This window comes from Lepus europaeus, chromosome 12 (genome assembly GCF_033115175.1).
Source record: "Lepus europaeus isolate LE1 chromosome 12, mLepTim1.pri, whole genome shotgun sequence".
Classification (NCBI taxonomy): Eukaryota; Metazoa; Chordata; class Mammalia; order Lagomorpha; family Leporidae; genus Lepus; species Lepus europaeus.
In genome coordinates, this window is record NC_084838.1 from 86,736,410 (window position 1) to 87,024,767 (window position 288,358).

Here is a 288,358-nt window from a genome sequence, read left to right on the forward strand (position 1 = left end):
ACCCCTCAAGCTAAGAGGAATAGGCTTGGGTTTTTTTTCTTGTGATGTTTCCTCCTGCTACCTCAGGGCAGCAAGCTTCACTGCCTCACTTCTCTCCTGTGGAAGAAAAGCTTCTAATCAGCCATGCTTAGCTCTTTTCAAAAAAGAAGTTTATTTATTTTTACATATTTTAAAGGCAGAGTCACACACACACACACACACACACAGCACTTACACCTGTTGGTTCACGCCCCAAATGCCTGCTAAAGCCAAGTCTGGACCAAGGTGGAGCCGAGAGTTGAAACTCAACCTAGGTCTCCCACTTAAGTGGCAGGGACCCAAGTACTGAGCCATCATCCCCTGCTGGCTCCCAGAGTGTGCATTAGCAAGAAGCTGGATTGGAAGCAGAGGTGGGGTATCCTACGTGGCGACTTAACCTGCTGTGCCTTAATGCCTGCTCCCACACCTCATTCTCGACACAGTGATGATATGGTAGTGGAAAGTCTGTTCTGCTTTCACAAAACTTGGCCTTCAAGACTAGATTGCCTTCTAACAAAATCTCCTTTTGGATAAGAGAAACTGAATATTAAAATTAATATTAACATTCCATCTACCCTGTCTAAACCATTTCTGGAGCAATCCTAAGCTCTCTGAAGCATGCTTCTCGGATTCCTCTGGCAGAACGGGGAGTTCAGTTCAGGAATATACAGAACAAACAAACAAAAACACATTAAAATATTACAGAAACATTACACCCTGTTTTATTTCTGTCTTCCCATACGGCCTTGCATGGAAAAAATGGGCAAAAGTGTCGGACAGTAAATTCCAGCTGAAAACAAAGGGTGCGCATACTTCTACCATTTCCTTCAGTTCTTTTTGTGCTTAACTCTGAAGGCAGAATTTATGTCATTGACTTTCTCGGTAATTTCCCACAGAAAAAGCTACATCAGATCTTGTTTTCAAGGGACCTGCCAAGGGTGCTGAGTTGGTAGTTGACTTCTTTGTTCTTTCCAAACTGATAATTTCTCTCCCACCAAAAATAACCTCAAAGACCTGTACACTCATGTAATTCTCCATGTTGCTATCTCTGGATAAGGGGTGAACATTTGCTACTTTTTGCTCTTCTGGTATTAATATCTCATCAGAACAGTGGTTACACATGCAAATTGTTATTATTATCCTGCATGAATGTGACTTTTTCAGCATGGTTTTGGAGCAGGCCACAAAAGAAATTCCAGAGGCAGGACTACTGTAATATAGAAGTTTTGTGCCGCACTAAGACTGTTGCTTCCTCATATTCTTCATTTCCTTCTTTTTTAAGATTTATTTTATTTATTTTACAGGCAGAGTGACAGAGAGAGGGGGAGAGAAAGAATGAAATCTTCCATCCACTGGTTCATTCCCGGGGCTGGAGCTCCATCTAAGTTTCCCATGTGGTGTAAAGGGGCCCATGTACATTCCAGGCGCATTAGCAGAGAGCTGGATCAGAAGTGGAGCAGCAGGGACATGAACCTGCACTCTGATATGAATGCTAGAGTCACAAGTGGCAATTTAACTAGCTGCACCACAACACCTGCCCCATGATACTTTTTTTTTAGTTTGAGGCGGAGAGACAGAGGGGGTGTCTCTCTCTCCCTCTCTCCCTCTCTCTCTCTCTTTCTCTCTCTTACTCTCTTTCTCTCTCAGACCAGGTTTCCCATGTAGGTGGCAGGGACCACCCCCCCTGTTGCCTCCCAAAGTGCCTATGAGCAGGAAGCTGAAATTGGGAGGGGAACTAGAACTTGCACTCAGGCAGTCCAGTGTGAGATGGAGTCTTATCTGCTAGGCCAACCCCCTGACATTCTATGAGATGCATGGTAACAGGGGGTCTTTTTTGGCCTGGCCAGGGCTGCCTACAGGAGGAACTCGGACTTCACAAGAAATTGGCTCCTCGCTAGTATGTCCTGATATGCAGCCAGGCAGGGCGTCAGTCACAGTATAAAGGAGCCAGAAGATTTTCTGCAATTTCTGTCTTTAGCTCTGCACCCTAATTCTACCACTTTGTATGCCAAACCAGCACCCCCACTTCCCCATGATGCATCTGAGTTTTCTGCACCATGAAGAAGACGCCACAATGAACACCTGCATACAAACATGGACACCCTATGAAAACCTTCCCAGAGGACATCACTCACACACACACACACACGCACACACACAAAACCTTCCCAGAGGACATCACTCGCACACACACACACGCACACACACAAAACCTTCCCAGAGGACATCACTCACACACACACACACGCACACACACAAAACCTTCCCAGAGGACATCACTCACACACACACACACACACAAAAAACCTTCCCAGAGGACATCACTCACACACACACACACGCACACACACAAAACCTTCCCAGAGGACATCACTCACACACACACACACGCACACACACAAAACCTTCCCAGAGGACATCACTCACACACACACACACACGCACACACAAAAAACCTTCCCAGAGAACATCACTCACACACACACATACACACAATGAACCTTCCCAGAGGACATCACTCACACACACACACACGCACACACACAAAACCTTCCCAGAGGACATCACTCACACACACACACACATACACACAATGAACCTTCCCAGAGGACATCACTCACACACACACATACGCACACACACAAAACCTTCCCAGAGGACATCACTCACACACACACATACGCACACACACAAAAACATCCCAGAGGACATCACTCACACACACACACACATACACACAATGAACCTTCCCAGAGGACATCACTCACACACACACATGCACACACTGAACTTTCCCAGAGGACATTACACACACACACAGAAACTCACACACACACTGAACCTTCCCAGAGGACATCACTCACACACACACACACACACTGAACCTTCCCAGAGGACACCTCACACACACACACACACACTGAACCTTCCCAGAGGACATCACTCTCTCTCTCACACACACACACACACACAGACACTGAACCTCTACCATTTTGTACTTTCAACTAAGGGACCACCCTTACCCCATAAAGAGGTCCACCAAACCGAGGAGCTATCTGTCTCTTCCCGGATGCAGACCCCCCACTCTGCCTTCCCGTTGTGGGCAGCCGTTCTCTCTCACTGCCCTCTGATGTTGAGCATTCCTCCTCAGGGATGTGCCCACACTCACTCCTGAATGTGCACTCACTCTCTTCTGAGTGAACCCTGCTCCCATAATTACACCCTTCTTAGGTCCCTGCTTTGAATTCTTATCTCACGCAGGGGCAAGAGTCTGGAAAAAAAACAGCTGCAGGGGAAACAAATTCCCACAACATCAAGTCAGTGATGACAAAATCTGAATATAATTTTAAAGAACTAGCAGACCAATAGTTAATAGGACTAGAAGTATTCAAAAGCGATCACCATACAAGGGGGCTCCAGAAAGTTCATGGAAGAGTGAAAAGAAAATTTTATTTTAATGCAAAAAATGTTGAAATCCATAGATACAAAGGGTTTTCCAAAAGTTTATGGGAGGGCCCGACGCTGTGGCTCACTTGATTAATCCTCCACCTGCGGAACCGGCATCCCATATGGGCTCCTCTTCCAGTTCAGCTCTCTGCTGTAGCCCGGGAGGGCAGTGGAGGATGGCCCAAGTGCTTGGTCCCTGCACCAGCATGGGAGACCAGGAAGAAGCACCTGGCTCCTGGCTTCGAATCGGTGCAGCGCCAGCCATAGCGGCCATTTGAGGGGTGAACCAACGGGAAGGAAGATCTATCTCTTTGTCTTTCTCTGTCTTAACTCCACCTGTCAAATACATAAATAAATAAATATTAAAAAAAAAACACACACACACACAAGGCCGGCGCCGTGGCTCAACAGGCTAATCCTCCGCCTTGCGGCGCCAGCACACCGGGTTCTAGTCCCGGTCGGGGCACCAATCCTGTCCCGGTTGCCCCTCTTCCGGGCCAGCTCTCTGCTGTGGCCAGGGAGTACAGTGGAGGATGGCCCAAGTGTTTGGGCTCTGCACCCCATGGGAGACCAGGAGAAGCACCTGGCTCCTGCCATCGGAACAGCGCGGTGCGCCGGCCGCGGCGGCCATTGGAGGGTGAACCAACGGCAGAAGGAAGACCTTTCTCTCTGTCTCTCTCTCACTGTCCACTCTGCCTGTCAAAAAAAAAAAATTATTGGAAAATGCATATTATGCAAAAGCTGCACATGCATTTCAAAAATTTTTTGCACCAAAATAAACTTTTCTTTTAATTTCATTCTTCAATAAACTTTGTGAAGCTCCCTGGTATGGCTGCATTGCCCTGTAAAGAGGTAGCTGAAGAAAGTGCAAACAGAATTGTTCGGAATTGTTCCTTCATACTTTTTTTCATCAAACCCTCAATCTTTTTTATATTTTCAGTTACAATATTAAAATCATGGAATTGTCCATTGAAATATAATTTTGGGGGAACTCCCATATGTGTTTATGCATTTTGAAGTGTGATGTTAACCATACTGGATAAAGCTCTGTGTGTGTGAGGGGCACTAAATCTGGGTGAATGGACAAAAAGGGCAGTCATCAGGAATGGAAGGGAGGGTCTGGTGCCAAGGCATAGCCAGCAAAGCTGCCGCCTGTGGCTCCAGTGTCCCATTTGGTCGCCTATTTGAGTACCAGTGGCTCCGTTTCCAATCCAGTTCACTGCTAATGCTCCTGGGAAAGCAGTGGAAGGTGGCCCAAGTACTTGGACTCCTGCACCTATGTGGGAGACTGGAAAGAAGCTCCTGGCTCCTGGCTCCTGGCTCCTGGCTCCTTGCTTCAGATCAGCCCAGCTCTGGCCATTGCAGCTATTTTGGGAGTGAACTAGCGGATGGAAGATCTCTCTCTCTCTCTAACTCTACCTTTCAAATAAATCTTTTAAAAATAATTATAGTAAAAAAAAAAAAAAAAGGAATGGAAGTGAGTGGTTCTGAAATTCACTTTCCAGACATTATAGTGTTGGATACCAATAGTGAACTAATCTATTAGATCAGTTTTGTAGACCGATTGTTAGGATGATAAAAGAAATAAATAGTTCTAGTTAAAAGATTTTTTTTAATGTGCTGGAGGGACTCCTGGGAGGGAAACATTTCTCCTCACAGTAACTGCTAATGGCTTTCACTAGCTGCAGGGCTGATCCAACACTGTCCCCTCCATTTTCCCTTCCATTTGCAGTGCTTCCTGTGCCCTACCCTGGGCAGCATTCCCCACCAGCAGGTTAATAGGATGCAACACACAAAAGAGGCCAGTGAATCTGTTTGTTACAGTCTACTTTCTAAAGCTATGGCTACGATACTCCAGTGCTGAAGTCAGGGAAAAGGCATCATCCAAACACAATCCAAGGAAAATGCAAGCTGATACAGCACAAAGATGCTTTGTTTAAGAATGGCAGAAATTTCCAGCATCTATCTGGAAAAAAAAAAGTATGCAGGATGGGAGGGAATGTAATCAAATAACAAAACAAACCCAAACTAAAAGAGAATCTTTATAAACCAGCACAAGGACACTTTGTTTTTAAGTACACACAATGAATTTTAAAGATCTTTGTTCAGAAGGGAAATAAAGTATTATGAAGGACTGACACATTTGATGGATGGATGGTTTTTGAAAAACCACATTATCAATTACTTTTTCCTTGTTTGGCTCCAGTCCAGTAATTTTTATTTGAACAAGCCACATGCTAGCACGGTTTTGATGGCAGGAAGTAGCTGGTTGTTGTTGAAGGATACTGTTTCACTGATGGGCTTATCTATGCCTCCCTCCCCCGTCTTTCTGATGGGACTCTGATATGAAAGCACAGCTTCAGTTGTTATAAACAGAGTCAGGGATTGTTTGAGACCCACCCGTGTTTTCCTTTCAGCCTTCTATGTATGGTACAATCCAGACAATGTCTTCAGCAGCGCTTTAGAAAACAAACACTTGGAATTCGCTTATTTCTGTCCTCAACTTTGATATGAAAGCTTGATTTCTCTGATGTTTCTGTCTTTATAAATATAAGTCTGTTAGCAAAAAGTCAGTTATGAATATTACATTTGTAAAACATTAGACTACCATTTAAAGCGGAGCTTGCTGAGACAAGAGAATCTTATAGTCAACCTAAAATGTTTCGAGGATCTTCCTAAAGAATACTCTGCCTTGTTCTAGCTTTCTGCTTTTCATATTATCAAAACAAAGACATTAGAATGCTACTTATTAATGTAAATATAAGAAACACAGCCAATTAAGATATATTATTAAGTACTTTCAGTTTTCCTCCATAATTAAAGACAGATTTGGGGGTTATCATCAATGGGCAGGAAATTACCTATAAAAATCCACTGCTGACACTCATAAGGGGGTGTGTGTATATCCTATTCATAACTTCCTTTGTGTGCTCCTATGCCTGAAACATAAAATATTTCTAAATTTTCAGAGAATTATGGTATAGGCTTTGTGTAGTTATTTGAGTATGTTCCCTAGTTCTACATTATAAATACTAATTTTAGTGATTATTCCTCTGATGAGAATTAAAAAATAAAATGATAGGCTTAGAGAATGGGCCATTTGATTATTCATCAGAACATAGAAACAATTTGAATGAATTAGAATTTAATCTTGTTCAGTGGAGGAAATATAAATTTACCAACCATTTGTTGACTCACTGGTTCATATCAAAATTCTCATAGCATAGACAGATAAAATTTATTATGAACACAGTTTACTAACAGAAAACAAAAGATATTTAGTTTAAAAATCATGCACCTAAATTCTATTCCTTTTCCATTTGGAAAAGTGTGGTTTGGGAAACAGCAAAACAATCACTTTTAGAGAAACAATCTTGGATTTGAGTCCTGCCCTGCAATCTGTTGGCTGGGTGAAGTTGAGCAAAGCAGGGAACCTGTCCCAAGGCCACGGACTCACCTGCAAAACGAAGAAGAAATGGAGAGAAGGTCTTGAAATTCTGTCCTTCATATGAGGGTATCTGGCACAGTTAGCAAATGGTAGCTATGGATGGGTTTGATTATGTACCCTTGCTGGGGACTAAATACAGGTCCTTTCCAGAACATCACAGGAGCGCAGTGAATAAAGGAGGCATCGGAACCTCTCCAGCAATCTGTCCTTATTCTTAAAACGTCAGAAACAAAATTACGCACCTCTTTGTACCACTAAATTTCCAGTTCAATTGACTAGTTGGTACTTTATTTGGAAATTCCTCCCCAGGCCCTGGCTTTATATACACTTGATTTAAATAATTATTAGGGTTTCAATTGTTCATGCAGTAGCTTTACAGATAATAAAGTATTAATTAAAGCTATTTTGATGCAACTTTGATTATAAAATTTCCTAAGCATTGTGTAAGCAATTCAAGACTGTATGTGACTAATATATTTCATTCAACAAAAATCTAATATTCTCTTGAATTATCAAAAGCTAACTGGTCAGTGTGGTTGCTTATAGGTCAGGTTGTTTCAAAATTCTGCTCCAGAACTGATGGGAAATGTACAGTTAACATACCTTTTGCCAGTATGGTTGTTACCATACAGTGTTTTAGAGCTCAGAGCAGATCCCTGAATCTGACTAATCTTACCATGATTCACATATTTACTGTTTCCAAGCAAGTTGTTAGAGAAAAACGATAGCTGCATAACAATCTATTTGTTATAAAAATATTTCTAAATCCGATCTGCAGTAGATCTCTGACAATACTTTTACATTCTCAGTGTCTTTTTAAATATATTTATGTGACAATTGCCATCATAATAAATAATTTTCCAGATGATTAATTATATCTCAAAAATTTCAAAGAATGTAAGATCCTTAAGGGATTTAAAAATAAATTGTTTCAAGAAAGCATAATTATGAAATTTTTCAGGCTTATAAAGGAAAAACAGTTTATACTGCTCTTTAAGTCCTTGAATGTCATTCCTAGAGTTTATAAAACTATTTCAGCATAGGCTTCCTTAAAAAAAAAAAAAAGATTTATGGGCCGGTGCCGTGGCTCACTTGGTTGGTTCTCCGCCTGTGGTACTGGCATCCCATATGGATGTCCCGATTGCTCCTCTTCCAGTCCAGCTCTCTGCTGTGGCCCAGAAGGGCAGTGGAGGATGGCCCAGGTGATTGGGCCTCTGCACCCACATGGGAGACCAGGAAGAAGCACCTGGCTCCTGGCTTCAGATTGGCACAGCTCCGGCCATAGCGGCCATTTGGGGAGTGAACCAACAGAAGGAAGACCTTTCTCTCTGTCTCTCACTATCTATAACTCTATCTGTCAAAAAAAAAAAAAAAAAGATTTACCTGTTTTATTTGAAAGGCAGAGCAATGGGGGTGGGAAGGGAGGGAGGGAGGAAGAGAGATCTTCCATCTGCTGGTTCACTCCCCAAATGGCCACAACCACCAGGTCTGGGCCAGGCCCAAGCCAGAAGCCAGGCGCTCCATGTGGATCTCTCACATGGGTGGCAGGGTTCCCAGTTATCAGGCCATCTTCTGCCTCCTTCCTAGGACAGTAAGCATGGAGCTGGATGGGAAGCAGAGTAACCTGAACTCAGAGTGGCACTTAGGGGATGTTGGCCCCAGCATGGCAGTTTAACCTGCTGTGCCACAATATAGGTCCCTGGATTTCCTTTTAAAAGCCTTCCTTTCTCCTTCAGTTCTCACTGGGTAAATTATAAAAAGGTGCTTTGGTTTTGGCTTACAAATGGAGAATGAACATTGAGTTGTTGCAAAAATCAGCAGAAATTTGCTCTAAGCTATAAAACTGCCACATAGTAGCCACTGAAGTAGGAAATGTATGCTAACCATAGATTTCCTGTGAGATGAGGATGAAGAGGGAAGGAGATTTGCTGGGTGGATTCTGCCGCTGAGCAGTTCCAAGGGGTGGAGATAACAAGGGACAGTGAGAGTTAATACTCCACCTTTAGTGTTTGCTCTTCTGGCTTAGCTCCCTCCCTCCCTCCAACTGTCAGTTAAAGCAGAGCGTGTGTTGGGGTTACCTCAGAAGAGTAAAGATTGCCCATATGATAGCCTGGTGTGGAAAATGACAGATAAGCAGGAGCCATAGCAGGGATTTTTTTAAAAGATTTATATTATTTATTTGAAAGGCAGAGTTAAAGAGAGAGAGAGGAAGAGAGAGAAAGAGATCTTCTATCTAGGGTTTCACGTCCCCAAATGTCTGTAACAGCCAGGGCTAGGCTAGGCTGAAGCCAAGAAGCAAGAGCTTCATCTGGGCTTCGTGGGTGGGGGCCCAAACACTGGGCCATTTTGTGCTGCCTCTCAGGAGCATTAGCAGAGAGCTGGATTGGAAGAGGAGCAGCTGGGACTCAAACCAGCGCTCATATAGGATACAGGCATCGCAGGCAGTAGCTTAATCTGCTGCGCCACAGTGCCAGCCCCGTAAACTTCTGCTTTAATTCCATTTCCACACATTTTTGGAAGTCCCCTCAGATAAGGGAGATGAAGCTTTCACCAGAAAACAAGAAATCACAGCCAGTGATCATTCTGGTGGCTGCCCTCCTTGATCCCTGCCCCTGGAGCCCCTGGAGCCCCTGGAGCCCCTGGAGCCCCTGGAAGGACTTTGCTTTCTGATGGTTCATGGGCCGATGGTGAGTCATGCTTATTTAAAGCTATAAAAACAAAGAATCCAAGGGCTGCAAGATGAGGACAGGCATATGGGTTATGCCCACAGTAGCTTTCTCTATATTTTCTAATGCAAACATTTCAGTATATTAAATCAAGATTATTATATATGCTATCCATATCCATTTAGTTTGTGCAGTTGACGTGTACCTATCTTTATATGCACCCATGAGCCAGGCCAGTCACTTACTCTGAGTTATAGCTTTCACGTCTTTAAGATGGCCGTAACCATACGCACTCTCCCTTCCTAATAACATTTTGTAAGGAAGGGAGAGGCAGGTGGTAGCACTTTGTAAAGCACAAAGCACTGTCATTATTGTGAGGCACTGAAAGGTAGCTCTAGGGAATCTGAAAGCTCAAGTTCAATGACCAGCATGTTTGCTTATCTGCTTACTAGTTGTAGAATCTTCAAGAGGCCACTGGTTTCTCTGAATCTGTTTCCTGGTCTTTAAAATGAGGCTGATAACATTCCTCCTGCCTATACATATTACCAGGTGTAATAATAGGCCACAGAACTACAGTGAGCACTTGTGGCTCATACAGGTAATCAGAGGGTCCCCCTTGCTGACATGTTTAGGAAAAACCTTCAAAAACAAATTTTGTTTTGTATAAACAGGCAAGAGGGTGTCCCCATGAATGGGAGTTTCCCAGAATATCACAGTCTTTTCTAAAAGTAGTAGTGCATTGGACTAGACACTATGCCATGAATGAGCATGGCTCATTCACACTGTTTTACAAGCGTTGCTATTAAAGAAAGTCATGTGATTTACCAGAATTGTTCTAAGCTACGGAAGTTTTACAACAAGTCCTGAATTGGATTACAGCAGTTCGAGTCCACATACCAGTGTTAAGGCCAGAGACCCTTAACAATTTATATCACTATATAAGACAACTAATGAATTTTCAACAAAATGTGGCTGCAATTGCTTTCCCCCAAATAATCTTCATTCTAGCAGTTTGTTTCTTAGGAAGTACTAAAAAAAAAAAAAGTGTGTGTGGGGGGACTAATCAAACTTAGCAGTTATCCTGAATCAAGATCCATCCCAAATGATGGATTCAGCTCTGAGACGAGAAAATAAACATTTTCAGTGCTGTAAATTTCTCATTTCAAACTTATCTCCCTTATGAAGGGGACAGCACACAGATGAGATCAAAAACGCGAAAGGAACGAACCAAAGAGGAGATCATGGCAGATTGTGAAGGGGGCCCCACTTTCAGTGACAACACTACGAGGCTCTCACGAATTATCTTCTTACACAGAGCAGCGTGGCGTCTACTTCTCCCTGCCTACACCGACCCCATTCCCACACCACCCACCTCCGACTGTAAACACGCAGGTTTTCTGTGCTGTCTGCCCCACAGCCTGTTGTGAGAGTGAACAGATGTTAGCCTGTGCGAAGGCGCTGGGAGCTGCTGCATAGGTGTGAACCCCGCTGTTCGTTGAAAAGTAAAAGAACTAGAACTTGGGCACTGTTCCTCTCTGGAATGTAGGAGCCTGCAGGCTGGGCTTCCTCCGGGCGGCAGCAGTGGGAATCCTGTTTCAGCTTTCACCCAGAGGCAGCTGCCGCACATCATCCCCTGATTCACTCTCCACCCCCACCGCAGCAATAAAATACCTGCTTGAAGAGGTGCGAACTGGGCAGGTGAGTTGGGTAGTGCTTAAATTACACACTTTAATTGAATACTCACTTGTGGAATCTGGGTTTCTGTGAGGTGTGAAATAAGGAGGTAGGAGACGGGCATTTTGATCCCAGCTTCAGTATTTACAAGTGTACAACCTGGGGCAAGCAACTTCCTTGTGAGCGTCAGTTAATCTTGAAAGTGGGGGTAATGTATCTTGTTTCCTTAGTGCAAGGGAACCAAACAGGAACACCTGAAAGGTCCCTCCTGGATTCAAGGACAGCAAAGATAATGTGAGTTTTTCTCAAGGAAGTGGCTGTTTTTAATCGTATATTTCTCAGATGGATACGATTTATTCTACCAGAGTATAAGCGCAGCCCTTTCTAACTGTTGAAGACACTTGTCCAGATGAGCAAGAAGTCCAGGGTTCTCCCCAGAGCTACTGCTGACCTATGGTGTGGCTACTGAAGATGAGGGTCCTATCTAGACCTTCAGCATCCTCACACAGCCGGCCATGTATCCCAGAACTACCACGGTGACGAAGCCAAAGGCCGTTCCCAGCCTCACACCAGGAGTTATTTCAGAATGTGCAGCACCCTGACTTCCCGCCCCAGTGTTGCAGAATGAAGCTGAGTCACCGGTCCACTCTGCCACTGATGTCCAGGTTAGCTCTGTGCCCCGCCGTGCCTATTCGCCAACCCCTGAGAAGGAAAGTGACTTCTTGCCACTTGACCTAACTAGGGACAGTCTCAAAGGGTTCCAATCATGTAGCATTCCGATAAGGAGAGTTCTTTTCTCCCAGCAGCCTCCTTAGTACCAATAGCCATGTGTCCTTTCCCTACAAAATAAGGCAACAAGTGTCCACCTGGCTTTTATCTACCAGATAAAGGTACATCCCAACATGAAGATGGCTTGGCAGTCCCCACATTGAACACAGAGGTAGGTAGCTGGCCAAGTTCTGCCCAATCAGAGAAGTTAGAAATGTGGCATCGTTGTGATATGCGGGTACTGTCTCTTTAAATAAGGAGTCTCTTAGCCAGGGAGGATGGTGACAAGCCAGTTACCAGAGCAAGTCGATGGCTGATCTGTAAATGTGACGCATGTGACGCACCCTCGATTCGATACCATCACTGCTTTCTATTTGTACATTGAAAGCGGAGTTTGACATTTCTGAATTGCACCGGAAGCTCCTATCCATTTTAGAAATTTCCCATCACTCACTAGGAGAGATGAGGCACCAGCAGTGCCCAGGAGATCTGTGTGTGGGGAAGGGCAGGGTGTTTTTCCCTAATCATCATGAGCTGCCCCCAAGTTATAACAATAGATTATCCTTTAACATGGAAAAGGATGTGTTCTTCATCTTAGGCAGCTCAGAAGCACTTTGCTATTTGTAATGATCCCTGCTCACAATCCTTGCTCCCTCCACAAGGGCTTTCCCTCACACTCAGAAGAAAGAAGCAAGTCTCTACTAGGTGTGCGAAGTGAGCCCTGGATGTGGCCACAGCCTAATCTGACTTTCCTCTTCTCCTGGCACTCACCAGTCTTCAGCACATCTTCCCAGGGAGCAGGAGGAGGGATGGGGCTAGGGATTTTTGCCTTAGCAGTTAAGCCACAAAATAGGATACCTGTGTCCTGCTCTGGCTTCTGATTGTAACTGCCTGCTAATGCGGACTCTGGGAAGAAGCAGGTGATGGGTTCCTGCTACCCACAGGAGAGATCTAGGATGAGTTCCTGGCTCCTGTTTCTAGCTCCTTCACCCCACCTCAGCTTTGTGAGGGCTTCTGGGGAGTGAACCAGTGAGTGTGAGCACACATTCTCTCTCAGATAAATAAGTAGACAGTTATATCTACCAACAATCCTCACATTCACAAACACTTCCTCATATGGGGCCTCTGCATCCACTGAAATTTGCTTCTCTTTGATTTTTGCCATGGGGACTGTTGGCGTTTAGGCCTCTGCTTAAATGTCACCTCCTCCGAGAAGTCTTCTATGACCTCCCTTCTGAATTAGTTCTATTCTGGTTCTGCTTTTTTCCTCTTCCTAGCATTACCACCACCTTCATATTATGCTGCTATTTGTTTAACTGTGTGTGTCCCTCCGCCACCATGTGAGGCCCCAAGAAGGAAGACTTTGCTTATTTTCTTTGCTGAATTGGTCTGGGAGGAAAACATAAAGCAATTTGAACCAAAAAGATCAGTATAAAAATTACTACCTCTAACAGCGAATTGGAGCAAAAGGGGTTTGGTGAACTAAGAGGTGAACAGACCTCTAAAGAATACAGAAATGTAAGATGAGCAGGCAGTATGCCTAGGGCTAAGACACAACACCCAAAAAAAGAGCTCCCTCTGAGATGCAAACACACCCTAGGGCTCAGATCCAGATCATGCTGGAGAGACACAAGTGTTGTTCGAGGAACAGCAGGTGGACCCTGCAGGAATTGTGCCTTCTGGAATCTACCAGAAATCCACACTCCAGAACTTGGTGGCCCTCCATTCTCTGGAGTATCAGGGACAGCTCTTAGGGGTGAATCCCACCAGAGACGCTGACTCTAAAACCACCTAAGGGGGCTTCCCGAGGAAGCTGCTGGCTGCTGGGTGCTGCTGGGTGCCGCCTGGCCCTAGGAAGCTGCGGAGTAGGTACAGCAGAACCGGGAAGTGAAACTCTTTCCTGCTCTAGTGCCTTTTCAGTGCCCTCTATGAAAATACTTTTGTAGGAGCTGCAAAGTATTTCAAAGGCCCAGATGAATTTTTACTGAGCAGGCAAGGAGGGTAGAGCAGAGCAAACAATCAAGAATAGCCACACTTATTGCTAAATGCCCATATTTGGATACACAGTAGGAGCTCAGTAAGTAGTTGGTGAAGTAGTACAAGATTTAATTCTAACCCAAACGAAAATGGTGTTGGCTTGGCATACGCCACTTCAAGATTGGCCCTTCCAGGCCTGGCTTTCAACACGGATGCTCAGCAGTAGGAGAAGCCCAGAGGAGACCAAAGCAACCACAAGCCCTCTCATTTTCTGTGCTGGGGGCTGAGGAGGGGCCACTGGTTGCTCCACTTGGCGTCCTTCTGAGGCATGACTGTGAGTGATGCAGATCTGCAGCACAGCCTAAATGGGGAACATACTGGAGAACTGCATTTTAAAACCGTACTTAGTAAAACAATAAACATCCCGATTTCTCTGGCCACTTCTTTGTTGACACAAACTGTAGAGAGAGATTAGGAGAATGGTCCTTTTTACAAATGGTTTGATATTTCCTAACAGGGCGAAGTCTTCCCCTTGTCCACTGACCCTTTCAGGTTCTATTATCAGGAGTCTCCTTTCCCATCCTGGGAAATCACTGGGCAGAATTTCAATAAATATGGCCTAACTCATGCAGCACCTTTTTATACTGCCACAAAGTGGTATTTATGCATTAATGCGATCAGGAAATGTTTACTGAGCACCAACTATATGCCACACATCATTCTAGGCATTTGGAGTGCAACCTTGAATACAATGATGTCCCTGTTCTCTCGAAACTTGATAACATTTTAACTGTAATGGAGAACAGGGAACTCTGAGCCGAGGCACTGGGGTGATGTAACAAACTATTGAAACATTCCAATGGGAACAAAGAACCAGGCTTGGAATAAAACGTGATTGTTGCTGCTGTTTTTAGAAAATCCACTGTCCTAATGTAGAAACTGCATCACCCAAGTCTTCTAACTTTCTGCTTTTGGGGAATGTTTCTGAGCCACATGAAAGTAATTTTAACTTTTGTAGTTGCCAGGATAAAAAAGGGAAAAAGGCAAAATGAATTTCTGAAATATATTTTAACTGATTTATGCAAAATATTATAATTTCAGCACGCAATCATTTATAAATTATTGAGCTACTTCACGCCTTCCTCGCCCCTCCCCCCCATACCATTTACTCAAAATCCTGTGTGTGTTCACCTTATTTTGGACTGGTCATAGCTCCAGTGCTGAGCCAAACACGTGGCTGTGTACGAGGCAGTGGGAGGCTCAGAAAGAGAGGCCCCCATCCTCTTCCTTCCGGGAAGGTGGAGGCAGTATCTGAACTGAAAGGTTCTGTGAGCTTATGGGGTTTCCATGTGAAGACCACCATAGCCCTCCCGTGTAGGGGTTCCCCGCCGCGCAGGAGGTCCAGGGAATGTGCTAGGTTGGATATTGTCACTGAAAGGGATGTCATGTCAAACCAAAACCGGGGTTTCCACCTGCGCTCAATTAACAGCACCATCTCGGCTAACACGGGCAAAGGACGCTCAGAAATCAATGTCCGAAACCCAGTTACTTTAGCTAATCCCCCAACTCGACTCTCTGCAGAATTCTGCCGAGGGCGCCCGGGGTTCGACGTTCGCTGGGGAAGAACGCGAGCCGCAGCGGCCTACCATGAAGCTGGGGAGATCTCTATGAAGGTGCGGCGGCTGCACGGGCTCCGGGCCCCTTCCCGGCGATGCCGTCCTGGCGCCCCCAGCCCTCGCCCTGGCCTGGCCTGGCCTATGCACTCTCCCTCGAGGCTCGCTGGACCCCGGCCCCATTCAACCCCGGGCGGGAGAAAGATGGGCACAGACGCCTCCTGAACCCCGGGGGCGTGCCCCAGGCACACCGACCACCTGCCGGGTCGGGCCCCTTCCCGGGGACGCTGTCCTGGCGCCCCCAGCCCTCGCCCCGGCCTGGCCAGGCCTACGCGCTATCCCTCCAGGCTCGCCGGACCCTGGCCCCACTCAACCCCGGGCGGGAGAAAGATGGGGACGGGCGCCTCCCGAACCCCGGGGTCGTGCCCCAGGGCACACCGACCACCTGCCGGGTCGGGCCCCTGCCGGCAAAGTTTCTTGGGAAATCCGATGACCCCCCACCCAAGCCTGGGTCCTCTGCCCAAGCGGTTACGCCCGCGCGCCCCCAGGGCGGCGCTCACTCCGGGGTTAAATGGCAAAGGCAGTTCCCCCCCGCAGCCCCCGACCCCGGAGGCCGGCGTCCCGCGACTCCCGTCTGCGGCTGGAAGCAGGAACAGGGGCCCGAGTCCGCGTTCACACGGAAAATTATGCCGGCTCCAGCGGCGCGTAAAATTGATGTGAACCGAACGAAGTGGGATCAGCGCGAGCCTCCCTCTCCTGTCTCAACAGGGGTTTCGGCGCGTTGCACAAGGCCGAGCTTGTCTCTTTAAGAAGACATTGGACCCTAATTAGTCCGCATTCCTGGCGCGGCCGCGGCGATCTGGGCCTGAAGCGTGAGGGTGGCGAGGGGCCGCGTGGGAGGACGAGACTCGGAGGAAGAGCTCCTGACCAACCTGCAGTCTCGCCGTCCCTCCACCCTCTTTATTTTGCCACCAACACCTCCTTGTGAAGATGCGGCCAGGGCAGCAGCAGCCGCCGCCGCCGCCGCCGCCGCCGCTTCTCCCAGCCCCACGTTACTTTGATTGACAGCTGAACAAATGTTTCCCCGGTTCGAACGCTCGCGCTAAGGAACGTCAGCCAAGGCGAAGCTCCGCCTTGGGCGGGCCACCTCCGCCCCGCCTCCGCCAACCCCATCTCGTTCCATTCATTGGCGGGAGCCACGGGCGACGCCCGGCCCCCACGTGGGCTCCAGCGCCGTCGACTCCTCCTCCGCGCCTCACCATTTGTCAGCAGGGAAATGATGGGCAGTAACACAGAACGGCGATTAATGTTCAGCTACCTCTGATTGGTTGCTGGAGACGCCCACCGCGCCGGGGAGGGGCGGGGCGCTTGGAGAGCGCCCCAGAGCGGTCGCGTGGCCGGCCGGTGATTGTAGTCAATCTGGCCGTATCCTTAGCCGCGGTCGCCGGGGGGCGGACTACATCTCCCGGGATGCTCCGCGGCCCCCTCCTCGGACGGTTGTGAATATGTATCAGAATGTTAATGATTAGCTGCTGCTAAATTTGGTCAAAGAAGTCACCTACACAGAGCGTGTTGTTAGAGCTGTTCTGAGCGGGTGTTTGTGCTGTTGGCTGCTTTCTTCCCCCTCTCTCACACACTTGTATATTATTTTGAGGTGGTGTTCGCAGAGTTTGAAAGGAGAGAGAATTAAAAAAAAAAAAGCCGCAAGCGTTTCACTCTTTTATTTTTATAATCCCCTTCAATTTGGGGTTAAAAAAAAACAGGAAGGAAGAAAAATAAGGAAATGAGATGTGGTAAAAGAAGCTAAAAGGTGCCTTTTAAAAGATCGTTGCTGTGAAGTGAAAAAAAAAAAAATTCTCCAGAGAAACCAAAAAGCACCGCCGAGACCTCTTCCGAACCAAAGGAGTTTGTGTTTGCTCTTAGGGAAGAAGACAGATCATTCATTCGGAGGAATAACAGCCAATTAAAAGACAAATAAAAAAAAGTTTGGAGTGGGACGCGGAGCGAGCGAGCGAGCGAGCAGGCGAGCGGGCGGCGCTGCCGGCGGGCGGCGGGGCGCGGAGCGAGCTCGCACTTGGCCGGCCCGGGCAGCGGCGCGGCCCTGAGGAGCGGACGTCGGAGGAGCGCCGCGGGAGCCGCGCGCCGGACCATGCCCGCGGCGGGCCAGTGACGCCCGCGAGGAATGCGGAGCGCCCCGGCCGCCGGCACCCAGCCGCCGCCGCCGCCGCCGCCGCCGCGCGTTCCTGCCGCCCGCGTCACGCGAGAGCCGGCGGGGGCCGGGACCGCCCGAGCCGCCCCTCGGACCCGGCCGGCCGCCGCCGCCGCCGCCGCCGCCGCCTCCTCGGGGCCATTAAAGCCAATGAGCCGCGCGCCTCTGCCCAGCGCAGCCAACTAAATCGGCTTGGATGATTCGCGACCTGAGCAAGATGTACCCGCAGACCAGACACCCGGTGAGTGCGGGCGGCCGGGGCGCGGGGGGATTCCCCGCGTCGCCCCCCGCGCGCCGAGTTGTGTCTCCCGGCCCGAGGGGCGTGGAGCCCCCCGCCCCCGGCGCGCGGTGGCCCTGTCGGAGCGGGTGCCGAGCGGCAATTGAGTTGTAGCCATTTTCTTATTGTTGTCTTTGAAGCCCCTGGAAGCCGCGCCGAGCCGTGGCCGTCCCTGCGCCGCGACTCCTCGCGGGGGGTGGGGGGGTGGCGGCGAGCGATGAAGGAGGCGCGACTCCGCGCCGGGGCGGGGAGGGCGCCCTCGGCGGTGGCGGCGGCGGCGGCGGCTGCGGCGGCGGCGGCGCTGCTGGGCCAGCTCCGGCTCGCGAGTGCGGGGCACCGGCCCCTCTCGGGCCGCGGGCCCCCGGCGCCGGCGAGCGAGGCTGCGAGCGAGCGAGCGAACGGGCCAGCCGGAGGGTGGCGGCCGCGCCCCCCCCCCGCCCGGCCTGACCGCGGCCCGACGCCATGGCGCGGGTCCCCCCGACGGGCCAGTTTCGATTCCGGGTGGGAAGGGAGTGGGCGCGGCGCGGTTGGCCGGGGAGGGGAGCCGGGGCTCGAACCCGTAGGGTCCGGGGCGCGCGGGGCCCGGGGCAGCCCGCGAGGAGGGGCGGGAGGAGAGTTGTGGTCGCTCCCCGGCTGCCTGCCGGCGCGAGGTCCCCCACCCCCGCCGGCGCCGCGTGCGGTGTTTTCTCCATCTCCTGCTTCGCCTGTGATGTGGGCTAATTAAATATTTTATTGTTGTTCTTTAGGCACCGCATCAGCCTGCTCAACCCTTTAAATTTACAATTTCCGAATCCTGTGATCGGATTAAGGAAGAGTTTCAGTTTTTACAGGCTCAATACCACAGGTAACGATATTGACTTTAGCTGATCCCCTGTTTGCTTAGCTCTTGTTGGCTGCCCCCCACATACAAACACAAACACACCCCCCCCCCTTTCTTTTCTTCTTCTGCTTCTTTTTTTTTGGCCGCCACTAAGGTATTATTATCATTTTTCCTCTGGGCAGAAAGGGCAAGTCAAGGCCTTTTTTCCCTAAAGGCAGGTGTAAAGAAATCAAGCATTTCTTTCTTCTCCCGTAAATTAAAAAAAAAAAAAAAAAAAAAAAGGGAGTCAGAACAATCGAAACTGGGGAGACTTGGAAAATGCTGAGGCCAAACTTTCGGTATTGATTTATGGGGGCCAGCAGAGTGGGAGGTTGGGAAGATTCTGGGGCCTTTTGACTTGCGTGGTTCTTTATTACTCCGGGCTTGGTTCCTTCTCCCTCCTCTCTGCCTTCCTGCTGAAGAGTCGAGGGCCCTGGGAAGTCGTGAGTGGGCAATTTCATTACTTTTATGCCAGGGAAAAAAGAATGTTTTCGTCTTCTAGCCGATTATTACAGTGCCTCGAACATTTTTTTTCTCTGGCTGTCTTTTTAGTGGTGCATAATTCTTATTTCACAAATGCATGAACCCAGACAAGCCACTGAACCAGGTGGAAGGTTTCCCCCTGGCCGGCTGGTGGTGTTCAGCTTGTGTGTTTCCGAGGGGAAAAAAAAGACATCATTTATAAGACATGCTGGGTTCTTAATTTAAGGCATTTCTTCGTAAGACACTATAAGGAGAAAAAACTCCCTTGTGACATTTTGGGAGACTTCTGTGTGCTTGTATTTGTAGTCATTACGAGTGTTTATTTCCTTGTTTTTATTAATGTGAATTTAGTGAATATTCAGTTCTGGATAAGGCTGAAGAATTAAATTAACTAGGGGGTTTGTTTCCTTAAAACTTGAAAACAAAAAAGAAGACCTCACATTTGATCCTTGCTGAAGAGACAAGTTCAGGCTGGTTCCAGTCACCTCTTTCTCTCTCCCTTCTCTTTCAGTAATGAGGGTGGTATTTAAGACTGTTGATTTGGCATTTGTAGGTGATGATTTACAGGAGGGAATTTGTGTTTAGATTGGAAGGATGTAAGTTAAGTTCTGCACTGTATTTAGATTATTTTATGTCTTTGAACAGTTTGAAGCTGGAATGTGAGAAACTCGCCAGTGAGAAGACGGAAATGCAACGGCATTATGTCATGGTAAGAAAACTGTGTCACAGATTGAGAGTGCCTATTAGTTTGGGATACCAGAAGCAAGACTGTGTTCACATTGCTGGAGGCTGCAGGAGAGCTCACAGTGGCCCTGCCAGTATAGTTGAGGTTGTGGGAGTGTGTCCATTAGCAACCTGTAATTCTAGGATGTTACAACTTGCCTTTGACATCCAGCTTGGATTTGAATTCTCAAGAAGTTCAGCTGCATGGGGTATAATTTTCTGTGCTTTGTTTTTACAAATTGAAAAAAAATTTTAAAACAAAACCTCATTTATGTTTCGTTTAGTCGCAAGGAAAATGTTTTTGTTAGTGGTTTTCTTTGTTGTTTTATTGCTCTTGCTCCAAACAATTTTAACCAGACGGTTTTTCTGTACACTGTTTAAATTTTAATGTGTCTCATTTCTTTTAAAGAATGATGGATAAGAAAAGGCATCAGATCCCTTTTTAAGTTTTCCCATCGCTCTATATGGTACTATTATGTTTGTATTTGTGTGTTTTCAATTTATATAGCTTTGTATTGATTTGAGGAGTGTTTTGGTCTCCCGTATGACGGATTTATTCTGCCAGAATTTCTGTAATGCCAGTTACACTACAGCTTCAAAAAATCAGATGTGCTTTTACAGAAGTATTAGGAAGCATATTTTGATGATTGTTCAAAGGGCTCATTTTCCATTGAGCTCTTTGGCTTTGGCTATGTGAGGTGAACAGACCAGAAGCCCACCTCTGAAGTAGCCTCACCTTTTCGAACCGTTCTCTCCAAGCATCAGCATTTGTTAGAGACATGTTTGCACAGTGGCTAGGAATTAGAGTCCATATGGTATCGAATTTTCATCAGGCCTTTTTGATTCATCTGCTTGTAATGTCCAAAGATGACAGGAGATGTTAAGAATGCTGTGTTTGAACTTAATTTTTTCCTAGTTCTGTGAGTTATTCTCTTGGAGTCTGTGTCTTAAGTCTGTGTCGCTTCTAGGTTTTGAGGCCAAAGATAATGATTGGGTGTCCCCCTTGATTTATTGGCACAGGTATTATGGATATTTTTATTTAGGTGAGGTTTTTAATGTTTTAGATATACTTGGGGCGTTTTGAACGAACTAGGGAGATTGATGAAAGGCACAAATTTAATTGCTTTTCCTTCTTTGACAGTATTATGAAATGTCCTATGGGTTGAATATAGAAATGCACAAGCAGGTAAGTTATTATTTCTTCATAACCATTTTCAGTGACAGTAATTCGGGTGTACTTTGAAAAGAAAATGATATGTTTTGCAATATTATTCTACACCTTGTTGTGGCTACCTGTATTTTAAAAGACTGGAGAACATGCTGTTTTCTCACGTGTGGATATCCATCTTTCTTCTATATTACCCTAATGTTAATCTTTTAAAAATGTTATTCTAAAAAATCCTGAATTATATTAAACTTTGTACACTTTTCAGAAGCAGAGTGCTAAATTTTAAGATACATGTTGTTTTGAAAGAGTTGCTTTATGTATTTTGGGCATTGCGAACTTGTCTTACGAAAGAGCTTTTCTTGCAAAACATGAAAAATAAAACTATAAATTCTGTGGAGCCTTCCTTGGCTCAGTGTGAAAGAATGGGTAGAGGTTGAGCTGGGAGAATGAGAATGAAATCTGTGGAGCTACAAAAGAAATTGATGTAAAATCCTTGTACTGGTCCCCCGAGGCTACTTAGTTGGGTCTTACCAGGAACTATAACCCTTACTTCCAAAATTTGTGCAGAGTAAATGAGCCTGATAGGAAAATGTGATAAGGTTCAACACTGGGTCTTCAAATCTAGCAATTAATCCGGCATAAAAAGAAAAAAGATTAATGTTTAGTTGGAAAATGTTGAGAGGTCTGACTCAAAACGGTCCCCGCCATCACCTTTTTTTGTTTTGTTTTCGTTTTTCAAGAGACTGAATAAAATGGGTTGGCTTAAGTTTCCTAGAAGGAGAAATGGCTTCTATCTATCTCTGTTTCTAAAATATTGTTTGGCAATAATAATTCCTCTAGGAAGCATTGGTTTTTAGTGATCTCCTAGTGGAAATGCTTCAGGTCTCATCAGCCATTTCAGAATAGATGTGTATATGTGTTTGCCTGCTGGGAAAAAGACAAGGGAAAACTTAATGCTTTTCATCTCTTATTTATGTTCAAGGTAGAGGTCGTTACCTTCTAAGTTTAGAAAGTATGAAATGACCGCATATTATTAGGCTTTCACTATTAATGGATTCCTTTTCTGGGTGTAGTTATTCACCAGATACTCAACTCATACCCAGATAGTAGATCTTTGCAAGATGACTGTAGATAGTAATGGCAATCAAACGGATAATATTTGAAAACAAAACATTATGGGGGGGAATGGGACCTTACCTTGAGGACTTTTTATTTCAGATGCTGTTTTATTTCAAATACTAATTGGCTAAGGCAATGGCTAAGGCAATATAAGCATTATGGTGTAGTTTGACTGCCCCATGTTAAAATTGAATTCTTCCTTTGGCATCTTTGTCATTTCAGTTTCAATAAGTCATGTAAATATGGCCTGCAGAAACATTATCTACTCATGCTTATGGATGGACTCGCCTTAGTTCTACTGTAGAGTTAAATTACGTGAACGATGTTGTTGGGTAATTACCCTCTTACCTTTCATTTTAGGTCTGGGTCTTAATTTTTTTTTTTTTTTTTTTTGGATCCTCATCTCCTTTCCAAAGATTAGTGCCTTTTTGAAGATTGGACCAGAGGAGTAATGTCCCTTTATTTCTCATTTGTCTGTACCTGGTTTGCCTTAATCATTCAGACAGATCTTGTATCGTCTACATTTTTGGCTGCTTGCGTGTCTTTTTTTTTTTGGCGGGGGGGGTAGTGAGATTCCTTAAGTTTACACATTTTGTTCCTCTTTAATTCTGTCATCTTCTTGTCCAGCTGCTGGCCTCAAACGCCAACCATTTAAAATTGAGAAGAGTACATTTTCCCTTTTTTTTCCCCCTTGCTTTTAAATTCAATCATATCAGGAATCCTGAGGGCAGTTTATCACATTATGAAATACAGACAGCCCTGCAAACCACCTACTTATTATATTTTCTTTCTTTCTCCCCCTTAAGCACAGAGGCATATCTGTCTTTATTTGTTTTTCTAGGCAGGCAGCCTTAGTTCCTCATAGCCTCTCTTCCAGATGCACTCACTGTATACCCTTGTAATGGAAAGCAGCAATAATGCAGGGAAGTTGCCCCGCGGCATAATTGGGCCTACTTCTCAAGATCGGGTTAGGCTTATTCACTTATTATATTTGTGTCTCGAAGGGTTCAAGAGTAGGAGTCCCAGGAGTCCTTGGAAGTACCCTAGTAATTGGTGGCCCTGATATTTGAAACCTTTGTGTATCTTTTGGTTAACGCTCCTGTTCTTGGCTGTGGCCAGCCACAGAGTATTTATTTTTAGAGAAATTTTTCATTGGAACAGAAAATGATGGCTGTGATGGAGTCATGGCTCTGTGACTTAGCAAACTGATAAAAGATAAAAATATGAAGCAGTGATAAATGGGGTGGGGGTTTGATGTTGTTCCCCCTCCCCTTTTTGTATGATCTCGGCATCAGTCACCCTATGTTGATTCTGATAGAGAACCATAAAGTGAAACCTATGGGGAATTTGTCATTCTGAAATGAAAGCTAATGTAATTAGTACCAATTAAAGTACATTTAGTAAATTGGATTTAATCTTAATTAAGCCTGCATAATGTTGCCAATTTTTAACAATTATGTTTGAGAACATAATTAATTTAAATTTTGGTAACTGAGTAAATAGCATTACTCTGGTAGAATTAGTGGATTTTTTTTTTTAAAGGGAACTCAGTGACATGACATGGAATTGGGAGCATAAAATATGAATCTAATTTCTGGTAATCTTTAGTGGAATTGATAGAGCTGAGCAGATGAAGCTGTGAAAACAGCCCAAAAGAGTTAGGGTGGAGTGTTCTAGTCTAGTGGGAATTAATGCTTCACTGGGGTCTTCAGTTCTAGTGTGAATGCAAAGATGACAAATAGGACCTGGTTAGAAATAGCACATGTTTTAATCGTGTTTACTTCAGATTGCCATTTTTAAAAATGAAAGGACATTGCCCTTTCTAGCCCACGGATTTTCCTAAGTGTGGGAGGTTTTTATTTGGTTTTTGATGGGACAATCGGCGCAAGGTTTAGTTGTCACTTTTTTTGTTGTTGATTGTTCTGTAAAATTCAATGTGGCTTCTAAATGGGTCAGTGACTGGGGCAGAAGTGGTTGATGCGTGGGGTTGATACCATCACTAAAGACCACTTGTGCCCTTCCTTCACCTGTCAGGCTGTAATTAAAGAAATCCTATCTGATGGGATCTGAGGGCAGCAGTTTCTACTCTGAAAAGTGGGGATCGCATGTAGATGAGGATGATCCCTATGTGAATTCAGCCAGTAGAAGCTATGAATGGAAGGACATAGGACATTTTAAAGAGATGAGAACAAGAATGCCTCATGACTTCCTCATAGTTAGTATTCTGTAATCTGAAGGTCTTTTCTAAAAATTGTTGAATTAGTATTTGAATTTTTGAAATCATTATAAAATTTTAGAAATAACACTTAAGAATTTTAAAGTGAGTACTGCACATTTATATATAAATATGCATATATGTTGTATGTGCATGTTGTGTGTGAAGGGGGTATGTGTGAGTTTGTATTACTATTTTTTAATCAAAAAGGAAAATTCCAGTTTCACTCCATGCCATGTAAATTTTATTACAAGACTTGGGCCACAACCGTTTGAGTGCTGCTAAAATATTAATTGAATAGAAATGAAAGGGCCTTGCCAACTGATAGGATATCATAATCATAGGCTCTTTGGTCGATGGTAAATGATGATAAATGACATTAGGAACCTTTTAGCAAACTGTAATAACTACAAGGAGGGAAGCAGTATGGATTTGCATTATATCTGATACCCTCTAGTACCAAGTGGATTGCCAATACTGCTTGTTTAGCATTTTCTAAGGGCAATAGGATATTGATTTCTGACTTACAAGGAACAGCTCTATTTTCACCATTGAAAAGTATTGCAGGTTGTTAAGAAGAAATTGACTTGAAGAGGCCGACTGCTGCCCATCATGGAGCAAATAAAGCAAAACTGCCGAAGCATGGTGGAGCAGCGAGACGGGCCCTCAGCAATTTGTTGCTATTAATTTACCATGCTCGACAGCAAATCAATCGGCATCTACTTCATCTGCTGGAGAAAATGCTGTCCAGGGCAGATAAAAGGCTCGGCATGGTACAGAGAATAGACTGGATTGGCCAAAAGGAGGCTGCAGTTAATGTGTAAATAAGTGAAATCAAGGCCACTGTTGCAGAGGAAGCTGTTGTTAATTAGGTTGGTGCATTTTAGTGAACTGTTTTAGAAAGCAGCCTAGGATTTGGAGAGTAAGAAGAGATTTATTGAGGTTGAAGTAATATACGACTGACATGATGTTCCAGCCTTGAGTGTGCTTGATTCTAGGGTGCAGTAAATTTATTTGGGGGATGTTGCTTGCAGTGGAAGTCAATTTGTTTAAAGTTCTGTTGATACCAGATTTGTCTTCAGGTAACTTTTTTTTTTAAACATTACTAGTTTCTTCTACATATTCTTTCTCACGTCCATTTAGGTTTTGAAAAGTAGATGGGGAGGAGGTATTTGGAATGCTTAGGCAGTGGTGGGTCTATTGTAGTCATACATAGTGACTAAGGTGTTTTTTGGAAATGGGGTGATTGAATTCTTGTATAATATTGAAAGGGGATCATTCTCAAAGGTGGGGTGTGCTAACTGAAAGTACTTAATACACCAATAATAATTTGGCTGATAGACTTTGTTTTTCTTTATAAACAGTAGGACATAATCTAGAGGGACTGAACAATGGGTGGCATACTAGAAAATCTTTAAAAGAGATTTCAAATGAAATGTTGGTGACTGTACAATAAACTCCATATACACTGGGGAATGGTGTTGGGTATATGTGGATGGGTGAGTAGGAGAGATTTTGGGTTTTTGTTTCTCATTAAGGGTTAAACCTTTTTGAATGTATTACTTATTGTCCAATAATATCCCACAATTAATAGTAAACTGTTGGAGGTTATGGATGGGGATTTTTTTTCCCTTCTCTGATTTGGACACTTTAGGATGGGGGCCAACTTCACTTTTGTAGATACATGCAGGTTTATGTTGTGTTTTCCTTTTTTTTTTAAGATTTATTTATTTTATTTGAAAATCAGAGTTACAGAGAGAGAATGAGAGGCAGAGAGAGAGGACTTCCATCCTCTGGTTCACTCCCCAGTTGGCTGCAGCAGCCGGAGCTGAGCTGATCTGAAGCCAGGAGCCAAGAGTGTCTTCTGGGAATCCCATGCAGGTGCAGGGGCCCAAGGACTTGGGCCATCTTCTGCTGCTTTCCCAGGCTATAGCAGAGAGCTGGATCCAAAATGTGTTTTTCTAAAACTACCCTTGGGTCGAGCAGTTGATAGCAGTTGGCAGCACTTGGGTAAAACTCAGCTGTTTTTTTCACTTGTTACAGGACCTGCAAGAGAAACAGATCAAGAGGACACAGTTTAACCAATTGGGAGTGTGTGTGTGTGTGTGTTAGAATGGGTTCTTAATTTTGTCATGTTTGAGGTTCCATAGAAGAATATATGTAAATTTTTTTCATCCAAAGCAATGACTGTTGAAGGGCATTGGAATTTCCTTCTAATGGACGTGTATATTTGTTACCTTTTTGGCGTGTAGTCACCATTGATGGGGGCATACTGTCAGAGTTCTTACAGTGATCCTGAGAAAAGGGATTATGACCAATCAAAAGGTGATTAAACATGGTCAGGTCTGTAGGAAGTGATCCAGCTGCTCCAGATAATGGGAGTTTACCTGGGGGATGTCTTCTAGGAGATACAGGCCCCAGATCTTTCCTGGATTGGAGAGGCCCTGGGAAGCTGGGAAGTCTTTGAGTTTGTCCTTGAGTCCGTGAACTGTAGGCTCACATCCAGAACCCCTGAGTGTCCGGGGATTCTCTGCAACTGCCCGCAGGGCACGGCTGGCAGGCCCAGCTGGCCCCTCTCCAGACTGCTCTTCAGTGGGCCAGAGGGTGGGGGCTGCTTTCACTGGGAGTCTCCCCGTGTGGGCTAGGAGAGCTGCTGACTTATCAAGATGGAATTTGCTTCCTTCCTAGGCACCCTATTTCTCATTTGTTTACAAACTTGTTCCTCTATTTAACTTTTATCTTTTCCTTGTGGCTTCTAAGACTATGTCTGAAGACAAGGGGCTGTTTGTTAATCATCATCTTGTGGGTTTTTGAAGGGGGAAGCTGGGAGGGGGAAAATGTGATGTTTTGTGGCCTCTTTGTAGTTCAGAAAGAGGTTCTTAGATGCAGGAAATCACACACAACTCAAACTTTTAAATGAAGGCAGATGTTTTGCTTTTATTGTTAAGAGAATTTCTTTGCAGCGTTCAAACAAAGAGATATTTCGTTCTCACTGCCACTTACTCCCTGCTGCACAGCCCTTGTTTTTAATTATTATTTTGAGGGGCACAGTTCTTTGTATCTGTAGTACCATTGTGAACTGGGTGAGACTGATGGCTGGGAGTAAGAGAGATGCATATTTCAGTGCTTCTGCAGCCTTGGTGAAAGAGGTAGTATAGGCACCAGCCCATTGTTTTTCACATTCCCTAGAATTCTGTCTTCCCCCTACCCCTGTTTTTGCACTGTAAAATAGGTAGAGGAAGCCAGTTGGGAATTAAACATTAAAAGCGTGCATTTAGAGGTTACCTGTTTTTGTTTTTCATGAGAAAACTCCTATTGGCCTTTGTTGTGACTCAGTGGTCTGGTGTATCACTTTGGGGCAGCAATTCTGTAGTTGGTGAATAGAGAGACAGATGTGATCTCTTGAAGGTACTTTCCGTGATCCCTCCTGATATCTTTTTGTTGTTGTTGTTGTTGTTAAGATTTTATTTATTTTATTTGAGAGGTAGAGTTATAGACAGTGACAGGGAGAGACAGAGAGAAAGGTCTTCCTTCCGTTGGTTCACTCCCCAAGTGGCTATGCCAATCCGAAGGAAGGAGCCAGGTGCCTCTTCCTGGTCTCCCACATGGGTGCAGGGGCCCAAGGACTTGGGCCATCTTCTACTGCTTTCCCAGGCCATAGCAGAGAGCTGGATTGGAAAAGGAGCAGCCGGGACTAGAACCGGCGCCCATATGGGATGCCAGTGCCACAGGGGGAGGATTAACCTACTGTGCCACAGTACCAGCCCCCTGTTATCACCTTAAAACCCTGCAACAATGGTGGCAGAGCCACTGGTCTTGTGCAGGCCACATTTTCATCTTTTTTGCTAGCTGGGCTGTTGAGAGAAGCGGGCAGCAGCACATTTAGACATGGACAGCTGAATGTGCCACTGGTTATGATGGTTTGCAAGGGCTATGACATGTTTGTAGTAAGTACACTACCAACACAGTGTGTGAAGTTACTACTTTAAGAGGGAAGGGCCTTAGAAGTTTTAGTCAAAGTGAAAGTTAGAGCTGTTTTGACTTTGCCTTAGTAACAGCTGTCACTGGTAGTTGCTTTCTCTCTGTAAAGAAGGATTTAGCTGGCATTCGTCACCACCAATCTATGTACCCTCTCTGTTTTCATTGGAATTGACCCAGCATTTATGGCAAGCTAATGCTGTTTCTGTATCATCATGCCAAAACTTACCTCAGAGAGCTGCCCTGTGGAATCCAAGGGAGTGAATAGGCTAGGTGTGGATATTCTTAATTGACTTGTCAAACAGAGAGGAATACTCCAGGACACCCCTTAGGTATGTGCTCTGCCCTTTGGTGACTGAGTCACATTATCATCCTTTTTAAGGATTTTGCCCGTAAACAATGGTGTGCTCAGCCCTCTTGTAGGGCCATGCTGCTTTCAGCAACCTAGGCAAGGGAGAGACTAGGGGAAGGAGAAGAGATGTTGACTTCTGATTTCTTAGCAGGCTCATTTCCCTTATCATTGTAATTAGAATTCTGTTTGTTCTGATTTTCTAACTATGTATTTCATTTCTGGAGGCCTGTTGGTTATTTTGGTTATAGCATTTGGAAACGCAAGGCAATACAATTGGAAAGAATAGTCATGGTAAAAATGATAAGCAGTAGTACCGTGCAATACCCTTTCTTTGCAGAGAGCTTAAGGCATTTTATAGTTTGCCTTAATCTCCCTGATGTTCCTGTAAAGCAGGTAGCAAGCTTGGATCTATGTATTTAAATAGCTTCTGCTGGGGAGGACCAGACAGTTTGCCAAGCAGTGTCATTCCACTGGCCTCCTCTAACAGATGACACCGAGGCTTAAGGGCTTAAGAGACTAGCCCAGTGGCACAGTCGGGGAGGATCAGCACGCGGGTGGGGATACCAGAGGTCACCTGGGTCGGCGGGCACGCCTGAGGTGGCAGAGAGAGTCACTGGCAGAAGAGGAAATAGTAGGTTTCTTGACTTCCCTTGCAGAGTTCCCTGCCCTAGCCACAGTTTCCAAAGAGCAAATAATGTGCTTGTTTCTGTGATGCTCTTGGCTTTCTGCAACATGAGGAGCATGGTGATGCCACTGGCATTCCAAGAGTGTGACACTCTCACTTCTAGCCAGAGATCTGATCTGTGTTTGCGTCCACCCTCTCCTCCCCTCTGCTCTTCCACTGCCAGTGCCCAGCCCAAGGGGAGTCTAGGATCAGTAAATTGAAATAGAAAGCCAAGATCCGCTTTTAGCAAAGTGCTTAATAAAGCTGGCCGTTCCCTCATTCCTAAACTATACTACCACAGACACACTGTACTAGATACATACTTGTTTACTGTGTGTCTCTCTTATCCTGCTGGAATTAGAATGTAAGCTCCATGAGAACAAGGATATTTTGTTATTGGTTCCTGCTGTATACTGCTGGAGAGAACTGTGCTTGTCACATAGCTAGGTGCTGGTACTTATGAAGTATTTGATGAATGAAGAATAATACTTCGATTCAGGTAGAGCTAGACAGGAATCTGTGTGATCTAATGTTTTTTAAGGATATGTTTGTGTTGCAGGATAGATAACAAGTGCCAAACTTTCAAGCCTGCTTAGGCTAGTGTTGCCTGCTAGTTAACTTTGTGGGAAACTGACATGTGGAAAGAGGAAGTAAAAAGCAACTGAATTTGGTGTGCCTTTCAGCAAGGAGTTAGGAGAGTTAAAGTAGAATATATGTATTTTAGCATGTTGAGTCTGCCTTTTTAAAGATGAAAACATGAATCCTTCATAACTGAATTTAAAATTCAGTTTGATTATCGCTTTCTCTAGTCCGTGTGTATGGGAAGAACTCTTTTACTATTAATAGGTCTGTATACATGTGGTTTGAATGAGTGGGAGAGATACTGATCTCAACTGTACTTTGATGTCTTTGGCCACCTTCCCTCCAAATCAGTAAAAATGTAAGCTTCCAGTTCTTTTCATGGGACAAGAAAATTTACAGATGTCTTAGTTTCTAATTAGTGGAGATGAGATGGTATAGTGTTGCTGAAACAGTACTAAGTGTAACAGTAAGCAGTTTTAAGTTAACTTTAAAGTATCATGCAGATGATATTTCACTTATTCTCACAGTGACCATATGAGATTATAGTATTATTATCCTTTCCATTTTACATTTGAGGAGGCTGAGACATGGTATCAGCCAGCTAGTAAAGTAGATCCTGAGTTTGACTCAAGGTCAGAACACTGGGTGATAGCTTCTTCTGCCTCATTCCAAACAGTAATGTGTTTTAGCAGCACACACTACTACTGCCTCCCACAAAACATTGAGCAAGGAGCTTCAGCTTCCAGTTCTTTGCTGTGCGAGCTGGCTGTGTGCTGCTGCTGAGTACCTTAACTTCTCAGGGCCACGCTTTACTCAGCTTCCAGTTTGAGTGTAAGTAAATATCGAGATCTCATTGAACTTCTTCAGCCTAAAATGACTGTTTGGGGATTGGATTGTTGCTTCCTTGATGATGAAAAAATAGAGACTTAAGGTAATTTTTGTATAGTCTCTGAAAGTCCCTTTTAACATTTTTCAGAGGTTTTAAAATCTAGTACCTAATGAAGTTGGAAGTAGAAAGTGCATTTGTATGCAACTACTTCATATTTTACAAAGTACTGCCTCATCCGCTTTTAAAATTTAAGCCCCAACGATAGTTATGAAACATTCTTCCCATTCTGTGGATGAACCCGAAGACACAGCTGTTAAATGATGAGATCCACAGTTAATTAGTAGGTGGCTGAGAATTCTCTGATTAGCTTAAGGTTAGCATTTAGGGCTAATGTAATGTTGATGAAGAACTAGAACAGTTACTGTAAAGCATATAATATAAGAAATACAATGCAAAAGATAATACCAGTGGTTTTTAAAGTGATTAGCTTTTGCACTTTCCTTTGGCATACATATGACTTTGGAAATTATATGGATTATAGTGTGATTCGGTAATTTTCTTTGAAGATCTGTGAAGGTTCTGTGTAGTTGTTTATTACCTATTGTGGAATTAACTCCTGGGGTTGATCATACTTCCAGAATCTGATGGAGATGTCAGTTTCTCTGGCTGCTGTTTCTCTAGTATGTCTGAACTGTGGCTTACAATGAGCTTTACATCTCATTTTTGGGTCTTTTTTTTTTTTAAAGATTTAATTTTTTTTTTTTTTTTGAAAGAGTTACACAGAGAGAGAGAGAGGAGAGGAGAGGCAGAGAGAGAGAGAGAGGTCTTCCATCCGCTGGTTCACTCCCCAGTTGGCCGCAACGGCCGGAGCTGCGCCGATCCGTAGCCAGGAGCTATGAGCTTCTTCCAGTCTCCCACGTGGGTGCAGGAGCCCAAGGACTTGGGCTGTCTTCTACTGCTATCCCAGGCCACAACAGAGAGCTGGATCAGAAGTGAAGCAGCTGAGTCTCGAACTGGTGCCCATATGGAATGTTGGCGCTTCAGGCCAGTTAACTCACTGTGCCACAGTGCCGGCCCTCTGCCTTTTTCGTTGGGAGCATAATCCAAAGCTTTTCGTGATCCAACGAGGGAACCAGAAACTAAACAAAAGAGTTTAGGAGCCATTATGCTGGAGCTATGGTCTCAAACCTGGCACTGCTTTCGCCAGAGACACTTGGCAATACCCAGTGGTAACTGCAGTTGTCGGGGTGGGACTGGCATTGAGTGAGCGGAGGCCAGGCTGCTGCTGGATGTCCCACAGTTCACAAAGTCACCCCCACCCCGTCCCAGTAAAGAATTCTGTGGCCTAAAATTTAAAAACTGCTGAGGTTTGGAAGTGTTGTCCTCAAGAGAGAAAATACTGTTATTTTGGTTACCCTTTTATGTTCAGTGTTAGGTATTTGGAGGCATTGCTCAGATTTCCTCTTTCAGTAGGGATAGGCCAAAAGCACTCGGTCTCATTTGGCTTCTCTAGTTAAGTCAGTCTGAGAGAATCCTTCAAACCATACTTGGTTTTCAGGTTTTCTCCGTTTCCCATGATGATAAGCAGTGTGGGGTTTGGTAGTAGTTATCAGTTCTGAATGGGGATGTTACGTGGTCTTTTTGTAACCTTTTTTTCTCCTTAAAGAAGGGAACACTATAAGCTGTGTAATTGGGAGGGTTCTTTCACACTCAAGTCCCCTTCTCATTGGATACTTGATCTCCACTGAAAACTTTGGGATTATTGGGATGCTGCTACTGCAGAGGCAGAACACTTTTTTGCCAGAAGTATTTGACAGGGAGAAATTATTTTTGTGAATCCCGTTTGTCCTGTCTAGCCATTGAAAATACTAAAACTGGTCTTCTTCCTTTCTAGCAGCAGATTTTTAGAAGTGTTGCATCTCGTTACACCCTCATTTGTGTGTGCTGAGCCGCCTTAGTTGTTTCAGTCATTCCATTGGCATGCTACTAACTGCTCTGGTTAGCAGCAAGATACATACCATGGACTGGGCAGCCTGAGAATTCAGCATGATACATAGTTCTGATGCACTGTGTTTGAAGGATCAGGGCACATCATGCTGCTCGGTAGCCCTCTACTCTTTGCACTTAGCCTCTTGGTTAGGTACTTACCTTTATCAGATTCTGACCACATTATAATAGTAAATGAAACAGACCTGTAAGTTTTCTTTGTAGCTTGAGGCCAAAACATGGATATGTTTTTATTTTTCAGTGTACAGAAACTGATCATTGAACCCAAGATGTACTTTCCAAAAATTAAAAAAAAATTTTCTGGGGCAGGAGAGAACATGCAAATGCATACTCCCAGCTGCTGGTTCACCGCTCTCCCCCCATCCCGAGACACACACACAAATGTTCACAGGACTGGGCTTGATGAAACTGGGTGCTAATTGGCCAGGACTGGGTTGGGATGAAGCTGGAAACTCAATCCAGGTTTCTCATGTAGGTGGCAGGAACCTAAATACTTGATCCGACAGTACTGCTGCCAGGATCTGTGGCAAGAAACTGGAGTTAGGAGTAAGAGCTGGGTATTAAAGGAACCCAAGCTATCCAGTATGGGATTTGAGTGTCTTAACTGCCAGGCTAAGTGCTCGTCTCTGGTTTTGTTTATCCCCTGAAAATTCACCATGCTATGCTATGAATTCAGGGGCCTGCTTTACAAACTTTTGATTTTTTTGAAACAGAACTGTTTTGCAGTATGGCTGCCTTTTTACCTTTAAGTATGTCCACCTTTGGTTAACTTCAAAAAAAAAAATAAATAAATAAAAAGATTAAAGTTATCCTGGAGTGGCACTAAAAAACATGGTGGTAATTCCACAGTTACTTGTTTGCTTGAATATTTTTTTTGGGTAAGCTGGAAAGACAAAATGCTTCTTTGGGCTCCTTCATATAGAAATTGTGTCTTAAACATTTCAAAGCGCCCTTATGCTTTCACCTTTCTGTAGGTTCTGGGAATATGGAGCTATTCGACAGCTCTACTTCCTACTAAGCTTTTTCCTTACATTTAAGAGATGTCAGATTGAGGAGGGGTCAGGCTTGGTATATTTATTTTTAAAACCTTACTTTTGTAGTTTGGAAACTTCCTTCCAAATGCTTGACAGGGCTCTTTGTAAGGACCCACTTCAACCAGATGTAAGCAGAGCTGAATGAGGATTTTCTTGTAATCTAAGCAAGAATTCTTAACCTTACTTTGCATTAGTTTAAGATGCATATTTGTGAGATGGTGGTGTTCATGCCTACTTCCTAAATTCGGTTTGTAAATTTCATTGTTTTCCTGGATATTTGATTTTACATTTCAGTGTCATGCTTGTTTGTGGATTACCCCCAAAATTAAGAAAATATTTATTTATTTGGAAGGCAGATTGACAGAAACATAGATATCCTCCATGCACTGGTTTACACCTTGAATGACTGCAGCATCTAGGCTGGGACAGCCTGAAACCAGGAGTCAGGAACTTCATCCAGGCTTCCCCTGTGGAAAGCAGGAACTCAAGTACTCGACCATTATCTGCTGCCTCACAGGCTCAGAGTAGGGAGCTGGATCCAAGTGGAGTAGCAGGGACTGGACCTGGCACTCCAATATGGGATGTAGGCTTCCCAAGAGGAGAATTGACTCCCTGCATTATAACCCCAAACCCCATCAAAATTAACAAGTCAAAATATTTAGCTTCTCAAATCAAAATATATTTAGAACTAGATTTATAAAGGTTAAGAAGATTATAATCTAATTAATTAAGCATGAAAAATGGTTTAATCTTCATGAGATAGATTTATTCTGCACTTCCTTGTATAGAAGAGAGTAGTGCTGGACATCTAAGATGTAGGGCAGAGGCTGGTATCACCTCTTCTATTCTGCACATATCTGTTGATCTCATACTTGTCTTCATGGAGAATCTGATCTTTTTATGTCATTTGGGCCTATGTGAACAGGACAAGGCAGCATTTAGTGATCACAGTTGTGGCATAGGCAGAAGAGAAGAAAGAACTTTTTTTTTTCTAATCCTGGAGTGATTAAAGATACTGTTGTGAAGGAGGGAAAGGGCCTTTTAATGGGATATCAAAGGAGAGGGGCACTTGGGTAGGAAGAAAGGATGGGAATATTCAAAGTGGAAATCAGAGTCAGGCAGCACTGGGCATATCTTGAATGTGGTTAGCATTTCTAGCTGTGTTGAGTGGTACAGGAGAATTGTCGAGAAGATAGTGTGGGATGCATTATAAAAGGTGTTGAATGCTAGTTGTAGTGCATGGGGTATTGAGAAAAAGAAAGAGGAAGATTAATCAGATATGGATTGAGCATCCTTATTAGAAAATCTGGAATGCTTCAAAATATAAAACTTTTTGAGTGATGATGTGATACTACAAGTGGAAAATTCTGCACTTGACCTCAGGTAGGCAGGTCACACTGAAAAGACAGGTATATTAAAGTATTATAAACCTACCTTCAAGCTTTGTATATGGTATAACATAGTGAATCTTCTATTTTAGGCTTAGGTATTATCCCTGAGAGTATCTCATTATGCATAAGCAAAATATTCCAAATTCCCAAAAAAAATCTGAAATCTGAAACATTCCTGGTCCCAAGCATTTTATTTTATTTTTTATTTATTTTTTTGACAGGCAGAGTAGACAGTGAGAGAGAGAGACAGAGAGGTCTTCCTTTGCCATTGGTTCACCCTCCAGTGGCCGCTGCGACTGCTGCGCTGCGGCCAGCGCACCACGCTGATCTGAAGCCCGGAGCCAGGTGCTTCTCCTGGTCTCTCATGGGGTACAGGGCCCAAGCACTTGGGCCATCCTCCACTGCACTCCCAGGCCACAGCAGAGAGCTGGCCTGGAAGAGGGGCAACCGGGACAGAATCTGGTGCCCCGACCAGGACTAGAACCTGGTGTGCCGGCGCCGCAAGGTGGAGGATTAGCCTATTGAGCCGTGGCGCCGACCCAAGCATTTTAGAAAAGGGAAATTCAACTGGTAGTCAAGCTGGAGCCATGCATGTCTTGCTAACTTGGAAAGTTCTCAGCAGCTAGTGTAGATTTGAAGCAAATGTTCAGTGATTGTTGGTTGAAATTATTTCAGTGGAGAGGGACAGGGTTGAGGAGGTGAGATCTGAGATAGGCAAGCAACAGTGGGTCTAGGAGGAGGAACCCATGTGACTTATATAGTTCATTGGACAAGGGGTATGGAAATACACAGGAGAAAGGCCCTGAGACACTGATTTCTCCAAAGTGGCACAATCATGATGTCATTAATAGAAAAAGAGATAGATACAAGAGAATATGGTGTTGCATATGCTGCTGGGTGCAGTGCCTAAATAGAGGGAGTGAAAGTAAAAGGAGGGAATGAGTAAGTATGTTGCTTCTTTGCCTTCATATCATGAGTTTCTTTTCATCTCTTCTGCCAATTCTGTACTCCTGCCAAGAACCTCAAGGATTCTTTTCAACAAGGCCTCTATTTGTGCCTGTCTTCTATACACAGACCACAGTGGACTTTGCCAGACAACCCTTTGTGGGCATTGGTTTTAGGGACTTTCCATTTAAGGAAAGTGCTTGACCCTTGGGTGAATGAGAGTTTCTGTTGATCATTTTGTTTGATTACTGCCATCACCTTGATAGAGAGATAAAAGCTTATAAATGGTTTCATTTTTGACTTTTTCCTCTTTAAAGGATTTTTAACAATAAAAATAGATACAGATTCCTCTAAATTATTCATCAACCATTGAAACTCTTTGCTCCATTCTTTTCTTTCTTATGTTTCTTTTCTTTTCTTTTCTTTTTTTTTTTTTAAGATTTATTTATTTGAAAGTCAGAGTTACACAGCAAGAGGAGAGGCAGAGAGAGTGAGAAAGAGAGGTCCTCCATCCACTGGTTCACTCCCCAGCTGGCTGCAGTGACTGGAGCTGTGCTGATCTGAAGGCAGGAGCTTTTTCTCTGTCTCCACACAGGTGCAGTGTTCCAGGGACTTGGGCCATCTTCCACTGCTTTCCTAGGCTATAGCAGAGCGCTGGATAGGAAGTGGAACAGCTGAGTCTCGAACTGGCACCCATATGGGATGCTGGCACTTCAGGCCAGGGTGTTAACCTGCTGTGCCACAGCACCGGCCCCTCTTATGTTTCTTTTTCTTAGTTCTTTTATCATTTGACCAACAACTCTGGGTAGCTTAGTGATTCCTTATCCTTTTCATGTTGAGAAATTCTATGTAAACATGAGGCTGAGTCTATAATTGTCTTGAGAAACTACTGTTTCAAAAGAAATAATTATTCTCATTGTTCATTGTATCCCCAATGAGCTCAACACCAAATTACAATAGATGCTTTAATCACTGTGAATTATTTGTTTGTGGTTTTCCTTATTTTTCCTAATGTGAGGCATATTCTGTATTTTAAAACTTTACCTCTTTATATTCTTGTTTTAAGCTGCCATAGCTGAGTGAGAACAGCAGTGATAGTAAGGAAAGTTAAGTAAACATGAAATTAAAAAAGGCCAAAGAGTACATTTTGGTAAACCAAAATATTGCTTGGTGGCATAAAGCCACAGATCCATTCCAAAAAAAAAAAAAAAAAAAAAACATGCGGAAATGTGGTTTTGCTGTCTGTCATGCAGTCTGTTTCAACTGTCAGAAACATACGTTGCTTTATGGGGTTTTTTCAAGTTTGACCGCAGCTTTTAATTTCCTTCATTCCACCCACACCTCGCACCGCACCCCTACACATCTCGTGCTAATTTATGGGCGATTTTAATGTAATGATATAATTATTAGCCCACAAAAGGGTCAGTACTTACAGCAAAAGTTTCTTTCTTGGCTGTGCTAGAGATCAGTTCTGCACTTTTGGAGATTTAGAGCATAGTCATTGTCCGTCAGTTTTCAAAGTTGGAGTGAGGTCTCTAAAAAAGGTGGTTTTGAAGGGCTTTTATTTTTTTTTCCTTTTTTTGCTAAAAACAACAAAAAAGTGCTGTTAAGGAAAACAAAATTAAAGAAATCTTAGAAAACAAGAAAGAATCACCAGTAGTTCTCCACTGCCGTGACTGCTGACCAGGTGGGGCCAAAGGCAGAAGCATCACTTGGTATCCACAAGTGCTGTGGCTGATAGAAAGATCTTGGTCAGAGTTCAGAGAATAACATGAATAGTATGTTTTGTTACTTTTTTAGAAAAATATTTATTTATTTATTTGAAAGAGTTATATATAGAGAAAGAGGCAGAGAGAGAGAGAGAAATCTTCTATCCACTGGTTCACTCCCCAGGTGGCTGCAACAGCTGGAGGTGAACCAGGCGGAAGCCAGGAGCCAGGAGCTTCTTCCAGGTCTTCCACATGGGTAGCAGGGACTAAGCACCTTAGACATCTTCCACTGCTTTTCCAGGCCGTTAGCAGGGAGCTGGATAGGAAGTAGAGCAGCTGGGACCCCAATCAGTGCCTATATGGGATATTGGCATTGCAGGTGGTATCTTTATCTGCTACCCCACAAAGCCAGCCCCTTATTATTTTTTAAAATACCAAAAAAATGTGGCCAGCGCCGTGGCTTAACAGGCTAATCCTCCACCTTGCGGCGCCGGCGCACCGGGTTCTAGTCCCGGTTGGGGCGCCAGATTCTGTCCCAGTTGACCCTCTTCCAGGCCAGCTCTCTGCTATGGCCCGGGAAGGCAGTGGAGGATGGCCCAAGTCCTTGGGCCCTGCATCCGCATGGGAGACCAGGAGAAGCACCTGGCTCCTGGCTTTGGATCAGCACGATGCGCCGGCCGCAGCAGCCTTGGAGGGTGAACCAGCGGCAAAATGGAAGACCTTTCTCAAAAAAAGGTGATAAAGTGAACCGTGGATCTTTAAAATTAGTTTAGTTTTACTGATAGCTTTACAAATTTTTCAACTCTTATTTTTTTAAAGGTCAACTTGAGGAAAATTAACATCTTTGCATTATTGCATATTCTAATCTATAAATGTTACATACCCCTCTACATTTATTTATTAGTTTATTTACTCAATGTCATCTTTTTTTTTTTTTTAAATTTTGTTTAAGTTATACAAGTTTCATGTATTCCATACATACAGATTTAGGAACATAGTGACACTTTCCCCTCTACTCTCCCTCCTGCCCATGCTGCAACCCTTCTTTCTCCTTCCACTCCCATTCCCACTTTTAATTTTTACAAAGCTCTGTTTTCATTTTATTTAATGATCGTAAAATTAACCCTATGCTGGGCAACACAATCAAGTTTTTTGTAGGATATTGTTCTTATTCACCTGTAATTTCCAGTGATGTTGGTAAATCATTTAACTTTCTATCTCAGTTCCTCATTTGAAAAACAAGGAGATAGGACTGGAACAGCAGCTTTTATAAAATGCTGGTCCCTGGAACCTAATCAGTGCTGTTTTCGTTAAAGCTCCAGAGGTGATTCTGATGGCCAGTAGGGTTCAGAACAGACAACTAGAGCAGTGATTCTCACACTTCAGTGTACATGGGAATCACCTGGAATCCATTCCATTTCTGCTGTGTGAGTTGAGGCCTAATGTTCTCCATTTCTAACAAAAACTCAGGTGCTGCCGAGACTGTTGGTCCAGTGACTGCTTTTGAGCAGCAAAGAGCCAAAATCTCTCCACAGTTTCTCCCATTTCTGTATTAGTTCCTGTTTCCATTGTATATGTAGTTCATGGGAGCCCACTGCTGCTTGGATGAGACTTCAGATTTAGGATGTCAGGATTGATATCTGTATAACCTCTCTTTGCTGAATTTTCAGAGTTGTTCATCTTTGTAACAATTCTACACACTGCAGTCATTCTAATGGTACGGTTGGCCCTCTGTCTCTCAGAGTTCCACATCCGGGGATTCAACCAATCTCAGATAAAGTTATTAAAAAAAAAATCATATTGTATCTGTATTAAACTTGCAGACATTTTTCAGGTCATATTCCATAAACATTATAATATAGCAAACTATTTATGTAACATTTACATTGTTTTGAGGATTATTAATAATTTAGATGGTGATTTCACACGTAGGGAAGGATCCTTGGATGGGTGTAGGTTGTGTGCAGATTGTCACGTTTCGTGTAATGGACTTTGGTGTTGTGGATGGGGACATCCTGGGACTAATGCCCACTGGATATGGAGGGAGGCTGTGTACCTTGCTTTAGGTAGCTAGTGGGTTGTTATTACATTGCTCCAGAGGATTATGTCTCACTTCTGCCTTTGTTCTCTGAGACCTCCTCATTGGCAAATATTTATGCCTTCAAATTCTATTGCTTTCATTCTCCTCTCTCTTTCAACAGATCCCTCTATATGGACCTGTAATTTCTGAGCAGTATTTTGGGGGTAAATGGGCAAAAAGAATCATGAAATACATCTTTTTTTTTTTTGAAGATTTATTTATTTATTTGAAAGTCAGAGTTAGGGAAGGAGAGGCAGAGAGAGAGAGAGAGAGAATGAATTAGTTCTTCCATTTACTGGTTCACTCCCCAGTTGGCCACAATGGCTGAAGCTGCACCTATCCAAAGCCAGGAGCCAGGAGCTTCTTCCCAGTCTCCCATGTGGGTGCAGGGGTCCAAGGGCTTGGGCTTGGGTCATCCTTTACTGCTTTCCCAGGCCATAGCAGAGAGCTAGATCAGAAGTGGAGCAGTCCGGTCTTGAACTGCTGTCCATGTGGGATGCCGGCACTGCAGGTGGCAGCTTTACCCGCTAAGCCACAGTGCAGGCCCCACATCTTGTTTTAATTTAGTTTCTCATGTGCATTTGTTCGCAGCAGAATATTTATTAAATGTGAGTTAAAGCAAGCAAAAACTACAATTTTAGAAGTATATTTGGTTGTGGAAGAGGTTTAAACATACTTAAGCCTATAACAGTTTGGCAAGCTATGCTTTACCCCTGCCATTTGATAATTGTTTTTATAAATAAGAAGACGTAATTTATAATTTATTTTATTTATTTGAAAGGCAGAGTTACAGAGAGAAAAGGGGAGAGACAGAGGGAGAAAATTCTTGCACTTGCTGGTTCATTGGGCCAGACCAGAGCCAGGATCTAGGAGCTTTTTCTGGGTGCAGGGGCCCAGTCTCTTGGGCCATCCTTTGCTGCTTTCCAGGGCACATTAACAGGGAGCTGGACCCGAAGTGGAGTATCTGGGACACAAACCAGTACCCACATGATATGCCGCCGTTACAGGTGGTGATTTAACCAGCTGTGCCACCAGGTTGGCTGCAGTTTGGGATCTTTTATTTTTGCTTGCTGCAGCACAGCCCAGCCTCTGGCTCCTGCCCTGAATGGGGTGTCTAAAGAATTGTTTTTTGGCGGTTAGCTTTCCTTGTAAACCAGCGAGGAGATTAAGGAATGCTGCATTCTTAGGGCTGTTGAGGCAATTTTGTTGCCTTGAAGGGATATACCTATGGCCTCTTCTGAAGCTTAAGGCAGTGAGAGACATTTCCAGTAAGTGAATGAAGAGTGTTGCTGTGAAGCAGTGCCTCTTAGCTTAGCATGTGGTCCCAGGGTCTGTGAACTCTTTAACTATGGGCGATCAGATAAAGAGCTTGTACCAGAATATAAATCAGCATAAGACTACTTCTGTGGAGAATGGCTTTATGTTTAGAAAAGAAAACAAAAACCCACCCAGCTGAACTAAACAGTAGTTGATTTACATTCTTGCCTAGCCCATTATTTTCTCCCTTGGTTGGTAACAATCTAGGGACTGACTTTTTACTATAGCACTGCTTAAGGTTTACCAGGATAGGTTTCTAAGTTAGGAATAGACTGAGACTGATGTTCATAAAATAAAGTATTATTTTAAAAAAAAGTCAGGTTAAAGGTAAGATCACACTCAAGATGATATGGACATGTGCAGCATGTTAAGGTAAGTCAAGGCAGTTGGCCCAGATTCACAAATAGGAAGTTGTATGAAGCATTGTAGTTTGTGCGTTGATTAATGCACAATTCAGATTCTTCTGAGTAAGTTTAAATTCTTAGAGAATTCTTGTTTTTCATCTTTTACCATTTACCTAACAGAAAGCACATAATTCTCTTAAGTTTCCTATAATTTTTTTTTTTTTGGTCATCTTCAATTTCAGAACCGTATTTTATCAGAGAAGCTTTAAAGTAAGCCTGACCTCCCCCTCTCCTCCCCAGCCTGATACTCTTCACTCTTTACTACTATATATAAAATCGACTGCATCCAGGGCAAGTATCTGTTTACCAAGAAAAGAGGAACAGTGATCCTTTGCCAGAAGTGAAACATAAATACCAAGAATGTCTTTTCTGGGTCACAATGCAAGAAAGTGGAGGAACAGCAGATTTTCTGGGGCCCAGCTTATGACCTCACTCTTTCTGATCAATGAGGAGTTACTGTTCTCTGTTACTATTTCCAGTGAGTCTGGCATCCTAGTCCCCCTACATTTGTCCCCGGCCTCCTCACAGGCCCTGCAGCTCTTTTCCCATGTAGTATAAATTAGAGAGGGATGCTTTCTTAATTGAGAGTCAGAAAGAGCCCTAAGCTTGAATCAATACCTAACAATACAACAACTCAATTTGTAACACTATCTAATCTCACTTTTGTCTTAAAACAGAACTACTTACCTTAAGGGATCTTATTCATACATCTCCTCTCATAAATATTTCTGCCATACAGATCTGGGGCAGCTGTTCTTCCCATTTCCTGGTTGTAGATTGGAGTTCAGAATCACTTGGGGGTTTGCCTGAAGTCCTGGTTCAGCTACATTTGTTATTAATGTCATCCTGGGATCTGCCATTCCACGGTTGTGTTACTCACAGTATCTTGTGTGTTTTCCAGAAAGTTTTATTACTGAAGTCTGAATTTGTCCCACGTATCTCCTTACCTGTCCCTCAGAACACAACCTTAACTCGAGCCTGTGATTTGCCTATTGCAGTGAACTGTAGAGCACCATATCCAGGTGGATTCCCTACTCCTCTTGTTGTCCAAATCTGGTGAAGTCACTCGTGCTCCTGGCTCTCTCGTGTTCCTTGCCAGCGCATGGTCACCACCGCTGTCCCATCAGAGTCCAGCTATGCTGGCCTTTTGGCTGTTTTTTCATCCACAGCCTTTGCCTTCTCTGCTCCCTTATCTGGGATTATGCTTTGATAGGTCCTTGTTCAGTATCCCCAGGGGATCAGTTCCAGGATCCACAGTGAGTTCCAAAATCCTTAGGTGTTCAAGTTCCTTATATAAAATGACATAGTATTTATATATAACACAAGTCCTTTCCTGTACTCAAGTCATCTCTAGATTTTAGTCTGTAACACAGTGTAAATGCCCTGTAAATAGTTGTCATACTGTATGTTTAGGGAATGACAAGAAAAAAAAGTCTATGCTCAGAGTCGCACTTCTTTTTCTTTTGAGTATTTTTGATGCTTGGTTAGTTGAATCAGCAGATACAGTACTGATACTGTGTTGTTTTTTACATACCTTTCTCTGCTCCTGGAGATCCTGTTCGTATTCTCCATATGGCTTTATTCTCTTCTCCGCTAATTTTACCCTTCTATTTAGGTGATCTCATCCACTCTGTTGAGTAGATAAATTCCAATTTTTTTCCTACAACCCTGTCTCTCCTGAGACCATCACGTGTCTTCATTATTCTTGGATGTCTCCTACGTACGTAAGCTCAGCAGGTCTCCAGGTGACATCCTCACCCCCAGCCCTGCTCAGAGTCCACTGATCCTTATCCCCATGAGGGTTTCTCAAGCAACCCTGAGGAGGCAGGTGATTATTGCCCTTTCTTCTTCTCTAGCCACACCCGCCAATCATCAGGGATTCTGGAATCTACTCCCAGTTACTCTTGAATTTGTTTTCTTCTCTCCAACTGTCTGATCACAGTGAGTTCCTTAACCACTTAACTCTTCAGCCTTATCTGTAAAATGCTGGCAAAAGTTATCTTCTTAAAATTGTTCTGATCATTAAGTGAAATATCTGGCCCAGAGCAAGCTTTCCATGAATGTTTGCATGGTGATCATGATCATGGTCCAAGACTTTTTGCCTCCATAGTGAAAGGACTTTTTTATTACCACGAGTGATGTAGTAATCTTATAACTGGTTTAACCGGAGTGGAGGTAGTCCTGGTTCAGTAGGATCTTCTGCATGTACTTCTCCAGCCTCATCTTGTGCAGTCACTGGCTCTTTTACCTTTCCTACTGTCTGAATGTCCCATGCTGGCACAGCAAACTGAACCTTTTTTGGAATAATTTCTCCTTTTTCCTGTCCCTCTTTTCTGGGCCTGTCAGATTCACTTCACCTTCAGTTACTCAGAACAGTCCTCTGTTAAGTATTTTAAAATACCCAATATCCTATAAATTATTTCAGTGTCTCCCATTTGCTATGGGCTCTGTAAATCCTATTGTTCCCCTTTTCTTTTCTCAACTTTTCACAACTATTTAAAGTTGTTGAATTCATATGGCTCCCATATTATTCTCCCCGCAAAACCAGAAAGGGTTTATTCTATCCTCATTCTCATGTGTCTAGGGCTCTTCTGTGTTCCACATACAAGGTCACTTACCACATGGTGTCTGTCATTGTTTTTGTTTGTTTTTAAATTTGATTGTTTCCCCTACTTGATCAATTTCCTGCTCACTACTGTTTCTACCATAGCTTCCAGCTTAAAGTAGGGGCCACTACCTAAACATGTTGTTGAATTTCCTAAGTGTGGAGTGCTTAGGAGTTCATGTTCCTTTTCTGAAATTATCTCTCATCCTCCATCTTTCCTCTGGTGGTGTATTTTGTGGTTATAAATCTCTTCTGCCCTGCCACAGCGATTCAAATATAATCAGTGCCGGGAAGAAGGTGGAGGGCAGAGAGGCACTGGAGTGTTTTGGCTTGTCTGCTGTTTAGCTCAGTGTCCCTCAGAATTGTCCTTAATAGATCCTTACCACCTTTCAAATGAAGTTGAAGCTCCTTAGCGTGGCGTTCGAGACCTTCTGCAGTCTGATCCCGGTGGGCCCTGTCTGTCCTTCTTTTCCACTCTGCCTTTTATTGCATGCATCCTGTGCTCTAGCTTAATGGTTTTCAATCCTGCCTGCACATTAGAATCACCTGGGGAGCTTTAAAATGAAATGCTGAAGCCTAGATCCTGTCCTTGGAGATTGTGAGTTAATTGGTCTGGGGTGAGGGCTGAGCTTCCGTATTTGCGAAAAGTCTGCTAATCATGGTGCAGTAAGCCAGTGTTGGAAACCACCAGCTTCCTCAGTGTTTTCCACCAAACCTCATCTCCCCTCAGAGTTTGGAGGAGAAAGGGCTCCATAGTCCACAGTGTCTATATGGTCCTATCCAGAGAGACAACATCAGAGATGTCTAACAGGAGAAAATTGTTTAACTATGTTTCAACTGAGATCAGTCCTTTTGTGTGTAATTCTTGATACTAGTATCTGCAAAATGTGATAAAAGTTAATCATGCCTAATTCAAAGTCAGAAATGTTCTTCGACCTGAAAATTTTTGAGAGCTAAGTGGGAAATTCCACACCAAACATTCTGTGACAAGTCATGGTCAAGATGCACATACCCTAAAAATATTGTGTAAAATTACCTTCAGGCTATGTGTGTAAGGTGTATGAGATATAAATGAATTCCATGTTTAGACTTGGGTTCCATCCCTAAGATATCCCAATACATATATGCAAATATTCCCAAACGCAGCCGGCCCCGCAGCTCAGTAGGCTAATCCTCCGCCTGTGGTGGCGGCACACCGGGTTCTAGTACCAGTCGGGGCGCCAGATTCTGTCCCAGTCGCTCCTCTTCCAGTCCAGCTCTCTGCTGTGGCCCAGGAGTGCAGTGGAGGATGGCCCAAGTCCTTGGGCCCTGCACCCGCATGGGAGACCAGGAGAAGCACCTGGCTCCTGGCTTCGGATCAGCGTGGTGCGCTGGCCATTGGGGGGGTGAACCACGGAAAAGGCTCTCTGTCTTCTCTCTCACTGTCCACTCTGCCTGTCAAAAAATTTATATATATATATATATATTCCCAAGCCCAATCCAAAACTTAAAATACCCTGACATTTCAGATAAGGGATACCCAACATGTATAGAACATGCTTTGTTTTTGGCTGCATTGCAACTTTTTTTTTTTTTTTTAAGATTTATTTTATTTATTTGAAAGGCAGAGTTAGAGGGAGAGACAGAGAGAGAGAGAGAAAGATCTTTCATCTGCTGGTTCACTGCCCAAATGGTCCCAATGGCTGGGGCTGGGCTTGGACAAAGCCAAGAGCTAGGACCCCCATCTGGATTTTTCACTTGGGTAGCAGGAGCGCAAGCACTTGGGCCATTCTCTGCTGCCTTCCCAGGTTCATTAGCAGGAAACTGGATTGTAAGTGGAGCAGCCAGGATACACACCTGCACCCTTATAGGATGCAGCCGTTGCAGACGGTTGTCTTTACCTGCTACGTCACAATAGTGGCTCTACATCTCCACTTTTAAGTCCGTTCTATGTCTTTCTTTTATTGTCTCATCCAATTCAGACCCACTTCTGATCCCAGGGCTGCTTTTTAGACCCCCTACTTCATCTTCTTTATGAGGCTTCTCAGCATCTAAAATTCCTTTTCGTATAAGCTTGCTTCTGTCTCTCTTGCCTTTAGGATGTGAGCTCCTTGACGGCAAGGACTTATTAGTTTTGTTCACCTCTGTGTCTCCATTCAGCACCTAAAATACTCATGACAGATAGTAAGTGAATGTTTAACAAATATTTGTTCAGTGGATAAAAAGAAATATATTTATAGTTTGAGTTCTTCTTTCCTTCTTTCTTTTCTTTCTAGATTTATGTATTTGAAAGGCAGAGTTACAGAGAGAGAAAGATTTTTCCATCCAGTGGTTCATTCCCCAAATTTCTGCAGTGGCTGGGGGTGGGCCAGCCAAGAACCAGGATCATCTGAGTCTCCCATATGGGTGGCAGCAGCTCAAGCACTTGGGCGATCTTCTGCCACTTTCCCAGGCACATTAATGGGCTGGATCTGAATTGGAGTAGCCAGGACTCGAACTGGTGCTTGTATAACCAGCTGTGCCACGATGTGGGGATTTGGGCTTTTTTTTTCTAAAGTACATGTGTTTAAATATTCTAAGTTGCCTGCATAATTTAAAAGTTAGTTGAAATACCTTATAAACATGTCTGGGACTACAAGAACACAAATAGATGATGATTCTCAGCCTGCCTAATCTAATAAAGTGGCCAGTTGTTGTGGTGCGACAGGTTAAGCCACAGTCCGCAACACAGCATCCCATATGAGTGCTGGTTTGGGTCTTGCTCCCTGTTAATGCCCCTGGGAAAGTAGCTGAAGATGGCTGAAGTACTTGGTCCCCTATCACCTGTGTGGAAAACCCAGATGGCGTTTTGGCTTTTTGGATTCAGCCTGGCCCAGCTTTGACTATTGTAGCCATTTGGGGAGTGAATCAGAAGATTGAAGACATCTTTTTCTCTCTTTCTGTCTCTACCCCTCTCTCTGTTGTTCTACCTTTCAAATACATAAATCTTAAAAATAAACAAAGAAGAAAACAAGCGACAAAAGTAGATGTGAGCCCGATTATGGGGCAGATGCTTTTTTTTTTAGGATATTGAGAGCTCTTGGCCTGTGGTAAAGGACTTATTTTCCTTTTTGATTTTTTTTTCTTTGTGTTTGGTTAACCTTTCCCATGTCATTTTCCCAGCATATGGGGATCAGTTAGTGTGAGCCTAAGAAAGAAACCTGGGTGAGGAATCAGTGAGTGACAGTGCACTTTGAGTGGGTTACATTCAAAAACAACAACCACACCAAGGTAGGCAAGAATTTAGTTTCCTCTAAGTGGAAACTTCCTTGTTATTAGAAGATTCCCACAGTGAGAATATTCAGACAAGTTTGTTAAGGACAGTGGGGAGACAGTTTGTGTATCCGAATCTATACCTGGGATCCTAAGTCAGATTTGCTGCTGCCCTGGGTTGAAGTAACAGGTGATGGATGTTGCTACTGTTCCTGACCTTGTTGGGAGTGATTCAGTGTCTGTTCTCTCAAGGGTTCCTCGTACCACTTCTGTGTGTGTGGGCCCCGAGCCTTGCCCTTGTCCAGTTCACCATTGGACCATTCATAAATATAAATTGATCTGTACAGATAGAGTGAGCTGCAGGAATTCCACATACTACTATCTTACATTATTAAGAACTACTCCTTTACTTCCTGTGAGTCCAGAGCTGCCAGCATATGATCCGGGCCTTTCCTTGAGCTGTAAGGATCAACAGATTAGTTCACTCCAGACACCATTACAGAGAGACTGACAGTGAGCTCTACATGCGGGATGCTTTCCCACCGTGCTGTGTAACAAATGAGCTGAATTCCAGGGGGTCAAGCAGTCAGTATTCTGTGAGTAATTGTAGGAAAGAAATTGAGTTGCATCTCTCGTAATCTGTTTCTTTAAGATTTATTTATTTATTTGAAAGGCAGAGAGAGTACAAGGAAGGAGGGAGAGAGAAAGAAAAGAGAAAGGGTTAGATACAGAGATATCTTCTGTCCTCTGGTTCACTCCCCATGTGGACTCTACAGCCATGTCTGGGCTAGGCCGGAGCCAGGAGCAAAGAACATTCTGGTCTCTCACGGGTGGCAGGGCCACAAGTACTTGAGCCATCATCTACCGTCATCCAGGGTGCATTAGCAGGAAGCTGGATTTGAAACAGAGCAGCTTGGATCCTAACAGGCACTGCAATATGGGATGCCGGGTTTGCAGATGGTAGCTTAACCCATTGCACCACAATGCTGGCCTCATTTATTCTGTTTCTAAAAATAATCTTTTAAGACCAGTGTTCTGCTAAGATTTCAGAATGGAAGCTTTAATTACTTACAATTTTTCTTTTTACAGTCAGGAATTGTCCAGAATGAATTTGTGTTTCTTTTTGTTGCCCACAGTGATTATGTATTATTATTTTTGAACATAATGGCATTCTAAATGCCAGAAAAGTTGTGTGAGGGGTAGCTAAACAGACTGAATCAGAATGTAAGCAGATGTTGTGGTAGATATGCTGTAATAGTTGATCTATTGGTATGTGCTAACTATTCCCATTTTAAACATGCCTGCAAAAGAATTTATGAGGTTATAACCACCTAGCCCGAACTGTAGTTTGTTTTGTTTATTCAAAAAATATTTTTATGCATTGAATTTCTTCTGTATACCAGTCAATGGGGCTGTAGACAAGGATCTTTCCCTCCATTGAACCTGTATTCTCCAGCACCTTATTACTCAGAATGTGATCTGTGGACCACCAGTGTCAGCATCACCTTGGAGTTCAGTAGAAGTGGGAATTCCCAGCCCACTCCAGTCTGATTCCCTGGTGATTAGTAGGCACATTGAACTTTAAGAAGAGTGAGTATAGTCCTTGTAAACAAAAACATGTGATTACAAATGATGTCAAGAAAAGGTAACACTGTAATGGGTCAGACAGTGGGAGGAAAGGGAGTAATGAGGATGGTAAATGAGGACTTCTGAGGGGGTGTTCAGCGGGCTGACACTTAAATGATGAGTAGGGGTGAGCCATGGGAGGATCTGGGAAGATGACTCCAACTAGAGGAAACAGCCAGTGCAGAGACCTGGAGGTATTAACTGCCTTCATCCTTGCTGTGTCTTCTACTTTAGCCATGTTGTAGGTTGAGGACTTACTTGCCTGCTGCTTCTGGTCGTGGAAGTGTGATAATAGTACTCGTGTGTGGCATTGTGGTATCTGGCAAACAGCAAAAGATCAACACTGTAGTTTTGATAAGAGCTGGTCACTTACCAAAGTGAGAAAACAACTGAAGGGGTCAGAAGAATGTTTGGCAGTGATGGCTTCAAAGAGTTGAAATCTGATATACTTGGGAGAAGGAGGAAAAAACTACTGAAGTTTGTGCTAGCATTGGAAGGAGAGGAAAAGCAGTATGGGTACAGATGGAAATTTATTGAAAAATGGAGGCTAGCAAAAAGTAAAAGACAAGGAAGCTTTAGCATTAACCTAAGAGGAAAGACCAAAAAAATAAAGTGTGATGGATTGTTGTTTCCCTGTAGAGTGGCATCCAGGATGAGAACTTGGTAAGGACTATTACTATATTTTATTTTTGTTTGTTCCCCCCTATCTTCAAAGTTCTTTCGTGTTTAAGTATTTCTCACATCATTTTGATTGCACATATTATTTTGGAAAAAATGAAGGTGAATGCTCTTCATCTCCTATGGCATCAGGAGTAATTTGTCCCATCTGTAAATGAGAGGGAGTGGGTTCTATGAGGAGCTGCATCTTGTTCTGTGAAGGCTGATGTTCAGCTCACCAGAAAATAATTTTCTTTTCCTTCTCCGGACATCCTACTTTTCCTCCATCATTTGTTCTATTTTCCCTATCCCTACCCTCTTGTAGAGCTGAGAATAACCATGATAGTGTTAATTACAGTGTTTCTGAGACTTGAGAATGAAGTTATTTGACCTTGCCAAAGTAGTTAGGCATCTGGTACAATGATCCTTATTCTCAGCCTTGATAATACATCACTCTGTCATTCCTAGCATTGGAACAGTATTTAAACACAATAATCAAAGCCCAGAAGATGTATGTAGGATAAAAGTTACCTAAGATTTTTCACAGAGACATAACTTTTAGAAAACCCAAATGATGAGAGGAAGGCATACTCTTCTTTTTTGCCCATGGGAAAAATGCTCTGTTAAAACAGCAGATTGTAATAGTTTTCGTGAGGTGTAGGTACACCGTGGCTCTCTTCCTGTATAAACCCCACAAACTAGCCTGTATCTTGTTAGGACAGACAAGTGGGGTACTTAACTGTATTCCATTAACTGAGTTGCATACTGGATAGGTACCTAGTATACTTGATATGCAGTAAAATAGCCTAACTATGAGTTCAAAACACAAACCTAAATGGCCTTGCTTATAGGATTATCCATGTTTTAGTTAGGCTTCCTGGGGGAGGGGGTCAAAAATGGCTGAATGTTGCCGTGTTCATATTGTTAAAGATAATATGAATTGAGTGTCCTACAGACTGTATTTCTCATTGGAGGAGGGGGGATGGGCAGACATTTTAAAGACAGCCTTAATATCAAAACTTTGAAGAAAAAAAATCCAGATAGTTTGAATCACTCCTTTAAGAAGTGGAAAGGTTTCCCATTAAATTGATTCTGAAATGTTATCACATCATTTTGTTACTTTAGGTAGTATTAAATATTTTGCAAAAAATAAATTCCTGAACTAAAAGAATATTTAGACATCTGGTTTTGCGAGCTGTGTTGACAATACCTTTGGTTCAAATCCATGAGCTGATTCCAGTCTGACTTTAAGTCCATATAATTAATTTTATCCATTACATGTTCTTTTCTCTTTTGTAAAGTTGAATTTGATGACATTAACTAAGTTGATAGGTTAGAGAAATAGTGCTACTTGAGTATTTTTTCTATGTTTAGACTTTCTATTTTCAGAGAAAATTTCTTACTAATTCTCCAACTTGTAATCTCGGGTCAAACCCAATCAGTTCCAGCAGTTATGCAGTTTCTTCAGAAAATTTGGACCCAATGAACGAATCAAGATAATTTATTTCCTGATTCAAGTAAAAAATTTTATAGTCTTTGTTCTGTAGTGGTGAAGTAATGGAGAAGATTACAATATTTATTTGTGCCTTTCCCAAAAAAGATTGAAGGCAAGATAAGTAGAAATTTTTCATCATTTTAAAAAATGTTTATGATGGGAGAATATATGGTTTTGATAAACATTTAATAAAATAGTCATCTTTTAAAAATTTTTGGCAAAGAAACTGATATAAAAATAAAATAATGATGAAATATTCTCCAAGAATGTTTTCCTGAAAATATAATTGCTTTTAAGTTGGCTGCTAAAGTGGTTTCTTAATAATGCTTTGTTATTCTATTTTATTTCAATAATACATGTGTAGTAATGTTCCTAATTTGATGAGAGATTAAAAACCCCAGGAAACATTTTTTTTAAGCCAACAATGCTTTTGACACATTCCTTTTATTACTAAAATCACTGAAGTTATCAGAACTTTCTCTCAAGTTTATTATGTTGCTAATATAAATTTTTTTAACAAAAGCATAACGGCAGAAATAATCAAAATTAGATTTTTATTATATCAGGTCTATTTGAGGGAATGTAATTGAATTCAAGTATAGGCTTAACTAGTTTTTTGTCTTACTTAAATGACTAGTGTAATTTGTTGTAAGTGATAAAGGAAATATGAATGTGCTATTGTGTGCTTTAGTATTTGTTATTTTTAATTCAGTGATTGAGTTGGAATATTCATTGTTTTATATCACATCTCATGGCGTAAAGTAATACGTTTCTCAGTGATTCCTCAGTCTTGGAGCCTGGAGGTAAAGGGGATGAAGATCGTACGATTTCTTGTTTCATGGCTAACTGGTCATGCTGCTGATTCACCGTCCATCCCCACCTGACAGCCTTCTGAAGTTCACTTGCCAAGTGTTTGCATAGCAAGGAGGTTTTATAGAATAACTTTTTGTTACTTTTCTAGGCTGTTTTCCCCAAATTATGTTTCTTTTTTAGTAGGGATGGTCCTCATTTCAGTGATGCTTTTTATTGGATGCTGATGTAAAATAAAGGTGGGAAATTATAGAAAGAGGGAATGGTAGTGAGTTGAGGGCAGAAAGATATTATGTGTATAACTTTTTAATTTTTAAGTGAGTATCTTGATGCATATATGGATAGATGAACACATAATAGAAGTGTCAAAAATTGTTCATGTATTTGACAAGGTGTGGCTACCAGAATCATCTTTCCATTATATTTTAACATAAACAATTGTCCTTTTATTGGGTTCATTAATGTTACTTTGGAATATCATGGCTATCTAAAGGCAGAAATTCAGTAGTGTCCATAAAGCATGGAATGTCATTAGATCATTCAGTAGCCTTAACAGCAGTATTTCAGAATCTCTGTTTAAATGGGTTATCTGTGAATGTACTTGCTCAAGGATGCATGACCCACATCACCTATAAATTTGATTGGAAGCTACAGTGCTGGCATAGGCTGATGGATAGCAGATTAGAGCCCTGATTAACCATGTGATTCGAAGACTGAGAATATATTGTCTAAGCAAGATTCATCAGATGCAATCAGAATTTCAAGTGGTCAGATGAAATTCAAATGTGTATTGTGGCTTTTCCTCCCCTAGTGCTTCTCCTCCTAGGTTGCCTTTTTTTCCCCTTCTTTTCCCCCAAAGCTGAAAAATACTTCTTTGATGAATCTGCTCCTCACCCTAAAGCTGTCTGTCTGTTATTCATCAGAAAGCAGGTCGCAGTTCAGTGAGCAGAAGAAAAGATTTTAATAGAAGCTGTGCCAAGGGCTGTAATGCATCATTTTAGGGCCCTAATTACATTACAATGACAAATATCAATGGTGACAACAGCAATAACCTACATCCTTTAATGGCTGTGCTGGAAAAGGAGTTTGGGCCCCACGCCATTAGATTAGACTCAGTTTCAAAACATAGGCCATTAGAAGTGTGTGTCCACAGTATTATTGGCTGATCGCTGAAGCTCAGTGGAAAGGCCTGTAAATAAATGATGCCTCCCTAAAGCTGGGTCCTGTGGGACAAAAGAGGCAAAATTAGATGACCATGGAAGCAGCAGTGTTTCCGAGGCAACTTTAGCTTTCAAAGTGAGGAATGACCTGCTTAATTTTATGAAATCACACACATCCCACTGCCCCCCCCACCCGCCCGCCTGCTGCCAATTAGCCTGCCCATGAAAATCCATTGGCATGACAACTTGAAGAAATTAAGAAGTCTTTTAAACAAAAGGGGACCTTTAAAAAAAAAGTTAGACACTTTCTTCCTTCTATGTTAACATACATTGCTAATTAAAAGGACTTCTCAGATTTATTTTTAAGAAACTATAGAATTCTTTTTCTTAAACAATTGAGCAAACTTAAATTAGCCTAGGTCCAAAATTAAGAAGCCACATACCATTCAGCTTCTATTTTGCCAGAGGAGTAAGTTTCTTTAGAGTAGTTTTCATTGCATAGATTATGTAGGCAAACTGAAGAACTCAGTTTTTTCTTATGTGCCCACACATTTTTCAACCCTCCTAGCAAGGGACTATTTTATTTATGTAAACAACATAATGAGGAAAATATGCTTGGCAGATGGTTCTAAGCATTAGAATCATCAGTTTGGTCTGCCCCAAAGTGTCTCATTATCTTTTATTCTCTCCCCCTCCACCTCTCCCTACAAAAAGCTTAACAACCAAATGCTTTTGAGAGGCAGGCTTTCAGCCTGGTGAATGCTGCTCTATTTTCTTAGCTCACCCTGGAATTTCACCCCACAACCACTGTGGTATGTTCCTCCAGGTGGAGAGTGGTTTGGTGATTCCCATTGCAGCTTTTCATGGTGGTTTAAGCATTCTTAAAGGATGGCTAAATGCTCCATGGGGCCAGTGCAGTAAATTAAATCAGGTCAGCACAGTTGGGTCCTTATTCACTGCTGCTTATTGGTGCTGGGTTTTTGTCCATCCTGTTAGGAATGCAGGCTGCAATGGAAAGCTTAGGTTTGAAACTTCATGGTGAATTTGTATTTTCTCTTGGCTAGCACTTAAAAGATTGCATGGCTACAAAGTCAAAAGGATTGCTGATGAAAGAAGGAAGCCTGGATTGCACAAGTTGAGTGTTGCTGTCATTCTGGTAATGACTTAGCAAGAAAAAGGGCATTTTTGTCCTCTCATAAAATGAGGAACCAACCCTGGGTGGGATTTATTTTAAGAATGTCTCAAGGATAGTAATTGCTTTATGTTTTCTGCCTTGCAACACGGTTCACCTCTCCTTTCTCCCACCTCATCATTAGAATATAAGCTGTCTTATGTAAAAAATGGTGTGTTAGAGTATATAAGGCATTATCTGAAAATATAAGATGAACATTAGTGAACCCTGGGTTGCTTTTTATTTTTTATTTTAAAGATTTATTTATTTTGAATGTCAGAGTGAGAGAGCACAAGAGAGAGATCTTCAATCCACTGATTCATTTCACAGATGGCTGCAGTGGCAGCTGTGGGCCAGGCAGAAGCCAGGAGTTTCATCCATGTCTCTCAGCTGGGTGGCAGGGGCCTAAATACTTGGACCATCTCCTGATACTTTCCCATGCCATTAGCAGAGAGCTGGATCAGAAGTGGAGCAACTGGCACATGAACCAGTGCCCATATAGGATGCTGGTGGCAGCTTTGCCCGCTGTCCACAATGCTGGCTCCTGGGTAGTAGCTTTTTAAAGAAAGCAGGGCTGGTGTATCTCTTTGCTGTTGTTGTTAAATTTACTGTAGCTGGCGCCACGGCTCACTAGGCTAATCCTCCGCCTGCGGAGGACTGTGTTCTAGTCCCGGTTGCTTCTCTTCCAGTCCAGCTCTCTGCTGTGGCCCGGGAAGGCAGTGGAGCATGGCCCAAGTGCTTGGGCCCTGCACCCGCATGGAAGACCAGGAGGAAGCACCTGGCTCCTGGCTTCGGATCGGCGCAGTGCCGGCCGTAGTGGCCATTTGGGGGTGAACCAATGGAAAAGGAAGACCTTTCTCTCTGTCTCTCACTGTCTAACTCTGCCTGTCAAAAAAATTTAAAAAAATTTACTGTAGTATCTTGTTGAACTAAAAATTCTATTCTTCCAGCTATTATTAGAGAATAAACTCCATTGTCTATCATCAGTGGAACTTTTGCAGATTTACGTTAAAAAGATAATGTTCCCAAAGATAATTTCCAGATACATACAGATTGCTCTCTGCTAAGTATAGTAAGATTTTAGTATATCCTAAACCTTCACTTGTTAAAACCTTAGTGGGACACATTTGGGAATCTTTGTGGTTTAAGCAGATGTCCCATTCTTCAACAAGATACAAACAGAATTAGACTAATTAATTAACCTGTTTGGATTGGTTGGGTGCTATTCTTTCAGGAGGTTAGGGACTTAGTGTAAAATCCCCATGCCAATGGGCTTTTTTATTTTCTTAAAGATTGATTTTTTTTTTGAAAGGTAGACTTACAGAGAGGCAGAGAGAGAGGAGAGAGGTTTTCCATCTGCTGGTTCACTCCCCAAATGTCCACAACAGCCAGAGCTGGACCAATCAGAAGCCAGAAGCTTCTTCCAGGTCTCCCATATGGTTGCAGGGACCCAAGGACTTGGGCCATCTTCTGCTGCTTTCCCAGTACATAGCAGAAAGCTGGATCAGAAGTGTAGTAGCCGAGACTCGAACCAGTGTGTCCATATGGGATGCCAGCACTGCAGGTGGTGGCTTTACCCACTATGCCACATTGCCAGCTCCCAGTGCCAATGTTTTAAAGCAAAGGCCACAAATACAAACATCTACTGACTTATTATGAATTGAAGAGTTTGGAAGGGAAGAATGTATCTTTACTATCTGAACTCTTGCAGAGTTCGGAATTTATGAAAAACAGCATATAGATTGGGCAAGTGTCCTGGTGAAGGCTTTTGAAAATGGATTTCCAGTCATGAAAATTGAATTCCTTTTTATGTTGCCCTAGTGCTTGAAGGTTAACTTTTTAAAGATGAATTCTGGTTAATAAATTGTGCTGTTAATGTGGCACTGTTGTCACTGCCTCCTTTTGATGGGCTTGCTGATGAGATAGTTTTCTTCTTCCTTAGGAAATATGCCAGCCAGAATATAAAGTGTGTTTTAATATCATCCTGTTAATAATATGGGAAACTGAAACCAGCTTACTGTTCTCTTTATCACTTTCCTTTCCCTTTTTTACAGGCAGAGATTGTCAAGAGGCTGAATGCTATCTGTGCACAAGTCATTCCTTTCCTGTCCCAAGAGGTAAGGTGGTTGATTTTAGGCACTGGGTTAAAAGTTGTCGTTTTAGTGGTTTTACAGAAAGGGGATTGCGGAACCAACTCTCTGGCCTTGCAGTCTTTTGTATTTGTGTTTCATATTTCTAAAATAATAATGATCTCATTCCAATTTCTGTATCTTTTTAGCATGCAGTGTTGTATTATAGTTTAAATGTGTTTCTATAATGGAATATTTTCTAATGTGCTAAGCAAAATTCAAATTTTAAAATATTTTGCTGTCATCATACCATGTAGTACTGCTCAGAATTATACCTGCTCATCACAGTGGCATCTGGTTGAGTAGATTGAAATATGACCAGGAAGACAAGAGCTTATTCTATATTTTTGTTGCTGGGCGTTAAGAGATGTCAGAAGACATATCAAACAGAAAAGACTTTACATGGTAAAGGAACTAATGAAACACTTGACCAGCTGCTCTTATAAAGTTACTTATCGTTATCTGATTAGGTCTTAATATTGTGTGTACTTAGAGGAAAAGACTTGTAGGATGGACTCTGCACTCACTTTTCTCAAAATTAGACTTCAGTGATAGGTGCCTTTGCACATGGCTGAGGCCTGCCCTGTGCCTCACTAATTTTACCTTGTGCACTGCCAGGGCAAGTACACGCTGTCAGCTGACCCATACAGGTTGGAATGAGAAGGTACATTTCAAGGGCTCGGCAGCTTCCTTTTTATTCCCTTTCTCTTTTTGTGTGTTGGCTTGCTTGCTTTGGTAGTGACTGAGAGTATTGGAAAGAGATAATTTTTGCTTCTGGATTACTGAATCATCTGTTCAGGTAAGTATTAGCTATTAAGAAGGAAGAAGCTACCGAATGGAATATCTGTGTGTCTTATAGCCGCAGTGCTTTGTACTGTGGGCCAGGAAGGGGCACTTGCTCCCCTGTAAGTGTGTTGTGTCACTGCTTTTCTGGAGAGCAGTTGGTCCTCCTGCCTACCAGTGGGTAGATGCTGTTGTTAACATGCAGCCAGTATTTAAGCATGTGTATGTGTTGCAGATATGTGGATTATTATTACATGTGACTTCTTTGGTCTGAACTGGGTTAGGCTTTAGTAAGCATGTATATCCTTCACCTGTTTTATATTGGGAAGGAAGGAGGCATAAATCAGTCACAAACCTTGTTAATATCTTGCATTCACATGTTCAAAGCAAAGGGTACATCATCTTCGTCCACAGAACCACCACCTATCTTATCTCCATTTATCTATTTTACTTAAGATTTGCTTGTGACTGCATTAGGTGGTGTGGTGAGTGAGAGTCAAGAGGTGTATCTGCATTTTGTTTGGGAACCCTGGCTGCCCCTGGCCTGGTCTAAACTAGTGTGTATTTCCTACTTTAAGCATTTGCTTAATGGAGATGGAGATTGGGAAGAATGTTGTGACCTCCAGAGCTGTAACCAGGCTGGGATGTCATACCCTAAGGTAGCAGGGGAAAGTTTGAATTATCCCAGGGATGATATTAGGGTTTGGGCCAATGCCGGTGCAGACTCCTGATAGAATAACTCAAGCTGCTTTGTTCTCATGGTATTTCTTCAGTATCTGTGGGTTATGTTCAGAAGTGGAAGGAGGTCTTGGAGGGTGTTGGTGGAACTGATTTACCAATAAGTCATTTTCCCACATGACATGTTGTTTGTATGAGCTGGCCCAGTAGGAACAGGATGTGTAACAGTAGTGATGCTGAGCAAGACTGGACTGGAATTAATTGGCTGAGGAAGTTGTACCCAGTAGAGGAAAGCCATGGGGAGATGTGGGCAGCTCTTTTCTTCTGCTTTAGGCTGGGAGGCTGGGCGTCATATGCTCACTACTTAACTATTTTTTTACCACACACTTTGACATCTCTTGGTTAAAATCCTTGATTGATTCATGTATAGTGATTTATGTTATGGTTTTGAAAATCCTACTTCTGTGTGTATTTTTTCTTCTTAGTTTGAATTGAATTTGTTCCTGTTCTGTAGTTTCCTAAGATGTGTCTTTCTATCTTTAACATGTGGGCCACGTTTCCTGCTATCAAAGCAGGGACTCTAATGTTTTCTGTCTGAACATAGCCCACCTTGTTTCCTCTTCCGGGCATTCTGTGAGCATCAGACTTCTCGCTTCTTCCCTAAGGCCAGATGGACCGTAATCTGGAGGGAGGGGAGGAGGCAGGTTATTAGAGGAAGATGAATTCTATTTCCTGTCTCTTCAGAGGCATGGAAAATCACTCTTGCATGGCTGCAAGCATCACTCGGTGCCAGGACTGAAGGCTCTTAATCTGATCTTTTAACACCGGCTCTCTGTGTGACAGTCTGACTGCCAAAATGGCAGCTGCAGCATTAGCATTTATTTTCAAATGTTTTTATTTAAAAATAAAATGATCATATTTAGAAAAAAGGAAACCATTCCCTGAAGACTAGTGCATAAGCTACAGGACAGTGTTTGAAGGATTTTGAGCAACTGAAGTCAAGCTTTTTGGAGTTTGACACAAACAAGAGGTAAATTTATGTGCATCTAGATGAAGTGTATTTTTAATTTAGCCCCCTAATGTGCTTGCTTAATATTGCTTGTGTCTACTTTACCACATTTTCTAAACTTAAAAATATTATGTGCTACTGAATATTAAATAAATAAAGTTTTAACTGCAACACTTTTTTTTCAGAAATGAGTTATATAGTTGTGGCGCCAAAGTGCATGATTAGTATGTCTGTAATGAAAAAAAGTCATAGAAAAAAAGCACTTTCCTATTGGATTTCACTAAAATTAAAAAAAAAAAAAACTGTAACCAGTATATATTTTAGTTATGTGCTGTTGCAGTCACATACAGCTAGTTCCACAGTCTTCGGCAGTAGACAAGGATTTTGCTGAGTTCTTAGAATTTCATAGGGTTTCTAGTACCAGAATTTGGAGAAACCTTTTGAGTCCTCAGCTGTCTGAAGCTGTTCTTTCCTTCCTGCTTGCATTTGGTTTTTAGGAATGGATGAGACTGATCTGTATTTTCCTGCTCTCATATTTCTTCTTCAAAAGGTGAATCTGAAGGTAGTAAGTGAGAAACTCTTCTCTTTCCTGCTTTGGGTCTCATTTATAGGAGAAAGAAGCACTATAAATACTCAGCTCTGAGTTGGCAGTTCCGTAATCAGTAGATGCCAGGACCATGCCAGTCAGGTCTGGGTAGAGTCTTGGCCTCCCTGTTAACAAAGTGCATGGTGTGCTCCAACCAGGCTCAGCTGAGTGACCTTTAGAGAAGATTTGCCTCTCTAAGCCTCAGTTTCCTCATCTGTACAGTGAAGTTAATAACAGCATGGAGCAGACCAATGGCTGTGAGGGTTATTTGGGATTAGGCCTGGACAGTTTAGCACTATGTTTAGTAGACATAGCACTAGCTCCAGTGAAAGAGAGCTCTGAGTTTATTTTTTTGAGAGAACTGGAAACCAGCAGGCCTTCCTACCCTTTGGAATCATCACATTTTGTCCGTCTTCCTTTCTAATTTCCTTCTTACTGAGAAAAAAAAGGCATAAATTAAAATTGGACTAAGGGTTCAGAGCTAACTAAAAATCAGTGTTTCCCTCTCTCCTAGCCCCTCTTTGGCAGTCAGGATATAGCTTGTAGATCCTTAGACCTTACAAGTCTTTGGTAAAATTGAAGAGTTCTAATAAATGCTGTCTTGCCTCCAGTGTCCCATTACAGCTTTCTCCAATACCTTCAAATTTCAGGAACAAGTCTGTCTTTAAGAAGATTCTAATATGAATTGAAAATTATGCATCACTATTAGACTGACAATTGGGTGCAGCATTTCTACTAATTTGGAATTGAGATAACTACGTCTTTAGTGGCTTTATGTTGGGAAAGTTGATCTCTCTAAGCCTTAGTATTCCTATAGAATGAGGAAACTAATCCCATCCTTATAATGTGTATTATATGGATTAAAAGGTAAAAACACTCGGCATAGTAAGTGCCATTTCTTCCTCCCTCCTTTCCTATTGCACTTCCAGGGAATTGAATTCTGTTCTAGGTTATTTTTGGTCCTAAAACATTAGGAGGGGAAGGACTTAGTAAAAACTGGGATGTGTTCAAGGTAGTACTGCACAACTACCGGCTGGCGGCCTTCCTGTGAATTTAGCTGGGCCTTGCCACTCCGGAGGCTGCTGCCTACAGTGGGCAGTAAGCTCCATACAGATTGCCTTTCAGAAGGAAAGGGATATTTTAAATTGTTGGTAAGCTAGTATTTATCTTAACCTTTTAGATTAAGTGTTAAATGTCAGCCGCTTAGCTGAGGCCAGATTTGGAGGACAGTTTGTGCTGTTTTCTAATCCTGTTTCCCTGTAAGGGGCATTTTTGAGACAGGCAGCGTGTGTTTCACTGCAGTCAACAGGGTGTTCCCAAGATCTTTGAGAACTTCAAACTTTTAATAGGCTGTAGGTCAGTAGGTGAACGTTTTATTACATTATAATTGCACATCTCTCCTCAGGGTCCAGTTGTATTTTTAGAAACTTGTTGCTTTGATAACAAGGAGCAGAGTTCATTGGAAAAGCCATGTTATGCAGGTGGCAATGTGATAAGAGCCTAAGGTCAACCAAATCCAGGACCAAATCCTCCCTCAGCTCGTTGCTTCCTGTATGATGTTGAGCAGTATGACTTAGCTATTCTGGGCTGCAGTTTCTTTATCCATAAAATGGGATGCTGCACTGTAAGGTTGTTAGATGAGGACTAGAGACCATGTGAAGTGCCTATCTGGATATTTGGCTGCTTTCACAGAGATGGAAACCAGTGATTTAGTAACTCTCTCTCTCACCTAGCGGTTGGCATAGAAGCAGCTGCAGATAATTTGATGACATCAAGTGTTGTGAACTCAGGTTCCTTTTGCACTGATTTTCATCATTCCTAGCACCATTGTGTCTTGCCCCATTTGGCAGGAAGGAGAATGGAATAGGCATGTTCCTTTCCCTTTTAAGTGCATAATGAGGAAGATGTTCACAATTTTGCCTGCTTTGTAATGGCCAGCAAACACCTAGTTACCTGCCCACAGCTAGATGCAAGGGAGACTTGGTAATGTAGTCTTTGCTGAGTGACCAAAAGCAAAATAAACGAACACTAATGTAAGAGGTATGCCTATTAGAAAGAAAGATACAAACTTTTAAAAGATACCTCTCAGCTGAAGGATGATGTAGGTCTCGCAGATCACACAGGGCCTGCCCCCCCCCCTTTTTTTTAAGAATTATTTATTTATTTGAAAGTCAGAGTTACACAGAGGAGAGGCAGAGAGAGAGAGAGAGAGAGAGAGAGAGAGAGAGAAATCCTCCACCCAATGGTTCACTCCCCAAATGGCTGCAGTGGCCAGAGCTGTGCCGATCTGAAGCCAGGGGCTTTTTCCGGGTCTTCCACGTAGGTGCAGGAGCCCAAGGACTTGGGCCATCTTCTACTGCTTCCCAGGCCATAGCAGAGAGCTGGATTGGAAGTGGAGCAGCCGGGACTCAAACCTGCGCTTATATGGGATGCCAGCGCTTCAGGCCAGGGCGTTAACATGCTGAGCCACAGTGCCGGCGCCAAGGGCCTGCCATTTTTTTTTTTTAATTTATTTTTTTATTTTTGACAGGCAGAGTGGACAGTAGAGAGAGACAGAGAGAAAGGTCTTCCTTTTGCCGTTGGTTCACCCTCCAATGGCCACCGCGGTAGGTGCGCTGCGGCCGGCGCACCACGCTGATCCGATGGCAGGAGCCAGGTGTCTATCCTGGTCTCCCATGGGGTGCAGGGCCCAAGCACTTGGGCCATCCTCCACTGCACTCCCTGGCCACAGCAGAGAGCTGGCCTGGAAGAGGGGCAACCGGGACAGGATCGGTGCCCCGACCAGGACTAGAACCCGGTGTGCCGGCGTCGCAAGGCGGAGGATTAGCCTAGTGAGCCGCGGCGCCGGCCGGGCCTGCCATTTTTAAGGTAGATTTGATAAAAAGCAAATGCTGCTTGAAGCTTAAAAAGTTAAAGAAATCTCCCTTTATGAGTGGCATTTCTTTCCTAACATGTTGTAGACATACTTTTTTTGTAAATCTAGTATTATCTTTGAACTACAGACAATGGGATTAAGATTTTTGACAATGTTTCTCTCCAAGAAAATATGGAAGATAGGTCACTTTTTTTTTAGTGTGCATGTTAAGACATTTCAGAAAAATTAGCTCTGGTTGATAGTTTTGCAATGTCAAACCTGGCTCATTTGAATGACTTGTGCCTTAGACCGTTCCCAAACCATACCTGAAGTAACCTGAAACATGTGTACTGTACTGGAGAGAATGAGAGAATGAGAATGGCTTCCTTAGGACAACTGGCTTCTTGGTTCCTATTTATGAAGTCCATGATCATTGTTACCCTTCGGGAAATGGCATTCATTTTTAACCTCAGCTGATTGCTAAGTTTGTTTCAGTGCTGAAGAGTTCCCCCTCTCTGTAGTCCCATAGTTGGATTTTCTTCCTTGAGTTACTGAAAATGGAAACGAAACTGCTCAGAGGCTGTAGAGGGTCCTTTAGGGTAGTTCTGTGGAGGAGCCCTCACAGTAATTCACTGGGAAGCATACTTGGGTCTGGGCTTACAAGTGAGTGGAGCTGTTTTCCCCTGAATCCATAATGTTAAATGCTGGTTTAACACATAGGAAAAGGAATTTAAAAATTCTTTTTGCAACATTTAACAAAAGTTCTCTGTTTGAATTTTTGGAGTATAGAAGGGAAATTAGGTGTGAAAAAATTTTAGCCTTCTCCTTTTATTTATTTATTTATTTATTTATTTATTTTTGACAGGCAGAGTGGATAGAGAGAGAGACAGAGAGAAAGGTCTTCCTTTTTGCCGTTGGTTCACCCTCCAGTGGCCACCGCGGCTGGCGTATCGCGCTGATCTGAAGGCAGGAGCCAGGTGCTTCTCCTGGTCTCCCATACGGGTGCAGGGCCCAAGGATCTGGGCCATCCTCCACTGCCTTCCCAGGCCATAGCAGAGAGCTGGCCTGGAAGAGGGGCAACCGGGATAGAATCCGGCGCCCTATCCAGGACTAGAACCCGGTGTGCTGGCGCCGCAAGGCGGAGGATTAGCCTGTTAAGCCATGGCACTGGCCTCCTTTTATTCTTATGTTTACCTAGGGAAAAAATTGTGTTCCAACTAGAATGCCTTTTGTGTGCAGATTTAATTTTAACTTAAAATTTATTTTAATTTTACCCTATTAGCTTGCTTGCTTTCTTTTTAAAAAGATTTATTTATTTATTTTAGGCATGGAAAGCCAAGACACTCTGGCAAAAAACAACAACAAAAAAAGAAAGTTACAAAGGGAGACACACACACACAAACCACACACACACACACGGAAGGAGGGAGAGAAGTTGGGTGAGTTGATGCCTTATCTTCAACCCTCCCAAAATGGCTGCAATGGCCAGTGCTGGGCCAGGCCAATGCCAGGAGCTAAGAGCTTCTTCTGGGTATACCACATGATGCCAGGGGCCCAAACACTTGGGATGCTTTCTGCTGCGTTTTCCAGGTGGTTAACAGGGAGCTGGATAGGAAGTGGGGTAGCTCTCACACAAACTGGCACCCATATGGGATGCAGTGTTGCAGGTGGTGGCTTAACGCTATGTCACTATGTCAGCCTTGCTGCTAGCTTTCTTAATGAGTAATACCAAGCTGTATTTTCCCCAGAATGTCGTAGATTTATTTCGGCATTCTGCATTGGATTTAAAAGACAAAAATAATACACAGTTACATAATAATAATAACATGGGTGTGTTTGAGTTACAATTACAATAGGTAGACTACCTAGTCATATCAAATGATACATAAATTTGTATTTTGGATGTGCCATAAATTTGGCCCTTGTAATTTGATGGAAAACAAACCCTGAGATATGGGTAGATCTCAACTGCTATTTTTTGCGGAGGTACCTTTGTTAATATGGCATTGAATTACTCTGAACCACATTCTGCATGTATAGAATAATTGTGAAATGAAAGCTGAAAATGCTCTGTCACTTAATTGTGCCGGAGGGAAGAAATGAGCAAAGTACAGTGGTTACATGCACTAGTGATGGTGTTATCACCTTGTAATGGCACCAGATTAACTCATCTTACTGCTTATTGACTTTGTAAGGTATCAATAGCTTGTGATGACCTGGTTTGATATATGTGGACCAGGCTGAAATCACCAGAGATCCCTTGATAAGCATGCAGTGACACCCCTAACACCATCTCAGAGTTCTTTAAGTACCACCAGCTTGCACAAGGGACATCTGGTTCCCAGTTGGGCCCACTTTGTCAGTTCTGGTAATGTATTTTTTTTGACAGGCAGAGTTAGATAGTGAGAAAGAGAGACACACACAGAGAGAAAAGTCTTCCTTCCGTTGGTTCACCCCCCAAATGGCCTCTACAGCTGGTGCGCTGCACTGATCCGAAGCCAGGAGCCAGGAGCTAGGTGCTTTCTCCTGGTCTCCCATGCGGGTACAGGGCCCAAGCACTTGAGCCATCCTCGACTGCCTTCCAGGGCCACAGCAGAAAGCTGGAGTGGAAGAGGAGCAACCGGGACAGAACCCGTTGCCCCAACCGGGACTAGAACCCGGGGTACCAGCGCTGCAGGTGGGAGGATTAGCCAAGTGAGCTGCGGTGCCGGCCCAGTTCTGGTAATATACTATGACAGCGCTGTATGTTGAAAGAACATCCTACGATGAATAGTACACGTGGATTAGGCTTCAGAGCATTTGGCCTAGGTTTCTGATTTTCACATTAGACATAGTAAAACTTTTCATTTTAAAAATAATTTTTCTCACAATACTGAATGAATCATCAGAGAACATAATTCTTTCTCATGTTCCATGGTTGACTATTTTGCTTGATCTTTATGACCATGTTTTTTGGTGACAGTTGAGTTTTTGGTAAGATCCATATGGTAGCATTATGACCTGCTTGATCTCGGGAAGTGAAAGATGATTTTCAAAAGGTTGAACTTTTTTCCCCTGCAGGTTTAAATGTGGCCTGTATCTAGAGGCAAGAATGCCAACCCTTATTTATGTCTTAACAATTTTATGTGTATTTGAGAAACTTGTTTCTTTACTTTCAGTTAGGTAGTGATTGGATGGTGATTATTGTAGCTAAACTTTAAAGGACTTTGGAGTAGAACAACATTGTCCGAACCAGTAGTTTTTGTGTAGATTTAAATTATTAAAGTTAAATAGAATTAAAAATTCAATTTCACAGTGACACTAGTGTTCAGTGTCCACCCATATTGGCTAGTGCCCTCTTTGTTGTTAACCCAGATACAGATTTCCAACACTGCAGAAAAGTTCTGCAGGACAGCACTGAAGTTGTAGTGTTAACTAGAAGTATCAGTGAAGAATACTTTGTTTCCCTGTGCAACTGGAGAAGGCAAGGCCACTTGATTAGTAGGAAAAAGACTAGTGCAGCATTTCCTGCATTTTGCTCCTCAGAGCTAAAGTCCAGTGGTCCACAGCCAAAATCCTTTGGGAAGCTCTGCATTCATGTTCACCTTCTGTGAGCTTTGTAGCTCTGAGAAGCTCTGAAGTTCACCAGGTATTTGCCAGAGTGCGCCTGGGTGGCTTTTTTGTTTGTTTTCTAAGTAATACCTAATTCTTTGTGGAATTAACATTTCTTGGGATACAGTTAAGCAAAGGCTAACTTAAGGATTTAATTAAATTTAAAGTTTATTTGCACCAATAAAAGAGTTGCTGTAAAAGGCACTAGGATGTTAGCCTGACTTATCAGTTGTAGAATGATGTTTTGTGCTCAGCCATGCCTGGAGTATTTAGTAGTATTCTAGTTACATTTAATGTACCAGTGGAGTGGCCTGAGGATGGGTGGCTAAGAATCAGTAACACAGAAAAATTGTTTTGTGACCTGAGTATGTTTAACCTAAAGAGAGAAAATTGAAGACACGTATTACACCATTTTCAAATACCTAAGGTGTCAGTCCTGTGGAGGAGAATTAGAGACAAAACTGGGTCCGGTGGGAAGAAATTTTAGGGAGGTACATTTTAACTCAGTATTAGGGCTCATTATTGTCGTGAGTTCTTTTTTGCAGCCAAGAAATCTTATGTGCTACTGGCATCTAGGTTTCCTGATCTCTAAATACCATTTCTAGTTCTGAGTTTCTGTGAGTGGCTTTTTATGTACTTGTGGCTAAAGGTTCCTTTTGGTGGGAAGGATTGGTCTGAGTTCAGGCCTTAAGTATCTTTTACCCTAGCATCCTGCAGTATAGCACTTTAATTGTTCTCCCTTCTGTATGGTTTACCTCCGCCACCTGGCTTCTTCACTGTTTCCAGATCCACCTTACTAAAATGCAGAACGGAGTATGCAGCTGCTTAAAAATATTTAATAATGTGTGTCATTTTGTACCAGGGTAAATTCCAACTTCTTTAGGTATCATACAGCCCCTCACAGTGTGGCCTCCTGCGCCCCTGAATCATTTCTCACTAATACATGGTTCCATAGAGAATGCCCATGCTAACTCATGTTGTCTTCATGCATTTGCCTTTGTTGGTTTTACTGTTAACTTCCTCTTTCACCTGACAGGGGTTTTGCATGTGTGTGTCAGAATCCACCCCTGTGCCTGGATCTCCAACAGGATCCCCTCTCTGCTGGCTTCCTTTAGCTACACAGCTTCTCTCTCCTTCAGGGAGCTTAGCCCAGTCTCTTCCCATGCCTGGAATTCTTTTCTCCTCTCTTCTCATCCACAGAACTGCAAATCTGTCAGGTCAATTTAGGGAATCATCCCCCAGTCCAAAGATTATATTAAAATATTTTCTTGATAAATGATCACAGAGCATATTGTAATTTTCTCATGAAAATTATCTTCTAGTTGTAATTATAACGTTTCAGTATTATTAATTCCTGGATTATTTTCTTTCATAGAGATTATGTGTTCAAGAGACGTTGCTTTCTTGTTTTCATCACTCTAACCTTAGTGCCTGGTGCACAGTAGGGACTTAATAATAAATAGTTGTTTTTTTCTAAAGATTTTTTTAAAATTTATTTGAAGGACAGAGAAAGAGAGAGACAGAGAGATTGATCTTCCATTTGCTGGTTTACTCTCCAAATGGCCGTTAACAGTCAAGGCTAGGCCAAACAGGTGCTAGGAATTTGTGGATCTCCCATGTGGGTAGCAGGGGTCCAGGTAGGTGGACCATCATATGCTGCCTTCCTAGGTACTTTAGCAGGGAGCTGAATCAGAAGCAGAACAGCCAGAACCCAAACCAGCAGTCATGTGGGATGCTGGTGTCACAGGCAGCAGCTTAACCTGCTGTTCCAGGACACTGGCCCCTTAATAAATATTTTAATGAATTTAAAAAAAAAAAAAGGCATTCCTCATAGTGTAGAAAGTGTGCTGGTCATTCTCCCCTCTAACTTCTCATAGTAGTTTGTATTCTGCATTCCTGTGGTATAAGACTTGTCCCATGTTTGTGAGTTCCATGGGAAACAGGCCATGCTGTCTTCCTTTTGCACTTTTGTGTGCTGGGAACGTTAATGTCCTTCATTGTAAGACGACTATTCTGTTATAGATTTCTGCCCTTAATACCCTCATCAGTAGGGGGAATATTTTTGAAACTTCTAAGTTGTAATGTGGAGCTTTGTGTAGGCTGTTCTTTATTAGCAGTACCACATTTATTGCAGTGCCCTATAGCATTGGCATGGTGGGTATTGTAATCATCATCCCTTCTGAGAAATGTTTAAATACCTGCTGTCTTAGTGGTCTTTTAAGGCCCATTGCTCAGCCAGCTTTCTTGGACTTATCATGAACTTAAATTGTTTTAATATCTCTTGGCAAAAAAAAAAAAAAAAAAAAAGAAGAAGAAGAAGAAGAAAGAAAGAAAAATCTTAAATGTTTTTCCTGAACAAATCTGAAAAATAATTTTATGATGATGAAAGTAAGTGGGCAAGTGACTAGATGTACTGAATTTCCTTTTACCCAATCATGCTTGCATATCTTAAATCACGATGTTTTTCTTTTCCTTTTTTACATGTCTAATTTATTATTTTTTTTAAGATTTATTTGAAAGTCAGAGTTACACAGAGAGAGAAGGAGAGACAGAGAGAGCTCTTCCATCTACTGGTGCACTCCCCAGTCAACCACAATGGCCAGAGCTATACCAATCTGAAGCCAGGAGCGTTTTCTGGGTTTCCATGCAGGTGTAGGGGCCCAAGGACTTGGGCCATCTTCTTCTGCTTTCCCAGGACGTCACAGAGAGCTGGAGCAGGAGTAGAGCAGCTGGGACTTGAACTGGCACCCATATGGGATGCCAGCACTGCAGGTGGCGGCTTTACCTGCTACGCCACAGCGCCAGCCCCCAGTGTTTTTCTGAAGTCAGTTTTATTGAAGTATAATTTAAGCAATGTAAAATTCATCCATTTTAAGAGTAAAATTCAGGCCGGCGCCACGGCTCACTAGGCTAATCCTCCGCCTGCGGCACCGGCACCCCGGGTTCTAGTTCTGGTTGGGGTGCCAGATTCTGTCCTGGTTGCTCCTCTTCCAGTCTAGCTCTCTGCTGTGGCCCTGGAAGGCAGTGGAGGATGGCCCAGGTGCTTGGGCCCTGCACCCGCATGGGAGACCAGAAGAAGCACTTGGTTAAAAAATCAAAATCCTCTCGAGGCCGGTGCCGTGGCACACTAGGTTAATCCTCTGCCTACAGCACCCATAGTACAGTCCCGGTTGCTCCTCTTCCAGTCCAGCTCTCTGCTGTGGCCTGGGAAGGCAGTGGAGGATGGCCCAAGTGCTTGGGCACCTGCGTCCGCGTGGGAGACCAGGAGGAAGCACCTGGCTCCTGGCTTCAGATTGGTGCAGCGCCGGCCGTAGTGGCCATTTAGGGGTGAACCAATGGAAGGAAGACTTTCTCTCTCTCTCTCTCTCTCTCTCTCTCTCTCTCTCTCTCTCTCTGTTTAGCTCTGCCTGTCAAAAAAAAAAAAAAGTAAAATTCAGTGATTTTCAGTAAATTCACAACAGGATTGTGCAACCATGACCACAATCTAGTATTTTGTTTCTAGATTTTTTTTTTTTAAGAAAATTGCAAATCACAGTATGTTAAAAAGCAAATAATTTGAAGATTTTGTGTGGCGGGTCTTTCACATCCCAGTTAGAGGTCCCCTTCATACCCTTGGCTTATTAATGTATCCTTAGTGGCATTTTATGTGGTGGTGCTGAGGGCACATTTGAACAGGGAGCTCATATGTGCCTGTCAGCTTGAGCAATAAGAAAGCAATAGGACTGTTGCCTTCTGCAGATTGACCTAGGCCAGAGTGGCTGTCACCACTTGGGGTGTGGTGGCAGTGGGATAAGCAGGAAGTGGGAAAGGAAATGAGATGAGGGTGGAGTGGGAGGAGAGGACAGATGGGGACAGGACGGAGGAGAAAAGGGGAAGAGAGGGCAGACATAATAGGAAAGCCATCAGGGTTCTGAGAAGATGTGAAACACTTGCTGCGCTCTCTGAGTTATAGAGCTTATTTGTTGAAGTCTGAAAGTGGGGACAAAAGCGCACCTCCTGGATCCGTTTACAGGAGTACTTTGGGTTTCTTCTTCCCATGCTCATTTTTTCTTTTGTGTTTGTAATCTTTGATCCCTTCTTAGTTTTCATTTTCACATCTTTGGTCTGTGGTGTAACATTACTGTGTGGCTGACAGTGTCAGGGCTCTTCTGGTGCTTCAGAGCATACAGGGAAGGGTGCCTTGTTTGCCTTAGGGAGCTTCTGTTCAGGTCCTTAACCAGCAGTGATTCACAGGCTATAAGCAGCAATGGGGAAGTAAGATTCTGCACTGCAGGCAAAATGTAGATACTATAATAGCCCATGGCCATTGCCATCCTAAAGGAGGCGCTGAATCATGACTTCTTTTGTCGTTTTAGCTTTTAGCCAGTTTCTTTCGGAGCACCTAGTTTCAGAGTTATGGCTCAATGGTGTGTGTGTGTGTGTGTGTGTCTGATTTTCTTAAAAAATGTACTTGATTTTTAATTCCATGCTAGAAAATATCCCCACAGCCTAAGGCACCTTTGCCCATCTTAACAATTGGTATCAAGTTTATGAAGCAAGAGTTGAACAGTCTTCATGGTAGAAAGGCCTTAAGTAGATATATCTTCATATCTGTTTCATTGAACTCTCCTTTGAATATTTAATATAGATAATATTTCAGTAATATGGAGCTGTTTCAATATATGAAGAGATGGCAGAATAAAAGTTTAAAAACTTAACGTTGAATGCATGAATGACCGACATGCTTATTGGATGTGTGAATATGTGGCCCATTGTTTCAGATTCTTGGAAGTTTCTGAGCAGCCCTTGTTGAATGTCAAATAGTAAAATGTGGAAAATTCCATAAAATTTTCTGTCCACGATCTGACTTTGGGGGTTAAATGAATCCCAGAGTTGTGCATTTTTTTTCTTTTTTTTTCCAGTACTGCCATTTTTCACAACTCTGGGAATCAGCTCTGTGCTTAGCAGATAGTAAGTGCCAAATAAACATTAGTGTGTGGTTAGGCTGGCTTTAGGGGAAGCTCAAGTTAATCTTACTGGCTACTTTATCCTACTGTGCCTCGATTTTCCTTCTAGTGTTTCACAATCCCATACGATTTTTATTTTCTTCCCAGAGAGAATAATTTATTTAAAAGTAAGAGAATGGATACAGATCAATATAAAAAGACTTTGGAATTGCTTTTTAAGCACCTATTTTGAGATTGACACTCCTATAGTTTTGAAACATATGTAATGTTTAATGCTGAGTCTATTAAAAACTTAAAATGCAGTGCTCTGTTACTTGACATTTTCTTTTCTGTTAATTATAGACACAGAATACACATTTCTATTAGGAAATCAATGATGAGAATACGACATTGTGGATAATTTAAGGCAGTTTCCTTTCTCACATCACCTCCCCACTCCCTACATGATAAGGTGGAATTCATGGTCACCCCAGTTCATCTCAGAAGCTGTGTATTTGAGAGTTTGGGATTAGAGACCAAAGTAGTTAAGCGGGATTCCACATTATTTGACAGTTCTTTGTATATATTAACCAGTCTGATGGCTGAGTTTCATGTTCACTTCTAATAAGTGAAGAAAGTTAGCTGAATTTCTCGGCTGAGATCAACCAAAACAAGACTCTTGAGCCACACAGAGGAGTGCTTGTTTCATAGCACAGTCCCTTTGCTTCTTCATTCACTAAACCTAGTTGAAAGAAGCCCAGACAGACCTATTTTAGTCCCAGTTTGAGTCTGTAGATACTAGAGTGTTCAAGTGTATTTAGTTGGGAATAATATTTACATTTTGGTAGTTCTTGTACAAGCACTTGGGTATGTCCAGATGTGAGTGCCCCCATGCAGAGACTTCTGTGCTGCTTAATTTTTCCAATATTATAAATGTTACTGACATCAGTTGTTGCTCATTCTCTTCAGAACTGAATCATGAGTGGAGGGATTTTCCTATACTATCCATGCTGGTTTTTCTAAAGAAATACAACTTAAATTTAGAGGCTTTAGGTTTTCTATGACACTTAAAAGAAATACCTTCAGGCTTTTATGATTTTTTATCTTTTAAGTATGCAACCCTTCACGACAGGAATTAAAACCTGAACACTTTTCATATTTTCAGAAGAAACAAACACGAAATTCTGCATGCCCTCTCCAGTGTCTACTCTTAACAACTATTAGGAAAAACATTAAATATTTCTAGAGAAGGTACTCAAAAGTTTTTACATAGATGGCAAAGAGAAAAATGGATACAAAGAACATGGCGTATGGGTTGGGTTTTGTTAGTATAGTGGAAGCCTTTGGTCAAAATGTTCTATTGACGTTTAAGCTGTCCATGTTAGTTATAGGGGAGCATCCTTCCTGAGGGCGCAGAGATGGTGCCTGCATTTGGATGCCTAGTTATCCCTCAGCATTGTGGCCTCCAATGTACCGTAGACCTGTAGTCATCCACTACCCGCGGCTTGTATTTGGAAATCTGGAGACCCCCAAATGCTGTTTTGCATGTAATTGAAGTTAGAAGACATGTTAGGAAAAGCTGTTCTTTATTGAATAGAAAACAAATAATTGTATTCTGTTTCTGATCTTCATTTATAGCACCAGCAACAAGTGGTGCAGGCTGTGGAACGGGCCAAGCAGGTGACCATGGCAGAACTGAACGCCATCATTGGGGTACGTGGCCTTTCCATTTTAGCTCTCATCTTAGTGTTTGTCATCAGCTCTCTCGCTCTCTTTTTAAACTTTGTTCCATCAAACGGGCAAAAAGCAGCCGAGGACAACAAGGTGAAATTGAACACTGTCCCTTCAATTTCAAAACTTTGGCACCCATTCATACCTATTTAAGTTGATACATTCCTGAAAACTCCTCTTTAAGGAGACTGCTTAGTTGTCATAGTATTTCTTTTCTTTGTAATCAGCTTCTGTTATTAGCCTAGACCAGAAATACACACACACACACACACACATACTCTGTCCTGATGATTTGATTTCTTTTATCTTTCCTCAAATGATTTTATAATGTATCTTAATACCACATCTAGTGAAATGTGTATTTTCCCATCTCCCCTGCTACTTACTCTTCTTCCTCTGTGATTAGTGGTTCTTTTGGGCTAGTGTCCATTCATAGAAGAAATTATAGATTAACTATACTTTTTTGCAAAACTGATGGACTTGCTGGAAAATGCTTCCTGGCAGTAATAGCACTGATGTTGCATGGAAATCCTGTGGCACTCATGGGTTTGGGCAGTTACTCTAACTCCACTTAACAGGTTTTCATCTTAGGTGAAGGTAACAAGTAATTAAATCATGTGCTGCAAGACGTGGAAATAATAGTAAAGGTGAGAAATCCTAGCTATAAAGAGTACAGTATTCACCTCTATGCAGATGGTACAAGCAGTTCCTTAGGTTATTCTAATAGAGACACTACTATACTTACTTTCTTCTTTCTGCCCTATCCCAAATGCTTTCTTTTGTGTATAGGTTATACACAAAAGTCTTTTCTCTTTTTACCCCTCAGTGTATCAAACACACTTTGAAATGCTAATTATTCCATTTACTTTCATTAAAATTCAGATTGCTGAGTGAAGATGCAGATAAGGGTCCCTGATAATCAATCTGAAGTGAAGATATTGCTTCAATTATGCCTCTGTCTTTTAACAAGGAAATCAGAACTCTGGGTTCACAGCCGTGGTGGGGGCGCAATAGTCTGATTGTAGCTTATTTTTTAATGTGCTCTTTGGAGCTCGATTTTGTGTCGTCCTGACCACACAAAAAAACTGGGAGTAAATTAGCAGACATAATAAATGGAAAAGAGTAATCTTCATTCCTACCAAGTACTGCCTTGGAAAGTAGAGGCTGAAAAAGAACAAGCCACAGAGAGTCCCGGGTAACATTTGTTGTATAGTTGTGTGTGTGTGTGGTTAGGGACGCATACATTTCACAGTTTGTTTTTATTTCCTAGAACTTGAGAAAATAGCAGTGTATGAAATACTTCAAGAAAGCTGAGAAAGCTTTCATTGTAGAGGAATATGTACACATTGGCTGTGCTTGCCTGCGTGCATGCTCGCATACGTTCCCTTCAGGTTGGGAAGGCATGTATATTTGTGTTAGCATATCGCCCACAAGTCGGAAGGGGCAGAACCTACATTTCTTGTCCACTGTAGCTGTTTATAGAGAGAATGTGCAGAGTGATACCCACTAAGAGAGCTTGCTGGCTCATTTCTAGCTTAGTGTTTATCAGTTGTATGAATGGCTAAAATGCAAATAGCCATCCAACTTTATGCCTGATTGACAGCTTTTTCTAGGAAAACAGGTTGCTTTGCTTCTTTGAGTCTTAGTGACTGTCTGGATGTGGAGAGATGAAACTAAATCAAAAAGACATTGTTTGAAGTTGGCTATTTAAAAATATGAGAGAAGATGTAAAATGAGAGCAAATCCCCTTCCCTTTGCTTCATGATATCAAGTATGTTTTTTAACTGTTTTGTATATTTCATTTTTACATGCTTTGTTTTAAAAAAGATGGCAGATTGCGTTTTCTCAGGGAAAACGCTGCTTTATTAGACTGTAGCAGGGTTACTGACAGACATGTTGTATATAAATGGATTTAATTATTAAAACAAATTTAATTTTGTGATCTGGAAACTTCTTTGGAAAACTCAGAGCTGTATGTTATCAAAACAGGATGTGTTATAGTTGGTGATCTGGTATAAGTTCTAAGCTGTTTGTATCTGAGCAGAAAAAGGAGTCAAAATTGCATAATCTGACTATTCTGATGAGTAGATTGCGGAATTGGAAAAACAGTCCCGGTGGTTCTAGGGAAGAGCCCAGTTACAAACTCATTTGATGCTTTTCTGCCGCCAAGGTTCTTTTGGTCTGCATAGTTTTTCGAGTTGTAATAGTGTGAGTTTTTTTTTTTTTTAAAGATTCATTTATTTATTTATTTGAAGGAAGAATTACAGAGAGAGGGAGAGACGGAGAGAGAATCTTCAGTCTGCTGGTTCACTCCCCAAATGGCTGCAATGGCTGGAGCTGGGCCTGTCTGAAGCCAGGATTCAGGAATTTCTTGCAGGTCTTCCACATAAGTGCAGGGGCCCAAGTCCTTGGACCATCTTGCACTGCTTTCTCAGGCACAGTAACAGGGAGCTGGTTCAGAAGTGGAGCAGCTGGGACTTAAACCTGTGTGCATAAGGGGTGCTGGTACTGTTACCTGCTTTGCCACAGTGCTGGCCCCAACAGTGTGGAATTTTAAATGCACCTGCTAATCTGTGTCCCCCTGGGCATAGCTATGTTGTGAGGTGGTAGTATTTTTGACCTGCTACCAAAAATAATGAGGGGTCAGTTGTTTTTGTTACTTGATTTTTAGAATGCAATCAGCAATGATTTTATGCCCTGAAGGAATGACAGTTTTCCCTTTAAACAGGCAAAGACCCAACTAAACCCCTGCAGGTCTTCATTTATTTATCACTACATATGTATCTGTTTTATATGTATGTACACCATCCATACAAGAGCAAATGTTCCCAGATTTAATGAAATCTGATGAAGCACCTTTTTAACTCTGCAATATTATTCTACCTCCATTGGTAAATGAGCCAAACCAGTGATCCATGCAGTTTAAATGCAAAATGCTGAAGTGAGCCTGAAACCTGGAGAGGCTGCTGTTCTCTTGACAATAAGCTAGTTGTGTTTAATGGAATGAAACACAGTTATAATGATTTCTTTCACAGGTCATGTTCAGTTTAAAACTGTTGATAGATTGAAATAAGTTAAATATCATTTATCTTTTATTTATAAGGAAGAAAACCAGGAAAATTCCTCTGTGGTTCTCTATATTTAATATTTTGTGTTTTGTTTTTGAATTGGTAGTAGTTCCCATTTCCTTGAAGCTTTCCCTGAGTTCTCCCAAATAGGCTGGGGGAATGTTATGTATCTCGTTTCATCTTGTCATGTGTCCTACTAGCCCCTGGCTTTTTAAATTAGAATCTCTGCGAGATCACACTATTGGAACAACACACAAATTGTAGTTTTAAATCAGTAATATGATCAAATTAGAGATGATGTTTTCATTTCCTGTATTATTAAATTGAGTCATCTGACTATCTTAAAATGCTTTTTAAATCCATTACACTATATAATCAGAGCATGCTGTGTGAATGTGGTTTTGCTTAATAAAGGAGGCTAACTTGGAACCTCATAAGAATTTCAACCAAAAAAAAAAAAAAGCATTAAAAAAGTTTTGTAACTATGAACCTTGGGGGAGAAAATGTTTGGCTTATAAAAATAGGAAATGTGGTTCCTTTGGAAACACCTCGCCCCTCTTTTTAAACCTTACTCTTTAAGGAAAAGAAATGATAGAAATATGAATTTAAAAAAAAAAGCTTCCCCCATCCTGAAAAACCTTTAAAAACAGGTATGCCATGGTGTTGTCGGAAAATGCAGTTTAGCACTAGAAATGCTGAACCTCAATTTTTAGCAGTGACATTTTAATGATAGGAAGTCTGCAAAATTATTTGCCATCAATTGTGAAGGCAATAACAAGCCTTGGTGGTTTTTCACACTCTCTGTGTTAAGTGCTTTCAGAATGACAGCGTAAACTGTGTTAGAGAACTCCAAGGAAGTAAAACTGATTAAAATGTTCATGCTTGAATGGTGCTGATGGAATAGTTCATTTGGACTTTCTCTACCTCCTGCAGCTCAAGCTGAAATATTAAAATTCAGTGGATTTAAATCTCTCTCCTCTCAGCTCAGGAAAAAAACATTACATTTTAATAGGTTTTAAACCCATAATTCATTGGTTTGGAGCAGCACTATTAAATCTATTTAAATATTACTTGTATTACTAAGGAAATGATTTAAATGACTTTGCCTTTACCATCCTATGTATTGGAGTTAGTTTAAAAAAGAAGACAATACCTTTGGGGTATTTTTTTTCTTCCTTTAGCATTTTGTTTTATTGTTCTTGTTACACGATTGCCCCTTAAAATTTTATATATATGTATAAAATATGTTATTACATATAATTTATGTGTGTGTGTGTGGGGGGGGTGTGTATGTATGTATTCATTCCAGATTGACTTTCTGGCAGGTGTTATAGTGTGACAGGTTCAAAATGTATGTCCATCGCTTTCCATTATGTATTTTCTTTTTTTTTTTTTTTTATTTAAAGAATCATGGGTTTTTATTTTTATTTGTTTGAAAGGCAGAAGGACAGAGAGAGAGAATAGCAGAGATCTTTCATCCTGATTTTCTTCCCAAATGCCTTCAGGAGCCAGGGCTGGGCCAAGCTAAAGATAAGAGTCTGGAATCCAGCCTGGGTCCCTGGGCATGTGTACTTGAACCATGACCTAGTGCTCCTTAGGGTGTGCATTAGCAGGAATCTGGAATCAGAAGCAGAGCAGGCCCTCCAATATGGGGTGCAGACATCCTAAGCAGTGTCTTAGACTGCTGTGCCAAATGTCAACCCCCATTATAGATTTTGAAACTGTGGTGTTAAGTTTCGAAGGCATTTGGCTGAGCCATTGTAATTTTCCTTGTCATCTTTTAAAATAAATTATCCATTAGTTACAGAAGTGTCTTTTTAAATAGATTAGCCCTTACAGATATAAAAGAACAAATAGGTAGGTGCATATTAAAACAAATGTGCATGTTTTCTCCTTCTTTATATCACAAGTATATAAACACAAAACTTGAAGAAAAAAATTTAAATATACTACTTCCCATTTATAACAAAAGGAAAAATTTATTAAGTATCAAAATGCTTTATTTTCATTTTTGTTGTCTTTGCCAATAGAAGATCTTCGAGAGGTGTTGGTAATGGTGGATCTAGGGCATGGCTGACCCACAATGCTGACGCAATGCTGTCTTTCTTAGGCTCACCCTTCACCTTTTAGTCCCTTTCTCTCTAGTCATTTCACTAAAACAGAGGTCCCAGGGGTTGATAGCGCCTACTTTCAGCCACTCTGCATAGAGCTTACTTTCCTCTTGTGCTGTGGGACTCCAGCCTCTATTTCGGTATGGGCAGCCTGGAAAGGTGCGGGTGTCATGGTATCATTATTGGGTAATCTTGGAATCTGTGAAGAAACAAAAATCAGAGAACACTCTCTGCCTGTCTCTCTAAGGTAATTGTGAGCTGCTTTCCATCCTGCTCCACAGAGGGTCTCACTTAGGAATGTATGCTTATTTGTGTCTCCCTCTCCCATTAATTTTCCTTGCCTGATTGGGATCCCTTCAAAAACGCTTCGGTCCCCTTTTTTCCTGGAAGGAACCAAGACACTCAGGATTTGACTTCATAGATTGAAGCTTTTTGGGGTTTACAGTGTAGATAGGTGATTATAGTCACTTGCTAGAGTTAAGATTTGTTTTCTTATGTGAGTTCTGTGCATAAAATATGCTTTTACAGCTCAGCTTTCATGTTATTTTTTTAAATCAGTACTTTTCAGTAAAACTTAAAGGTGATTTCTTTCTTGTTCTGCTACTCCCAACTTGTTTCCACTGGTGTTTTCTAAATATATGCAATATGAAATGAACTTGAAAATGACTGATAAGATAGATTTATGTTTTATCAGAGATTGTTGTTTCAGCTTTGTTACCATGTTTACTAAACAGTTTGCCTGGAGCTTAAAGCCTTTATAAGTAGCCAGCCACTGACTGTATCATGGGCACTGCTTGGTAGGAGAGGTTGGTTTGAAGGTGTCCTCAGGGTTTGCACATGTAGGGGCTCACCTGCTCTTAAAAAGCTGTGAGGGTAGGAAAGCCAGCACAGACTTGTATCACATCTCTCTATCTTCTTTCTGTATGTCTGCCTTCCTGCCTGCGCCTTATACCTTCCTCTCCCCCTTTTTTCAACTGGTTCATTTACCATGGAGCAGGGGACTACAGTATTGAGTGATGTAGTCATAATCTAATCTTTCTGCTACAATTTGATGAGGCTCTAAGAGGCAGTAATTTCCCTTCTCTCATAACAAAGACTCACATTCATTTATTTATTTTTTCAGTTCTGCCTCCACTTCAGAGCTCCCCCCAAAACACTAGATAAAGAACAGAATCTCTAGTTTGTGCTTGTGGTTGGCACTCCATTAATTGCTATCATAGAGCTTCTCCGAAAGAAATTTCTAGAAGCAAGTCACTCAATTTCCCTCTCTCCCAAACTGGTGTTAACCTAAAACACTACTTGTTTCTCCTGTATTTGAGGAGGATCCTCCCTCCTACCCTCTTCCCTCCATGTACTTTCAAATTCCTAGCTGCAGGTAGAGTTGAGCACGCAGTTACAAGCAGTACCAAATGTGTCTTGCTGGTTGCACCTGATGTACTTAAGGTATGTGGGCATTCAGCTCCATGGAAAAGAAAGGAGCTTCCTGGATCTGCAAATGTGTGTTTCATTCACACCAAAACGTAACCGGCTGAGCCTGTGCAAAGTAGAGGAGAGTGATGAAGCAGAAAGCCCCTTTCACTCAATTTAGCTGCAAGTTTGCAATGGCAGATTATTAGCCAATTTATGGGTATATTTGTACTTTATTATTATTATTATTATTATTTGAAAAGCAGAGAAAGAGATAGACAGAGATCATCCATCTGCTGGTTTAGTCCCTAAATACTGCCTCCCAGGGTGTTCACAATAGGAAGAAGAGCTGGGACTCAAACCCAGGCATACATTGAGTGAGGGTATCCCAAGATGTGGCTTAGTGGAAAAGCCTGTTTCATAGGATTGGAGAGTGTGTGTGTGTGTGTGTGTGTTTTGACTCCCCTACCCTGTGGTCTCTCATTTTGAGTGGTGGTTAATCAACGATGGGTAAGATCCCACTACCTCACCCTTTTTTTATTTAAGGTTTATTTATTTTATATTTGAAAGAGAGGGAGAGACAGTTATCTTCCATTCATTGGTTCACTCCTCAAAAATGGCTGTAACTTCCAGGGCTAGGCTGAAGTTAGGAGCCCCCAGGAACTTCTGGTGTCTCACATGGGTGACAGGGGCCCACGCACTTGGGACCATCTTCCTCTGTTTTCCTCTGCTCGGAAGTCGAGTAGGGACATGAACAGGTTCCCAAATGGCATGCCAGCATTGCAGGCAGTGGTTTGACTCTTTATGCCACAACACCGGCCCCCCTGGCTCCCACTTCTCTAATTCTCTGAAGACTTCTTCCCACCAGTTTTCTTAGAAGCAAGATACCAACTCCCATTTGATCAGAGCTTTTTCCTTTTTTCTTTGTGTATCCAGCCTGCCTTCTGTCCCTCAAAGCTGAGAGGCAGAGAGGGAGAGAGGATGGACTGTAAGAGAGGAAAGCTCACCCCAAACAGAGTACTAAAGGCTTAATGATTGGCTAGTACTTAGGTGGAGTTTTAAGGACTTCTTGTTTTGTTGTTCTCAAAGCTCCCTAGGAAATCAGTTGGGGAATCCTTCTACCTTAGAATGGATTTGAGGTCTTAAATTTTTTTTTTTCCCCCAAGCACTAATGTGAAAAAGAATCCTTTAGTGATTAGCAAGAGTGATTTAATGATTATATTTCCTCTTTGACTCATTCAGAGACTATTTTAGTACTATCACAAAATCCTTTTAAAGGGGCACATTTTATTTTCATTTTGAATGATACTGTTTTCTGAAATACTCATTACATTAATGCCATCTTATTTAGGTTTTATAGTTCTAAGTTTCATGGTTTTACATCTTACTACATGTAATCAACTATTGCAAATTTGAATTTCAGCAAAACTCTAGTTTCTAAGAATAACAGAAACAGAAAGAGTTAATAGGAAACATGGTAAAAGTAAGGCTAAATGGTTTTCTAAATTTTTATATATTTGCAATTGGGATTCCAGATATACGCATTTATTATTGATACTCTTTCTTCTTTTAAATCATATATATTGCTGGCGCTGCGGCTCACTAGGCTAATCCTCCGCCTGCGGCACCGGCACCCCGGGTTCTAGTCCCGGTTGCTCCTCTTCCAGTCCAGCTCTCTGCTGTGGCCCGGGAAGGCAGTGGAGGATGGCCCAGGTCCTTGGGACCTGCAGCTGTGTGGGAGACCAGGAGGAAGCACCTGGCTCCTGGCTTTGGATTGGTGCAGCGCGCCTGCCGTAGCAGCCACCTGGGGGGTGAACCAACAGAAATAGGAAGACCTTTCTCTTTCTCTCTCTCTCTCTCTCTCTCTCTGTCTGTCTAACTCTGCCTGTGAAAAATAAATTTAAGAAATCATATATATTAAGGCATAGTTTACAAAGAGTACAAAGAGTAGAATTGACACTTTCTTGTGTATAGTTCTGTGAGTGTGGACAGCGCTGGAAATCTGTGTAACTGACACCATAGTCAAAATACAGAGTTTCTTTACCACTCCCAGTTACCTTGTTCCTTGTTGTAGTTGGTTTTGTTCATACTCTAGCTTTTGGCAACCACACACACAAAAAAAGTTCCCTCCCCCCTGTCCCCTGGCCCACACACACACAATGAGCCTTTTTTGAGAATGGTAGTTTTGATATCGGACAAGACCTCTTGTCCGATATCAGTTTCTTTCCTTTAGCATAAGGGATTTCAGATTTGTCTCTGTGTTGCCCACATCAATAGTTATGTCCTTGAGTTCCTGAAAGATATCTGGGGAATGCAATTGGTTTTTATCTACATTTAGGCAATTGTAAATAATGCCACAAGAAATACTCACTTAGGTTTTTTTGTAAGAGAATATAATTTTCATTTTTTATGGGTGATTACCTAGAAGTAGGATTGCTGAGTGACACATAAGCATAGGTTTGACTTTCTAAGTAACTGACATACAGTTTTTCTTTTTTTTTATTTTCTTTTTTTTTATTTTTTAAAAATTAATTTTCTATGCAATTTCCAATTTAACACCAGGTTTTTTTTTTTATTTCCAATTATCTTTATATACAGAAGATCAGTTCAGTATATACTAAGTAAAAATTTCATCAGTTTGCTCCCACACAGAAACACAACTTGTAAAAATACTGTTTTAGTACTAGTTATAGCATCACTTCACATTAGACAACACATTAAGGACAGATCCCACATGGGATGTAAGTACACAGTGACTTCTGTTGCTGACTTAACAATTTGACACTCCTGTTCATGGCGTCAGTAATCTCCCTAGGCTCTAGTCATGAGTTGCCAAGGCTATGGAAGCCTTTAGGGTTCGCAGAAAAGTCCGAATTTCTTACCATGTCCTACAAGATTTTTGAGTTAACCCTTCATCCAGTAGCACCTTTTGATTAGCTACTATTAAGGTACATTGGCTTCTTTCTTTTGTCCCTGGATTACCCCAAGTGTGTTCTTCAGTGAGGTTTGTGTACCAGCTCTTCTGTTCTCTGGAGTTTGCTTCCTTTGTGGCCTGACACAGTCTTCCTTATATTCCTCTTCTAAGTTTCAGTTCAGAGTCTGTCTCCTAAGGAAGGACTTACCTGGTTGGTGGCCCTTTTTATGTCTCTGTCCCATTAGCCTTTTTTATTTTTCTCATAGCACTCAGCAGTAATATGTTTCTTTCTCACTTAACCTCCACTGGCCAGTGAGATCTTCACTTTTATAGCCACGGTGCTAGAATAACAGGTGGCTCATAATTTTCAATAAGTACTTGTTCAAAAACTATTCAGTAGCTGAGTGTTAAATGTATAATATTTTGCTTATAATTATTATTTAATAAATATGTTAAGGACCAAATACTGTATTTTGAGTTGTTATCTTATTTGGATTCCCTCTCTCCCTCCACACACTCATGCACACACAATTTTAGGCCAGGATGGAGAGGAAACATGGACTGGTAGAAGGTACACAGTTCTGGGTATCACATCTAGTATGGTATTAGGAATTTCACTTAAGTTTTCTTTTTTGTACAATCTAATACAGGAGCTGACAGTCACTAAGTATTAGATAGTTAACATTGTGTGATTTTTTTGTAAGCTATTTTGATGATTATAGAACTTGTGTTTTAAAACTTAGTCCTTTTGTGTAACAAGTTATTTCTATAGATTTATCATATCCTTAGGCTTTACTCTTTTCTCTGTAGGTATAACTAAAAATAGCAAAACTTCATTTAGTATTTGTTTTGTGTCAAGTACTGTGCTTAGCATTTACATGCGTTATTTTGTTTAATCTTCACATCAACCCCATATGGGGGGCAATATTATTGTCCCAGCTTTGCAAATATTGAAACCCAGGCTCTGAATGAGAGAATAGTTTTCTAAAGGCCATATGTGGGGGAAGTGGCAGAACTGGGATGCAGACTTTGACTTCAGAGCTCACATTTAACTATATGTTGTACTTGTCTCTTACTTGTTTTCTTGAGTCCATGATTCTTCTTTTTCACTGAGATAAGTTTGCTCTTTTTTTTTTTTTAAAGAATCATCTTTTTCCTTTTTCTTTTTTTTTTTAATTTCTTTTTTTTTTTTTTTTTAATTTTTGACAGGCAGAGTGGACAGTGAGAGAGAGAGACAGAGAGAAAGGTCTTCCTTTTGCCGTTGGTTCACCCTCCAATGGCCGCCGTGGTAGCGCGCTGCGGCCGGCACACCGCGCTGATCCGATGGCAGGAGCCAGGTGCTTCTCCTGGTCTCCCATGGGGTGCAGGGCCCAAGGATTTGGGCCATCCTTCACTGCACTCCCTGGCCACAGCAGAGAGCTGGCCTGGAAGAGGGGCAACCGGGACAGGATCGGTGCCCTGACCGGGACTAGAACCCGGTGTGCCGGCGCCGCAAGGCGGAGGATTAGCCTATTGAGCCACGGCGCCAGCCATAACTTGTGTGTTAAGTTTGCTCTTTGTCTTCAGATTCTCTGATAGGATTCTGTAGGTTTTAGTGTCCAGAGCTCAGATTTGGGATGAAAATGGAAATGAGGTATGCCTGCTGCACATACTAATCAATTAGCCTAAGTTGTCTAAATTATGTTAGTATCATAGCGTATTTTTGACTCATACTGTGTTTCTTCCTGTCTTTTATCTCATACATGTATCTCTTATGTATATGACCCAAAAGTTGTCATGAACACCACTATTAAGGCCGATGTTTTAAACCTGAGTCTTTGGATCTTCTAGGTTTTTTCATGCTTGGGCATTAGGCTGTCTATTAGCCCCTTGAAATGTTTACAAAATTGTGTGTGCGTTGGAGAGTATGTATATTTTTTTCAAGAAGGGAGTTTGTGGTCTTATGAGTCACACAGGATCCTAGGATGCAAAAAACTTTGAGGTGTAGTAAGAATAGGATTGTACGTGATCCTGATGGAGATAGTAAAATATAATGGGATGCATATGTTTTTCTATAGCTGTGTAAGGTATATTACTGAATGATTGTTTAGAAAGTTGGAATTAGGAAAAAAATTTTGCAATGATTTTTTTTAGAATTTTTTGTAGACTTACCATTTATTGTGAAAGACTTAAGAGAGCAGGAAAGATGGAGAGAGATCTTCCATCTACTGGTTCACTCCCCAGATGGCTGCAAAGGCCAGACAGAGTTAGGCCAGGAGCTAGGAGCTTCATCCCTGTCTCCCGTGTTGGAGGCAGGGGCCCAAATACTTGGGCTGTCTTCCTGTGCTTTTCTCAGGTTATCAGCAGAGAGCTGGATCAGGAGTGGAGCAGCCAGGACACGAACCAGTGTGCATTTGGGATTCTGGTATCACAGGCTGCTGCTTTACCTGTTTCGCCAGTGTCGGCCCCTTTTCTAAGTATTACCCAGAGAACTGGGGGTGGGAGGATTTCTTTATGTTATGAACTGTTGGTGGTAGCCTAATTTCAGGCAGCAGTGAGTGATGAAGCGTAGTGACTGGTGGAGGAGGATAGCAAAAGGGCCCTGCCAGCCAGTGGCCAGAGGAGACATAGAGAAGTTAGAATCTGTAGGGATGGCTATTATATTTCAGGTAGTCCTGTCTTAGAAATTATATCATTGCTTCATGATGAGCTGTGTACATTTTCTCAGCTCCTATTTCTACAGCTTGAGAAAATCCTGTCTGTCCTATAAGAAGGCTATAAGAAGCCTGTAAGAAGGCTATAGTAATATTCATAAGATACGGAAATATTGCAAGCTTTAAAAAATAATATTGGAAACCAACATCTAAACTACAGCAACATCCCAACATTCAACAGTCACCATTCTGATTGGTCAACAGCCACCAATATGGAGGCAAGATCTTCCTCCAGTAAAAAAAGATTATGACTCCCTGAATGGTCATTCATACTTTTTTGAAATATAGTTGCTTTTTTTTTGACAGGCAGACTTTATAGTTCCTTTTAATTAAGATATATACATTGTTTTTTGGATATATACTACTGCACACTCGATAGACAACAATACAGTTATAAACCTAACTTTCACATGCACTGGGATAAAAAATAAATTTGTAGGATTGGTTTTACTCCAGTGGCCTAAGGAAATCTACACTATCTCTGAGGTATGCCTGTATAGAGTTTTAAAGTAATAACTTTAGAGTTATTTATAGAAACAGTAGAAAAGATTCCAAGATGGTGGAGTAGGGAGGGAGCTTATTGCTCTAGTCTAGGGGAATATAGTTTTTTAAAAGAGGAGAGAGCACAGTCTCAAGGAAAAGTTAGGGAGAAAACTGCAAAGAAAACTGCGAGCAACTTAGAGGGACACTGTGGGCCTATGTGGAGGGTGTGGATACACACAACTCAGGACCCCAGTAGCTGAGAGCCTCAACACTAGTTTTGAGTGAGGTGAGACCAGACTGCAGCAGCCCAAGCCACTGGTGATAAAGCTGTGGGAAGAGCTTGGTGTAGGTCCGGCTTGGAGCCCTGGGGGACAGTATACCTGCCGATTTAGAGGGAAAAACAAGGGGACACATTTCTCTCTCCCTGACCACCTGGCACTGGCATTCTGTAACTAGTGCTATTTTGGACATACATAACCACTATGCCAGCTTTTGTCCGCACACCCAGCAAGATGCCAAGAGGAGATGCTGAGTCTAGCTGGGAGAATTGATGGGGGCTGGGTGCTTGTGACTGTATGAGCCTTGTGTGCTGTGACTTTGAAAACATTGTAGCTGTGTGGGAGGGAACACGGTGTGACTGGAACTTTGGGTAGTCACTGTGGGCAGCTCAACACACTCAGGGCTCCCTGATTCCCTGAGGGTCATAGCTGCAGTATCTGTGCTCACACGGAGGACTTCACGGATGCTTTGTGTGGTTCTTGTGGTAACGCAGATGAATATTGTATCCGCTGGAACTGGTGTCCAGACATTGGTCTCCTTGGAGGAGAGGAGGTGAGCCTGAGACTACACCAATAGAGCTGATCTCAAAAAAAAAAAGGGGGGGGGGAGATTTCCCACTTTCAATTTGGGGAGTCACCTTGGACACTGCCCTCACCCTGGAGCACTGAAGAGAACTCCCTGGCAACACCCAGAACACAACTCTGGGTATTCACTGAAAGAGTGGACACTCCACTAATCCACAGAGGATTAGTGCGAACATAATAGCCATCACAGGGGGGAAAAAAAAAAAACCAGAGGATCTCCAAAAATGCCTCAAACTAAATGCAGCAATTCAAGAAAAAATAAGGAAGACAACATGATGCCCCCAAAGAAATGCAGCAACACTTTAATACTAGAATGTGAAGATGAAGAGATTGAAGAAATTCCAGAAACGGAATTCAACAAATTGATCATAGGACTATTTAGAAGTAATCAGAAGCAAATCCACGAATTAAAGAAACCCATGCATTACATGAATGAAAATTATTCCCGTTAAATTAGATTTTAAACAAAAACCAAAATGAAATATTGGAAATAAAAATTCAACAGAACAAATAAAAAAAAGTGATTAAAAATCCTAACAACAAAATCAATGAGGCAGAAGAAAGAGTATCCAACTTGGAGGACAAATCTCTGGAAATTTTACAATCAATCCAAAAAAGAAATTAGAAAACTAAAAATCAGTGTTGGAGATTTATAGGATATTATCAAATGACCAAACCTATGGGTCATAGTCGTTCCTGAGCCTTGGAAAGAAAATGGAGGAGCTGGTGGCGTGGTACAGTGGGTTAATTCTCCTCCTGCAGTGCCGGCTGCTCCTCTTCCAATCCAGCTTTCTGCTGTGGCCTGGGAAAGCAGTAGAAGTTGGCCCAAGTTCTTGGGCCCCTGCACCCACATGGGAGACCAGGAAGAAGCACCTGGCTCCTGGCTTCAGATCAGCGCAGCTCCAAACATTGCGGCCATTTGGGGAGTGAACCAACACAGAGAAGACCTTTCTTTCTCTCTCACTGTCTGTAACTCTACCTCTCAAAAAAAAAAAAAAAAAAAAAAAAAAAAGAGCGAGAATGGATTAGAAGGCCATTTTAATGGAATGATTACAGAAAATGTCCCTAATTTGGAGAAAGAAAGGGATGTCCACGTACAGGAAGCACGTAGAACTCCTAATAGACCTGAACAGAAAAGATCTAAACCACGACACATTGTGTAGTCAAAGTGGGATTTATCCCTGGTATGCAGGGGTGGTTCGTAAGCAAATCAATTACTGTGATACGTCACGTTAACAAACTGAAGAACAAAAATCACATGATTTATCTCAATAGATGCACAGGAAGTACTTGATAAAATACAGCACCTTTTCATGATGAAACCTCTAAGCAAATTGGATATAGGAGGAACATGTTTCAACACAATTGAGGCAATTGATGACAAACCCACAGCCAGCATCATATTGAATGGGGGAAAAGTTGGCAGCCTTCCCACTGAGATCTGGTACCAGATAAGGGATGCCCACTCTCACCATTGCTATTCAATATACTCCTAGAAGTTTTAGCCAGAGCCATTAGGCAAGAGAGACAAATCAAAGGGATACAAATTGGGAAGGAGGAAGTCAAACTATCCCGATTTGCAGATGGCATGATTCTGCTTATAAGGGATCCAGAGGACTTCACTAAAAGACTACTGGAACTCATAGAAGAGTTTGGTAAAATGACAGGATATAAAATCGATACACAAAAATCAATAGCTTTTATATGCACAGACATTGCCACAGCTGAGAAAGAACTAAGATCAATCTCATTCACAATAGCTCCAAAAAAAAAAAAAAATACATTGGAATAAATTTAACCAAGGACATCAGAGATTTCGATAATGAGAATTATGCAACATTAAAGAAACGGAATAAGACCAAAAATGGGAAAATCTTCAATGTTCATGAATTGGAAGAATCAGTATCATCAAAAAGGTCCATACTACCAAAAGCAGTTTATAGATTCAGTGTGACAACAATCAAAATACCAAGGACATTCTTCTCAGATATGGAAAAATCAATCCTGAAATTCATATGGAAATACAGGAGACTCCAAGTAGCTAAAGCAATCTTTTTAATTTTTGACAGGCAGAGTGGATAGTGAGAGAAAGAGAGACAGAGAGAAAGGTCTTCCTTTTGCCGGTGGTTCACCCTCCAATGGCCGCCATGGCAATGGCCGCCATGGCTGGCGCGCTGCGGCCAGTGCACCGCGCTGATCCGATGGCAGGAGCCAGGTGCTTATCCTTGTCTCCCATGGGGTGCAGGGCCCAACCACTTGGGCCATCCTCCACTGCACTCCCTGGCCACAGCAGAGAGCTGGCCTGGAAGAGGGGCAACCGGGACAGAATCCGGCGCCCCCACCGGGACTAGAACCTGGTGTGCCGGCGCTGCAGACAGAGGATTAGCCTGTTGAGCCAAGGCGCCAGCGCTAAAGCAATCTTATACAATAAAAACTAAGCCAGAGGCATCACAATACCAGATTTAAAGACATACTACAGGGCAGTTATAATCAAAACAGCCTGGTACTGGTACAAAAACAGATTGATAGACCAAGGGAACAGAATAGAAACTCCAAAAGTCAATCTTAGCACCTACAACCAACTTAAATTTGACAAAGGAGCTAAAAACCAATCTCTGGAGCAAGGACAGTCTCTTCAACAAATCCTGGGAAAACCTGATCTCCACATGCAGTACTATGGAGCAAAACCCCTACCTTATACCTTACACAAAAATCCACTCAAAATGGATCAAAAAGCTAAATCTACAACCCAATACCATCAAATAATTAGAGAACATTAGGGAAACCCTACAAGAAATTGGCATAGACAAAGACTTCTTGGGAAAGAACTCAAAGGCACAGGCAATCAAAGCCAGCATTGACATGGGATTACATCCAATTGGGAAGCTTTTGCACTGCAAAAGAAACACTCAGCAATGTGAAAAGGCAGCTGAAAGAATGGGGGAAATTATTTGCAAACTATGCAACTGATAAAAGATTAATAACCAGCAAATATAAAGAGATCAAGAAACTCCGCAACAAAGCAAACAACCCACTTAAGAAATGACTTAAGCAGGCTTTTTCAAAAGAGGGAATCCAAATGGCCAACAGACACTTGCAAAAATGCTCAGATTAGAAGCCCTCAGGGAAATGAAAATCAAAGCCACATTAAGATTTCATCTCACCCACCTCCCCCTTTAGAATGCCTTTCACATAGAAATCAGCAAACAAGTGCTAGCTAGGATGTGGGGAACAAAATACCCTAATCCACTGTTGGTGGGAATGTAAACTGGTACAACCACTGTGGAAGACAGCATGGAGATACTTCAGAAATCTGAATTTTGATCTACCATATGACCCAGCTATCTCACTCCAGAGAATTTAACCAAGGGAAATGAGATGACCATATGAAAGACTTATCTGTTCCCCCGGGTTTATTGTACCTCAGTTCACAATAGCTAAGAAATGGAACCAACCCAAATGCCCATCAACTGAAGACTGGATAAAGAAATTATGTGATATGTACACCATGGAATACATTACAGTGTTAAAAAAGAAATCCTGTCATTTGCAACAAAATGGATTCAACTGGAAAACATCATAGGTAGTGAAATAAGCCAATCCCAAAAGGACTAATACAGGTGTTCTCCCTGATCCATGATAACTAATAGAGTACCTAAAAGGCAATCTATAGAAGTGAAATTGACAATTTGTCTCAGTTGTTGAGGAGCAGTTTTTTTTTTTCCATACTGTTTTTTTTGAACTGTTTACTTAGTATAGAGTTAATCGTATGTGTATAAAGTTAATTGAAAGTAGATATCAGGGTCTGGTGCTGTGGCATAGGGGGTGAGGCCGCAGCCTACAGTGCCCGTTGTGGCCAATTGGGTACTGAACCAGCAGGTAGAGGACCTCTCTTTCTGTCTTTCCCTCTCCTTCTCTCTGTGTACCTCTGACTTGCAAATAACCAAATAAATCTTAAAAAAAAAAAAAAGAAAATAGATCTTAGTAAAAAATAAGAATGGGAATAGGAGAGGAAGTGGGAAGAAGGGTGGAATATTGGGTAGGGTGGGAATAATCACTATGTTCCTGGAATTGTATTTATGAAATGCATGAAGTTTGTATACCTTAACGAAAAGATTTCTGGGGGAGAAAAAAGGAAACAAACACAGAATGAGTGTTAAAGAAAAAATAATTGATATTGAAATAATCAAGAAGAGTTGGAGCCAAACCCACAGATGCAGACTTCTTAGGAAAAACTAAATGGTACATTCCCAAATCCCCTTAAGACAGTTCCAAGGCTAGTCTGCCCTTTGTGATGTTCATATTCTTTGTTTTTTTCCTTGGAAGGTTCATAAAATGGAGGAGTTTTATCTTTGCTCAGGTTATTTCTCTGACCAACAGGGGCAGTGCACTGTGGTCCCAAAGCAAAGTGACAGTCATGTTGTATCTTTTTTTATTTATTTCCCCAGGGCATTGCTGAGTTGACTCAAAGCAATTTGTAGACACAGCTCTGCAGAAGTTAATATCTGGGAGAAGAAGCTGTTGAGAAGGGAAAAAACACATTTAAGTTGCCGTCTACTTGGATTGAAAGTTCAGAAGTTGTATTTTCAGTTTCTTTCAGTTCATTTAGAATGTCCTATGAGCAAAGACAGATGTTGAAGGCAGGCTATGTTTGGCAATTATGCTTTGCAGGCAGAATCTACCTTCTGCTGTGAAGGCTAGACCATTCCAGATGTGCTTTCCAGATGTACTGTGGGCTGTGACCTCACCCAGGACAATGAGATTGAGATGTGCTTTCCTACTTAACTGAAAAACCCATGGAGGGAGAATATTTTTCTTTCTATATTCTGTCATGGTTGTGTGTGGATGTGAGGTAGTATGTGGAGCTGTGGCTGCTGTCTTGTGATGGGGAAAATGGGACATAAGAGAAGCCACAGGAATCAGAAGGTTGTCTGAGCCCTAATGGTGCCAAGTCATCCTTCCACCCCTGAGGTTGTTATATGAGAAATTAAAAACAAATCAATCCCCTTTTACTTACGCCATTTTTATTTGACAATTCGCTGATTTACAGATCAGCTGTCCTAACTGAGGGTGTGTATGTATAGTTGTATTTTAGTGCCATGATGACTTTCCTAGATGTAATGAAACTTTGGAGACAACCTGAACATCAGTGATTGGGAACCACACTAAGGGAAAGGAAGAAACAAGTTAAATTACAAAATTGCATATATAACAACCATTTTTCAGCAACAATAGCATAAGGCTATTATTTCAAACACACTTTATAGACCCACCAACATTATATTTGTAGTTTTCTTGCGTAGGTACAATTATACTTGACTTTTGATTAGTTCCCACTCTACTTGTCTTCTTTTGAAAGTTCTGTAAGTTTTCTAATCTGATAAAAAATAGACAAAATTATAGTTATATAGCCATTCCTCCTCTCTTCTTTCATATCTGAGTAAGTGGTACAACCATCTTCCTGTTTATTTGCCCTGCTGTACAAACTATCTTCACTTCCTCTGGTTATCTCACCCCCTTTCCCCTCCATAACCATGTCTTTTCAGTTCTGTCTCTAAAAGTAGATCTCAACTCCTACTCCTTGCAGCCTGTACTGTCACAAACCCTAATCAGGTTATCATCATTTTTATTTGTTTCAAGCCCTGTATTCCTCCAGCTAGTCTCCTTTCTTTTATTCTTGCTATACTCAGATCCAGTCTCTGTCACATTCTGAACTTTTTTGAAAAAAATAAAATTTTGTATTATAGCTTAAAGTATTTTTTTTAGTCTTTAGACTTGTATAAGCCAGTGTGAGCTAGTTTTCACACTCTAGCTGAAAGTATTTGCTAGTCTTTTTTGTTTTTTAAAGATTTATTTATTTGAAAGTCAGAGGTAGAGAGAGAGAAGTCTCTTCTATCCTCTGGTTCACTCCCCAAACTGCTGCAATGGCTGGAGCTGGGCTGATTCAAAGCCAGTAGCCTGGAGCCTCTTTCAATTCTCCCGCAGGATTGCAGGGGCCCAAGCACTTGGGCCATCTTCTACTGCTTTTCCAGGCCATACCAGAGAGCTGGATCGGAAGAGGAGCAACCAGCGCTTGAATTGGCACCCATATGGGATGCTGGCACTGCAGTAGGCAGCCTTACCTGCTACACTACAGTGCCAGCCCCTTACTTGTCTTTATATGGGCCAGTGAAATAGAACAAAGGACTCAGAAGTAGATCTGCTCGTGTATGTCAGAGTGGGCAAGCAAATCTGTAGAGGGAGAAAGATGGACACTAATAAATAAATATCACTGACTGGAGAACTGTTTATTCTTATGGAAGAAAAAGACACAGCTTTAACTTAACGAATATTTTGTTGTGGTGGTGGTGGTAGAGTAGGATTTATTCTTAAAATGGTCACAGAAAGCTCAATTCATGAGAAAAAAGATTGGTAGTATATATTACTCAATGAAATGAAAAGCATCTCTTCATCAAAGGATATCTTTTTAAAAATGAGACCAGAAACTGGAAGAAGATATTTACAAAACATGTATCCAACAGATGACTATCTGTACCAGTTAAAGAGCAATTAAAGTTTCAGCTTGTCAAACAAAATAGAGCCAAACGCTCGACTACAGCCTAGAGCTCTCCCTTTTGAATAAAAGCAGAAACCCCTTAGTGTGCACAGTCTGATTTCCAGAATACTCCTGTTTTACCTGACCTTTCCCTTGCCCACTGGGTTTCTACCAGATATCCTTTTTCCTCATTTGTCCCAGCAGGTGCTTGTTCTGTTCTGGGCTTTTGCAGTTATTTATTTGTTCGTTTGTTTGCTTATTTTTTTCTGGCCTCAGATCTTCTAGCTCTTTTCAGGGTGTTCACTTTCATATCCTGTAAGTCTCTCTTCCAGAGTTAATTCTTCAGGAGGGCTACCTCTGTTTATTTGTATGAATGATTGATTGCTTACATCTTATGCTATGACTTTCCTAGTTAAGAAAGTGTCCTAATAGGGCGGTGGGAATGTTGTTGGACTGAGTGGTGGAGGACTGTGCTCCATTTATTGATGCTGATGACATCTGTCAGCTCTCACCTTGGACTTCACACTTGTATGTATTGGCCTGGATTAGTGGTCTTCAGATTTCAGTTCAGGAGACTCATGAGTGCACATTGAAATCAATTCAGTAGGGGCGTAATCAGTGTTTTTTGTATGTTTGCTTTGTCTTTTTTTTTTTTTTTTTAATTAAAGAGTAGAAAGTGTTAAAGTGTGATGTACATAGTAGTGTTTGGTATTTTGTTAAACTCTTTTCATTTACATATATATTCTATACGGATACATAGATTAGATGTTCACGCGTGCATATGTAATGCACACCTAAGTTGTGGTTAAAATGTTAGAAAGCAACTCATCTAAATGACATCTCGGGTTCAGTACATCTCTGAAGTTCACAAATCAATCAGATTAAATGCAGAGTTACTGGAAGAGTCTGACATAGAGGCTTTTTTGAATGCAGCGTTACTATTTTAAAGTTCTCTGAACTAACTAATGAAAGCTTTTCTGAGCCCATTCTCTTAGGTTAGTGACTTTAATGACTAAAAAAATAGGAGCATTAGTTTCATAAGATATTAAACTGTCTAAAAATTTCCCATTTATAACATAGACAAACCTCCAGGAAATTGTATTTTTATGATTAATTCATTAGCTATAACCTCTGCACTAGTTCAGGAAAAAAAATACTAATAGGCTTACCAGTTGGAAAGTAAACCAGATTTTTGGCTTTTTCCAACCCTTTTCTTGTTGATATTACTTTGTGATTTAAACCACAAGCAAGATTGCTTCTAAGGCAATTGCGTACTTTTTGAGGATGCTTATGCTACATTGAACGTAGTACAGATGAGGGTGGTGAATGAGAAAATTGCTGGCTTCCAGTTGGAGTTGCATTCTTCCTAGGGAAGAATGAGGCTGTAGGTCTACCCTCAACAGCTTCTGCCTGGTCTTTGTCCAGTGAGTCCCTGGTGATGAAGCAGTTGGGGACCTCCCATTAACTAGAATTCCTCTGTTTGCAGCAAAAGACAACATTTCAAATAGCATTTCCTGTGAACTCAATTCTCTAGTGATCCTTTTCTGCTCTCTGTGCCAAACTTGAAGCTGCATGGAAATAATTCTTTCTTACAGAAAATCCAGTAAAAAGCTATTAGCAGAATTGAGTCTGTCTACCACCTCATTGCCATATATTTTCAGACATAATTACTGGTTATTTTTTCAGAATTAAATTAATTATCTTAATGGAGTACTTGCTTAAGTTTAAAGGTCATTCCATTTTAATATTTATTCTCCTGAATGGCTTGATTGGAAAGAATACTTTATTTTGTATTGTGATTTAAGATACGAGAAGGTGGTGTTTCTTATTTATTTGTTTCCTATTGTTTTTACTGAAATAAAGCACCTGAAGATAGTAGAGGCCTGCCATATTTTTGAGAAGAATTTTCCAGTATTTTTCTCAAAATTTTCCTTAATTCTGATTATATAGGACCACATTTATTTTAATGTTTAAATGACACTGCAATCTATGCCGGGGTGGGGAACATCCAGCATGGGGGCCATATTAAGATCTATGGAGTCATTTGGTCTGTCCCTGCTAAGGCAGTTCCACGTGGGACCTGAAATTCAATAAATCTGTAGCAGGCTAATCTTTAAGTTGATAATTTTGTATGACCTTTGATAGAAAAAAGGTTCACCACTCCTGATCTATGCCCTCCTCTTTTATTCCTTGTTTTGATTTTTTTTTTCATTTAAAGTTAACATTATGTTAACCTGCTGGTTTGTAATTTATCTTAAATCATTTCAGTAACACATTTGTGTTGAATTATGTACTCTTAATATACATTTCTGTTCTTTTTATGTTAGAAAGGTGAGAGCTTTTATGTTTCTTAGTGTGACTCTTGGATAAAGTTATAAACCTTTACAGGTTAATTTGCTCTACAATTACACAGAGGAGCAGGGAGAGGACAGTGGACTTTCTTGGTGTTGAAGTACAGCTCATTAGATTTTACTACTTTTCAGCTTCTTGGATAATATCCAGGGAAAACTGACTCCTTTTTCAGGGATCCACTTTTGAGTTTTCCTCTGTTGACAAGAAGGTTGTAGAGAAATTCTTTTTTAAAACTGAATTCTTGAATATTCTTTGAAATTTGATAATTTAAGGTCCTTTTTTTTTTTTTAAGGAGAAAAGTGTGAAATTCAGTTCAGTGATTGGTTACTTACTGCTTTTATTTAAAGGTAGTAATTTCTCAAATCTCTCATTGATAAATCATTGTCAACTATAAGCACATCTACCACTCTAGTTTTAGGATAGCTTCTGAGGTGAGAACTTACCAAGAAACTTAAAAAATGACCGCTAAATAACAGGGAATGGTCTGTTTTGATTATGTAAATATTTTTAAACTTTAATATATTTTCCCCAGAAACCTTTTATTTAAAGAATACAAACTTTGGGAGCCAGCACTGTGGCGTAGTGAGTAAAGCCACTGCCTGTAGTGCCAGCATCCCACGTGGCCACCGGTTCGAGTCCCAGCTGCTCCACTTCTGATCCAGCTCTCTGCTATGGCCTGGGAAAGCAGTAGAAGGTGGACCAAGTCCTTGGGCTCCTACACCCCCATGGGAGACCCAGAAGACACTCCTGGCTCCTGGCTTTGGATTAGCACAGCTCTAGATTTTGTGGCCATCTAGGGAGTGAACCATTGGATGGAAGACCTCTTTCTCTTTCTCTCTCTCTCTTCCTCCCTTCCTCCCTCTCCCCTACCTCCACCCCCACCTCTGCCTCTCTGTAACTCTGCCTTTCAAATAAATAAATCTTTAAAGAATACAAACTTCATGCTTTTCATAAATACAACTTTAGGAATATAGTGAGTTTTTCCCATAGTACCCACCTTCCCACCCAAACTCCTACCCCTCTTTCTCCTCCCTCTATTATTCCCATTCTTATTTTTAACTGAGATCTGTTTTCAATTAACTGTGTATACTTATGATTAACTCTATACAAAGTATTCCAATTGTATGAAAAAAAATGTTCTTCAGTAGTCAAGACGGGCTTTTCAAAGTCTTGCATCTTGAAGTGTTAATTTCACTTCTATAGATTGCCTTTTAGGTACTCTATTGGTTAACACAGAACAGAAAGAACATACGATATTTGTCCTTTGGAGACTGGCTTATTTCACTACATATGATGTTTTCCAGTTTCATCCATTTATTGAAAATGACACAATTTCATTTTTTTTGTTACTGCTTTGTAGTATTCCAAGTTGTACATATCCCACAATTTCTTTATCCAGTCTTCAGTTGATGGGCATTTGGGTTGATTCCATATCTTAGCTATTGTGAATTGAGATACAATAAACCTGGGGGAACAGATAAATCTTTCATATGGTCATTTTATTTCCCTTGGATAAATTCCCAGGAGTGGGATGGCTGGGTCATATTGTAGGTCTATATTCAGATTTCTGAGTTATCTCCATATTGTCTTCCACAGTGACTGTACCTTTTTACATTCCCACCAACAGTGGATTAGGGTACCTTGCTCCCCACCAGCATTTGTTGTTTGTTGATTTCTGTATGAAAGGCATTCTAGGGGGTGAGATGAAATCTTATTGTGGCTTTGATTTGCATTTCCCTGAGGGCTTCTGATCCTGAGCATTTTGCAAGTGTGTCTGTTTCCATTTGAATTCCCTCTTTTGAAAAATGCATATTTAAGTCCTTTGCCCAATTCTTAAGTGGGTTGTTTGTTTTGTTGTTGTTGAGTTTCTTGACCTCTATATATTTGGTTATTAATCTTTTATCAGTTGCATAGTTCGCAAATAATTTCTCCCATTCTGTCGGTTGCCTCTTCACATTGCAGTCTTTCTTTTGCAGTGCATGAGCTTCTCAATTTGACGAAATCCCATGTCAATGTTGGCTTTGATTGCCTGTGCCTCTGAGTTCTTTTCCAAGAAGTCTTTGCCTATGTCAATGTCTTGTAGGGTTTCCCTAATGTTCTTTAATTATTTGATGGTATTGGGTTGTAGATTAAGCTCTTTGATCCATTTTGAGTGGATTTTTGTGTAAGGTGCTTAAGGTAGGGGTCTTGCTTCGTAGTTCTGCTTGGGAGGATCTTTACTATTGATTCAATTTCTACCTTTTGGTCTGTTTAGGTTTTTATGTCTTCATGCCTCAATTTAGGTAGGCTGTATGTTTCCAGAAATCCATTTCTTCTAGGTTTCTCACTTTGTTGGCATACAGCTTTTTGTAGTAATTTCTGGTGAATTTTTTTACTTCTAGGGTGTCTATTGTTAACATTTCCTTTTTCATCTCTAATTTTATTAATTTGAGTCTCCTCTATTTATTTATTTATTGGTTAGTTGAGCCAGTTGTGTGTCAATTATGTTTATTTTTTCAAAAATCTAGCTCTTCATTTCACTGATCTTTTGTATTGTTTTCCTGCTTTCAATTTTGTTTTTTTCTTCTGTAATTTTAACTGTTTCTACTACTAGTTTTGGGTTTGGTTTGCTGTTGTTTTTCTAGGTACTTGAGATGCTTTGATACCTCATTTATTTGGTGCCTTTCCAATTTCTTGACGTAGGCATCAGTTGCCATAAACTTTCTTCTTAACACTGCTTTTGCTACATCCCGTAAGTTTTGATATGTTGTATTTTTGTCTTCATTCATTGCCAGAAATTTTTTGATTTCTCTTTTGATTTCTTCTATGATTCATTGTTCATTCACAAGCATGTTGTTCAGTGTCCATGTGTTTGCATATGTTCTAGAAATTCTTGACATTGATTTCTAACTTTATTCTGTTGTTGTTAGAGAAGATGCATGATATGATTTCTTTTTTTTTTTTTTTTTTTAACTTTGAGACTTGCTTTGTGGTCTATCCTAGAGAAAATTCCATGCAGTGGTAAGAAGAATGTGTGTTCTGCTAGTGTAGGGTGAAAGGTTCTGTAGATATCCATTAAGTCCATTTGGTCTCTAGTATCGATTTAATATGTTGTCTTCTTGCTGATTTTCTGTCTGGTTGATCTGTCCATTGCTTAAAGTGGAGTATTGAACTCCCTATTACTGTTGTATTGGAGTCTTTGTCTCCCTTTAGATTCATCAACGTTTCTTTTGAATAGCCAGGTGCCCTCTAATTAGGTGCATATATGTTTATAATAGTCACATCTTCCTATTGAATTGATCTCTTAGTCATTACATGGTGCCCTTCTTTGTCCCTTTTAACAGTTTTTGTGTTAAAGTTATTTTGTGTGCTATTAAGATGGCTACACCAGCTCTTTTTTTTGGTTTCTATTAGCCTGGAATATCTTCGTCCATCCTTTAACTTTCAGTTGGTGTGTATCTTTGTTGGTGAGATGTGTTTCTTGCTGGCAGTAAATAGGTGGGTTTTGCTTTTTAATCCATTCAGCCAGTCTATTTTTTAACTGGAGAGTTAAGGTCATTTATATTCAAATTGACTATTGATAAGTAACAACTTTTTCCTGCCATTTTTCTATAAATATTCCTACTTAGTTTGAATTTCTTTTGTACTTTTACTAGGAGAATGCCTTCACTTTTCTTTCATACTGATAATCATGTTTCTTGGTTTCTGTGTTTCTTTGTGTAGCACATCTTTAAGTATCTTGTAAGGCTGGACGAGTGGTGACAGATTCTTTTAATTTCTGTTTGCTGTGGTAGGTCTTTATTTCACCTTCATTCATAAATGAGAGCTTTGTGGGGTACAGTATTCTGGGTCGACAATTTTTTTTCTCTTAAGAATTAGAATATATGTCACCATTCTTTCCTAGCCTGTAGGGTTTCTGATGGGAAATCTGCTGTGAGTCTAATGGATGATCCTCTGAAAGTAATCTGGTGTTTCTCTTGTACACCTTTTAGAATCCTTTATGTTTTATTGTGGAGAGTTTGACTAGGCAGTGTGTCGTGGCGAGAATCTTTTCTTGCCATGTCTGTTAGGAATTCTATGTGCTTTCTGTACTTGGATGTCCCTTTCTTTCTCCAAATTAGTGAAGTTTTCTGTAATTATTTCACTAAAAAGGCCTTATATTTCATTCTCTTTCTACACCTTCAGGAACTCCTAAGACCCATTTAATGGGTCATTTGATAGTATCCCATAAATCTCCAACACTGGTTTTTAGTTTTCTTAATCTTCGTTTTTTTTGTTTTGACCTGACTGTAAAATTTGTCTTCTAACTCAGATATTCTTTCTTCTGCCTCACTAATTCTGTTGTTAAGGCTTTCCGTTGCTTTTTTTTTTTTTCTTTTGTTCTGTGGAATCCTTCATTTTTATTATTTCATTTTGGTTTCTCTTTAAAATTTCATTTTTCAGAAAAGTCTTAATTTATGTCATGTAGGAAATTCTTTAGTTCATGAATTTGCTTCTCATTACTTCTAAGTAATCCTATGATCAATTTTTTGAATTCTGTTTCTGGCATTTCTTCAGTCTCTTCATCTTCACATTCTAATATTGAAGTGTTGTGTTCTTTTGGGGGTGTCATGTTGTATTCCTTATTGTTGTGGCTTAAATTGCTGTATTTATTAATAGGCATTTGTGGTGATACTTTTTTTTTCAGCCTGTGATGGCTTTTATCTTTGAAATGTGCCTCTGTGGCTTAGTGCAGTGTCCACTCTTTCAGTGAATACCCAGAGGTGTGTGCTGCATATGGTCAGCGAGCTCTGTTCAGTGCTTCAGGGTGAGGGGCATGTCTAAGGTGACACCCAGGTTGGGTGTGATAAATCTCTCTTTTCTTTTTAATCAGATGTGATGTTTGTTTAGCTCTGTTGGTGCAGTCTCACACTCATCCTCTCTCCACAAAGGAGACCCATTTGTGGGTTCAGTTTTTATCCACACTGCCACAGGAACCCTGCAAAGATCTGTGCAGTCCTTGGTGTGAACATCGATCCTGCAGCAATGTTCCTCACCGGGGAGTCAGGGAGTCCGGAGCATGTAGAGCCACCCACAGTGATTGCCCAATGTTCCAGCCATACCCTATGCCCTCCCACGCAACCACAGTGTTTTCACAGTCCTGGCACACAAAGCTCCCACAGTCATGGGCTCCCAGCCCCCTGCAGTTCTCCCAGCTAGGGGGAGAGAAATGTGCCCATTTTTTTCCCCTCTGGGTTGGCAAGTACACTTTCTTCCAGAGGGCTCCTAGCCATAGTCAGACCAGGCTGTTCCCGCAGCTTTATCACCAGTGGCTTGGGCTACTGCAGTCTGGTCTCACCTCACTCTCCACTTGGCTGCTGGAGTCCTGAGTTGTGCATGTCCACACCCCCACACCCTCCACATACGTCCACAGTGTCCCTCTAATTTGCATGGAATTTCCCTTGCCATTTTCTAACTGATTCCCTGAGACTAGACTCTCTTCACTTTTTTTTTTTTAATGATTTTCCCCTAGACTAAAGCAGTAAGTTTCCTTCCCTATTCCACCATCTAACCCTCTCTGTATTATTTCAATGTCTGTCTTATATTATTATCACAAACCTTTTGTTAACCTAATCTCATTCTGTCTTACTTTTTTATATTGTAAAAACACTTGGTAAAAATGGTTCCTTTGAACAGGATGCCCTACTGAGTATACTTTTCTGGTTTGATATTTTGTGTGTACATTGGATGAGTTTTGACATGTGTTCATGGTAGGTCCTTCTCATTTTGTTTTCTCTCCTAAAATTCTACTAACTAATGTGTGTGTGATTTGATTGTTGCCATTCATAAAATCTTGGAAAGAATTTTATTGTAACAAATGAAAAATTAAATCTCTTAATCTTATGTGGTTTCTGGTTTGAACTCAAGGACAGAAGAATGATGTTAGTGGAACAACTAGGGAAATCTGAATGAAGTCCACAGTTTGACTATTAATGTACTGATGTTAGTTTTTTAGTTTTGATATAATTCTTTGCATAGGATGTCACTGTTTGTTGAAGCCAGAGTATGGGAGACCTCTCTATCTAGTAGCAGAAATTTAATTCATTAGAAGGCTTAAATAAGTAGACATATGACTAAATAGTTTGAGTTCCATTAGTTAGGGAAAGCTCTGTAGTGGATATATTTGAGCCCATTCATAATTTATAATAAAATTTAAAAATAAAATGTAACAATAAGTGCAAAGCTTACTCACTTGAATATCAGACCTGTTCATTTTTAATATTTGCTAATCTTAAAAGTACTTAAATGAACAGTTACAGTAGAAGCAACTGACTTTGTCACTTCTGGTTTCATTTGAAATTCTGAAGATGGAGATAGATGCAAGAAAATAGAACCAAAACTCACCAGTTTATAAAATTGGTACTGACATAAGTTTACCTACTGAGTTCCCATTATGTACAAGGAATATCAAGGGATTGCAAAATTCAAAAGAAACAGCTCTAATTAAAGGTATTATGGCAATATATAGACGTTTGTATGTATATATAAATGTATGAAAAAAAGCCTTTATTATCAACAATTTCAGATTATTCTTGTTTATTAAGTCCATAGTATATGTGGGAAACTGGTAAGTGCCAGGGATAAGAAGAGGCCCTGGTGTGATCTCTCTTCTTCAGAATCTGATAGTCTCTGGCTAGTAAGGGTCTTCTTGCCCATAAAAAAATGAATAACCGTACTTTCATGAGACACATAGCCAATGAATGACATAGGGTGTCCTTTGAAAGTAGTAGATACATGGGATTTTCATAGACACCTTAAGGGAGCAGGTAAAACCTGAGCTGAGCTGAAATGGATGTATACATTTTACATAACTAATGCAGGGCTTGTCCTAAAAGTCATGGAATGACATGAATTTAGGGGAAATAACTTCCAGTAGTGATGCTTAAAGGCTCTTTAGAACTGAAATGAGCTACTGGAGACTTGCAGTCATCAGTGTTTCAGTGGTAAGAATCTATTATTGAGTCCCTCTGTCTCAGTGGTCCCTGGTTTTATGAGGAAAATGGGCCTGGAGTCAGACGACAGGGTGTGAGGAGCATGTGTGTGCATTGGGTTGGGAGAGTGGTGGAAGTGGAGCAGCTGATTGATGCGAGTTCTTAAGAAGGTTTGCCTCTTTAAAGACAGGAACATCTATATAGGCAGTAGCTGAAGTGGGCAAAGAAAGGTTATTTTAATTAAACTTAACAAATGTTTATGAACTGCTAGCAGCATGTAAGGTACTGTGTGAGGTGCCGTGGAGAACACAGAAAGTTATTAAAGTACGGTGAGATTTTTTTTCTCCCCACCTGTAAAGCGCTATTTCAAATTCTTTTGACTTCACATGGATAGTTCATCATAAACAAAATGTTAAGGACTCTGGAATTAAGCTTTCAAGCAGGACACAGTTAGTGACAGACACCTGACAACGAGAGACAGCACTGGAAAATTAAGGGAGAGAAAAGATAGTAACAGCTTGCGCAGGTGGAGAGGGGTCAGCTCAGAGCAAAGAGGAGCCTGCTTTCTCTAAGACAAGCACGAGGAGGAAGAGGTCATTTTAGAGTTGTTTTTGATAAAGAGTAGGATGAGGTGAGGACTCCATGGAGTCTACCATAAATGTCTTGTGCAGTAGACAGATGGGATGGGCATATATTCTGCCTTTGAAAAGGTTTGGAATTATTGGAAAAAATACAGTTAGTGCTTACTTTTTATCCTGTGAGAGAAGGATAATCAAAGTGAATTATTACAGGTATTACTGGTTTGGACAGAGATTTTGTGTTTGTTGGTTTAATATGTAATGAAATAGATATACTTTAAAATCGATCATATAATGTGTGAGTGTTCATGTAAGCTCTCCCAGAGCTTAGAGTTTGGGAACTGAAGTAAGAGAGACCTATATATGTGGGTTCTTCAGAATGCTTGTTAATTGCACTCCAAAGACTGATAGAAGCTATGTACCCAAACTGTAAATGTGAACTGTTAGGGGAATTAAGAGGGGGAAGAGAACTGGTGTGATTTTTCTGGCTATTTCAGTTGAATAAGGTTTTGAAATAAACAACTGTATATTTGCCTAAAGTCCCTATGTTTTCTTTACAGATGTTATTTTCTACGTGTTTGGAAAATATAATTGTATGCTTACACTTTCTGGTCACAAATAATATGTAAAGAATTGTGAATGTGATTTTATACATTCAAATGGAGAACTCTGTTACTTTGAAACTATCCTGTTGGGAAAGTCTTTGGCAGAACTTTGAGGGTGGAACTTGGTAGAGTGTATACATACTGTCCCCCTTTTCCATTTCGTGTGTGTAAACTTAATTTCATAGTGTTCCTACTTTATTGCATTGACCATATTTTAAGTATATGTAGCTAACAAATAGGTGCGGGTCAATAGGAGGAAAGTAGTAATTAATATTTTTTGATTTTGACAAACACAGGAAGACCTGAGGAAAAGGAAGAAAATAAAAATAATTTGGAGAGGTGAAAGGATGCTCACTTTTTTATTTGAAGTATTTTTAAAAAGTATGTCAAGATCTTTTGGACTGGAATAATTTAATTTTTAATGCTATTTGATGGCATCTTGCTTGGAAAGAAAATTATAGAAGGGATTCTTTGGCTATCATAGTTTAGATGTGAAAGTGGCTTATTTAAAGGCAGTAATTAAAATTTAATCACTATAAAAGTTAGTCTTGAATTCGCCAACATTTCTTTTGGGAGAGTATTGTTCAGCAGGGCTTTGAGTTGAAGGGATTGCTATTGAGGGATATATTTAACTTAGTATCCTCCCTCTTCTCCTCCTCCCTGCTTTGCACTCAGAAGAGGCAACAGGGCCTGCCCACAGTGGTTCCTGTAGCTGAGCTTGATGCAGCCTCGGCTGAGGTCAAGCACTCCCATTCCGGCCTCTTGAGGGCTTTCTCTGTGTGTTGCCAGTATGCTGGTAAAAATGACTTTAAACTCTTGTCAGCGCAGTTACTGGTGCATGCATCACAGTCCCACTCAAATAAACCTGTCACAACACAGAGTCGGCCGCTAGAGAAGAGTACAAGGGCAGGCCTCTAGCTTTTCATTCGAGCATCACTAAACGTGCACAGAGTGCCCAATTATTTCAGCATTATTGAGCAAGCCTACAGGAGGACCCAAGCCTTGCTACATTAGATTTTCTTTAGTAATTTGCTCAAGTACCGCTGAGGACACTTAAAGGGCTTAAAAACGGTGGCTGCAACCAGTTTCCTTTTCTGGGTTGTTAATTCAGGTTTTCTCTTTCAAATTAACTCTCACTGCATGCTGTGCAGCGGTTCTGGGAGAACTGTTTAACACTAATTTTCTCAATTTTCAGCTTTTTTTGTTCAACATAACTGCTTTAACAGTTGTTCATGTGTATGTTTTTCTAGAAATATATGATAGCGAGGCTTTATTTTTATTTTGGGGGGAACGAAATAAAGACTCTTGGTTAAAGAAAGCTATTTGCATTTAAGCATTTAAAAATTAGAGAATTTCAGTGTTTAAAAATTATTTACGGTGCATGTGCAAAACCCAAAAATCTAAGTAAGAAAGGTAGCATTTATCAAATCTATACCTCTTTTCCTTCTTCCTTTTAAAAATATCTGTTAGAGATAGATCATTCCTTCATGGGTACTGTGTTTTTCTTTTCGTTTATTTGCACCTCCAATCTCATTTTGTTGGAGTAGGGGTAGATACTGGGGGACAAATTCAATATCTGTGTCTAATTTTTCACAGCAGCAACAACTCCAGGCTCAGCATTTATCACATGGACATGGTCTGCCAGTGCCTCTGACTCCACACCCTTCAGGGCTTCAGCCACCTGCTATTCCACCCATCGGCAGCAGCGCTGGGCTGCTAGCCCTCTCTAGTGCCCTGGGAGGCCAATCTCACCTTCCAATTAAAGATGAGAAGAAGCACCATGAAAACGATCACCAAAGAGGTGAGCAATCCTCTTGGGCTGTTAGTGTCTGAGATTACCTACCTGCTGCAGAGAGTAGGTATTGGATACCATTGTCAATTCTGTCTCTGAATTTGATTTTGCCGGTGACTAAATAGAATTTTTGCTGGCAGGTAAATTAATTATTTGGAGCAGTCATTTGCCAAATGATACCCTGGTGGTTGGCAAGAGTACATGCCCTCCCCAAAGGCAAGGGGACTGTTACCTGGTTAATGCCTCTGATCCCTCCCTGTGTTCCCCAAGTCAAAATCAGTAGTGAAATCCCACAGTGCACTGTGTTTGAAATAATGTGTTGCATTCATAGTTGATTTTGACTGAATTTATTTTGGGGCAGCAGACTTACTGATAGAGACTTACTTGTTATTTGTCTGAAGCACTTACAGTTTATAAGTCAGATGAGCCTATCTATATGGGACTATATGGGGGGGTAAAAATCTCATGGTAAGAAAATAATATCAGCAGTTCTAGTAATTGAAAAGGTACAGCCCAAATTAATGAAATCTGTTGGCTTAACTACATTTTACCCAGTCTGTTTAGAAGCATGAAATTAACTAATTTCTTCTGATAAGAATGACTCAATTATTTATGCAATTAATTGATTTAAAGGCCAGTTGTGCTTCCTTCCCTCCACTAAGATGGATGAAGGTGTAGAGACATTCTGATTCGACTGTGTATGTCTGCACTGTGCCTAATAATTATTTTTATTAGTTAATGACAGGAAAGCAAAGAAAAAAGCCTCTCCCAGCATTCCTTTGTGGGAATTTACTTGGCGTATGAGTGGTTCGTTGGTTTGAAGGGTGTGGTTCATAATTAAAAGCTCACATCAACTCCTATTTCAGTGTTATTACTAAGAATTATAATCTTAGATAAATGATTTTTATCACACAAGCATAAATTTCCCATCTCTGATGTTGGAAACACTGTAATATTTGTCATCTAGTTATCTTAATGCTATAGTCCAGAGCTGATGCATGATTGTGAACCCTTTTATAAGTAGACAAGTTGATAAGGAACAGCATCAAGAATGTCTAGTGTTGGTCCTTGTGAAATTGTGTCCAATAGATTGGTGTTTTGTGAATCTGGCTGAGAAGTATTAATAATTAACCTTATTGCAAGCTTGGCATCTGTGTAATTTATTATTAATCAGAGTTCAGGTTTGATAAATGTATGATTTTGTATAAACTAACCTAGTAATTTTCTTTTCTCCTTCTTCCCACCACTTTGCTTGGGTTGCTGCTGTTTTGCCTATAGACAGAGACTCCATCAAGGTAGGACTCAAAATTCACAGATGAAGGAATGACTTAGAAAGATTTTAAATGATCTGAATGAATCTTGTAGTGGACTCTGAATTTTGAGAATGATTTGGTGGGCTTTGCCAAATAGTGGTTAGCTGCATTTTTTGATTAGTTTCCACATGTGTGCTTGAGGTTTTTGAAAATGTGGTTCCATCTCTGTCTCAGAGTCAGATTGGGGGTCCAAAGTTGACATATCTGATTTGGCTAACTTTACCCATTTTATTACTGGTGCCATGTGAAAAAGAGTAGCTGCTTTTCTTCACTTAGACTTTGGCCATTAGAGATGATGAAATGAAGCAAATACATTAGTTTATAAGGAAATTAGTCTCATATTTGGGGAATCAATTTCAACCTATACAAATCTTTATCAAGACATTTAAGAGCATTTTTCTTCACTAGAAATATTTTATTTTGTAGACAACATCTTGGTTTCCAGATAGCTAATTAAGTCTACTTAGGTCTTACAACTATTTCATCTGCCTTCTGTATCTTTCTTGACAAGATGTCGGGAAGAAAGGAGTATCTAGGGCCTGATGATTTGGATAACACCAGAGTAGGATATACTAAGTATATTTTACTGAACAAGGAAGAAAATGGGCTGCTATGTGAGGGAATGAGTAAAGTGTAGAAATTCCCTTGATTACTTTTGAACCAGGCATAAATGTAAATGTGCCATTGTATTACATACACCATGTGTTACTTAACCAAGTAGAAGGAAAAGATAGTTCTTAAGCAGTGGCCAAAGTATAGATGCTGTCAGTGTCTTTTTTTGTATTGTATAACAAGTAGATATTTGGAGCAAAGGTAGTTACATATCTGATAGTTTCTAGGGAAGTTATATATATGAAAACTAAAATCTTTCCTTGAACTCACCTGTACTGTCACCTTGAATGCCTCTTTACTCTTTGTCCTTTTACAATAAAAGGAAATTGAGATGATTTTCTGAGCTCTGAAATAATGGGTAATAAAAATTAAGAATATCTGTTTTACCCTTCAAAAATCTTTGTAATTTGAAAGGACATCTGCTCTTCTATTTAAATGTCAACACTTAAAATTGGAACTACACACATTGAATTATTTCATTATGCATTTATAGTTGCGTATCTTATAATATAATATGCATATCAATACCTAGATTAAAAAATTCCTGCCGGCATTCCTGCCGGCGCTGCGGCTCAATAGGCTAATCCTCCGCCTTGCGGCCGCGGGCACAGCAGGTTCTAGTCCCAGTCGGGGCGCCAGATTCTGTCCCGGTTGCCCCTCTTCCAGGCCAGCTCTCTGCTATGGCCCGAGGGTGCAGTGGAGGATGCCCAAGTGCTTGGGCCCTGCACCCTATGGGAGACCAGGATAAGCACCTGGCTCCTGCATCGGATCAGCGGCGGCCATTCGAGGGTGAACCACCGGCAAAAGGAAGACCTTTCTCTCTGTCTCTCTCTCTCACTGTCCACTCTGCCTGTCAAAAGAAAAAAAAAAAAATAAAATCCTAATCAGAGTGTAGTAGGTGTTCCACACGTGTACTTACAAAGTAGTAAGTAAATGCATTGACCAGGGTTAGCTGATAGCAGCCCTTGGAAAGCCTATGTAGTTGTGCTGCAGCCACATTATAAACATTCCCTGGCTTCTTATGATAAATACATACCTCGAGGCAGGCCAGCGAATTAAACAAAAGCCTCCTCTTATGCCCCACTCCCAGCAGACTGTGAAAATATTTATACTCCAGTGCACACTTTTGTGTCAGTTACATTTTCTATTCCCTCACACAGGAGTAGGGTGTATTTTGAAATCATCTACAAATCATTCAGGGTGAGCCGGGAAGTGTCTAGATAGCTGGAAGCCAAGGGTAAAACAAAAAGGAAATAGAGCTGGATGATTTTTGCCTTGATTTATTATGGAATGGTGGCTATGACTAGATGTTTGTGTTGGGTACCATTCTCAAATTTGAAGTTATGTCTGATCTGGGGCTGTCCTCTATCTTTGCAAGTTGAAATAGTTTGCTCATTTTCTTAAATGTGTTCTGTGGTGCTCAGAGAAACACTTGCTGGTTCCACCAATTGCCTTCAACTTCCCGTAAATGATTCTGGTTAAGAGGGGCTTTCTATGATTGTCTTCTGTGTGACTCAGGATGGTTTTTATCAGCAAGAGCATACTGGTTGTCTGCAGCTGGAGTTGGGCTGGTATGAAATAATTTATTCATGCAGGATAATGCTCCTTAACATTTAACAGGTAATGAACGTGACATAAATTTTCCTTCTTGCTTTTAATTTTTCCCTTTCCTCTTCTAATGTGCAAACAGGCAGCTCTGGTGCTCTAAATAATAAGTAATTTTTGGCCATCTGTCAAAAGGAAATTTCAATACAAATTTAAATTAATGGTGCCTGAAATTTTTTATAGCTCCTCTAAAAGCCTCTAATGTGCAGAAAATTTTGAATCTGCTGTAGTAATTAGTGTTGCATGTAATGAGGATGTGGGCAATGTTATACCAGCCCCAGTGTAACATTTTGATATGGTAGCAAAATTTTGATTTATACAAGGTTGTGGATGGATTTAATTGTGAGAGACACTTTAAAATGTTTTCTTGATGTTCCAGATTATTAAGCAGGGCAGATTTCAGAATAGCATACAAAATATAAATTTAAACTTACTGTAAAGATTCTAGTAAGTTAGGTGCTTTACCTTTGGATGCTAAATAGAATGAAAGACATTCACTTGTTAATGCTGGGCCTTTATCTTTCTTTTCCTCTATCTCCTTGAAAGTTCTGTGGACATAAAATCACATGCTATTGGCTTTATTGATCTTGTTTTCTATAGCTCTAGTAGCCAGGTTCATCCCTAAGCCTGTTATTTGAAGACCCCTATCTGAAGTTTTTCAACAAGGCTGGAGAATGTAAATATGGATTTAAAGGGGAGAGCACTGTAGGAGTCCAAGAATCAATTTCCTTGATGATGAGAAACTGGAGCAATATGTTGGCAGGACTGTTGGAGTAAGGGACCATGGAAGCTGCAGCGTTCCTTGCTTGTCACTTTACTATCCAGTGACTCTGTGTGCCAACAATAAGCCCCACTTTAGAGTCTGGAAAATAGTAGGAAACACATACCATTAATAGTAGGATGAAAAGTCCAAATTTAGCTCTCCAAAAGCCCTGCGAACTAGGTTCTTCTATTTTCTGGGTCAGGGCTGGTTTCTCTCATCCCTAGAATAGGCATGAGTACAATCCTGGAAATATTTACTGAGGCAGTGGAGCCTCCATTTCCCGTTCCTTCCTCTGAGGACTGAAGGATAAAAGTGGTTGGCTTTACTGTAATGACAGAATATTCCCACATGCTGCCAGCAGTTTCCCAGTGCTGGAGGGTACCAGTTCGTAGAGAAGGAGTCACCTGCCTCAAGTTCTGCGGGTTTCTGTCTAGTCCTGTGAAATCAGAACAAATATTTAGAGCTGGGAAGACCAAATTGCCTGAAATTTAGTAGGAATCTGAGGCTGAGAATTAGTCTTTTGTCCTAAGCCCCATGTCTGCATGTTCTAATACCTTTTAGCAAGGAATAGGCACCAAAATCAAGACTCCTTTAAGTTGAAATAACAGAGTTCACTATCACCAAGTACTGACAAGTTCCACTGCCTCCACTGAGATGCTAATATTGTGTTTTCTGTATTATTCCATAAGTAATTTATATATCTACATTGGTTGTCCTGTGTTTCATCTGAGTGCAGTAACTTTAGCAGGTCAGGTCTCTGAAGGATTTATCTTTTTGTATTTGTAAAATCTAGCAGAAGTAAAAACATTTTTTTCCCTCTGAATGATTTTTTTTTGTTATTTTGTTAGAGTGGTATCATCAGAGAATGATCATTGCCAAATTGATCTCCACAAGCTCAGTACCAATTTAAAATGCCCCACACAATGTTTAAGTATGCTTTTACGCAGTACACTGTTAGGGAACTTCATGTAGTGTTTGTCATGCTGCCTGTATGATGAGTATGGGTAGTACACTTTTTTTTTAACTTACATGTAATTATTATCAAGGTAAGTATTTTTCTGTGGGCGTATATACTGTGTTCCTTATCCTGTGTGATTTCTTTATTTTGTTTAAAGGTTTTCGTGATGATCCATTCATCAGTTGTGTTTCGAGCAATCCTTGTTTATTCTACCCCAACTCCATTTTGGTGGATAACGTAAAAAAAAATCATACATTGCTTTTCTCCCAGTTATTTTACATCGACAGTAAAGGTTTATCAGTGGAAAGTTGTTTTTACGTTCAAATTGACGTTTGTAATTTAGGCCAAGAAAGCACCTTTTGCCATATTATTTGGGTGGTGAGGTGAAAGTAAGTTTTTAGTCCAAATTAACACAACAATTGCTTCTATGAGTGTTTTTCACATTAAGACTTAATGGTTGATCTAATGGCCAAGGTTCTATTCCAGGATATTGTGTAACCTGTGTGCATTTTCCCCTTCCTCCTATTTTTCCTGTCTCCTGGGAATATCAGTCTAAAAGGAATACCTTCAACCCTCTGTATGTTCTGTATGTTAAGTATGCTGTACCTTCTGAAAGGTCCCACATGGGAAAATAGCAGAGAAGAAACCACTTGAGAAGGAAAGGAATTAGCAGGAGAGCTGCTAACCACTTGGCCCAGACAGTTTTGTTTTGACCCTGCACTCATTCCTTCCTTACACACCCCTTCAACATAAGAATGTTGGGCTGGGCACTGTGGTGCAGCAGGTTCATCTGCTGCTTGGGATGGCTGCATCCTATGTTGGATTGCCCATTGGAGTGCCAGTTTGAGTTCCAGCTACTCCTTTAGACCTAGCTTCGTGCTAATATTTGCTTGGGAAGGCAGTAGATGATGCCCCAAGTGCTTGTGTCCCTGCCATGTGGGAGAGCCAGATGGCATTCTAGGGTTCTGGGTTTGGACTGGTCCAGCCCTAGCTGCTGTGGGCATTTGGAGAGTGAGCCAGTGGATGGAAGGTGTGTGTGTCTGTCTGTCTGTCTCTCTCTCTCTCTCTCTCCATCCCCCTGCCTTTCAAATAAATATTTTAAAAAGATAGCATTATTGTTTGGGAGAAAGTGTGATGTGGTAAATTTGCATTGCTATTGACTTTAGAAGGACACATTATAGAAACAAAGATATAATGTAATAAAAGGCTGGATTTCCAAGGGGGGAATGGGTGAAATCAATAAAATACTAAAATCACTAAAATACTAATAAAATAAAATACTGGTCTAAACAAACAAGCAAAATAATAGTGGACTTTCTATATCTGTTGTTTCCCCCTCATTGTCAGTAATCTTGAGAGGCTACTTGAGGGCTGTGACTTGGACTTTACCAACTTATCCACTCAATCCCACTGTTCTCCCTTGAGCCATTCCCCACTAAAGGAATGGCTCCCAGTTTAGATTTTACCTATAAGGGTGCTTACCCTTGTTTTGAGGAAAGGTTTAAAGTGTGAAAGCCCTGTCCAAGGTCCTATAGCCAATGCTGTCCTCCAAGGAAAGTCCTTTTGGTGACCCAGTCTATTCTGTTATTAAGATTAGAAACATACTACAGAGGACAAAGAAACTCCAGACACCCAACACCTAGGTACAAAAGCTACCTATCATATTTAGCCACATTTTTATCTGTTCCTTTTTTGTTATGAAAGTTTTTAAAGAACATCCCAGATAACGTTCATTTTGCCATTAAGTGCCTCAAGATGTAAATTGGACACGATTCTCTAAATATTTTTGAATAACCATAATGCCCTAATCACTGATTATAATTTTTGATGTCTTCTCATATCCTGGCTATAATCCAACTTCAATTACTTTGAGTAATTGCTTTTCTTGAAATGGATCCTAATAGGATCCTTTCTACTTCATGGTAGTGTATCTCTTGAGTGTGTCTTAATCTAAATCATAATCTAAAAGTGAGACTCCCTCACTGCTAAGTTTCCCCTATGTCACTGCCTAATTCTACCATAATTCCTTTCTCAAAACTAATCCATGATTTGACCTTGTCCACAAAGATTGACATTCTTGCCTTCAAGGAGCTAAAAATGTAATGGGAGAGAACTTTATGCCATTGAGGTATGGGGAATTGGGAATACCACTTTTAAGGAAGTAGATATACTTAATATCTATTTTTATTTATTTCTTTATTTAGACAGGCAGAGTGGATAGTGAGAGAGACAGAGAGAAAGGTCTTCCTTTTTGCCGTTGGTTCACCCTCCAATGGCCGCTGTGGCCAGCACATCGCGCTGATCCAAAGCCAGGAGCCAGGTGCTTCCCCCGGTCTCCCATGCGGGTACAGGGCCCAAGCACTTGGGCCATCCTCCACTGCCTTCCCGGGCCATAGCTGAGAGCTGGCCTGGAAGAGGGGCAACCGGGATAGAATCCGGCGCCCCAACCGGGACTAGAACCCGGTATGCCGGCACCGCAAGGCGGAGGATTAGCCTGTTAAGCCATGGCGCCGGCCACTTAATATCTATTTTTAAAAACTATTTTAAAAGATACTTTAAAAAGTCTAGCTTAAGCCATAATTATATCTGGACAATGGATTTGGATTTCAGATACATCATATCTGTGTTTAAAGTTAAAAGATACAAATAAAACTCATAATGGTGAGCATACATTTCTAGATATTTTATTCCTGTGATTCTTGGTATTCACTTCACTTCAACATGCACATGCAAACTTGGACTTCACTCTTGTACCCTTTCTCTGGTGATAAGAAAAAAGCCTTCGCTGTTGTGATTCAGCAGGAAGTTTCTTGACACCAAAAGGAAGCATATTACGGCATCTAGAATATGAGTCATTATACTAGAGGGCTGTCTTGGTGCTTCAACAGCCCTCTTTCTACCACTAGGTGAGCTTGTGTATACCAGTGGGCAAGTCACTCAACCTCCCTGGATCTCAGGGCTATTTTCTTAAGTGTTAGGCAGTCTTGTCCTAGAAGTGAAGTTTGAAATAAAAATCTTACACCATTGGGTATGTTTCAGCAAAAATTTCGTCATACCATTAGCCAAAAAAAAATACTGATTATTTCAGATGTTTTGTGGTAGAAGGGTTGGTTTGATGGTTCAAGTATGCTTTTCGGGCATTTAATGTTACTCTTTCAGTGTTCCAAAATAAGACAATTTGAAATTAAATATTTCAGTACTACTGTCACTTTTTAATTCCTAAGATATTTTTCTCAACTGTGTGTTTTACTATTTAGAGTTGCTTTATCAGAGAACAATTAGCAACTTTTGTGGGTTTCTGATGCAGCAGTAATTTGTTCAGTATTAATTGATCCTTGCCTCTAGGCATGGAAGCTGTGTGAAATGTAACAGGTGCCCTAATTCCAGAAAATGTGTTGTAATTGTTTGTTTGTTGAACAGATGAATAAATATCTTCAGGGCATAGCCAGTCCTCAGGTGGTAAGCATGAATGGATTAATGATGTGACTGGGAGAGACACGCTTGTTTTGTTGTACCCTCCACCGATTGCTGAAGCAGAACAAATATTAATTAACAGGGGTGGGCTGGTTGTCAGATCAGCCTTTCTCAGCTGATTTTGGCAAAGGTTGTTTAATTCTTTTCCTCCATGAACCAACCCCCTTTCATACTAGACATGTATTCCAACACTATATTTAATATCTCCAATTTTCTTAGCTATGCATTTTGTCTCTTGCAAAAATATTATACTATGAAGTTTGGAGGGGCCCAATATTTAAGTGTTAATAACTGACACCTGAATTTCACAGGCATTTGCTTCTCAAAACAGATAGTTCTTGTAATAGAATCATTCCAAAGAATTGGTCACCATCTTTAAAAAATCACCCAGGAGGAAGCTTCATACGATTACTTTTCTATTTCTGAAATTAATTCTGCAGTACTTACCTCTATCTAGCTTACATATATTATTCTATAGTGGTTTGAAATAGGTATCATTTGTGTGCAAAAACTACATTTGGGGGCCATCACCACTGAGGATTGTGATTTCAGACTTGAAAAGTCGTATTTAATTATCACCACGGTCACTGCCGTGTGACAAGCTTGAACAGAATTCAGACTTCATGAGAGTCATAGAAAGGAAGTTTGCTGAGGGCTGAGTAGTACTTTCTGAAAGAGGTTTTGATTCTTTTAAATAAGCTTAGTGTTAAATGAAGATATAAAATCACTTCAAGACTAAACAGTGCTGCTTAGATTCGGCAAAACTTTAAATGCTAGACTTGAATACTTAGTTATATTTCTGTGACTCTAAAAGTAAATATTGAACAAAATACATCACATTGCATTTACTTTGTCAGAATTATCCAGTACCAATCCAGTTGTTTCTGTGCTTAAATAACGTGTTAGGCTGGGAGTACTCGTATTATAACCTCAGAAAGGCTGTTTATTTGTGTTAATTATAGCTGGTGATTAAGTCCTGTCTCCCCCGGGGTTTTATGATGCTTCAGTGGGAACAGGAGGACCGCACACACTTACCTGCGCACCTTACATTCTTACTTTGAGTTATGTAATAATCTACTCTGTCTGCGACCACGGAATAGGCAGGCATAGCATGCATTTGGCTTTGCCTCACCAACCTGCCCTTTTACTCAGCTGCAAGCAGTGAGGTAGAAGTTAAAATGCCTTAAGTATTTTTATTGTAAATGAACTAAGATGGGGTGATAGTGTGAGCATGAAGAATTCTTTTTCACAGAAATGGACTCATTATTTAATTGTATCGTACCCTGAAGAATTCTTGAGTTTTCCTTTTTAATTGGTGCTTTTTGAGTTGCTGACTGCTCAGATTTGAGGGCAGTTGGGGAGATCTGAGGCAGGAGAGAGAAACAACTCTGTGATGCCACCCAATGAGAGACTCCTGTAGGCAATGTAACACCTCATTTTTATTTATTCCTCCTTAGGGTCATTTTAATTATTCTGGAAAATTTTGAGAATTCTATTCATTTATCCTTTTTCAAACTTCTGTTTTCTTGAGTGACATTTGGCCTTTTGAACAACAAAATAAAATTGGAAATGCTAATGTTTTGAGCCAACTAAAGGAGGAAAATAAAAATGTCACCATGGTAACAAAGCTGCTTTCTAGATGGTTTCCTAAGATATGCCTGAACTAGAAGCAGATGTCTGATTTGAGAATCTTGCCTCCTTCAATGTAAACAAATAACTTCTGGGCAGGTGTTGGAAATAATATGGAAATCCTATTAAGGGGCCCCGGGTTCCTGTCAGTCAGGAAGCCCGTGCCACAAAAGGGCTGGTTGTCGAATAAAGGAGCAGAGTAAATTCTCATTAGGCTTGAGCTTTTCCCAGGAAATGATTGTCTCTGTGTGTTCTTTCTCCTGTGAATCTGAATGTAAGCTGTTGCTTCTATTGATGTATTCACTGGCTTTATTTTTCTCCTCTTCATTCCTGATCTTCATGCGCCCCTGCCAGCCTGTGTTCTCCCCCTCAACTACCCCTTCCCTTTAGATTAACACTTGCTTGGAGAGCAAGTGTTATTTGTGACATTTGTGATTTTAACCTCCCACCCTAGGTGGAGGTTGGCTTGGGGACCAGGAGGAAGGGGGAGGAGAAGCCAGTCTTGCTTCCTGGGTCTTTTTTTACAAAGATTGGACCATTGCTGAGGGCTGTTTAGAACTGGCACATCTAGTGGCACTGGCAGTCATGAAGACTGTCCTGTGTGCATTTCCTTGAAAAGTTCTGTTTTCATGAATTAAACAGAAACTGAAAGTGTGAAGAGACAGCTTTTTAGGAACTTGTGAAAAAACATCCAAAGATGTTTGATAAACCTCTAAGGCAGTGCTGTCCAGAATGGCATTCACTAGCCATGTAAAGCTGTGTAAAATTACCTTAGATAAAATGAAATACAGTCTTAAAGCCCAGTTTCTGTGTTGTGCTAGCCTCATATCAAGAGCCCAGTAGCCACAGCTCTAGAAGCTACTGTAACAACAGCAATACTGAACATTGCTATTATTGCAGGAAGTTCTCTTGCAGGGCACTGCTCCTCCCAGAGGCTCTGGCCTGCTGAGGATCCCTGGTCCTGTGTTTTGTCTGTTAAAACAGACTCCTAGTATCAAAACACTGGCTTTCTCTGGATGCATAGAAAACAAGGGGCATGTGCGCATGCACATTTTGTAGCTTCCATACTGCATAGGGGTGGTTGTTATGGTCAGCTACACTAATATAGTGATCTTTAAGTGGTTGTAGGTACTTCTGTTGTTGTCATTGAACTGGTTGAGCATGGTCTTCCTAAAATGGACCCATAGGAAATGCATTTCAGTGTTTCTAGATGGAAAGTTGTGGCAGTTTGGGAGGTGTGAGGGAGGTGCAGGGAGGTTGAAGGCCATGGATAACGGCATTCTTTGTAATACTCAGAAGGTTAAATGTGGATAAACACAAAACAAGGCTTCAGAAAAGCCACAGTATTATTATGCAGCATTTCTCGGACTATAGTCCCTGAGACGCACTTCATAAAGCCAATAAAGCGCGCACTGGTGGTCTCTTGTTGCCCTAGCAACGGACCATGGGGCACAGTGTATGTGAAATGCATGAACATCTGTGAATTAATCTTTTTTAGTTTGTTCTTTTCTTGGCACTGATTGGGCCACTCGGGCTTGTGCCTGTGACACTGCGTGCGGAGGGGGTAATCTGGAGCAGTCCCCAGGGCCTTGTCCCTAAAGTGGATGGTGGAATGAAAAGTGAAGGGAGATTTATCCCAGTAGTGCATTCAGCAGTGGAGGGATTTAGCCTGACAGCACTCTCGGTGGGACGTTATTAGCTTACTTTCTGGTGCATGGGGAAATGAATAAAAAATTTTCTAGTAAATCTCAGCATTATTGGGTTTATTGCACTGCCCCGAAAAAATAATCTGCAGAGAAAATTGAAATAATCACTTGCATTTATACCACAGTTATCAGGACTTGAAAGCTCTCTGAGTTATTCCACATCCTGGCCCTGGGCCCAGCCCCACCCCAGGGATTATACCCAAACCATATTGGACTGTTGGGCCCTGGTCTGAATGAGACTCTTGAATTGGATGCTTAGGCTGGAATCTGTTTTCATAATAAAATCTAAAAGTAACCTAGTCTGACCTTATTTAGGGGGAATTTTAAACTAGGCTAGTGACATTTTTGTCCTTAGAAGAACAGAGCAAACTGACTAAGCACATAAGCAACCAAGAGCCATACTTAGTTTAGTTAATTACTCTTCTATCCCTGATGGAATTGACTTCCTCAGTTCTTCTCCTTCCCGCTTGCCCCTCGACCTCCTCCCTATCTTTGTATAGCCACCCTCCCTCCAGACTCTGCAGACTTCATGTCTAGTTCCTCCTGTGGTACCAGATGCTTACTTGTCAGCTATTTTACACCCCCTCATCATTTTCTGTTCCCTTCTCCTTTCTTCCTTTTTCCCTGCCTTCTGTCTTTTTGTTTCTCTCTCCTTCCATTCTTCCTTATGAGTCAACCCTCTTTGCTGCCTCGGGAGTGGTGCAAAAGAATATTACATAGGAAATGTTTCACAGTAGATGTAACCTGTATGTTTAATCTTTAGGGTGGAAAGTTTCTTTAATAAATGTTAAGAGAACTCTGTGCTCCATAATCATCCATTTGATTTGCTTGATTGTCATTAATATTGAAGGACATTTAAATAAGGAGAGAACTACCTATCAATTTGTATATCTTTTCCTTTGCATATTAAAAGGGCACAGCTATACCCCTGTAGCTGAGAGAATTTCCTGATTCTCTATTAGACAGCTAACCAAAAATTATTTTAACGGTTCCTGACTTTGAACCTTGTTGGTGTTGATAGATAGATGAACTTGAACATTGAGTGATGCAGTCTAAATAAAATATTTAAAGTTATTAGTTATTGATTTGGCAGCTGGAGGGCAAACAGGCCTGCCACTGCGTCATTGGGGGTGCATCATAAAGCTTAGATACAATCCTATCTTTCAAATCATTTTCCTATTAAAGTGTGGAGCTGAGATATGCTGCCTTCTGAGTAGAATAAAATATACTAATGGATCGTTCCTCTTCATTTCTCTGAGCTTCTGGTGAGTCCTGAGTTCTTTAAAAATGTGCATATAAAACTAGTTTATGATGATTGGAGGACTAGCTCTGAAGACACCCTTCCCAGGAAGCTGCCAGGGCTGATGTGCAAATACATGCAAACATGGACCCTTTAGCAAGCACTGACAGCAGTGCTAGTGGCAACATGCTGTAACCGCCCAATCTTGGTGTGTGCCTTTTTACTCAAATTCAGGAGGTGTTTTGTAGAAATCAGTAAAACAATTGGATGATAGAGTTAAAAATAACTGTCATCTGACTAGTTGATATTTGAACACCCTCACTTGTTTTTCTGATGAGTCCGCTGATAAAAAAAAGACAAGACAGGAGGGGGAATGTGTTGTTGCTCCCATTCAGTTCAGATGGTATTTTCATCTGTCAATTTTTTTTTTTTTTTTAATTCACCAACTTCCTAGTTGCTAGTTGAAGCCAGCCTTAGAATTAGAACAGTTACAGGGATTATTAGAGACCTTAAGGGAGAAGCAGAAATTCTCGATTGTGCTTTTCATGTCCTGGACTATTAACTTGTTTTTTAGAAGCCCAGTTCTTATGCCAAGAACCAGTAACTGTTAGACACTCATGGGGCGAAGTAAAAATTCCACAGTAATAAGAGGCAGTGAGTAAGCTGGCTGTAGTGACCAAGGGATGAGTTTGAGTATGAACATGTGCTGTCTCCTTCATCTGTGTTTGACAAAGTGTGTTGAAAGCAGTAATTTTGTAATCTAGATGTTTGAGGGCTGGAAAAGGAAAGAGAACACAAATAATCTAGAAGGGAAAAGATCTGTAGCATTTAGATGTTTTATTCCTGTTGTTTGTACCAGCCTAGTAGAAAACAATAATTCTTGAATTTTATTTTCAACTTTTTAACTCTGACCATGTTTTAAAAGTAGTTAACAGAAATAAAACTATCACTTTAATTACTGTTGTGGATATGTGGATCTATAAAATCAAAAGAGAAAAATTCTTGAGTGGTTTTCTTACATGCACAGCATTGCAGTGAAACATTTGGTGGTAAGAGTGATTTGGACATTTTGAGATGAGGCTACTGAGGACTGCCTGGTGCCTACCCCTAACATTTGCAGGGCCAGGCAAGGAGTCTTCATACCATGCATCTAAATACTGTAGTTACACATCTTGTTAATAAATAGACTTTCATCATGACCTGAAAGACCACATTTGAATTTTAAATTCTCTAGGCCCTTTAGAATTTGTTATTTGAACCAGGTTAAATCTCACATGTTTTCTTGTAGACACCCTAGTTCTCACTTCAAAATTTGATCACAGTTCAGTGGCTGCACTTGAATCAGCAGCTTGGTCTGTCCCTGAAAGTGGGCCCAGAGCATTTTGGCAGGAAATTTTCAGGATCCTGGGCACCCAGCTCAGGACATTAAGTCATGGGCAAAGCCTGTGTGTATGGGTGTAGGAGGGACCCCTCTTGCCTAGCTGTTTGATTTATATATTATTTTACAAGCCACACAGTTAAGAGAAAGAGAGGCAGTTGGGAGCCTGGAGCTGTTACATTTCCAAATAAGCCTTTGTTAAATAAACAGCTATATTTTATATCAAAAATAGTCCAGGGAATTCTAAAGCATAATGTAAAAAACATGCAAAAAACAATCTTTAGGAATAGGTACTTTTAAATTATGCTTTGTGGGTTATTTACAAATGTCCAATTATACTTTAAAAATACTCCATTAAAAATCTTAAGTGGGTATTGTTCCAACAGGAAGCACTTAAGAAAGGGACAGGGGAATCTTTTGAACGTTGATCAAGTTAACTAACAGTCATTATTTTTTGATGGGCCTCTCCCCCAAGTCTGGATCATAGTAGAGCTTGGGTGGGAGTGAAAATGCCAGGCAAGGGTTAGACGTAAAAGGATTAGTCATGAGAAGTCGGGTTTCTTAGACTAGAGATTATCACTGGGAACTAACTCGGGTCGTGATTTCTGTTTTCAGCTGCCTTTGTTCCTTTTATGTGCTTCTGCAGTCAGACAGCTGGAAGTGCTGCAGAAATATTTGAAGAGCCCTGTTTAGTAGTTTACGTGGAAAGTTGTTGAATAATTCACATAACAAATGATTAGACAAGCACTTGTCCATCTGACTGAATTATTCTACATGTTTGCCGAAGCAGCAAAGAAGGTGAACAGCGTTTCCTCCTCCAGAGGGTATACAGTGGCGGTATTGACCCATCTAGTTATTGGGTTTCAGCCTTTTGTTGACATTGTTGTAAATGAAAGCAGCCCAGACAATCTCTGAGCAGCTGGGCTGGATAATTGTGAAGGATTCGTGCTTGTTGCTGTTACCCCCAGTGTTTGCAGTGGGTTGTTTGCTTTGACTTTTGTTGAACTGTTGACAAAAGCATTAGATACAAATGGGAACAAATAAAGTGGTGAGATGCCAGGAGGGCTTGGCAGGAGTAGTGGTTTTCATTCTGACTTAAATGGAGGATGGTGGAACTTATCTATATGGGAGATGGAAGGTGCATTGTGTGTATGTGTCTGTGTGTGCACACAACTATTTTCTTTTCATATACCAGACTGGAAAGTGATTGCTGATTACCTACCTTGGCTCACAGAGGTGAGAGAATTGAGGGGGTTACCATGTTCCACACCCCTCAGAAAATCACACTGTATTTATCATGCCAGTCTCAGGTGTGTTGCTGACCAAGAATATAATAATGGACATAGTTTCTGGATTCCTTTCCTAAAAGAACACACACACACATTTTTATTAATGGGAGTATTTTGATTTGGGGAGATGGCAGGCATAGTGTTGAGGTAGGAGGATTAGAAAGAACAGTATATGCTAAAATAGTATAGCTAACAAAATGGAAGTCATTTGCTGGAACGCTTTTAATTTGGTTTAAACAAAATACTCTTTTGTATATTCAAATGGGGAGTAGCTCAGCTGTTGTGAAGCCAGAAAATTAATGGTATTTTTAGTGAAATAGCAAAAGCTTGTCAACAACATAGCTGCAGATGATAATGCTGGCATTTTATTCATGAGGAATTATCAATGCAGGTTACTGGACAACATAGTGTGACTGAAAATGATTGAGTGTCGGAGAAGCCTCTGTCCTTTTGCTCGAAGATTTCATTTTGCATTTAGTCTTCCCCAGGCTTCATTTGTGCATGTATTTTCCCTATCACAAACCGAAATATGAAGTCTTCTTGGCAGAGAGTAGTGTGCATATTTTGCCTTTTAAAAGGTCTGTAAGGGAAAGTTCTCTGCTCAGAAGGCGCGGAGTCTGTTTTCTGTGCACAGGTGGTCACTGGAGGTGGGGAGGCTGAGGAAAGGGGCTCTGAAGAATTCGCCTCGCTAGGTCTTTGAAATAAGAAGGAAGGTCAGAAAAATGAAACATGGACAAGGATAGACAGAAAGTGTCTTTAGGTGGTTAAAATGCCCTCTGTGACTGAACATTTCAGTGATAATGAGAACTAAAAGAGTTTGCAAAAATCATATTTGAATTGTTAGAAAAATTAAGCCATTGTCTTTGTGTTTGGCCCCAATTTGGGGCCAAAGCGCTCTGGGCACCAGCACTGAGAGCCCTGCTCCTTCTCCAGTCTCAGGGCAAGGGGGCTGCTGCGGTGTTGTGCCCTGTCTCTAGCCTGTGCCAGAGCCTCTCCCTGCCCCCACTAATGACAGAAGGAATGGATAGGATCTTTGTGTGTCTGTTCTTTGCCTCCAATGTTCCAAGGGACTAGCTCTTTCTTCAGGAATTATAGTAGGAAAGAATAGGAATTTTCTGTTTATGTCCATAATGGAAATGTTAGGTTGCTTTAATCTTACCATCTGTAGTTGTTCAAACCAGTGATCCATTGAGAGGTCAGGACTTTTTAGAAACGAGAGTGTGTGTTATATGGTTGTGCTCCCAAGTTTACTAAAAAAAAAAAAAAAAGTAAATGCTTCTCAGGTTTCAACTCTCAGGAACTATTTTGCTTGTTTCAACACTAGATGGTCAAATGTCCAGGCCTCAATCTGCAGTTTACAAGGAAAAATCCCCAAAAGGACTGATATGAGGTGGGGATCAATGCATATGTGCAAATGAGCAGTTGATGTTTCTCACAGGGCTTAGTACTCTGGAGCGGTGGGAAGATAATGCAAGTTAGAAAATCTGAAAAGGTAGTAAGGCAAGAAATTTGTCATCATTAATAAGCTAAAGAAAAGGGAAAGACTCAGACTTCACATACTTGACTCAGCATGACTCCAGAATTATGAGAGACCCTGGGCAAAAACACAATAAAAGGCTCACAAGTGAAAGAAGTGAGTTCAAGAGAAATTTTCTTAGGCCAAGACAAATCTACTGGTGCACTGCACCCTCGGGCAGTGGCCAGGGCTGCCAGGGTAAGCATATTCTGGAAGAGACCTGTTTTACAGACACATCTGCTCCGTCTTCCCTCCTCCTCTTTTCCCACTATTCAAGCAGCTATTCATGTTTGCTGTGCTCTTAAAACTAGAAAGGGTGACTCAAGGTGGCTCTTTGCACCCTGTTTTGAACCACATTTCTTAAGGTTGGGAAGCTGGCATGTGTTGGGACCTGTCCAATAATGTGCATGTGACCTGCTGTGAACTTTAGCCAGCCTTAGACTGAGGGCAGTGCTGGGATCCTGGTCAGACACTCAGGTGCAGGAATCAGATTCACATCCTACCTGCTGTTCCTTTGCCAGGCTTGCAACTGGACAAGCTCCTGCTGTGCTGTTTGCTGTAACTTGGGGCTGGTAAAGGTACCCATGATTTAGTAGGTGTTTGTTGTTAGCCCTTTTTACAAAAGTACAATACAGGTAATTTGAAAATGACTTTGTTTGGTTTATTTGGGGAGTGCTAATATTTAAACTGTGTTCCATGAGCAAACACCAGACCGAGAGCAGAAAGAAGCAAACTAGAACTGTGCCAGGCTGTGAGGGAAATTATCCTGGGATTAAAAATTTGCAGCAGGAAATTTGCAAAATGGATATTGTATGTGCAGATGGTTGAGAATTAACTCAGCTGATCTGAGCACATTTTTAATTCCAACAGAGATTTTTTGTTTTGGGATAGTTCAACCTTGGCTGAGAATGTGACTTTGTATGTATTTTACAGAAAAACCACTTGCCATTCCTAATAGACAGAATCAGAGGCCAAACAGGGAGAACCTTGTGGGTCCCCATCAGTTTAAAGCCTGGTTTTAAAAGACATTGACCTGCCATGGTAGCACCATGTGCTGCTACCTGTAGGAGAAACTAGTAACTACCTTTAAATCACTGAATGAGGGGCCTGAGGACTGGTCTCACAATTTACCTTGTGTTGTGCAGAGAGCCTCTTTTATTTCCATGTCAGGTTATCTGTAAAACGGACTTCTCCCTCCAGTGTTGTAAAGTGTAACAATTCCAGCATTCCTCTAATTGTGTGGGGAGAGGGAGTATACTCAGCAGATGCTTGTCCAACCAGAGACACTCTGCCCGCTTTCATTATTTTACTACTCATACACCTAAACTTGTCAATAAGGTTGGCTGTTTGGGGAAAGAATACACATGTCTGCACTGTAATACTGATTTATTTGCAGCTCCTTTTCTTCAGGCTGAGTTTAACATAGGAGTCTCTGGAGGCAGGTGAAAGTCAGTCTTGGCATGGGCATTTGGGGAGGAGAGGTGTTTGCAGCACTTAGGTGCTAGGGGACAGCAGAACTGGGTCCAGCAGGGGAGGCTGGGGACTGTCTTGCCCCTGCTGCAGAGGTAAACACTTCATAGTGTGATCCCTGATTGGTGTTTTCAAAAGAAAGCAGCCTCCATTCCTCTAGGAAAAGGTCAGTCTGGAAGATTTCATATTGCCTGTGCCTTTTAGATTGTTGAAACAATGCTTTCCTTCCTTTGCTTGTTTTAAAAATTTTTGCTAATTTTATTGATTTCAAAGCCAGACAGGGAGAGAAAGAAACAGACCAGATGGAGATCTTCCATCTGCTGGGTCACTCTCCAAGTGCCCACAGCACCAGGGTTGGGGCAGGCATAACCCAGATCTCAGTCCAGGTCTCCCATGTGGGTGACAGGGATCACAGTACTTGATCCATCACCTGCTACATCCCAGGATGAACACTGGTTGCAAGCTGGGGTTAGAAGCAGAAACAGAGCTAGGACTCAAAACCCAGGTATTCCCATATGGGATGCAGGCATCCCAAGCAGCAGCTTAACTACTAACACCAAGTACTTACCCACCTTGCTTTTTTGTTGGTTGGTGGGTTAATTTGTTCCCTTCAGTGATCTATATTCTGCTACCTAGCTGTTTTCCATAGCTACAAGATGAGAGAATCCTTCCTGTCATGGAGACTGGGTACCCCAGATGTAAATCCACATTGCTCAAAGAGTCATACCAACAGAGTTCTACAAATTCCATATTTTCTCTTTTTTTAAATTTTTTAATTTTTTTAATTTTTTATTTTTATTTTTTATTTTTGACAGGCAGAGTGGACAGTGAGAGAGAGACAGAGAGAGGTCTTCCTTTGCCGTTGGTTCACCCTCCAGTGGCCGCTGCAGCCAGCGCACCGCAGTGATCCGAAGCCAGGAGCCAGGTGCTTATCCTGGTCTCCCATGGGGTGCAGGGCCCAACCACTTGGGCCATCTTCCACTGCACTCCCGGGCCATAGCAGAGAGCTGGCCTGGAAGAGGGGCAACCAGGACAGGATCCGGCACCCCAACCGGGACTAGAACCCGGTGTGCCGGCGCTGCAAGGCGGAGGATTAGCCTGTTGAGCCACGGCGCCATAGGAGTGGCAAAGGACTAGAGTTCTAGAAAGCAGAGTACATTTTGGGCATTAGTGTGGTATTGGCCTTTGTCAGGGATGGTCTAGTTCTATGACAGACTGTGGCACAACAGGCTGACATGATGGCATTTCCTACCCTGTGGATCTGTCTTCTGGAGGATCACCTCATCTAGATGTGCAGAACCATCTTCCTGGGTGTTGTGGGGTTTTTTTTTGGGGGGGGGGGCTGTTGGAGGGGGGCACATTTGGGCAGTCCATTCTTAACCAGCCACTAAGACTTTGTTTTTGAAAGAGTACTATATCCTTTGAAGGTACTAGGAATTGTGCTTGAGAATGCATGCATCTTTATTACTCTGTACTTTCTTACCTACCTGAGCTGCCACTTCTGCATGACTTTTTTGGTGTTTCATTAAGAGGGGTTCACATTGCTCTAGTTACCAAAACTAAACACCAGTTGTGTATCTTTGTGTAGAGATTATTTTGTTCAAAAATATAAGGAAAGGAGCATTTTTCTAGCTCAGTCCTGAGAGGAAGGGCTAGATTAAGTGGAAACTTTCTACAGCCACAATTAAAGTTCTGTTAAAGAAACAAGTGCAAGTGAGGGCAGGTGGAGTGTTGAAAACGCTCAGCCCAGGGACTCAATTAAAAATGCTTTTAAAATGTAATTCCAATCAATTTGGAGAGTCTTAGAACATTGCAAGATGTGTAAAAACATGCTTTAAATGCCAGCAACCAGTGAAAAGGGCACGGTTTCAGAAACCCTGCTATAAATTATGTGCCTTTGGCTTTCAAGAACATGGAGAATACATCACCAAAATATTCAGAATAAATATCAGAGAAAATTGTACAGCCTTTTTATTCTGCTAGAAATGAAATTTTTAAAGAGCTCATTTGGCTTGGCCTTAAATCTTGAAATTTTTTTCAATAGTTATCACAACATTTGTTTTGGGAGATACACATAACAAATTGGGTTAAAGCAGATATCATTACAATAAAATCAGGTTATAACAAATATCATTACAATAAAAACATTGCTATAACCAAACAAGTTCTAGACCCCAACCAATAGCCCACTTATTTAGAGCAGTATTGCAATTCCATTAAGGCAAAATAAAGTGAGTTAGTCTTGGAGATTTTTCTTTTATGATTTACTTACCTCTTGGAAGCCATGTTAAGTGGATTGGCAATAAGTTCTTCTGAAAATGGTTGTTTACCTTTGGAGTATTTATGATTTTAAAAGTATAAAATTATTTTCCAATCATTTTTCTGCGTGAGTCCATGTTGAAATATTTCCTGTTGGGGCCAGCACTGTGGCTCAGCGGGTTAACGCCCTGGCCTGAAGCACCGGCATCCCATATGGGCACCGATTCTAGTCCCAGCTGCTCCTCTTCTGATCCACCTCTCTGCTATGGCCTGGGATAGCAGTGGAAGATGGCCCAAGTCCTTGGGCCCCTGCACCCACGTGGGAGACCTGGAGGAAGCTCCTGGCTCCTGCCTTCGGATCAGTGCAGCTCCAGCCGTTGTGGCCATCTGGAGGGTGAACCATCAGATAGAAGACTTCTCTCTCTGTCTCTTCCTCTCTCTGTAACGCTGCCTGTCAAATAAATAAAATAAATCTTTTAAAAAAAGAAATATTTGCTGTTAAAATGCTGTTGTGTGAATCCCTTCTTTGCATAGTTTTCTGATTTATTTTTATTTTTATTTTATTTTATTTTTTGACAGGCAGAGTGGATAGTGAGAGAGAGAGAGACAGACAGAGAGAAAGGTCTTCCTTTTTGCCGTTAGTTCACCCTCCAATGGCCGCTGCGGCCGGCGCATCGCGCTGATCCGAAGCCAGGAGCCAGGTGCTTCTCCTGGTCTCCCATGGGGTGCAGGGCCCAAGGACTTGGGCCATCCTCCACTGCACTCCCCGGGCCATAGCAGAGAGCTGGCCTGGAAGAGGGGCAACCAGGATAGAATCCGGCACCCCGACTGGGACTAGAACCCGGTGTGCCAGCGCCACAAGGCGGAGGATTAGCCTGTTAAGCCACGGCGCCGGCCAAGTTTTCTGATTTTTAAACCTAGAGAGTTTTTCACGTGTGTAATAGAATAATATTCCCTTTAAAAAAAGAGAGAGAGAGAGAGCATTTAGACTTTACTCGCTATCAGCCACTAAAAGCACAGGCAACAAATTGCTTACAGGTAGTAAGTGTGAAACAAAACAGGCTCACAATACAGAGTAAAATGGCCATTGCCCTGTGTGAGTGGTTTTTGCCCCTGGCCATGGTGGCAGTTGGCTTGTTTAGCACTGTTCTAGTAGTGACTCTTGCTTCTGCCCATCCCTGGGTCCACTACTTTGGGATCCTATCCCCTCAAGTGACACATCCCTCATGCTTCCCTCCCCTTTAGGGAGCCCTACCTAGGCAGAAGATTTGAGAGGTGGCCTGTCACCTTTCTTGGTGTTTCATAACTAAAAATCTCTAGGAGACTCTAGTGCAGAGTGAAAAGCATGTATTTTGCGGCCATTGCCATGGGTTCTGGAGACAGCTTTGCTACCTGCTTTATATGACATTATGCAATCATAATTATCATTGCTATTGTGAGTGGATTTGCCCTGTTGGCCTTTCCTCTGTGGCCATCCTTCTGTTCAGGAAGTGTTAGCAGCCCGCTGAGACGGAGTTTGCTGTTCTCTCCATATTGCAGATGAGGAGTGTTTCACACAGTAAACATCGAGACTTGCCCATAGTCACCCAGAATGTAAAGAACTCAGTCTCCAGAGATCCTCCTTGTCATTTCTAATTTGGAGTGAGATTAAACCCACATCCTGGCTGTGCCTTACTTTGGTATAGGTGAAGTGTAAGTTAGAGACATGTGAAACCCCAACAAAGCACCTGCCACTTGGGAAGGTACTTAATATTATATGAGCTTTTCTGTCTGCCACATCAACAAAAATCTAAGCTGAATAGATGACAAGTTTGTGTATTTGTAATTGTGCTTTTGAGATGTTTAGTTTGTGTGACTTATCTGTCATATACCCTTAAAATGTAAACCTTTCATGTTGGACAGGTGGTGATTTATTTGCATATGTATGTATGTGTGTTATGTATTTGTTTATTTGAGAGAGAGTGAGAGACTTGTCAGTCACTGGTTCACTCCCCAAATGTCTGCAATGACTGGGACTGGACCAGACCAAAACTGGGAGTTGGGAATACTCCCAGGGGCCCACCTACTTGTGCCATCACCTGCTACCTCCCATGGTAAACACCAGCAGCAAGTGGGTATCTTGACTGCAAGGTCAAATGCTGCTCCAGGGGCTGCTTTAATGCTCATATTGCATGAACCTGGAAAATGGTGGTTCAAAACCATTTTTACTTAACAACATTTTGGAATGTCATCACACAGTCCTGTGTATGTTTTTGTGTTAGATTTCTCATATCCAGCAGATGTATCCTCCTCCTCTTGCAGTTCAGAATCTGTTATCTGATTAACTAAAATTTATGCAGATAAAATCTAAGAGTTTAACTTGTAACCTCATCAGCTTTGTGTAGATTAATTTATACAGTTTCCTAATTTTGGTTTTATAGTTTGATATCACTTTTATTTCATGGAGAAGCAAAGGTAGTCTTGTTTTTGGTAGTAGTGCTGTTTTTTTTTTTTTTTTGAATGATCAGTAATTGTATTAATAATAATACTTCACAGTGTTCTGTGATCATTTGTAATTTTTAAATCTGTTCATCCTTTTTGCTGTTAACTCATGAGCATGTTTTGACTGTGGTTCCCTGTCAGCTGGCTTTTGGAGCTTTATGGCCTGGATCACTGGTGTATCATACTGCTGTGAGTTTTCCTTTCCAGTTCTTTCCTTCCCTCCCTGCTCCCTCCTCCCACCCTTCCACAAAAGGACATCTTCATACATGTAGAACAGATGGGATAGTTGGGTGTCAGTCCTATATCAATTTGTGAAGGGGAACTTAAGGAATTAAATTGAAGGCTGTATGTGATGGTGAGTTATACTTTTTGAATACATATTGAGGCCCATCGTATTTTTGTATTTTTGTGTTGATTTGTGAATCCACTTGAAAAGCATTGACATAAAAATTAAATCTCATTTATTCTTCATTTAACCAGTTATCTTTATTTAAAACAGTATAAAATCAAGAGTTTACTTTAAATCCAGAATGTATAGTCAAATAGTTTTTTGTGACTGGAGGCTTAATCATTTTCAGGATCCCTCTTTCATTCACTAAGCACTGTCAGTGACATTCTGATGAGTCATTTTCTTTTTTTTTAACCACACTTCTCAGCTTCATTGCAGGGAGCTCAAGTGAGGTGACAGCCTCTTGGATATAGGAATAAAGCAAGATGCTCTCTAGCATGCTCTGGGAGAGTGGTGGTAAGGGATCGCTGTTTGATGCTCACTGTACACTACTGCCATATTGGGTGGTGTGGTAATTGCCACTGATCTTTGTTTTAGACACTCTAATTAATGGGATTCTTCATTGCTTTTGCTCTCCAAGGCCTTTCTGGCAAAGGGCACAACAGAAAAGAGTAAATAATTGCTTTTGTTACCACTGAAACAATTTTGGTTCAGTACTCTTGACTCCCTGAGCCAATTTTATTATTTTTGAAGTAAAATATTTAGAGAGAGAACAAAGCCAACTGGGAGATACAGTAGAAGGAGCTCCGGTCTGGGATTCATGTTACCTCTCACCACTTGTTAGCTTGTACTAGGGATCTTCAGAAAATTATGGAAAATGTGCATTACCTTTTAATTCTGTTTCTCCAGAAACTTCTTGAAGTATCCTCATACATACCCTCAATTCTACCTAGTTTTCTCATCCATAAATGAGGAGCTCACATTGCACAGTCACTCAGGTCCTTCTGGTCCTAGAGTTGATGATATATTATATGATGAACTCTGTGAAGTATTTTAATATTTAATAGCAGTACTTTACTATGCAAAAGCCCTACTATATTTGAGCTAAACATTACTCTGTACATTCAGGTATTCTAATGTGATGTCAGAATTGCCTCAGTGACATATAAATCAAAGATTTGAAATCACATCCCCCAATCCATATGAGTGTAATAGCTTCAGCCATGAATGAAACATGGTATAAAACATGGAAGATATAGTGGTATAATGTGCAGAAGGGTAGGTTTGCATTTGAATCAACCTTTCATGGACTACAGATAGATAACTAACAAGTTCCTCAATTAGATCCTTTTTAATAATAATCATATCTATTCCCTTGGCTTATTACAAGGTTAAGTGAAATAAAAGTATCTTGCACTGTACCTAGCATCAGAGTCAGTTCCCAGTAAATGTTAGCATTGCACATTCAAAACAATATCCTAATTCTAACCACTATTTGCATTCTAAAAGTTGTAGTCTCTCTAGCATTAATTGTTTGTGACATCTTTATGACTTTCTGTTGTTTTTAAGATGTATCCATGATAGAAGCAATAATAATAGCTAGACCACTAGAGCCTGTTGTGTATATGTTGTGACCCAGGCATTGCATATTTCCTTTTTTTTGACAGGCAGAGTGGACAATGAGAGAGAGAGAGAGACAGAGAGAAAGGTCGTCCTTTGCCATTGGTTCGCCCTCCAATGGCCACTGCGGCCGGCGCGTCTCGCTGATCCGAAGCCAGGAGCCAGGTGCTTCTCCTGGTCTCCCATGCGGGTGCAGGGTCCAAGGACTTGGGCCATCCTCCACTGCATTCCCGGGCCACAGCAGGGAGCTGGCCTGGAAGAGGGGCAACTGGGACAGGATCCGGCACCCCGACCGGGACTAGAACCCGGTGTGCCGGCGCCACAAGGCGGAGGATTAGCCTATGGAGCCGCGGCACCGCCGCATATTTCCTTTTAAAGCATTCTTGTTTGCTCCTGTAAATACTAGACTGGAACATCAGGGATGAGGAGGCAGGGTAGAACTTTATTTTGTTTATGATTGTTAATCATAGATCTTGAGCTGTATAGTTGTTTATTAAGCTTTTATGACATTTGTATATTTTTAAATTTCTACATACTTAGAGTATTTTTTTTTTCTTTTCTGGAAACGCATTTAGGTTGATAGTATCCCAGAAGTTTTAAGATGTGGCATTCTCACAGCTATCCTGCTTTAGAATTTTTTGGAATTGTTACTACTTTGCACCTATATAAAAGTGGTTAAATTGTGGCTGCTCTTTTATGTAAAGGATCCGAAATGGGTAATATAAAAGGCTCTTTTACATTTATCAAACTCAGAAGAAACTTCTCTCAGGAACTGGAGAGCCAAAGCCCACAGTAAAGTGGCCCTTTTAAGGATGTACTGGATTCTTGGCCTACATAGACACAACTGTACAGTGATTTGACGCTGTGTACTTTCTAAGGATTCCTTAGCCACCTGCTAGGGAATATTTTCTGTATTTTCTGATCTGATTTCTTAATAACTCTTGATGGCATAAGAAAATGTTACCCAGAGAGTCACCTAATGACTAGTTTGAACTTTGGTGTCTCAGGTAACCTGTTGTTATTATTGGGATCTGGTATCATAAGGAAGGCTACCCTGGTTCAGCAGAGGCTTGCAGTTAGGTAGAGTTTTGAAGGATCACATTCTGTAGTTTTCCTTAAGCTAAAACTTTATTTTCAAAGAGCAGAAGATAAGAAAATGTAACCTAGCCTCATTTGACTATAGAAACATTAATATTTGAATATAGGCTGTTATCCCAGAGCCATCATTCACTGAATTCCAAGGCATATCTGGCCCTGAAGGATTTCCTAGCATACTTTTTCCATAACGTCGGAACACGTCTGACTGTCTTGTCTCTAATTCTTCCATTGAAAAGAGGCAAAGAAGGCAAGACTTGTCCTTTCCAGCTTTTTGAACACTTCTGTATTCCTGTGTGGGTGCCTCTCCTAGAGTAGTCATTTGTTCTGTACTTGAATAAATCAATGAAAGGAGGGAGGAATGTTGAGGCAACTGCTCTAAACCAGTCGGCTAGTAATTTCCTGTCTAGAAACCTAGGCATAAATTAAGTCATGAAAACTTGGTTACCTGATAATTGAAGTTATCAGAGAGCAATTTAGGACCTTTTCCTGTATTTAAAATCATGAAAGTCAAAATACACCAGCATCTCAGTGTGGTAAATGCCTCTTGGGTGGAGCTGCAGTTCATACCATGCCCGCAACAGCCATCTTGCCTTTCTTGGGTGCTGGTGAATTCATCCTGAGAAGAGAGAGCTGGAAATGATGAGACTGTTGTGATAGTTCTGAGACTGCAAAGAATGTTAGACTATACTGCATTGTCTTCCATTTATATAGATAGGGGGATACACAAACTGGCTCACAGACCAAATCTGTTTCTTTCCAGTTTGTATTTGCGTGGCCTGTGATAGAAAAACAGTTTTTACATTTTTAAGGGTAGGGGTGTAAATAAACAAGGACAAAAAACACAACAGAGACTTTAAATGCAAAACTTTAACATGATTATTTTCAAGGCCTTAACAAAAAAACCCAGTCAACCTTTAGTACAGACTATTGATTTAACTCCTATCCTTGGTGCCCTGTTTTATTTTGTTTTTAAAGATTTATTTATTTTACTTGAAAGAATTACAAACATAGGGGAAGAGACAGAGAAACATCTTCCATCTTATGTTCACTCCCTTGATGGCCACAACAGCCAGGGATGGGCGAGGCTGAAGCCAGGAGCCAGAAGCTTCATCTCAGTCTCCCACATAGGTGGAAGGGGTCCAGACACTTGCCATCTTCTGCTACTTTTCCCAGGCCATTAGCAGGGAGCTGAATAGGAAGAGGAGCAGCCAGGACTCGAACCAGTGCTTATATGAGATGTTAGCATCGCAGGCAGTGGCTTTACCTGCTATACCACAACACCGGTCCAGTGCGCCTGTTTTTAAGATTCTTTCCTTCCCAATCCTTGTTCTCTTTTGACTTCAAGGGTCTACTGATACAATGTTCATTCTCAGATGGCTTATGTGCTACTTTTTTTAAAATTAAATGATAACTCTAAATTAATATACTTTATATCCCGTTTAAAATATGATGATATGTAGGTTGAAGTTGAGCATAAACATGAAATTGAGTTATTTTACTATTCAGATTTGAAGAGAACCAGGCTTACGTGGTGCCTATCCTAATTTTGACAAATCTTATTCCCCTTACCTTCTGTATTCCTTTGATTCACAAATTGTGCACACATTCTGAAATACTGGGAATTACTTTAAAAATACTGATTTGGAAAAAAAAATACTGATTTGGAGAAATATTCATTGCTCTTTAAGAAATTATACCTTTGCAACAATAACATGTATATAACATGTATAACATGTATATAAATTGAGTAATTCTGGAGCATCTTTAGTTACTTAGGAATCATACTACAAGCTCTGTTCTTTTGTAAGTCATTTCAGTAATATAATTTTTTAAATATCTTCTTAATACATGGATTGGTAAAGAGTAGATAAGCTCATTGACCTTTTCATGTTCTCTGTATTTTGTTTCAGGATATTGGTGAAAAATCAGTTGAGGTCCAGAGTTAGAAACCCTATATTGTAATATTACAATATGGCCACTCCCTTCTGTGAGGAATGTTTAGCAATCACTTTATCTTGCTAGAGTTTTGTTTGCTCATCACTCATGTGATGATAATAATACTGTCCTATAATTGAATTTTCAAGAGAGCAATTACAAAGATATGAAACATATGGAAATGGGGTTGCTGAAAAAATAAGGATTTCTTTCTTTTTTTTTTTTTTTTTTTTTTTTTTTTTTATAAATCACTTGTTCTCTGCCTTGGCTGCACACTGAAATCATTTGGAGAACTCTACACATACTGATGCCTGAACCCCAGCCCTAGAGAGATTTATTGAACTTCTTTTTTTTTGACAGGCAAAGTGGACAGTGAGAGAGAGACAGAGAGAAAGGTCTTCCTTTTGCCGTTGGTTCACCCTCCAATGGCCGCCGCGGTAGGTGCGCTGCGGCCGGCGCACCGCGCTGATCCGATGGCAGGAGCCAGGTGCTTCTCCTGGTCTCCCATGCGGGTGCAGGGCCCAAGCACTTGGGCCATCCTCCACTGCACTCCCAGGCCACAGCAGAGAGCTGGCCTGGAAGAGGGGCAACCGGGACTAGAACCCGGTGTGCCGGCGCCGCAAGGCGGAGGATTAGCCTAGTGAGCCTCAGCGCCGGCCAAAATAAGGATTTCTTGAAAAGGGGAATGGACCTTCCTGTAATGTGCATTCTCAATGAAATCGTTCTATCAGTCATTGTTGTGTAAGAATTATATGGACAATGAACTTACTAATTTTTAAACCAGGCTGTTGTCTCCCAATGATAGAAAAATACTAAGACGAGACTAGTATTGTGTGAAAACAAGAATGGTTTATTCAGCAGTGAGGGAACAAATACACATTCATGCATGAAGGTATGCCACCCTACCTAGAGAACTATGCAACATGAGTGGGCCAAAGAGTTGCTTTCAAACTAGGGAGGAAAAGGAAACTACTGGTACCTGCGATAGGGAATGCCCATCTCCAAATAGGAAAGTGGGAGAGTGGAAACGTTTCATTCCAGTATCCTAAGCAATAGGAGACTGCTCTCCCATTTTTCACTCCTTGTATCTTCTCTGCATGCAGGTCCCAGATGTAACAGATGCATAATGGGAAGGCGGACGTTTTTGATTGACAAATAGGGGGTAGGGAAACACAGAAGCTTGTGACTTCAACTCCGCAGACCCAACTAGTTGATTGCCTATCCAACTCTGCAGATTTAACTCACTGCCTGATGTATCCCATGGCAAGAATCCTTTCCAAACCTTAGTGGCATAAAATGAAAAGCATTTGTCATAGCTCATTAGTCTTTGTGTTGTCTGTAGGGGAAATTCTATGTTAGCTGGGCTAGGCTGATCTAGACTGAATTTTCTTGTGTCTACAGTCAGCTAGATAGTCTTAGGTGTTCTTTCAGCTCAAATGATAAGTGACTTGAATTCCTCTAGCAAGCTAGCCAAGACTTGTTCTTGTGACAGTAACCAGAGATCAAGAGAACTTAACCTTTGCCTCAAGTTTGCTACAGTACCTTTGGCCAACCTTAAGTTTGATGGCTAAAGCTAGCGTTACTGTTGAAGGCACCACCAAATATGGATAAAGGAAGATATGAACAATTGTGGCCACTGTTGCAGTTGGTCTAACACAGTGGACTTAGAGGTAAAGAACAGTTTACCTAGTAGGTACTAGATTAGACCCTGGTATGTGAATTGTGATGGTCCCATGTCTGCAAATGCCTATTTGGAACTTCAGTGCCTACATTCTTCCATTTTTTACCACTGCACTAGAACATTGGCAGCTTCACCCTCTAACTGCTTAGCAAGAAATAGCCCACGCCCAAATATGCACCTCTCCTGTTTGAAATAACAGAAAGAATATTGTTTCCAAGACAACTTTGATGAAATGTCAGCTTTCTCTGGGTTCTAAGCCCATATAGGAAACATTGTTATCCTCATTCCTGCTGGGTAATTTGTATACTACAGTAGTTTGTTTGGAAACATGCCTGTTGTTCTTTAAAATATGCTTAATGCTAGATTAGAGAACAGATTTTTTTCTCTGTTTATGCAAGCTCATTTCTAAAGCATTTAAAATAAATAGCTTGGGCATGTATGGTATTTAAAAACCCTCTGTGTGGTGTTTTTAAAACAGATCAATTTCAGCATTAAAATGTTAGGAATTCAGCCAAGGAAAATTCTGCTTGGATTGTATAGCTGTAATGATAATGTATTATAACCATCTTCTTTGAAAGTGATTGTAACAGCAAAGTTGAACCTGGTGAATTACATAATTTCAGAGTGTTTGCCAGCACACTGTTGTAGGGGGACTGTTCAAGCCCTTCCTAAACCAAACCAAAATGAAAGATGGATTTTATTGTGAGATACTTAAATCACAAGAATAGTTATCACAGCATATCTAAAGATAACTCATTTGAATTGAACAGAAGGTCATATGTCTGAATGTCAGTTATCACACTTAACTACTTGGCAGAAAATTACGATGTAAAAGAGGGTGATTTCTGGATTTTTTTTAACCACTTTGGCTTGAATTAAAAACCATCTTGAGTTTGCTTATTACTTACCCAAGAAGTATTTTCAAGTTAGAAAGTAACTTCACAATTGAGACATTATTGATTTCAGAAACTATGAATTGAGAAAATATATGTATCGCTCACATTATTTAGTCATTTCATTAATATTTAACACTTTTTTTAAAGGGAAAATCTCATGGGTTTTTCATTTATCTTTGCAGTAGTGGTGTATCTCAGGAGACCACACATTGCACAAGTGTGTCATATCCTGTCCACTACTGTCCTCATTCATTCAAGATCTTGAGTCAGAGGACATTTTTGAGGGCCAAGTCCATCATTTTGCAATATAAAATATTGTTTTGGAAAAGTGTTAGAGGTTGAATTCCCCAGGTACTTCCGCATGTGGAGATGAGGCAAGACTGAAAGAAATAAGAAGGGGAGTGGGAAACTTAGGTTTAGAGACCTGCCAAAAAGGGACAGTGTTTCTTTCTGCCTTGACAGTGAGGCTGAATGTGGATGTGGTGAAAGGGGTAGATGGAAATGTGGTATGACTGGACAGTGCTTGACACACCCAGTTCAACTCCTTTTTCACCCCTGATTCTGCTGTCTTGCTAATGTGCAGCTTTGGAGACTCAGGTATTTGGGTCCCTGTCACCACGTGGGAGACCCAGGAAGAGTTCTTGGCTTCTAGGTTTGGCCTGATTCCCACTTCTGGCTGTTTATGGGTATTTGGGGTTGTGAACCAAAGAATGGACGATCTGTCTATGTCTGTTTCTCTATCTCTCTGCTTTCAAATTAAATAAATTTTCAGAAAATATTTGTTGAGACACTTAAGTGATGTTGTCACCCTTGTTGTAGACAGGCAGGGAAGTACATAAGTGGAAGAGAGCTTTTTTCTAGTTGTGCCTCTTTGTTTTTGTTTTTGTTTTTTAGTTAATTTATTTATTTGAAAGGTAGAGTTACAGAGAGAGAGAGAGAGAGAGAGCAAGAGACAAGAAAGAAAGGTCTCCCATCTGTTGGTTCACTTCCCAAATGGCTGCAATGGCCAGAGCTAGGCCGATCCGAATCCAGGAGCCAGGAGCTTCTTCTGGGTCTCCCACATGGGGATGTAGGGCCCCAAGCACTTGGGCCATCTTCCATTGCCTTCCCAGGCCATAGCAGAGAGCCAGATCAGAAGAGGAGCAGCTGGGACAGGAACTGGTATCCATATGGGATGCTGGAGCCACAGGTGGAGGCTTAGCCCACTATGCCATAGCACCGGCCCTAAGAACATAGTCCGAAATGGCTGATAACCCAGGTAGTTTCTAAATATTATTAAAACATCTCTGATGTTGGCTCCAGTAGTGGATTAAATGTGTCCTTCAAAAAGAAATGATAAATTTCAGATCCCTGGTACCTGTGAATGTGACTTTACTTAGAACTGGGTCTTGGCAGGTATAAGCATGTTAAAATGAGGTCATACTAGTCACAGAGGTCTGGCCCCCAGAACTGCTAGAGAGTAAATTTCTGTTATTTTGAACTACTTTGTGTGTGGTGATTCGTTACAGCACCCTTAGGAAAGTAGATGGCTGTCAATAGTAAGGATATATCTCAGTTTTGCATTGTCATCAGTAGAGTAATTGCTGTGTGGTGCTAGCTACAGCATCCATATAATAAGTCACAAAATTGTGATGTGTTGATGGATTTTTAAGTTTGATCATTCAATGCCTATTTATGTGTAGGCACTGTAGTTAGGCTCTGGAGATGCAGTGGTGAGAAATAAGAAGAAAAGTCTGCCTTCCTGGAGCTCACATTTCAGTGGGGAGAGACATACTAATTATATGATTAACAATTCAGGTGCTGTTCTCCAAATTGTTTTTATTTAAGTAGTAGGGCTTGAATATAATCTGAGCCCCTGAACTCATGCAGGAGTTTAGGCCCCAAAATCTAATGTTATTACTAAAAAGGTAGATGCTTCATCCAATCATGGTGTTTAGAGGTGGGACGTTTGGATAATGATTAGACTGGATCAGGTTATTATGGTAAATTGAATTCTGGCAACCTTATAAGGAGAAAAAGAGAGCCCAACTGGACATTCAGAGGTATGTGTGCTTGCACCATGAAGTGATGTAATGTAGAGGATCCCTCACCAGAGCCTGTGCCTTGCCGTTTGGATGTTATGTCTCCAAAATGGTGAAACATAATAAAACCTTTAAAACCTTCATTATTGTTCTCCCTGGGTCCTGGGTGACCTTTGGATACAACTGTATGTAAGACAGCAAGCTTGCCGATGGTCCTTACCCCCTCATGGGCTTAGTGTAACCATATACAGTTGTGCAAAAACACAATTCACATGGATATTTATGTTTATGTTGCTCCCAGAGTTGTGTAGTCCACATCCTGGGCAGTTATTTGTGGTGGCAATATGAATGCCACATTTTCTTCTTGTCTCTCTCTTCCTTCAAAAAAAAAAAAAAAAAAAAACAGTGGAGACTTCAGATTTTTCTTCTCTTAGCTGTTTTTCCTCTTTACATTTGGATGTCCTTTTCATATTTACAAAATTTACAAGTTTTCACTTCAAAACATGTTAGAGTTCTTGGCCTAAGTCAAATAGATTTGAACTCAGATCCTTTAGTCTTGATGATGGAGCAAGACTTTCCTTGGCTCCTTTATTCTACTTTCTTGCTGTTGCTTTGCTGCTCTTAAGTGTAAGTTAGTTTCTTGCTAAAGTACGCAGACATCATTTCTAGTTTCTCTCATAACACAGGCAGTCGTTAAAATCAGAATTATCTTCTAGTATCAGTCCTTCGTGACTTTGCATGACTTACTATTGCTCAGGATTGAGGTTTCCCCCTAAAGAAAATGAAGCAGCAGCAGCCAAGTACATCTCAAACTATTATTGATCATAAAACACATAAAGGTTAGTTAAAAATGCAGATTCAGTGTTTCATTCAGTATGGGGGATGGGGCCTCAGATTCTGCATTTCCAACAAGTTCTTAGGAGATGCTAAAACTACTGGACAGTGGGCCACAGTCTGAGTAGCAAAGGGCTGGGTAATTTCTCTGCTGGGTCTTAGCTAAAAATGAGAACTTCCCTGCCTTGTTTGTGGGTGGCTGTTGTAGCTATCAGTTCACACTGAGAAGGCCCCCTTGCCTTCTTCACATTCTGATCTTCCCACCATCCCTTCACACTGTGTTCCAGGGCAAAGATCAGAGTAGGATCTACCTTTGCAGTTCTTGTTTCATAGTTTGGCCCATTGTTGTTGTTCATTTGTTTGTTTTTCTTTTTTCTTTTCCATACTGAAGCTGAATCTGCTTCTGCATAATTAGAATTGGCCCTCAGGTTATTTGTTAATTCTTGTGGCTCTTTGCCATGGACTTCCCCCATTACTTCATCTCGCACTAATAGTAGATTTATAACCATCCTTATGTCTATGATTACATGTCTCAATTCCTCTGCTTTATGTGGCATTCTTGGCCACTGAATTACACTACATTAAATGTTATGTTGTTGCTGTCAACACAATAGGATTGCAGTGTGGATAGTATTCTTGATATTTTGAAAAGTATTCCTATCACACAGTTTGAGCTTGTAAATAAAAGTGCTGAGCATGCATAAATGTGTTTCAAGAAATTCTTTATTACTGTTTAGTTGAACTGATGGTGACACTGAACATCAAGACTTTGATGTTTTATACGGCATTCTTCCCTACTAATTAACTTCATTAGTGCAGTTAATTAGTAGGGAAGAATGCCGTATAAAACATCAAAGTCTTGAGGTTTAATCACAACTTAAAAAGTTTTATACTCTCCGATTGCCAAACACATTCCAATTAGCCGAAGGAAGGTCAAAAATTCTTTTTTCCCTCTTTTAGTCTTCAAAGCTTTTCTAGACTTTTTTCTAGTCGGCCATTGGTTACTTGAGCTAAGTGTTAATCTAGGCAAGCTGACAGTGGCATGTGGAGGACAAAATGTCTTCCCACCAAGATATAAACCAGCATAACTGCGAGAACGTGGCTTTGGCAAAAACAGAGATGACTTCTTGTATAATGTACTCTTGAGAGACAAAAGCAATTCACAGTGTAATGAGTTGTATTAGTCCATTTTCTGTTGCTGTAACAAAACACCTAAAATCAGGTATTTTATAAAGAAAAGATGTTTGTTTAGCAAATCAGAGTTTGGGAGACTGAAAGTGTAGGATCAGGCAACCCGTCTTTTTGGCTTCTGGTGAAGGCCTCCTGGTGGATAGCTTTACCCGTGGCAAGACCATGTGCAGAAATCAAACATGAGACAGGAAGCCAGAAAGAACGCAGAAGTTGGGGTTGCCTTTCTGAAAACAACTTAGTGCCTAGAGAGCTACCTTAATCCTTTCTGAGGGCAGGATCACCATGACTATAACTAAAACTAGTCCTCTGTTCAGACGAGATCTTCATTTGCCCTTGTATTGCATTCCCAGTAACTTGGAACCAGCAGGGTGGTTCAGTAGTGAGAATTCACTCTAGGAGCAGTTGTGTTTTGCTGTTAACAAGTTCCCTTGCACTAGGCCTACTTCTTAGTTTCCATTTCCTCTCAACATCACTACTCTGGGGACCCAGCTTCTAGCACATGAACTTTGGTAGACACACTTAGACCATTTCCAGACCACAGCATGGATATTTGTTTTTATACTCTGGTGTTGTTAATTAAGAGCTCCATTCTCCTGTTCTTTTATGGTGTGTTGCTCTTCTAAGCCACTTAGATCATGTCATAATTCCTTGGTGAGCCAGCAGAACAGATGTGGATGTATTTAAGGGCATAGGGTATGGATGAGGGCTCTGTAAAATCACTGTGGTAGTTTTTTACTGACCAGTAGTTGAGCAACAAGGACAACAAGAACTCCTCCTTTGGTTATCTCCTTGTGATATGTGTTATATAAGTTTTTATTTATTTATTTTAAATCAAACATGGTTCACCAAAAGCAATAATGTAATTCAGATAAGCAATTATTGTAATTGACCTTGGCCATGAATGGCTTTGGCTTTTACCACAATTTGCTTAATACCCAAGGATGGCAAATTACCTCATAATGTCCACTTTATTGAGATTATTGTTTTAATTATGGCACTCAAAATACATCACTTTGTCAGCATTGTAAAGTCATGCATGGGAACACTGCATACAGAAATGTGGAGAGAGCATCTGGTCTCAGAATAGCAAAGTAACTGAGCTTTTTCTCCCCCCCACCCCCAATGCCAAACGATATTGAAATATTTCTCTCCAGTGTTCATCCTGACAAAGCCAACTGCAAAGATGTAGCACTGAGCTAATTGTGCACTTGGAAAGGTCTTTAAGGTGACTTAGTACAAATAAGTAGACAAGTCTAGTTGATTAGGAGTTTTAATTGACGGCAGTCACAGTGGTTTGTTGATTATCGGAATGTGCCATAGGTCAGAGGTTGTCAACTCTAGAATCACCTGGGAGCTTTCACAATTGTCCAGGCTCTGGCTCAGGCTCACCCCCTTTGGTGAGAGGGGTTTAGTTGCTCTGAGATAGGCCTTGGCTGAGCTGTTTTATATATATATATGTATGTATATGTATGTATGTACAGTCATTATAAATACTAAAATATAAAATTTTAAAATTTAATATGTTTAAATTAAATGTAAAATACTAAATTTTAAAATATTAATTATTGTAAATATTATATGTATGTATGTATTTTTTAAGCTCCACTGATGACTCTGATAATGCAGCCAGAGCTGAGAAAACCACTACTCAGTCCTCGAATCCTTTGACCTGCTGGTTGTTCCATCCTGTCCTTTTGGGACCTTTGCTGCTCTGTACTCTACCTCTGTTTCCTCTCAGACTTAGCCCAGCTGCTTCACATCCTGAAATAGCCTCAGTGCAGGTTTGACTCCTAGGATTGCTTCCTCCTCCTTCCCCAAACAGTTCCAGATCTGCCTCACCCATAAGAAGGCTTGATGGGTCAATCTCACACCTTTAGGAACCTGAGAGCATCTTTTATTCAATGCCTCACTAACTGTGTTCTTCCAATTCTGTTTGCTTTAGAGCATATAAACAAAGTGTTTTTGTGAGGATCAGCATTTGTTCTTGAGCATGCATCTCAAATACCTGTTATGTCACTTTGTGGAAATTTGATTCTGATTGATTAGATTGGTGTAGTTATAAACCTTCCAGTTTTTTTTTTTTTCTTCTTTGATGAGCTTGGAGAGTGCTATTCATGTGCATTGTGCAGTCTCATAAGCTCCTTAAAGTCAGCAGTGTTCTAATGGGGTGCCTAAGAATCCTGCCCTTTTTCAATTAAGAACCTCTGTCAGGTTACAGATGCATGAAGACGGCATCATTACGTTGACAAGACTGACTCCATTCCAGGTTTTTATATAGACACAAACATACACAGGTTTGTACGAAATAAGTCACTCAGTTAAACCTCTCACATCCTTCCCAGATCCATCTTCTTCACCTCCCTTGTGAGCCACTGGCATCTCCCTCTGGACCACTGCAGTAGCTCTTTTATTTTATTTTATTTTATTTTATTTTATTTTATTTATTTATTTGAAAGATAGAATTACAGAGAGTGAGAGGGAGAAGCAGAGAGAAAAGTCTTCTATCCGCTGGTTCATTCCCCAAATGGCTGCGAGGGCCAGAGCTGGGCCGACCCGAAACCAGGAGCCAGGAACTTCGTCAGGGTCTCCCACGTGGAAAAAGGGGCCCAAGGACTTGGGGCATCTTCTATGCAGTACTCTTTTTTTTTTTTTTTTTTTTTTTTAATTTTTGACAGGCAGAGTGGACAGTGAGAGAGAGACAGAGACAGAGAGAAAGGTCTTCCTTTGCCGTTGGTTCACCCCCAATGGCCACCGCGGCGGGTGCGCTGCAGCCAGCGCATCGCGCTGATCCAAAGGCAGGAGCCAGGTGCTTCTCCTGGTCTCCCATGCGGGTGCAGGGCCCAAGCACTTGGGCCATCCTCCACTGCACTCCTGGGCCACAGCAGAGAGCTGGCCTGAAAGAGGGGCAACCAGGACAGAATCCGACACCCTGACTGGGACTAGAACCCGGTGTGCCAGTGCCGCAAGGCAGAGGATTAGCCTGTTGAGCCACGGCGCCTGCCTATGCAGTACTCTTGACCAGCCCTCTGTTTCCCCTCCTGGGCAACAAAATTGGTGAAAGCTCATCTTTGTGGACTTGTTACAAAACTTTGCGGTTTCTATTTTGTAAATTATATGTTGTACACTTAGTGTCATTTTTATTTTTAATTGCAAAGGATAGATGTAGGCAATGGGATCTTTCCTGTTCTTAGAGCTTTTGTAAATTCCAATTCTGTGGGTGGGCCTCTGGCCTAAAGATACCACTTGGGTACCTAGATCTCATGTTGAAGTGCCTGTGTTTAGTGTCCATCTCTGCCTCCAAGTTTCAGCTGCCTGCTAGTATGCACCCCAAGAGGTAGCAGGTGATGGCCTGCCACTCACATGGGATATCTGGATTAGGATCCCAGCTTTGCTCTTACCTCACTCTGTCCATTTCAAGCATTTAAGGAGTGAAACAAGTAGATGAACACTCTTGTTTCTCTTCTCTCCTGCCTTCCAAATAAATCCAAATAAATCTTAAATTTTTTAAAAGAATTTAAATTCTTTATTTTATTTATTTTTTTTTTTTTTGACAGGCAGAGTTAGACAGTGAGAGAGACAGACAAAGAGAAAGGTCTTCCTTCCGTTGGTTCACCCCCCAGATGGCCACTACAGCCGACACCCTGCGCTGATCCGAAGCCAGGAGGCAGGTGCTTCTTCCTGGTCTCCCACGCGGGTGCAGGGCCCAAGCACTTGGGCCATCCTCCACTGCACTCCCAGGCCACAGCAGAGAGCTAGACTGGAAGAGGAGCAACTGGGACAGAATCCGGCACCCCAATCGGGACTAGAACCCCGGTGTGTCGGCGCTGCAGACAGAGGATTAACCTAGTGAGCCGTGGCGCCGGCAGAATTTACATTCTTAATTTGATTCCAGCCTTCCTCTAACACAGAATTTTTCAAAGACCTGTGAGAGATTTTAGAAGGTATATGTCATGTAATCTCTCCCCTTCAGTGGCACCTGAACTGAAACAGACTTCACCATGGCCTGCTGTACCTGCCCCTTCTGGATTGCCCTCCTGCTTACCTTGTCCTCTGTTAAACCCTTACTTTGCTCTCTGCACATCAAGCATCTGGCCCTCTAGTCTACTCCAGTATCACTGAATGCTTTTCTTCCCTTTGGTTCCTTTGCATAGAACAGTTTTCTCCGAGTTATTAACATGATTGGCTCCAACTTTTGTGTCAAGTGTCAGCTAGAATGTCATCTTTTTCAAGAGGCCTTCCTAGACTTCCCCTTTCCCTAGCTTCAGTTTCAGTATTTCACTTATTCCCTTTGTAATACATTTCCGTGTGTGCTTATTTACTGACTTTTTCTAAATGTTACCAATAACTTACTTTGCTTCTTTATGTGTCTGCTAACTAAAACTAGTCCTCTGTTCAGACAAGATCCTCATTTGCCCTTGCTATTGCATTCCCAGTAACTTGGAACCAGCAGGGTGGTTTAGTAGTGAGAATTCACTCTAGGAACAGTTGTGTTTTGCTGTTAACAATGGATAGTGTGCTGTGAACCCTTCTCTTGCTATTAATTAATCTTGCTACCCCACTAACATTAGAACCATTTGTCAAATTCCAATGAAGTTGGGGGTACAGGTTTACACTTCTGTCATCATAGTTGTCCTAGAAGGCGCATTTGATCAAAATTTTGCAAGTTTACCAATAAGCAGGCATTCTGGAGAGGACAAGTGGATGTCCAGACTTGTGTTTGTGATGTCTGAACCTGGAGGAGTGATGTGGCTTTTCCCAGAGTGTTGCTAGAAGCAGGCCTACTGCTACCCTCTTTCAAAGGAAGGCCGAAAGGAGACATTCACCACAGTTCTCCTGGTCCAGATGTGTTGATAGGAAAGGCTTGACCACTGCCTTTTAGGTCAGGTTCTAGAAATTAGCATGAAAGGTTTTGGCAGTATACCTGCCAGTTCATGCAGTTGCCTCCTTTAATCATCATGACTGTCTTTGTACATTGGATGCTATAACAAAATACTGTAAACTGGGTGGCTTAAACTATAGAAATTTACATTTCACCATTCTAAAGGCTGGGAAGTATATGATTGAGGCATTGACAATTAGGTATCTTGTGAGGGTCCATTTCCGGGTTCATAGATGGCACATTCTTGCTGTGTCCTCTTTGTTGGAAGGGATGGATGAGCTTCTTTGGGTCTTTGATTTTATAAGGCCACTAATTCCACTCAGGAGAACTTCACTCTTATGATCTAATTACCTCCAAAAGGCCCCACCTCCAGATTCCATCACTCTGGGGTTAGGATTCAACATAGGCATTTGGGGTAGATACAGATCATAGCAAAGTTAATCCTGTAGGGTAAGTATTCCTATCTCCATTTTACAGGTATGAAACGTGAGGCCTGAAGGGATTATCCTGCCTAGAATCTCACAGCTGATAAATTCCTGAGTTGAGAATTGAACCAGAGTGCACTCACTCTAGAGCACATGCTCATTCCATTCCTTCTCCTTCCCTCCAAACTCCACAAGGCCTTAAAGCTGGGATGCAGCCCCATCCAGCTAAGGCTATAGGATTCCACTGGCATCACAACATGAGGCTTTGCTTGCAAGGTCTTTATTATTCTTCAAAGAGAGGAGCAAAGCCTCCTCCTCCCATCTACCAGCTAGTATTGGAAGCATTTACACAGAATTGCCTCTCCCTCCCCCGTGCTCCCAGTGGTCTGGTTGGCTCTGTGGAGGCTGCCAACTAATGATCTCTCTAACTGCTTCTCTATTCCCAGGGGAGGGAAGTCAATAGGGTGTCTGTTGTGGCCTTTGTCAGTGGCTCAGATGTCTGTGACATGACATTGGGTTAATCCCATGCTCCTGGATGCTTCTTTTTCACAGTAGGTTGTAAGATCTTCTGCATTTGGGGTACTGGGTAAGAAAGTTGGTTGTGTTAGTAGTGATGAGTTGTATATGAATATGTGCATGCACATAGAGTGAGCAAGCTAGCAGATGACAAAAGTCATACTTGAGCTTTGAATTATTTGTCTTCATTGGTTTTTCAGCAAACACATACTCCATTTTCCTTGCAGTACAAAGTGAAGGATGTCTGTTGAGCCGTTTTTAGTATTTAATAGCGAAAGTATACCACTGAGCTAGTATCCTTTCTTTTTAATGAAATAGTGATTGATTGAATGGCGTTCACTTCATTTCTCCATGTGGTGAGTGAGAGTATTTTCTCCCAGTCCATTTTCAACATGCTGCTATTACCACACCATTTAGCTCCATGCCAAATTGCAGTTGGCTCCATTCAGTTCTGTTTACTGAGGAGCACTGTAATGATTAAATGTCACTGGGTACACCAAGTATACAAAAGTAATTAACCTAAAAGGACATGTTCGAATAAGGGTCAACAACCTCTTCAGCCCATAGTGCCACTAGCAATACTGAATATTGACAGAGGTGTTGCTGGGAGGGTAGGGGCAGAGGCCGGGTGAGAGAGGGAAAGGTCAAAGAAGCAGAAGTGATAGTACTGTCCTCACACTTGGCTGAGAGGAAAGTAGAATGGGACTGAGAAGATATTTTTCAGCATTTCTTTACCTGTGAGCTCTCTGACCTATAACTTGAGGGGGAGTGAAAGAGTGACCATGGTTTGACTTCTCCGCCAACACCTCAGTCCTGCTTCGTGGAGGGCTGTTTCTTAGTTGCCCAGAGCAGTCTTGATGCCTGCTGGGTGAATCAGCCCTCCTTCCAGTGGTTTATGTACTTTGTCAAGCCCTTGCTTGAAATTGGATCTCTATGTTTCTGTATCTCATTTATGTTCATTCCTCAATATACTGAAGTCACTATCAGTCAGAACTGATATTAATGTTAATGCTTTACATACTGAAGATTTATATAGAACTCTAGGTAGTCATCTATGGCTGAAAAGCAACCAGTGTAAGCCCCCCCGCCCCCCCCCCCCTGCAAGTGTTATATCTTTCTCCTTTATATTTGGCTTTTTCTTTTCTTCAGCTGTGTGTGGTACTTAACTACCCCGGAAACAAATGGCAGTACAGAGGGTTTTTTTTTTCCTTCTGCCACATACTTCCCTGGGGGATAAACATTTCAGGGAGATCCCCAGGGTCTGTTCTGTAAATGAGCTGCACAGAAAAACTGCCGATGCCTGCACTCTTCCTGTATTGGGTCTGTCTGTGGTCAGATTTCACTGAGAGGTGTTTCTCCCTGGTTACCAACAGCTGACAAGCCCTCATGATTAAGAGACTAGGAAGGGATAACTGGTTGAAAAATGTCTTCCCTATGCTGACGATTTTTTTCTCTTAGAAAAAAGTGATAGCCTGGTACATTAAACAACAAATACTCAGTGCACTGAGGAGAAGTTGTACCCTTGGTCGGGGAAGGAAGCAACAGGGGTCAGTTATCACCTTGGACCCTCTTCGCCACCTGATACCATTCTGACCTTTGTTGCGGTCCCCCCTGCTCCCACCTGAAACCTTTTATTTAAGGAATACAAACTTCATACATTTCATAATTACAACTTTAGGAACATGGTGATTCTTCCAACCGTACCCGCCCTCCCACCCCTCTTCCTTCTCCCTCTCCTATTCCCATTCTTATTTTTTTTACTAAGGTCTATTTTCAATTAGCAGTTTTATTTTTTAAAAAAGATTTATTTATTTATTTATTTGAAAGAGTTACACAGAGAGAGAAGGAGAGAGAGAGAGAAAGAGGTCTTCAATCTGCTGATTCACTCCCCAGTTGTTGACCGCAGTGGCTGGAGCTGTGCCAATCTCAAGCCAGGAGCTTCTTCCAGGTCTCCCACGTGGGTGCAGAGGACCAAGGTCTTGGGCCATCTTCCACTGCTTTCCCAGGCCATAGCAGAGAGCTGGATCAGAAGTGGAGCAGCTGAGACTCGAACCGGCGCCCATATTATGGGATGCTGGCACTGCAAGCGGCAGCTTTACCCGCTATGCCACAGCACCAGCCCCAGCAGTTTTATTTTTTATACTGTTTCCTCTTCATATCTTTTTAGTATAGTCCTAAAAGTTGTCTTCTCATTGTAACACTTCGCTGAGCTGCCGCCTTCCTTTCTTGTGCTTCCAGGCACCTGCACATACCACGCATACAGGTATTCAGTGATAGTCATTATATGAGTGCTAAGGATACAAAGAAAGAAGACACAATAATTTATGCCTCTTAGGAATGTCCAATCTCCAGTCTTAATATACTGAAAGTAATATGGGAACAATAAGTATGCACAAGTAGTTTGTTGTGTTCATTCTTTCATCCAATAGCTGTTAGTTGAGGCACCACAGTGCTGATTTTACATGATTATCCAAACAGGCATGGTCCCTTGCCTTCATGGTCAAGTAAAAGAAACAAACAAATAATCAAAATATAGCAGTGCTCAGGATCACTAGTCATCAAAGAAATGCAAATCAAAACCACAATGAGGTTTCACTTCACCCCAGTGGCTCTTAATACAGAAATCAACAAACAATAAATGCTGGTGAGGATGTGGGGGAAAAGGTACTCTAATCTACTGTTGGAAGGAATGTAAAGTTGTGTAGCCACTGTGGAAGACAGTCTGAAGATACCTCGGAAATCTGAATATAGACCTCCCATGTAACCTAGTCTTCCCACTCTTGGGAATTTACCCAAAGGAAATGAAATCAGCATATGTGTACATGTATATACATACACACACACTCACTATGGAGTACTATTCATCTGTAAAAAAAAAAAATGAAATACTGTCTTCTGCAACAAAATGGACACAACTGGAGGAAAACATTATAGTGAAATAAGCCCATCCCAAAAAGACAGATATCATGTTTTCCCTACTCTGATGTGGGACACAAGCATTTTAACCACTAGGCTACATGCCCTCCCCAACATGTGGCTTTTGAGTACCAGAAATGTGGCCAGTTCAAATTGAGCTATGCTACAACTATATACTGCACATCAGATTTTGAAAACTAAGTATTAAAGAATGTAAATTGTCTCATTAATTTTGAATTTAATTAGGGGTTGACACAGTATTTTTGTATATATTGAGTTTAAATGTAAGACTAAAGTTAGTTTTACTTGTTTCCTTTACATTTTTAAAAATCTGCCTGTTAGAAAATTATAAAATATATGTATGTCAAACATTATATTTCTGTTGGCAGTGTTTTAGATGACAGTGTTAAAGAACAACTCAAACTCATTTCAGTATTTTGTTGAAGGACCTTAAGGCCAGATCAGCTGATTACTGAAAACTGTTTATCTCTTTTGTGGTGATATGAAGAAGACCTGGAGTTTCTGATTAGCAACCTTAAAACTGCTAGGCAACCTCCCTTTTAAATTGATTTATTGTTGTTTCCTTCCATGTTCCTCCTGAATTACCCTCAGATATTGTACAGAGTGCATTTGCATACATAATACATACGAATATATATGAGGCTCTGCACAGTTAACACTCTTTGGAAGAAAGATGTTTAGCTTTTCAAATAGATTAAAACAGTTTACTGGGGGGAAAAAAACCAGCAACATGAAAAGACTTTCTTTTTCAATAAATTTTAATAGTTACTAAAATGAGGATTCTGGTCCATGAAGATACAGCTTGCCAAGTCTTAAAGCTTAGTCACTTATTTTCTCTAAGTCGCTACCCTACTTCAGCTTCTTTCAAAGCAGCCGTTAGACTTTTGTTAGTGTTTTAATTCAGCAACAGCACAGTGCAGGAGTAGTTCTAAAGCCAAGTCACCTTCCCACAAAACAAGGTAAGGAAACTTCCGCCAGGCCTCCCCTGCTTTTGTTTTCAAGACTAACCCAGGTACCACATAATATTTACCAGGGAGATTTAGTAACATCGCTTAAAAAGCAGTAGGTGAATGGGTTGTGTAGGATGTATTTTGTGGATTCTGTACTAAAAAATAATAATTTCAGAAGAAGGTGGTCTGTGCCTGTGCCACTGACACTGCAGAGTCAGCAAATAGGCTTTATGATATCAGTATTAATGAGTCCAGGGCATTCTTGGTGAAGGTCAGATGTACATAGCAATGTTGGGCTTTGCAAACTTTGAGCAATTCCATTGCATTGAAGGATGTTAAAGTGGCTTTGGGGTGGTTAGATGGACCAAGAGGTGTGTCCAATATGAAGCTGTGTGCAGCTAGCAATTTTTATTGCAGTTTCTGGGCAGCTGCTGATACTGTACCTTCTCTTACAATCAAGAGTACAATTACTGTGCTTTCGGTTCTTCCCTCTGTCAGTGATAAGAGGGGGTGTACTTGTCCCCCCTCCTTTTCCAGTTGCTTCCTCATTTGGCCCACAGCTTGGACCACACGCAGACTCTATCAGGAGACACAGTGAGGCTGAGCTGCTTACATAGGAAGGGAACCTATGTCGTTGGCGTCAAGGCATCATGTTGCAGCTGCTTTGAAGTAACAGTATTTAATGAAATTTCTGGGGTGGAGCCAACAGCTTTATTCCAGGAAGAGGAAATAGCAGTCAAGAAACCCCAAGAGGACAGTAAGATAATGTTCTAATTTAAAATCAATTTTATTGATACCTTATAAATTATTAGGGCATTTTATCCTGACCAAGTAATACATATTGCTGAGGCCATGAAAATAAAACATGAATGACTGAATATTGAAGTGCTGTGTTGTGAACTGCACAGAGGAAACAATGTTAGGACTTTTGTTCTAAGTATTTTTGATTCCTACTGGAGGGAAAGCATATATTTCATTCCTCTTTATATTTCTGTGCTTAGTGGATGTTCACTAATATTTGTTGACTGACTCTGTGAGTGGGCTCTCACTAGATCCAAGGTACTGTGCTTCACAACATGAACGAGTCTTAATCCTCACAGCAACCTTGGAAGGAAGTACTACTGTTTTTTCATTTTATCTGCTGGGAAGTAGAAGATTCAAGAAGTTCGATAGATTGTGTATAGTCACACAGCAAATGGTAAAGCCTGGTGTTGAACTCAAGGCCACAGGCTCCTATCTCTACTACCCATAGCATGAACATTGTAGATACCATTTCTCTTCTCATAAGTCGTTTCTCTCAGTTCCTCCCATTTGATAATGTTTTGATTACCTGCAAAAGGAATTTTTCCTACCTTAAGAGAGACAAAAAGACAAAGACAACAGTTTTAAAGAGTGAATTGTTCCTGGAATGTTACAGAAGGTGGAACATTTATTAAGAACAGACTTGTTACTTTATATGGAGTTTATATTAAATCTTTTTCTAACTAGAGCAGGTCTTCAGAATGTCCCAGTCATTTTTGAAGGTAAATTTTGACTTGTGTTAATTTGAAAAAAAAGCAGGTTCTGTGAGGGTTACTTACAGATTGCCTTTTTAATGACTTCCCTAATCAAGCAGGTTATATTTTTAAAAATTCTCATTGTAATGAGCAGTAAACTGACACAAGTGACTGGCTCAGAGCCCTACCATATTCAAGTTTTTCACCAACAGCATGCTATAAATTTAAGTTAATTTACATAAATTTGCATTATGAGTAACTATGCAAGGCTTACTTGTTTTACCAAATAATTTTCATTTCAGAGTGTTGCTATTTTTCCAAATTGAGGGTTATTTTCTCTATCCTGGTTGCTTCTTTATCAATGAGATAATATATGTTACAATGTTTTATCAATTATAAAGACTCTACATGGGAATAGAAACATTTTATGATATGCCAGCAATAGAATTTAAATCGGAAATGCCTCTGGGGGGTAGATATGTTAAGGCACCCATGTCCTTTATCCAAGTAACTGAGTTCAATACCCAGCTGCAATTCTTAACTCTAGCTGCTACTGCTGCTTTTTTTTTTTTCCTAAAGATTTATTTGAAAGAGTTACAGAGAGAGAGGGACACACACACCGAGAGAGGTGTCCCATCTGCTGATTCATTCCCCAGATGGCCACAACAGCCAGGGCTGGGCCAGGCCAAAGCCAGGAGCTTCATCTGGGCCTCCCATGTGGGTGGCAGGGGCAAAAACACTTGGGCCATTTTCCGCTGCTTTTCTCAGGCCATTAGCAGGGTATTGGATCAAAAGTAGAACAGTCGTGATATGAACTGGCACCCATATGGGTAGCTGCTCTTGCAGATGGTGGCTTTACCTGCTACACCACAATGCCAGTCCCTAACTCCAGCTTCTTATTAAAATGGACCCTGGGAAACAGCAGTGATGGCTCAAATACTTGGGTTCCTGTCACCTATGTGGAAGATCCTAATTACCTATCCAGGTCTTGACTTCGGCCTGGTCATTGTGGGCACTTGGGGAGTAAGCCAGCTGATAATTCTTTTCTCTACTTCTCAAAGTTGTTTTTTTTTTTTTTTTCTTTCTTTCTTCCTTAATAAACCTCTGTGTGCATAGGTTTATTAAGGCTGTTAGCTGTTGTGTCACAACTTGTTCACAGCACTTCTGAAATGTGCCAAGCTTTGAGGACTAGTGAATGTAATGGGCTCTTTGGGTACTTCTTGATTATAAGGCGCATCCTCCTGGAGGTCAGGTCTGCTTCCATAGAAGAGTACTTCAAGTCCCTGCTCATCTGCAGCATTACCTTGGCTTTTCTGAGTTCAAGAAAATCAGAAATACTCATTTCTGCTCATTAGTCTTTTGCTTTTTCTAAGGGATTTCAGAGGCAGTTGTGATTACAGACTGGTTATGATGTCGGTAAAGGATCCACAGCCATCTTTTCCAGCTTAACTTTTTCCATCCTGCTCTCTCTCATCACCAAACTCTCCCTTAATTCTCACAGACTCAGGCTAACATTTGAGAATACCTGAACTGAGTGAACTAATTTATCATCTGTGCTGTTTTTCGAGGGAAGGAAAGCCTGAACAACATGTGTAGGAAAGGGCAAACAAGGACTTGGGAGTCATCCTGGTGAATTTTCATGGTAGCCTCTGCTTCTTATCCCCTTTATCTGTTTGCAAACAGATTTACCCTTGGGTACCAAGTAGATAGGGTTTTTGAAGGCCATAGTTGATGAACAAACAAACCATAGCAAAGGAGTGTTAGTATTCTTGATCATGGTTGTCCACTTGACAGGTAGCCATCTTCCTTCTGGTTGTAATCTTGTAAGGGGCCAGAGACTTCAAAACACTGTGCCTATGTAAATGGAAAGCAAATAAACATTTAAATCAAATTAGAGAGTCCATTGTGTGAGTGGTATTTATAGTCCTGCCTTAGTGCAATACTGAACCAAAACTTAGACCATCTCAATATGAATGCTAAGGGTAAGCACTACAGGAATGCCTAGATTACTCCTTACTTCTATGAGACTTAAAATAGGAGGTCCACACTGGCTCGGCATGCCACTCCTTGCAGTAATAGCAGTGACAGTACTGATTATGTGCCTTAGACCTTGCCTTGTATTTTTTAAATTTCCTATTTATTTGTTTATTTATTTGACAGATACAGTTAGACAGTGAGAGAGATAAACAGAAAGAAAGGTCTTCCTTCCCTTGGTTCATCCCCCAAATGGCCGCTATGGGCGGAACTACGCCGATCCGAAGCCAAGAGCCAGGTGCTTCCTCCTGGTCTCCCATGCGGATGCAGGGCCCAAGGACTTGGGCCATCCTCCACTGCACTCCTGGGCCACAGCAGAGAGCTGGACTGGAAGAGGAGCAACCAGAACTAGAACCTGGCACCCATATGGGATGCTGGTACCGCAGGCAGAGGATTAACCAAGTGAGCCATGGCACCGGCCCTGCCTTGTATTTTATGTGGATTATTTTTCATAGTCCTCAAAGTGTCCTGGCCGGAATGGATGTATGTATGTGTGTGCATATAGGGTGTTTTTATCCCAGTCTCAGACTAAGCAACATCCCTCTGGCTACATGGCTATTAAGTAGAAAACTCTAGACTCAGACCCAGGCAGTCTGACTCCAGGGAGATGCTCTTGTCTGCTATTAAAATGTGTATTCCCTGTTATTAAAATTAGGTAATTATAACAAGACTTCTTTCTTGGGAGGGGGTGTACTTTATGGAACTCTTTCACATACTTGGCCAACTTTGATCTTGAGGTGTCTGAGGAATAAAAGTATAGGTGGGGGCCCTCCCTTTCAAGCTGCTGGTGATGTCAGTTTTCCACCTTGTTTGGTCAACAGCCTCAGGAAGGTCTAGTGTGGCTTTTACATTGTGTTCTAGAATTTTCTTATTTTGAAATGATAACCTGAGGAATCTCTGTCATTAAAGCTTGTATTTTACTGCCAAAACATTTAGTGTTTCCATATAATACTTACAAATTTCACTATTTTTTCCTTGTGTTCTTGTTCGTCCCTATCCCTTGTTCTTTAATTAATTGAATTTAATTAATTGGCTCTCTTTTAAAAAAGCCCTAGTGGATATATTTACTTTTTTTTTAAATGCTGAGTTTTATTTACTAAGCATTCACATTCAGGATGTTTCACTTGATTTGCATCACACACTGCATCTGACTGAATCTCTATTCATGACAACTTTGCTGATACATATATGAATGCATGATCAGACTGTAATGAGAAAAGGTTTATGTTTAATATTTGTAAATTTATCGATTTATATAGGGTCATGATAGCGTTCTAGTAAGTTTGTTACATAAGCTAGGGGAAATAACCTAGCTGAGCTTTTTCTTAAAAAGTTTATTTGAAAGGCAGAATGACAGAGGTATCTTCCGTCCTGATTCACTCCCCAAGTGTCTGCAACAGCCAAGGACAGACCCGGTCAGAGCCAGTTAACTCCATCCAGGTCATCCACGTGGGTTGATGGTATCTTTCCAGAGCATTATCAGGAAGCTGGATCAGAAACGCTGGGTAACCAGGACTGGATCCCAGGCATTTCAACATGGGATGCAGTCATCCCAACAGGCCACTTAACCCACTGTACTGTAGGACCTGCCCCTAACAGCTTTTAAAATAATTATAGAGAAATAAAAATAACCTTTTCTAGTAAATACAGAATTTTTTTCAGTATTTATTTAATTTCTCCTATTTACATGCTCAGTGGAGATCCAAGTGACCTTCCAACAGCAGAAGATGGACTTCTGAGATTTTTGATGAGAGTCTGTGCCAAGTCCAATTTGATTCCAGAGCAATTATGTTATTAGAGCACCACTGATTGCCCCAGTGCCCATTGTGCAGCCTAACCTCTAAATGCTAGTGATAATTAGCGTTCTTCCCGGAAATTTTTTTCTATAGTAAACATACAATTCTGTTCTGTAGTAAAAGTCCAACAATAAAATGTTGCCTTTACAACCAGAAACAGCTGAATTAAAAAGTTAAAACTATGGCCCCGTGTTGTGGTATAGTGGGTTAAGCCGCCACCTGCAACACCAGCATCCCACATGGATACTCTGGTTCCAGTCTCAGTTGCTCTACTTCTGATCCAGCTCCCTGCTATTGCTCCTGGGAAGGCAGCAGAAAATGGCCCAAGTGCTTGGGTCCCTGCCACCCACATAGGAGACCTGGATGAAGCTCCTGGCTTCAGCCTGGCCCAACCCTAAATGTTGCGGCCATTTGGGAAGTAAACCAGCAAATGTCTCTGCCTCTCTCTGTCTTCTGTCTGTCTGTCTGTCTCTCTCTCTCTCTCTCTCTCTCTCTCTCTCTCTCTCTCTGTAGTTCTGCATTTCAAGTAAAAAATAAATCTTTATATAAAAAATAAAGCTGTGTGATTTTACATATATGCCCATCAAAGTGTTAACATTAGTGTTAATTTTTTAGAAGGTGTTTCATCATCATTTCTTTTTCAGCAGAGTGAAAATTAACTTTCAGTAGAGTGTGTCAGAATCAAAAGGTTCAGATACCTCATACACACATAACTCAGTTTTCTTTTTGTGAAATATTTAATTACAGAATTAAGACATCTAGAGGCAGGTGAAGGTGAAAAAGAGAGCGAGCTTCTAGACTCCCAATTCCATGTGGCACTACTGCACACAGCTTCCTCCAGGGAATGGTTTCTCATGGAATGGCTCATCTGAGCCCTCTGAAAAGAAATGTGTTTTGGATTAGATTGAGATGCATACAGAGGAACTGTTCATCCATTTGTGTTCAGAACATTTCTGGACGGTTCTCTGCTGCTCACTGTGCTGCATGCCCCTAGGAAACCCACAGCCTGAAGTGGGAAGTGGCCTTGTAAACAAATAGCATTAAATTTATTGAAAGTGCTCTACCCTGTGGGTGAACAAAATGTTAAGGGAACAAAGAAGAATGAGGGATTAATTCTGCCTGACAGCATCTGAGGAAGCTTTGAAAAGTGACATTAGAGCCTTTTCTTAAGGATGGGGAGAATCTCAAAAGATGGATACTGAATGCAGGGGCATTTCTTTTCTATAAGCTAGTGCAAAAGACTAAGATGGCAGTGAAAACACAGAACGTTGGGGACACAAGTTGATAGTGCAGATGGAGGAGATGGTAGCCAAGGTTCTTGGTTGGGGCATGAATGAGGGCTTTGGAAAACAGCCATACTCCACATTTTGGAAACCATTTGTTCTTGTTAAGAAGGAAAAAGTGGTTCATCTTTTTTGTGAGATAGGAATTCAAGAATTGTGGTAGCTGATAGCTCACAGATGAAGTTTGCATGCATGATTTCAATGGTCATAAAACCTGATTGCTTTGGGTTGTGCTGTCAAAGCAAAGCAGAAGCATTGAACCAAAGCCTTGTGGCTCAGGAATGAAGTTTGAAATCAGTGGAGATACGAGTTACAAAAGTTGAAAAATAGTCTACTTTCAAAGACTATTTGGCTAGTAATGTTTTCATTTAGTCTTCTGCCTTATTGAATAATATCTGTAATCTTTTTTTACCACTTAGCTTAAAGTTGACTGTTGGATCAGGGATAGTTACAGGTTTGATGTGTGCAATCTTCAGGGTATTTTTATAAAACCTTGAGAGGGGGCTGTCACAGCAGGGAAGACTTTAGGAAACCTAAGCCCTGGCTTTGGTCACTCAGTGGTCCCATCTTCCTTTTCCCATCAAACTCAAATGTGCTTTGGCAGTGTAGAGTGCCACAAAAGAAAGTGTGTCATTGTGGTTCAGTGGAAACAAGCTGGAGCATAGAGCCCAAAGTACTGGATATCACACTGCTTCCTGTAGTTAATTTAAAGGCCCTCATAAACTTTTTATGTCTTTATAAATGTTAATAATTACCAAAAGACTTAAAGTAATAAACCCACACACTCACACACATATACATACAAAAGTTCAAAGAGTTTTTTCTGAGTTATAAATAAAGAGTGCTTTCCTTCCTCAGTTTCTGAATGGCTCTGATGCCATTCAGATGATGGCAAAGGCTCTGGTGGTGTTTGTTCTTCCTAGACCCTTTGTATAGACATCTCATATCCAGACACTTTTTCTGTTACCCTCCAAGGTCGGCCCTTTCTTACCTCTGGCTGAGATCATACAGCACCTGAGAGTCGTGCCCTGGTGCTCCACAGGCGCTTCAATGCCAGGCCTTTACCAGGCACCCTCTTCAGGGCAGTTCTGTGGGTCTGACTCCTTCTCCCACACCTCACCTTTATTTATGTCTTCCCTTTGATCAGTCTGTAACACGGTCACTAGCCAATTTTGCAGGGTAGTTGTAATTTTCATTGTTGCTTTCTTTACTTTTTCACCCATGGTTTTAAGCTCTCATACCATCTAAAAGTGCCCTGCCTCCATAGCAGATTCATTCTCTGGGCTTCATCTCTCAGCTCCAGTGTTTCTGTTCTGTGTGGGACTCCTCCAGTGGAGAGCTCACTGAAAGCAGAGGCGAGGGATGCAGCCTGAGTAGTCTTGATGGGCCCCAGCCCATTGCCAGAGGCATGACCCTCTTTCTACTCTCCCTGGCCCCAGTGGGCTTCCAGGGTTTACAGAGATTTGAAGAAGAAAAAAATAGAGGAAAGCAGGTTCATGAAAATTAATAAAGTACATTTTTTCCAGGTGTGTTTCCTGCCATTCTGTATCTTCCAGGCCCTTAGAGCAGAGCTTAGCAGAATTCTGCAACTAGGGCTTTTGTAGCATGCTTTTGGCTGCTCAAATTCCCAAACACTATTTTTTCTTATTGAAGAATTTCTTATTATCTTCTAATTTCTATTCTATTCATAGTTTCTCTTTAGAAACTTGGAAATAGTGACTTCCCGTTAGCCAGCAAACTTAAAAAGAAATCTGAAAGTTTGCCTTTTCTTTCTTCCTTTTTCTCCTGTGTCTACTTCCTTTCCCAACTTTCTACATTGCTACAAGAGTGTAATGTAAACATACGTTTTAGACCAATCTTGCTCTGACTTTTGAATTAATGCTGTCTCCTGCCACCATTTTTACTCCTTTACTCATAGGGTTCATCTCTCTGCCTCCTCCCTCTTCGTCCCTCATTCCTTCCCCTCCTTGTCTTTTTCCCATTGTTTTTCCCTCTATATATCTGTTCTCTTCCTGTCATCTCCTCCGCTCTTCTTCTGTCTCCTCTTAACAGCTTGGCAAGTGTGTATACCAGTGAACAAAAGGAGGGTTTGGGCATTTAGCCTAGCACTCAAGATACTGGTTAAAACATACACTGGAGTATTTGGATTCAGTACTCAGCTCAGGCTCCTAACTCCATCTTCCTGCTAATGCAGATTTTAGGAGGCATTGTTGATGGCTCAAGTAATTGGATTCTTGTTCTGACAGCTGGATTGAGTTCCTGACTCCTGGATTCAGCCTGGCCCAGTCCCATCCATTGCAGGCATTTGAGGAATGAACCAGTGGGTTGGGAATTTTGTTTTTCTACCTCTCAAATATAAAAATAAATTTTAAAAATTAGAAAAGAAAGTCTTAAGTGATTTGAGAAATCACTTTGGTTAAATGGATGATGATTTCTCAACCCTGCTTCGCCTTCTAATTCCAGAGCTCCTCCGTGTCCCCATCAGCCAGTTTCCGAGGTGCTGAGAAGCACAGAAACTCCACAGACTACTCCTCGGAGAGCAAAAAGCAGAAAACTGAAGAAAAGGAAATTGCAGCTCGTTATGTAAGTTCATTCATCTTTGCTTTGAGGAAGGCTGACATGCCTTGCTTTGTTATCAACAGTGGTTTTACCCTTTGACTATTAGCAGCAACATTGAGAACACAGGATAAACCACATCCTTTAGGAGAAAAAGCAATCTATTGCATCTATAGCTCTGCCCTGATTGGCCAGCTTGAAGTCTGTGCATGTGTAGGCGTGTGCACATGTATATGTGAGTGGATAGAAGGCCTCATCTCGCAGCTTCTAGAAGACTTGGCTGTTCTATATTATGACTTCTGTAAGTGTATGTGCATTCCCCCATATATTGGAAGGTGGTTGAATTTTCTGTGATTAACTAGAGATGTTAAGGGAAAAATACAGAATCATAGAGAAATTGTTAAAATGCCAAGGTGAACTCATTTGCCAAGGAATAGTCCAGGTTTTGTAGAGTAAACTACAGAGACATCCAGACTGTCCCTACCTGGGTGAAGGCTGGCTTTCCTTTAGTGCCTAGGGAGGTCACAGGAGTGATGAGGGCTAGGTGAATGTGAATAGTGTGAAGGCAGGTGTTCTTGTGGCTACTTATTCAGTTTTTAAAAAACCACTGGCAGGCCAAACCATACCCACCTATAGGCTAGGTTTAGCCTTGGCATGCCAGTTTGTTGCCTCTACTTTGGAGTAATGAGCCATTAGTGTCTTTTTTAAACTGGAAAATGGGATTCTGTTACCCACCTCATCACTTCATCATGAGGATTAAAGAAAGTAGTACATAGTAAAATGTTTAACACTGGTGCAGCTCATTTTTATAAGGTATGAGGAATTATTCTGGACTTAACTAGGGTAAATCTGGCTGAAATTGAGATGTGTTTCTGGCTGGAGGCAGGAGATAATGCTTCTCAATTGTCAATGCAGGACAGTGATGGTGAGAAGAGTGATGACAACTTGGTGGTTGATGTTTCCAATGAGGTACGTTTATGGCTACTTCAACTTCCTGCTCTTCCCCAGCTTTAACAAACACTAGTGTCCAAACAACTCACATCTAAATATTCTCTTAATTTCCAAAGGGACCTACTTTTTATTTACATGGAAAATTTATTGCCAGTATGACAATACTATAAATACTATAGTATTTTCTTTGGTCTCCATGCTGAGTATTTTTATTGGTAATCTCAGTGAGCCTTAGAATCCATCCTGGAACATTTTGCATATCTAAGCTATTAAATGCTTTTGGCTAAAAAAGCCCACACTCAAGGACCCCAGCATTGCTGGATTTCAATGGTATTCCTTTCTAGGATCCATCTTCCCCCCGAGGGAGCCCAGCACATTCCCCGAGAGAGAATGGCCTGGACAAGACACGCCTGCTCAAGAAAGATGCCCCCATCAGCCCCGCTTCCATTGCGTCTTCCAGCAGTACTCCTTCCTCCAAATCCAAAGAACTTAGCCTTGTAAGCACCTACCTCCCCACTGTCTTTGTTAGTACTGGCTGTTTCAACATGGTTGGGTTTGATTTTAATTTTTTAATTTTTGTATTTTTCACATTTTTGTAGGACTTTGATTTCCAAATGTGTGTATGTTTTGTACTTAAGTTTGAGCAAAGTATTTTGGAGCAGAATGGATTTGCTAACTTACTGGAGATAGGTGTTTTGTGAGTCATTTCACAGGGATAGATGGGAGGGATATTGGGAAGTTGAGCAACGTGTATCTTAGCAAAGATGAAAAATAGACACCGGGGTTACAGAGATGGTTTTGTCACCTGTGGTTTATGGTAAATTTAGCTTGGGGCTTGGATGCGATTTTGTTGCTAGCTTTGTTTGAATTACCAAGCTACATATGACTGCAATAATTTTCCCTTCCTATCTAAAAAGTAATCTGTCATTTACAACAGTCTACCTTTACTCACACCACAAATCACAAACGCGGAAACAAACTGCTCACAAATCAGAGTAATCTTCCTACACCCCTTCTTTTCATGTAGTGTGTAGTTAATTGCATTTTGGTGTGGAATGTCTTCTTTGCTCCTCACCAGTTATTTCCTTGTTGTAATCTAACATTAAGTGTGTGGGGGGCGGGGTGGGGGTTTGAACTAACCTTTTGAATTCACAGCTAAAGGAAAGGAAATTTCTTCATTTGTCTGCAAATTTGGGGAATATGGCTGAGGGCTAGATTAAGTTTTTCCACCTCTTTTTCCATGGACTTCTGCCCATCTTTATGGCATCTGTAGTATGCTGATAGTCTATAATGCTACTTTTTTTTTTTTTAAAGATTTATTTATTTGAAAGTCAGAGTTACACAGAGAGAGGAGAGGAAGAGAGAGAGAGGTCTTCCATCCACTGGTTCACTCCCCAGATGGCCTCAATGGCCGCAGATGTACTGATCTGAAGCCAGAAGCCAGGAGCTTCTTCCAGGTCTCCTACGTGGGTGCAGGGGCCCAAGGACTTGGGCCATCTTCTATTGCTTTCCCAGGCCATAGCAGAGAGCCGGATTGGAAGTGGAGCAGCCAGGTCTTGAACTGGTGCCCATATGGGATGCCGGCGCTTTAGGCCAGGGTGTTAACCCACTGTGCCACAGCGCCGGTCCCTATGATGGTACTTTTTTAATGGGCTGTGTTAACCAGACAGCCTCCAGCAGGAGCCCAACTCAAACCTCGCAAGTTTAAACCAAAGCCACTAGCAAGTCCCCAGTCACGGTCAGGATGGCATGGTTTGTCAGCCTTCTCTAGCCTCTGTCTAAGACTCGTTTCCTAGAAATGATTACTTTATAAATTCAACTTTATGTCCTTATTGCTTCTGTGCTCTTATGGAACTCTTTGTTTCCTTGTTAGTTCATTTTAATTAATGAAAGTAATGGCCCCGGGCTGAAGAACCTCTTGCACTTCTCTCTTCCTTTCCTTTTTCTCTTTTTTCCTTTCATTACCTTTTAAATTACTAAAACCATGTTCTAATTGCTGGTACATTTCATCGTATCTTTTGTCAGAATGAAAAATCTACCACTCCTGTTTCAAAGTCCAATACCCCCACTCCACGAACTGATGCACCTACTCCAGGCAGTAATTCCACTCCCGGATTGAGGCCTGTACCTGGAAAACCACCAGGAGTTGACCCTTTGGGTTAGTAAGAAAACATTTTCTTTCTGTATTTGTGCTTCTGTTTTAAAGAATGTAAAGCAATTTAAATAGTGCAGTACATAAAAAGTACTAATGATCAATGTCAGGTGACTATTAGGCAGAGGTACTTACTTCAAACCAAGCTCCTAGAACCAACCATGTCTGGCACATGGTAGGTGTTTAACAAAATTAAGGAGAATGAATAAACCCCTCTGAAGGCTTGAATGGCTATTGAGAATATTAAAATAAGCTCACATGAACCATAGATTCTATTTTTTTCACCTATTTAAGAATGTCTAAAGTATTATTTCCTGTGTTCTTAATTTTTTTTTTCTTTCCTTCTTCCATTTTGGGCCACAGCTTCCAGCTTGAGGACCCCAATGGCAGTACCTTGTCCATATCCAACCCCATTTGGGATTGTTCCCCATGCTGGGATGAATGGAGAACTGACCAGCCCCGGAGCTGCCTATGCTGGACTTCACAACATCTCCCCTCAGATGAGCGCAGCAGCCGCAGCTGCAGCTGCAGCTGCTGCCTATGGACGATCACCTGTGGTGCGTATGCCCTGTTACCAAAGAACTTCCCAGAGCACAAGGCATTGTCATTTTTTTTTAATGCAGTTTATATAATATGGGGTGTTTATAGAGAGATAACACATAAATTAAGGTACATGTATTTATACCGTGAGACCTATTTTATTTTGTACCTTTTTTTAAATTAGTGTTTTGGATGCTTTAAACCTACAAAGTTAGATGACAGAGTATCATGAGACCTTTAGTGTAATGAAACCTTTGTTCCTATCATGAGCTTTCACATGTGTTCTATCTCCAGGCATATTACTATGAAATCCTAAACATTTTATCAGTGAACAATAAATCCTTCTGAATATAACTCTAAAATATTACTGTCAAAGGATATATTCCCACGGGTTTTAAAAAAAAGATACTGTGTAAAATAAAACAACTTATCTAACTGTGGTTTTGTTGTTTTGCTTGGGAAAAATTCTAGGTGGGATTTGATCCACATCATCACATGCGTGTGCCAGCAATACCTCCAAACCTGACAGGCATTCCAGGAGGAAAACCGTGAGTACCTTTATGTCTTTGTACTCATCCTGTGCCAAACCTGCTGGCCCTGTAGACTTTGAGCATTGCTAGATGGTGTTAGACTTGCATTTTTTTTTCTTGCAAAGTATTTTTCATTTTCTCTTAGCATAAGAAAAGAGGTAATGAGGTAGAGTTTTGTGTGTTCAGTTTAAAATCTCAAGCTTTAATATGGAAATGCAAGTTATAGAAGCATCTCTGGCAGTCAGGTCTTCTCCATGTCTGTTGCTGATTTCAAGGCAATTCTTTGTTCAAAAAGGCTGATTATTATGTGCAAACTTGGATGCTCAAAATTTGAACATGTAGGAGAAAGACTTGCCAAACTTCAAAGCTGGAAGAAATAAGGACGATCTTGGGCTTAGTTCTGCTTTCAGGAAAGGTACCTTATTCAACTGCCTTCTTATATAGTGAGCTGGGCATTTGGAGTCTGTGTTCACAACTCAAAGCTTTGAGTTATGAAAGACAAAACACACTGGTTGTTCCAGCCTCTTCATGTACAGTCCACTCTCTCACCATATCTCATTCCCCACATCTCTCATTCCATCCAGTGTACCTTTTTATTGCTACCTAAGCACACTTCTTTGTGCTAATTGGCTTGCTCTTCCCAGACGTGAAGACTTCACTGAAGAGTAGCACTGACTCTTCCTTCAACACCCAGCCAGCTTTTCTTCTCCTTTCTCGTAGGATGCATCCTCTGCCAACCCTCCTTGCCTTGTTAGTCACACGATTTTGTTTATTGTCTTAACTTTTTCTGTTGGCATCCTCTCTGTCGTTATGTACATCATGCACGGGCCAACTGTGTAGTCTCTGATGCTATCCAAACTTGACCCTCAATAGCAGATAAAAGTCTCATTCTCCCAAAGGCTTCCCTAATGGTTTGTCTGCCCCAGGGCATTTGTGCTTCCTGAACCCTCCTGCAACACATTTTCTGTGCCTTACTGTCACATTTCATGTCTCTGCTCAGATATCATCTTTTTATTGTTTTAAAGATTCATTTGTTTATTTGAAAGAGTTACACAAAGAGAGAAGGAGAGTCAGAGAGAAAGAGATCATCCATCCAATGGTTCACTCCCCAATTGACCGCAATGGATGGAGCTGCGCTGATCCAAAGCAAGGAGCCAGGAGCTTCTTCTGGGTCTCCCACATGGGTGCTGGGGCCCAAGGACTTGGACCATCTTCTACTGCTTTCCCAAGTCATAACAGAGAGAGCTGGATCAGAAGTGGAGCAGCCGGGACTTGAACTGATGCCATATGGGATGCTGGCACCACAGGCAGCTGCTTTACCTGCTATGCCACAGTGCCAGCCCTAAGATATCATCTTAACCGAGCATTCTGTCCTGATAATTTTGTCTTAAAATATCATGCCCTCTCCCTTTTTCCCTATTATTCTCTTCTATTCTACTTTTTAAATGCCTGTTTATAGCCATTGTCTGCCTCTCACCACTTGAATATAAGTTTGATGAGAGCAGAGCGGAACTTTCTGCTATTTAGTTATAGAAATGACTCCAGCACCTAGAATTATACTCAGTTCACAGTTGGTGCTTAGAATATAAATTTGTTCAGTGAGTGAATGAACAAGTGCTGATGTCTTCCTTCTGTGACCTCTCACTGCTTGTTTATTCTACAGTTTATTACTACATACTCGGGCATTTAGTTGTCACCCTGGTGTTTCCTCTGTTTCTCTTTTCTCTCCATGTAACCTGCCCCCTTGATGTTGTTGAACAAGCTGACCTTGGCCCTTTGTTCACTTTCCATCTGATAAATCAGATTCTCGGTTCTTCCTTCTCTTATTAACTTCTCTACAGACCCAACCCTAAACTTCCTCCTTCATCAAACAATGCCTGTGCCAGAGCCAAGTTGCTCAGTAAATATTTGATTAATAAGGGAGACAAGGCAAATTAGACTGAGTTGCTTGAGAGTCGAAGGTATAAATATCAATTACCATAAAATTCTGTGTACCTGTGTGTGTTCTGCAAATAGTTGTTGACTGACTGACAAGTCTTGTTGACTAAGAACTCTGATATATTTGAAGGTGAAAGTTTGGTCTATTTCAAGCAGTGACTAAATAACAAGGTCATGGGATTAATCAAATAGTAGTTCAAATACCTGTAGGATTTATAAGAACTTCTGGGGGAAATAGAGGAGCTCCTTTAGGGAATGTGTTCTGCCCTTTTCTCCTGTGCTATGTAGTTACCACTTACACAGTTTCAACTACAGTGAGAGTATAACCAAGAAAGTGAGTGGATGAGGTGAGGCATCTTGTCTCACCTGCTACCTACAGGTTACTATGGGTATAAATGTGTTGGATGTGTCCAAAGAAGCAGTGCCAGGCAAGGCATTAGAGTTGGGCAAGCTGAAGCATTGCAGAATCACAGCTGATCTAACTTGTGATCCTAAGCCTTGAGTGAGGCTCTCTTCCTTTTTATAGACTTGGCCCTTGGCATACAAAATTTTTAAGCTCCTTTTGGGCCAACTAATGAGCATTTTTGTGCCTGGGAATAATGCAGACACACCTACTATGTTTCACAAATGACACTTCATTAGGAAAACCAAAAAGCATGTGCTGTGCTGAGACAGTATGGATCCTGTGTTGTTGTGGACTCTGTGTTGTGACAAACTCAAGTTTGGTTTTGACTCTCCTAAATGACCACAAGGAAGAGTGAATTTTACCCAATGTCTTACCTTGATGAGCTTTATTTGGCTCATCTGTACCTGGCATGACATCTCAACAAGAAGGGTGTGAGGGTGAACATCCCATTAATACACTCTGTATTCAGCACCATGTATGCTTGGTGACTATTCAGTTACCTCCAGTGTTGTTTCCCTTTCAGCTTTGGCCTAGGGAACTACCAGTTTTCAAGTAGTTACACGGTAGAAGATACAGTGTGTTGTAAGGGGCAAAAACGATTAAGACTGTATTGAGTCAGCTGGCTTCCTTGTTTTCTGTCATTGGTATGTCGTTATATAACAGGGGATCAAGACAAAATAGTCACATTTATTTATGCATATAGAAGTGGTATATTTTTATGATAGACTTTTACAACAAAAAATGATTATAGCAATTAGCTCTCTAGATCTAAGATAGAGAATTATGAAAGTCTGCCTTTTGCATATTTTTCAACAGAAAGCCTTTTGAAGTAGGCTAGAACATAAAACTTAACAAATCAGCTAAGGCTTCTCCTGCTACACAAATTCGCAAAGTAACTGCCTTTCTCCAGAAAGGCTCATTATAATGGGGCATCTTGGTCCTGATTATTTTTACAAAATGAATTGCTAGATACCATCAAAAATTATAATGAAATTTTTGTTGTAAATTGAATAAAGTTGCATTTATTTGATAATTCACACTGGGTGCCCTCAGCTATTGGGGTGAATTTGCAAGGCTTCCTCTCAATATATGTAATTTGAATGACATAGTTTAATTTTAGCATCAGCTAAAAGTGGACTTTCTCCACCTGCTATTTAAGTGAGACTTCAGTGAATGGTCTATAACTGATTAAAACCATATTATGGAATAGGACATGTGCAAGCAAAAACAAAACAACTAAGGTTTATGGGTAGCAGGCTGCTCACAGTACAGCATTCTCTCTGTGTTGGTGCTTTTGTTTGGTTTCGTAAAGTAAGATTTTCAAGATGGGACCTATTTTACATAAAAACCTTCAACTGACTAACCTGGAGGTCAGCCATACCTAATTTTCAGTCATACCTCAAAAAGTATAATAGACCTTTAATTGTGAATTCAAGGTTTAGTCCCTTTTTGTGAGACGTTAAAAGACTTAGGGAAAGTATTTCAAAGCACCAGAGATGAACCCAACATAACAGAACCAGGTATCTATAGAAAGGAGAAATGAGGTGGAGGTGAGAAGGCCAAAGATCTTCTTTAAATATGTTCGGTCGTTATCAAAAGATGATGGTTAAATAAAATGACACACGTTAAACCAGTGAATTGCAGGTGCCTGGATAGTTTGAAATAAAAATCTGTCAAACAGTTTAAACTTAACACTTTCTTCAACTGTCTTCTGCTCTCTTCAGCATGTCTGTTAGAGACCCAGTCTTCACTCTTGTCATTTCCCCTACTTTGTGTGTGCCCGTGTGAGAGCCACACAAGTCACCCTCATTTCTCTGACTCCCTGCACCTTCTCTAACCAGCACCGTATTTCTAATTATTTGTTGGACATCTCAGCTGGCTTCTTGAATATTACTTACAGCTTAAGTTCATTATATTCAGACAGTACTCTTGCATAGTAGGACTTTCTCCCAGTTCGCTCACTTTTTTCATAACTGCTAGTAGTAGCTTGTTTTGTGTTTAAGATTTATTTATTTATTTAGAGCTCTTCCATCACTGGAAAACTCCCCAAATGGCCATAACAGCCAGGGCTGGGCCAGGCCACAGCCAGGAACCTGGAACTCCGTCCAAGTTTCCCACGTGGGTGCCGAGGACCCAAGCACATGGATCATCTGCTGCTGCTTCCCCAGGATCATTAGCAGGGAGCTGGATTGGAAGTGGAGCAGCCAGAACTCGAACCAGTGTTCATTTGACATGCCAGCATTGCTGGCGATGGCTTAACCTGCTGTGCCACAATATCAGCTCCAGTAACCTGTTTCTAGTTTCCAGCTCAAAACTCAGTTGTTATTGGCTCCCTCCTCAGCTTGTGAGTTAAGACCTACAGAATTGTATGTCCTGTTAGTTCTAGCTTTTCATCCTTTACCTTGCTTAGTTTGGGTCTCCCTGTATCTCTCATCTAGATTATCCAGATAATTTAATTTTTTATTCCTCCTGTCCATTATGCTTCTGTCTATTTAGTGAATGTTTTCACTCCAGGAAAATAATACCTTCTGTCTTCCAAAAACCTCTTCAGTAAATTCTGTCTCCCTTTTTTAGTGTGATATTGAGACATGTGTGCTATATTTTATCAAACTCTTTTCTAGTTGAGCCCTCCAACTAATACTTTGGGGTCATTGTTGAATAGAGAATTCCTGGTTAAAACTAATCCAGGAACTTCCTGGCTCATTTCACCCCTTCCTTTGTGAGCCCTTGCCTTCTGCCATTCCTCCCCTATCTTCCTCTGAAATCCTTCCATTCTTTCAATTCCATCTCTATTACCATATCTCTAATAAAACATAACCTTTATTATGTCTTTTAAAACCACCTTCCAGAATCATATTTCCTATCAGAGTAGAACCACTTTTGTACTTTTTCATCATTGTTCCTAAATTATAAGCTACTTATGGGCAAGGCCAGGTGCCTCACCTGATAGTGTATCCTTAGCATGATGTTTGTGTCAATATGTGGATAGGGCATACTTATGACATGTAAATGCAGGGCCAGTGCTGTGGCGTACTGGGCTAAGCCTCCGCCTGTAGGGCCAGCATCCCATATGGGCGCCATTTGTAGTCCCAGTGGCTCCTCTTCCAATCCAGATCTCTGCTATGGCCTGGGAAAGCAGTGGAAGATGACCCAAGTGCTTGGCCTCTGCATCCACATGGGAGATCCAGAAGAGGCTCCTGGCTTTGCATCAGCCCAGCTCCAGCCGTTGCGACCATTTGCGGAGTGAACCACTGGATGGAAGATCTCAATCTCTCTCTTTCTCTCTCTCCCTCTCTCTAACTCTACCTCTCAAGTAAAACAAAGAAAATGAATCTAGAAACTAATAGGAAAAAGGTTCTGCAAGGGGACTTAATTATGGGGGGAAAAAAAAAGACATGTTGATGCATTTACTTGGATAGAGAATAGTCCTTCAAGCCTGTGTTTTCTCTGATTCCTAGAAATGTTGACTTTCTTTACCACTCCAGTTCTCTACTAGTTATATATCAAAGAGTTTGTTTGAAATCCAGTATCTACCAGAATTTTATTGCTTTTCATTCCTGACTGTCTTACATATACAAGTAGCAAGCTGAGGGCTACTTTTCATCCTTGACACAAATGAGCTCTTGGAATACATCTGTACCCCTTAAAGGAAATTCTGAGAACATAGTAGGTGCTCATAGTTGTGGTTAAGTTGAAAAATGTCCAGTTGAAAACCTTAGAGGAAAGTGTGTGCTTGGTTTCTTAACTATTTAAATTCTTAAGGCTTTTTTTTTTTTTTTAAGATTTATTTATTTGAAAGGCAAAAATACAGAGAGAGAAGGAGAGAGCACACCCTCTACCGAATTCATTATTTTGAATCTTCTCATTTTATTTTACTGTGCTTTCTAAATAATGTGGCCAAGCCTTGGGGAAGGAAAAGAAAAGCACTTTTCATTCATGATCATCCACTCATGTCAATAATGATTTGCTTTATCTTATAACTTTTTATTGTATAACATTTCAGCTTTGCTTTGTTTAAAGAGAGAGAAAGAGCTCTTCCATCCACTGATTCACTCCCCAAATGGCCACAGTGTCCAGAGCTGGGCCTATCTGAATGAAGCCAGGAGCTTTATCTGGGTCTCCTGCATGAGTGCAGGGTACCAAGTACTTGGGCCATCTTCCGCTGCTTTCCCAGGTGCATTAGCAGGAAGCTGGATCAGAAGTGGAGCAGCCAGGACTTGAACTAGTGCCCATATAGGATGCTGGCACTGCAAGCAGAGGCTTAACCTTCTATGCCACAGTGCTGGCCCCAATTCTCAAGGCTCTTTAAAAACCGTTTAGTGATTCTAGAGGGGAGAAGGAATGTCTTCTCAAATAAATTACTATTAAGAATGTATAACACCATCTGAACTTGAAATAACCTTTCTTTCCCTTCCCTTAAAACGTAGTCTTCATGACCCCTTAATTGCTAAATCAATTAGTTCCTTTCTCAGTTGTCATTCCTTAGACTCTCGGGCTTTCTTTACAAGCATTTCTGCCTTCCCCTCCTTGCCTGAGCTGACACCTGGCTGTCTCCTAAGGCCACACCTTCACCAGGGGAGTGAGCTTTCAGTTTTTCCAAACCCCACTATTCTCAGGGCCAGTGTTGGGGTTAATAAAGGCTTTGGTTGCCCCTCATTCCCAACCCCTCTCAGGTTCTTCCAGAAGCAAATTTCTGTGCCTTTTTGTGTAAGTCCTGCTCCTTTCAGGCTTATGCCACTTTACCCTGTCTTCCACCTTGTTGGAGTTTTTCCCTAACTTACTAAAGACTCGGCACACAGCTTAGAGTCTTCTGCTTGGAACCTGCTGTCAGCCTGGGTGACTTTGGCATCTACAAGAACAGCCTCCAAGTAACCTCATGTTGCTCCTTCTACTACTTCATCTCTAGTAAACTTATGTCCTAGTCAGCTTTAGTTACCTGTACTCCAATATACCTGTATAGTTAACGAGCTCACAAAGAAGAGCTTGTTATCATCCCTAATTATCACCTCCAAAATTCAAGCATCCCATCCAGTGCGGTCTCACCTAGTCAAAGACTCTTGGAATTACAAATCTTGTTCTCAAAACTTTCTATCGCCCAAGCCCTAGCCAGCCTAGATTGCTGCAATAATCACAACTAGTTGTCTTTATTCATTGATTGATTCATTCATTCAGTTATTCATTTATTTATGTTTGAAAAGCAGATCTGCAGAGATCCAGAGAGAGAGAGAAATACAGACACATCTTCCATCTAGTGAATCACTCCCCAAATGCCTGCAACAGCTGGGGCAAGCCAGGCAGAAGCCAGGAGCTTAAAAATCCACCGCGGTCCCCCATGTGTGCCAGGAACTCAAGTACTTGAACCATCAGGTGCTGCCTCCCAGGAAGCTGTATTGTATTGGAAGTAGAGCAAGGACTTACACCCAGGCACTCTGATAAGGGATGTGGACATCCCAAGAAGTGTCTTAACTGCTATACTAAACGCCTACTCCTAGTTATCCTTGATTTTGCCACCTGCAATCTATTCTTCACCAAACAACCAGAATGATCATTTGAAAATGTTAACTGAATCATTTCACTCCCTTATCCAAGTCTCCAGTGACTTCCCATTCTACTCAGAATAACACCCCACACTCCTCATCACATCAACCCCATATTAATATGGCCCCTGTCTCTCCCTGCAGCCCGATACCCTGTCACTGTCCACTGACTGCATTCTGGCCTTCCAGCTTAGTTCTGCTTCAAGGCCTTCACATTTGCTGTTCGCTCTACTTGGCACTCTCCCTGCTGGAAACCTACAAGGCTTGTGGCCTTCCCAGGTCTCAGCTCATATGCTGTCTCCTCCAAAAGAGGTCCCTGACCACTACTCTGTGCACCCTTACTTTCTCTGATGTGTGTGTGTGTGTGTAACAGGGTATACTGCTGTCTGAAATTGCCTATATATCTGTTTTATATAACCCATTTGCCCCTTCTAGGATGGAGGCTAGTATAAGGATAGAGACTTTATCTTCTTCACCTCTGAGTCCCCAGAACTGCAGAGTACCTGTTCTGTATGAAGCAACTAAAAAACATTTGCTGATGAGTGGGGTAATAAGCATGCTATCTCGCTCTGCTCTTCATATTTGCTGCATTCCTCATCACACTGGAATTCCAAGTACCATGGAACTTCCATGATTCCTGGTATTGGCCCTCTGACTTTTGTTTTAATTGTCTGTTGATTTTCATTTACTTGATAGGCAGAAAAAGAGCAAGAGCGCGAGAGAGCTATCTTCCAAATACTGGTTCATTTCCCAAATACCTGCAACAGCCAGGGCTGGGACCCGCCAAAGCCAGGGGCCACAAGTTACATCTGCGTCTCCCACATGGGTAACAGGGGCCAAAGAACTGGCATCATCTGCTACCTCTCAGGATGCATTAGCAGGAAGCCAGATTGGACAGAGCAGCTGGAACTAAAACCAGCACTTCAGTATGATGCAGGCACCACAGGCGGCGGCCTAATCTGTTGTGCCACAACGCTGGCCCCCATCTGACAGTTTGAAGGTTATTTATGTGAGGATCTCACTAGTAAATGTGTCCACAATTTATCTACTTCTGTGACTGCTCATGCTGGAGATTCCTTAAGTATAAGCATTCTCTCTCTTTAAAAAAAAAAAAAAATTTATTTATTTATTTGAAAGTCCGAGTTATACAGAGAGAGGAGAGGCAGAGAGAGAGAGGTCTTCCATCCGATGGTTCACTCCCCAGTTGGCTGCAACGGCTGGAACTGCACCGATCCAAAGCCAGGAGCAGGAGCTTCCTCCAGGTCTCCCACACAGGTGCAGGGGCTCAAGGACTTGGGCCATCTTCCACTGCTTTCCTAGGCCATAGCAGAGAGCTGGATCAGAAGAGGAGCAGCCGGGACTCGAACTGGCGCCCATATGGGATGCTGGCGCTTCAGGTCATGGCGTTAACCTGCTGAGCCACAGCGCCGGCCACAAGTATAAGCATTCTCTTAAACACGTTTCACCACATGATCTGTTCCAGTATTCTCCCATATAATTCTTTCTTATTCTGTATCTTCTGTCACTTTTTGTGGATGACCAAGCATTGATATTTCTAACCCGACATTTCTCCTGAATCATAACTGTTTGGATTTCCAGGTGTCCTCAAATTCAAGAAAACCAAATCTGTTACCTCCCAGTGTGTACCTTGAGTCTTGTGCTTCCCTGTGATCTTCACCAGCTAATGTGGTGTGCCAAGCCCTATAGTCATCAGCATTTCCCTCTCAAGTCACACATCCCAGTGTGTCTCCCAAGTCCTGTACATCTTCTGTCCCTTCCCAGATCCCACTCCAGCACAAGTCTAGCATGCTGCTTTCTTTCTTTTTTTTTTTTTTTTTAAAGATTTATTTATTTATTTGAAAGTCAGAGTTACATGGAGAGAGAAAAGGAGAGGCAGAGAAAGAGAGGTTTTCCATCCACTGGTTCACTCCCCAGTTGGCTGCAGTGGCTGGAGCTGTGCTGATTCGAGGCCAGGAGCCAGGAGATTCTTTTAGTTTCCCATGTGGATGCAGGGCCCTAGCACTTGGGCCTTCTGCTTTCCCAGGCCATAGCAGAGAGCTGGATCGAAAGTGGAGCAGCTGGGACTCGAACCAGCACCTATATGGGATGCCGGCACTGTAGGTTGCGGCTTTACCCGCTAAGCCACAGTGCCAGCCCTAACATGCTGCTTTCTTGTAGAGCTTTCTGTAGCCTACTCTCTAGTACCCAGGCCTTCCACACTCGCAGCATGTGCTTCATCTTTTCTGAGAACAGTGAGGTAGTTAATGAAGGCCCTTAGCCATGGGTAGAATTTGATGAATTTGGCCTGTAGATGTTTGCCTTCTGGGACCACAAAGTTTTAATTTGACTCTAAAGCTTCTCTGTCATTTGGTCCAAGCTCCTGTTCTTTGTGTGCCCCTAAGTGCTTCCCTTGGTATGTTTCTTGTAAACTTCTTCCCATAAACAGAACACATTCCTAAACTCTATGCCAGCGTACACTGACATAACTTCCAAAATGGGTTATTGACTGTGATGGTCCTGAGACAGACCTAGCTTCCTCCCATTCATTGCTGGCATCTCCTGCCTCCAGCAGCCTCACTTAGCTCCTGCCAGACTTTAGGACCCTAAAAATAGGGATGAGTCTATTGAGGGAGATGCTCTCGCTTAAGTCGCATTTTAGAACCGAATGCTACCATCATCCAAGGGCTTTCCCTGGACAGGAGCTGGAGGATGGCACTGTTGATAGAAACTCACAGGTGGGCCTTTGGGCCTGTCACAAAGGGTGCTGCTTCAGTTTTTCATTTTATTTGAATTTATTAGAACTTGGGATTGTCAGGTCTGATCAAGTTGCTGAAATAGGGCTTTATCTTTTCCCCCCTTTGGCACCTCTGCCATTCAGATATCTAAGCCTAGAAAAATTTTTAACTCCTTTAAGCATAATTTTGGCTTACGCGTCTGTGTAAGTAATGCACTTGATTGGAGTGAATTACATATCAGGCAAAATCTCTGCAGGCCTCTGAATCACCCAAAGTAGAAGGCAATACAGTTATCAAGTGCTCCTGAAAGAGTTGGTACTGTAGTTGACATCGGTTATCTTGATTAATTCTCTGTGACATGTAGATAGCATTCTCTCCTTTTTAAAAATTAGAACTAAGGTTCAGAGAGGCTAAGTAACTACTAATGTCACACAACAGTTAGTAAGGAGCCAGTCTGAGCTTTGATCATGGATCAAGCTGTGTGACATTGAAAATTGTGTTCTTTCTACTGTACTCACTAAATTTGCCTTGTTTGCAAATCACAAGTGGCACTGAAAGTGCTTTCTTTCTCATTTCATTACACTTGACAGTGAAGTACATTTTTTACATTCCCCTTGTCTATCTTTTCTCCTCCTCACTGCCTTAGAGCATACTCCTTCCATGTTAGTGCAGACGGCCAGATGCAGCCCGTCCCCTTCCCCCCCGACGCCCTCATCGGACCTGGGATCCCCCGACACGCTCGCCAGATCAACACCCTCAACCACGGGGAGGTGGTGTGCGCCGTGACGATCAGCAACCCCACGAGACACGTGTACACGGGCGGCAAGGGCTGCGTCAAGGTCTGGGACATCAGCCACCCTGGCAACAAGAGCCCCGTCTCGCAGCTCGACTGTCTGGTGAGTGATCATGGATGAACGAGACTTGGGCCTTCCTTCAGTACACAGGAAGGGATGTTGAAAGAACTGTATGTGTGAGCAGCTGGACACAGTATTGACCCAGGTGGCTGTTGATCTTTTCAGTTGGGGATGTGGCTTGAAGCAGAGTGACCTGGTTCATGTGTAGCGCATGCACCAGTAATTTTCACTAACCCTATCCCCCGTGGAAAAGGCAAACCACTTATTTTCCTATCTGACAAAGGTGTTTAGGAAAACAGCCCAGCACACAGTGACTTCTGTGAGAGTGTCCTCAGTATGAGGATCTTCAGGTGTAGAAAAGTAAGTTACTATTTATGTGGCAAACACCAGCACTCCCTCAGCTGCTTAATTGTCATCCATCCTTACAATAGCAAAGTCAACGAGATACACCAGGGTGCCAGACTGGACTGTCCAGGACTATGAGAGGTCCTGTGTTAGTGCTCGTATGTATCTGGGCATGCATGTGACACAAGCATTTGGTTAATTTGGTGGTGGTAGGAGTGAGTCTAGATCTTTGCATTTTGATGCTAATTAAGATTAAATATCTCAGCACTAAATTTTGTAGATCAAGTTTAAGTACTTCCCTAATTTCGTGTAATTTTCCAGCATTAATCTACTTTATCATTGTCATAAGTATAAATGGCTCATTAAACCAGGAGGGAACACAATACTTTTATGGATCTCTGCTCTCATGTTAATGCTGTTTTCCTTTCCTCATGAGTAATCTCTTGATGGTTTTTTTTCTCTGCAGAACAGGGATAACTACATCCGTTCCTGCAGATTGCTCCCTGATGGTCGCACCCTAATTGTTGGAGGGGAAGCCAGCACTTTGTCCATTTGGGACTTGGCGGCTCCCACCCCACGCATCAAGGCAGAGCTGACGTCCTCAGCCCCCGCCTGCTACGCGCTGGCCATCAGCCCCGATTCCAAGGTCTGCTTCTCCTGCTGCAGCGACGGCAACATCGCCGTGTGGGACCTGCACAACCAGACCTTAGTGAGGTAGGTCAGCAGGATCCATTGCCAGGTGTGAGGAGGAGCTGAGTTTTACCACCTTATGCCAAAGTGCTCTGTGTGTATATGTAGTTTTTTTTGTTTGTTTGTTTACTTTTTGACATTGCATACCAAGCATCGCCAATTCTGGTTAAAAAAAAAGATGATTGGACATAATTACTCCACATAACATTCCCATGACCTCACGAGCTCATTAGATGGCTATAATTTGCCATCTGTGCTTGCTGATAAACCATTACTGTCACTAGATCATCATTAAGAAGACTCACTGTGCGTGGCCCTGTCTCCTGTCCCATCTGTATCTGACATGTGTACTCTCACAGTAAACATTAGCACCTACCATGGGCCTGGGCGCTGTATTGGGTGCTGCTGACCCTGAGGGGGTCTAGAATATCTGTATTCCCAGCTTTAGTGATGGATCTGCAAAACCGGATATCTGCTTAGAAATGAAATAGTACAGGATCAGTGTTGGTAGGAGAAACCTGGAGATGAGTCTCCAGATGTCAGCACTTAAGCAAGCAAGAAGTAGGATGAGCTGAAGGTGTGAGAAGGTTGTAGTCAGGTCTGGGTACAAGTCAAGGCTAGTGGGTAAAGAGGCCTTGTTGGCCATCTGTAAGTAGTTTGAAGGACTGAACTCTATAATTCCAGAAACAAAATAATTGTCACTCTTGTTGCTTTTGGGTACAGCCCCTATGAGGAGCTGCTTCTAGCCCCTTCTTCCCTCACACTGAGCCAGGAGTGACTCGCAGGGCAGTAGATCACAGAGTCCCTCTGTGGGCTGTCCTGCAGAGCATGGCCTTTCTATGCTGCAGACCACCCCTGGACAAATGGCAGCTCCCCAGCAGGGTCACATCTGCCCTGTGCCATCCCTGTCCTAGGTAGGAGGGGAATATTTCTCACAGCCTCTTACAGTCTGTCTGTCTTCTACATCACAGTGAAAGAATAGGTCTCAGAGTGTATCTTTCACTGGTTCATATAGATGTAGGTGTGTGTATGTCTTTTTATTTCAGTTGGAGATTTTTTCCCATCAATAATATTAATCATGTCTTAGTGTAAGAGTACTTTGAAAACATTCTTAAGTATTCCAGAATAAATAAAAAGTACATGAAATTCAGCATCTTAATTAAACTTTGGTCTTCTTGTAGAGTCATTCCTTGACATTCATGGGAAATTAATTCCAGAACCCCCCTCAGCTAAAAATCCATAGTCACATCCCTTATATTAAATGATACTGCATTGCCATGTAACCTGCACATTTTTCCCTTTTACTTTAAACTATCTCTAGGTTGCTTATAACACCTAACACAGTGTAAATGCTAGGTAAATACCTGCTACACCATATTGTTTGGGGAACAATGACAAAGGAAAAAAATGTGTGTGTGTGTGTGTGTGTATATATATATATATATTTATTTATTTATTTATTACAGATGCAGTTTGGTTTTTCTGAGCATTTTTAGTCCAGAGTTGCTTGAATCTGTAGATGTAGAACCCTTGGGATACAGAAGGCCCGCTATATGCTTTGCTATTGCTTTCAGTAATTAGAAAATAATTAAAAATTTGAAACATTAGAAAATAACCCAAACAGTAATGCAAAAATAACACCTCCATTGAAATTGATTGCCAGGGAATTCTAAATTGAATTCAACTCAGAACTGACTTTTCAATGTTTTCACCTCTGTTCTGACATTTTCAGGCAATTCCAGGGCCACACAGACGGAGCCAGCTGTATTGACATTTCTAACGATGGCACCAAGCTCTGGACGGGCGGTTTGGACAACACGGTCAGGTCCTGGGACCTGCGCGAAGGGCGGCAGCTGCAGCAGCACGACTTCACCTCACAGGTATGGTCTCAAGTGCCTGTGGCATTTTCAGAAACACAGCTTTGTGAAACATGGCACTCTAAAAGAAGGGACGCGTTCACTTACATGATGGCTCTTTTGACTCTGGATGGCTTTGAAATCTCCCATTTGACTTTGGTTTTTTCCCCTGTAATTCAAATGACCTTGATTTCCTTCGTAATTACTCCTCAGAAGAGTTGCTCACAGTTACAGGAAGTATGTCCTCTGTAGCCACCACCACCATTCTGTTTTAATTTTAGATCTTTTCTCTGGGCTATTGCCCAACTGGAGAGTGGCTCGCAGTGGGGATGGAGAACAGCAACGTGGAAGTGCTGCATGTCACCAAGCCCGACAAGTACCAGCTACATCTGCATGAGAGCTGTGTGCTGTCGCTCAAATTTGCCCACTGTGGTAAGCAATCCATTTTCTTGTGTCTGTTTTCGGTCACTTTCTGTTCCTTCTGTCACCTTCCTGTTGACTCACTCCAAGTTCTGACAGGTCCTTTAGTTTATTAACGTGTCCCTCTTCAGAATTGGATTGCTACCTTAAATGTGTCTGCTCCTCGCACGCCATGTGATTTTCTGGCGTTAATCTACTTTATCCACATATCTATAAATGGTTCATGAAATTCAAGAGGGTGGGCCTGATTCTTGAAATGGGAAGAAACACTTGTTTGTTAGGAATGGGATGAGTTTTCTGTATACTGTTGGATGCTCTGTAAAGCAAATCTTTGATGTAACATGAACACTGTGCCTTTTTCAAAACCCTCTTCCCTAGGCAAATGGTTCGTAAGCACTGGAAAGGACAACCTTCTGAATGCCTGGAGAACACCTTATGGGGCCAGTATATTCCAGGTAACACTTAACTTGTTCAGCTCTCTCACTACATGGCGGTTGTTCAGCCAGACTGTCTTTGATTAATAAAGCACATGAGTTCCGGGGTGGTTAACATTGAACCCTTCCCGGTGTAGTTGAACATGGTTTGCACAATGCTTAAGTATGGCACATTTTTCTCTCCAGCTGTGGATCCCCTCTTGCAAGTTTGTGTTAAGTGTTTGCTCTGAGAACATTAGGCTTTTTATTTTTACTAGGACCGTTTTTACAACCCTGTCTCAGAAAGCGTAGTGTTTCCAGTGCCCTGTCCCTCTGAAGTGTCAGACAGGTGAAATGTATGTACCTGTTTGCCGTTGTTAGGAGACGGAGGCTCTGACAGATAAAGTGGTATCTGCTGTCATGCAGCGTGACCTAAATCAAGCCATTTGAGTTGTTCAGAAGTTGTCAAACTAATAATAAACTCTGCTCTTAACTATGTGAAAAACAGGGTTTGAAATGGGGCCTTGCTTTGTCAGCAGCCGTGCTCACCCCTCTGGGTGAGAATCTCCAGGTGAGCCTGGCCAGGTGCCCGGGGAAGGGATTCTCGCTCTGCCACTCTTTGGAAGCACTGTGACTGCTTTGCCCTGACTGGTGCTCCGGTAGTGCTCAGTGGAGCACGTTAGGTGTTCGTTCCTCCAGCTTCTCCAGCCCTGCCTCTCAGTACTCGTGGGCTTTTCTTGCAGTATTTAACTGTTTCTATTGTATGTTTCTTTCGTAGTCCAAAGAATCCTCATCGGTGCTTAGCTGTGACATCTCTGTGGACGACAAGTACATTGTCACTGGCTCTGGGGACAAGAAGGCCACGGTTTATGAAGTTATTTATTAAGGACAGATCTTCATGCAAACTGGACTCCTTCTCCTTGTAGCACTTTGCTCTCTCATCCTTTTATGTTCAGCCCCACCCCCGCATCGAAAACCAAGGATTTCAAATACTCCTTGCAGTTGTGGAGTTTAATCCCCTTCCTTAACCCCACTTCCTCCTTGCTATTGAATTGTGAATACTCATTAAGAACCTGTGATACCAAATCTGCAGCTGTCTACTAGGAAGAACATGGAATAGCATACTTAACAGTGACCGGAATCTTTAATTATGTATTATATCTGTAATATATTTATTTTGTTTAAAGAAGGCTTTCTAACAATGACTGACTAAATAAAGCTGTCTGCTCCTGCATTGATAATGAAGGTGCGTTGTATTTGATACCCCTCTCCCTCCTTTTTTTTTGACGAAGGAGGGGAAAGAAAGGTTTAAAAAATTGTTTTAAAATGTCATTAAATGTAGACTAATGACTGTATAGAGATGTGAAATGTATAATTACACATGGAAGCAATATGTTGCTGTGTTGTTACTAGGGTTTTTCTTTTTGTTTTCTACTTATTTTCAGGAAGTTTGGAATTTTGGCTGAACAATTAGAACATGAGAGGCCAAGTCATATTCATTTTGAGTCTGTTTGGACAACTTTAACCAATATATCTATAGCTTTAGATTATATTCGAGAAAAATAATTGGACTTTTTCTCTTTTCCTTTTTCGACTTGTTGACAAGTGTCTTTGTAATAATGTTTTTAATTCCCTTTTTTATTGTATTATAGACAAATGAACAAATTAAATCGGGCCTCAAAGAGAGAACTTAATCCCTTCTGGGTATTTTTGCCATGTTTCTTTGCAAAGGGAGATGTAAATCTGGGTAGTTTTGTTGTTCCGAGAAATTATGGGCTATTTTGTGGCATGCTCTCTGGGAGCTGCACAGATACAGGAGGGCTCCTACCGCTGTGCAAGTCAAGTCTTTCACAAACAAGAACAGCAGAAGAGGGTTTGCAGAGACCTCCCTCTGAAAACACAAAGAATGGACTCTCTCCTGGGAGGAGGACTTGCTTTCTTTACCTCCAGTTCTTTCCATGTCTTAGTTGGATGTCCCTGAAATGGACACAGGCTGTGCCATTGTGCCAGAAACATTGTGTTATCTTTTATGTTGTTGTTGTTGCTGTTAAACTATAATATGTGACTCCTTTTTTATTATTATTTTTTGTTTGAATGCTTTACAAATCTTTTAAGTCTGTGGATCTGCTGATGTACAGTGCCTTTGCTGCTATGGATCAAAATCAAAAGAACCGTGTAGATAAACTTTATTGTGTAAGTAGAAAATTACTTAATTTCATACTAGAAATGGATGGATGCTGCAAGTTGAAATGGACTGTCCATTGACGTTCCTAATGTGGTAGCAGAAGAAAAATGGTGTCTTAAGTGCTTAGTGTTTGATGTCATTAATAGTTTCGTAAAACTCTACAGTGTAGAAAGATTTTGATACTAAACTGTGCATTGTACATAGTTCTAATGCATTGTATTGACCGCCAGTACTTCTAATGGTAGATTGTTTGTGCATTCAGACTTTTAAGCATTAAACATAAATAACTTCTAATATGCTTATTTTTCTAATTCTTTGTTTTGCTGGCTTCAGTTTACTGGTTGGCTATGCTACTTCTAAATATTAAAAATTAATAGCTATACTCAAGGTATATTGGTGTTGAAGTAACATGGAGTTTTTTGTTTTGTTTTTTGTTTTTTTAAGATTTATTTATTCATTTGAAAGGCAGAGTTACAGAGAGGCAGAGAGAGAAAGAGAAAGAGAGGTAGAGACAGAGAGAGGTCTTCCACCTGCTGGTTCACTCCCCAACTGGCCACAAAGGCTAGAGCTGAGCCGATGCAGAGCCAGGAGCTTCTTCCAGGTCTCCCATGTGGGTGCAGGGGCCCAAGGACTTGGGCCATCTTCTACTGTTTCCCCATCTATCAAAAAGTTCTTACATCATTCATAACCTTGTTACTTTCACATATGGTCATTGCTAGCCATTTGTTGCTTCTTTAATTTATTAAAATTAAATGAAATTATAAATCCGGTTTACCCAGAAGCACCAACTATATTTCAGATGTGAGTAGTCACATGGCTACTGGCTGCTGTATTGAACTGCACGGATGGAACATTCATGGCATTGCGAGAAGGTCTGAGGAACTAACACTGCCTTTGGTGTTAGCTCTCACAGACCACTTAGAACTGGGGACCACTGCCAGACACTCTGAACTCTTTAAAAGCACCAGATTCCTTGAGATGCTCCTGGGTGGGTGTGTGAAGATTGAGCATCAGAAAGAGCTTAAAGATTCCCAAGTTTCTACAACTCAAACCTCTGTCATTTTGAGGATCAGCTGTGTAGAAGATGATCTGAGGTCAGGAGTCCCACAGTGGTCGGGAGTGATGGGCTTTAGTAATAGCTACTGACTCTAGGTGCTGAGCAAGTAGAATTCAGCAGCCTTCCTGGGTTGCATTGGAAGCAGCATCCAGTATGAGGAGTAGTGTCACATCAAGGGGTGACATGCAAGTCAAAGCAAATTAATAGTCATAGAAGGTATAGGTGTAAGTGAGCATCCTCGAACATCCTCCAAGACACATCTTCTGCAGGCAGCAGGGTGGAGATTCTGCGGGACTGGGAGGGAAGAATGGTGACAGGGCTGGCATCTGTTCCATTTGGTAGTCACCTGTTCATGATGACCCCAGATCTTTCACAGCTTGTCCAAAGATGTAGGAAGGGGAAAAGCAGGTCTGATAGGTTACTAATATAATGAGAATATTTGTATACAACAGAGGACATGAGGAATCTGGAATTCTGCCAAGAGGGTAGTTGTTGGCCAAATAAGCACAAAGAGCAGACCCAGCCTTGTAGACTGACACGGTGGACCAGACATTGTCCTAGTCAGGACATCTGATTCTGAGAGGCTTTGAAGAAGAGAAAGTGGCAGTCCTTCAAGGAGTGGCATCCCAGGGTCAAGCAATAGCATCATCTTGGTCAGCACTGAGAGCTTCATTTAGCTTCCTTGTGTGAGACACTGCCCTCTGCCTCCACAGAGCAGGGGTTGTGTTCTGCTTCACCCAAGTGCCTAACTTGTTACCAGGCTTGTAGCAGAGTTTGATGAACTGTGGGATTCGGAGGGTAATGAGCAGGGAAATGTAAGTTCTTTCAAGTTTTAAAGTATTCCTTGATCGACGGGTGTGTATCTTTAAGGTTTTTTAAGTGAGCCGTATGTTTGTAAACACCTGAAGATCTTGGGAGTTCCCCACACTGCATTTGACCTGCCAGTCTTAGGAAGGTTTTGATGGCTTCTTTAATCTGGGTGTCTTTCTACTATGCAAAGTAGTTTAAAAATAAAAGGCTTCAGCACAAAAATTATGTGCACTGTGCATTTAGGAGTTAGCATTCCCATTTAGTGTACGATGGATCAAGTCTATGATGTCTTTCAATTCCATCTGAAAAGAAACCAAAAACATTGGCTAACTGGATGAAAAACTGAGGTGAGGCCAGCATTCTAGCACAGTGGGTTAAGCTGCTAATTGTGACGCAGCATTGTGTATCAGTGTTGGTTAAAGTCCTAGCTGCTCTGCTTCCAATCTGATTTCCCTCTGATTTCACTTGAGAAGACAGCAGATGATGGCTCAAATGCCTGGACCCCTGTCACCCAAACGGGAGACCCAGATGGAATTCTTGGCTCCTGGCTTCAGCCTGGCCCAGCCCTGGCTGGTGTGGTCATTTGGCGGAGTCAACCAGCAGATGGAAGCGTGCGCTCACTCGCTCGCTCTCTCTTCTCTGGTGATCTGAAAAATTGAGATGAAGTATAAATAGAGCTAACTTTTTTAAGTAAATGGGCATCTTATTTCCTCTCCTTGCCAAGGCTTCCTCAGATTTTTTTATTTAATATAAATCTGTAAGTTGCAGGCCTGATGATGTGTATGGAAGTCTTGATAGAATTTTTAGAGAAACTGCTTAAACTTAGCCTTTGGGTTGCCATAGTTTTTACTCCAAGTGTGGGCTTGCAGGATCTGAAGAACAACAAAGACAAAAATTGCCCTGAACAAGAAAAACTTAACTTTGAGAAGATGGACCTCAGCAGAACTGTCAACATAGTAGAAGGAGGCCCAACTTAAAGAAGCCATCAAGACCTTGCAAAGACTGGCAGGGCAAATGGAGAGTGGCAGACTCCCAAGATCTTCAAGTGTTTACAAACATATCCCTCACTTCTGGCCACTACTCAGCAAGCTGACCTCATGTCCAGCGAACTGTAGAGACCCAGCTCCTGGGCTGGGGTATGTGGAAATTCAGCTGGAGCACCTAATGCATGCAACTGGTTGGTACTGTGTCACCACGGGATGTACTGGAACTGTGTCAAACCATCTCACATAGCCACCACATTCTGGAATATAGCACTCAACAGCTAGGGAAATGGACGCCCTCAGAGGGGTACATTCTGGACAGAGGTTCTATGGACATGTCAGCCTGGTGAACAGTCAAACAATTGGCCGTACCCTCAACTTTGAATTCAGTTACTTCTTGGAAGCCTCCATTTGGACATGCTTGCACTTAGTGCTCTCCTAGACTCTGAAATGTCCAACTTAGGGTATTTGGTGACCATATTTTGGGCAGTTGTAAGGAAATCTGTTCTGAGATTTCTTGTTCATCAGTTAAGCCATTACAAAATTATAAAGATGTTAGTACAAGGAAAAAAAGTTATTTCTTTGCTAGCCTTCAGTGATCTTACTATCCCAGATGCTGCCAGCTCCTAGGCACCTTGCAGAGCGACTGAACAGTGCGCTGTGGATGCCGCCCCCCTTCAGTTTCTCATTCAGACATCAGCAATAGAATAGCAGCTTGCAGTCATCTCCATTCTTTTGAGCTAATTGCATTTATTTGCTTTTCAGTTCAAACTTACATTCAAAACTAACCAAAGAAGGGGTTAGTAACCTAAGCACAGCAGAAAACCTCTCATATATTAAGAGTGTTTTAACAGCAATGCTGTAAGTAGAAAAAGATTCCTTCTGTAAGCTGTTTGCATTTTATTTTAGTCTCGTTTGGGTTTTTGACAACAGGTGGCAGAATCTCGTAGGTGCCAGAGAGGAATTAGCGGGAGACCTGGACTCCTTTCACCAGGGAAAGGAAATACTCGGCTGAAACTGTAGATATTTGGCCTGCAGAAAGGCGAATTCCAGCCAGGCTGCCCTTAGGCTGGAGGGAAACTGAACAAGTATTATCACAAAGGTCCCATTTGTGTTCAGTGCAGGCCTGGACCGGGTCCATGGATGCCAGAATCCTGAATTTACACAGAGAACAAAAGTGACATCCTCTTCTCCATAAATCCCAAGAGGGACATCCCAAGTGCTCCTCACTTAGAGTCCAGAATTCTGCCCAACGTGACCAATCGGAGCAGGAATGGAAAGGACAGCTTTGAGATGCGTTCACCTCATTGTTCTTTGCCCTTGTTTCAAGCAAGTTAAGTGGCATGAGGTCTCCGCATCACAGAACCTCTTGAAAGTGCCCTAGGTCAATTACAAGTTGTAGTCACTGTGCTGTGTGTGCCTACTCTGGGTAAATGCAGCACCAACAGTGCAGACCCCACCCTTGGAGTAGATGTCTCTTTTGTATGCCCCCTTGATTTTTACTGCCTTGGGCCTGGAGTCCTCCCTGGGAACCCTTCACCTTGTGGGCTGGTGAGAACATTTAGAACTAACAAGTCTCGTCTTGTTATGGAAGAAAACTTAAATTCACACAGATCCCACACTATATCTTGTGCCTGGCAAAATAATCACACGTACAGGCATGCATGTTAGTAGGTACTTGGGAGGAACATTTGGATTTTCAGAATTTAAGTGGCAGAATGTTTAGTCTCTCTTTAGGTGGGATCTAGACTAAGACCCTCATAGTTTTGAATGGTCCAACATTTTCCCCTAAACTAAGAAGCAGTTGGCCATTTCCCATTCTCTACTAGATACCCCACTGCCTCTTCTAAAGAAATGACCATACCTAGTACCCTGGCCATTTCTTACATCATGTGGCTGGAAGTATGAAGTGGGCCCGGAGGCTGGGAGTTGCAGGAGAATGCCAGGAGAATGTTGGGAACTAAGTCGAGGGTGAAACGCTGCAGCCAGGGCCGGGAGCCCTTAGTATAGTCGAGAGACCCACCAGGAAACATGACAAGGGGAGATCAGAATTTCCCTTAGGAAGCTTCTGTTACAAAGAACTTCAGTAGAAGCCTGTCTTCCCCCAGAAAGGTTCAGCTTTGACAAATGACATTCACTTGAACATCCGGGCCTTGTCTTAGCAACACCCCGCACTCAGTGCAGAGGAGCACCATGCCCAGAAGCCGGGTAAAGGAACACAAGTTGTGGTCTCTGCATCACTTGAAGAAATCCACTTAAACCTTGCCACTAAGCCCCCATCAGATATTCATGGCCTCTCCCATTTCCTGTAAGTGGGCAGTAATGCAATGTGATTTCGGGTTCGGGGCCAAGTCAGGATATTCAGTAACTGGCCGGTAGTCAGCCCCACTGCACGGACATCTTGGGGCATCAGAGGTTTCCGTGGCACAGCCGGAGGTGACCGGCCTGGACTCTGCAGGCACCCACTTCTATTAAGTCGTAGACTTTGGGCAGGAGCTGCCAGCCGGACTTCCTGGCTGCCTTCAACCTTCGGCAGAGAGCATTTCCCCGCATGCCATTTTGTGCTCATGTGTTGGCTCTTTTCCTGGAGTGGGCTTCTAGTAGCACAACGCGGAGAGCAGCGCTGCGGTGTCTGTTTTGTAAGACACGTCGTTAGGTTTGTAAAACTCCTGTGAACTGACAACCTGACCACAGGGCTGCAGGGACATTCGCACAAAGCCAGTTGGTGTCTCTCAAGCTTGGAAGGGCTCAGCTTTTTGACTTTGAAAAAAATTTTTCCTGTTTTTCTTCTGAGCGACTTTATTGTATCATCATTTCCCTCAATCAGCTGGCAATTTTAAGAAATGAAAAATTGTTATTTCATTTTCCAGAGAACTGAAATTTGTGCCTTGAAGAACAAAATTTTAAAGTTTTTGAAGGAAAAATATCTAAATGTATTAACCTCTTGGGCCCCTGCACCCACGTGGGAGACCCAGAAGAAGCTCCTGGCTCCTGGCTTCGGATCAGCTCAGCTCTGGCCATTATTTGGGGAATGAACCAGGAAGACCTCTCTCTCTCTCTCTCTCTCTCTCTCTCTGTAACTCTACCTTTGAAATAATAAATAAATAAACCTAAAAAAAAGAAAGGTAATGTGGTACATGTGGCACCCCATCATCTAGTACAACACCAATACTTCTGGGGCAAGACTTCTGAATGTTCATAGTAAGCGCGGTGAGTAATGACTAAAAATCTGCAGCTCAGTTTAGATCAGTTTCGTACCCATATGCATCCTGACCGAAAAAAGAAATATATTGGTTTCCTTTGAATTTTTCATTTGGGGACTGAAGGGAGTTGTGGCCTGCATTCTCGTTATTCCCATTTTTCAGATGAGTTGGAGTCACAGAAGTGAGATGGTGATGGAGGGAGCATGACAGGAGCTTGCTGGCTCTGACACGGAGCCCTTAGCCTCTGGCCTCAGCATGTGCAGTCCTTCTCAGAGTGAGGCTGCCTGGAGGATGCCTTCGGTTCCTGCTTTATTTCGTCTCACTGCCACCTGCAGCCCCCATGTGGTTTCTGTCTCTTCTAGTCAACTATTGAAAATTACTTCTCTACTATACCAGAGCAAAAGTCCATACTTTTTCTGGGCTGCGCAGCAGACAATGTGTCTTCAGCACTGAGAAGTTTGCTTTTTGGTTTGATGCAGTTTTCTTTGTGACCAAAAATCTATAAACAAGAACCTTGTTAAAAGCGATGTAATTTGGCCGGCGCCACGGCTCAATAGGCTAATCCTCCACCTGCTGCGCTGGCACCTCGGGTTCTAGTCCCGGACGAGGCACCAGATTCTGTCCAGGGTTGCTCCTCTTCCAGGCCAGCTCTCTGCTTTGGCCCGGGAGTGCAGTGGAGGATGACCCAGGTCCTTGGGCCCCCCACCCACATGGGAGACCAGGAGAAGCACCTGGCTCCTGGCCTCAGATCAGTGCAGTGCTCCGGTCACAGCGCACTGGCCGCAGCGGCCACTGGGGGGTGAACCAATGGAAAAGGAAGACCTTTCTCTCTGTCTCTCTCACTGTCCACTCTGTCTGTCCAAAAAAAAAAAAAAAAAAAAAAAAAAAAAAAAAAAAAAAAAAAGCGATGTAATTTAATGATGAAAAAATAAAATAAAATCAGTGGTGCCAAAAATATCTTCCAAATTTTCTAATTGGAAGTATGCTAACCTATATGTTTTTTCTTTTTTTTTTTTTTTCCTCTTCAAACTTCAAAATGTGGTTATCTTTTTTTTAACCTTGTGTTAATCTTTGGATAAAATGGTGTATTTGGTGGTTTTGTTCTGGCCTTGTTTCTTTTTTTGAGAAAAGCACTTTGTGACATGTACAATATTCTTGTTTGAAAGATGAGTCACAGGGGAAGCTTTTCTTTGATTACTATTGTGTGTTTTGATTCATGAGCTCATAAAGGTTCAACCGTGGTGGTTAAAACGGAATTGTTTACAGTCATGTTAAAATTGCACTGAGATAACAGGAGGCCCTGCTCACAGGGTAGATTGATGAGCTTCAAGGCAAAGGACACAGGCTGCTTGAAGCCCTGAGTGCCACTATTCTGAGTACACAAAGGCATTTTGATCTATTGCTCCACTGTGGGAGCAGTCTGATTATGCACTCTGAGGGCTTCATGTCACACACCTGTTTTAAAGCAGGCCCAGTCTCTCCAACCACCGAGAAGGGAACTCAGGGGAGTCAGAGACATGACTTTGTAGAGTTTTAATTATGATCTCATCACAGAACATGGGCCAGTTATGTTACTATCTGGATTGCTTTCTTGTGAAAAACAAGGGCTTGCAGAGCCAGTGCAGGCTGCATAGCTATTTAGGCAAGTGTATAATTGGCTCCCGGGAGAAGAGTGGGCAGCCGTGAGTGTTTTAAGTGGAATCATCTTTGAGGGATATTGCAGGACTGTAATCCTATTTATCTGTGGTGCCTAAAAAAGTCTTTGCTGGAATTTCCAACAGTTCAGGACATTTTCACTTCTGTCCAGACTTGAATGCTGACCCCGTGCTCACTCCACTGTCTCTCTGGAGATAATGATGCATAGGATGCCAGTGTCTGGGACAGCACAGCAGGTAATAAAAATGTTCCCTCTTCTGCTGATTGATCCTACTCTTCTCAAACAGTTAGAAAACAACATTTCTGTGGTCATTTGCTTCGGAAACTATCATCTGGCGAACATATGCATGAAAGTTACCATGTTAAAAAAAATATGGCTGGTAAGTCTATTAAAAAAAGAAAAAGTTGTATGCCTTGTTACAATGCCAGTAGAAGGGAAGCTCAAAAAGGAATATTTTGTTTTCATTCTAATGTTTTCTAAGAAACAGCATCACTTAATGTCTAAGATAATACTTCTATGGCTGAGTGTATGTGGCTACCACCATTAAATGCAAGTCTGTTAGACACGGGTCTCTGGGTTGGTGATTCATCCTCAGAGATAGGAGGAGTGAACTGGAAGTGTGTGGTGGAGAATGCCTGTGACTAAGAGACACACACATGAAGAAGTCTTGGAGGAGAGGGAAAACACAAGTCAGAAACCAAAAGAGAAACATCTAGCCTGAGGAAATGGTCATTCATATTCCCACAGAAGCCTGGGGAAGGGAGAAGATGGCCTGAAAGCATATGTATGTAAGACAGGAGAGGTGTGGTCCCAATCCCGAGAATTGAAATGGCAGAGTTAAGAGAAAATAGAGCTTCAATAAGTGGGCCACAGGCTGTGGCCACCAGCACTACAATTGCTGCCAATGAGCCCCCCTCCTGGTATTCACACCTGTGTGAAGCCCCTGTACCAGGATTAGTCAGGGTAACCAATAGGATGTGGCAGAAGTGATGACATAACTCGGTTATAAATTATTCCAATCACTTCTATGTGCCTTTTCTCTCCCTTCAATCACTGAGGGCTGCCCTGAAGTGAGCTGCCTATGGAGAGGCTCCTGGGATGAGGAATTTGGCGCCTTCAGCCAACTTTCATACCAGTGAGCTTGGAAGCAGATCCTCAGCCTCAGGTTGAATCCACCTGGGTGGCAGCTTCATGGCAAACCCAGGACCACAACCACCTGACTTCTGAGTCATGGAAACTGAGATAATACACTTCTGCTGTCTTAAGCTACTAGATTTGAGGTGAACTGATACACAGTTCACCTGTAACTCAGGTCCTGTTGATGCCCCCCACCCCAAGAGAGAAATCCATTACTGAGTTCTCTTTGCATCACATTTTTTAGCTCCCTCCTCCAAATTATTATTAAACCAATCAGGACTTTCAGGGTCACTTATTTTCATTTCTAACCATATTGTATTTATTTTTCTCAGTTTCCTTTGTAGTCCTATAACTGAATTTTGCAGATTTATATTGGGTAAATATATTTTGTTTTTTGACAGGCAGAGTGGACAGTGAGAGAGAAAGGTCTTCCTTTTGCCGTTGGTTCACCCTCCAATGGCTGCCGCGGCTGGCGTGCTGCGGCCGGCGCACCACGCTGATCTGAAGGCAGGATCCAGGTGCTTATCCCGGTCTCCTATTCGGGTGCAGGGCCCAAGCACTTGGGCCATCCTCCACTGCACTCCCGGGCCACAGCAGAGAGCTGGCCTGGAAGAGGGGCAACCAGGACAAGATCGGTGCCCCGACCGGGACTAGAACCTGGTGTGCTGGCGCCACAAGGCGGAGGATTAGCCTATTGAGCCGCGGCGCCGGTCTTAGTAAATATATTTTTTAACATCTAAGGAGAAAGATATACAAATTAACCTGTCACAAAGATGAAAGGAAAGTTATCAAGATGGAGGGAGATAAAGGCTGGACAGAACTGCTGATAATGTTTGGGCTTTCGTTGCACACAAGGATGATCAACTTGACAGAGGAGCTGCACGATTTTTCCCTTGAAGGGTGGAAAGTTAAATGCAATCTTCCAAGGACCATTTGAATATTTCTAACGTGATTTGCAGGCCATACAAAATTATCAACTGAGGGGCCAGCACTGTGGCCTAGCAGGTAAAGCTGTCACCTGCTATGTTGTCATCCCATATGGGCACCAGTTCAACTCCTGCTGCTCCTCTTCCAATCCAGCTCCCTGCTAATAGCCTGGGAAAAGCAAAAGAAAATGATCCGCATACTTGGGTACCAAGTCCCAAGCCAGGAGCCAGGAGCTTCTTCTAGGTCTCCCTCATGGGTGCAGGGACCTAAGCACTTGGGCCATCTTCCAGGTGCATTAGCAGAGAGCTGGATCGGAAGTAGAGCAGCCAGGACTCAAACCAGCGCCCATATGGGACGCCGATGCCACAGGCAGGAGCTTTACCCTCTACACTACAGCACCAGCCCCTATAATTCTTTAACCTTTCAACTCTTGCATGCAAGAGCACAACAATTATGCAAAAATACTCCATTGGATATTTTCATTAAGACAAGCAAAGTTTTTAGCATTTTTATGTATAAAAAATTTTTCAAATCAGTAAGAAAATTTATCAACAGAAAATTGGGGAAATTATGCAAATAGAATATTCAGAAAAGATGAGAAGAAATTCTCATAAATTCTATTATTAGAATTTATAATCAAGTAAACACAAATTAAAGAAGGCACTTTACCTACCAGATTAGCAAAAAAAAACTAGTCAGTGTTAGGGAGGAATAGGTAACAGACTTTCTCATATACTGTAGATGAGTTGAACTGCCAACTGAAACTGTTTTGGATATGTGTTTTCATCCTGTTAGTGTGCATAAGCTTTGACTCAACAATGCAACTTCTGTGATTTTAACATAAGTCACTATCTGAGGGTATGGTTAAAGTTTTTTTCTTACCTGTTCATTGAAATGTTTGTGTGTGTTTTAATCTAGTTATAAATGACAGAAACTCAACGGGAAAAGGCTTAAGCAAAACCAGAGAGTTTTGGGGCTAGCAGAACGCAAAGACAGGGAGAAGAAGCTCCAGGCCAGCAGAGATGCAGCTGGGTCTCAGAAACATTGGGAATCCGGGTTTGAATGTTGCCAGGCCCACCCCGTGGCTGTTATCTGTTGTTCTCTAAGCAATCTTTTACTTTTTAGCACTGGCTGACTTCTCTTCACTGCAGGAAACATCCCCATCAGCCGAGTGGACGTTATAATAATGGAGAGTCTGAGCCATCTCATGTTCTCTTGAGTTCTGGTTCAAAAACAATCCTGTGAAAGACTCTGATGGCCTGCTATGGGTCAGACGCACACCCTGGAAAAGCCCTTTGTGGTGGTGGCGGTTGATCTGTACTGGTTCAGGTGTTGGCTACAGAGGACGTGACAGCGCCCAGATGGTGAGGGTCTGGGAAAACACAGGAGTCTCTGTGGTAGAGGAAATCTGGCACATTTGGGAGATCCACTTTATACACAAGGACACAACAAGCGTCCAATGTCGTCTATCAAAGCCGCCCAGCCAGGGAGGGACTGAGCTATCCTTTCTCAAAACTTCCACCTCGACATGCCTTGGGGATATGGCCTGTCTTTTGCTTAGTCAGCATTTCATATGACATTCGTTTGGCATTTTATAGAGCTTGAGCTTATGTAGTTTAATTTTCTCCACTATAAATTTTATACCATTAATTTTGTGTGTTTATAAAACCTGTCAAAGTAATCTGTAACTGAATCTATCCAAACAGTGTAAATCCCTTACCTAACACAGTGCCCTTCGGGAACTGGGTCTTCACAGAAGAGGAGCAAATATTCCTTCCCCAGTAGGCAGGTCTCTACCCACCAGTTCACTTGAGAGGGGTCACAGTCCCCCGAGGAATGGCTATGCTATCGGTTATTCTTTCATGGAACAAATGTTGACTGAGCGTGTGCTAGGACTGTGTTTGTGGCTGATGGACATTTTAATGGTTTCTAGAGCCACTCATTCCTGGACCAAATGTCATATCAAACATCCTCCTATCCAAACCGCCACCTGCCAATTTAATGCTGAAACACCCAGAGCTGTGCTTTTTAGTAAACCTTGACAACCAATTTCTTGTGGTCTGAAGTCATCTGTTGATGAGCATATCATGGAAAAGAGAATCAAGAGCTTTGTAAAATTCAAGCTCTGTTACATCTATTTCATCCCTCTGATCTACCAGGCCTGTCACTCTGTTTTAGAAGGAAATTAGATGGTTCTGACAAGACTTCTTCACAAAGCAATGCTGATTATTACCTAGTATTCTATGATCGTATGGGTGTTTGCAAATTGATTTTTTGATGATTTGTTCTAGTATTTTCCAGGTATGAAAACTAAACTGACTGCTCTGTGATTTTCAGGGCTGTCCCTTTCTCAGTTTCAAATATAGCTCTTTTCTCTACTTTTTACTGGTTTTTAGTATTCTCACCGAGCCCTATTGAGTTTTTTCAATTTAGCTTTTGAAAAAGATTGTTAGCTTTGCTTTGAAGTTATGTAAGGAGGAAACGAAGGAAATGGTGACTTGAAAATTTACAGTTAATTTTAAAAAAGAAAACAGAGTAACAATGAACTGTATTCCAGGGTATTTTACAAACTGGAAAATTCCTGAAAACTTTCCTAGGCCACCATTCACAGCTCAGAGACTGGCCTTGAACAACAGCAAAAGTATGTACGATTACGGGCCTATTTAGGGACATCATAATAAGAATGTTTATTGCAATACTTAGAGATGTTTAAAGTAAATTGGTATAAATATTTCTTCCCCTTGGCAAGTTTGCATTATAAAAGACACAAGATTACAGGATAAAACACACTTTTGAAATGGGAAGAGATTTGTTAAACCCTCCAAAGAGAAAGGTCATCAGTGGAGGGCAGCTTACCTGCCTTTTCCTGTCATTAAGGTAAGTTCAATATTAAATTACAAGTGCAGGTGAAATCTCTTTCCCACCAGTTATTATGAAAAAACGGTCAGCAACCAGCTTACACTGTCATTCGCAGACATCGTGCAAAGCCCACAACTTTTTGAGGTTTAAATAGACTCTGCAAGAAATTCCTTCTAAAAATACCTGGGGGCGCGGGGTGGGGGCAGGGCAGCAGGTGGGGAGGGGAACTAGGTGACTATGCCCTGATGGGCTGCAGTTACAGAAATGACTGGATTTTCTCCATTCTCTGGTTTCTTTCTTGGCACCAGCATAGGCTCATTGGTACACTTAGCTTTGGAATCTAAAAGCAATAGTTCAGTAAAGAGGAGAGCTTTGCGGCTTGGAGGCAGACAGAACCATTTTTCAATTGCAGAAACACTTAATTCTTTCTCACTTTCTGTGCGAAAGCCATTTGGGTGATAGCCCAGGCAGGGTATTGCAGACCCGGAGCGAAAAACTCTTGGCCTCTGAAAAGAAACAGTAGGGGAAAAATATTCAGTTACATTTACTAAGAGACCAAGAAAAAAAATATTGCATTTAGAAAAAATTGCTTTTGGCAACTGTGCCTAAGACTCTCAAATTTGGAAGTTAAACATGGGAAAATGTTATAAACGGGCTGCACCATATTTGTCTATCACTCCCTTTTTGAAGTGGCAATCTGGGTGACTGGAAAGTATGAACACATCTCTATTCTGGTGCAGCTTGCTGAGAACTGCAAGTTACAGAGCGAAGCCCGCCTGTGGGGCTGCTGCTTATAAATAGCAGGAATGTGCTTCACGCCATACAGTGGGAGCTTCCATTGACGTGTTCGCATGTGTGTGAAGACGGCTAATGTGTATTGGACAGGACAGCTCAGCTGTCATGAGCCAGCAACTAGGGACAGAGGAAGAAAGGGGCCCCCCATGGCTGCTGTCTGAGCTCCTGGAGGAGTTGGATGGTGCCTGCAGCCGTCATCCCCATGTTTGGGTCAGGCCATGGCGGCTGGCAAGAGCCTAAGAGCTCTCCAGCAGTGAGGCCCGGTGTTCCGCACGTCCAGCGCTCCAGGGCTACCCCAGCTGTTTGGCGATGACTCATCCTCTGAAGGCACAGGTGTTCCCTTCCTCTTCCTTTTTCTTCATAGTGACAGTCGTGAAATTTTGGGAGAAATAGGGTATATAAGATAGGACAATAAATTAGTAAAACGTAACAGTGCAGTCATTGTGGAAAACAATATGAGATTTCCTAAAAAAAAAAAAAAAAAATAGAATTACATAAGATCCAGCAATCTGGCTTTGGGGTATTTATCTAGAGGAATGAGAACAGTATGTCACGGAGCTGTCTGCCCTCACATGTTCATTGCAATGCCATTTCATGATGGCTATGACAGGAAATCAACCTCTGTGTTCACCAGTGGATAAATAAAAATACGATATTGATAAACACACACAGACACAGCGATGCTCTTCAGCTCTAGAAAAGAACTTTCTGTCATTTGCAACGGTGTGGGTGAATGTGAAGGACACCATGTTAAATGAAAGAAGCCAGACACAGAAAGACAAATACCACATCATCTCACTTAACTGTGGAATCTAAAAACACAGAGTAGTATAGTGGTCACCAGGGCCTGGGGATGGCTGTGAGATTAGGATCTCTTGATCTCTGATCAAGAGAGGAATAAGTTGAAGAGATGTATTGCACAACGTGGTAAATCTAGTGAATAACAATGTGCTATTGTATACTTGAAAATTCCTAAGGTTAGGTGTTCTTAACACTTTAAGTGATAATTATGTGAGATAATACATGTGTTATGAGCTCAATTTAGCCATTCCCAGTGTAAGCATGTGTCGAACTTCATGTGGCACACCATAAATGTATAAATTTCTATTTCCCAATTAAAAATGCTTATTATACTTAAAAATATAAGGGATACCAATCTCTGCTGAATAGGTTACTGTATTTACAACTTTTTATTGAATCCTCATTGTAACACAAGTATAGCCATTTGCCCATAGTAACATTTCCATCAGTGGTGGTCCCCATGCTCAGTGATATGGGAGCTGTCTTACGTTGTATACGTCAACTCTATGATGTTCTTCTAGCACCTAAATCGCCTGATGACACAGGTCTCAGAAACTACCCCCATCGTTAAGTGATACAGATCTGTGTGGTGCTGACCTTGCATAAATGCATGGAAATGGAGGCTCAGGGCAGCAAAAGGATTGGACCAAATTCCATACCCAGTGGGCGGAGCGGTCCCCAGTGTTAGCATGCCTGCCTGAGCAGCGCAGCACCATGAAAAGTGTACCTGTGAGTTGCACCAAGGACCTGATTGTCTAAGGGCACCCGTGAGCCTTTGCCCCGCGGCCTGGCTGTCACTCAGGCGTGTCCTTGACCTTCTAGCAAGGAGCAGTGGAGCTGCAGTGAGCAGCCATCCTCAGCAGGTCTGTGGAGAGGCCACCTCTCGGAGCTCGGCAGCAGGCCTGTTTTACAGAAAGGTTATCAGCCGTTTGCCAAGGCTCTGGGAGCCCTTCAGTTTCAGGGCCAGCAAGAAGTCCTTTTCCATTCTTCTGGGGATTGTTGTCATCCAGCTGTCATTTGGGTCTGTGGTGTGGGGGAGTTTGGCTGTTCATCTGGCCACGTTTCTCAGAGCGGCATATGTTTCGCCCTCTCTCCCTCCCTAGTCTCTGCTTCAGTTTAGAGGAACATTCTACCATTTTTTCTGATGTTTAATGTCTAAATAAACCAAAAACATCTTGTTGGCTTTATGATCCGGGACCACCTCTTACACTTGTATGTTTAGAAGCCAGCACAAGGAGTAATATTCAATGATTTCTAGGCTTACATTGGTGTGGGTAACAAATTTCTTACCAACTTGTCCAGAAAAAAATGTGTTCTGAAATCTCACAGCTCTTGTAATGAAAATTCTGTAAAAGCTCATTGGCTGCTCTTGGCTGGGCACACCTAAAGCACTGGATCCCAAAAGTTGGTCCAGGAATAGAGCTCTGTTCTTGCTGAAGCTTTCACCAGGCTGTGGCAACAAATGAATGAACAAACAAGTAAATAGATAAATAGACAGAGTTGGGGGAGGGGGATGGAATTTAATAAACAAGTTTATTTTGGTATAAAATAATTTTAAAAATCCATGCATTGTTTTCTCATAATAAACATTTCCTCATGGGCTTTTGGAAGTCCTTTCATAAATACAACAAATAAGTTTTAAAGAAATCAACTGGGGCTGGCACTCTGGCGTAGCGGGTTAAAGCCCCGGCCTGCAGCGCCAGCATCCCGTAGGGGCGCCAGCTCAAGTCCCTGCTGCTCCACTTCTGCTCCAGCTCTCTGCTATGGCCTAGGAAAGCAGTAGAAGATGGCCCAAGTGCTTGGGCCCTTGTACCTGTGTGGGAGACCTGGAAGAAGCTCCTGGTTCCTGGCTCCTGGCTCCTGGCTTTAGATCAGTGCAGCTCTGGACATTTTGGGGAGTGAACCAGCGGATGGAAGACCTCTCTCTCTTTCTCTTTCTCTCTCTGCCTCTGCCTTTCTGTAACTCATTCAAACAAATAAATAAATCTTTTTAAAACAAGAAATCAATTTGAAAAATATACTCTTTAATATATATTTTCCATGACTACATCTATGTGTATTAGAAATTTTTTATGAGTTGACAGAAATCACAGATGGCTTTTATTTTTATCTATTTTATTTTACTTAAAAGGCAAAGTGACAGAGAGGAAAAGAGAGAGAGAGGTCTTCCATCTGCTGGTTCACTCCTCAAATGGATGCAATGGCTGGGATTAAGCAGAACATAGCCAAGAGAGAGGAACTCCATTGTGGTCTCTCCTGTGGATGGCAAGGACCCAGGCACTTAGACCATCTTCCCACTGCTTTCCCACTTGCATTTTCTAGAAACTGGGTCAGAAGCAGAGAGCTGGGGGTTGAACTGGTGCTCCAAAATGGGATGCTGGCATTGCAACCAACAGCTTAACCTGCTACTCCACCATGCTGGCCTTGTAATGGTTGAGGTTTGTTTTCAATGTCCTATTTTACCCTCCTCCACTGCAAATGATCAGTTCCATATGGATTCCCAAAATTACCAAGATGTGTTCACTGTTCCCTGAATTCCTAAATCTGTACCCAGTACTTCCAAATCAGACGTTTCTTGTCTCTCAGCCCACAGCTGCATCTCTGAACTCATTTTTTAAAAAGGATTTTATTTATTTATCTTAAAGGCAGATATACAGAGAGGAAGAAAGAGAGAGAGGGGGGGAGAGAGAGAGAGAGAGGGAGAGAGGTCTTCCATCCACTGGTTCACTCCCCAGATGACCGCAATGGCCGGAACTGAGCCAATTTGAAGCCAGGAGCCAGGAGCTTCTTCCAGGTCTCCTACATGGGCACAGAGGCCCAAGGAACCTGGGCCATCTTCTACTGCTTTCCCAGGCTACAGCAGAGAGCTGGATCAGAAGAGGAACAGCCGGGTCTTAAACTGGCGTTCATATGGGATGCCAGCACTGCAGGCAGCGGCTTTACCCACTGCACCACAGCACCAGCCCCTCAGCGCATCTTGGACATTCTAAGGGTAAAGCAAAAAGGAACTGGGATGAAGAAAGTGATATCATTTGCTACAGAAAAACCAGAAGAGGATATGTATGTGTGTGATCAGAAATGTACTTTACTAAAGATGTATTTTATATTTACATATTTTTATAGAAACCTTTTGAATGAACATGAGCTGCACATTTTTCATTAGTGCTCTAGTGCTTAGGATCTTTGTGGACATAGACCATTAAGGTCGAAGGCTTTAATTTCTTGGGAGTGTGGGAGGTAGCTTCGGGGTCTTTCTCATCCATTTTCTTCTCATCTCCTTCCCTTTCTTCATTCTCACTTCTTAGACCTGGCAAGAAGAAATCTGTCATAGCTTCACACTTTGGAGAGTTCTCCTTGTCTTTGGAGACACAAATGAACTAATTAAAAAAATGCATAGGGGGACCAGCATTATGGCACAGTGGGTTAAGTCACCACTAGTGATGCCTACAACCCATATTGGAGTGCAGCTTTGAGTACTGGTTGCTCTGCTTCTAATCTAGCTTCTTGCTAATGCACCTTGAAGGCAGTGGAAGATGGCCCAAGTATGTGCACTTGGGGAGACTCAGATGGAGGTCCTGGCTTCTGGCTTCAGCAGGGCATAGCTCTGAGTGTTGCCCTCTGGGGAGTGAACCAGAAGACGGAAGATCTGCACTCACTCCTCTTCCCCCTTGCTCTGGGATAAAAGAGAAAGAGAGAGAGAGAGAGAGAGAGAGAGAGAGAGAGAGAGAATGAAGAAGGAGGAAGGAGGAGGAAGAAGGAAGAAGGAAGAAAGGAAAAGAAGAGAAAAGAAAAGAAAGAGAAAGAAATCTTTAAAATATATATGAGCACCTCTGTCACTTGGAATCTATTGTTCAGTGCTGGGTCATTGTAACCCTAAACATCAACCCTTAAAAGCAACACCACTCGGGCCCCAGGGAAAGCCTTCTCCCTCCTTGTCCTCCATTGGAATACCATGACAACTTAAGGGGTGCACTGTTGCCATTGGCATCGGAGATGAACACTGCTCTGGAGTATGTGAAGAGATTTGAGTGGCAGAAGTGCTTAGGTAAGAGAAAGACAAATTAACTTGTCAAATCAGTTTTGCTTTGATAACGTGCATGCAGTAGAGTCTTATGTGCTTGAGCGCCATTCCCTAGTTGTGTTGAGCACTTTCTTACTTCTCTTTTTGTTTCCAGAGATATTTACAAATTAGCACTCAGAACATGTGGAGTCTTAGGAACATTTTCTAAAGTTAAATAATCCAAATTACTCCCACGTCTGCATTGCTGTGGATCTAGGCATGCTGTGGAACCAGTTGTGCAGACATCGTTTTCTGTACATGGCTCTAATATTGCTATAAAGGATGGTGAAAATGGAAGTTTGATAATTTATATATTGAAATAAAAATATTTTTAATTTTGTGGTAAAAGTAATCTACATGTGCAATTCAAATACAATGTTTGGACATGATATATAAAGGAATTTCATTAACTCTAGTGGATACTGCTTTCACCAGTAAATATTCTTCAAGTAGAAATTAGTCATAAAAAACATTACCTCAGGACAACAATATTTCAAGAATAGTGTCTATTTTGGCATTATTGTCAATAGAATACAAAATATGTGGAAATGTTGATTATAACATAATTAGTGTTTTACTGAACAAAGGGTAAGAAAAACGAATTTAATGGATTACATTTGTGAATTAATGAGTTTTTTTATTATTTATCAAACATCACTAGCCCATCAAGAAAACACCCAGACACACAATATAATTAAACCCAGTCATCTTTGAGAATTTATTGACTTTTAGTTATGAGAAAACCATAGCTTTAAACACAGTTTTTCATTTTATCATTTTGAATATATATTTGTCAAGAAAGGGGATAAAACCACATTTATTTAGTGAATCGTTAGTTTATTTTATGTCTCACAATCATTTAGGTCTGTGCTACGTGGATATCACTTGTATTCCGTTCTCTTCCTTCTCCATTTTTTCTTTTCCCTTCGATATGGTTTTATTTCTCCTTATTTTTTTAAGGTCTATTTTACTTATTTGAAAGACAGAGTTACATAGTTAGAGCCAGAGAGAGAAAGGTCTTCTATCCATTGGTTCACTCTTCAAATGATAGCAACGACCAGAGCTGAGCTGATCCGAAGCCAGAAACCAGGAGCTTCTTCTGGGTCTCCCAAATGGTTGCAGGGGCCCAAGCACTTGGGCCATCTTCTACTGCTTTCTCAGGCCATAGCAGAGAGCTGGAGCAAAGGGGAGCAACCGGGACTCGAACTGGCCCCCATATGGGATGCAGGAGCTGCAGGCTGGGGCTTTAACCCACTGCGCCACAGCACCGACCCCTATTTCTCCTTATTTTTAAAAGTAACTATTAATTTTATTTACTTGAGAGACAGAGAGTGAGAGAGAGAGAAAGAGATCTCCCATCCACTGGTTCATTCCCCACATACAGGCAACAGCCAGAGCTGAGCCAGGCCAAAGCCAGGAGTAGAGAACTCAATCCTGGACTCCCACTGAAATGGCAGGGCATGAGTATTCAAGCCCTCATCAATGCCTCCCAGGGTGCACAGCAGCAGGAACCTGGAACAGGGAGCGGAGCCAGGCACTGCTATATGGGATATAAGTATCCCAACTGGTATCATAAGTACTACATCAAATATCCACCTCTATTCTCCATCCTAGTCCTCCTTTCTCTCCCCTTGGTCCCTATAAATCTTACTCTGTAATGTCGAGTGCTTAACAGTTGCACTATTTCTCAATTTAAAAGATTTAATGAAATATGTCTCTGAGTCCCCATCTTGCTCAATTGAAAAGAAATTCCATTCTCCATGGTTATGAAGGAGGGAGTGAGGATGGGATTCTCCTCCCGTCTCTCCTTCCTGAAGATGTTAAGACATCAGGAAGCTTACAGAGCTGGGAGGAGAAGGCCCTGCTGGTTCAGGACATGAGATCAAGCGCTGTGAGCATGGGTCCCCAGCTCAGTAGCTTGTTAAAGGTGGGGAGTTCGGCAGCTTCCTTGGAAGGCTGGGGCTCAAGTCTCAATTGCTGCTGCCCTTGATATCCGGCAGCTGAGAATAGACCCTCCCGGGGCTCACCACAGCCTTCAGAGGACGGGCTGGGAGAGCCGGCGGAGGGGCGAGTCATTCTGTTGGGAAACCTCACAAGCTCCAATTCCTGCCCAGACTCTGCTGCCTTTACCTAGCTTCAAGCTCCTCCTCCTTCCCCATCCCTTAGGGTAATTCCTCTCTGGAAGAAAGGAGGCTGAGAGTCAAACTGTGTGAAGGAGATGTCTGCATGAACGGATCACAAAGTCTTCCAAAGGAAGGTAGCAAACGCAGAGGCCTGCCCATCTGCTTGGGAAAGAGGAAAGAGAAATATGAGGGCAGTTAAAGTTAAGTGCATGTAAAATGGCATAAGCTCATATTGGAGCAAAAATTATTGAAACGGATGCCTAGTTTTTCCATGAACTTATTGAAAACTCTTCCTACGTGAAGGGCAAAAAAGAGATCTTATATATGTGGACCTGGGGCATGAGGTAAAGAGGGCAGGATTTACTTAATTCTGGACACCTAAAGAATTAGAAAAGAAAAGCAGAGTCAGCTAATTATAACTGATTTTAGATATGGAAGGGAAATGTCAGGTTTTGGTCTAGGCTATCCGTTCAGTTCTCTGGAAAAGGGATGGAAACCCTGACTCAGGGTTGTACTTCTGGCTTGGATGGAAGTTACTGCATTTCACTGGTGTATCCCCTAAGGTATAGATCTTAGGAATCACTGTGTTGTTGTTTTAGTTCATTTTATATATTGTTAAGACAGAAAGACACACAGAGAGAGATTGAGAGAGAGAGAGAGAGATTGATCTTCCATGCACTGGTTCACTACACAAATGACTGCTGGAGCTGGGCCAGGCTGAAGCCAGGAGCCAGAAACTTCACTGGGTCTCCCACAAGGGGGAAAGGGATCACCTGTTGCCTCCTTGGACTGCATTAGCAGAGAGCTGGGCTGGAAGCAGGGAAGCCAGGACTTGAATTGGGCATTCTGATACGGGATGTGCGTGTCCCTAGTGTCAGCCTAACCTATTGTGCCACTAGCCCCGCCCTGATAACCAGTGTTTTCTACAAACATTTCTGACATTTTCCTCTCTTTGGTACTTGCCTGCTTGCTGCTGCATGTACACTTAATGCTTAATGTGCATACAAAATTAAGCAAAGGGTCTCAAAGATGAGACCCATTCCTACTTCATAGATTAATTTACTCATTCAACAGCTACAGCGATTCCTCATTATCGAAAGGGGATTGGTTCCAGTGCTCCCCTGGATACCAAAATCTACAGATGCTCAAGTGACTTATAGAAAATGGCTTAGAATTTGCATATAACCATGCACATCTCCCTGCATACTTTAAATCATCTCTAGATTACTTACTATACACAGTACAATATATGTTATATAATTTTTTATGCTGTATTATTTAGGGAATAATAACAAGAAAATAAGTCTGTCCATATTCAATATGGAGGCATTTTTTAAAAATATGCTTTATCTATAGTTGACCACTTGGAATCAGAGGGCTTACTGTAATTGTTGAGGGCCTTCTGTTTGCCAGGCTTTGTACCAGAGGCTGAGCATGTGTTGAGGCATAAAATAGATGTGGCGGTGTCCAGTGGCACTCACAGCCAGTGAGCAAGAAAACAAATAAATGTTAACGACTAGGAAGGTGAAAGAACCTAAAATATTGTGTATGAGGTAGAATGGATAGAATTAGGAAAATGCATCTCCACAGAGCGCTCAGGAGAACTCAACTGTCACCAACTTTGAGTGCTGTTATAGGAATGAGCACTTTTCTTTTTTTTTTTTGGACAGGCAGAGTGGACAGTGAGAGAGAGACAGAGAGAAAGGTCTTCCTTTGCCGTTGGTTCACCCTCCAATGGCCGCCGCGGCTGGCGCGCTGCGGCCGGCGCACCGCGCTGATCCGATGGCAGGAGCCAGGTGCTTCTCCTGGTCTCCCATGCGGGTGCAGGGCACAAGGACTCGGGCCATCCTCCACTGCACTCCCTGGTCACAGCAGAGAGCTGGGCTGGAAGAGGGGCAACCGGGACAGAGTCCAGCGCCCCGACTGGGACTAGAATCCGGTGTGCTGGCGCCGCAAGGCGGAGGATTAGCCTAGTGAGCCGTGGCGCCGGCCCATTTTTTTTTTTTTTTTTTTTTATCACTATGAAGGACTTGAACTAGTATCAGATACCAGAAACTTTAGGGAGATCTATGTTGGATTGATAGGATGGAAAACTTTTTTTGAGCTGTCAAAGAATGGAGTGGGCTGTTTGGGTGATCAGGTCAGAGTTTCAGTCACTGAGAATTGCCATGATTACTGTTCAGTAAAAAGCAAACAAAAGGAATAAGTACAAAACAATATGTATGAAACTCAGAAACATTATGCTGAGTGAAAGGAGGCTGCATATTATATGATATGATTCCATTTCCTTCAAATTCTAGATTAGGTTGAACTTATCTATGGGGGATAACCAGAAAAATAATTGCCTTGGGAGGGTGCAGGGCAATGAGGGGTAGGGTTACTGAGAAAGGGAATTTTGGGAACTTTCTGGAAGGGACATGTTCTATATCTTAATAGAGACTTGACTGACATAACTAAATGCACTGTCAGTACTTACACAATGGTTTATTGAATATGAACACATTTCATCAAATGTTTTGTTTATCTAAAAACCAATAAGGAAGAAAAGATGGGGTTGGGGATAGAGGGTGGTGGGAAGCTTGGTGGGGAGGGAGGGAGAGAGAGAGAGTGAGAAGAAAGAAGAAAGAAAAAAGGACCAAAATCAAATACTTATTTTAATTAATGATATGGATGCTGGAGTGTTAGGGGTTAACTGTTCTGATTCTGCAATTTACTTTGAGATACATGAAAACCTGAGAGCTGACGCTGTGGCGCAGCTGGTAAAGCTGCCGCCTGCAGCACCTTCATACCAGATGGATGCCAGTCCTGGCTGCTCCATTTCCAAAACAGCTCCTGGCTAATGCCACTGCCGAGCATGTAGGAGATCCAGATGAAGCTCCTGGCTCCTGACTTCAGCCTCACCCAGCCCCGATTGTGGTGGCCATCTGAGGAGTGAACTGGTGATGGAAAAATGCTCTCTTTCTCCCTCTCTCTTTCTGTAACTCTTTCAAACAAAATAAATAAATCTTTTAAAAAAAGAATCTGGGGGGCCGGTGCTGTGGAGTAGCAAGTGAAGCTGCCGCCTGCAGCGCCGGCATCCCATATGGGCACCAGTTTGAGACCTGGCTGCTCCACTTCTGATCCAGCTCTCTGCTATGGCCTGGGAAAGCAGTAGAAGATGGCTCAAGTCCTTGGGCCCCTGCACCCACATGGAAGACCATAAAGAAGCTTCTGGCTCCTGGTTTCGGATAGCGCAGCTCCAGCCATTGCAGCCATCTAGGGAGTGAACCAGCGGATGGAAGACCTCTCAATGTCTCTCTCCGCCTCGCCTTCTCTCTCTCTGCAGATCTGACTTTCAAATAAATAAATCTTAAAAAAAAAATAGAATGATATAAGCTTTAAGAAAAAAAGAATTATATGAAAAGCTAAGATGCGCCAGTGAATAGAGACATAGATAATAAGACAAGTGTGGTCAAATGTTAACAGTTCTAGAATTAGGCAGTACATATACTGGAGTTCACTGTCTAATGCTTTACTGGTATTTTGAATTTTTCTTAATAAAACATTAAGAAAAAACAGTAACTATCGAGGATCCATTACTATCTGGTAGTCACCGAGTTATAGATTTTGGATATATGACTTCTAATAGAGGAGAGAATAATTTATGGCTTTTCCTGTTGTAAATTAGTCAATTTATTAATTGTAAAGTAGGAAATTAAGGTAAAGAAAAGTCAAGCCACTCATCCGAGACCCTTTGATTGAGTTGCAGGCCTGTCTATTTTTCAATGCTACAACCACGTTATCCACAGTGGCTTTTGAGCACTTGAGCTGTGACTAATGCAGCTAGAAACACTGAATTTATAATTTAATTGCAGTTGAAAAACTGGCCTTCGGTGTTTGAAAAAGTTAGTTCAGTTTTTAGAAACGTTTTAAGCATGTTTGTTAACAACTTGGGTAAGTTAATCAACTTTTTCAGTGGAATATTTTATGAAACCTAAATACTTATCAAGTATTTTGATTGAAGACTTAGCATCCTAGCTGTAGTGGGGTATAAGTGTAAAATATCATAATTTATTGATGAGATAAATTATTGATGAGATATTAAAATGATAATATTTTGGTATTGATGAGATAGTAAAATGATAATATTTTGGATTTAATATCTTTAAAAATATTAAAATTAGTTTTGTCTCTTTTTATTTTAAAAAAATGTTAGCCTTATGTATGTGACTCCAGTTAAGCTTCTATTGGACAGAGTCAATCTATACTCTTTGGAGCACACCCAACATGGGTACTGTTTGTACCCAAGCAATGGATGCCAGTTACCAGGGATGGGTCTGTTAGGGGTTGGGGGCATTAAGACTTTGTAACTGAGATCCTGGGAAACTTCTGTAGTGTTTCTTTTTCTCTTTCTTTCTTCCTTCCTTCCTTCCTTCCTTCCTTCCTTCCTTCCTTCCTTCCTTCCTTCCTTTTTAAGATTTATTTATTTATTTGAAAGTCAGAGTTACACACACACACAGAGAGAGAGAGAGAGAGAGAGAAGGAGAGGCAGAGAGAGAGAAAGAGAGAGAGAGAGGTCTTCCCTCCACTGGGTCACTCCCCAATTGGCTGCAATGGCCAGAGCTGTGCTGATCTGAAGCCAGGAGCCAGGAGCTTCTTCCGGGTCTCCCACACAGATGCAGGAACCCAAGTACCTGGGTCATCCTCCATTGCTTTCCCAGGCCATAGCAGAGAGCTGGACTGGAAGAGAAACAGCGGGCCTTAAACTGGTGCCCATAGGGGATGCTGGCACTGCAGGCAGCAGCTTTACCGGCTACGTCACAGTGCCAGCCCTTGAAGTGTTTCTTAGATGCCAGGAATTATTTTCAAAAGCTCACATTTATCAGTTTATTTAATCCTTACCACAACTCTATAAAGTAGGTACTTAGTATCTCCATTTTACAGCTGAAGACACTGGGGCATGGTAGCATGAACACAGATTTTTAGTGGCAGCTAAATAAACAAAGGAGCTATTGCAATGGAGGTACCCTCCACATTTAAAAATTACTCTTTCCTGGGGCTGGTGGGTGGTTCAGTGGGTTAAGTTGCTGCTTAGGATGCCCAATATCCCAGGTTGAAGTGTTGCTTTGAATGCCAGCTACTCCACTTCTGATCCAGCTGCCTGCTAATGCATCCTGGGAAGCAGGAGACCAAGACTGAGATCTGGGCTCTCGGCTTCAGTCTGGCTCAGCCCTAGCTCTCGCAGGCATTTGGCGGAGGGAACCAGTAGATGGACACACCCTCTCCGTGTGTGTATTGCTCTGCTTTCAAGTAAATGAAAATAAATGAACATTTAAAAAGAAACTTTGTCCTTCAGAACTTTCTTCAAATGGTTTTGATTTTGCGATTTGGTTTCAAGCACTCAGACTCCTGAGAAAGTTTTCATCCTCTTAGGACACAGGTCCATTTCGTGTGCAAGCAGCTCTCTGAACTGGGCAACCCTTCCCAGAATTCTAAGACATTATTAAATAATGTAGATGAAACTAGATAATTGGCCAACAGGAATACACTGTAACTGAGAAAATGGGTTATTAGACGGGTCCCCTCTGAGAATTCATTAGTTTCATGCTGTAGAAAGGGTGATCTCTCTAAAAGCTCACCACACCCTGTAGAAATTGACTCAGCGATGGAACTGCCCTGCCAGGAAGTTCCTACATTTCTATGGTAGAGAAGTTGATGGAAGTCTTGGAGAGGGCCCGGAATAGTGGGTTGCTCTTCCTGGGTGTTCACAAAAGTAGAATCCACAGCACTGAGGGGCAATAGGTTCTAGATCTGGTTCATTTGAAGCAAACTTGCACTGGCTGTTCCAGAAGCCACAGCAAAGAAACTCAGGTGAGTCATCAAACGTTACCTGAGCATCTTGGATATGTAGGTGCTACTGGTTTGCTGTGCTAGAGATCAAGTCTTTCCCCTCTTTTGTGAGTATATCTCAAAAAGTTCAGGTCAGGGGCCGGCACTGTGGCATAGCGGGTACAGCTGCCTCCTGCAGTGGCAGCATCCCATATGGGCGCTGGTTCGAGCCCTTGCTGTTCTACTTCTAATCCAGGCCTCTGCTATGGCCTAGGAAAGCAGTAGAAGATGGGCCAACTCCTTGGGCCCCTGCACCTGCATGGGAGACCTGGAAGAAGCTCCTGGCTTGTGGCTTCGGGTCAGCCCAGCTCTTGCTGTTGCAGCCATTTGGGGAGTGAACTAGCAGATGGAAGACTCTCTCTCTCTCTCTCTCTCTCTCTCTCTCCCCCCAACTGCCTCTCTGTAACTCTGCCTTTCAAATAAATAAATAATTCTTTAATAAAAAAAGTTCAGATCAGCTCTGATGCCAGTTATAATCCATGACTATTTCCAGAAGGCTTTGCCATGCATGCTTTGTGTTGCATTGGCAAATCTTTCAAACAGTAGAAAAGGGAGAGTTACAATCCAAGAAAATGGCACCATAGTGTCAACTCTGCGAGGTATCAGGGATGGCATAGAGGCACCTTGGAGAGCAGAACACTCTAAGGATGGCAAATGTTAATGCCTGCCTTGTCTTAAAAACACAAGAAGGTGCCAGACATAAATACCTATGAGGTGTTACATTCTGGAATGGGAGAGCTAAGAGTCCAGGTTTGTTCATCATCAGTGACAGATGAGGAGGAGCGTCTTGCATTTTGTTTGATCCCAAGCAGTGCTACTCAACGTGCTTCCCCAGCCAGAAGTTGCAGCCGCACCTGGGATCTTGTTAGAAATGCACATTCACAGGCCTCGTTCTAAATCTACTTAGTCAGAATCACCAGCACTGGTTGTCAATAATCTGCATTTTAAAGAAATAGCTACACACTAGTGTTAATTGAAGCATTATTCACAGTGGCCAAGATATGCAGTCGACATAATTGCCCATCAATGGATGAACAGTTTAAAAAAAGAAGATGCGAGCACACAATGGAATGTTATTCAGCTCTTAAGGGGAAGGAAACGTGGAAGAACCTAGAGGCCATTATGTTAAGTGAAATAAACCAGACACAGACAAATACCACATGATCTCGTGATATGTAGAATCTAACGACATCAAAGTCATGGAAGCAGAGAATAGATCGGTGGTTACCATGCACTAGAAATGGGCGTGTTTGTCAAAGAGCAAAACATGTTAGCTAAACAGGAGAATAAGTTTCAGAGATCTGTTGGATAACATAGTGACTATAGCTAATAATGTATATTTCAAAATTGTTAAGAAGAGATTTTTTTGATGTTGTTATCACAAAAATTTAAGGAAGGGAAGTGATAGATGTGTTTACTGGTTTGATTTAATAATTTCCCAATGTAAACATTTATCAAAACATAGCACTGTACCCATAAACATGTACAACTATTAATGACAATTAAAATAAAATAATTACATGTTCACAAAGACCCCTAGATCAGTGCTTCCCAAAATATCTGTGAAGAAGGGGAGAAAGTTTTTTTTTTTTATTTTAATTTGCTACTGACCTATTCTTTTTTCTTTTTTAATTTGTTACTGACCTATTCTATGGAAAACATCCTCTTCAGCCAAACAAATCCAGTGATCACTCGTTGTTCCCATAAGAGTAATGTCCAATTTCTTTGAAAGTGTAAATACTTACTCTCAACTTTCGTACCTTTCTTACTGGAGACAGGTAGCAGTGAGTCTGTGCACCAGCACCAGTCAATGCGCCATCTTTGACATTCAGACACCATCCCTCTCCAGTACACACCGTTCTTTCAGATCCAGAATGCCACTGATACTGCCTGGAACTCACGGGTCTTTGCCACAGAGAACACTGAGCCTCACAAAGAATAAAAATGTGGAAATATGAGTTAATCAGAAACCACCTCCAGGCCGGCACTATGGCACAGCATGTTAAGCAGCTGTCTACAATGCTGGCATCCCATATGGGTGCCAGTTTGAGTCCTGGCTTCTGCACTTCTGAGACAACTCCCTGCTAATGAGTCTGGGAAAGTAGTGGAGGATGGCCCAAATCCTTGGACCCCTGCACCCACATGAGAGACCTGGATGAAGCTCCTGTCTCCTGGTTTCGGTCTGGCCCAGCCCTGACCATTGCAGGGTGAACCAGCAGCTGGAATATCTTTCTTTGTTCCTTCCTTCCTTCCTTCCTTCCTTCCTTCCTTCTTTTCTCTCTCTCTCTTTCTCTCTCTCTTTCTCTCTTTGTTTCTCTCTCTCTCTCTTTCTCTCTCTCACTCTCTCTTGCGCTCACTCTTCCCCCGACCTCTAACTCTGACTTTAAAATAAAATATAAAAAAAATGCCTCTCTGTCTAGCTTGGTTGGTTTCTGTACACACTTCCAAGTGACCCTTCTCCAGACGAATTTTAGTCATGGATGGTTTGCCTCTTATTGCATTAGGATGGTGACTTACAAAGATTTGCTCTTCATGTATTACTGCTGTGGTTCATGAAACTCAGAGTTCCCACGAGTACGTAGATATTATGGAGCAAAGCAAATTTATTTTCATGTCTCTTTTCTTAATAGGGTTGAGTTTATAATTTTCTGCTAAAAGGCTGTGCTGCGGAATTTGGCTGGTCAGATGACATTTGGAGTCCATCAGATTCTAATTAATGAATAAACACAGGGAGACTCTTTCTCTCCCAGACTTAAATTATGGGGCTGTCGTTGTCACAGAAGATTGAGGTGTTATAAAAATTTCGCTTTTATCTGCAGCACATTTGGCTATCCTCATCCCCCAGCCACCTCTTTAAAAATCTTGTTAAAATACATTAGGGCTTATTATACCCCTTGTTTATATTAGGGCTTCACTAAGAGTAGGTGTCAATGATGTAAACATTACATAAAAGTAAATGCTGCAGAGATGAAAACAGTGCCTAATGGAGCTGCGTTGCTAGTGGGAAATGAGTGCTGATATTAACCAGAACGGGTTCTTACTCTGACATGCTCCCCACTTACCCAGAGTGTCAAACAGTCTTTTAGCAACCTTCAAAAAATCTGATTGTTTACATGAAAGTGTTTCAGATTCTTCCTCTTCTATAAATTGTGTACAGCCAAGTGGGTGCATTAGGATTTATCCTAAATCTCTTTATCTGGTAAGATAAAAGGAGTGTTTATGATTTTCCTGAGACGTATTTGCTTTTCACATGGCTTTTGATAACTGTTAACCCCCTAAAAGGAGTCATTTAAGAAATAGCTGTTTAATCTACAAGACAAACAGTAGCATACGCCCTTTGGTATTTCCTAATGTCTGAAAATGAATAATTGTGCCTTTCTCAATTATTTGGCTTCTTCTCTGAGACAGAGCCTAGTTTGCAAAGTTTATCTGCTTCCTAAGGATACCTGTGGCAAATTGTTTTGAATGATATTTCATCCTGGTTTCTTGAATTCACACATGATGAAAGCATGCCCCAAGGAAAATGCAAATTAAACCTCAATGAGACACTATTTTAAACCCCCCATGAATGGCAAAAAAGAAAAAGGCCAACAATGCCAAGTGGTGGTGATGCTGTGTTGCAGAGAGAGCTCTCCTACAAGCTGCTGGCAGTGTGAACTGGTGCAGCCACTTTGAAAACAATTTGATCTTATGTAATAAAGTAGAACATGCAAACACTGTACAACTCAGCATTTCTGCTTCTAGGTGTATACTGGAAATGTGTACTAGAATTTATACAAGATATTCTTTTAAAATGTACTTGTTTATTTAGAGGAAAGACAGAGAGAGAGGAAGAAAGAGAGAGCGAGCAAGAGAGTAAGTGGGCTCCCATCTGCCAGTCCACTCTCCTCAAATGCCTGCAACAGCCAGGGCTAGGCCAGAAGCCTACACCTCAACCTGCATCTACCTGAGCTATCATCCGCTGTCTACCAAAATGCACATTAGCAAGAAGCTGGAATAAGAAGCAGAGCCAGTTCTGAAGCCCAGGGACACTAATGTGGGATGCAGGTGTCACAACTGGCCTCTTAACTGCTGTGCCAAATATCTGCCCCATGTTCTATTTTTGAAGTTGGGTGATGGGTATATGAGTATACTTTAAAAATCAGACTTTGGGGCTGGCGAGGTGGCATTGTGAGTTAAGCTGCTGCCTGCTATGCTGGTATCCCATATGGGGACCAGTTTGAGTCCCGGCTGTTCCACGTCCCACCTAGCTCTCTGCTTATGGTCTGGGAAAACAGCAGAAAATGGCCCAAGTACTTGGGTGTCTACCACCCATGTGGGAGACTGGAAAAAGCTCCAGGTTCCTGGCTTTGCCCTGGCCCAGCCACAGCCATTGCAGCCAATTGGGAAGTGAATCAGCAAGTGGAAGATTTCTCTCTCTCTCTCTCTGTAACTCAGCCTTTCAAATTAATAAATTTAAAAAATCAACCCTATATATTACGTATGATTTACATACATGACATCTTCCAGAACAAAACTAAAATACATAGAACGAAGAGGATGCCCTAAAAAGAAAGCACATGGGACCTTACGCAGCTGTTCTTCAAATTCTCAGTGGCTTAATGAAGCAAAGTTTATGTTTTTCTCATGCCACAAGGTCAGTGAGTCATCAGGGACTCTGATTGTTGTGGTTCCTCGGGGGCCCAGACTGACGTAGCTTCTATGGAAAAGAACTGAGTGACTCCTGCCCATGGGAAAAATGACTGCTGAGTGTCACAGCATTGGGGGTGGCAAAGAAGGGGAAGAACACAATGAATCAAACACTGGTTGCTCAGGTTTCTATCTAGAAAGTGCATGTCATTGTTTTTTTTTTTTTTTTTTAAGATTTATTTATTTGAAAGGGAGAGAAGGGGAGAGTGAGAGAGAGAGAGAGTGAGAGAGAGAGAGAGAGAGAGAGAGAGATCCCCCATTTGCTGGTTCACTGTCTGGTTTCCAGATAGCCACTGGAGCCAGGTGTGAGAAATTCTATCCAGGTGTTCCACGTGGCTGGCAGGGCTCCAACCTCCCAGGCCGTCATCTTCTGCCTTCTCAGGATGCATATTAGCAGGGAACTGGGTCAGCAGCAAAGCAGTCAGGACTCAAACTGGTGCTCTTCATAGGCTGCTAGTGCCACAAGTGGCAGCTCTACCCATTGAGCCACAACACTGGCTTCAATTATATGTCATTTTGACTCACATTTCTTTGACCAAGTCAAGGCCCAAGGCTTCGTTCACTTCAAATGTGTTAGGGAAGTGCGATCTTATTATGTCTCTACAAAGAGAACTGAGCATCTGAGAATGGAACGAAGGATGTAATGACTACCCAGTAACCAGAGCCAAACGTTGAACCTATTGCTGCTGCTTCTATCTCGGCTCCAGATGAGCGCAGGTGTATGCTGTTGATCATCGGATAAGGGTACAAAGTGCTGAACAGGAAAGGCTTCTTTATTGATGGTCTTAGGAGAGAATCCCTCCTGAAGACAGGACACTCTTTTTTCAAACAAAAACCATACTCAGGGGGTAAAAGCCTCATAATGAGGATAAATGATTTCCCCGTGAGGCATGGAGGTGAAAGGCTCACTGTTCTGCTTCTCCGAGCTGGGAAAGAGCTGTTGGGGTGGGGTTACAACAGTGGGTAGGGAATGGCTGGCAGGGCACCAACAGAAATCCAAGCTTATTGGAAAACACAGTAGCTGCAGATTGTGGATGTATGGTCAGGGTTTTTCTGTGTTCGTCAAGGGGTGCTGATGCTCTCATCTTTTTGGACACACTTCATCCAGGAAATAAAGTGAGAAAATACATGCCAACCCTCTAACCTGAGTGGAGAACTCAACTTCCAGTGTCTGAGCCCCAAGAGTAGATAAAGCTCTGGTTAATTTTTTCTTTTTAAAGATTTATTTATTTATTCAAAAGACAGATTACAGAGGAGGAGGAGGAGGAGAGAGAGAGACAGACAGACAGACACACGGAGAACAAAGACAGAGGGAGACCCAGAGGGAAAGAGAACTTACTGGTTCACTCTCCAAATGGCCACAATAGCCGGGGCTGAGCCAAGCCAAAGCCAGGAGTTAGGAACTCCATCCAGGTCTCCCATGTGGGTGGCAAAAGCCCAAGTCCTTGGGCTGTCTTCTGTTGCTTTCTTAGGTACATCAGCAGGAAGCTGGATCAGAGTGGAGCAGCTGGGACTGGAGCTGGCACTCTGATAGGGGAGGCCAGCATTTTAAGTGGTGGCTTAACCTGTTGCACCATAAGGCTGGCACCCAGAGACTGGTTCTTGGTTTCTCAGTCACATTTCCTTGTCCAGAACACATTGGAAGACCACATTTCTCAGATATCCTTGCAATTACGTTAAGTCTATGGGATCTTGGTTTTGGATATCAGAATGTGATAGACATGATTGTGATGTCCAGTCTTGAACATGAATAGCAACACAATATTCTGTATGTATACAAACTCTTTCTCTTTTGGTCAGGTGCAGAGGAATCTGAGAAGCCACCAGATGCTAGGACCCTGGGTCCTGAGACGCCACATGCTAAGCTAGCCCCTGAAAACTGAACTGGATGATGATCTGAATTTTTATTTTGCAAAGCAAGAGAGATTTGGGGATTGTTAGTTTCATCCATGAGTGTTATTGATTATCCTTTCTTTCTTTTAAAGAATTATTTTATTTATTTATTTATTTTTTTGAATTTGTAATAATAATTTATGATTTAGCAATTTCAGCATACAGTTTTTTTGTTAAAGAATTATTTTATTTATTTGAAATACAGAGTTACAGAGAGAGGTAGAGCCAGAGAGAGAAGTCTTCCATTCCACTGATTCACTCTCCAAAAAACCACAACGGCCAGAGCTGAGTTGATCTGAAGCCAGGAGCTTCTTCCGGGTTTCCCGCGTGGGTGCGGGGGCCCAAGGACTTGGGCCATCTTCTACTGCTTTCCCAAGCCATACCAGAGAGCTGGATTGGAAGAGGAGCAGCCAGGACTCAAACCAGAGCCCATATGGAATGCGAGCGCTGCAGGCTGGGTCTTTAACTTACTGCACCACAGCACTGGCCCTGATTATCCTTTCTTTAAAGCCAAGAAACTCTGCTAGGTGGAACTCACATAATTCTCTGGGAGAAGTCCTCTGTGTGTGTAACAAGGACTTAACCAACATTTCTCACAGCCTTTAAAGTGAATAGGCAAACTAGGCTTTGCCCAGCTGTTGCATATTCATTCAAAATTAGTATTGTAATTTGGGCACACACTAATACTACCACTGATTTAAAAAAGTTCCATTCCACATAGACTTTTTGGGGGTCTGGAATTTTGAACATTGTCTTATGTCTGCTAATGATACAGTAAGAGTTGGGCATTTTTAGTGGGAGGTATGATGATTTAGGAGATAATATGATAATTTTACAAAAGTCTGGAAGGTTACGTTTCATGCATTGGGTTGGAGTAGACATGATAAAACCACTGGATGGAGGATGATTCAGTCTTCAAAGGCTCTTTTATGTCAGTGGAATCTGGAGTGAGAAATGCCCAGAGGGAAAAAGGCTGGGGTCCAAAGTAGATGAGCAGATGAAAATGATGACCAGGAAAGGAACTGATCCCTCTTCTTTTCTTGGCTCTGAGAAGAAGAGATAAAATGCAGACTAGGGTTATAGCCATAGAATGTGGGAGATGGTACTTTGTGCTTATGATGTGAATGTGCTGACCATACATAGGTTTCCTCTTTCTTTCAGAAGGGAGAGGAGTGTGTTTGCTCTAGAACACAGAGTGGCACTGGGAAAACTGTATTGGTTGGGTAGCCGTTGTTTTTTTTTTTTTTTTTTTTTTTAAGATTTATTTATTTTACTTGAAAGTCACAGTTACACAGAGAGAGGAGAGGCAGAAAGAGAGAGAGGTCTTCCATTTGCTGGTTCACTTCCCAGATGGCCTCAATGGCTGGAGCTGCACTGATCCGAAGCCAGGAGCCAAGAGTTTCTTTTGGGTCTCCCACGTGTGTGCAGGGGCCCAAGGACTTGGGTCATCCTCCACTGCTTTCCCAGTCCAAGCAGAGAGCTGGATTGGAAGTGGAGCAGCTGGGTCTTGAACTGAAGCCCATATGGGATGCCGGCACTGCAGGCAGCAGCTTTACTTGCTATGTCCTTTAAAAGGAATTACATACCAGCTGAAACATTTGGCATGTTGGACGCTTGTCACATAGAGTTTTGCAATCTTTCTTTTCATGTCCATGTCCATGAAGCGACATGATGTAACACATAACTTGGAAGTCAAACAAATCTAAATCAAAATCTTGATTCCATCATTGTTGTAGCTGTAGCCTTGGGCACATCCTATAATCCCTTAGAGCTTCAGTCTCTGCCTTTACCCAATGGACTCCACAGACATTTTGTGAGATGCAGATGATATAAAACACATGGAAACCACTACAGCTGTGCCTGGTGTGCTACCCACATTCCCGTCTCTCTGCTCCCTTCATTCTTTCCTTTATTTGCTGTGAAATTCCTTGAGGGGAGGGATCAGGGCACATTCATTTTGCATTGCTCTAAAGACCTGGTACACTATCTGGAACACTGCAGATGCTAGTTAAATGTATATTAAATGCCTAATAATTTAAAGACTAGTGGTGAGATCTTGTGACTAACCACTGGCCCCTAGTCAAGTAAAATATTGACCTTTTTCCCCCTCATGAAATTTCCCTTAAGATGAGTGTTGCAGATAGGATTCAGTTTCCATGACCTGTAACAGAGATACAGAGGACAGAGACAGAAAGATAGAAGTTTATTCTCTGTCACAGAGAAACCTTAAAATAGACAGTGCAGGGCTGGTGTGCTGGTGGCTCCATTAGGAATCTGTCCCTGCGGCCTTTCTTGTAGTCTGAGAGGGAGGATTGGGGGAAGAAGTGGTCCACTGTCACCTGACACCTGCTTTAATGACACAGACAGGAAGTTACTCTCACCTCCTAAACTCACACCCCATCAGCCAGAAGTTCTAGCTGCAGTTGAAACTGCAAGTGAGATTTTATTCCATATGACTTCCATCAGTTTGGAAAAGGAGAACTGGTATAGTAACCTGACGTTCTCCTTACAGTCTTTCACTATTTAGAAAGAGAAACCATTGCTGGTACCCCATCCAGAACCGTGAGGATGGGCACTGCTTCCCAGTGACAGAGGAGAGAAAGGGTAGAGGCCTCCTCAGGCCCAGGATGAGCATGGAGCTTACCCAGTGGCCTTGAATTGTCTGTCTACGTGTGGGAATTGAGTCCTTTCTTAAAGCCCTCTTCATTTGGATCTGCTCACAACTAAACTTCTACCCTAAATAAGGCCACAGGGCCAGTGCACCTGTGCCTGTGTAGATGCATGTGTATGGGAAGCGTTAATCCTCTGCCCATGTGCAGCCCTGTGTTATAACCCCCTGGGGAAGGCTGGTCCCTCTTTCTCCTGGCTCAGCAGCTACACCCCCTGGCAGGAAACTGTTCTTCTCTCCACCCATCTGTGACTTCATTCTATTAGGCTGAAATTTAAATCAGGGGTGAGTTAATATACTGAATTGTACCCCAGTGGCCTTGAATTTATTCTCTTCTCACTTAGAGGGTCAGGCCCCATATACTTATGTTTTATACTAGCAGCACAAATTGTGCAAGACTCTTTAAAAATCAAGCCAATCAGAGGTAATAAGATGATAAAGTTCAATCCTGTCTCGCTGTAGGAAATCTCAGTATGTGAAAATGCAGGTATGTTTAGAGATTGAACCTTTCATAAGATAATTTAATGATTTTTTTATAATTTTAAAAAAGATTCATTTATTTATTTGCAAGAGTTATGGATAGAGAAGGGGAGGGGGAGACAGAGAGGGAGGAGGAAAGAGAGAGAGAGGGAGAGGAAAGAAAGAAAGAGAGAGAGAGAGAGAGAGGAAGGAAGGAAGGAAGGAAGGAAGGAAGGAAGGAAGGATCTCTTCCATCCGCGATTTCACTCCCCAGATGGCTGCAAGAGCCGGGGCTGAGCCAGGCCAAAGCCAGGAGCCAGGAGCTTTTTTGTGTCTTCCCTGTGGGTGGCAGGGACCCAAGCACTTGGGCCATCTTCTGCTGCTTCGCCAGGCCATTAGCAGGGACCTGGATAGGAAATGGAGCAGCTGGGATATGAATCCATGCACTGGTATCCATATGGGATGCTGGCATCACAGGTGGTGGCTTTATCTATTATGCTACAACGCCAGCCCCTAGATCATTTTTGAAAGATGACCTAATAATTTGCTGAAACCTACAGACCTTTCAACAGGGACATTTGCTTACGCATTTATACTGCTGTACCCAAAATCTGTTTCCTTCAAATTTCTACATAATCTGCAGAAAGTGAGATATATGGACTCAATCACCCATCCTGGGTCTGAATAAAATGGATGAAATTCTAACTGTATTATCATTAATAGTCAGTTGGGATAATTTGAAGGAATATTTTTAAAAATGTAAATAAATATTTAAAAAAACTTTTATTTGAAAGGCAGACAAACACACACACACACATACACACACACAGATCTTCCATCTACTGTTTCACTCCCCAAATGTCCACAATAGCCAGAGCTGCGCCAGGTGAAATCCAGGAGCCTGGCACTCATTCTGCGTCCCCCACATCGGTGGCAGCAATGTAAGTATTTGGATTATCACCTGCTGCCTCTCAGGTTGAGCATTAATAAGAAACCAGATTAGAAGCAAAATAGCTGGGACTCAAACTAGGTACTCAGATATGGGATGCTGGCATCCCAAGTGTTGTCTTCATCAGTATACCAAATGCCTGCCTTATTAAAAGATGTTTTCTAAAGGAACTAATTAATTAATTCCTTTCTATTAAAGGAATGTAAACGGTGTCCCAGTTTTCACAAGACTGTGGTTCTTCCCCATCATATTTTATCCTAGTCCTGACATATCTTTTTTTTCTTCACATTTTAGAATTCATGCTTTGTGTATTTTATAGTTTTATATCTTGTATATTTTTAATGTCATTTAAAAAAAAAAACTCACCTGTAGGTATTTTCCCTTCTTACCTTGTAGCTATGTTACTACAGAAGGTCGGGACTAAATGAGTATGAGCCCTGAAGGCAAGACCTCCCGTGTTTGAAGCAGGCCGGGCTTCATGCTCAACAGTTTTTATCTCTGATAACACGGAGGGATGGAGAGAGAGCTGCAGAGAGAGGCCAGCCTTTCATCCAGGCTATCTTTTCACATTCCGAGTTCTTAAAGAGGGCTTCTGTAATTATTTGTTCTCTTGCTTTTTGTAGCAAGAAGAAAATTTGCTGGATTGGAACGTGGCTTCTTTCTTTACCAGTGCATCTATGTAGAAGTCCACTTTTCACAAGCTGTCGATTCAATAACACATCAGCCTTGCAACCCCAGTTCCATTTGCAGCCCATGCAACCACTTCGTGAGAGGAGAGGGCCTGGCAGACGTCCACATCCACACACCAGGCTAGGAAACCCAGACTTGGGAAGTGTTAGGCACCATTTCTACAGCATCAGGCTGCTGTGAGTGAACCCCTCAGGACTGCTACCAGGGCTCGAGTTCAGACTGCCTCTCTTCCCCACTCCCAGAGAGGGCCAACTCTAGACAGGCAGGTGCTGGTAAATCTTTTGTGAGCACTTCCAATGCAAGTTTGTGGAAAGAAATTCAACTGGTAGGGGAAAAACTTACACAGATATGTACGGAAAAATAAAAAATGATTCTGCAGGCATTCCTTAGACCTGTTAGCTGCTTCTGCCCGGAATAGCTGCCCAAGGGTTCATTCATAGTCTCCCTTTGGGAAGCAGGAGGCTCCCATTCCAGGGCCCCGCATCCAAGATTGTCCCCTTGAGGGTTCACTCCGTGTCCAGCTTCATGAGCTCTGACCTGGCCGGAGGCCCCTTAGGACTTCTCCAAGACTCCCTGGGAGGGCCTGCACTAGGAGTTTTGCTCACTTTGCTTTGGTTCCTGGACTCCCTGTGTTGACTGCTGACCCATGGTGCAGTGCACCTGGAGGGGGGAAACGGGTGAGAAACCGTCAGACTCATGGCTGAAGCATTGCTTTGCTTTTTCTTCTCGCCTCCGTGTTGCTGGCCCATCTTCCACCTCCCTGTCTGTTCATGCTGGACAAAGCAGACAGCAGACAAATTCACACAATTCCTCTCTCTGCTTAAGAAATGACCAGCCGACCTCCACCTAACCACACACCAGGTGCTTCCGGCCTTGTTCTTCCATGGGGCGGACCCCTCAGCAGACAGGCGTGGTAACCACTTTCTGTTCTGCCTTTTGCTTGTTCCTGTGTGAACCCCAGACACTCAGTGGGGTAGAATGGGGAGTGCAGACCTTGAAGCTAACAGAGAGCAGTTTCTGTACTCCTGGCTTGAGATCTTTGTGTCAGTGTGACCTTCAGATGTCATTTAATTTCACGGAGACTCAGTTTCTTCATCTGTGAGCTAGGCATATAAAGCCACCGCTGTCATCATAGGCCAACGGAAACCTTTTCCCTAGATCATTTTCCTTAGATCCTTAGAGAGACAGGAAGAGGGAGGCAGAGACAGAACTGCCATCACCCACCAATACCCACAATGGCCAGGCTGAGGCTGGGAACTCAACCCAGGTCTCCCTCATGGGTGGCAGGGATCCAGTTACTTGGGACATCACCATTGTCTTCCAGGGGAAGCTGGAGTCGGGAGCCAGAGCCTGGTGTTAAACAAGAACTTCAACGTAGGGTACAGATATCTTAACTGCTATGCTAAGCATCTGTCCTTCCATATATATTTTTAAGGATTTGCCACAGTGTTCTAAAAGCTATGCTTGCTCAATAAAACCTAAATGGAAACTAGTCCCCAAACTTGGAGATTCCCTGATAATACGTTGTTTTGAAGTTCAGCAGAATTAGTTGATGGGATAAAGCTCAGCAGAGCCGGGGGGTTCCCTTTCCCTTTCCAGCCGTGCTCTGCAGAGCCAGGCGGATCTTAGGAGCCCCTAGGAAATCAGGGAAGAGGAGACGAAAAGGATCATACCCCATCGCAGGTTGTTGGGTGTTCTCTTCTAAAGGGGGCTTGTCGCTATGCATCCCCTTAAAGTAGAGAAGGAACAAATACCTCTTACCTAATTCTATTCAGGAGCGATTCAGGGGGGCTGGGGAGTGGCAAGGGGCTCGAGGCGAGGCTTTTCTAACCTTCCCACATCTCCTTATGGATGGCAATCTGAAGCCTGACCAGCTAAAGAGGGATCCCTGAGCATGTGGTCATTTGAAAAGCCACATAACCACACTGTGGTTGAGGCCATGATGGCTCATAGGCATGGGTCTGGATGGGAAGCAGAGCGCTGAGGCTCTTCCTGAAAAGGAATTCTCTCTCTGGCAAGGCTTCCCATTTCTCTGGGTGTGTGGTTTTACGGCAGGATGTTCTCAGTATGGGAATTAATGCAGTGCATTTGCTATTAATCCCAACACTCAGGCTGCTGCAGAGAGACTGGTGACTGACCTTTCATTCATTCACCCTGTGTGGACATGTGCTGAGTCAGCATGTGTCACATACTGTTTTCTAAGCACTCTGCAAATCTGTACTCAGTTATGTCTTTCAGCACCTCCATGAGGTGGCCACCATTTTTATCCTCACTACACAAAGAAAGAAACTGAGGCAGAAGAAGGCACACGTTCTTAGTGACTTTCTATTACTAGGTATCGTACATCATACAGCTAGTTACTTCAAGGCGACAATTTTCAGAGAACGTTTCCTAAGCAATTTAGCCTGAAACATCGCTCCGCAGGCGTTTAGCATGTTTCTCTCACACAGTGACTGATAATCCTGGCAGTGGGGGTGAGCAGACTGGGGCGGCGTCCCTGATGTCAGCCGCTTCTACATCATGGAGCAGGTGGCCTGGGTGATCATGTTTATGGAGGCCATCTGTGGGTTTCAGGTCTCTCAGTCTCTGATCTTATGCCTGTGGTTCTGGAAAATATGTCACATTTCCTCCCAAAGCAGAGGTGTCAACATACATCTCTTGTCAGATGATTTTTTAAAGGAGTCTTAATAGCCCATTTGGTTTGGATGCATTATTGCAGCAAATTATGGATTACTATTATATTTCTGCCATAGTTAGTTTAAAACAAATACAGGAAGATTATTTTTGTTCGGTTGTTACTATTTGAGACACACACACACACACACACATAGAGGGAGGCAGAGACAAACACAGACAGCTCCCATTTTCAAATGCCTGCAAACAGCTAGGGCTGGTCTGGGTTCAAACCAGGAGCCAGGAACTAAATCCAGGTCTCCTACATGGATGGCAATGACCCAACCACTCATCACTGCTGCCTTGCAGGGTGCACATTAGCACCCTGAGTCTGAATCTGGAGTTGACTTAGGACATAAACTTAGGAACTTTGATGTGGAATGCAGGCATCCCATCTAGTAGGCCAAACAATTCCTCCAGATTAAAAAAAAATGACATTAAATGTCCAATTACTTCATTGGTAATCAGAATAGTTTGAGTGGGATGATTGCACCTCTCATACTGCATTTGTAATCTATTTCTGCCCTTTGAATCCAGAAGCATCTGGTTGAAATTTGCCCACATGACTGAGGTAGGAAGCCCAGAGCTGGGAGCTGGTTAAACAGCAGCATTATAAGCCAAGCACCTACAGTACTGTAAGTGGAATGATAAACTAGGATTATTGTCAGGATTCTGGCAGATGACACACATGCTCCTTGACTTATGATGAGGTTATGCCCTGAGACACCCATCATAAATTGAAAAGATCATAGGTGGAAAATGCATTTAATACACCTAACTTACCAAATAGCTTAAGCTTAACAACACAGTACACTACAGAGTACTGGTTGTTTGCTCTCATAATTGTGTGGCTGATTGGCAGCTGCCCAGTATCTTACCACACATAGTACTAGCCCAAGAAAAGATCAAAATTCAAAGTCCAAAGTATGATTATTAGTGAATGCATTTTGCTTTTCAAAGTCAAAAGATTGTAAATTAAGCCATCATAAGCCCAAGATGTTCTGTATAGGAACATTAGAGTGAGGGAGGATGTGAAGGGAAGGTGAAATTGACTTCAGACAAATGGCTTAAAACTTGGGCTGTTAAACCTGACTGTTGCCACCACACTCCTTTTTACTGTAGCTGGTGTGGAGGAAGGGCCACAAGGGAACTAGTCTGGGCGGTACTGGGTGTGCTCATTTGTGAATCAAGGACATACTTAGTTACCCATGACAAGTGGCATTTTTAAATGTGGAAAAGGAGCAAGGCCTGGTTCTCTGCTCTGTTCTTATCCCATGGCCCTAGTGACAATGCATAGTTATGTCTTCAATTTCTCCTCAATGCCATGAATCTTAGGAATTCTGCCTGTTTGGCCACTTAGGATGGCTTAGATCAGTATGTATTGGAAATGTCGTGTAATCACCAGGATATGTCCTGAATAAGTGCATTGAGGGTACTGAGATAAACTGAAATGGTGTGAGTCCATCACTTGATGTAGGCTTTTGATACAGAGCTGTGGTAATGATATGTGTGAGGTTACTGCCGGTAAAATCCAGAACACTGTTTTATTTTAACCTAAGTAGAAAGAATACACCCTAAAATGATGATAGAAAGTATAATATATTAACTCATAACCAGTAACATAGATCTTTATTGTTACTACCAAGTATTATGCACTGTACATGATCTTATATGCTGTGCTTCTACAAGACACACTGTGCAGTAGGTTGTTCACATCAGTATCATCACACACACGTGAGGGCTTCTCAGCTTCATTGTAATCTTAAGGGATTACCCCATCCCCATTGTGCAAATGCTTTGCTGGCACCTGACTGTATTTCAGTTATTCTCTGGCAATCAAATGGGCTTTACTCTTATACCTTTTTAAAAAAATTTATTTATTTACTCGAAAGGCAGTTACAGAGAAGGAGAGAGAGGAAGGAGAAATAGGGGGAGGGGGTGAAAAGAAAGGAGACAGAGAGATCTTCCATTTGTTGGTTCACTTCCCAAATGGCCACAATGACCAGGGCTGGGCCAGGTGGAAGCCAGAAACTCCATCCAGGTCTCTCCTGAAGGTATAGGAGCTCAAGCACTTGGGCCATCTTTCATTGCTTTCCCAGGTGCTTTAGCACAGTGTGGGATCAGAAGTGGAGCAGCTAGGACTCAAATTGGTACCCCTTTGAGATGCAGCATCGCAGGTGGCAGCTTAACCCACTGTGCCACAACACAGGCTCTTCTTCTACCTCCCTAAATCCAATGTGCACCCCAGTAGCCACTGTGGCCACAGAGCTTCCCAGCATCCTTTCTCCTCCGGTCTCAAGTTGGATTTAATTTTTCCCGCCTCTGTGCTTCCTCTATTAAAGCACACACCGAAGACTCTCTTGTATTTCTATTATTCGTGTCCCTGCCTTGTCTTGACCACAAGTTCCCTGCAGGTGAGATTCACCTTGCCACCGCCTCTTTCACCCTGCGCAGTGCCTTGTGCACCGTGGGTGCACAGTACCCCCGGACTGAAGCTGAAGTCTCCAGGGTCCAGGTGGAACGGAGCACACGAATCATTTCTGCAAACCTGTCGCTGTGTGGTGCACAGGGGCGGCGGTAGGTGAGCCCTCGGAGCGGGGAGAGTCATCCGCAGGTGGGATGTCTGCACGGAGCCAGCGAACAGGTGCTTCCTCCCTCAGCCACTTGTCCCTTTCATTGTTTCTCCTCTGTGGTTTCTTTGTCTTTCTTGCTTTTGTCAGAGAGGAACTAATCAGTATGCTTTCTTCTCTTTGCCTGAAGTGGAGCTTGTCAGAGCCGGGGAGGGGCTGGCCAGGTCCCAGTTAGGGCTGCTCTGTCCCTCTTGTCTCCTCCCTCTCCCCCTCTCTCTCCTTGCTCTGTTAGGCTTAGTCTAAGTGCAATACGACCTCCCCTCCCTGACAGTCTAATGGGGCACACGGTTGGGCCTTGGGTTAAGATCAGCAACACATTACCTTGAGCACCGAAGGTTAAGGATTAGCCTCACTAAGTCCCAAGGCAAGGCTTGCCCTGGCTGTTTTAAAATAATAATCTATGCTCACCTTTATACTTTAAGCATGGAGTTAGTTTGGCAGTTCATAAATGAAAAATTAATACAGATTCAAATTTCTCTTCCTTCTCTGATGTTTTCATTTTATTTTGGGACATTTGTTTTTATTTATTTTTGTTAGACATGTATTTATTTGAGAGGTAAAGGAACAAAGAGGAAGAGAGACACAGAGGGTGAAGTGGCTGCTGGTTCACTCCCCCAAGTGCATGCAATGGCAGGGACACAGTCCAGGTTTCCCACATTGGGGGTGCGAACCCCATTATTTGAGCCTTCACTGCTGCCCCCCAGGGTCTGCATTGGCAGAACGTTGGAGTCCGGAACCAAAAGCAGATATTGAACCCTTGTACTCCATGTGGAACTCAGGCAGCATAACTGCCGAGCTAAACACCCACTCCCACAATTTTTTTAAAAAAGATTTTATTTATTTATTTGAGAGGTAAAGTTACAGAGAGAGGGAGAGACAGAGAGAAAGGTCTTCCATCTGCTGGTTCTCTCCCCAAATGGCTGCAATGACTGAGGCTGGGCCAGGCCAAAGCCAGGAGCCAGGAGCCTCTTTGGGGTCTCCTATATGGGTGCAGGGGCCCAAGGACAAGGGCCATCCTCTACTGCTATACCAGGCCATAGCAGAGAGCTGGATCAAAAGTGGAGCAGCCCATATGGGATGTAGGTGCTGCAGGCAGATGATTAACCTACTGCACCATAGCGCCAGCCGCCATATGTTCTCTTAAATTTGAGTTGTGAATACCAACAGAAAAAATTCAAGTCAATTCCATATTAGTATGTAACATTCAGGGTATCATTCCTGCTTTTGTTACATGCAGCAGCCTCAAGGAGAGTCCATTCACTGGTTCACTTCCCAAATGCCCACAACAACCAGGGCTGCACCAGGCTGAAGCCAGAGACATTGAATTGCATCTGGGTCGCCTATGTGGGTGACAGGGACCCAGGTACTTGGGTCCTCGTCTGCTGCCTTCCTAGGATCATTAGCAGGAAGCTGGATTAAAAGTGGGGGATCAGGGCCAACGTTGTGATGTAGCAGATAAAACCACGGCTTATAATGCCTGTCCTGGCCATTGTGGCCACTTGGGAATGAATCAGCAGCAGATGGAAGACCTCTCTCTCTCTGCCTCTCTCTCTCTCTCTCTGTAACTCTGCCTTTCAAGTAAGTACAAGTAATTTTTTTTTTTTAAATGTAGGATCTGGGGTTTGAACCCCTACTCAGATATAGGAGGTATGTGTCCCAAGGGGTGGCTTAACAAACTGCAGTGTAAAGGCTGCCCTAACTTTTACTGCTTTTGAGGTAGCAAATATGAATTGACTTTGGGTGAACTGTTTGATTTTTCTGAAATAACTATACTATACGATGAACGAGGATTGATGATAAGTTCTCTTAAGAAGACTATTTCTAAGTTCAAAATGCCCAGCAAAATCTTGACAAGAACTTTCTGCACATTTCTCTTAAATGTTCACAGTGGTCCCCTGTGCCCTTTTGTTTCCTCTGTGCTCCTTGGATCTCCTTCTTAACTATTTAGGAATTTCTCTGCTTTCATTGGAAATATTCCCGTAGAGTATATCTGCTGTAAACCTTTATCTGGCTAATTAAAATTCATATTTAAGAGTTATATTCTTTGCAGCTTGGATTTGTGGTGCTAAATATTTAAAGTCAACAGTGTATCACTTGGAGAATGACTGATGGATCGAAGAAAATATTTAGTGCAAAGCAATGAAATTTTACAAGCTTTGGTTGTAAAGGGTAAATATATTTATTTAAACTAATACTTGGAAAATAATCCTTTATCACTTCATAGCTTATTATCTTAGTTAATTCTCAAAATAACTTTGTGTGACATATAGGCAGGGCAGGTTTTCTTGCTCCCATGTTAGTAACAGAAAATTGAGGCCAGAGCAGTGTCACTCTGCTGTCATACTGAAGAACAAGGATAAGAATCAGTTTTCTATATCCATGTCCTGACTTTTACATTAAGGCATTATGATGTTCAAGGCAGTAATGATTAGTTAGGGTATGTCCAGAAATGCAAAGATCAATGCAAAGATAAATGGCATCTTAGCTCAGTGGGTTTCATCTAGGAGCTAAGAAAGCCACAAAAACGTGCAGTATAACTTAGTAAGGACAAGTAGTAGAGCTATGAACAAGGCACTTAGTGAGTGCTGGCACTGTGGCATAGTAGGTAAAACTGCTATTGCAGTGCCAGCATCCCAGCCAGGTTTGAATCCCAGCTGCTCCACTTCCAATCCAGCTCTCTGCTATGGCCCAAGTAGAAGATAGCCCAAGTCCTTGGGCCCCTGCACCTGCATGCGAGATCCAGAAGAAGCTCTTGACTTCTCGCTTCGGATCAGCACAGTTCCCGCCATTGGAGCCATCTGGGGAGTGAACCAGTGGGTGGAAGACCTCTCTCTGTCTCTGCCTCTGCCTCCACCTCTCTGTAACTATGCCTTTGAAATAAATAAATAAGACTTAAAAAAAAAAAGAATGAGGAATTTAGTCGATTTTTCATCGCTAAGCCAGACCATCTGAGACTGGGTAATTATAGAGAAAGAGATTTGGGGGTGGGGGCACACAGTTCTGGAAGTCCAAGTGTAAGGCACAGACATCTGCCTGCCTTCTTGTGGGGGATCCTGCACTGTTTCAACTCAAGGCAGGAAGTGGGTGCATGTGGGAAATAAACAGAGGGGGCTGGTCTCCTGTGATAACTACCTCCTTCCCACAGGGAAGCCATCACCCATTCATGAATGTATGACCCCCAATACCACTTAAAGGCCAACCACCTCTCAATATCATTACATTGGAAAACAAGATTCAACATGAGTTTTGGTAAGGCCAAACCATCTCCAAATCATAGTAGACATTGAGGAAAAGAAGACATAATTCTATGAGTTTCAGGGGTAGGAATGGGGAGGAATTCAGGCTTTTTTGTCTAGGAGGAGTTTTGGTTCATGGTAACATTTGTCTCCCCCAAACCCCGTACATGAAAGGGGAGTTTTCATTCTGTGGTTAGGAGACTGAGTGACTGAGGTATTTAGTTACGATGCTGAATACAGTAACTCCACAAGAGCAAGAGAATCTGTGGCAATTGAAAAATTCCTGGTCTGAGACCAATGAGCATTGCTGGATTGGTTAAAGCTTGGAGCAAAAGATTGACTCCACCTGGACCTCCAGAGTCATTGTGGCAGATGGCATTGGCTGACAGTGACGACAATATCCCTTGTCTCCCACGCTCTTCTGCAGTGTGACTGCTGCTCTTGATCAAGAAGTTGAGTCTAATTCTCTTCCCTTCCATTGAACCTGGGTGGACTTGGGACTGCTTCAATCAATAGAGCATGCTGAAGGGGTGCCAGGTGATTCCTGATGGTCTGAAAAGACAATACAGCTTCCTCATTTCTGCTGGACTCTCTTGCTTTATTTAGGCTACTTTCTATAAAAATGGAAATGACATTGTCAGAAGATGATTCAAGCCATTTATGTCTCCTTTCCTTCCTTTTATCCCTCCCTCCCTCCCTTCCTTTCTCTTTCTCTCTCTCTCTCTCTCTTTCTATGGCATCTATCATCCATCAATTTACTTTCTCTCAGTGTGAGAGAAAATGTTCTATCACAGTTACCTCCATTTTACTGTTTATTGTTTTACTGGTGGGGTCAAATTATGGATATATGAAATACTTTTATACGAAGCATTAGAATGAAAGTTGAAGTTAAAATGGGTATATTTGTTTTTTAAGAAGACAGTAGAGAAAGAAAAAGACTGGTGGAAAACAGGGAACTGTTGTGCTTTGTCCTAACATAGTGTAATGCTCTTCAAAAACCTTTGGTTTTTGAAGATTTTCTCTATTCCTTTGGCTTCTCCTATTCATTTTTCACAGCCTGTTTTGCTCTGTTCATCTCTAACTTCCTGCGCTTAGTTGTAAGTGCCTTTCTCCCGTGCCTTTTTCTCCCTGTAGTTTTCTTCCTTTTTCCATTCTCTCTACTCTCCAAGGGTGCTTATCCTTTCCTGTGGTCTAATTACTATTTATTATGGGCAGTCATTAACTCTGCAAACATTTATTGAATGCCTTATGTGTGCCAGGTATTCTTGTAAATGCTGGGGATATAGTTATATCTTAAATTATTTAGTGGGTTTATGCCTGTGAATTTTATTTTCAACTGGCAGTAATCACTGCAGAAATTCAAATATTATTGTATGAATTTACTTTAACATAAAATATGTGTTCTAAAGATGATGAGTGTTTAGGACAGGGTAACCAACTGGTTAGCAGCTTGAGCCAGTAGACATTTCCTGCCTCTTATAACTTGGAAAGAGTAGCTGTTTATCCTTAGTATTAAGGTACCATGATTGATGAAAAAATAATTTTCCCTTTTGACACATATTGCACTGGGTAGGATGCAATTGGGAAATTCTGTATGATGACAGCTACTAATGGCAGAAAATCTACCTGAGGTCAGTGCCAAGAGGAAAGAACCAGGAAGTATCATCTTACTCTGGTTTACTTAGCTCTCAAAATTGCTGATTGAACTGGATCACTCTGAGCCAGGTTTCTGGACTTTGGATTATCTTGATTGACTTCTTTCTTGGACTGGAGTCATTTAGTAATGTTAATAGAGATTTTCCAGAGAGCTAACTAGGAAAAATACAATCAAGTTATTCATGCAGTGAAAGCAGAGCTCTTTGATATTATTTATATTGGACAGAGACTATGCCTTATTTTGGGTTATATGCAAGGACATTCTTGGCTTCTAGAAAATTCTAACCCTAATGTAATTTGTAAAATTATTTGGTTTGGAAAGATGCAGAAAAAGCACATTTTAAATTGTCATGTAGTTTTTATTTCTAATCCATTGACGAGCTTAAAAATCAACATAAAAACATACCCCATCAGTGCTGTCATTTATTTATTCTGAGTTTGTGACATCTCCTCTTGGAAAACTCCATATAAACCAAAATAAACTGCCACCATCTTATCATGGGCTATCTGCTCCTGGACTTTCTGGGTGTATTTTTTGTCATGGTGTTTAGGCCTCTTTTTCCTTTTGAATTCAAAACACCTAAAGGCTTTGTTCTGAAACTACCTTCCATGAAATGAGTTGGTGGTCTGTCACACATACACAAAATACAAAAGTTTATTTATTTTGAAAGTCAGAGTTACAGAAAGAGAGGGAGAGGGGCCAGCACCATGGTACAATAGGTTAATCCTCCGCCTGCGGCGCTGGCATCCCATATGGGCGCCGGTTCTAGTCCCGGCTGCTCTACTTCTTATCCAGCTCTCTGTTATGGCCTGGGAAAGCAGTAGAAGATGGACCAAGTCCTTAGGCCCCTGCAGCTGTGTGGGAGACCGGGAAGAAGCTCCTGGTTCCTGGCTTCAGATCGGCGCAGCTCTGGCCATTGTGACCACCTGGGGAGTGAACCAACGGATGGAAGCCCTCTCTCTCTGTCTCTCCCTCGCACTGTCTGTAACTCTACCTCTCAAATAAATAAATAAAATCTTTTAAAAATAAAGAAAAGAGAGGGAGAGACATACAGAGTGAGAGATCTTCCACCTGCTGCTGGTTCACTCCTCAGATGGTTATGATGGCCAGCACTGGGCCAGGCCAAAGCCAGGAGCCAGGAGCTTCTTTTGGATCTCCCGCGTGGGTGCAGGGGCCCAACAGCTGGACCATCCCCCATGTCTTTCCCAGATGCATTAGCAGGAAGCTGTATTGGAAGTGGAGCAGCCAGGACATGAACCAGAGTCCATATGGAATACTGGCATAGCAGGTGGTAGCCTTATCTATTGTACCACAACACTGGTCCCATATGAAGAATTGTTGTTGTTAATCAGTTCTTTTTTTAAAAAAAGGAAATTTACTTCAGAGTTAATTTTAATAAGCTTGAATTTTAATTTTACATTTCTTAGATGAGGCACACTTTTTCTTCTAGATCAGAATGTACTCCTGTCTACCATGGAGAGTAGGAAGCCCTATCTTGAAATGGACATCTGTCTCCTCAGCCAGGCTGAGGTAGAAGCTGACCCAGGTCTCCTTCCCCATCTGAATTGTGGGGAGCAACAAGGAGGTATCAAGCAATCTGCCCATGACATTTTAACTTATCCCAATGCCATATCTACTGTCTTCTAAAATAGCAGGAAAATTATTCCAAAAAGGGATGACATAAGCCCAAGACAGGTCCCCAGGGCTCTAAATGTGTGAATCATATCTATATAATCTTTGAACAGATCATATCTGAGTTTTTATCTCTCATCGAATGGCTTATAAGCAGCTTTGTCTTTCAGTTGTTGTGCTATAGATCTGGGGTTTCACTCAGAGCTCATAAGTAGAGGACAATGGGAGGTTAGTGCCCATACTCTCCAAGGAGAGGTGGTAAGTCTTCCTATGTAGGCTTTAGGGTGGTCAAAGTTGACTTTTGACTTTTTTCCCCCATTGCCCAGCTCCCTTCCATATAAAAGTAAGATGGTGTGATGGACAGGAGAAGGACACTTTGAGGAGCATGAACAAGATTAGACAATGCCAGGTGTTTCTCTTGTGCTTCTTTCCTGGCCTCAATCTCTGGAAAACCATTGTTAGAGACAAGTAAGGAGAACTGACGTACCCCAATACTGCTGTTTGCTTAGCAACCAAGAGCAGAGCTCAGCAAAATTGTTTTTCAAGGGCCAAATAATAACTATCATAGATATTGCTGGCTTTGTCACAACTACCCATCTCTACTGTTGTAGAGTTGGAGGAGTCATAGGTAATATACAAATCTGGTTGCATTCCAGTATGTTTTTATCTTCAAAGACAGACTGGGCAGATCTGGCCTGTGGGTCATAGTTTACCAATCCTTGACTTACAGATTTTCACTTTAATTCTTTGACTTGGATCACAAGCAAATTCCTGGGAGAATGTCTGTTGGGCATTTATGAAAATAAAGACTAGAATATTTCATGATGACCTTGTGAGAAAAAAAATGACAGATTTTAAATGAGAAAAAATGGTAGTTGGGTCTTTTCAAATGGAAAGCTAGGCAGTGTCTAGATCACTCTCCACTGCTATGCAATTCTCTGAGGTCTATACCTTTTATTTTCTTTGTACTACTTTATAACTTTGCAAGTTATGGAAAACTGACAGTAATGCAAATGATTCCCCTTTGTAGAGATGCGAGCGCATTTTGTCTGATGGAGATGCTACGTTTCCTTGCTCTTCTCCAAAGAAGCCAGTTTTATATGCATTAAGCAAATTTGTTTCATTTCAGCATTCCCAATGGGCTAAATGTTTGCACTTTGGATTCTCCTTTGAACTGGTTCTAACATCTTACTAGGGCCCTCCTTGACAGGTTAAAGATAGTCCCGATGCGTGTTCAATTTATATTTGTGTGATCATAGTAGTATCCTTTTAAAAACAATTCTTTCTCTTGTTTTTTAAAAAAAATTTATTTATTTGAAATCAGAGTTACAGAGAGAGAGAGAGAGAGAGAGAGAGAGACAGGTCTTCCATCTGCTGAATCACTCCCCAAATGGCTGCAATGGCTGGAGCTGGGCCGATCAGGAGCCAGGAGCTTCTTCTTTTTTTTTTTATAATTTTTTTTAATTTTAATTTTTTTTTTTTACAGGCAGGGTGGACAGTGAGAAAGAGAGACAGAGAGAAGGGTCTTCCTTTTTCTGTTGGTTCAACCCCCAGTGGCCGCTGCGGCCGGCGTGCTGTGCTGATCTGAAGCCAGGAGCCAGGTGCTTCTCCTGGTCTCCCTTGTGGGTGCAGGACCCAAGCACTTGGGCCATCCTCCACTGTACTCCCAGGCCACGGCAGAGAGCTGGACTGGAAGAGGAGCAACCGGGACAGAATCCGGTGCCCTGACCGGGACTAGAACCCAGGGTGCCGGCGCTGCAGGCGGAGGATTAGCCTAGTGAGCTGCGGCGCCGGCCAAAGCAATTCTCTTTTAACAGCTTGGAAAGGAGAGAGCATTTGAGAAAATGTGGGGGCATTACTTCAAAATCCTCTTAGCCACTTACTTCTTACTCCAGTTACTTCAATTGTTTCCTGCTGGTACAATGAGATGCCAAGGCCTGGCCTCAGGCCCATACTGCATAGTTTCCCCTCCTGGCCCAAGGTTTTTGATATTATAGCCTTGAACCCATTTATACTCCAGTTGGGATTGTAGGAAGTTAATATCAATGGGGCTACACTCAGACAACCAGGATGAAAAATATTAGTAACTGCTTTTCCATTTGCCCAGTTCACTCCCTCCAATTGAGCTCTGAGATGTGTTTCATAAAAGTCCATCATGACAGGTGACAGGACACCACCACTCTGTCTTTCATTGGGGCCAACTTCCTAAACTTGCTCTGGTTTTGCTCCATCTGTTTCTCTCACCTTTGCCTGCTGCTCTCTTGCTTCATGAGATTATAACCCCAAGATAACAACCGGCATGAAAGCAACTGTCTCAGACTCTACTTTTAGGGAACTCAGGCTAAGACAGAAAGAGATCTTCCCTTCAATTATTTGCTGAGACAAAAACACTGTTTACTGGAGGGCAAGTTGACCCTCAGCAAGACAGGCAGGGGTGAAAAGTACTAGAAAAACCTTGTCCTATTTGCTGAGATGACAGTGGCTTAACAGAAAGAGATTGCATGAGGTGTACAAATAGGGGGCAGGAATTGAGATACCGGAAACAAACCAGCTTGAAATTGCATTCCATGCCATGGGAAAATAGTGCATTGGGATGTCTCTAAGGAGGAATCAAAACATTTTACAGTGACCCCAACAGAAGGCTAGAATTTGAAGGATTGCTTTGCAAGGACTATCAGACATGTAAAAGAGAACTATAAAAAAATATCAGCTCAGAAATGAAGCTTTTGTTTGTTCCTTTACCATTCTCTTGTTCCCCCCACTGCTCTTGACCCTGGAGGAGCCAGAGCCAACATAAAGAACAGGTGAGGGCCAACGCTGTGGTGTGGTGGGTAAAGTTGTCGCTTGGTTTGCTGGTATCCCATAGGGGTGCTGGTTCAAGTTCTGGCTCTTTTGCTTCTGATCCAGCTCTTTGGGAAAGCAGTGAAAGATGACCCAAGTGCTGGGGCCCCTGCACCCACATGGGAGACCTGGATGAAACTCCTGGCTTCTGGCTTCAACCCCAACCATTGTGGCAATCTGGGGAGTGAACCAACACACAGAAGATCTCTCTCTCTTTCTCTTTCTCTCTCTCTCTGTCTCTGTCTCTCTCTGTAACTCTGCCTTTCAAATACATAAACACATTTTAAAAACTAAAAAGAAAAAAGAATGAGTAGGAGAAGAGTTGGACTAAGGAGATGAAAAGAAAAGAAGAGGCCATCCATGCCACATTCCCTCTTCATTCATGATCTATAACATAGTGGGTTTGGAGAAGAGAAAGAAAATAATTTTTTTAAAAAATTTATTTATTGGCCGGCGCTGCGGCTCACTAGGCTAATCCTCCGCCTTGCAGCGCTGGCACACCGGGTTCTAGTCCCGGTCGGGGCACCGATCCTGTCCCGGTTGCCCCTCTTCCAGGCCAGCTCTCTGCTGTGGCCAGGGAGTGCAGTGGAGGATGGCCCAAGTGTTTGGGCCCTGCACCCCATGGGAGACCAGGAGAAGTACCTGGCTCCTGCCATCGGATCAGCGCGGTGCGCCGGCCGCAGCGCGCTACCGCGGCGGCCATTGGAGGGTGAACCAACGGCAAAAGGAAGACCTTTCTCTCTGTCTCTCTCTCTCACTGTCCACTCTGCCTGTCAAAAAAAAAAAATTTATTTATTTATTTGAAATATAGAGAGACAGACAAAAAGAGATTTTTTTTGTGCTGGTTTACTCTCCAAATACCCATAATAGCCAGGGTAGGGTTAAGCTAAAACTAGAAAACAGGAACTCAATTCTTGTCTCCCATGTGGGTGGCAAGGATCCAAATACTTCAACCATCACCTGCTGCCTCCCAGGGTGTACGTGAACACCAGGACTAAAAGCCAGGCACTCTAATATCAGATGTGGGTGTTCCAAGTGGTATCATAAGTGCTGTTCCAAACGCCTGTCCTGAGTAGTTCTAAATAGGTGAAGAGATTGAAGTTTTGATTTGGACTGGATCAGACTTTTCAACACCTGAGAACAAAAATTTTTAGTGCCTAAAACTCATTTGAAAGCTATAGAAACTGCCTGTTATTGTCAAAGGGCAGAGAAGGAAAAACTGACAGTATTTGGGCTGGCGCCGTGGCTCAACAGGCTAATCCTCCACCTTGCGGTGCTGGCACACCAGGTTCTAGTCCCGGTCGGGGCGCCGGATTCTATCCCGGTTGCCTCTCTTCCATGCCAGCTCTCTGCTGTGGCCCAGGAGTGCAGTGGAGGATGGCCCAGGTGCTTGGGCCCTGCACCCCATGGGAGACCAGGATAAGCACCTGGCTCCTGCCTTTGGATCAGCGCGGTGCGCCGGCCGCAGTGTGCCGGCCTTGGCGGCCATTGGAGGGTGAACCAACGGCAAAGGAAGATCTTTCTCTCTGTCTCTCTCTCACTGTCCACTCTGCCTGTCAAAACAAACAAACAAACAAAAAACCTGACAGTATTTAAGGAGTTTTACTGAGTTTATTCCATTCAACAAACTGGTAACATTTATTTTATGTTTTTACTTTTCTAATTTTTATAATGAGGATACTAACCAATATTATAGTTTATTTGTAAGAGTTAAATGAAATACTTGGTGGGATGTATATTAAGTGACTGACTGATTGACCAGAAGATAGAAGGTACAGACCTGCCCAGCAATAGCTGTTCTTTGGTTCATGATCAAACTCCACTAGACAGATATTTTACTTGAGTGATCTCAATTCAAATAAATTGCATCAAGGAGCGAGTATTTGGCACAGTGGTTAAGATGCCACTTGAGGGGCTGGTGCCATGGCTCACTTGGTTAATCCTCCGCCTTGCAGTGCCGGCATCCCATATGGGCGCCGATTCTAGTCCCGGTTGTTCCTCTTCCAGTCTAGCTCTCTGCTATGGCCCAGGAAGGCAGTGGAGGATGCCCAAGTGCTTGGGCCCTGCACCTGCATGGGAGACCAGGAAGAAGCACCTGGCATCTGGCTTCGGATCAGCACAGCGTGCCAGCTGTAGCAGCCATTTGGAGGGTGAAGCAATGGAAGGAAGACCTTTCTCTCTGTCTCTCTCTCACTGTCTGTAACTCTACCTGTCAAATAAAAAATAAAAAATAAAAAAAAGAAAGATGCCACTTGAGATGCTTGCATCCCCTAATGGAATTGGCTAGGTTCAAGTCCCTACTCTGCTTTCAATCCAATTTCCTGTTCACATGTACCCTGCTAGGCTAAAATACCTGGGGCCCTGCCACCGACGTGGGTGACCCAGATGCTGCCTCCTGGCTTCGGCCTAGGTCAGCCCTAGCTGTCCCTGGCATTTGCAGAGTGAAACAGTGGATGGAAGATCTTTCTCTCTTTCTCTGTCTCACACATCTCTCTGTTGCTCTGCCTTTCAAATAAAAATAAATAAATAAATAAATAATCCTCATCAAATGGTGCTACTTCCAAATTCTTCCCCTTGTTCCTGCTTTAAGTGCTGTCCTAAGAATCAGGGTGTCTTTTCCTCAGAGAATTCAATGGAGTAGGCAGGATATACATACATATATATATATATATATATATATACATATACATATATATATATATATATATATATTTGGATTGCGATTTCTATGATATCTTTCCAACTTCTATTTTATATCCATTAGGGTAGCCCAACAATTTCCCCATGGAGTTTCTTTGTGCTTTCTTTTCTTTTTTTTTTTTTTAAGATTCATTTATTTATTTGAAAGTCAGAGTTACACAGAGAGAAGGAGAAGCAGAGAGAGAGAGAGAGAGAGAGAGAGAGGTCTTCCATCCACTGGTTCACTCCTCAATTCACCGCAATGGCTGGAGCTGTGCCCATTGGAAGCCTGGAGCCAGGAGCTTCCTCTGGATCTCTCACATGGGTGTAGGGCCCCAAGGACCCTGGCCATCCTCCACTGCTTTCCCAGGCCATAGCAGAGAGCTGGATCAGAAGTGGAGAAGCAGAGACTCAAACTAGCACCCATATGAGACACCGGTACTACAGGCAGTGGTCCTACCCGCTACACCAATCCCTCCTTGTGCTTTCTTTGGAATACCAAGGCTCATTGCCACCAGGCTTAGAAGCAATATTAGCAAGGAGCATTGTGCTGAGCTGTGTACTTTTCATTCTCAAATGTTCTACCCTGAGCAATTTAACCCAGGAGCATGTACACACAGTTCTGCTTGAACTTGCAAGATGTTATTTATCACCCTATCCACACATGCGTCATTTTGAAGATGAATTTACAGTTGCCAGAACGTAATTGTTCTGAGTGGAGCAGGAAATACCTTCCTCCAGGCCTTGCAGGGCTTCTGATGTAGGTTTCTTCCCTGTTATTTTATCTCACTGGGAGATACCTGCAGCCAAGCCTTCTATCGAGGGACAATGGCTGCACTGAAGAACATTCCCCAAAGCTCAATCAACAGGAAAGTGTCTGTCTCACGATGGACATGCCCACCATTATCTCCTGGGCCAAATTTACTTTGTGGGAAATTTTCTCAAAGGAGAGAACAGCTACATTTGGGGGATCATAAAAAAATGCCTGTGATATTGGTGATCATACCAATTGCCCATAAAATACTTGCAGAGGAACTCTGGACATCTTGTCTTTAACTTCATGAATGTGCAGACTCATGACACAGCCAGGTACATCTCTTCCTAGGCTTGGTCTAAGTGCACACCTGTATTTTTTGAGGCAGCGGGAAAAAAAGTCCAGTAAACGTCATGTCTACTGGGTGACTATGTGGAAGCATTGTTGATGACACATCTCAAATGCAGTTGACCCTTAGCACAATGTCCATGTCACAAAAACTTGGCACAAATACATTGTGATTGCTTCAACTTTCTTTTTTCTTTTTAAAAATACTTAGCCATTAAAGTTCAATTTTCTGGAATTGAGAAGTTTAGTTACGTAAACGCCCTGAACGTACAGTATGCACAAAGAATTCCCACCTTCTTTATCAAATCAAGATTTTACTTCATTAAGACATTTCGGCTCTTTGTTTTTAGAGGGAGTCATTTTTCACAGTGGCTAAGTCACTGCTTGGAATGCCTTCATTCCATATCTGGAGTGCCTGGTTCAAGTCCTAGCTTCTCGACTTTCAATCCAGCTTCCTGCTGGTAGGAAGCAGAAGATAGCTCAAGGACTCGGGTCCCTGACACTCGCTGGTGAGATGTGGATGGGGTTCTGGGCTCCTGGCTTTGACCTGGCTCCTTCCTAGTTGTTGTGGACATTCAGGTAGTGGATCAGCACTTAGGAGATCTCACTCCATCCGTCTCTCTGCTTTTCAAAAAAATAAAATCAAATAAAAATAAATAAATTTAAAAAATATATAGACAGATCTTAATTTAAAAAAATATTTAAAATACAGTGTTAAAACCAGGAGAACAGTTACCCTTTGACATTCTCAGATTTGTGATGTAAGGACTTCACATTTAGTGATGTTAAAGAAGTGTGTGAGTGTGTATTGATAACAGGTTTTCTTTCTTTTTTTGTTGAGATGTTAAGAGTGTAGTGTGGCTTGTCAAAGTTTACATTATCTTTTTGAATCTGAGGAACAGTCATACTGTTTTCTTTAAATTTATTTCTACCTCTTTACATCTCCAAAGAGGACATTTAAAAAATTTATATGTAGCATGAACACTTCTTTTAGTGAATTGTAGATGTTGAACACTGACTGTATTTACAGCCCAATAGGTATACTTAAAAATTTACATGTTAAACGAAGTTGCTCTCCAGCATGGTTTAAGGAAGTGACCAGTGTTTTTGTTCTTTTTCCTTCCACTTTGCAAAAGTTGATTGACAAGGGTGTTTCAAAATGTTCATGGGGAACAGATGAAAAGACAAGTCCAACTTGATACAGAAAAGTCTGAAATCCATGCCTACAGGAGTCTTCAAAAAGTGACTGGAAAGTGCATCTGATGAAAAAGTATTTAGCTTTTTATTTCTACCCTTGGCCCCGATCCCACTTCCATCTGCTCTCAGCTGCTCATAGTGTCCTGCTGCCCCATAGGTCCTACAGCTTTAGGTGGACCCTGCTTGGCCAGAGTTCTTTGTTATGAGTAGCTAATGATTAGCATACATGTTAATATTATTGTTTATATAAGTAATCAATTTAAACAGGTAATCCCTTTTCATACGTTCCCCTCCCTCCCTTTTCTAAAAAAATATTTATTTATTTATTTGAAAGGCAGAGTTATAGAGGGAGAGGAAGAGAAACAGAGAGAGAGAGAGAGAGAGAGAGAGAGAGAGAGAGAGAGATCTTCTATCCACTGGTTTACTCCCTGAAGCTGCAATGCTTGGGACTGGGCTAGAAGCCTGGAACTCCATCCAGGTCCCCAGGGTGCGGGGGCCCAGGTGTTTGGGGCATCATCCACTGCTTTCCCAGGTGCATTAGCAGGGGGCTGGATTGGAAGCAGAACAGTTTGGATTAGAACTGGCAACTCTGACATGGGATGCTGGCTTCTCAAGTGAGAGCTGAACTTACTACACCAAAATGCAAACTCCACGGCTGTTGTTTCTGACTCTGTTTTCAATTAATTGAATGTGTATTAGTGTGCCTGTTGGAAAATAGATGAGTAAGTTTGGCATGATACCACTTGAATGCATATATTTATGTGGATATTAAAGCAGGGTTGCTGGGGGGTGGAGAGCTGTGCTCAAGGTGAATTCTGGTTCCTTTCAAGAGCTTTCAATTAATTATAACAGGGCCAATATTTCCCCAGTTACCATGGCTAATTCATAGCTGACTATCATACAAATTGGCTTCACAGATCATAACACTGGGTATCAGACAATAAGAAAGATGGTTTTAAAGAGTTTCGTTGTATTCTGTGCTAGGAGAAAGATCCATTTGGGAGAATAAGAATGAGATGGAGCATCTACACTGACACTAAGATGAAAGCCTGTGTGCTGTGAGAAGCATTCAAATAATTTTTTAATGAACTGGTTCCTTTGACTTATTTTAAGATCTATATGTAGGGGGAAATAAAAAGCATGACAGGAATAGAATAGATGGAAGAAAATTAAACAAGATTCTGCCCCATTAGTTATGACTGACAAGGAAAAGATAATAGCCAAAAAGCAAATGGAGTTTGTTAGCAGAAGGAGATAATGATAATGGGACTTTTTAACAAATATATCAGGGAAGAAGCAGATAAAAGTTTTTTTTAAAAGTTCAGTAATCAGGAGAGATGGGCCTACCACGAATGACTCTAAGATGACTAAGATACTAATGTTTAAATTCTGTCCTTATTAAGAGAAAAGAAGAAGGGAAATTTAGACCACCAATGGACAATGAAAAAAATTGCAAACACGGCTTCTAAAAATGCAGATGGGGACTGTCCATGCTTGGAAAATTGGAACTTAGGTCACATCTTGTTTACATGACTCCTGTTGGGTAATATGAGAATCAACTGATGTGTTTCCCAAATAACTTATGAGGCATAATTTTATAAGATAATTGTGTTGATTTAGCATGAACTAAATATGTCAATGCATTGAACTCTGGAGCTGCAGATTTTCCAAAAAAGAAAGAAAAACTGGAGTAAACAATTATTGGAAGGTGCATGCTCTGTGGTTTCCTCTTCAGATTGACTTCCTCCCTCTTTTAGCTCAGAAGGCCAAGAGTTGATACACATTGTCCATAATCTCTTATCTAATGTGAATTTAAGCTCAGAAAATGTCATATCCTCTTTTCGTTTCCTTTATTTGCCAAAAAGGAAAGATAAAACGGTGTTTATTAAATAACTTGCTAGACTGTCTGCTTTCCAAAGTATGTTTCCACAAAAGGCTCTGTGGTGACATCAGAGAAAAATATTGGAGCTTCTATTAATTTTCAATTCTGGTACTATATTATCTAAATGAAAAATAAATTGTTTACCAAACGTAATTATTGGCACTGGTACTCTTATTTCAGAGTGTTCCACAAAAGAGGGGGTGCGGTTGTTGGGTGAATGGATGAAGAAAGTATAAACACAATGGAATATTGTTCAACAATAAAAAAGAATGAAACCCTTTTTCTTGAGACAACATGGACAAGCTTGGAGGACATTGGGTTATGAAAAATAAATAAACCAGGCACACAAAAACAAACACCATGTTATTCTCACTTACATGGGCAGGGTTAAAAAGTTGGTCTCACGCAAGTAGAAAGATTAGCAGTTACTAGAGGCTGTGTAGGGTGAGGGGCCAGGAGGTGGAAGGATGGTTGGCAGGTCCAGGAGTGCAGTTGGAGGGGAAGAATAACTTTAATGCTCTATAGCACAGAAAGGTAAATACGGTTCCTGACAGTTAATTGTGTCTTTCAAGATAGCTAGTAGAGAGAATCTGAACCTTCTCAACACAAAGAAGTGATAAATTTTTGAGGTTGTAGAATGCCAGTTACATCCTCTCTTTTTTAAATAAAATATATTTTGGGGCCAGTGCTGTGGCATAGTGGCTAAAGCTGTTGCCTGCAGTGCCAGCATCCCATATGGGAACTGGTTCGAATCCTGGCTGCTCCACTTCCTATCCAGCTCTCTGCTATGGCCTGGGAAAGCAGTAGAAGATGGCTCAAGCCTTTGGGCCCCTGCTCCTGCCTGGGAGACCCAGAAGAAGCTCTTGGCTCCTGGTTTCAGATTGGCACAGCTCCGGCCATTACAGCCAACTGGGGAGTGAACTGCGGATGGAAGACCTCTCCCTCTCTCTCTGCTTCTCCTTCTCTCTGTGTAACTCTGACTTTCAAGTAAAATAAATAAATCTTAAAAAAATAAAGTATATTTTAATTGATATGCAACAATTGAATATTTTATTTAGAAAAGAGGGGATGTTTGTTTTCAGTATCCTGCAACTTGTATAGGCAACTTTTAAGTGGTTTTTTGGATACTATCATCTTATTTGCATCTCAACCTTTAGATGGCAATTAGACTAAAAAAATTATTACAAAGACTCCCACAAATGACAGGTAATAATAACAACCACATAACACCAGGAAAGCCTCAAGAAAGTGGCAGAGCTGACATTTTGGCCACTTCTAATATGAGTTCATATTTAGCCACTTAAGAAGTGAAACCAGTGTCAATCTAATCATTTAATCCTGGACACAAAGCTTGAAAATTATCAAGAGCTGTTTGACATGTGAATTTACACCCCAAACAAAGGCTACTAATAAAATGAAGTATTCATGATTTTCAGAATGCTTATAAGTAGTTTTATTTCACTTTACCCTATCCTTTAAATTTTACAACACACACTTTGCAAATATTAAGTTCTTTTGCCTTTGCATGAATTCTTGTACAAGCTGGACATAGCATCTTCCCCAATCTTCTACAGAATGAAAATAAATGAAAACCATCCCAAAGCACTGACTGTTTATTCAGAGTTTGCTATAGCGAGGGAGTCAGCCTTTGTCGTTTCATTTTGGAAGAGACTCAAAGGCAGGTGGAGGAGTAGAAAAGCTTCCTAGTAGAACACAGGGAAGGGTTTGGGTGTACTTTGACTGGGGCCTGTTGGCACAGGGAATCTGCAGACAGGCTAACTAGGAGCAGGCCATCCTCTGAGACTGGCTGCGTGGTATGTTTGGCTTTCGCTGGTTGATTAAGTTGAAAATGGAGACAGACATCAGGGAAGCTGTCAGTTGTTAATCAAATTTATCCTTTTTTTATTTTTAAAGAAGATTTTTTCATTTATTTGAAAGGCAGAGTTATATATATATATATAGAGAGAGAGATGGAGAGAGAGTTCTTCCATCCACTGGTTCACTCCCCAAATGGCGGCAACAGCTGGAGCTGGGCTGATCTGAAGCCAGGAGCTTGTTCCAGATCTCCCATGTGGTAGAGGGGGCCAAGGACTTGGGCCATCCTCCACTGCTTTCCCAGGGAGCTACATTTGAAGTGGAGTGGCCAGGACAGAAACTGCACCTCTATGGGATGCTGGCGCCACAGGTGGTGGCTTTACCTGCCTATGCCAGAGCACCGGCCCCTGGTGTACAATTGTTATAAAAGTTTTTGTTTAGCTTCCTGGATTGTTACTAGAGATATAGGTCTGGCTTCCTGCAAGTCTGATTTATAGCAGCCTGGCTTCCTGGGCTTCTCATTGTAGATAAGGAAGAGTTGGTTACCTGGCAAGGTTGATGCAGGTTGTGGGCCAGGGTGCTGTTTTCAATGTGGTCTTGTCATTGTCGATTTATGTACAGTTGGCCATTCATATCCACAGGTTCTATACCTTTAGGTCCAGCCAATCTTGGATAGGAAATATTTGAAAAATACTTACATCTGTGCTGAACATGTACAGATTTTAATTTCTCACCATTATTCCCTAAATAATATGGCATAACAACTACTTATACATCACTTATAATATTTTAGGTATTATACGTGATCTAGGGATAATTTAAAGTATATGGAGGGATTGTGCAGGTTATATACAAATAGGATGCCATTTTACATAAGGAAGTAGAGCATCAATGGATTTTGGTGCCCATGGGGTCCTGGAATCAATCCCCTTGGATACCAAGGGATAGCTGCTTTTTAATGTGTCAATGCCTATTTAATTGTATGATTCTCCCACTGCCATTCCACTTAATGCCTTCTGTGATACTGCACTAATGCTTTCTCTTTAAACAATTTGCTGACAATTTTACAAAAGGACTTAAAATATATGGAAACGGCTCCCTTTCTCCCTCCTGAATGATGCATATGAAGACAGGAGTGTTGAGATCACTTCTGTGGATACTGTTGGGTGTATGTTCATCCCTTCCGACCACTGGGGAAATGGATCTCAGAAGACAGAGGCCACGCTCCATGTGTTTGGTGGTGGTGGTGGTGGTGGGGTCTTTCTAATGCTAGGCTTAAGTAGAACAAGGATGTTTAGAAAGTTTAGTATCTTCTTGTAATAGCTTGAATATGCTTTGGTCCCTGAACTCATGGAGGTGTTCAAAGTCCAAAATAGTCATAAGTTAATAAAGTACTGAGAAGGTGGGACATTAATCCAGTCATGATGTTTAGGAGGTGAGCCTAGCGGGAGATCCTTAGTTCACCGGGGATATGCCTTCGGAAGGTGGTTTTACCATGAGGATTAGTGATAAAGACTGAGTTGAGTGCAGTCATCACTGTGCTTCTTGGTTTGCCATGTAATCCTTCCTCTGCATGTTCTTTGTTGCTGCCATTGTCTGTCCTCATCAAGGGCCAAACCAGTGGGGCTCCTTGATCTTAAAGTTGAATCTCTAAAGCTAAAAGCTAAATCAGCCTTTTCTCTGTATAAAGTTAGTTGTGTTGGGTTTTTCATTGTAACCATGGAAAGCTGACTAATAAAATTCCATTGGGGTTGTCCAGCTTCAACCATGATGATGCTCATTCCAAGAGGCAGAGTTCTGATTTTTCTTAGAAATTGAGTTGGGGGCCAGCGCTGTGGCATAGCAGGTAAAGCCATTGCCTGCAGTGCCAGCATCCCATATGAGCATCATTTCGAGTCCCAGTTGCTCCACTTCTGATCCAGCTCTCTGCTATGGCCTGGGAGAGCAGTAGAAGATGGCCCAAGTCCTTGGGCCCCTGCACCCACATAGGAGACCCAGAAGAAGCTTCTGGCTCCTGGCTCTCAATTGGCGCAGCTCCTGCCATTGCAGTCAATTAGGGAGTGAATCAGCGGATGGAAGACCTCTCTCTCTCTCTCTCCTTTCTCTCTGTGTAACTCTGATTTTCAAGTAAATAAATAAATCTTTAAAAAAAGAAGAAATTGGGTCAGAGTGCGCGGAGTTTTAGATGCTTCTGGATGTTCAATGCTAGCACCTTTGCAGACTGGAGCAGCTCGATTTTCTTCGTATTTGCTTTCAAGAGCAAGGAAAGTGCTGGGCTCCCACTTATTTTCTCCCTGTGGTGTTCCGGAGTTCTGCTCCACATCCACCAGGAAGCTGGCGGCCCACAGCTTTGGCGCCTCCATGGCGGCAATGGTGTCGTTCCCTCCCCAGAGGTATCACTACATTTTAGTGCTGGATTTTGAGGCCACGTGTGACAAGCCATAGATTCATCCTCAGGAAATCATTGAATTCCCTATCCTGAAGCTGAATGGCCGAACCATGGAGGTTGAGTCTACCTTTCACATGTATGTCCAGCCCGTAGTCCATCCACAGCTTACCCCCTTCTGTACAGAGCTCATCGGGATTATTCAAGCCATGGTGGATGGCCAGCCAAGCCTGCAGCAAGTACTGGAGAGGGTTGATGAGTGGATGGCGAAGGAAGGCCTCTTAGATCCAAACGTCAAGTCAATTTTTGTCACCTGTGGAGACCGGGACTTAAAAGTCATGCTCCCAGGTCAGTGCCAGTACTTGGCTTGCCAGTGGCGGATTACTTCAAGCAGTGGATTAATCTGAAGAAGGCTTACAGCTTCGCCATGGACTGCTGGCCCAAGAATGGACTTCTAGACATGAACAAGGGCCTCAGCCTGCAACACATAGGTCGGCCCCACAGCAGCACTGACAACTGCAAGAACATCGCCAACATCAGGAAGATGCTCGCCTATCGAGGCTTCATCTTCAAGCAGACGTCGAAGCCGTTCTGATTGGTCGAGGACGGGATGGGGCAGGACAGGGTAGCTGCTTGGCCCAGCCCAAAATCCTCTTCTCCCTGTCCAGAGGGGCAAAGGGAGAGTGGCCCAGCTCTGCGTCCAGAGTGTCCCCCAGCTGCCCTGTGGGCCTGTGCCCAGGGCAAGAGCTTGGCCACTTGGCCCCTCCAGAGCAGACACTTTGTGCCCCCCCCCCCACACTGTCACTCCACCCCTCAACCTCAGCCCAGTTATCAGCCCCTCCCATTGTGGACCTGGGCTCGGGGGACCCAGGCCCTCACTGCCTCCTCCCTGGTACACAGGCTTCTGCGGGGGCCCCTAGAGCCCCCTGTGCCCCTCCCATCCATAGTGCATGGTGTGTGGTGACCCCAGGGCTCCAGGACAGATCAGGCCCTACCTTGTATCTACCCCCATCCCTGCTGTGAACGTGCCACTGAATAAAGTTGGGGGGGAAAAAAAAAGAAATTGAGATAAAAGTCACATTCCTATTAACAGAACAAAACCATTTAAAAATACCATTTTTTTTTGGACAGGCAGAGTGATAGTGAGAGAGAGAGAGAGAAAGGTCTTCCTTTTTGCCGTTGGTTCACCCTCCAGTGGCCGCTGCGGCCAGTGCATCTCGCTGATCCGAAGCCAGGAGCCAGGTGCTTCTCCTGGTCTCCCATGCGGGTGCAGGGCCCAAGCACTTGCGCCATCCTCCACTGCACTCCCGGGCCATAGCAGAGAGCTGGCCTGGAAGAGGGGCAACCGGGATAGAATCCGGCGCCCCAACTGGGACTAGAACCTGGTGTGCTGGCGCCACAAGGCGGAGGATTAGCCTGTTAAGCCACGGCGCCGGCCTAAAAATGCCAATTTTAAAGTCTATTAAAATCATCATATAAGCTTGTTCTCAAACAAGTATTTTTTAAAGTTTATTAAATATATTAAAAGTATTGAGTAACACTTGCTTATTATATGGAATTTTGAACAAAGAAGATAAAGGTCAGTGTTATATGGGAATATTTCCTTCCAGTACCCACCCCCTTCCTGGCCCAAGGTAATGAAATTTAAAAGTAATATAGATACAGCCATTTTTAAAAAAGATATATTTATCGATTTGAAAGGCCAGAGTTACAGAGGGGCAGAGGCAGAGAGAGAGGTCTTTCATCCGCTGGTTCACTTCCCAAATGGCCTCAACGGCCAGAGCTGAGCCGATCTGAAGCTAGGAGCCAGGAGCTTCTTCCGAGTCTCCCACGTGGGTGCAGGGGTCCAAGCACTTGGGTCATCTTCTGCTTTCCCGGGTCATAGCACAGAGCTTGATCAGAAGTGGAGCAACCAGGTCTCGAACAGGTGCCCATATGGGATGCTGGCACTGCAGGCAGAGGCTTTACCCACTATACCATAATGCTGGTCCACGGTATTGTTTTTTCCAAGGTTGTTTATTTGTTTTAGTCTTCTTAGTATATCATACTGATCATAAATATCTTATATGTTAAAATAAAATTTTTTCAGATTATATGCCATTCTGCCCATGTTAAATAACTTGTTAAAAAATGTCAAACCAGGGGCCTGGTGCTGTGGCTCACTTGGTTAATCCTCCGCCTGTGGTGCCAGCGACCCATATGGACACTGGGTTCTAGTCCTGGTTGCTCCTCTTCCAGTCCAGTTCTGTGCTGTGGTGGAGGAGGGCAGTGGAGGATGGGCCCACTGCATGGGAGACCGGGAGGAAGCACCTGGCTCTTGTCTTTGGATCAGCATAGCTCTGGCTATAGTGGCCATTTTGGGGGTGAACCAACAGAAAAGGAAGACCTTTCTGTCTGTCTCTCTCTCTCTCACTGTCTATAATTCTATCTGTAAAAAAAAAAATGTCAAACCAGAGCTAATATTTTGGTTGTGTCCAACTATATTATTGTAAATATAATTGCTATGAACATTTTGCTACATGGTTTTTCTGAATTTAAGATTAAAATAGCATCCCAGAAGATGAAAGTTTTTTAAAAAAACACTTTACAAACACATAGTACCTTTATTTTTTCAACTTTTATTGATTAAAAAATCTATATAATGACTTTTGGGGTCTATTTTAAAAAATAATTCAACTAATATTTGCTTCATTATGATATCAAAGGTTATAGTCTACTCATAATTTTTCTCCCTACTTTATCTTCCTATTTATGTATTATGCTAGTATTTAATAAAATATGTTGGTGGAGCTTGATTTCTTATTTATTAAATCAAAAGTTTATTCTCTTAATTGAAAATTAATCATTAGTTAACATGACAAATGAATAGTGAAATGCCCCCCCCCCCTTTAAGGTCTTATTTATTTATTTGAGAGAGTTACAGATGGAGAGAGAGAGAGGCCGAGAGAAAGGTCTTACATCTGCTGGTTCACTCTCCAAATGGCCCCAACAGCCAGGATTGGAAGCCAGGAGCCAGGAGCTTCTTCCAGGTCTCCCATATGGGTGCAGGGGCCCAAGGACTTGGTCCATCTTCTACCGCTTTCCCAGGCCATAACTGAGAGGTGGTTCAGAAGTGGAGCAACCAGGTCTTGAAAAGGAGTCCATATGGGATGCCAGTGCCACAGGCAGAGGCTTAGCCTACTATGCAACAATGCTGGCCCTGTGAAATGTCTTCCTTTGAAGAAATAAATTGAATTATGTGGTTAATTTCTCGACTATATTTTCTGAAATATTTACAAATTAATAGGTATTTCATTAGATTTTTTCAAAAGATTATTCTTATGGTTAATTTCAAAATATGAACAAATTTATGTAAAATAAATTAAGATTCTATTTTGAGTCATTTATAAAATAGTTATTTAAAAATTTTATGTGCATGAACACGTCTAGTAAAAATGTTTAATCCTTCCATGTTCATTTTTAAAAATTAATTTTGAGAAATCTGACAAGTCTAGAAAGTAGAAAAATAAATCATTCCTGTTTAATTTGACATCTCATCAAATATTTAATAATCATTTGTGTTGTATGATACACCAAGGAAATACAAGGTAAGTTCTCTGCATTTGAAGAATCTAGACTAAAGAGGCAAAGCATAAACATGCAAAAATTTACATACTGTGTCTGAACCTCAATTCAATTGGATAATTGGACCAACTAAGTGTCACATATAATGGTATATAAATACTAAAATGTTCATTAAAATCTTGTGATGAGATACAATTTGTTTTTTTTTTTTAACTTTTATTTAATGAATATAAATTTCCAGTGTACAGCTTATGGATTACAATGGCTCCCCCCCCCATAACTTCCCTCCCACCCGCAACCATCCCCTCTCCCGCTCCCTCTCCCCTTCCATTTGCATCAAGATTCATTTTCAATTCTCTTTATATACAGAAGATCAATTTAGTATAAAGATTTCAACAGTTTGCACCCACATGGAAACACAAAGTGAAACATACTGTTTGAGTACTAGTTATAGCATTAAATCACAATGTACAGCACATTAAGGACAGAGATCCCACATGAGGAGCAAGTGCACAGTGGCTCCTGTTGTTGACCCAACAAATTGACACTCTAGTTTATGGCGCCAGTAACCACCCTAGGCTGTCGCCATGAGTTGCCAAGGCTATGGAAGCCTTCCAAGTTTGCCGACTCTGCTCATATTTAAACAAGGTCATAAAAGACAGAGTGAGGATAGTAACCAATGATCCTAAGAGTGGCATTTACCAGGTTTGAACAATTATACAGCATTAAGTGGGGAAGAGGACCATCAGTACACACATGTTGGGAGTAGAGCCATTGGTGGTAGAGTAGAGGTTATGATTACAAAGGAATGAGGCCCAAGTGCACTAGACAGGGCCTAGAACAAAGGACAGAGTCATTATTAGAGGAGCTAAGAAAGGTGCTGTCTAAGCTACAATTAAGTTTTCTGATTGAGAGGCAAATAGAACCTGATAGAAGGGGCTTGATAATAATCTGGTGGGCTTTAGGCCTTGTAAATTCAGAGGCCCAGACCTATCTATCTCTTCACATGGGGTATATCCTAAGGGAGGTGTGAACCTCCTAGGGGAAGGCACTCTGTTGACTTTCATTACTTGGCTGGCCTGGGAGGAGAGCTGGCCAGGTAAAGTCAGGTGGCATCTCTAACAAGAAATTGACAGTTCTGCCTGCAATGTTGCTGACCCTACTTGACCATCCCCTCAGCTGCAGTGGTCACTTTGGAAGTTGGGCTGAGTGAAGGGCTTTTCAGCTTAGAGCCAATAAGATCTGTGGCTCTGACCTGGGCATCCTTCGACTCCAGGGCAGGTCCATTTCCAGTGATCCAACTGTTGGCAGAGCTGCCAGGGCTCTTCACAAGCTGACTTCTGCTGAAGCCCAGGCTTACCACATTGAAAGCCACTGCAGTGGACTGGCCTGTTGGGTCTCCTTGAGGGCAGATCACTGTACAGATCAGCCATTAATAGGCCTGCCACCCGTTGCTTCTGATGCCGAGCTTTCTTTTCCTCCTGGTTTGTGTTAAAGCAGACCAGAGGATGCAAGTCAAGGGAGTGCCCGTGTCCCATCTCTAATCTTCGGTGGCCTGAACTACAAGTCTATAGTCACAGGCATGTTCTGTAGTAGTTTTTCTAAGGTAGACAACGCCCATGAGGAAAATTATATTCTCACTTTAAAACTTTCTTTCCCTTTGGTCTGAAAGGGAGGTTTTTTCTACTTACTGTATACTTCGCTGATGGCGAAGTGAATCTAGCTATGAGATTATTATTTGAGTTCTTATTTTGGCTATGCTATTGCAGAAAAATGTTAGCCATCTCTTTTATAAGGTCTAAAGATTAAATTGTGCATCCTACAGATTCCTTCATAATAGAATTAGTTTCCTACCTTGAAGAGAATAGAGAAATGAAAGAACAAGTTGGGCTTAGAATAGAGAAATGAGGGAGCAAGTCCTAGATCGCTTGCTGACAATAGCAATATCACATGAATACTTAGCAAACCGTTTCAACCATTAGATAACAACTTAAGAAAACATTTACCAGAAGGTCCAATGCCTTCTATAAATTTTAAGAATCATGTATTTGAAAACACCTCTTAAATATCTAACATGGTGTAGTTTGTTTAGCCAGTAAACTTAAGCACAACCATCTAAAATGTTTTTAGTTTCTTTCTACCAACAAGTCTAAAACATATGATACACAGATTCAGGTCCCACAAATTAAAATGTATCTTTGATTGATTTTAGCAGCTTAAATTTATGGACAATCTTATCTATAAGCCATACTTTGAGAGAAATTGTTTGAGATATTATATCTGCAGAAAAATATCCCAACTATTTAGGAATTGGGCTAAGGATAGTGTCAGGAAGAATTCACAAAAAGAAAGGGATTTTTATTCTATCACAATAGAATAATTATGTGGAGAACTCATGGACTGAATATGTAGAACAATACTTTTCCACGTAGACAGACCATGAAGGGTGTCCTGTTTAAATTGCTTCTTATTTTACCAAGGTAGAAGGTTCTAGAATATTCCACTACTCTGGTAATTCTGCATGGACTTTCCACAGTTCAGGAAGGTCACCCATGAATATATCACTGATCATAGATATTTAATGACCTGTAATATCTTCAAATCAGAGTTTGGAGCACGTGAGTCTTGTTGAACGGGTAATAGCTATGGTGGGCCATCTTCATGGAAATATAGAAATCATGAAGTCTGTATTCCTTAACTAAAAAGTTTCTGGTGAAAAAAAGAAATTTGAGAGAAGTTATCACAATTTAAGCAAAAAAAAATCACAGAATTTATGATATATATATGCATTTTTGCATAGTAAGCAAATATGGCAAAATGTTAAATCTATGTATGTTCATTGAACTTATCTATAGTTTTCTGCATTGTTTGGAGTATTTTTAAACTTTTACAAAGGCTAAAAATGAAAATAAAAATATCAAATTAGCAATACTTGTATGTTATTTAGAAATGAAATTTAAAACATAAATATTTGGGAAGATTGAATGGAATAAAAGGGGAAAGGTATGCCACAGAGATTGCAACCCGAAGAAAGCCAGTATAAGTGTACTTAATTCAGAAGGAAGAAACATCAAAACCAAAACTGTCTTTAGAGATGAAGGTATTACTACATAATGATGAACATTTTCATTCACCAAGACTTCTTTTTTTTGTAGCCTCTTTAAAACCATGGGATTGATTTATTTTTATTGTATTCTTTATGATTTATTGATTATATACTGACACATTATAGTTGCATATGGTTGTAGGGTGCAGAGTGGTGTTATGATTTTTGAATATAATGTAGAATGATTAAATTTAAAAGAACAATTTTTATTATCTCAACTATTTCACATTTTTTCTCTTCTTTTTTTTTTTTTGACAGGCTGAGTTAGACAGTGAGAGAGAGAGAGACAGAGAACGGCCAGTGTGCTGCGCCGATCCGAAGCCAGGAGCCAGGTGCAGGGTCCAAGCACTAGGGCCATCCTCCACTGCTTTCCTGGGCCACTGCAGAGAGCTGGACTGGAAGAGGAGCAACCGGGACAGAATCCAGCGCCCCAACCAGGACTAGAACCCAGGGTACCGGCGCCAAAGGTGGAGGATTAGCCTAGTGAGCCACGGCGCCAGCCTACATTTTTTCATTATGAGAATATTAGAACTCTACTCTTTTGGCAATATTAAATGCACATCACTAAATTATTAACTCTATTCTGTTTGTTGTGCCATTGATCTAAAAAAATCAAATATTCTTCTTATCTGAGGCTTTGTACCCTTTTACTATTATTTTCCCATTACCCACCTCTCCACCTCTAGCAGCCATCAGTCTGTTTCTGTGGGCTCAGTTGTTTTAGATTCTAGACAGTCACATGCGTGAGAAGACATGGAAGTTGTCTTTCTGTGTTTGCTTATTTTGCTTAGCCCAAGGTTCTCCAATTCTATCCTTGGTGTTACAAATGACAGAATTTATTCCTTTTTCAAGGTTCAATAGTGTTTTGTTGTTTATATGTACCACATTTTCTTAATCTATTCATCCCTAATGGACACTACAGTTGATTCCATAATTTGGCCATGGATACATAAAAGTGTTTATATTTGCAGAGTACCATGTGATGCTTTGATAAATGTGTTCATTGTCTAATGTTCAAATCAAGATACTGTCTCCTGAAACATTTATCATTCATGGTGAAGATATTAAAAATCTCTTCTAGCTTTTTAAAAATATGCAGTACTTGGGTCCCTGTGTGAGACTAGGCTCCTGGTTTGGCCTGGCCGCTCTCTGGCTGTTGTGGGTATTTAGGGAGTAGACAAGTGGGTGGAAGATCTCCCTCCCTCTGTCTTTCCCTCTCTGTCACTCTGCATTTATAAAAAAGTATTTTCTCCCGATCTGTAGATTGTAGTTTTGCTCTGTTAACTGTTTCCCTTGATGTGCAGTTTTTAATTTTTATGTGATCTCATTTATTTATCTTTGCTTTTTCCCCTGTGTCTTCTTCTAATAGGTTTACAGTTTCAGGTCTCATGTTTAAGGTTTTAATAGATTTGAGTTGATTTTCCTCTGTGGTGTGAAACAGGGTTCCAATTTCGTTCTTTAACATACAGACACGCTAGGGCGGAGTGTGGGCTTTGAGACTACAGGGAGCACTGATCACCCAGGATTTGCTATGGAATGGATGGCAATCCTGTCCCCAAACTTACTAAGAAGTTTGTAACTACATGGCAGCTACTTACAACAGAGCCCTCAAAGCCTCACTCATTTATTCATTTAATATTAATTGAAAGCCATTTTGTGCTCAGAACATTCTGAATCAAAACAAACACAGCAGATAAAACTTTTTGCTCTCATGCAACTTAATTTTAGTTTTAAGAGGCAGGAGAGGGTAGATGATTAAGCAAAAAGCAAAGAAAAAATTTCAGAAGATATTATGTGCTATGAAAAGTAATGAAATAAAAGGGGCAAAGAGAGAAACAATATGGTGGTTCAGCTTTTGATAGGGCAAGAAAAGGAAGATTTAAGGTAAAAAGGCACTTCAGAAAGATCATGAAAATTGGAATTAAAGATACATGTATTTTGGTGCATTTTGAAATTCATGCATGATTTCTTCATAATACACATTATCCATGAACTTTAGGAGGATTTGTGTATGCATGATTTTAAATTTTTTGAAACAAAATTATGTTATTTTTCAACTCCATTTTCCTTGAACTTTTTGAAGTATCTATAAAGTGACATTTGAGCAGAGGCCTAAAGGGAGGAAAAGAATAAATGAAATGGATATGTGGGAGAAGAGCTTTCAAAAGTAGGATTAGCATAGGCAACAACCTTAGCTTAATGTGTCCATGGGACAGTGAGGAGGCCAGTGGCTCAGGGGTGGAGTATGGATGAAGTGACAAGAAATGATGTCATGTACGGAGTGGTGCATCAGGTCATGTAGACCTGGATGGCAATTATGATGATTCTGAATTTTTTTTTCAGAGTAGGTAGGAACAAAAGTGAGACAGGAAATTGCTTTTGTCTTGAAAGGCTCACTTGTGCTGTGGGGCAGTGCTTAAATTATTAGGAGGTTAAGCCGGTGCCGTGGCTCAACAGGCTAATCCTCCGCCTAGCGGCGCTGGCACACCAGGTTCTAGTCCCGGTCGGGGCGCCGGATTCTGTCCTGGTTGCCCCTCTTCCAGGCCAGCTCTCTGCTGTGGCCAGGGAGTGCAGTGGAGGATGGCCCAAGTGCTTGGGCCCTGCACCCCATGGGAGACCAGGATAAGCACCTGGCTTCTGCCTTTGGATCAGCGCGGTGCGCCGGCCGCGGTGGCCATTGGAGAGTGAACCAACGGCAAAGGAAGATCTTTCTCTCTGTCTCTCTCTCTCTCACTGTCCACTCTGCCTGTCAAAAAAAAAATTATTAGGAGGTCAAGGGGAAAGGCAGTGAGACAGCTTTCACACTGTTGAAAGAGTCCAGGAGTGAGATGATCATGGCGTAGGTCACTGGAGGTGATGATGAGAAGGAATCAGATTCTGGGTAGATTTCAGAGTATAGCCCACAAGATTTGGTAGGAGAGAAAAGCAGGAATGGAGAATAACCCCATGCTTTCTCACTTGAGAACTGGGAAAATCGGGCTGACAATGACTGTGAGGGGGAACTTCATAGGAGGAGCAGGGATATGTGGGAAAATTAAAATTTGTACATGAATAACTAATAAAGACAAAAGAATACGATTTCAAGGAACAGAGGATCATGTAAATGTTATGATGGGGATTCTAATATACTTTTCCCATTAATGGATTGATCAAGTAGACAAAAACTGGGCTTTAAAAATTAGAGCAGTAGATGGGCAGGCATTAGGTGTAGTGATTACAATACTATCTGGGACACCCGCATCCCATTTTGGTGTGCTTGAGTTTGCGTTCAATTCTTGACTGTGTTTCTGATTTTAACTCTGCTAAAGCGCACTCTGGTAGACAGCAGTGATGCTCAAGTAACTGGGTTCCTGTCACTCCTGTGGGAAATGCGGATTGAATTCTGGGTTCCCAGCATTGGCCTCAGCTAGCTCTGGCTGTTGTAGGTATCTGGGAAGGGAGTGAACCAGTACAGAGGTTATTAGATATTTTCCTGTCTCTGACTCCCTGTCTGCCTTTCAAAAAAGCTAACATAAATAATATATAAAATTTATAATATTTTTAAGTAATTGTAAGAATTGTATGATAACAATAAAACTTGAACAGTGCCATTAATACGTTTTATTTAGTAGTACCCTATAGGTTCTTTCATAACATGGTTTCTTTTTAGGCATGAATAGAATATTTATAGAAAATGTCCATGCACGGTACCATAAAACAAGTCCCAATACATGTCAAAGAATTAGCAATCTACAGACCACAAATACTTTAATCATAACAAAATCAGAGAGTAAATCAAAACACGGAGAAATTAAAGCACAACAAGGAGAAAGATAGCAGGTAGGAAGAAAAAGATCGCTAGAGAAACGCAGCATCACTTAGCATTTCTAAGAAGTGGCAGCTTTATCAGGGCAAACTCAATGTCTGGTTTACTTGTGAGATGGGATGCTCTCTACATCTTGCATGGTCCTTGTTCAGGAGCTCCCTTGATTTAGGCTGCTTTCGGATCTTTCCAAGAACTTTTCAAGGTTCCGTGTGACTTGGATGATTTGTTTAAGGGTGATTCATTTCCTGGAATCTCTAAATCTCTCAAGATTGTTTTTCTTTCTGAAACTGTCCGAAAAATCCACAATATTTTAGTTTTCTGAAAACAGCTATGGCTATTGGGTCCACCAACCATGTTCTGGCCTGAGTGTCAGTGGGGTTCTTGGGAGGCTAGAGCTGTCCTGGATTTAATGATATGATGAGAAACAGGGAGCTACTTTGATGATCTTCCTGTAGGTATTAGGGACTTGTAATATGGGTGTCTGTTTGTGTCCTGGCTACTCCACTTTCCATCCAGCTCCCTGCTAAAGGCTTGGGAAAATCAATGGAAAACGGCACAAGTCCTTGGGCTCCTGCCACCCACATGGGAGACCTGGATGAAGTTCCTGGCTCCTGGCTCTTACCTGGCCCAACAGAAGAGTGAACCAGCAGATGGAAGACTTCTCTGTCTGTCTCTCCCTCTCTCTAACTCTGACTTTCAAATAAATAAATCTAAAAAAAAAAGGACTTGTACTTCCTTGTTGTATAAGTGACTCCCATGGCTGTGTCAGGAAACCACAAGTGGCCTGCCCCAGCCTTGTGCAATTCTTTGAAGCGACAGTGACCACCTCAGAAACATGCCCCAGAAATTCACAAGGGAAGCTCTGTAGCTTTCTGCTGTGCCTGGTCCTCTTTCTGAACTAAATCCTTCTCTGCTCCTGCTGTCCTCTTCTGCTTCTTACCCTCAGGCTCTGGATCTGGAGCCATATCTCCCGGGGGGGGTAGGGGGTAGATACTATTGTGCTCCCACCTACGGTCTTGACACGTTCGTTGATCAACTTCACTTGTTTTCCCAGCTCTTTGACAATGATTTTCACTGTTCCTTTATGTCATCTGTTTCCTCTGTTCAACACCCCTCTGGTTGGGTTTAGTCCAGTTCAGGAAACTGTATCTAGGACTGCTGAAACATGGCATGTGAAAGCACAAGGCTCCAGTAGCCTAAGACTGGGACCTGTGCAGCATGGGACTCTTACTAGGTAACCGCAACTCTTTCTGGCTCTGAAAGTAATATGCTAAATTCTAGAAGATTCGAAAAATACAAAGAGAGCAAAGGAAAAAATAAACATCACCTGCAGTCCTAACATTCAGGGGTATCCCTTGTTAATTTGGTGCATTTACGACTTGAAATTTCTATGCATGTGAATTACTAAATGAATAGATATTTAAAGAAATTTAATTCTACTTTATATGCAGAACTTCATGCTTCTTTTCCCTTTAACATAAACAAATATAACCTCAATCCCATAAAAGTCTTCATAAACATGGTTTTAAATGATTGCATGATATTCCAGAATATATATGGCCTTTAAACTTAATATTTTATTCTCCGCTTTTAAAATTTGTACTCTTTTCTTCTTGGAAGATCTGTATTCATCCTTGTATAACAATGTCATTTGCTAGTATGATTAGTATGATTTATTTCTTAGTATCACATTTTCCAAAGTCAGTATATTACCTTTCTCACTATCTTTTTGTAAAAAAAGAACTGTAAACATTGGGGTTCTTAAAGGCAATGTGATTTCACCAATGTAAACTCAATATTTTGAGTTTCTTTATCATAAGTGAACTAGCTTTGGATATTTTTTAAAGATTCAGAGTCTTATTAACTTTGTCGAATAACAATAAATCTGCAAGTTTTTAGGGAAGGAGACAAATATGAGGAAGGAAGGAAAACTAGAATTTCAACTTCACTTTTCATTTTTAGAGATAGTAAAGATCATTCTTCAAGACCTGCCCCCAGTGCTCTCTGACCAGCACTCTTCTATAAAAGATTAAAAAACTCAAGAAACAGAGGACTCTTGTCCCTTCCCTCTGTCTTCTCAATATCTAAGCTCTACCATCTGCCATTTGCTGGCTGTGAGCTTTTGGACAAGTGACAAAACCCTCAAATCCACAATTTCATGCGTAGCATGGGGATAATAACTGAACCTTCTTATTGCCTTGTGAGAAGGATTAAGTATGTCAGGCACTGTGGCTATCCTGACTCACTACGTTTTTAATATTATTTATATTGCTATTATGGTATTTGTGGAAACAGCATAACATGGTAGTTGATATCATGGATGCCAGAGGAAAGCTAACTAGGTTCAAATCTGCCACTTAACAATTCTGTGGCCTTGGAAAACTATATAACTTCTTGCACTGAGGCAGAGATATGAGTGGGGTAGAGAGAGAGAGAGAGAGAAAAAGAGGGAAAAATTTCCCATCTGCCGGTTTACTTCTCAAATGCTGATAGTAGCCCAAACTGGGTCATACTGAAGCAGGGAGCCAAGAACTTGGTCTGGGTCTTCCATGTGCGTGGCATTATTTGCCTCCCAGGGTTCCCTTTAGCAGGAAGTTGGAATTGGGAATGGGGCCAGAACTTGAACCCAGGCATTCCAATGCGGGATGTGGACATTCTATGAGACGTCTTAACCACTAGGCCAAAGGCTCACCTGTGAGTGACTGCCCAAATGAAATAAAATGCTTAGTTCATTTCTTCAACAGAAAGTGAACAGAGTAGTTACAGGACAAAACTAAATCATATCACTCTTATTTCCTTACGTGTGTTAGCATTTCTTTTTCTCTGAAGTGTTTAGCAATCAGAACTGCATGATGTGAGATTCTTGGCCTGAAGGGTCTTCAACTTGACCAGGTCTTAAGGAAGCCCTTGCAGGATTGCTGGAGTGGAAGGTCAGTGCTTCAGAATCATCAGCTTCTAAGATGAGTCAGCTGATGCCTCCTTGTGGATTCTCCAGCAGAGGCCAAGAACAGCAGAGGAGTGTCGGGATATGTGGCTTCTCTTTCTGTGTTTATGGGATTACTGCCATCCTTTCAAATACACAAAAAGTGGTTATGGATTAGAGAGATGGATTTGCTTTTAGCAATTCAATGTCTTGGAGTGTCCATTGGCAAAAAAGCATTCAAATAGAAATGAAAATATAAACAACACTACTCCTATTCTTATACTTGAAGACTCCTTATAAAGAATGACCCAATTGGCTTGATGACTTTTAGGCAAATGAAAATTTTCTTTCACAAGGAAAATGAGTGTTTTGTTTACTTCCCTATATTTTAGAAAGATGTTCTTCAAATGAAGCCCAGAGTTTAGCAAAACATGATCATCCAAACTGGAAGACAGCCATGGAATGGGTCACTGTGTAAATATTACCATTGAACATCATTTATCTAGGGCTTTTGTGGGAATATGAAAGAGATTGGGGAGGAATTGCTTTCCAACACCTGAGCTTTAACCCAAAAAAGAAGTCAATGCCACCCAGGAACCATTGTTCTCTCATTATGAAACTTAAATATGATCTAGTTTCACTGATTATTTTATAAAATTATACTTTGATTGGAGGTAGTCAGAGTTGGTTCTGAACATCTAGAATTGGTAAATTCATCTGGATTTGTGGTTGTCAGTTTGCACTGATATGAATATATTTTTGCTGCTGGCCCTTCCTCCACTATATATTTCTGGTGGCAAATTATGGTTATTAAAAATGTACTTGTGGTAGAGGCAGCTGATTGTTTCATGTGAGATTGTGAATACCTGTTCAGCCTTTGACAGACAACACAAACCATAATTTGGAATCTGTAATGTAAACCTTGAAACAACTGAGTAACTTAACAGACCTGAATCAAGCATAAACAATGAAGTGGTTTGAAAGAGTTGATCTCCTCAAAATGTCACGTTCCATGGAAGAATGCTTTCTCTATTTGATCTGTCGCTAGAGCTCTGAAAACATGACACTCCTTGAACATAATATACTTTGATGATAAACTAGATTAACTTTCCCAGTACAAGTGAAAGGCCACCTGTTGCCAGAATGGCCATATTCCTCGTTGGCTGTCTTGTAGCTGTCATCACTTCAATGCAATCTGCAGCCGACTTGCTGGAATATAATGAATATGTCAGAAGTTGGAGGTCAGCCATCCAAGTACATGAAAACTTGGCTCGCCTTCAGTGTCAGCATGGAGGCCTCCTATCATCTCGTGCAAAGGATTTCTGCACCACTTGATTTGTTTGCATAGGGTTTGTTACTGTTGGATGGGGCGCCTTTCTGAGAGGCTTTTGACAGCCCATTCAAACATTTTCAGTGTGGAAAACTAGGGCTTCCGGTTTCAAGCTCTTCAAATAATAGGTGATGGGAAATGCTGTGGTAGCTGATGGCGGCGTCTGTTGTTGGTTTAGTGTAGAAACATCCACAGAAATTGTTGTAGTATTTTAATTGGGGTACAGGGGATGATTGTTTGAAAGCTCAGAGCCACTAGAGAGCCTTGTGGTGCTAAGTTCCTACCATTGGCTATCCACACGTAACTTTGAGCAGTGTTGGGTCAGGTGGACCATAAACTCCAGGTGCAGGGCAGTATAAATGGTGCACCATATTTATTTATTTATACATTACAAGTTTTTGATACGGAGAATACAGTGTGTATCTATCTTCCCAGGTCCCAGTGCTGAAGAACAGGAGGTTGATGTTCTCTTACGGCATGCCTGGTCTTCCTCTTTCTCCCGAGTCCAGCACGTTTCCGCTAACAGCATCAGGAAGCGCCCGTATGTTCTGCTCAGAACCACAAGTCGTGATTGCCTCCAGAGGCTGGAGGTAAGAGTGCTTAAAAGCAGTCTCTTATTTATTTTGTTTTGTTTACTTTTTTCTTTTTTAATTTTTTATATATAATTATTAACTTTTAGTTTTTAACAGATTCAATGTGATTTGTAGATACATTTCTAAGAACAAAATGATATCCCCTTTTCCTTCCCCCTCTCTCCCTCCCACCCTCTTTCTTCTTCCTCCACTTTTTTTTTTTTTAAGTTTCTGAGATAACTCTTTAAAGTTACTTAAAGTAAAAAGGCTTAATACTTCACTGAATAAGAAGTTTAACAAGTAAAAAGCAAAAAGACCTTAGTTTAGTGGAATATAGGCAACAACTATAAAGAATAATTGAATGGGAAAATGACCATTTCACCCATACACACTAAATTTTAAAGTAATCACAGGTCATTAAAACTGTAAGAAGTATAATATTCTTAACCACTGCTCTGACAAAGTTATAAAGCAAAGTTGTATGAAACTATATTTGCAGCAATACTGATACACATAGACATTTCTCTTTTGTTTCTTTCCTTTTTGTTTGTTTTTTAAATTTTTGCTCCCACATATAAGGGAGAACATGTGGTATTTGTCTTTCTGGGTCTGGCTTATGTCACTCACCATGATGTCCTCCAGTTTTGTCCATTTTGCTGCAGATGATAGAATTTCATTCTTTTTCATCGCTGAACAATATTGCATTGTGTACATATACCACAGTTGCTTTATCCAGTCATCTGATGATGGGCACCTTGGTTGGTTTCAAATTTTGGCTATTGTGAACAGTGCTGCTACAAACATGGTGGTGTAGACCCAGCAGAATGATAGCAGGATCGTATGGCAAGTCTGTTTCTAGTGTTTTAAGAAATCTCCACACTGCTTTCCATAGTGGCTGCACTAATTTACACCCCCACCAACAGTGTATAAGTGTTCCCCCCTGTCCACATTCTCATCAGCCTTTCTTATTGTGTTATATGTGTTTTGGATTTTGGCCATTCTGACAGGGGTGAGGTGATAGCTCATTGTGGTTTGGATTTGCATTTCCCTGCTGGCTAGTGATGTTGGGTGTTTTTTCATACATTTGTTTGCCATTTGTATTCCCTTCCCTTCCCTTCCCTTCCCTTCCCTTCCCTTCCCTTCCCTCCCTCCCTCCCTTCCTTTCCTTCCTCCCTTCCTTTCCTTCCTTCCTTCTTTCCTTCCTCCCTCCCTCCCTCCCTCCCTTCCTTCCTTCCTTCCTTCCTTCCTTCCTTCCTTCCTTCCTTCCTTCCTTTCCTTCCTTCCTTCCTTCCTTCCTTCCTTCCTCCCTCCCTCCCGCCCTCCCTCCCCTTCCTTCCTTCCTTCCTTCCTTCCCTCCTTCCTTCTTGAGAACTGTCTATTGAAGTCCTTTGCCTGTTTCTCAACTGGATTGGTTGTTTTTTTGTTGTTGAGTTTTAAGTTGCTAACATATCCAGGATAGTAATCCCTTGTCAGATAGGTGATTTACTAATATTTTTTCCCTTTCTGTTGGATGTCTCTTCACTCTATTGATAGTTTCTTTTTTTCTGTGCAAAATCTTCTGAATTTAATATAGTACCATTTGTTTAGTTTTGCTTCTGTTGCCTGTACTTTGGGGGTCCTGTCCAACAAGTTGTCCTCTATACCAATGTCTTGGGGTGTTTCTCCTACATTTTCTTTCAGCAATGTCATAGTCTTAGATCTTAAATTTAGGTCTTTGATCCGTTTTGAGTTGACTTTTTTATATGGTAAGAGGTAATGGATCTAATCTAATTCATTCTTCGGCAAATATACATCCAGTTTTGCCAGCATCATTTGTTGAAGAGATTATCTTCACTCCAATGTATGGTCTGAGCACTTTTGTCAAATACCAATTGGCTGTATGTACATGGATTAATTTCTGGGCTCTCTACTCTGTTCCCATTGATCTGTGTATTGGTTCTTATGCCAGTACTAAGCTGTTTTAATTACTATAGCTTTATAATATGCTTTTAAGTCAGAGATTGTGATGCCTCCAGCTTGGTTTTTCTTGCTCAGGATTGCTTTGGCTGTAGGTGGTGTCTATTGTGATTCCATATGAATTTTAAAATTGATTTTTCTAACTCTGTAAATTATGTCATTAGCATTTTGATTGGGATTGCATTGAATCTGTAAATTGCTGTAGGTAATATAGATGTTTTAATGATACTAAGTCTTCCAACCCATGAACAAGGAATATCTTTAGCTTCTTTGTCAAAGATGAGTTGGTTGTAGATGTGTGGATTGATTTTTGAAGTTTCTATTCTGTTCCATTGGTCTATTTGTCTATTTTTGTGCCAGCAGCAGGCTGTTTTGAGTATAACTGCCATGCAGTATGTATGAAATCTGGTATTGTAATGTCTAAGGCTTAGTTTTTATTGTTTAGGATTGCTTTAGCTTTTCAGGGTCTCTTGTGTTTCCATATGAATTTTAGCATCACTTTTTTCTCCATCTGAGAAGAATGTCATTGGTATTTTGATTGGGTTCACATTTAATCTGTAAATTGCTTTTGGTAGTATGCACATTTTGATTATGTTAATTCTTCCAATCCACAAACATGGAAGATTTTTCCATTTTTTTTGTGTCTTATTTCTTTCTTTGATGTTTTGTAATTTTAATAAGTATTTTTCACCTCCTTGGTTAAATTGATTCCAAGATATTTAATTTTTTGTAATTATTGTGAATGGGACTGATATTAAAAAGTTCTTTCTCAGCCATGGCATTATTTGTGTAAACAAAGGCTATTGATTTTTGTTTGTTAATTTTACATCCTGCAAGTTTACCAAAATCTCTTAGTGGAGTATTTTGGTTCCCCTACATATAGAATCATGACATCTGTAAACAGTTATAATTTGACTTCCTCCTTTCCAATTTGTATCCCTTTGATTTCTTTGTCTTGCCTAATGGCTCTGTCTAACATTTTCAGACCTATACTGAATAGTAATGGTGAAAGTGGACATCTTTGTTGGGTTCCAGATCTTAGTGGAAATACTTTCATCTATTGAGATGACCATATGTTTTTTGTTCTTTATCTTATTGATGTGATTTATGACATTTATTGATTTGTGAATGTTGAACCACCTTGAATTTTTGGGGTACATCCCAGGTGATCATGATACATGGTCTTCTTGATGTGGTTTTGGATTCAATTTGCTATTATTTTATTGAGCATCTTTGCATCTATGTCCATTAAGGATATAGGTCTGTAGTTTTTTTTTTTCCCATATCATGTCTTTCTTTGATTTTGGTATCAAAATAATGAAAAAAGGAGTCTTAGCTATTGTTAAATGCAGCATCCCCAGTCTTTAAAGTCCAACTCAAAGGAGAATTCTGTCCTTGGATTTAGCTGGGCACATTTCTCAACTGTGGTATGACTGATATTTTGTATTGGATAACTTGTTGTTGGAGGCAGTCCTGCATATTATAGGATGTTTATCAGCCTCCCTGATGGCTATTCACTAGATGACATTCATACCAGTCATGACAATCAAAATATCTCCAGATGTTCCAAATTGCCAGTGTCATTTGGGGACCCACTGTAAGGTAAAATCACCTGTAATTAAGAACCATAGAGTTAGGGGATAACAAGATCCTAGAAGTATATTGCAGTATCATAAGGAAGTCAATCATATGTATGAACCCATCCTCCTAACTTTGCTTCCCCAATTTTAACATCAAAATATTAATTGAAAAGGAGTGGGAGGTTTTTTGTACTCTACTTCATAATTCACCTTCCTACATCCTCAGGTTTTGGCATGGGGTGTCAAGGGTGCAAGATTATCTTCTGTTGGTTTTGGTAACAATAGTAGCTCTTATTTATGGAGCAGGAGAGGAACAGTAACTCAGTTGTTGAGGGACTGTGCTAAGTCACTTTAAGTCACTTTTATGTGTTAGTTCACTTGATTCTGAACAAATGTAGAAGTTAGCTGTGTGATTAGCATATGTACTGTCTTATCAGATGCGTATGCTGCAGCTTGGAGTACTTAGAGTGCTTTCCCAAGCATGTAATCTTAGTAAGAGGCAGAGCTTGTATTTAAATCAAGGAGGTCCCAGCCAGCAGCTGGATTTTGAACTACTTATATCTGGTTTCTCCCTTTCTGGGGTAAATCACTATGGAAGCAAACCTGCATCCTTGGATGGAATGGTTAGTGGTCCCCAACAGTCAATTCTCAGCAGATTTTTTTCAAGCAGTTTCACATAATTTAGGCCTCAGTGAGTCACATCCTATAATCGTTTTATGAGAACAAAGTGGCAAATAGCTAATTTAAAATTATCCCTGTCAAAAGAAGATAAGAAAATTACGTGTGGGTTTGATTAAAAAAACATTTTATATCTCTTCTAAAACACTTGTTAAATTTTATCAAGCTATGACCTTATAAACTTAGACCTATAATATATCGGCAATCTGCCTGCTCAGTAGGAATCCAAATGGCCACTCAATATTCACTTGTGTTAATTAACTCAGTGTTTAATTTTTGCTATTTATTTCCATGGTCTACAACATTATCTACATGTGTTGATAAGGAAAAGTATCTGACACTATATTACATTTTTTCTGGCTTGTTCTGCTGGTAAAGGTTTAAGAACCAGTGAAATGGTCAAAAGCCAGGTAGATGGAATAAAACAAGACAAAACAAAGCAAAATGAAAACAGAGACACCAATTAATCTACAGCCTAGAAACTGAACTAATAAATTTGACATCTATGTTTTCTCAGTGCAATGCAAGAGTTCCTTTCTCCTTCTTTATTTCTAAATCCTTTTAATCATCACTGCAGTTTATTTTTCCTGTTGCCATTCCCAAATTGAATATAAAAATGAAATAAGAACAGTCTTTTCTCTTCATTTTTCTTTTTTAAAATCTGTGCATTAGTTTATTTCTTCATTAGTACTTAGTAGGTCATAAATGTTTAGAGTCTTATGGAGCTAAGTGAACAAATCAGAATAGGAAATGCCTCACAACAGAAGATACAGACAAACCTTCACCATGTGAAAAATAATTATACTGCCATTAAGTGGTAGAGGACAGGAAAGGCAGAGCAGTGTCATTGCTATATTTTATAGATAGCTTTCTAAGAACTCTTTATCATAGAGAATTTCAAACATATACAAAAGTAGAGAGACTAGTAAGTGAACCTCCACACACTGGTGCTATGACATGAATGTGAAGTGTACCCTAGAGGCCTATATATTAAAGGCGTGGTCTATAGGTGATGCCAGTGGGAAGCTGTGGCATTTTCAGGCTGTGGGGCTAGGTGGGAGGTCCTGAGGTCACTGGGGTGTGTCCTCAGAAGGTAGTTCTCTCTAGAAGCTTGTTATAAAAGCCCAAGTTTGGGCCCAGCCACTCTATCTTTGCTTCCTGACAAACCATGGGCTTCTGTGGGTATTCCACTGTCTGCCATGGGCCTCTCATCACAGCCAAAGCCTGCATCATGTCATTTAGACTTTGAATCTTCAAAATTGTGAGATAAATAAATCTTTGTCTTTTATATGTTAGCTTCCTCAAGTGTTTCATTACTGTAATGAAAATATGACTAATGCAACCTGTCATGCAGTCCCCAAAGTTATCAACTGAGGCCAGCTTTGTCTTATACTGTATTCATTATCTATTGGAATGAGATGAATTATTTCCAAATTTACCATTTTAGACATCATTCACTTATTATCTCACAGCTTCTGTGTATCGAGTCTCTGCATATGACTTATTTGGGTCCTCTAGCTTTGTGTCTCACAGTGTTCCAGGGATCTCATGACTCACAAGGGAAGGGTCCAGGATTCAGTTCCTCATGCGATGTTAGCTGGAGACCTCCCTATGTTCCTTTCCATGTGAGAAACTCTACAGAGCATACCACATCATGGCAGAGTGCCAGCCAGCAAGAGAGCAAGAGAGAGGGAGCAAGAGGTAAGCCATAGTTTCACAATGACTGTGGCGTCTGAGCATCCTTGCAGTATTCTAGTGCGGAGGAAAGTCGCTGGGCCCAGCCCACACTCAAGGAGAGGCAGGGAACACTGGGGGCCATTTCAGAAATGTACCTAACACAGCCATATTCACTTTTACTCTCCTGCAGTATTTGAAGCAAATTCTAAATCTCATGTCTTCTGTAAACTTTCAATATAACCCTCAAAGAACAATGCTCTTTCAAAAAACATACATAATCATAGGACCATTCTTACACCTGAAATTTAATAACAATTCTCAAATATTTAATCAGTTTTCAAATGTTCAACTTGAAACCATGAGCATCAGAATGCACTGAGATTGATAAATGTATTTTTGGAAATTCTTTCAATTTTTTCTTAATCCATTGTTTTCCTATTTTCTCTTGTAACTTATTTGTTAAAGAAACAACCTTATTTGACCTGTAGTTTTCTGTAGTCTTGATTTTGCAGATTGGATTTCTGTAGTGTTAACTCATCATGTCTTTTATATTTCCTTATTAATTGATAATCATTGTTTTTTAAGATAGCATTATTCACAAATGAAAATCAAGGTGCATCTTATCATTCAAGGCATTGAATAATTTCTCAGATGACAGCTGATATCCTTGTCATTGCCTTAGCGTGCACACTTGTCTTGGATATTTATATTGTTACCACTTCAGGTAAATTATATGTTTATCTTGTTGCTATTAGATGTGTTGAATTTAAATTTCCATTTAATTTTGTTTTTGGAAGCTATGTGTGCTTTGAAAGGAAAAGTCATTGTGTGTGTGGAAAAACACTGAAACAGAACAGAATGGTGTAAATCTGCCTCCTTCCTGACTGGACAACCATAACCCTTTGATATCTGAGACAGAAAACCAAGTGAGAACATTTAAAGAAGGCCTGTGTGCCCTGATGCTGTCAGAAGAGATCAATGAGGAACCAGCATCCACACTTGCCACTTGGCTGTCAGCCCTATCTGAGAAAATTCCAGTCAATAGTAGAGTGCTCTTTTCAATTATATTCCAAATATACATGTTTTTTTTTTCAATAGAATAGTGTGGGAAAAATAGAAATCCATGACTTTAATTATTTATGTGATTCCTAGTGAATTCTTCTCTTTTCCTTTCGCAGAAAATTTTTTTTGGTTTTGCAAAATATTAAGTGAAAACTATTATACCACATAGTTAATATTAGCCTAGTTAATGCATAGGAAAATCTTGGAAGGAAATATTTCAAAGTGGTGGCAATTATGAAATTCTGAGACACTCTTTATTTATGTTTTGCTGAATTCTTTACAATGAACAAGAATGTCTTATAAAATAAAAAAATAATGCTGAACCCAATAAATATTTTGTAAGTGCACTGTCAGGAGATTGATGTGCTGATGGTGGGATGGCCTTAATGGGAGAAGCTGTGGAGTGTGGTGCTTGCAGGTTGGGTGAATGGTATGTGCTGATGGTAGAGGCCTTCAGCAATCTCCTGTGCATGGGCCCTGTCTCCTTGCTGCTTGGGGAACGCCCCATCCATCCTTACCCTGGGGCTGTCCCAGGGCTAGCTAGTGAGGTCTCTTCTCCAATCCTTGTTAATTGTTTTTCCTAGCATACTCATGCATGACTTCCTCATGATGACCTTCCAAGGTTTTTTTTTGGGTTCTTTATGTGAAGAATTTCTGTACTTCAATGGCATTTTTGCTCATTTATTAGGGGGAGGAAATTACTTACAAGTATGTAAAATATCTTTTTTTTTGACAGGCAGAGTTAGACAGTGAGGGAGACAGAGACAGAAAGAAAGGTCTTCCTTTGCCGTTCGTTCACCCCCCAGAATGGCCGCTATAGCCAGCGCTGCGCCTATCCAAAGCCAGGAGCCGGTGCTTCCTCCTGGTCTCCCATGCGGGTGCAGGGCCCAAGCACTTGGGCCATCCTCCACTGCACTCCCGGGCCACAGTAGAGAGCTGGACTGGAAGAGGAGCAACTGGGACAGAATCTGGCGCCCCAACCGGGACTAGAACCTGGGGTGCCGGCGCTGCAGGCGGAGGATAAGCCAAGTGAGCCGTGGTGCTGGCCTAAAATATCTTTTAATAAGTCATTTCAAAGCCGGCGCCGCGGCTCACTAGGCTAATCCTCCGCCTAGCGGCGCTGGCACACCGGGTTCTAGTCCCGGTCGGGGCGCTGGATTCTGTCCCGGTTGCCCCTCTTCCAGGCCAGCTCTCTGCTGTGGCCAGGGAGTGCAGTGGAGGATGGCCCAAGTCCTTGGGCCCTGCACCCCATGGGAGACCAGGATAAGCACCTGGCTCCTGCCATCGGATCAGCGCGGTGCGCCGGCGGCAGCGTGCTGGCCGTGGCGGCCATTGGAGGGTGAACCAGCGGCAAAAGGAAGACCTTTCTCTCCGTCTCTCTCTCTCTGTCCTCTCTGCCTGTCAAAAAAAAAAAAAAAAAAGTCATTTCAATAAGCATAAATAAAAATTCTAAATGATAAGAAGACATTTTTATTATAAACTACGTTATTATTAAGTTATTGTTTCTCTTTGGGGTTGTTGAAACAATTGTGTTTTTCTTTTTAAAACACTGTTTTTATTTACTTAATTTTTTAAAATTTGAAAGGCAAAGAGAGAGAAAGAGAGAAAGAGAAGGGTCAGGCCAAAGTCAAGAGCTAGGAATTTTTTTTTTTTTTAAGTTTTTAAACTTTTTTTTTTTTTTTTTTTTTTTTGGACAGGCAGCGTGGACAGTGAGAGAGACAGAGAGAAAGGTCTTCCTTTTGCCGTTGGTTCACCCTCCAATGGCCGCTGTGGCCGGCACATCATGCTGATCTGAAGGCAGGAGCCAGGTGCTTATCCTGGTCTCCCATGGGGTGCAGCACCCAAGCACTTGGGCCATCCTCCACTGCCTTCCCTGGCCACAGCAGAGAGCTGGCCTAGAAGAGGGGCAACTGGGACAGGATCTGGCGCCCCGACCGGGACTAGAACCCGGTGTGCTGGCGCCGCATAGTGGAGGATTAGCCTATTGAGCTGCGGTGCCGGCTAAGTTTTTAAACTTTTTTTCAGTGAGAGAAATGCATAGGAGAGTGAGGGCCCTATCAAAAAAAGAGAGGGAAATCTGGGTTCATACAAGTACCAGGAGCAGCCAGGTGGAGGAACATGTAGGCCAGGAAGCATGGGGCAGGTGGCCTGAAGGCCACATGCCCTGTAAAACAAAGCACTGCAGCAACATTCAACATTCTCCATTTTAAAAAAGGAGTGAGAATAATATCAATACTTCATAATAAATGATGATTTTTGATAAAAACTAATTGATAGTCACAAGATATTGTATACTAATTGATAAAAAGTGGATACAGATTAACCAAGACAATGATTTAGAGCAGGATAACAGCCTTCCCTTTGTAAATATTTTTCCCTGTAGGTGCAGGGCAGCACAGGCCCACAATGGCAAAAGACCAAAAAAAAAAAAAAAAAAAAAAAAAGAGGGGGGGCTGGGTCCACTGTGTCCCAGGCCTTTAATCCACTTCCAAAGGGGGGTGGTTAATTAGCATGATTGGGCAGTGGGTGCACAGCTGTGGTCAGGTAGGGGCATGAGGTCACACAGGGGCGTGATGAAGGCGTGGTCTTCCAGCTCACAAACCTGATCAGTTTTATCCTGTATACTGGCCTACATCATTCCCCCCTCAGAGATTCCATTTCCTTAATCCTAAGGGATGCTGAAGGACATAGAATCATCATCTCTATACTCTATAGGTGCTTCCTGCTTAAGAGGGGCATATACAGGCCCTGCCTGTCCTGAGTCTGGAAGTCTCTGTCTATCTTATCGAACAAATTCGCTTCGGGAGCTGGAGCAGTCTCGGTCACCACCAATGTCTGTGTCCCCAGCACGGTCAGTTATTCCCAGAAGTCGAGTTCTGAAACATATAGGCTTGTTAATTAGAGCTAGGCATTCAATCTGGTCTCTCACCTGGGTCTCACTTGGGTGCTGCCCCCAAGGATGTTTATTAGCAGGAAGCTAGAATTAAGCAAAGAGCCTGGCCTCAAACCAGTGCCAGGCAGTCTGATGTAAGATGTGGATATCTTGGGTAGCAACTTAAGAGTTGTACCAAATGTCTGCCCCAACTGTGTGTTTTTCAAGTAAGTTATGCAATTTGATGAAATATAGCAATAACAATAAAACTTCGAAAAAACACTTTCCTACAGAGTGGAGGTGAGGAGACTTGGAGACTTTTCTTCTCTCATTAAATATATCTTGTATAGAATCTCATTTCCTTGATACCAGATACCATAAGTTGTTAAATACTCTCATACGTGTTTAATTTAATAACAGCATTTCAGTAACAGCATCAATGTAACTTTTGTCATATAACTTTTTCCCCCTGATAGGCACACATTCTTCTGTTCATAAATTTGGCTTGAGCTCAAGTGATTTTGCATGGAAAGTCGTACTGTTCTCCTAATTCTATTTGGACACCATCTACAGCATCATGGTGATTTCCCGACATTCCTATGTGTCATACTCTGTTCCTCTTTAGCCCATTCAAAGACAGATGACTAATTTTAAGGTCTAACACAGTATTCCAGGTGCATGCATGGGTCCTGAGTGGTGAAAATCCTCATCACACTCCCTCTCACCCTTAGTTGAATTATATATTGAAAGGACACTGATGGATTCATAAGTCAGCCAAGGATTTCTAATGGATGGATTATGATGTCAGAGTGACAAGCATTTAGGATTTGGGAACAGACATCATTGGATCTTCACAGTTTTAGAAACCCATGGCTACTACAGGATATTTGGCAATTTCTACTGCCTTTAATTGTACTGCATAAGAGCATGAAAATATCCTCCCAGGACAATGATTATTTGTTTTCCTATTTAATGTTAATGTATCCTTTTTGAAGATATTTAAAATGACAATTAGGATCCAAATGTAAGGTTCAAGTGCATCCCATGCTGAGAAAGCTTATCACTCAGCTTAGGTGAGACAGAGATGCATCCATAACCTTCTACACACATGCTACATTTGCACATGTGCAGGCACTGACTTCTATGTCACAACGTTTTCCTCTGCCAAGTTTCTTTTGGCACTGATTATAAATTACATACGAACTTGAGCTATGTTAAAATGTGAAAAGTGCTGCATCTTTGACTTGATGAAATTCAGTAATAAATAACATTTATTGAGTGTGGATAATACGCTAGACATTTGACTTATTTAATTTTCATCATTACTCCCACAAAATAGTACTGCTATTGTCCTCATTTTATGGATGAAGAAAAATGAGTAGAAGGGAGTTTAAGTCCTTCTCCCAAGTAAAAGGCATAACTGAGTCAAAGCCTGAATTTGAAGCTCATGCCATCTTGACTTCCCCACTTCCATACCAGTGAAGCCTGGCTTTAGATGCAGGGATAGTGCTGCCCGTAGAGCTTTTTGTGAAGGGAACCTTCTCCACCTGTCTACGATGGTAGCTGTCCACTCTGGTAGCCACTGGGGCTACAGAGTACCTGAAATGAGGTTGGTGTGACTGAGCAACTAAAATTTTGATTTAATTTGATGTTGAAAAGTGGCTTGTTACTAATGGCTCCATATTGGACAGTGCCCCAACAGATAGAAGGTCACCTTATTTTCAGGAAAATACCAAAGAGTAGGGGACATGGGGTTTATTCTTTGCTCTTGCAAAAATCGGGTCTGCCCAAGTGCAAATATTCTGAGGTAATTACTTCTATGGGGCAATTTGACTATTCTCGTGGCCTTTTAGAAGCTGGTCAGCAGATCTCTGCTTAAACAAATAGGGACATATAGAAAAATTTTCTTACCACTGCAAGGAGTATTGACTTATGAAGTAGAGATGTGTCTATCTTATTGGATTTTTCTTAGGTCCATTGTGATATTAATTTTTGTTGGTGGGTTATTAATATTTTACATTTATAGAAGTCTGTACATTTTACTTACCAGTTTTCAATTATCTTGTAAATTTTCCCAGATTTCCTGTAAGGTAAGTAGAATTGCTATTACTCTCTGCGATTTTACAGGTGAGAATATTTAGACTCTGAGAGACTGTATGATTTGCTTAGGGCTACACAGGGAAGGTGTGACTCCTCTTTGATTAGTATCTTAATATTCTGACTCCAGTGTTTTGTGCTTTCCATTACAAAGCAGTGTTTGCAGATGCCAGGGGGTCTATTCACTTGAGATGTTGCAAAACAATCAGCCTCAAATAGGAGTTCTTTAAAGGAGTTTTGTTTACCTGTGGCAAGTAAGGGAGCCCATAGGAAGGCACCTTTCCCCAAGGAAACTGCATCCCTGAGGGGCAGTTTGATAGCAAGTGTTAGGAGAACGCCCAGGATGTGGCAAAGGAGGAGCTGGAGGGTCCTTCCTGCTCAGGCAAACATAACCTCATACATTGTGTGTTCAGAACTCTGGCTCAAGCTGGTTTCTTGCAGTTTTCATCAGTGGCCTGGTGGTCTGTCGCCCTGCGGACAACGTTCCAGGAGAAGCCTTCTTGGAGCATCCTCTGAAAAACAAGCCCCAGTGAGCTGACTCTTTGCGAGTCCCTGCCTCTCCCTGAGCCCACGCCTACCCCCTTGCCTAAATCCCACTCTTGGCTGTAGTTCTTTCTCTGCTCTTGGTTTCAAGCATAGTGTATTAAAAAGACAAACTCTGCTGATAGAAACTCGGACCACGGGTGGAGGTGGTTCCATGGAGACTAGTGAATCAAGGGGTTATCCAGGGGAGCACTTGTCTCTCTCAAGGGCAGGCTTCCCCCATGGTGTGGGTCCCAGTCGGTGTGCGCACGTTTTCAAGCTGGCTAGCTTCCGCCTCATGGGCCCTGGTGGAAGATCACTTGCAGCGCTACTGCTGCTGCTGCCGCTCACTGTGGCCATATGAGCAAGTGTTAGGTTTGCAGGTTGCTGAGAGGATGAATACGTCATACTCCCAGTTCCTCCCTGGATATTTTGGTTGGCTTCAAATACCATTCCTTTTGTAATTAAGTGGGAAAGAGAAAACAGATGGTCACCTTGTCGAATCTTGTTTTCAAGTTAAATACACACAGCTCTCTTTCATAAGCAGGATAATTCCTTTTTAATGGTAACACTTCAAGATAGGGAAACACTGGTGGTTGTGGGTAGTGGGCCAATGAATGCGCATGTAACATCTACCTGCTTGAACAGGACACTTGGAGAAGTGTCCTTGATCTCTATGTAGGTACCACCTGTAATCTGTGTTGACTGAAACAGAAATTATTTAGCTTCTCTGTACTTAAGTCTCCTGAGGGTTACACCTTCTGAACATGTAGTCAGAGTGCATGCATGGTGCAATAATATTTATCAGGACCCTGTAAGGTGCCATTCACAGGGAGATTAAAGGAACAGTGGGAGAAATCCCCAGGTGGTACCTAAGTCTTCTCATTGCATTTGCCTTTGGATATGGAGGAGGAGCTGGTGAGGGGAAGAAATTGAATGACCCAACAATTTCACAAAAGTGGAACAATCTCTTATCCACCTACTTCCTTGAACTATGAGGAACAACTGATGAGGGGAAATCTTCCATCCTTCCAGATTTTTCTTCATGATATAAGAAAATGCCATCAGTTTTTAAGAATTTATAAACCAATATAGTGGGAATCCCTTGAATGATGTCTACTGGGCACAGTACAGCTGTCTACTGATTGCATTTAGATAAATTCCTTTATTAAAATCATGGGGGGAAATTGATCCCATCCTCTCCCTCTTGTTTTGGGTGGGGTGGGAAGATGAGAAACTGATCTTGTCTTTGCCAATGCCCAAGTCCTTCTTTCAGTCCCCTCTTTGTCCTTTTCACGTTACAGTATCTGGAACATTCACACAACACAGGTAAAGAAAAAAACGAACATTGCCTCTATTCTAGAAAAACACAAGCTTTTTTGATCTCCACGTTCCAGGTAACCAACACTGACTCAGTGAACACCTACCGCGTACTTAGAACTGTGCTGGAATTCTTTCTCTGGCTGTTAAGCAGAGCACATTGATTTTGAGAACCACCTTAATAAGACTTCAATTTAAAATCCAATATTATTTTCTAAATGTGTGTCATTTCTCTTGGATTCCTTAAGTCTTTTGCTTTCTGCCTATGTGTAGGCTTGGGAGAAATTTTCTTTTGCTTTGTTTATTTCATTTAGCTAGAGAGAAGAAAAGGAGACAGCTTAAGCTCAGTATTTTTATAAAGTCTCTTTTAAAGTGTTTTGACACTGTGATTGGTGGTCTGGTTAATTTGTAAAGGATTTATAGTTAACATAAATGCTTCCTCTCTAAAAATATACAGTTTGACAAATCAAATAATACTGTGGGCACACATTAAAAATATGCCTCCTCATAGCATGAGTGGCTGTCATTTCAATTTGGCTGAAAAATCTTACAGGAGAATGTCACGTACTCCCCCTCCCCCCCATTTCTATGCTCAAATGTTGGGTTACATCGGGGATAACAAAAGATGCATGTGTACAAAGCTATTTGATAATCATATGTTCTGCAAACACATAGAATCTATGTAAGTCTAAAAACAAAAAGCAAAACCTGAATTTCACCATTGCTGAGCGAAAATTATGAGCTCAGAAATGGAGACCTAGATGCTGACTCACTGATGTTTGGTTCAAATTATTATTAATGAGTTAATTGGCTAAAAAGTAGTGTGGGCAATATGAGTTCCACTGTGAAGGAGGCTGTACTGCCAAAACAAATGACTCTTTCACTGGATCTTGTTTTCCTCTATGGCCCTTAAGGAAGGTCCTCTTTGCATTATTCAGTGTTTTTGGCTTATTTATAATCTTGGAGGAAATGCTGCACAAAACCACAAATATTTCAAATGTCACTGTTATCATTGAATTACTCCTTCAGACTGCAAATGAAACCAGGAATGTTTTTGCCATTTAAAACTTACAGAAGAGTGAATCAAATGCCATCTTCAAGGTTAAGCAGATGTGCTAAAAGCACATTCATTCGCTGTTTGTTTTGCTAATGAAAGTGAAAGCTTAATACAAGTAACAGATTTCTCTTCCCTTCGTTTTGTCAAATTGTTACTGGTTTATCACATTTAAAATGGATGTTATAAAAATGCACTCCTTTTTAAGACCTGAAAGCTCAGCCATCCTTAATGAGTATGTGTTTTATTTTTTAATTAATGGATTGGTCTGAGTGATACTGGAATTTAGAAGTTGCATTTTACTGGAAATAAAATACATTTTATTTCAGAATTTTAATTTGTTAAGCTGGGTCAGCTTAATAAGTTCAATTTTATATGTAAGAGAACCAGGTGCAAGTTCCTTGGAACTGATTTCTAAGTCTGATGCCTGCTTAAGGATCTCCTTCTCACCCTTGACCTATAAACTTGGACTTTCAGTTATAAAAGGAGATTCATCTCTTGGCTTGTATCTTAGCTCCCTGCTTTCTTTGTGTAGAGTAGAATTTGGAATTCATTTTTCCCCTCTTTAGATTGCTGAAGGTGAAGAAAACATGACTTTGCATAGTTCAAATTCTTAGATTATTGCTTAGGGTACTAGTAATCGTTGTGGTGTTTATCTGAAAAGAGGCAGTTAGTTAAGGAACCTTCATTTCTGATTGCATTTGTAACGGTGCTGGATTTGGGTATGATGAGAAAGCGATGGGAGGGTACTTTGTGAATGGAGGATGGCGGTTAGTTACTGCTTTCTGGCTTTGCCAACTTCATTTCCTTTTCTTCCCTTCCTCTTCAGACACTGTCGTCCTGCTGCCACCACCCTGTGTCTGTTCCTCCTCTGACATGAGCCCACTGGACTTCACACCCGCTTTGCTAAGTTCAACATCTAACTAAAGATGAGTGATTAGTGACTAATATTCCCCCGAAAGTTAAAATTTGCTATAAACTCTCCCCCAACTCCATGCCAGGGAGTCCAACCTGAAATCAACATTTGCATTCCCGTAGGGAAATGATTGTGGAAATTTCTAAATGTCTACATATTTCCTATTTGGATTCAAATGATACTACAATCACCCCAGGAAAGAAAGTCACCCCAAAATTTCATATGACAATGAGCAGTGCCATCTTGCTGAAAGACAACATTTCTGATTATTACATTAGATGAGTCACAGCTCTCCAAGAAATGATTCTGAGCATCCGATCTTTGGAGAAAATAGTTCTTTGGATGGAAAAGTACATCCAGCGCTGTGCCTGCCACATTGTAAATGCTCAATAAATATTTGCTGCATTAAAATTTAAAAGTTCACCCACTCCTAAAGCCACAGAATGGCTTTCTAATTTTTCTTTTACCTTTGTAAAACAGCACACAGATTCATCTCCACTGTGAAGAGAAACTTTCCCTTCTCAATCCAGCTAAAACCTTAATTATAATGGGGGAGTAAGAGGAGAAACTGAGAAAGAAAAAAAAAAAGCCCATGAAAGATCGAAAGAGACAGAGAGGAAGTCGAGTGAAGGGAGGGAGGAAGGAAAGGAAGATGGCCTGCATGCGCATTTGCTTGGTGTCCTGAGACTAAGCCCAACCGCACGAAAACCCAGAGGAAGCAGGCATCATTTAACATTCGACTCGCAATTCATTTTGTGACTCAATCATTATGCCAGCTCATTTGTCTGCAGTTTAAAATGTGTTATAAAGTCAGAACTTAGAAGTAGGATGCTTTCACTTCCTGATACTAGAGTTAGCGCGGTACATCTGCCTGTTTTGGATCATTTCTAAGCGTTTCTCAAAGGTTAGCTCCACTTTGCCTGAAAGATCGTGTTTTGAACCACTGAAAACTGTTTCATTAAAACTATCAGATAACAGTTTCTTTTTAAAAAATTCTCTATTGGTAGATATTATTATTCGAAAGGTTTAAGTCACCTTGCCCTATTAATTTTAAAATGTCTCTTGGATAGATCCCCTTTGCGCCATCCTCCTAGGCATTTTCTTTATGTCCTTAACATCTCTTATCAGGCCAGCTATTGCCTTCTGTCCCAATCTTTCCTAATCTTATTATTTCTTTAGGCTATGTTAGCATGAATATTGTTCCAAGAAACAGGATAAATCATGATTTTTTTTTTCTCTCAAAGCCTTCAGTGATTCTCATTTGCTTACATAATAAAGCTTAGACCAAGAAACAAACATTCAAGAGATCTTTTTTTTTTTTTTTTTACAACCTACTTCCCAAATACCTGCCCAGCCTCAATATCTTCTTCTCTCTATGGTTATTATATTTCTGTACCAAGAAGTTTTACAAATACACTGCACGCTTTCATGTTTCTTTGTCTTTGTTCATGTGAATCCCTCCTCCTGAATGTCATTATGCTACCTTTACAGTTTTAGAAATCCTAGCGCAACTCAAATTTCACTCCCTTCATGAAACCCTGGGTGTGTTACCCAGCTGAAGATAATTTTTTTCTATCCTTCAATAGCACATGGACTTCATTACTGTAATAATAGAGATTGGGAAAAGTTTTACATTTCAATCAAACTCCACTCAGGGATCATGTTGGTGTTGGAGAGATGATTTAGTTTTCAATGAAAGAAACAACTTAGGTAAATAAAAGAAGTATTTATTGGCTCATGTAAGTGAAAATCCAGTAGTAGAGTTGGCTGAACGCAGTGCCTGGCTCATGTTCTCAGGGGTCTGTCCCTCATTCTATTTCATGGCTGTGATTTCCTCAGGTTGATTTCAGTCCTAGCAGAACCTCCACTCATGCATGATAGAAAGCTGGTTCTCAGGAGGCCAGATTTGCACAGTAATTTTTGCTCTAGATCTCAGGAAGAGAGAAATCCTTTTGTAGCACTTGCTTCAATCCACTATAGGATTTACATTGCTGGGGTTTGGAACACATACCCACATTGGGTCTGTGGTTTTTTCTGGGAAGTTTGGGTTCTGTGATTGGCCAGTCCGGGAATAAGTTTCTATGCTGAAGGAGGTGGGGCCACAGAATGGACAGGAACAGTAGAATCATGTGGAGTGAGAAAGAAACAGTTTCCAGAAGAACATGAGTTTTGCTCATTACATTTTCAACTGCCTGCTTTCATTTGCTCTGCATTATAGTTATCTGTTTGTATGTCTGACTCTTTAATGCTAAGCTTCTTAAGGGCCAGGATCAACACACATTCACTACATCTTGGATAAATAAATGTCAGCTGAGTGAAGGATCTGTCAGGCAGACAGCTATTAAAATAACATCCAAAGTCACCATTTTATTGGGCTAATGTTCTTTTGGACAATTTCAAAGACTTTCTGATACTTGATATTTTCCAGACACTAAGGAAAATAAAAATTCACAGAAAAGAGAGGACAGGATTAATGTTTAAGATTTTAATGATTTACTTAAAATATTACACCTCAAATGACTAGCAAAAGCACTATAGATTTTTTTTCCCGTAAAAGTTATTGCTTTTAGTAGGGGAAATGTTGATATAGGGGGCTGACATTGTGATGTAGCTGGTTAAACTGCTGCCTGCAACACTGACATCCCATATGGGCCCCAGTTTGTGTGCCACTGTTCCACTTCTGATCAAGCTCTCTGCTAATGAGCTCAGGAAAGCAGCGGAGGATGGCCCAAGTGTTTGGGCGCCTGCAGCCATGTGGGAGACCTGGACGAAGCTCCTGGCTCCTGGCTTCAGCCTGGCCCTGCCCTGGCTGTTGTGGGCATTTGTGGAGTGAACCAACAGTTGGAAGATCTTTCTCTCTCTCTCTCTCTCTCTCTCTCTCTCTGTAAGTCTAGCTTTCAAATAAATAAATAAATGAATCTTTAAAAAAAGAAAAAAGATAAAAAATAAAGAGAAAAGAAATCAAAAATAACAAAAAAGTTAATTCATGTTATTGCCATTGCTAAAACAACAACACTTAAAGCCTGAATTTCTCTCCTAATTTGGCAGTTTTGTTTTATAGAAACAAGGGGTCTTGCCAAGTAGAGTTTTTAAATCTTCAAATAGGAGATTAAAAAGTAGCTCCTTCTTTGTTTCTTTTTCATAGTCTGTTTAGATAATCTAAGGAAGTAAGCCTGTTTTGCATTCTTCGCTCTAAATAGACTGCGCTTTAAACTGGTTTCATAGGCCTTATGCTACACAAGATAGTTGATCACATGTGGCTGTGACATGAACAGCATGGTACCGTGAATACCTGATTTGAACTGTTCCCTTTGGTAAGCTTTGCACAAAGCAATTTCTTGCCTGTTTTCATCAAGTCTGTGTTCTTTAAGTTGCTTAGTTTTGAGGCTAAACATTCTGAATTTGGAAGTAGGCTTCATGTGATATGAAATATACCTCTGTCACTACTTAGCTCCAAATGTCCTTGGGCAATTCACTGAACTCTTGTGATCTGTAAAATGGGGCTAATGATATCTTGGGCAGAGATTTGTGAATAATAAGAGGATAATGTGACACTATGTATGGAAGGTATGGTAATTTATGAAGGCCCAATATAACTCAAAGGGTTTTCAAAAGGTTCATGGAAGGTGTATATTATAAAAAAGCTATGCATGGATTTCAAAACTTTTGCACCAAAATAAACATATTTTAATCCTATTTTCCAAGAATTGTTGGAGTGCCAAGTATAAGGGTTATTATCATTGTAGCTGTTATTAAACTATGAGTGATTCCAATAGCTTTCAAGAGAAAGCAAAGCTGGAAATCACTGGGGAATGGATATTTGATCTGTTATACTAAAGTACGGATGTTTAGAATGCAAAGTGGTGGTGGTGTGAATGGTGGCACTGGAAAGACTGAGAACAAGATTCTGCTTTGATTTTGTCCTAAGATGTCTCTGCATTTTCTCCCCTCCCCTCCCCAGATTCCTCCCCCTTAGCTGTAGCTACCAGTATTTCATGACAAAACACCCCTCCTCTATAAATGGACTGTGGGGACCACTAGGCCAGTCCCAGTGTGACTTTTCACCTCTCACACGATAGAGACAGCTTAATCCCTTTGAGATTAAATTGAATTTTGGGAGGAAACATAAAGCTGCTCTACTGCAGTGTCTTAAATAAAAAGGACGTGGGGTAAAGCAAGGCCTAACACACAGAGAGGTCTAACTGGGCATCACAGGGTTCTAATGAGGCTACACATCACAGAGTGCTGTCTTGATTAGAGTCGTGGCAGTGTTACCCTGACAATGGTTTGCCTAACCTCACCCTTGCCACAGTTCTGGACTGCACATGCTGCCCCTTTAAAGCATATTTCTTTTTTTTTTTTTTTTTTGACAGGCAGAGTGGACAGTGAGAGAGAGACAGAGAGAAAGGTCTTCCTTTTTTGCCGTTGGTTCACCCTCCAATGGCCGCCGCGGTAGCGCGCTGAGGCCGGCGCACCGCGCTGTTCCGATGGCAGGAGCCAGGTGCTTATCCTGGTCTCCCATGGGGTGCAGAGCCCAAACACTTGGGCCATCCTCCACTGCACTCCCTGGCCACAGCAGAGAGCTGGCCTGGAAGAGGGGCAACCGGGACAGGATCTGTGCCCCGACCGGGACTAGAACCCGATGTGCCGGCGCCGCAAGGCGGAGGATTAGCCTGTTGAGCCACGGCGCCGGCCCTTTAAAGCATATTTCTGTGTAACATGAAGAACCTTCAAAAAGTCCATGGAAAATGCATCTTACTAAAAAATTATGCATGAATTTCATTTTTTGCACCGAAATAAACTCATCTTTTCATTTCATTTCCCATGAACTTTCTGAAGTGCCTCTTATGTGCACACAGCCAGTATTCCTCCTTACACCAGTTCCCCCCATTGCTATTTGCTGTTAAGAGTGGATTTGTTCTTAAAGATTTGTTTACTTACCTGAGAACCCAGAGCCAGAAAGAGAGAGGGGTCGGGCTGGGGAGAGAGGGGGAGAGGGAAATGCAGAATCTTTCACCTGCTGCTTCACTCCCCAAATGGCTGAAATGGCTGGAGCTGGATCGATTCGAAGCCAGGAGCCAGAAACTCCATCGTGGTCTCCCATGTGGGTGGCAAGGGCCAAAGCCCTTGGGCCATCTTCTGCTTCCTTCCCAGGTGTGTTAGCAGGGAGCTGGATTGGAAGCAAAACAGCTGAGACACAAACTGGCACCCACGTGAGATGCTGGCACTGCAGTCTGTGGCCTCACCCATTGCACCAAGAGTGATTTTAGAATCATAAAGATTTTACAAAAATGTCAAACTCGTAGAACTATAACAAGACTTGTCAAGAGAACTCCTGTGTAGCTTTTAGCCAGACTCACCAATCTTGTCTTGAACAAACACATCTTAAAGATATGAACTCGTCAATAATAAGGGAAACAGGCAAATGTTCCAGCTGGTTCAAGGTTTCATTTATGGAGCAGGAATATTGAAATGAATTTGCAAATGGATGTAAAACTGGCTCCTCTAGCGGGCAGGCAGGGAGTGGGAGGAAAGACCAGTGAACCTCAGCCGGCAGAGTTTTTATTTATTTATTTATTTTTTTGACAGGCAGACTGGACAGTGAGAGAGAGAGACAGAGAGAAAGGTCTTCCTTTGCCGTTGGTTCACCCTCCAATGGCCGCCACGGCCGGCACACTGCGGCCGGCGCACCGCGCTGATCCGAAGGCAGGAGCCAGGTGCTTCTCCTGGTCTCCCATGGGGTGCAGGGCCCAAGCACGTGGGCCATCCTGCACTGCACTCCTGGGCCACAGCAGAGAGCTGGCCTGGAAGAGGGGCAACCAGGACAGAATCCGGCGCCCCGACTGAGACTAGAACCCGGTGTGCCAGCGCTGCAAGGTGGAGGGTTAGCCAAGTGAGCCGCGGTGCCGGCTAACCAGCAGAGTTTTCTTGCTGCCTCCCAATGAGAATTATTTGGCATGACCAGGATGGTGCACTATTTTTTTTTTTTAACATTTGCCACATACCCTTTGTCATTCCTTCTTTCTCTAATTTTTTTTTTTTTTTGACAGGCAGAGTGGACAGTGAGAGAGAGAGAGACAGAGAGAAAGGTCTTCCTTTTGCAGTTGGTTCACCCTCCAATGGCCGCCGCGGTAGCGCGCTGAGGCCGGCGCACCGCGCTGATCCGATGGCAGGAGCCAGGTGCTTCTCCTGGTCTCCCATGGGGTGCAGGGCCCAAGGGCTTGGGCCATCCTCCACTGCACTCCCTAGCCACAGCAGAGAGCTGGCCTGGAAGAGGGGCAACCGGGACAGGATCTGTGCCCCGACCGGGACTAGAACCCGGTGTGCCGGCGCCGCTAGGCGGAGGATTAGCCTATTGAGCCGCGGCGCCGGCTCCTTCTTTCTCTAATTAAATTTTTCTGAACGCTTTGAAAGTAATTTGCATGCATCCTGCCCCTTATGCCTTAATACCTATTGCACCTCAAATTGTCTAGGAAAACACATTCTTTTACATACCCACTGCAAATTGTCAAGTCTGGGAAACCTCACATTGTTACAGTTTCTATGGTCCTATTTTGTCTGTTGTCCTAATAATATCCTTGGTAACATTGTTTCAGTCTTTAGTGTTGAATTAAGTTCTGGTTCCCATTTCATATAGTTATCACATCTCTCTAGTCCCCTTAATATCTTTAAAAGTTGGAATTTGTCTACTTTGGAATTTTAGCGTCGAAGATGGTGTCATTAGTGTGTATGAGTGTGTGCCTGCACCTGTCTTGCCTCATTTGTGAGACTATGCCCCACTATTATGTTGAAAGAGCTCTTTTTAAAAAGTGCGTTTCAACTCCTAAGTAATCCTGGAGATGGGGGGAATAGCAAGCATAAATCAGAACATCAAAGGAAGTCCCACCAGCCCCGCAGTGTACAAATAGCTGTTGATGAGTTTGCCATGCTTGCTGAACTGAATAAGTATAAAAGCTTTTCGTGCCCACTCCTATTTTCAGGCCCAATACAGTACGTTAACCTCAGAATATCAAATTGAATCAGGGGTTCTGAGAAGAGCCGCCTGCAAAGCGGTGAGAATGACACTCTCCATTACGCTGTCTAGATTCAGGTTTCAGACAACCGTAACCGGGGCTTTCCCAACCTCTCACCTAAACTTGGATGTGCACCACCACCCAAGGCAGCCACTGCCTCCCACCCAGGGACTCCTGGACCCCTTGACGTGTGACGTCTACTGGGGCACGGAAGGCTGACCTGATATTATGCGAAGAAGCTTTCCATGATGACATTTTTTCCCCAGCGAGACCCGGAGACACAGCCCCTGCCGGGCTGCCGACCACACAGTATGTCAGCACATATTATGCAGCCCGGTGCTGAGTGTTTGTGTCAGCTGCCCATTAGACCACACTAAAATAGAATTGCTGGGAGCCTGAAGCATGAAGCATGATATTAGATAAAGTGATGAAATTTCACTCGATTAAAGAGCCAGGTCAAGGACAGTTACCTCGGGAAATTCCTTCTTTTTCCTCAAATATTCTCACAACTTTGATGAATTTATCATTTTCTTGCTTATTTTTTCATTATCGTCAGGGGTTTTATGAACAATAAAATGTGCCCTCAGCAGGCACTGACATATTGGAGTGATCAGAATCGTAGGTTATGTTGATTCAAAGAAAGAAGGGGGGAAATAAGACGATATTGACATTGCTGCAGGTCAAAAGCCCTTGGAAATGCTGGATTGATTTGTTTAGACAGTTGTTTGATTTCTCTCTTGCTCTCTCTTTCTCTTTCTCCAGCTCTTTCTTTCCCCCAAGTAGAGGGATAAGAAAAAGAACAGAGAAAGGTAATCTTTTTTATTTTAGGCCAGTTGAAGGATAGGAACAGAAGCATATGGCTTGGCAGAAATTTTTATTTTTATTTATTTGATTTATAAGGACAGGAGAGAAATGATTCTTGCAAAGGGCTTCTTTTATCAAAAGGACTTGCAGGCAGAAAGTAAATGGCTGCATACCTGCCTTGCTTCTTAAATCCTGGATTGGAAAATGTGCATTGAGCTTGCATAAAACCGTCTGTCTGTTCCATGTAATAAGGGGAAAAAAGCATTTGGGTTCATTAGTACTTTACCTAATTTCATTTATGATAATATTTGACAATCAAAGGAAAGGAAATGCAAATATTCAGAGCACGAGTTCATGTCTGAGCTTAGTGACTTAGTCCCTTCAGCCCCAACTGTTAACAAGTGTGGGGCCCTTGCGTCACCAGCCCCACGGCCAGCTCACTGGAGCACACAGGACTCTAATTTGGTTGGTTCAGACAGTCCTTCTTTGGGTCAGAAAATCCAGCTACTTTAGGCAAATGGGCTGGTTTGGAGGACTGAAAACATTTTTTTTTGAAGTTTAAAGTTTCAGTACCACACAAGGGTTGTTACAATCTCGAACCAAACAAATGACTGAATAGTCTTACTTCTATGGATTTCTTACACAAAATTTTAAAGTTGGTACTCTAATTCCATTTCATATGAGTAGGCTGCTTAAATTCGAGCCTTCCTCTCTTCATAATAAAGGGATATAAGCATAATATACCTCTTCTAACGTACAAGACTATAATAAAGATGAAATAAGGCATTAATTGCAGACATGTTGAGTTCCTAAGAGGAAAAGTATTGTCAAATGGTGCCATGATAATATTTTTAGAACAATCTTATATTTTAATATCAAAAGACAGAAATTGTGTGACCCAGGGAGCTACACTTACTTGGAATGTGGCCCATAGATGACCTTAAAATTTAGATCTGACTTTTCAGCAAAGGGACTTAGGTTTTTCATTAATGTTTATATCAATCAAGCTTCTTTGTCATAATAGTATCTCCTGGATGAGAGCTGATGTCCTAGAAAGCAAAAAAGTAACAGCCCAGTGGGAGAGGTAAGAAATGTAGGAAGGTGTGTTGAGTGTAGTATTGGCGGCTTAGTTTATGTAAGAAAAGGGGGCACAGATTGGTGCCTCCTCACACGAGGCACCACATCTAAAGAAAAGGGTGCACAACAGAGATGAGATAGAATACGAACTCTCAGCCAGACCGAATTTATTCAGAGAAAATAAACACACAGAGATCCACCAACTGCCAGCGTGCACACAGACCAAACATGGGGCAGAGGACCCAGACCGCAGCAGGCTGGGCCTTTTTATATCTTCGGTGGGCTAGGGGTGGGGATGGGGGGCAGTAGGCAGAGAGGAGCTTCCCCATATGGGTTCTTCAGGTTTGGCTCCCTGGCTTCCAAACCTGGGGAAGAATGCTGGGGGTGGGGTGGGGAACAACACAGGATGTGAGATGGAGAAAGCAGGGGTAACAAGAACCTAAAATGGCTGAGGCTTATGGCGAGGTAAGTTGAGTGGCAGCCCATGAAGTCAGCATCCCGTATCAGACCACTGATTGGAGTCTCAGCTGTTTTGCTTCTGATCCAGGTCCCTGCAAATGTCTGAGAAAGCCGTGGAAATGGCCCAAGTATTTGGGGCCCTTGCCACTCATGTAGGAGACCTGGGTGGCACCTGGCTCCTGGCTTTTGGACTGGCCTAGCCTTAGCTCATGCAGCCATTTGGAGAGAGAAGCAGTGGATGGGAGATCTCTCTCACTTTCTCTGACTCTCCTCTCTCTCTGTGTAGCTCTTCTTTTCAAACAAATAAATATTAAAATAGAATTAAAACATTTTAATTGCGGGGAAAAAAAACACCTGCCACCACTGCTTGTTAATGCAGACATGCCAGACGATGGCTTTCCTATCTGATCCACTGTAATCTAATCTTTCTTTTCCCCTGTGTCTGAAGGGGTTTTGCCTTTTGTTTTTCAAAATATTGAAGTGGTTTGAAAGAACAGGGTGCAGTTGTGCTAAATTTTCTATGAGTAACATGGAAGTGAGAACAGCTTTCCTACCCCTTGGGAGAAGTGGTGACAGTGGAAGGCTGAGGGATGCTCATTGCTGCATGGAGCACTTTCCACAAAACAAAGGGCGGGCAGGTAAGGTCATCACCTGTCTCGAAATGATGAGCTGTGATTTTTCTCCGCGTGAAGTGAGGGTTAACGACTCATGAGTGATTCGATAAGGAAGAGCCCAAGCCTTGGCTTCTGTATCCTGGGTGAAGTTGGACTCCTGCCTCCTGGAGGCCAGGCGGCTGCATCCCTTGGCTGCTGCTCTCTGTTCTCAAGGCTCATCTTGGGGCTGGCGCTGCTACCCTCTGAGCCTTCGCCTGTCACTTGCTTTCAAATCTTGGTTTTTTGTTTGTGTCGCTTTATGTTGGCCTAACAAACTCCTTCACTGTGCTGCAGAATGTCTGGCGAGGTAAGGGTGCATCCGTGGGTTAAGATGCAAAAGAAGACATTTGCATGCATTTTCCTCCTCTGACCAAACACCTACGCAGCACCAAGTGAGAACTGTCTTCTGCTATGGCCATCCTGCTTCTGAGGACAATTACATGTTTCAATCTGTACAATAAAAAAAATACTTTGAAACCTCTCCTTGGCACTGCTAATGAAGACAATAAATAGAAGAATATGCTCATCAAAAATGTTCCTCCAGGGCAGGCACAGTGGCGCAGGGGGTTACGTTGCTGTATAGGATGCCTGCATTCCATATCAGAAGCCTTGAGATCAAGTCCTGCCTTCACTTCCAATCCAGCTCTCTGCTGATGCACCTGAGAAGGCGGCTTATGATGGCCCAAGTGCTTGGGTACCCTGCTTCCCCTGTGAGAGACCTGCATGGTGTTCCAGGCTTTGACTTGGCCCAGCTCTGACTACTGCAGGCATTTGAAGTGGCGGATGGAAGATCTCTGTTTCTTTATGTCTCTCTTTCTCTCTCTGTCACTCTGCCTTTCAAATAAATAAATAAATAAATAAAACTTAAAAAAAAAAAACCAAAAAACAACATTCTCCTTTTCTCCGTGATGAACCTGGGAAATAATCCATTAGAGGAAGAATTCGGTTTCCCAGGTGGACTGTGAAGTCTCTTGGGCTGTATTAAGACTGTGAGTGCAGTTCAAAGCTGCTTACAGCCTTGCTCCAGGGAATGGGTGCTTTTGATTTTTCAACCTTCCCCAAAAGGCTCTGATTAGCCCAGAGCTCATTGGGTGCTGTAATGGAACAGGAAATTTCTTACATGCCCTGGCAAGAGTCTCAGTTGAGAATTTGCTACCTTGGGAGAATTAGGTCATTCTCGAATCTGCTGGGGAAATGTGTGTGGCCCGAGAGCACGGGATTGGAAAAATGAATTCCCCTGACAGGGGAGGGACTTCCACGACAGAATACTCCCAAACCTTGTTGGGGGCGGGGTGGTTATTTTCTCTTCCTGATCACATCACCTGAACACTTCCTTCTTCTTTCTAATTTTGAATTTGTGTTTTGCTTTTATTTATTTTAAGAGAAGGGAAAGGGCACAATGCTCTGAGGTGCCTTCCTCTAACCTGAGGGGCTCCTCGTGCCTGCTCTGCATGCTGATTTCTGACACCTCAGCCAGCTCCAAGGAAGAGACACATTGCTTCTTCTCTTTCTGACACTTTCAATGACTTGACACACAGATGATGGACTATGTAACGATTTAATCAAGCCTGATATTGCTGCCTGGGGCACTTGCAGCACTTAAAACCTCAGCAAGTCTTTATTTATTTATTTATTTTAGATCATTCACATAAAGAACCAGGATATTTAAAATCCACCTACTTTTTAATCTTTAAACTGAGATTGATTTTTTCTTATTCCTGAACTACTGTCCCCATAAGCCAGAGCCATGCAGTTTGAGTTACAAGGAAATATCACAAATGTTTTTAATTGTCATTGTTTTCCATCTTTTAATTGCTGAAGTTTTTGAGTGACTTCCTTTATACGGGCACGGTGCAGAGGAGAAATTGCATGTCCTTCTCTCTTAAGGTTGGTCCATCTGTCATGTCATTTTGACTGATTATTTTCTTTCCCAGGTACTACACTGCATACGTTTTCTGCTGGATTCAGCTAAATTCACCCCACCCCCCTTCACTGTGTTGCAGGTGATGTGATGCACCAGGGAACTTGCTCGTAGCTTGCTGGATGTGAGCACCTCTTGAATGATATCAGAAGTCCTCTAACCCCACTGACATGATGATTCTTTCAAGACAGGGACATACCACCATCTTTTAAAATTTTTTCTTCCTGCCTGGCATATCTAGGCAGGATTGAATATAGAGATGAATGAGAGGGCAGAAAGAAAGACGAGATAGGTCTCATAGATCTGAGTTTTAAATTAACCATAGCAAAGAGATATGTTAAGAATTAAGCTACATTTAAAGTGGCCTCAAGAGAAATCAACTGGTCTTCAGTATCCAATGGCATTGAACTATGCCTCAAGACAAGGTCATTAAGTGTCCAATTGGTCTTAAAATTCATCATTTTGTTGTAGAAACAAAAAGATGATGGCATGTCCAGAACATATTTTGCTTAGGAAGGTCTTAAATAATTTAGGTGTGGTCAAAGAGAGTTCTCAGTGGCCCTGTGTGAAAGAGGTTAGTTTTACCTAATGTCAGTTATTACTGGAATCCAATGCAGACTGAATTTCAGACGTGAGTAATAAAGAAAAGAAGAGGAATGGTTTAGTGGTCAGAGAGTGGCTTGGTCTTAGGGAGCAGATGTTGAGATTTCTAGTGGGTTGGTCAGAGCAAGTGTCATTGAGAGAAAAACATTTGATCAAGGTGTTGAAGGAGATGATCAGGTCAGCGCTGTATGATCTCAGTGGAGATAATAGCAAGTCAAAGGCCATGGGGAGGAGGCATCTGGGTGGGAAGTTTGGAGAACAATGAGGAGGCCTGATTTTGTGGCATGTTGCTGAAAAAGGAAGCTAAAGGTCAGAGTGGGGTAAGGAGGGAGTTCTTTTCAAGTCGTTTGACACTGCTGTGCGTGGGCTAAGAGAGGAAGAAATTCTTGATGCTGGGCTTGGGAGAGAAGATTCAGGAGTCAGGTTCTCAAAAAGTGTCCAGACTGGCAGCATCATTAGCACCTGG

The 288,358-nt window shown here is 41.8% G+C and overlaps 1 protein-coding gene and 1 pseudogene across 6 annotated transcripts; both read left to right on the plus strand.

Moving 5' to 3' along the window:
- The first annotated feature begins 17,934 nt into the window (after positions 1-17,934).
- Positions 17,935-181,252, plus strand: TLE4 (TLE family member 4, transcriptional corepressor). 6 transcript variants are annotated; one of them, XM_062208457.1, is made up of 20 exons: positions 17,935-18,061; positions 18,844-18,941; positions 20,085-20,148; positions 21,304-21,348; positions 56,766-56,828; positions 72,905-72,979; positions 105,153-105,357; positions 106,627-106,643; positions 159,326-159,445; positions 160,334-160,387; positions 160,714-160,866; positions 162,395-162,527; positions 162,885-163,078; positions 163,533-163,609; positions 174,854-175,103; positions 175,873-176,120; positions 177,829-177,976; positions 178,234-178,384; positions 178,751-178,827; positions 179,564-181,252. In XM_062208457.1, the coding sequence occupies exons 1-20, from the start codon at positions 18,017-18,019 to the stop codon at positions 179,669-179,671; spliced, it is 2,325 nt and encodes a 774-aa protein (XP_062064441.1). In that variant the 5' UTR covers positions 17,935-18,016; the 3' UTR covers positions 179,672-181,252. The 6 variants fall into 6 exon arrangements, with proteins under 6 accessions (XP_062064441.1, XP_062064442.1, XP_062064445.1 ...); XM_062208458.1 differs by having other exon boundaries at positions 105,156-105,357; XM_062208459.1 differs by lacking the exon at positions 17,935-18,061 and adding an exon at positions 18,525-18,598.
- A 62,858-nt stretch (positions 181,253-244,110) lies between these two features.
- LOC133771341 (ERI1 exoribonuclease 3-like) lies at positions 244,111-245,257 on the plus strand (annotated as a pseudogene).
- Positions 245,258-288,358: the final 43,101 nt, after the last annotated feature.

Excerpts from the sequence above, each read along its gene's own strand:
- TLE4 (XM_062208457.1), top strand. The coding sequence starts at position 18,017 with ATGATTCGCGACCTGAGCAAGATGTACCCGCAGACCAGACACCCG. Across the intron at positions 162,528-162,884 it reads ACCAGGAGTTGACCCTTTGG|CTTCCAGCTTGAGGACCCCA; the intron begins GTTAGTAAGAAA and ends TTTGGGCCACAG. Across the intron at positions 178,828-179,563 it reads ATGGGGCCAGTATATTCCAG|TCCAAAGAATCCTCATCGGT; the intron begins GTAACACTTAAC and ends TTTCTTTCGTAG.